General features: G+C 50.7%; 5 protein-coding genes, 1 long non-coding RNA gene and 1 pseudogene across 11 annotated transcripts; 4 read left to right on the plus strand and 3 right to left on the minus strand.

Annotated features, from left to right (window-relative positions):
- The first annotated feature begins 12,275 nt into the window (after window positions 1–12,275).
- On the plus strand, window positions 12,276–25,224 carry SELPLG (selectin P ligand). Its single transcript, XM_058691056.1, has 3 exons — window positions 12,276–12,291; window positions 12,655–12,800; window positions 22,498–25,224. The coding sequence occupies exon 3, from the start codon at window positions 22,503–22,505 to the stop codon at window positions 23,928–23,930; it is 1,428 nt and encodes a 475-aa protein (XP_058547039.1). The 5' UTR covers window positions 12,276–12,291; window positions 12,655–12,800; window positions 22,498–22,502; the 3' UTR covers window positions 23,931–25,224.
- A 16,587-nt stretch (window positions 25,225–41,811) lies between these two features.
- TMEM119 (transmembrane protein 119) lies at window positions 41,812–48,291 on the plus strand. 2 transcript variants are annotated; one of them, XM_058691059.1, is made up of 2 exons: window positions 41,812–41,928; window positions 46,133–48,291. In XM_058691059.1, exon 2 carries the CDS (start codon window positions 46,145–46,147, stop codon window positions 46,982–46,984), a length of 840 nt encoding a protein of 279 aa, XP_058547042.1. In that variant the 5' UTR covers window positions 41,812–41,928; window positions 46,133–46,144; the 3' UTR covers window positions 46,985–48,291. The 2 variants fall into 2 exon arrangements, with proteins under 2 accessions (XP_058547042.1, XP_058547043.1); XM_058691060.1 differs by lacking the exon at window positions 41,812–41,928 and adding an exon at window positions 43,784–43,806.
- An 18,260-nt stretch (window positions 48,292–66,551) lies between these two features.
- On the minus strand, window positions 66,552–73,283 carry ISCU (iron-sulfur cluster assembly enzyme). Its single transcript, XM_058691064.1, has 5 exons — window positions 73,127–73,283; window positions 71,436–71,549; window positions 70,483–70,593; window positions 68,625–68,703; window positions 66,552–67,084 (listed from the first exon to the last, which is right to left on the minus strand). Exons 1-5 carry the CDS (start codon window positions 73,238–73,240, stop codon window positions 66,999–67,001), a joined length of 504 nt encoding a protein of 167 aa, XP_058547047.1. The 5' UTR covers window positions 73,241–73,283; the 3' UTR covers window positions 66,552–66,998.
- A 7,215-nt stretch (window positions 73,284–80,498) lies between these two features.
- Window positions 80,499–116,476, plus strand: SART3 (spliceosome associated factor 3, U4/U6 recycling protein). Of its 2 annotated transcripts, none has more exons than XM_058691061.1 (19): window positions 80,499–80,852; window positions 89,286–89,412; window positions 90,733–90,837; window positions 94,256–94,440; window positions 95,609–95,714; window positions 96,974–97,098; window positions 100,804–100,959; window positions 101,665–101,803; window positions 102,289–102,396; window positions 103,069–103,146; window positions 103,271–103,329; window positions 104,518–104,627; window positions 108,172–108,284; window positions 109,227–109,303; window positions 109,897–110,065; window positions 112,301–112,755; window positions 113,510–113,662; window positions 114,570–114,760; window positions 115,509–116,476. In XM_058691061.1, exons 1-19 carry the CDS (start codon window positions 80,538–80,540, stop codon window positions 115,684–115,686), a joined length of 2,949 nt encoding a protein of 982 aa, XP_058547044.1. In that variant the 5' UTR covers window positions 80,499–80,537; the 3' UTR covers window positions 115,687–116,476. The 2 variants fall into 2 exon arrangements, with proteins under 2 accessions (XP_058547044.1, XP_058547045.1); XM_058691062.1 differs by having other exon boundaries at window positions 95,663–95,714.
- Window positions 115,266–115,399, minus strand: LOC131490689 (small nucleolar RNA U3; annotated as a pseudogene).
- Window positions 116,477–119,082: 2,606 nt separating the features above from the next.
- FICD (FIC domain protein adenylyltransferase) lies at window positions 119,083–122,796 on the minus strand. The gene is made up of 3 exons (XM_058691063.1): window positions 122,680–122,796; window positions 121,763–122,115; window positions 119,083–120,764 (listed from the first exon to the last, which is right to left on the minus strand). The coding sequence occupies exons 2-3, from the start codon at window positions 122,061–122,063 to the stop codon at window positions 119,689–119,691; spliced, it is 1,377 nt and encodes a 458-aa protein (XP_058547046.1). The 5' UTR covers window positions 122,064–122,115; window positions 122,680–122,796; the 3' UTR covers window positions 119,083–119,688.
- Window positions 122,797–122,964: 168 nt separating this feature from the next.
- On the plus strand, window positions 122,965–173,713 carry LOC131489194 (uncharacterized). Of its 4 annotated transcripts, none has more exons than XR_009250426.1 (4): window positions 122,965–123,214; window positions 124,693–124,783; window positions 168,336–168,447; window positions 173,412–173,713. It is a non-coding gene; the product is annotated as an uncharacterized LOC131489194 (long non-coding RNA). The 4 variants fall into 4 exon arrangements; XR_009250427.1 differs by lacking the exon at window positions 173,412–173,713 and adding an exon at window positions 169,101–169,187; XR_009250428.1 differs by lacking the exons at window positions 168,336–168,447; window positions 173,412–173,713 and adding exons at window positions 124,914–124,985; window positions 125,135–125,798 and having other exon boundaries at window positions 122,965–123,988.
- The last annotated feature ends 73,649 nt before the right edge of the window (window positions 173,714–247,362 follow it).

The raw sequence follows: 247,362 nt of genomic DNA on the forward strand, positions 1-247,362 counted from the left end.
GTCTTTGGGGCAGCGCACAGCTCCTCTGACTCCGTGGAACTGGCCGGGCGACCGTCTCCTCTCTGAGGGTGAGTACAGGGGAAGTGTGGGTGAGCCACTCAGCGCCGGCAAAGCGGGGACGTCGAGTGGGGTAGAGCGGAGAGCGTGCTGCCTGCCAGACCCCCACGGGCCTGCGTGTTTGAATCCTGCCTCCGGCCTTTACCGGAGGGGGGGATCTGGGGCAGATCTCCTAATCTCAAGGCATCCCTTTTCCTGCTCTGAAGGAGGGACGCAGGCTTCCGCGTGGTTTGGAAGGGAGCTACCTGGGCCCGGCCACACGGAGAGCCCTCGCCGAGTGGCTGCCGCTTTCGCCGTTTCCCTGGCGGCGCTTTTGGAAGCGTGCTCTTCGGTGGAGTACGGTCCTCTCGGCTTAGCTGTGACTTTTATTCCAGTGGGAGGTTTTCAGGGTCCTTTGAATCTCGTGGCCTTTGGCAGCTTCCCTTTTTACACCAGGATATCGTCTCAGGACATTTCAGTGATTTTAGCAGAGTTTCCCACCGTTTGGGTTTTCCAGAGGTTTGTAAACATGATGAATAATTGGCGTGAAGATGCCCCCCCGCCCCCAATACATTCTCCTAAAGTTGCTGCGGTCGGTGAGAACAGCAGCCAGGTTCGTGGTCAGCTCGTGTGGCTGCAGGAAGCAGCGACGACAGATGCTGTCTGTGCCCCTTGGTGCCCACGGTCAGGGGCCAGACGCGTGCTGGGAGGTGTTTACGACCGACGTTCTCTCGTTTTGGCTGCCTTGCCTCTTGGTCAGAGACCTAAAGGTTACCGTGTCCGCCCCAGACGTCCAGCCAGGCCCCATCAAGGGAGAACTTCCGTATTTTGAAAGGCTACTTCCCTTGCTGGTCTCGGCCTTGTGTGTCCAGAAAAGCTTTTTCTTGGCTGTCAAGAATCTGTTAACTCTAAGTGGCCCTTCTCTTCTGCTAGCACATTAGAACGTCCCGAAGCCGTCACTGGACTCGACCGTGAGTCGTGGCCACGGACACTCACATTTTCCTGCAAGACTGAAGGGGGCATTTGCACATTGGTGCAACCTTTCCGGAGGGCAGTGTGACAAGGTCCGTCTGGAGTCTTGAATGTCCTTACCTTTTGGCCCAGGGTCTTCACCTCTGGGAATTGTGCCCCAAGGAAACTGGTAGAAGAACTCTTCAGGAACGAGAAGAGGGAAGATTAGTCTAGCAGGGTTGGTTAACTTTAACCGCCCAGGACCGATTGCTCTCCACAAGCCCTCTTGAGGCCGTACGCATATACAGTGTGTATTTACATGTAGAATAAACCCAAGTTTTCTTGTTTCTATGTGGAGGTACCAGTGGTGGGTAGTTTTGACTTAGATTTTCCTGAATTTTCTATCTCACACAAATGTCTTTACTCCCAGACAAAAGTCATTAAAAGTAGGGGTGCCTGGGTGGCCAATTGATTAAGTGTCCGACTTCAGCTCAGGTCATGATCTTGCTGTTTGTGAGTTTGAGCCCCAAGTCGGGCTCTGTGCTGATGGGTCAGAGCCTGGAGCCTGTTCCGGATTCTGTGTCTCCCCCCCAACTCTCTGCCCCTCCCCAACTCATGCTCGGTCTCTCCCTCTCAAAAATAAACATTAAAAAAAACCAAAAAACATTTAAGGGGTGCCTGGCTGGCTCAGTCGGTAAAGCGTCCGGCTTTGGCTCAGGTCATGATCTCACGGTTCGTGGGTTCGAGCCCCACGTCGGGCTCTGCGCTGACAGCTCAGAGCCTGGAACCAGCTTTGGATTGTGTCTCCTCCTCTCTCTGCCCCTCCCCTGCTCGCACTCTGTCTCTTGTGTCAAAAATAAACATTAAGACATAAAAAACAAGTTATTAAAATTAATGTATGGGCTGCCGGGGTGGCTCAGTCAGTTAAGTGTCCGGCTCTTGACTTCGGCTCAGGTCATGATCTCATGATTTGTGAGATCGAGCCCCACCCCCACCCTGTCAGCTCTGTGCTGACCGCGCAGAGCCTTCTTGGGATTCTCTCTCTCCCTTGCTGTCTGCCCTTCCCCCACTTGCACGCACGCTCTCTCTCTCTCAAAATAAACTTAAAAAAAATTTTTTTTAATGTATGAGTGATGAATTTGTAATCTGTGGAAACAGGGATCCTAAACGTCCTAAATCAACAGGGGCAGGGGGTGGGGCAGGAAATGATGGCGTGCCATGACCAGTTCTGGAGGCAGGGACTCCTCAGAGCCACCCGACGATACCAGTGTATATTCCTGATAGAGTCAGTAGTTAAATGGAAGGAAACTTTATTTTCAAGTTCAGAAGAAAAAATAAGCCCTTTTCCACCCAGACTTCTGTCTGGGGGAAAATGTTTTAAATCACAAAGGAAAAGATAACGTTGGCTGTGTTAAAGTGAAATTACGTAAGACTTCAATATGTCAAAAAAAAAAAAAAAAATGAAGGTCATGGAACCTGGGAAATAGATTTTCAACCAGTAAGATATGAAGTATATTTCCATCTAATGCATCTAATATATTTCGTGTAATGTGCTTGATATCAGATCCAGCCGCTGTCTCTGTTTGCGAAGGGGGTGATCTGTGCTGATGCGCCCGTAGCATTCCCTCCTGGCCCCTGGGAATTGAGTCTGTCAGCAACAGGGGTGGAAGGACAGACAGTGCTAGGAGTCACTAGGCATAGTGAGCTTTGTTCCCCCAGTTGCAAGTTTCTGGAAAAGGTGGGACAGAGACGAAGGGACAGACTGCTCCAGATCCAGTGGTCCTCGAGGGTCAGGTGGCCGCTAAGTTGGTTAGGTCGGTGGAAATGTGGAGGAAGGTGAGTTTAGACAAGCTGCTGAAATCTTTGCAATTCAGTGTAGTTTTCCTTTATTGTGTGGAAACGCAGCCAGGTAAAACAACTGATTTTAAGAGCCAGGGCTAGTACACGGGGAGTGGGGGGTGGGGGCGTAGTGTTGGATGAGGAACACAGCTCCGGTGACTGGAAAGTTCGAATCCACTTGGGAAGGAAGATCTCTTCTGTTACCAAAACCACTGGGTGCCTCGTTTTTTGTTTTAAATGGAGAGGCTTCCTCACACGGGTCTCAGAGACTCAATATTTTCGGAAAGGATGACGGGGTCTGCAGCAGCGCTGGAGAGAAATGATTCAGACAGAAGCCCAGTGGGCGGCTGCCGGTTTTGGGAAGGCTCCGGGTTGAGGGTCCAGCAGTCATCAGTGTCGCAGAGGCTCACGTGGTGCTGTGCTGTGAGCTGCCGGCTGGTTCAGGTGATGCCGATAGATCACAGTGGCAAGGGGACCCCGCACAGGACGCCTGGGGGCCCTGAGGGGCTGCAGAAGCTGAGAGGGTGGGTTTCCAGACTTGCTGAGCCTCACTTCCCCTGGGGGCCCCTCTGGTCCCCGGCAGCAGGCCCCGCCTTCCTCACAGACCTGCTGTCTTCTCATTACTTCCAAACCACGCCCTCCCCTCCTCCGCCCCCGCCGCCAACTAGACGTGGTTCTGTTTGTCTTGACATTCACTGGGCGAATACTTACTTTTCCAGTGAGGGTGTAAAGGTCCAGAGGAAATTGTAGTTGAGCAAATGACCAAGTGGTCCAGCTGTTCGGTGTTCGGACCGCAGCTCGGTGCCCTGAGGGTCAAGACCTCAACCATCAGTATTTCAGCAACAAAATCCAAGCTTTTGGGCTATGCGGAGATAGGTCTGAGAACTGGGAAGTTGCCCCATAAATAACAGGAAGTTGTTGCAGGTTCATTTCCGCGCCTAGATGATACTTGGGTCACAGAAGATAGAAAAGGCACCTCACAGTTAAGAAACTGCTGGGCTGCTTCTGGCCACGCTCAACTACACGCGTACCCCAAGACAGTAAAGTGAGTTCTTGGCACCCTGGCCGCTTTTTACAAGGGGCACTGGATTAAAGTGCCATAGAAAATGGCAAGGTGGAGAATCCCATGTAGGCATCTGTGCACCTGCCAGAAACTTCCCGTTGTAGAGAGACCAGACCATTGTAGGAAGAGCCTCGTAACTGGTTCCTCTAACACCACCCACCTGTTCCCTTTTTTGTTTCCAGAGTGATGTTTTCTAAAACAGAATCTGTCGAGATCTCTGAGGGGGACACAAGTGGTTCCCCTTGTCTCTAGGACGAAGTCATGCTCTTCAGCCTCGTCTATGAGAGCTCCCTTGACTTGCCCCCTGCCTCCCACCCCACCTCATTCCTGTCTCCTCTCGTATCCCACACACGTTCCGCCAGCTACTCGTGTTGGCTGTAGCTTTAGAATACGACCATATTCCAGCTGCTTCTCACACTGCCACTGTTAACCCGCTAGTCCATGGCCCTGTCATCCCTAATGTGGACCGAGCTTCTGCGTTAGGGTTCTTGAGAGAGGACCAATAGGATGTGTACATATACAGAAAGAAAAAGGTTCATTTATAAGGAACTGGCTCACAGTTTTGAAGGCTGACGAGTCCCAAGGTCTCCTGTCAGCAAACTGGAGACCCAAGAGGCCTGATATTTCCATTTGAGTCCAAAGGCAACAAAAAATCATTGCTCAAGGGTAGTCGGGCAAGGGGATCTCCCTTACTCTCCTTGTCTGGTCTATCCAGGCCTTCACCTGATTGGGTGATGCCCACCCACACGGTGGAGGGCAGTCTCTGCTTTCCTCAATCTGGAGATTCACATGTTAATATCTGGAAACCCCTTACAGATACACCCAGAATATTTGACCAAATAATCTAGGTACCCCCATTGGCCCAGTAAAATGAACATAAACTGTCAGAGCTTCTAAACCAAGCTTCCCATTCCCTGCTTTAATAAGTCTGTCTGCCACACCGTGGTCAGAATAACCTTTTAAGGTATTAGGCAGATGAGGACAAAGTAAGGTCCACAGACCAAATCCAACCCTCTGAAAGTTTCTGTGATAGCCCACAAGGGAAAAATAGTCTTTACATTTTTAAATGATTGGGGGGGGAGGGGACTTTAAAAAAGAATAGTGACAAGTAAAAGGCATATGAAACTCAAGTTGTAATGTCCATAAAGTTCATGGGAACACAGCCGCGCCCATTTGTTTAAGCCACAGTTAACGGCTGCTTTTGCCTTACACCCTCGGAATTTAGTTGCAACCAGAGACTGGCTACAAACCCTAAAATGTTTACCATCCGCCCCACTAAGAGAAAGCTTGCTGATCCCTGTATTTATGGAGTCAAAACCCTCCATGGCGTCTCCTCTCGGAACAAAAGCTGAGATTCCCACATTTGGCTGGCCCCGTCGCCTCCCCGACCTCCTCTGATGATGTCCCCTGGTTTTCAGGAGACCCCCTGCCTTTGAGCTTCCCACATACTGCTCTCTCCAGACCACCCATCCTCCCCCCCACCCCAGTGTCTGCAAGGCTCACCACTGCTCTCCCTCCCCTGCCCCCCTCCCCATAACACCTTATTTCCACGAAGACCTAGCACCTTTGGTGGAGACTCGGATCGGATCGGATCAGATCAGATCGTCTCCCCTGAAGCGAATGTAAACTCCCCCAGGACAGGAACACCTTTCATTCACTGTTATCCCTGGAATCTGGCATATTGTATTAAGAAATATTTGCTCAATAAATGAACGAAACAGGGACACGATCTGGGGTGGGGGCATCTATTGGACTGTCCACATGGCAGTACTTTGCTTCCAGGATATGACCCTCCCCTGAGCACCGCTGACCCCTGGCTGGGCCAAAGCACCCCACCCCCACCCCACCCCGCCACCGCCGCCGCCTTTGGAGCCACCTCCAGCAGTGCCAAATCCACGTTTCCCTTCACAGAGGCCTGGGATTTGGGGATGTGAGGGAGCAAGCAGGCAGAGCAGGTGTGTGGTGATGGAGAAGGGGCTTCTGGGTCCCTTGAGTTCCCTAAATCCACGCATAAGATCCAGCTACGTTTCTAACCTTAAGTGCCACCAGCTATCCCAGGAATCCTATTGCAATTGAAGCCAGTTAGAGAGGAGTTTGCACCCAAGACTCCTTCCTCGTGGCGGTATTTCTCCATCATCAGAGCCCCGTGAGGTCTGAGTCCGGAGTTCTCCATCACTGTACCTCCCTGCCCCGTGCTTGGGGTGGGTGCTGGAGGCATTGATCCCTTCAGCGACTACTGTTGGAAAAAATCCCTGAGTTTGGAGCACATTTCTAGGCTTGATTACCCTCTGGCCTTCCGGGTCTGGGAACAGCCCCTGCGCTGACCACCCTCTGGCACCAAAGCTGACCCACTGAACCCTGGGGAACCCCTATTCTTCGTCTCTCTGGAGGAACAGCTTCACTCTGCAGGCTTTCATCCCGGAGCTGCCCAGAGTGACAGCCAGAATCCAGGGCTCCCCAAGGGTCTGCCGCCGTTTGAGAAGGGGAACTGCATCCCAGCTGCGGTGGGCCCCCAAGTGGCCATTTCCCTTTTAGATGATTCAAATCGGCAAATCACAGCTGTGAGCCCTCCCTTCAATCAAAGAGGATGTGTGTGTTGGGGAAGGGGGGGCGGCGGGCAGGTAGTTGAGGGTGGCCCCTCCCCCGCCCCCGCCCCCGCCTTTCCTTAGAGCAGCTCTGTGCTCTCTGAGATCTTTACTCTCATTTGAACAAAGGATCCCATGACGGGTAATTTCCCGGTGCTGCCCAGAGAGGTCAGGCCACACAGCCAGCTGGATGCTTCAGTAGGAAGTTGCAGGCTTTGTGGTCTGGTCTGGCCAACCTGGGCTCAAATCCGCCCGGGGCCCCTCCCTGAGCCTCAGCTTCCTAGGAGGCAGAATGGCCACTTTAGAAGGCAGGCACGATTCTAGGAGAGCTGCGGCCCCACCTTGCCCGCGGTTTTCCCCATTTTCAGGGAAATGGGCATCTTTGGGGGACGGAGGGTGCCCACGGTGAGTTCCCAGCAAATTCCAAATGGCTTTTCGGATCTCGGCTATACCTGTCAGGTACAGTCCGTGCCCATCCATGAAATTTCAGGATTCCACGAGTGTTTAATTTTTTTTTTTTCCCTCATTTTCCTCGCTAGCTGAGCGCATAGTTGACCAGCCTACACCTGGCAAATACCAGGTCGAAGCTAAGCGTTGCTGGCTTTGGTCACCTGCAGCTCCCTCTGTGTCTCTAGAACTTAACCGTCGTCGCCGTGAACTTGTCACTGGTGTGCGCAGTCCCCTCCCTGCTCCACTCCCAGCCCAGATAGAAGAGAGGAGCAAAGTGCAACCTGGATAGGCCACCGCGAAGCTGATGGGAAGCACCATCACGTGGCGGCTGCGAGCATTTTCACGCAGCGGCTAATGTAAGCAAAATTGCCCTTCGTGCACGGACAGCCGCTTAGGGGGCATCCAAGTAATAAGGAGGCTGTAGGCTGCTTGGATATGCAGTCTGTTGTTGTCCAAGTCGGGACCCAGTGAGCTTTAAGATGGGGTTGCTCCAGCGGGAACGGGTTAGTTAACCCCCTGCAGCACATTTCCACACACACACACACCCCCAAATGGCCCTTGGTCCCCAGGCTAGTCCCACCACGGGATCTGGGTCTGTATCGAGAGGAACCTCACACCTGCTGGCTTTGCTGACCTGCAGCTCCTTCACACCCCAGCAGATCACATGCTGTTGTAAAGTGGGGGGGGACCAATCACAACAGGCAGCGTCTGCCAGGAGGGGCTGTGATAATTTGTATATTTATTCTACTCTGATTGAACGCAGGCTCTCGTTTAAACCCTGGCTCTCCTGCTTCGCTTCCTAGCTGTTTGGCCTCAGGCAAGTTACTTAACCTCTCTGGGCTTTGGGTTTTTTTTTCCCCATCCAAACATGGGAATGCTAATACTACCTACCTCGTGAGGCAATTGGGACAAATTAAACTGTCAATTTGCATCATTGTGACAAATATGTCAAGCGCCTAGGACAGTGCCTGGCATGAAGAAGCACCTGTAAATGTGAGCCGTTGTTATGCTTATACGACAGGCACTGTGCTTGGCCCAGGAGGTGCAACAGTGGCCAAAAGAGGCCTGGGTTTCTTCTGGAGCTTTCCAGAGACAGAGAGATGTATCAAGTCACCACATGTGCGTTGGGGAGGGGCACAGTGTTGTGAGATCACAGAGCGGGGCCGGCGGTCAGGAAAGGCTTTTTCTGAGGAAATGGCACATGAACTGGGTCTGAATTGTGAGTAGGAGTTACTCAGGTGATGAGCAATAAGGAATGCTCCAGGCAGAAGGAACTGTACGTGCAAAGGTCCTGTGTCGGGAGGAAACATGAGAGGAACTAGAAGAAGGTGCTGGAACAAGGCGGCATGTGGATGAGATGAACTGGAGAGGAAGAGGGGGGGCAAGGCATTGGCTACCATGTCAGGGATTTGAGTCTTTATTCTAAAAGCAATGGGGAGCCATTGAATCCTGCACAGGCAGAGAGTTGTTCTTGAACTTGGAGCAAGGATTTTCCATTGAGGACTGGGGGCCGGAGACCTGTAGCCGCTCTGAAGTTTTAAGATGGAGAGACTCAGGGAGTCAGAGACGAGGCGACTGGGCCCTGCCTACATCGGCAGCCCAAAAAACATGCTTTTGGACTTTCACTGATTCCTTGCGTGGTTTTGCACTAAGCATTCACGCCTCCATTTTCCAGATGAGGCCGTTTTTCAGAGAGCTCAAGTGAATTGCCTAAAGCCACGCAGCAAGCTTAAAGGACCCAATTCTCATTCTCAGACCTGTGCTCTCCACCTGGCTATATTCAGTGACCCTGGATTGTGGCTTTTGGCCTGGCCACGAATCTGAAGGCCCCCAGAAGGCAAGGATAGCATCTGTCTTAGGTGCGGCTCATTCCAGTGCCTGGCACTTGTCAGGGCTCAATAAATGTGCCCTGCGCCGAGAAAGCCAGCAGCCTAGTCTTGAGGGGGACCCGTGTTTCATTCTGTCCATCCGTGGGGACCTGGTGGGTCCCTTCTTATTCCAGTTCGGTTCTCCCCATAGCCAGTGTCTCTTCATTTCTCTAGGTCAGGGATCAGCCGGTGGGACAAATCTGGCTCTCCACCTGATTTTGCAAAGAAAATTTTACTGGCTCACAGCCACGCCCATTCATTACATACGGACCAGCTCTTTCCATGTTTACCACCACGGAGTTGAATATTTTTTTTTTTATTTTTTTTTAACATTTATTTATTTTTGAGACAGAGAGAGACAGAGCATGAACAGGGGAGGGTCAGAGAGAGGGAGACACAGAATCTGAAACAGGCTCCAGGCTCTGAGCTGTCAGCCCAGAGCCCGACGCGGGGCTCGAACTCACGGACCGCGAGATCATGACCTAAGCCGAAGTCGGCCGCCCAACCGACTGAGCCACCCAGGCGCCCCCGGAGTTGAATATTTGAGACAGATCCACAAAGCTGAAAAGATTTAGCCTCTGGCCCTTTACAGAAAAAGCCCCTTGCTCCTGTTATAGGGAAAGGAGTTGCCCTCTGGGCGGGGGCGGTTAGTCTATGATGTCTGAGTGGGTTTCTAACCCCTTCTGGAGAATCCTTCAGAGTCAGGCTGAGGAGCTTAAGAGGAAGTGACTTGACTGGCCCATTGCTGCAGCCAAGGGGCCTTAGGAAACCACGGTTGGAAGCCTCGAGAAACACAGGGCTGGGGCGTGGGTAAGGCCGTCCCCAGAATACCCCAGAAGGGTGGAGACAGACCAAGGCAGCAAATGTCTAGTCATTCTGAAATCTAGGGTGTCTATAAAGTCCTGGCCTTGCTTAAAATCTCTGTTTCTTGATAACAAGGTCAACATGTAGATTGTTATGTCTATTTTTCTGTTTAAAAATATAGGGAAGGAAGGTTTACGGGCAAGAGGAGAGCCACCCATCGCTGGGCCAGTCAGAGATGAGCCCTGCATTTCTTTCAGTGCCTCCGCTGAGCACCCACCCTCTGCTGCGACTCTGCTCTTTATACACCTTCACCCCTGCTTTTCCACTAACGAGGCGTGAGCGCTTTGCACGGCGTGACTTTAACACCTGCCTCACGCTTCATCAGGGGGCAGGCTTCCGTGAGGGTGGGACCGGTCTGCTTTTTCCCACCGTTTCTCTCACCTTAAGTATAATTGCTCCCGTCTCGGAAGGCATTTTTGGGGAGTGTTTTTCGGGGCCCCACTTGCAGGAGTGGAAACCCGCTCACTGTGAATGCTTGGATCTCACAGGTGTTAGGTGCCATGAGATGTGGCTTTATGGGCTCCGCACAGACCGCGCGAGCCGGAGCGCTCTTAGCAATGTCTGTTCCTCTGCGAAGTCCGCTCAGCTGTGCGAGTCTTCCCTTGAAAGGGTTTGCCGGCCCCCGGTTATTCCCTTTTTACACAGAGCGCTTCAGCCAGCAAGATCACAGGCCAGGCGCCGAGACAGAGGGCTGGGCTTTCTTCCGGCTGCCCGGACCTGGGTCTGCCGCCGACGCACGCTGTGTGACCTGGAGCGAGGCACGGCCTCGCTTTGAGCCTCAGTTTCCCCACCTCCAAAGACGGCTCTGGGCAGTACGTGAGCCGATACGATGCGCAGCGTCTGGCCTGTGGCAGAGGCCAAGGACCATGGTAAGCGTTTGTACTGCTCGGCTTTGCAGGCGAGGCAGCCAGAGGCTCGAGAGAAGCGACTTGCCCAAGGTCACACAGGTCGTACGAGGCCAGTTATCCGCCCCGCTCCCCAGCCTTGCGAGTTGTCCCCTGTAGGGTACTGCTCCCAGATGGTTTGCAAAGCTCACAGATGGCATAAAGGACCAGGTACAGTTTCCTTTTCCCCAGGCTGTGCCCGACCCTCTAGAGAAGCAGCGTGTGGCTGCATCTGGGAGGGGGAGGAAGGGATACATCTGGGGAGTGTGGGGGTCTGCATCTGCCCCCCCTGGCTCTGCCCCCTCGGCCAGTCCTTCCACCCCAGCGCCGCGGGTGGGGGTAACAGCCTCTGATAGCCCATTCAGAGTTTAGCAAACGGCCGGCTCTCCTGGCCCCCTGGCCTGGAAGGGGCCAGGGACATACCCAGTTTTAAGCCTGAAAGTTCTGCATCCCCAGAACCCGGTCGGTCTCCGGCAGACCAGGAAGGAAGACCGCCCTCCCCTTGTCCTCTGCGTCTTCAGGACCTCACTGCTGGTGTCAGAACTGTGGATCTGGTAATGGATTCTGGTTCAGGATGAGCTGGTCTGAGGGGTGGGGACCCAAGGCTGTTCCCAGAGGAGGGGCTGTCCTGTCTCTGACATGCTTGTGAACGCGGGCTAAAACATTGATCTGGAACTCCTATAACCTGAGAGTGGCCTCCACGCCGATGTGGGTCTGTTTCGAGCTTCTCAGTCCCTGTTCCTGAGGGCTGGCTACTTCCAAACCTGCTGGGGAAGGGTGGGAAGTTCTAACATTCTTACCTCCCCTTTTGGGGCCTCAGTTTCCCTGTCTCTGCAGACCGGGAGAGTTTTTGGTCCCTTCCAGGATGGAGGCCCCAGTGGTGAACACCCACTGGGTTTCCAGTTCCCATTAAAAAATTTTTTTTAATGTTTATTTATTTTTGAGAGAGAGAGAGAGAGAGAGAGAGAGAGAGAGAGAGGCAGAGAGAGAGGGAGACACAGAATGCGAAGCAGGCTCTAGGCTCCGAGCTGTCAGCCCTGAGCCTGATGCAGGGCTCGAACCCACGAACCGTGAGATCATGACCTGAGCCGAAGTTGGCCGCCCAACTCGCTGAGCCCCCCAGGCGCCCCCGGTTTCCATTTTAAAACTGCCTGTGTGTGAGGTAGGGTAAGAAACCCTGTCCGCATATATCCTGCATCCCACCTATACAAAGCCACAGGCCAGACCCCGGGAGATGATGCTTTCCTTCACTCCCTTGAGAGTTCTGTGCTCTCTTAGGTCTCCTGGCCATTGGCCACGCTGTGCTCTCTGCCTGGAATGCCCACCCAGCCCACCCCTACTTCTCATCCCTGCATCACTTCTTGGAAGACTCTCCTGACAGCAGCCCCTCCCTTGGCCAAGGTGGTTTAGGGGCCCCTCCCTCGCTCACCGCAGGGTGACAATACTGAGTGTAATGATCTGTTTACTGGTTCACCTGCTGGCTTCCCCACCAGACGAAGAGCTTCTGGAGCCAGAGCCCAGAACTGCTTGCTTTTGGACCTCCGAGCACGCAGCCTTGGTGTGCCAGACGTGGCCAAATGAGCGAGTCCGGATGGAGAAATAAAATAAGCATGTCTTGCCCTGATGGACATCTTGCCATCTTGCCATCTAGCTCCTCAGAGAAGTTACGGATCGGAGCTGAAAGGACCACCTGTGCATCTAGAGATGACTCTGGAAGGAATGACTGCATCGTATTTGCAAACCTCAGGAAGGTGTGCGTTCTGTGGTTTCTCCCACCCCGGCTCCCTTCTTGGACAGGAGTCTAGAACCGTCCTCATTTGCATCTGGTCACTGCCTTCCCTCCAGGGCAGGGTCGCCCCACCCCTACTCTCCATCACCGTGGGGTCGCGCTGGGGCCTCCTTAACCAGCCCTCCCCAGAAATCTTCTAGATGCTTCTTGGCGTTTTCATACCTACCAGAACCCCAGAGTGCTCCCGGGCTCAGCAGGTCCCAGTCCGTCACCACCCACCCAGTCTCAATCAACATTGTCACCAAAACTGTCACAAACAAGGGGGTGTGGGCCGTCACGTGGCCCTGTCTGAGTAACCACATTCTCGCTTCCTTCTTTCACACAGGCCGTTGAAGGTTGGCAGGGTCTGGGACCACAGCCCCGGGTGCCACAGCAGTGCCCTGGCAGTGTGGGCTCGGTCCCTGTCACTGAGGCAGAGAAGCGGCTTCTTCCTGGCTCACGAGGCAGCTGTCCCATGCTCTGCTGAGCAGGGTAAGTGCCAGCTCACAAAACCATAGGGAGTGGCTGGGGGGAGCTGTGGGACCGGCAGGCCTGGCCTGCCTGACAGCCGAGGGCAGTCCCGGGGCAGGACCTGAGCTCCGAACCAGAGCTTGGGCTCGGGGTGAGGGGAGAGGGGCTCAGGATCGAGGTCGTGGCCTTATTCCACAGTCTCTTCCAGATCCTTAACTTCTATCCCAACCTTCCCATCGGGTGTGCCAGCAGCTGCTGGCTCGGAGAGGGTGAGGTTTCTTAATAGAAAAAGTCCGAAAAATCAGAGCATTTCTCTAAAAATCATGCTACCCCTCCTTTCATACAAGGCATGGGGAGGTGAAGGGATTTGCTCAGAGCAGAGCTGGGGTTAGGGCTGGGTGATTCCAGAAAGGGGGAGCAGGTGCAGGGTCTGTCTGGAAGCTTCTGAGGCTCTGGATCCATAAAAATATTGTCTCCAAAGCTGCATTCTTTTTTTGTTTTTCCCTCACTTTATTTATCTATCTATCTATCTATCTATCTATCTATTTATTTATTTATGTTTATTTATTTATTTGAGAGAGAGTGCAATCAGGGGAGGGGCAGAGATTGAGAATCCCAAGCAGGCTCCGCATTGTCAACACGGAGCCCCACGCAGGGTTCAGACTCACGAACCATGAGATCATGACCTGAGCCGAAATCAAGAGTCGGGGACTTAACCAACTGAGCCATCCAGGCGCCCCTCCAAAACTGCGTTCTTTGCACTTTCACCTGTTACGACGTTGAAAAAATTGTTGAAAAAATACGAAAAAAAAATACGAAAAAGTATGAAAATATTAGAATTAGGACACTAATATTGCTGGCAAAAGAGAAAATAATCATCAGAATTTGAATACTCTTAGGTATTTGTATTTGGGGTGCTTTAGGGGTGTAAAGGAGAGTGGTGGGGGGGTAGTACCTAAAGCTATGGCCCCCGACACACACACATACACACACATACACACACACACACACACACACACACACACCCCATAGACAATGATCTAGGGCTCCAGGCGCCGGGAGTTCTCTTCCTTCCCTCCTGGACCCTCTCGTTTTCCTCCTCTCCCATCTCTGACTTCGAGTCCCCCGAGAGCAGGCCTCTCACTGGGCAAGGGGCTCAGGAGGTGACCCCCCGCCCCCCCGCCTAGGCCCAGATGTGTTGGTGGCTTCCTTTGGGGCTTGCCTGGCCACACCCAAAATGGTCTATGCCTTCCTCACCAGGCTAGGCCAGCAGCCAAGGGAGATTGAAACCCGGATAGCGGAAGGGACCGGGCTGTTGGGCTGAGAGCCTCTGGGGAAGCTCGGCCAGGCTGGAGCAGGGGCTTCGGAGGGCCCGGGAATCGTCCAAGCATGCTGTGCCCCCTTTGTGCAGATGGGAAACCCTCAGAGGGGACAAGCGGCTGCCCACGGTGGCCTGGCTGGGAGGTGATGGGCTTGGACGTACCGCGGCCCCGTCTGGCTGCAGGACCCTGGCGGAGCCTCCGGCGACCCCGGCCCTGGCTTCTCAGTCTCCTTTGCTGACCTTGAGCAAGAAGATGGTGGGGGTGGGGCGGGGCACGAGACTCAGGCGAGAAGGAGACAGCACGGCTGGAGCGTGTCTGTGCGTCTGTGTGCTTGTCCACCTGGCTGTCGACACAGGTCTTCCGCCAGCCATGGGTTGTTAAACTAAAACCAGGGGTAGGTCTCTTTGAATTCACGTGTGCAAAACAGCTTACCTCCTCTGGACCAGGCTAGCCAATTCAGGGTCCAAAAGGGGAAAGTTAGGTTTTTTGGTAGGTGGGCAAAACCCCAAAATCTTCACCGTCACTGTGGCTCATGTTCCTGCAAAGGCTACGGAACAGTAAACAGGTGTATCTGTGGTATTAAAATGCATGGGGGGTGGGGCGCCCGGGGGGCCCAGTAGGTTGGGCATCTGACTCCTGATCTCAGCTCAGGTCTTGATCTCAGGGTCGCGAGTTCAGACGCACTTAAGGAAAAAAAAATTTAAGGGGAAGAAAGTCTGAAAGGGCTCCTTGGTGGGGGCGGGGGAGATGCTGAGAAAAGGTGGGGAAGTGCAGGCACCGTGCGGGAAGCCCGAGGGCACGTGTCCTGTGCACCTGCCTGCTGGTGGCCTCTGTCCCATTCACGCACCACCCCTGCAGCGGGCGTTTAATGACCCCCAGGAGGCCAGGCCTGTCGGTGCTGGGGACCCAGCGGAGACTGCCCTGCAAGAGCTTGTGATCTGGCGGAGGCAGTGGGGCAGCCACGGTGCCCGTGCCAATGGGCAGGTGTCACAGTGCCTGCTGAGCCCTGCGCATGTGGTGTGAACGGCGACATCTCTCCTGTCCCCTTGGAGTTTATGGGCCAGTGGAAATGGAGTTTTAGGCAGTAAACATTTTATTTATTTTTTACTGTTTTATTTTTAATTTTTCTTAATGTTTATTTATTTTTGAGAGAGAGAGAGAGCATGAGCAGGGGAGGAGCAGAGAGCTTGGGAGACACAGAATCCGAAGCAGGCTCCAGGCTCCGAGCTGCCAGCACAGAGCCCGACGCAGGGCTCGAACCCACAAACAGCGAGATCATGACCTGAGCCGAAGTCGGAGACTTAATTGACTGAGCCACACAGGTGCCCCTATTTATTTTTTAGAGAGAGAGAGAAAGAGAGAGAGAGCACGATGAGTAGGGGAGGGGCAGAGGGAGAGAGTGAAAGAATGTTAAACAGGCTCCAAGCCCAGTGTGGAGCCCGACGTGGGGCTCTTGATCTCGCGACCATGAGATCATGAGCTGAAATCAAGAGTCAGATGCTTAACCAACTGAGCCACCCAGGAGCCTCAAGTAAGCAAACATTTTAAATGGTTTGAACAATGGGAATGACTATGCCTGAGCAATCCAGGATGGCTTCTTGGAGAAGGTGCCATTTGCTCAACTCTGGAGAATAGATGGGATTATTAATCCCTCACATGGGATTAATAGAGGAGGTTGTAGGGCCTGAGTGAGCTAGTAACTCATGTATAGCTCTCAAACCAGTGCCTGGAACCTTGTCTACACTTGACACATGTGCCTTGCAAACCAGGCATGGGCCAGGGCTTGCGGTGGAGACAGTTTTCTAGGGCTCCCCGTCCCAGCCCCCTCCGCCAAGATCAGAGGTAGGTATGTCAAAGCTATGCCTTTGGGGATATTTCCGGGAGACGGCCCTAAATGCAGAATGACGAGGACAACAGCTGGCCATTGTTGAGCACTTAATGTGTGCTAAACCCTCAGCCTGAGCCAGCTCACTTCAACCCACAACCACCCCACTCCGTGCTGTCATTGTCTTCGTATTCCAGATGAGGAGCCTGTGGCTCAGAGAGGTGAGTTCGGTTGCCCAAGGTCACGTAAGTGCCAGAGCCGGGACTGGATCTGGTTTGACTGGATCAGATCGGGCCGGGGCCTATCCTGTCCGCCAGCCCTGAGAAATGCCCTGAGGTCTGAGGGGGAGGGCACCTGGGCCTCGGTTTGACCTACTTGTTGATCTGGAGCCTTCCCTTCTCTTGGTGGCTGTTTCACCCACACCCTGAGATGCTCAGTCTTTCACATCTTAAGGTTCCAAACTCTTGAGTGCTGGGATTCCCGGGATCCAAGATTCTGAATGCAAAGTCCCAAGCTTCTTACAGCGCCCTGGCATCTTCCCCACGCCTGGAGCAGGGTGTGGGCCCCCCGCCAGCAGCCTGCCCCTCCACAGCCTGGGTGGGGCACCCTGGTTTTAGGGTGAAAGACAGGAAACGGGCCGTATCTGACCTACTCTGTTAGGCAAGCAGGAAGAGTGTGACAAGGGTGTGACAACTCTGCCCCTCTCTCAGAGCCCCCCTCCTGTGGTGAGTGACCGTTTTCCTGCCTCTGGGGGAGAAAGGTGGAAGGTGGGGGCTTCACCGCTCTGAGGAACGGACTTCACTCTCCTGAGCCTTGCTGTCCTAATCTGTGTAATGGGATTCGCAAAGGCCAGTGCCAGGGTGGAGGTGAGTAGGGTGATGAAATGGTCCAGCCACAGTGGGGCCTTCTGGAATACCATCGTCCTTATATCACCATGCATTTAACTTGAAGTAAAGTTAGTATCCTCCCTGCCAGACACAGCGCTCCTCTCCTCGCTACCTGCACGGCCCCCTCGGAGTCACAGGACCCCCAGGAGCCGGGATTTTTTTTTCCTGTCGAATGCGCTGATGCCTGCCCAGCCACAGCCTGGCTCGTGGCTGTGATGTCCATGGTCCCTGTCCCTTGAGGTCTGTGGGATGGCAGGCAGCAGGCTGGGGTGACCGGCCACCCCAGCTTGCCTGGGACTGAGGCCACAGGATGAGGGATAAGGGGATGATTTTCAGCACTAACATCAGGAATCCTGGACGAGGGTGGTGGCCCTAATTAGACCTGGGCTGGGAGATGGGAGCTTTTCCGGTGTGCTCGGTCTCATCTCAACACACAGGGAGGCCTCTGCTCTCACGCTGGACCCGAGGCCTCCCTCACTGCCCATGGTGGAGGTGGGGAGGCCGCCGCGTCCGTACCTTCCCTGATTCTGAGATTTCTGTTTCCTCTGCCCCTCTGTGCACAGTCCCCAAGAGGCTCTCCCAGTAAAACACTCCCTGCTGGATGCCGGCTTCAGGGACCTTCCCTGCAGCATGCTATTAGATTCTCAGGACCATTCTTTGAAGCAAGGTCACCCATTTTACAGATTAGGACACTGAGGCTCAGAGAGGGTGGAACGAGGCTCAGGTGACACGGCTGCTGAGCGGTCTCTCCTCCACCCCAAGTTGCCTCTGCATGCAGGGGAGGTGGGGATGGGCGCAGGGAGAGGGCAGGGGAGGGCGAGAGCCTCCTCCACGCCCTCCTCCACCCTCCACGCAGGAACAGCGGGTGGGGCCTTTTTTTTTTTTTTTTTTTGTTCCTAGCCTCTCTGCTTCCAGGAAGTGGCTGAGAGCTCTGCCTTCCAGGAACCGAGAGCTGCCTGAGTGGGGGGTGAAGGGTACAAGTCTTCGTAATTTTGAAATACTATCCAAGCTGGTGGCTTCTTCCTAAAGTCCCCCTTCCCCCCCCCCCCCCCAGGAAAGCAGGGCCAAAATCAGGCCCTGTCCTCTACCCCCAAGCAGGAGCTCCACCCTTGTGCAAAGAAACTGCCTCCTGAAGAGGGAGACAAAGAGTGTGTGTGTGTATGTGTGTGTGTGTGTGTAGGGGGGGATACGTTTAGTAAGCACCTACTTGATGGGGTTTTGGAATGATGGGAGTTTGGAACTGACAGCCAAGAAAGGTTTCTTGAAGACATCTTTGGTGCAAAAAGGTGATTTTGTTAAGGCTCGGGGCTAGGACCCGGGGGCAGGAAGAGCTGCCCTGGGGCTGTAAGCTCTGGAGTTGGGGGAGGTGAAGACAAAAGGGAGGCCTCCAGAAGGACTTTGATGTGCTAAAGAGGGCTCCTAAGATACCTGAGGCCTTGCAGTTGTCAAGCTAAGGTGGTTTTCCCTCTAGTGAGGCATTAACATTAGGACGGCAGGGGGTTCCTGGAGAAACGTTCTGTTCTGTTTTGCCTCAAGTATTCGTCAATGGGCTGCAGGTTATAAATACACTTAATCTTGCCCGCCATTTCCTTCTTACCTTTGTTCCCCGCATCGCTGTGGAGGGGAGGGTGATGTTGGGGCTCCAGGAAACTGAGTCTAGGGGTTTCTGGAGATTAGGCTATTGATAGATTGCCTTTTTCTTGTAATTTACCAAGGCGTTTGTAAACGGAGAGAGAGAGACTCCGGTCCTGCAAGACTGTGATCTCTATCAGCTAACCATTTGTTATCTTTCCTTTCCTTTGTTCTTGGGCAGCCAAGGGTGCCTGAGGACTATCACACACATCCCGCCTGGTGGGGGGGGGGGTGTGCTAGCTTGTGCTTGGCCCTCAACTTGCCTTATGGCCCCTCATCCTAGTGGGAGCCTGGAACTTTTGAATCCATTCTCTTGTATTCCTTTAACAGCTGGATGAGATAGATGTGGTTTGTTATCCCCATTTTGCAGATGAGAAAACTGAGGCTCAGCAATTCAAGGTCCTACAGCTTCTATGGGACAGAACTGAGACCGGAACATCTTTTTCTCTCCCCCCATAGCCTGTTCTCTCAATGCTGTGCCCTGCATAGCCCTCGGGACATATGGGGCTGACCTTTCTGGGTGAGATGGCCTTCAAGGTCTCCTTATTCTCAGTCTGCCCTCCTTCCCTCAGCTGGGTCCCCAACCCCGGCCATAGATACAACAAGCTAAGGTCTCTTCCAAGCCTTTGGTCCTTCTGCCCCCTCAGCTAGGTCAGCTTTCTCCACAAAGCCTTCCCGAATCTTCACTGGGTTCCAGTCTGATCTCTGGCAGCTGTGTGCCTTTGGGCAAGTTGCTTTACCTCTCTGAGGTAGAGCTTCATCTCTCCAGGGTAAAATGAAGATAATTGTGAGTGATGAGGTTTTGGAGTGATGGTGGGGTTTGGAGCTGACGGCCAAGAAAGAATTCTTGAAGACGTCTTTGGTGCAAAAAAAAGTGATTTTCTTAAAGCACGGGGACAGGACCCGTGGGCAGGAAGAGCTGCACCGGGGTGGTGAAGGGTTACTGGTTTATGCTATGGAGTCGAGGGAGGTAAAGTCAAGATGAAGTTTCTCTCTTTTTAAAATTTATTTACTCTTCCTTTATTTTTGAGAGAGAGACAGAGTGTGAGCAGCGGAGGGGCAGAGAGAGAGGGAAGCACAGAATCAGAAGCAGGCTCCAGGCTTCGAGCTGTCAGCACAGAGCCCGATGCGGGGCTCGAACTCACAAGCTGTGAGATCGTGACCTGAGCTGAAGTTGGATGTTCAACCGACTGAGCCACCCAGGGGCCCCTAAGGTTACCTTTTTCTTGTAATTTACTCAGATATTTGTCAACTGACGGAGACTCATATCCTGCATGACTGTGACCTGTATCAGCTAGCCGTTTGTCTTCTGTCCTTTCCTTTGACCTTGGGCAGGAAGCAGTACCTGAGGAATATCACACATATCCCACCTGGGGCTGGGGTGTGTGTCTGTGTGTGTACAGGTGCACGCGTGCGTGTGTGGGTGCTTTTGCCCTCAGCTTGAGGACCTGATGTGTCTGGTGCAAATATCATGAAGTTTGGTTTGAGAAATTATTTTATTCTATTCTTGAACTTTTTTTAACGTTTAGTTTTGGGATAGAGCGAGAGCGGGGGATGGGCAGAGAGAGAGAGAAAGAGACAGAGGACCTAGAGTGGGCTCTATGCTGACAGCCCAGAGCCCCACATGGGGCTCGAACCCATGAACTGTGAGATCATGACCTGAGCTGAAGTCAGACGCTTAACCGACCGAGCCACCCAGGCGCCCTGGTTTAAGAAATTATTTTAAGACACGATTTTTTAAATTTATTTTTTTTAATGTCAGTACTTTTTTTTTTTTAATTTTTTTTAACGTTTATTTATTTTTGAGACAGAGAGAGACAGAACATGAACGGGGGAGGGGCAGAGAGAGAGGGAGACACAGAACCGGAAGCAGGCTCCAGGCTCTGAGCCATCAGCCCAGAGCCCGACGAGGGGCTCGAACCCACGGACCGCGAGATCGTGACCTGAGCTGAAGTCGGATGCTTAACCGACTGAGCCACCCAGGCGCCCCAGTACTTTTTCTTTTAATGTTTATTTACTTTGAGAGAGCCCATGTGCGCTCTGGGAAGGGGCAGAGAGAGAGAGAGAGAGAGAGAGAGAGAGAATCCTAAGCAGGCTCTCACAGAGCCCGATGTCAAGCTCCATCCCACAAACCATGAGATCGTGACCTGAGCCGAAGTCAGGAGTCAGACTTTTAATCAACTGAGCCACCCAGGCACCTGAAGGACTTTTTTTTTCTTTATTTATTTTGAGAGACAGAGAGAGAGCGTGAGTGGAAGAGAGGCAGAGAGGGAGAGAGAGACTCCCAAGCTCAATTGGCTTAACCGATTGAGCCGCCCAGGTGCCCCCAGGCTGCCATTTTGGAAACCAACATAATTCTAACTAACAAGTGGAGGAGGTCAAGTGGAGCCTGGGAGCTGAGGGGCCTAGGAGTACATTATAGTCACTCAAGGAATGATGAGCAACTGGTCTCTGCTCTAAATTATGTGAAGGACAAGGAAAAGTACTGGAACTGACCCAGGCTCTGCCCCAGACACAGTGCTTGGGATTGCACACTGCTGAAGGTATTGTATCCAAGGAAACCAGGAATACGTGAATCCTGGCCCAGGACACAGCCACAGGATTCTCAAGTGCATGACTCCGAATCCCATAAACAACAGCCCGTGCCAGGGGAAGCATAAGGGGAGAGAGAGCAATCAAGAAAGCAAGTTCAGGGGCGCCTGGGTGGCTCAGTTGGTTGAGCATCCGACTCTTGATTTCAGCTCAGGTCATGATCTCACGGTTCCTGAGATCGAGCCCTGGGTTAGACTCTGTGCTGACAGCATGGAACCTGCTTAGGATATTCTCTCTCTCTCTCTCTCTCTCTCTCTCTCTCTCTCTCTCTCTCAGAAATAAACAAGCTTAAACTTTATATATATGGGTGTTCACAATGCTGGGAAGAAATACCAATGAGATGGTCAAAAGCAGAGGCCCTGCCCTTTTTGGCTACTGGTCCGGGGGCTGAAGGGTCACAGCAGAATGGACCCCCAGGCAAGTGAAATGACTATCAGCTGCCTGAGGGCAGGACTGTTCCAAAAAGATGTGTTTTCTCCTGGCCCCAGATAGTACAGTTGATGGCTCTGGGCCCTTGAGGACTTACAGGATCGGCTTACTGATGGAGGCAAAGTAGCCGCCCTTTTCGGGAGCTTGTCATGGGAACCGAGTGCTAAGGGCTTTGTAGGGCCTGTTTCATTCTCACTATAAGCCACGAGGTAGGTACTGTCCTCCCAAAATGTGGAAGTGAGGACAGAAGGGAACCAGACCAAGCTGAGACACTGAGAAAGGAGGGGGAAAAAACTGAGAATCTGAAGAACAGGCCTGGGCTATGTAGGGTGGGAGCCAAGACAAAGGAGAATGGAACAGAGGGACACAGAGAGACGTATCAGGAACCGTCTCCTCAAAAAAAAAAAAGGCCTCAAGGGTCCAAACAAGCAGCTTTATCCTGCACACCTGTGGTCTCCAAACTCTTCTGCTCACGAACCCCATCAGTGGACAATACGGATGCGTTGATCTATGAATTATGCACAGAAATAGAAATTACGAAGTGGATGACATAATTATATAAGTGGACGCTGTAATATTTCCTTTCTATACCCCGGTGGGCAGTCTTGCCCGCAATTTTAAAGTTTTAATCAGAAAGGCAGGGAGTTAAGTCGGTTACGTGTTGGACTTTGCCTCAGGGCGTGATCTCATGGTTTGTGAGTTCGAGCCCCACGTCGGGCTCCGTGCTGACCGTGCGGAGGAGCCTGCCTGGGATTCTCGCTCCCTCCTCTCTCTCTGCCCCTCCCCCTCTCGCGCTTCCTCTCTCCCTCTCAAAATTAGTAAACCTACAAAAAGGAGTTAATGTTGGTAAATAACGATGGCCGCTATTTGCTGGGGGGCTACCGCGTACCAGGTAAATGCCGGGTTACGAGGACGCTAGGTGCCTGCCCCAGGTCAGACACCCTCCTAGCTGAGGCTGTTGCAGTAGAGGGTGCTCGGCAGGCCCAGGGGTGAGCCTGTCCTGATGTCCCTCTGTCTGTGTCTGCCTCCAGGTGCCATGCCTCTGCAAGTCCTCCTGCTTCTGATTTTGCTGGGCTCTGACAGCAGCCTGCAGCTGCGGGAGACATGGGAGAATGGAACCATTGAGGCCCCGGACCCCCTGCTTGTGCAGGGCCAGAAACAAGTGGAGGAGGACCCAGAACAAGACATGTATGACTATATTGGCACGGACCCTCCAGAAACGCTTTTTACAAATAGCCCTGGGCCTGTGCCCCTGACCTGGACATTTCTGGCTGAGATGGCAACATTGGGGCAGAAGGATTCCGGAACTCCTGAACAAGCCACTCTGGTGATAGCCAGAGGGGACTCCGTTGGCCTGTACCCAAGAGGGATGGCCATGGGGGATCTGAGCATGGAAGTGGCCACGCAGGGGGTTCCCGTCACACTGGGCCCTCTGAGCAAAGAACACGTCACCGCGTTACTTCCCATCACAGAGGCTTCATCCACAGAGGGGGCTCCATCCACAGAGCTGGCCACCATTGAGGCCCTGTCCACGGGGCCGGCAGACACAGAGGCACAGACCACACAACCTGCGGCCACAGAGGTCCCGTCCACGGGGCCGGCAGCCACAGAGGCACTGACCACACAACCTGCGGCCACAGAGGCCCCGTCCACGGGGCCGGCAGCCACAGAGGCACTGACCACACAACCTGCGGCCACAGAGGCCCCGTCCACGGGGCCGGCAGCCACAGAGGCACTGACCACACAACCTGCGGCCACAGAGGCCCCGTCCACGGGGCCGGCAGCCACAGAGGCACTGACCACACAACCTGCGGCCACAGAGGCCCCGTCCACGGGGCCGGCAGCCACAGAGGCACAGACCACACAACCTGTGGCCACAGAGGCCCCGTCCACGGGACCAGAAGCCACGGATGCCCTGTCCACATCCACGGAGCCCACTGCCACAGAGGCCCTGTCCACAGATCCTGCCACCACGAAGGTCCCATCCACAGGTCCTGCGACCACAAGGAGCCTAACCATGGCCCTGCTTGTGCCCTCTGATCCTTACAACAGCACCACCGTGGCAGTAGGCAATTCATCTGATGGCTTCATCAAACAATGGAAAAATAATCAGAATCTTGCCCCCCAGAGCTCCGTGGCCCCCAGCCCCACAGAGGCTCTGGACCGCATCCCTGTGAAGCAGTGCCTGCTGGCCATCCTCGTCCTGGCCCTGGTGGCCACAACCTTCCTCGTGTGCACAGTGGTGCTGGCTGTCCGCCTCTCTCGCAAGAATCACATGTACCCTGTGCGCAATTATTCCCCCACTGAGATGGTCTGCATCTCGTCCCTGCTGCCTGAGGGGGGCGAAGCGCCCTCAGCCACGGCCAACGGGGACCTGCCCAATGCCAAGAGCCAGGGCCTAAAGGCGGGGCCGAGGGAGGGCCGAGATGGGGATGACCTCACCTTGCAGAGTTTCCTCCCTTAACCCCCACCCCTCACCTGCTCATCCATCTGAACAGGACCCTCGCCTCCCTGCTCCCTCCAAGGCCCGCTGGGCCACCACTGAGCACCCCGGCTCTGTTCCACGGGTCCGGGCTTCCTTGGGGCCCCTAGGGATGGGGATCTCTAGGACAGAGCCCCCAGGTGCCCCACAGGAAGGAGAGCAGCTGAACTCTTGCAGCCAAAGCAGGACTGTGGGCAAGCCACTGCATCCTCCCTCCTGCCTCCGGGGGGGGGGGGGGGGCCCGGGGAGATCCCTCCACCTCCCTGTCTCCCACCTGTCTGGGCTCCCTCTGAGGCCTTCCACGGCTGGAGCCTCATCCCCAAGCACCCGGTAAAGCCCCTGCCCTCACGCCCATTTTCTTCTGGTTGCCATGGTCACCACCCAGGAAAGGGGGCATTTTGGGGGCAGGAGTGCTGGATTCTGAAGGCCATTCCCTGCCCCTCTCCGACTTGGGGCAGCTTGGGTTTTCTTGGGCATCTCCCCAGGGAGCCCAGGGTGAGATCCTGGCCCGGGAGGGCTGGGGCGGGCTTGGAGAGCCCAGGGCCATACCTTTCTTTGGGGCTGTGTGGGTCATCGTTCACTGAAATATCCCACTCCCCAGCCCGCGGCCCGGGACAGCGCAGGTGCTCAATAAATATTCGATGAACTAATGGTGGCTGTTTCAGGGCGTCAAGGTGTCTCCTGCTGGGGCTTTGGTCCCTTGCTGTTCACCCCGGCCCCGGCCCGCTCCAGAACCCCCCCAACCCCCCGGTCTGTGCCTTAAGTTTTCAGTATTGTCTCTTGGACACTGGGGGCATCTTGGTACATCCTTGGGCAGCCGGGAAGGTTTTAGGCCGTTGGGGGGGTGGGGAAACTGTTCCCCGAATCCACTTTATTCAACTCCCCCCCATGACCCAGTTCTGGCATACAGAATTTGGTTCCCGCCCCAACTCTCAGACAAACGCGTCCTCTCAAGGTCAGTGGCATCCTCCCCAGAAACTCACCCTGACCTCTCCTGGGGAGGAGGGGGAGGTGGCCTGGCTCCCATTTAACACCCACTCCTCACAGGGCTGAGCACAGCTGCGGCCTACAAGGTTTTCGTACAACATTTGGGGCCAGCAAACCTTTTTCTCAAATGGCCAGACCAAAAATATGTGACGTTTTGCAGACCGCGCGGTCCCCGTTGCAACTCGTCAATGCCATCCTTGGTCCTCGTAGATTGTGGGTGATCGTTGACGATGTGTCACAAATGAATAGGGTTGGCTGCGTTCTAATAAAACTTTTATTTACAAACAAAGCGGCAGGCTGGATTTGGCTCTGTGTTCGCTGACCCCTGATCTGAGCATCGGGTGAGCAGCTGGCCTGGTTTGCGTGGGACTTTGGTGAATGTAGCACCGGGAGCCCTCTGTTGGGGGAGACTGCTCAGCCCCAGCAAATCAAGAAGTTGGCTGCCCTATTTAAGCAACACTCACCGTGTGCGTGCGTTACCACATTCGGACCCACGCTGACCCCGAGGGTCGGATCAGAAAGCCAAGGCTTCCACAGTGGCTTCAACAGTAGCTGAGCCCGGGGGCGCCTGGGGGGGGCTCAGTCGGTTAAGCGTCGGACTTCGGCTCGGGTCGTGATCTCACAGTTCGTGAGTTCGAGCCCCGCGTCGGGCTCTGTGCTGACAGCTCGGAGCCCGGAGCCTGCTTCGGATTCTGTGTCTCACTCTCTCTCTGCCCCTCCTCTGCTTGTGCGCTCTCTCTCTCTCAAAAACAAAACAAAAACAAACAAAAAACCCCCCAAACCAGTGGCTGAGCCAGGGTTCAGACCTGGGTTCCTCTGTCTCTTGATGCTTTTTGATCAGAAGGGACTACTGCTTTGAGCCCCTGTTCTACCTTCTGGGGGAGGATTACAACTCGTTTTGGTGGACTTTTTCTCTTCTAGAAAAATACCTCCGGCGGCTTCTTTGGGAGTGCCGGACCCTTCAGGGTGAGAGAGAGTTCAAAGACAGGGTGGAGTCTGGGGGGTATTGGCTGAAGCTGGAAAGGGGGTGGGAGAGACCAGGGACAGACAGGAGGGAAGGTGGCGGGCCAGGGGCAGTGGGGGCAGAGTTAGTGAGAAGTGGAGGGCTGTCTGCCCCGCCCCCTGACGCTCTGGAACAAGTGTGACACCCAAGGTGTTCCGGGCACTTTGGTGGGGGAGGGGTGCCCACCCTGGGCCGGGGCAGCTCACCCTGGAAAAGGCAGAATTGTGCGTTAGGGGAAACGTGCGTTTACTTGCCCTTTGGGAGCGATGAGAAACATCGTGTGGGGGACTCGATGTCGTGGAGCTGGGGACACAGAGGCTGAAGGACTTGGGGGGCAAGCGTCCCTCTGGGGTCTTGTCACCCTGTCCTCCTGGGTAGGGAGCAGGTCTCCACGTCCCCCCACCCCCACTGGACGACACTGTGACCACAGAGGGCTCCCCTTGGCGGCTCTCTGGCTCTCTCCAAGGCGCGGAATTGAAGTCTGGGGATGACAGGTGCTTGAAGCAGCCACCAGGCGGCACCCGCCACCGGCTCTTGGAGCTCTTGAAAGCCGGGAGCTTCCCAGAGGACAAAGGAGCAGCAGAGATTGCTGGGCCAGGAGCGCTGCGAACCCGGGAGGGTGCTGGTGAGTGTTTAACCTCCAGCCCCTTGGGTGGATTTGTATCCCAGCCATGATTTGCGATGCTTGCCAATTTCCTTGGTGTAAATACCCCGTTGGCTGATTTGGAGCAACCAACTATGTATATGGTAAATGGTACAATAAATGCAAATAATCTCAAGAACATAGAAGAGTAGAATGTAGTAAAATAACTAGGAAGTGGTGAGGTTTGAGTACTGGAGGACCTTGGGTTTTTGTTGTGTTTTGTGTTTATTTATTTTTGAGTGAGAACGTGAAGGGGGAAGGGGCAGAGAGAGAGGGAGACGGAGAAGCCCAAGCAGGCTCGCGCCGTCAGCACAGAGCCCGATGCGGGGCTAGAACTCACACACTGTGAGACTGTGAGCAGAGCCAAAATCAAGAGTCGGACACTTAACCGACTGAGCCACCCAGGCGCCCCGGGCCTTGGTTTTTTATAATTTAACTTATTAAACAACTGGCTTACAAAATCCTGAAACTCTAACAGTTGGCCCTCGGAGACTGCTATAGGCTGGCTCCTATGTCCCACTGTGCCCTCCTCCTGCCCGGACCTCCCCTTGGCCTTGAACATCACCACCTGAATCACCCCAACCATCTATTCAGCAAATATATTCTGAGCACAGAACATCTGCAGTATCTCCATGAGTCCCCTCAAACAGCCTGGGAAGGAGGAACTCGTATTCTCATTTTACAGAAGAGGAAACTGAGGCTCAGACAGGCGAAGTCACCTGTCTCAGGTCACCCATAGGATCTGGGACCGGAACTCAAGCCTGAATCCGAAAGCCACGTTCCTACCACAGTGCTATGTTATTCTTGAGGTCGCGGTGGGGTTCTGGGGGAATGCCATGCCCCGAGCTCTCACCCCTGCTGACCTGTCCCGGTCTGGAAGTCCCCATCAGTCACCCTTGTGGCTCCTGGCTGCCGAGGGAAGGTGCTGGTACTTGGGAGGGTGACAAGCCCGAAGCCAGCTCTCTCCTTGCAGACAGCAGGACACAGCCATGCCGGGGTCTAAGACAAAGAGAGGTGGCTGGGGACATCGACTGCGGCAGTCAGTGCACGTGCAACCCCATGCAAACATGTCACCTGCATGACCTACCAGACCTCACAACCACCCCATGATGTGGGTACAGTTATTATCCCATTTTACTGCTGGGGAAACTAAGGCTCAGAAAGCTGGATCACTTGCTCTAGCAGGTTGCTCTGCTAAGAAAGCAGACTGTACTGACTTCAGCTCTGGCGGTGGGGAAGGAAGGAGGGTAGACAGGAAATCAGGAAGTGGGGGCGGGGGCTCAGCCTTGCGGTGGTTCTTCTGGAAGCTGATCTGGGCAGAGGCTCATCAAGCTTGCCCTCCATATCCCTCCCCATGTGCCGCTCCGCTGAGCCACATAACTCAAATGTCAGGGTATGTCCACTCTGGGCTATGTCCCCGGGGATGCCATGTGGTTAAGACATGGGATGCCCACTGGGGCTCATGGCCTGGAGGGAGTAAGAGATTTGTCAAATGGTCGCCCAGAAAATGATAAGATTATGGCTGGGCCCGGAGCCCAAAGGTGGGGGTGTGGGTGGGGGTGGGGTTGCTGGGCATGTGCGATGTAGCCAGACTTTGGGGGTGGGGTGGAAAGGAGTCAGGAAATGGTATGAGGCTGGAAAGGTGCAGAGTTGTGGAGGGGGGGTGCAGGGAGGAGAATGTTCCAGCCACTGAGGACAGCGTAGAGAACAGGGTGGAGACATTGGGAGAATGGACGAGGCCGGGGTGGTGGGAAGGAGCCAGAATGGCTTCAGGGAGGAGGGCGAGGCTGTGCGAGGATGGGGGAGGCCTGGGCCGGAGAAGGGGTGCGAGAAGGTGAGGAATCGAGGGATAACTGGGAAGGAGGAAGGGGAGGAGTCGGTGATGGATTGGCAGGATGAGGAGGAGAGGGAAGGAAGTGAAATCTCATTTGCTACTTGGGTATCATCCATGGAAGAAGCAGGTCGGGCGGTGGGTTGGGCTTCCGCCACGTCGCGTCTGCAGGGTCTGGTCAACCTCCAGGCGGAGGTGTCCAGAAGGCTCCTGGCAAACAGGCTCAACGTCACTGACCATCAGGGAAATGCAAATGAAAGCCGCCCGAGATGTCACCTTGTGCCACCGGAAGGACTAAAACTGAAGACCGACAATACCAAGTGCTGACGAGGACGCAGAGAAGCCAGAACGCTCCCGCGTCGCCCCCGCAAATGCACCAGGGCCCAGCCGCCTTGCACAGCAGTGTGGCGGTTTCTTACAACGTTGGACACATATTCGCCAGTTGGCATATTTGCACCAAGTGGCACATCCAGGCAACTTTGCAATCCCTTTCCTAGGTATTTCTGCAAGAGAATGAAGCCATGTGTGCCTACAAAGACCTGTAGATAACACTTTTGGCAGCTTTATTATTAATAACCCCAAGGCTGGAAACAATCCAAAGATCCACCATCTGGTGAATGGATACGTGGATGATAGGACACCACTCAGACTAAAAGGGCGCAGACGGTTGACCGATGCACAACGTGGATGAATCTCAAACACACGCGGGGCTAAAGGGGCCAGACACAAAGGGCTGTTTGTCTGTTTCGCGGCTTCAACAACAGGCAGGGCAAGAACAGGCCAAACTGAGCTATAGCGGCGGAAATCAGATCGGTGGTTACCCTTGCCGGGGAGGAGGAGGCTGGAAGGAGCTGGCAGGAGGGGCTGGAAGGAGCCTTCCGGGATCATGGGAACATGCCTGATCTTGGTCTGCGTGGTGGCCACACGAGATCGTCACTTCCCGAAGCCCCCCACCCAACTGTTCTCGCCTGACTGGTGCATTTCACAGTGTGGAAAGTGCGTCTCGAGTGCAAGCCAACGAACGAGCGGGCAGGTGCGTTCGTGAGTCCGGCTGGGCACGCCTGCGGGTCCGCTCGGGTGAAGGAGCGTGCGTGAGGGTCGAGGGCTTGGAAATCTGGCCTCGGGAGGCGGGAGGAGGCCACAGCTCCTGGGGCTGTCCCACCCACGCCCTGCGTAGATGCAACCCTTCTTTCCTTCAGTGGCTGCTCCTGTGCCCAGACACCATCCATGACTCCCTAGTACCCAAGTACAAAAAAACGTGTCCAGTCTTGTCACTTGCTGGGCATTGACCTAAATGCATCGTGGTCTGGACGGACTGGACTCCTCACTCCGCACACATGCTTCCTGCCTCTCATCCATCACCCCCTTCCACTACCTCTCTCTGAGGTCAGCTCCCCCGGGCCCCGAGCCCTTTCTGAGCTCCGAGCGGATCCAGCCATGCCTCTGGTCTCCCTGTTGGCTCGTTCCTCCTCCTTCTGGTTCTTTGCCCTGAGCCTGGCTGACCAACAGATAACTCCAGTGTGTTCTCCTCCACTCCGGGCCTCGATCTCGCCATCTGTAAAATGGGTGTCCGTGTGTCTGCTCATGCCACCGTCATGCCGTTCCACTGTTCACTCACCTGTTTCTTCCACTCGGGTGAGCCGCCCGAGGCAGGGTCTTGTGCATCTGTTAACCTTAACAATGGCACTAGAAGCTCACCCCTGTGTGCCAGTCAGGAGTTTACTCTGTGCTAAATTGGTCGCCTGTGTTTTCTCATTTCATCCTCGCCTTGTGAGACGGGTCCTCTTTGTAACTCCATTTTACAGATGAACACACTGAGGTTCAGAGAGGTTGAATGACTTGCCTGAGGCCACACAGATCTGGGACTTGCTGGGGGGCAGGGGGACACCAGCCACCAAAGGCTGGCTTCTTGAGGAAGGGCTGGATATTCCCCCAAGTCCCCAGGGCTCAAAGCCACACCCTCGGCCCGACTGTCCCTCCGCCACACAGAGCAGAGTCCTCCCGGAGGCTGTTCTGTGCCCACACCAGCCCACGGTGGAGGGCGGGAGGTGCTGGGAGGCGGCCGTTGGGCTCTGCCCATCCTTGGTGCCCACGTAGTGCCAGGGGTGATGCCAGAGAGTACTGTAGGGCAGAGGTATTCCCTAATTCAACCACCCCAGACTCAACTCTGTGAGACCTTGGGCCTGCCAGCACCCTCTCGGGTCCCAATTTTCCCTTCTGTAGAATGGGAGTATCTACACTAGCTCCTGCTGGAGGGACAACACCACCACGGGGCAGGCAGCAGAACTGGGAGGAGCCGACAGGGAGGATACGGTGGGCAGCCAGGGCACCCACCAGGCAGCGTGGGATGGCAGCTTGGGAGCCAGCGAAAGCCTGGAGGCAGGGCTGCGAGAAGGTCCTCCTGGAGGTGGGACCTGAAGCCATGGGGGGGGAATAAGAGAGTGTGGTCCTCGCCCAACAGGGCTCCTCTTAGTAACTGCCGGCCGGTCTTCTCAGTCCCCACAGAGGGGGCAAGTTTCCATCCCCTGGGGCAGAAAACGTCATGACAAACAGCCTGTGGCTCTCGCATTTCCCCATAGGTAGCCCCGCCCCCACAGGTAGCCCCGCCTCATAGATAGCCCCGCCCCATAGGTAGCCCCGCCCCCATATGTAGCCCTGCCCCCATAGGTAGCCCCGCCCCCATAGGTAGCCCCGCCCCATAGGTATCCCCGCCCTCATAGGTATCCCCGCCCCATAGGTAGCCCCGCCCTCATAGGAGACCCATCCCACAGGTAGCCCCGCCCCATAGGTAGCCCCGCCCCATAAGTGGCCCCGCCCCCATAAGTGGCCCCGCCCCCATAGGAGCCCCGCCTCCATAGGTAGCCCCACTGTGCCCAGAGACACTTCCCAAAAGTTGAAACCGCAGCCGCGTGCGAGGCGGTGTGTGGATTCAAGGTCCTAAGGTGGTTGGCCTCGAGGACAGGTGTGCTGCGTGCCTCTCTGGGTGGCCCTAACGGCGGGGCTTCAGCCTCAGTCTCTGCTCCTGTGCTCCCTGCACACGCGGTCCCGGGCCACGGGATGCCGCAGGCTTGCGGGGCAGGGACTGCGACTCTGCGTCTAGAACGGTCCCGGCACCAAGCAGGTGACTGGGCGGTGTCCGTGGAATATTCCAACAGCTGGGAGTAGGCATGAAAGCGTTTTGGAAGGACAACACGGAACAATGCCCGTCCTGGAATGTTACGTGGACTCTGAGCCTCAGTTTCCTCCCCTGTGAAATGGGATGATCACAGTGTCGCCCTGCGGGGGTGTTGGGGGAGGGGTGAAGGAGACGAGGCCGGAAGAGAGTAAGTGCGTGCCCGATAAATCACAGCTGCTGGGATCATTGGATGTGGGAAGGAGACCGGGAAGGCCGTACACCATGCTGTTGAGCGGTTCACTGCCCAGCGGGCGTTAAGTAAGTTTCATTTGCTTCTTTCCACCTCTGTCTTCCTCGTGTTTCTCAACAAACAGAATAAAACCATAAGTGCCAGGGGATCGGGGGTCCCCAACCTCCCTGTCTGGTGAGTAAACCGTCGTCCTAGACTTCCTGCTGTGCTCACGGGAAGGCTGTGAGCCCGTGGTCTTCACCTGGGGGTGACACTGCCCTCCAGGGGACATTGCCACGTCTGCGAATATTTTTGGTTGTACCCCTGGCATCCAGTAGGTGGTCGGGGTGGCTGCTAACCACCCTGCAGTGCACAGGGCAGCCTCCCCCTCCCCCCCCCCAATGGGGGGGAAGTGTCTGGTCCAAGAGGTCAAGGGTGCCGAGGTGAAGAAGCCCTGCTATCCTCACTCGGCAGTGAGAGACCCACAGAGCTCCCCTTCCCAGAGGTTCTCAGGGACCCAGATGGGCTTCTGCGTGCCGGGGGAGGCTGGTGGCCGGAAGGCTGTAGCCATAGCTGCCGGGGGGAGGCTGGAGAGCCGCATGCCCATGTCCGAGGTGGGCAAAATGAGAATGCCCTCTCTGGGCCTCATGACAGACCAGAGCGCCAAAGTGGCACTGACACAGTCCCCTTTCCGAGGCCCACGAACCCTGCCAGGGGAGTCATGGGCACAGGGAACCACACTCCCCTCCAGTCTCAGCGTTGGTTCCAAGCTGCTCCCCACTCCCTTGGGTTCATTCTTTCCAGAGACCCTGCTGTCCAGGCTCTGGGCCCCCAGGAGGGACAGGCTTCAAGCGATTTCCTACGGAGTTTCAGCGGTGCCTCAGCAAATCACCGGGTGCAAATGAACACGCAGGACAATATTCTCCCTCTTCCTGCCTTCTGGCCCCATGAGCCTTCTTGCTCTTTCTTCTTCACGTGCTCCTGCCTCAGGCCCTTGGCACTTGCTGTTTCCTGTATCTGATGTTGTCTTCCCAGATGTCTGCCCGGCTGGCCTTGTCTCACCCTTTTGGCCTCAGCTTGCTGTCCCCTCTTCTGAGAGGTCTTCTCTGCAGCCCAGACCTTGGGTCTCCTTTCCCACAACCCCCTTTTCCCGTCCAGCACTGATAACCATCTGGAGCGAGGTGGAGATAATGAATTTTGTTGTGCAAGGGCGGGGCCCCTGTTCCCCATGTTCCCTCTCCCCTCGTCACTGTGCCTGGCGCACAGTAGAGGTTCAGGGAGCATTTACTGAATGAACTAACGAGCAAGGGAGGCTGTGCACGGGCGTGGGAGGGAGGCAGAGCAGTGACGGAATTAACAAAAGCCGTCAGCACGGGGCGGGCGGAGACCAAGGGAACCTTAGGTGTAAGGCTTGGAGTCCGGCAGACCTGGTTCGAATCCCGGCTCCACTGCTTACCAGTTGCAGGATGGTGGACAACCCGCTAACCTCTGGGAGCCTCAGCTTCCACGCCTGCGAAATGGGGAGAGGAGTCCTTGCTGATCCTATGGCCACGGGAGAGGCCACGACCGTGCGCGTGGCTGGCACAGCGGAGGCGCCTGGTTACTGCCCATCTGGGGAGAGATGGTCCCTGGCTTCCGGGCAGACACGGACCACCTGAGCGGCACCGCGGGGGCCTCCGCGGCCCGAACCTCAAAGCTCCGCCCCTGCGGTTTGGGGCGCAAACCCCCGCCCTGCTGAGCTCTCTGTCTTTTGGCCTAAAATTAGCTCACAAATTCCTTGGCTGCCTGGCCGGTGCTTCCAACCGACAATTCAAACCAGATGTTTCCAGCTGTCGGGGCCCATCCCCCCCCCCCCCCCCCCCCCCGCCCCGGCCCGCGCCCGCGTGTGTCCCTGCTCGAGGAGGTCTGAATTAACCCCCGGGGAGAGCAGCCCGCTGGCCACACTCAGGAGCCCTGGCTGCGTGGCGGATGCAGGGGTGTGGAGGGGAGCCCCAGGCCCGCAGGCACACCCCCTTCAAGGATGGGGGCGCCCCCTGCCGACTGACCTGCTGGTGGGTGACGGCCACCGGGCCTAATTGCTCTGCCCCTTTCCATCCGGTAGCATTATGCAGTGCCTGCTGTATGCCAGGCTTCTGTGTTCGCTGCTGTCCACATGGTGAGACAAGCATTCTCAGTCCCAGGTATCGCTTGGTTGCTGATATTATTATTATTATTATTAGCATATTTATTTAATGCCAGGTGCCAAGGTTCATTGATTTCTCACGATAACCCAGGGGTGTGGGGTTATTATTACTCCCATTTTACAGATGAGGAAATCGAGGCCCAGGGCGGTGGAGTAACCTAGCCCAAGGGCCCCCAGCTCCAAAGGAACAGAACCCAGAGGTCCCCGAAGGGCAGGTAGTCTTGGCTCCTCCTGGGTGGGTTTGACTTCTCTGTTGTCACCCCCCATGTGGCCCTTTTCCATGTGGTGGGTGGGTCTGGATGTCATGGAAGGACCTCTCTGCGAGGATGTCCCTGGGCCCAGCAGGCAGCTGGAACCCCCCACAAGCCAAGTTTCTGTCCCAGCTGAGTCAGGAGCTGGTGGTCAGGGTGGAAGGAACCACGGGGAGGCTGGGAATCTGTGTGGCTTTTGTGAGGGCCTCATACAGAGCCCCTTCTCCCCAGAGATGGGACCCAGAGCCATCTCTTGGTCAGAGTCCTGGAGAGAAAGAGTGTGTGTGTGTGTGTGTGTGTGTGTGTGTGTGTGTCTGTTGGGGGTGGGAAAAGAGGAGAAAGCCTTGACACAAGGAGAGATGTGGTGGAGGGTTTGCCCACACAGGGACCCATGATTGGCCTTCTTCACCTACAGTAAAAGCCCAGATCCCTGCCAACGCCCACAGAGGCCCTGCACGGTCTGGCCCCGGTGCCCTCTAACCTCCACTGTCCCCTCACTCACTCTGTTCCAACCACGCCAGATACTTCTTTTCCTCTCCTTGAAAATGCCAGGCTCCCCCTACCGCAGGACCTTTGCACCTGCTCTTCTCGCTGCCTGGAATGCTCTTCCTCTGATCATCTCTCTCACTCACTCTCTCACAGCCTTCAGGGCTTCGCTGGAATGTCCCTTTTTCCCTGACCTTTTCCTGACTTATATATCACTAAGCTGTCACTTTAACCATCTTCCTTGTTCCACTAGAATATAAGCTCCGTCAGGACAGGGATTTTTACCTTTGTTGTTCTCTGCTGTAGCCCCAGAGCTTAGAAAGCACCTGGCATGTAGTATGTGCTCAGTAAGTACTGAGAGAGAGACAGAGAGAGAGAGAGAGAGAGAGGGAGAAAGGAAGAAAAGAGAAGAAGGAATTTAGGGAGGGAAGATGAGACAGAAGGTCTTGGTGTAAAGTGAGCGGGCAGAGAGAAAGCAGGAGAAATGTGGGGTGAGGGACTGGGTGTTTGGGTGACTTAGGGCCCCCCGAAGTTCAGCCCCAAGCCCTCCCCACTTCTCGCTCTCGGCCAGCAGCCCTCTGCTCAAAGTCAGGCACCCCACCCCCTTCCCAATAGGGCTGCAAAGGAATTCAGAAGCACCATCTGATTCGGTCCCACGATGGGGTAGCGGGTGGGGCGGGGGCAGTGGAGACCGCGGGGGGGTGGGGGGGGCACGACGTGCCGAGGGCACCCAGTGGGCAGGGCCAGATGGGGAGGGTGAGGCCAGGTCTGCGGTGTTTACATTCCTGCCCTCCCAGATGGCTTCCGTGCGGGGCTAGCGAGGCGCTCCTTGCACCGGCCGGGCCGCGGGGAATGTAAATGTTTACAAGGCAGCGCGCAGCTGGCCGGGCCACCAGAGCCACGGGAAGCCAGAGATCCTACCGGCTCCTGTGCCCCCCTCCAAAAAAAGAGGGCGATGCAGAGTTCCTTTTTTTTTTCCAGAAAACTTTTCATCGAGTCATAACCTACGTAAAACACACGAATCTCAAGGGTGCATGTTGATTCCTCCCTACGCACGCGCCCCTGTAACCGCCACCCAGGTCTAGATAGCATACGCTTCCAGCCCTAGAAGGTTCCTTTGTGCCCCTTTCCGGCCAACACCACCACCACCCCCCGCCAAGGTAACTGCTCCTCTGACTTCTGTTCCCGTAGCTTAGTTTTGCATTTGTTCTAGAACTTCGTGTAAATGGCATCACCCACTGTGTGTCCCCCGGGGCCCAGTTCTTTCGCTGGGCGTGTTGATGGGACTTATCCACGCCGTATGCCCCCGGCCTCTTCCTTTCGCTGCTGAGAAGCGCTCTCCTGCATCGAGGTACCAGTCTGTTCACCCGTTTTTCTGTTGGTGGACATTGGGGCAGCTTCCAGTGTTTTCTGTCCTGGTAGATTAACGCGGTCATGGATGTTTTTGTCTCTGTGTGGATGTGTGTTTTTATTTCTCTTGGGTAGATACCTACGAAGGAGGTTGCTGGACCATCTGGGAAGCGGACGGCTAACTTTGTGGGAGCTGCCAGACCGTTTTCCAAAGTGGCTGTGCTGTTTTGCTCTCCTGTCCATCGTGGGTGAGCGTCCAGGTGTTTGCTGGCGACGACAAGTGAATGGAAACGCGTGGAAAATTTACTTAGGATCACTGAGCGACAGAGCTTGGAGGAGCCTCCGCTGACCCCTCCTGATGCAGGAAGGGAAACCGAGGCTCGGGGCCACGCAGTGTGTGAGGAGCAGAGCCGGGAGCTAACGCAGGTTCCCTAGTGTCCAAGCTTTTAACTACCCCAGGGTCTTAGCGGATCAACGCGCTGTCTTGTTTTCCTGGAAGAGGCCTCATGCCGAGCCCTTTCCTACCTCAGGGCCTTTGCGCCTGCTGTTCCCTTGGTCCGGAAGCTCTTCCTCCTGCTCCTCGAGTGCCTAGTGTCTCTTATCCTGCAGGCCTCAGTTCAGAAACGTCTTCAGACAGGCTGTCCCTGACCACGGTTGCTAAAATAACTGCCCAGGCACCTGCCCCCCGCCCCCGCTCACTTCTAAGCTATCTTTTATCCTTTTTTATCTCCTTGACAGCATTTCGCAGTGTTGGATTATCTTCCCGATTTCCCACTTGACTTGTTTCTCATCCGTGTCCCCTACTAGGAGCTCCCTGAGGCCGGGCCCTGGTCTGCCTTGTTCCCGGACAGGAGCTGCTGCATAGCAAAATAACGTCATTGTACAGCCCCTCCCTGGGCCTCCGTTTCCACATCTGTGACATGCACAGATTGGGCTAAAGTCATTCAGCCGGTGGACGGCATTTATGGAGCCCCTGCCGTGTCCAGGCGCTGGTAGAGTGGGGATGCCTTAACAGAAAGGCTCTGATTCTGGACCCGAGAAGCTGACAGTCTAGAGTCATATGTCGAGAGACCACGAGAGCCCGGCGTGCTCAAGCCCTCTGAACGGGGAGCCCGCTGGGAGCACGGAGGAGGCTGCTGACATCCCTCTCCAGATGGGGTCGGGGAGGGCTTCCTGGAGGTGGCGATGACTGAGCGATGATGTGCAGGGGAGCAGGGACGGCGGCGCAAAGCTGGCCGTTTCTGGCTCATCGACAGCACAGATCCTGTTGACAGGTGCTCGGTGCACAGCTGGGGAGCAAGTGAAACTCTCGAGTTTATAGGTGGGGAAACTGAGGCCTGGGGGGGTTCACAGCACACCTAGAGCTCTGGCCTGCCCATTCTGCCTCCTTGGAGCACCCCCCCACCCTGGCCAGGAGGCCACTCCATGGGTGTCCCTCTGAAGGCCAGGACGACGCTGTGATGGGGCCACAGCCCAGGCCTCTCCAGCCACATAAAAGGCTTGGGATATTTTTGCCAGGAGGGCAGGTCCCAGTGGCCCAAGGGCCGTGTAATTAGAGGCGGCACCGAACCCACCAGAGGCCGGAGCTGGGGACTGCGGTGGGCCGGGCTGCCCCAGGCTCAACCGGGGAGGACCTTGGCCGAGCCGCCGCGGGGTGTGGGGGGGTCCCCTCCCCTTCTCCGCCTCCTCGGCCACGGCTGTTCAGCGGGGCGGGCGCACCGCTGGTAATTGTACGGGGGGCACCGGGCGGGGTCTCGGAATTGCTTCAAGGCCGGGATTATAGGTTGCAAGCGAGTGGCTTGGCCTGCTCCGTGCCCCAGGCCTGCCCGCTCACCTCGGAGCCATGGCGGTGCGGGCCCTGGGGGTCAGCTGGGCCGGGCCCCACAACAGGCCCTGGGGCTGGAGAGTGAAGAATGTGAGACCTTCCGGTAGATGAAGACTGGCTGGGGCAAAGTCTCGGAGCACGAGGTTGTCAAACCCTGGGAGTGCAGGAGTGGAGGTCAGAATGCTCATTCGCACAGCGACAAGCATTTATGGAGCGCCTACTGTGTGCCAGGCACTGTCCTAGATGCTGGCGTTATGGAAGTGCACAAAACGGACCTGGCTCATCTACTCTGTTTGGTTGAAGTTTAATTATTTATTTTGAAAGAGAGGGAGAGAGAGAGAGAGAGAGAGAAGGAACCAGTGGGGGAGGGCCAGAGAGAGAACGGACCGAGGATCTGAAGCGGGCTCCGTGCCGACAGCAGAGAGCCTGATGCAGGGCTTGAACTCACAAGCTGTGAGATCATGAGCTGAGCTAAAGTCAGACGCTTTATGGACTAAGCCACTCAGGCACCCCATGGCTCATCTATTCTTAAAGGATAATAACCTTCCGGAACCGCTCTGAAGGTGCTGGTTTCCAACTACCTCGGGGCCTTTGCACGTGCTGTTCTTGCTGCTGGGGATCCTCCTGCCTCCTTGCCTTCCTAAATACCTCCTCCTCATCTCCATGAGCAACTCTGCTATTAGCTCCTCATGGAGGGCCCCAGGAGCTCTGGGACCAGACTAGCCCCCTACAATGCCAGAACTGCCCCAGCCCAGCTCTTAGCCCGGTTTGCAGTTAGATACTCATTTGTTTGTGTACTTGTTTATTTCAGGTCTCCCTTCTACGCTGTGAGCTCTGTGCCCGTGTTTGCTCATCACTGTCTCCCAGAGCCTGACACCGGCTGGGTGTAAAGTAAACGTCAAGAGATATTTGTAGAACGAACGAAGGGCGGAGTGTGAGAGCGTCGGGACCTCAGCGTTGGCAGCCTCGTGGCAGAGATCTGGCCCAAGCCCATTTAGCTGCAGCCCAGAGAGGGGCAGCGATTTGCCCAGCCCCCCACAGTTGGTGAGACACAGGGGCTGGCGAAGAAACAAGGGCTCTGATCTCCACACGCTGTTGGAGCTAGGTCACGCTGCTGTGAACCTCAGTTTCCACATCTGTCAAATGGGATGTGCTTATCCATCCACCTCTCCCCCAGGCACTTACGGAGCCTGCTGGGCTTGAGGCACAGCGGTGGGCTCCATGGAGGGGAGGGAGGCCCGGTACTTTGGAGGGTGGCTGACTCAACTTTGCAGGAAGCAAGTAATAACATTCGCTCTCAGTGTGGGAGGCAGAATGAGGCCCCTCCCCCAGAGATGTCCACATCCTGAGCCCTGGAACCTACAGATGGGAATGTGTCACCCGGCATGGCAAAGGGCTTTGCGGATGGGATTAGGTTAAGGACAGGAGGTGGGGAGGTCATCCTGGGCTATCTGGGTGAGCCCAATGTCATCCCAAGGGTCCTTGAAATTGGGAGAGCGGTTTGGAAGAGAGCCAGGGGGATGTAGTGTGAGAACCTAGCCCATGGCAGCTGGCCGTGAAGACGGAGAAGGAGCCCATAAGCAGGGGAACTCAGGCGGCTTCTAGATCCCTCCCCCGAACCCTCTGGGATGAACGGAGCCCCGCCGACACCGTGCTTTTCACCCGGTGAGACCCATTTCTGGCTTCTGGCTGCCAGTACCGTGAACAACAGATGTGTGCTGTTTAAGCCTCTAAAGTTTGTGGTCATTTGCTATGGCGGCTGTAGGAAACTCACATGCTTGGCATCTAAGCAATGCTCGTTCCTGCCCTCCAGCTCCTCTGACTTTTCCCAGAAGCCTTGTGAGCAGCGGACATTCTCTGTCCTCAGTTTCCAGATGACGAAACAGAGGCGGAGGTAGAATTTGAACCCAGGTCCGTCTGCCCGTGGGTCCGGGCTCTGCCACTCTGGTACCAAAGCAGGAGCACAGAACAGGACCCTGACCTAGGCGGGGGCATCCGGGCCACCTGAACTGGAGTCAGGTCCTGTTTGGGCTGGTTGCACCCCTGCCTCTTGATGTCTCGGGGTCAGATTCCCTGCAGCCCTCAGGCTTTGCCAGCAGGGGCTCCTCCCCGGGGTAGCGGGCCCTGGGATGCCCCCTGGTCATCTTGAAGGTGGGTGCCCCTGCTGCATCACGTCTGTGGGCGGCCACTTGCGCCTGGGGGCATGTGCATCTATGAGCGTCCACTGGCGGGCAGTCATCCGTTTCCTTGGGACGCAAGGTTTGGGGGTGACCCCAAGAGATAATGGGATCTTCTCTGGGTTTTTTTCCAAACAAACAACTGCTCTCCCCCGTTTTTAGAGGTGAGTAGGGATTGCTTGGACCATCAGAAGAGGTGATAGTAATCTAGAGTCCTGGTCCCTAAAGGGTGGACAGGAATTGTTAACTCATGCACTCCTCCTGTCCCATACCTTCTGTGGCTCCCTACGGCCTCCTGGATGAGTGACACTTTAACCTGGCTCTTGCTGACTTCGACCCTCATTACCTGCACCTCCCTTTTCTCTGCCTCACGCTCCAGCCTGATCTAATTACGGTGCGGCTTTCCAGTCACTGTGCCTTTATCCATGCTGGTCCTCCTGCCAGGATGCCTCTCCAGGGTCTCTGGTTCAGACTGGCTGCTGTCCTCCTGGACGACTTCCCGCCTCTTTCTCTCAGGGCACCTCTCCCTGCCCTGGGGTTCCCCGAGCTCTTGGCCTGACCTCTCTCCTTCTACAGATCCCTTTTCCATTTTGTGTAAAAGTAATTCGCATATGCGTCCTTCTCCCTGGGCTTCTCCAGAGGGCTGGGTTGTGTGGGATTTCCCTCTGAGACCTGATGGGCAACGTGCCTGGCACATGTTCAGCAAGCACTTGTGAATGAATGAATGAATGAATGGGTACGTGAATGAATGGATGCAAGGGCCACTGACCCACCGGGGTCCTCAGGTCAGCCAGAGATCCCAGTTGCAGGGTCTGCTATTGACTTGCCTCAGTTTCCTGGTTGAGCCACTTGAATACACCCTGCCTCACTTTTCCCACCTGTGAAATGGGGTCCGGATTCCTACTCCAGCTAGTCCATTTGGGGTATTGTGTGTGTGTGTGTGTGTGTGTGTGTGTGATGTTTATTTTTGAGAGAAAGCGAGACAGAGCGTGAGGCGGGGAGGGGCAGAGAGAGAGGGAGACGCAGAATCTGAAGCAGGCTCCAGGCTCCGAGCTGTCAGCACAGAGCCCGACGCGGGGCTCGAACTCACGGACCGCGAGATCATGACCTGAGCTGAAGGCAGACGCTTAACCTACTGAGCCCAGGCGCCCCTCCATTTGGGGTACAGGAAGGCCACAGATCTTCGAAGTGGGAGCCAGAGGGAGCCCAGGAAGCTTCCCGCCCACCCTGGCAAATAAGGAAACTGAGGCCTGGAGAAGGGAAGAGCCCAACCAGGGCCAGCCAGTGGGTGCCAGAACTCGGCTCCCTGCTGCAGACCTGGACCCTCCATCAGGCCTCCTCTCAGGCTCTCCCTTAAACACACTCTGCTCCCACCCTGCACCCCGAGCCTCGGAAAACCTGAGTCACAGCTGGAATCGAGGACCAGGACGGGGAATTTTCCTCCTCGCTTCCAGGGGCCCCTGAACCTCCCTGACCTCGTCCCCTTTGGAAGGGAGGCAGGCCCCCAGCTCGCTGTTCTGGGGGAGCGCTGCAGGCCAGCCCTGTGTGTCCGTCTGTCCGCCCCCGGGGGGCCGGTCCTGGGGACCTACCCCCCCACCCCCCCCACCCCCGAGTCAAGGAGGAAATGCCCCATCTGGGGCTCCCCAGAGCTGGAGGGGGGCCTGGGGGAGTGCAAGCTGTGAGCGAGGGGGGACCGTGTGGGGCCAGCGCAGCCCCGCCCCTCCCCTGTCCCCACCCCAAAGCCGCCTAATGGAATCAAGCTGGCCCCGCGGCCGCGGGGCGGGAGGAAGGAGGCGGGGGCAGGGGGCGGGCGGCGCCGGGCCCGGAGCAGCGGCGGCAGCTGGCACTCCCCGACGCTCCACCTGGCGGGAGCACCCAGGCCTGCGTGCGCGGAGGGACGGGTGAGTCCCCGCGTCCCCTCGGTCCGGGAGCCTGGCGGTGGCCGGGGGTTCGGGGACGGGAGTGCCGGCGCGAGCACTTTGGGGCGCGTCTCTAAGTCCGCGTGCCTTCGGAGGGTGCGTTGGAGGCCGCGCGCCCGCGGGACCTGCGCGACGGGCCGGCGTGGCGGAACGCGGGTGCGCCGTCGCGGTGTCCCGCGGGCGCTGCCGGGCCGGCGGGGCTGCGTGTGTGCGGTTGTGGCCTCCCCGCGGGGGATGTGTTCTCCACCAGTGGGCGCGGGGGCGGGCGGCCCAGGGTCAGCGGCGGGCTCGTGCGGACCGGCCTGTCCCGTCTGTGGGGGAGCCAGCGCGTGCCCGGGGGCTGGGTATGCGCTCTCGGGGCCGGACGCGCGGCCCGGCGTGGGGCTGTCGTGCGCCCTGTGTGCATCCGCGCCGGGGGGGGGGGGGGGGGGGGGGAGGCGTGCAAACTTTCTGGGGTGTCTGGGCGTATGTGTGTCCCCGTTGCCGTGCGTGTGCGTTGTAGTGTGTGTGTGTCTGCGTTGTGCGTCCGTATCTTGTGTGTCCGCGCTGCTGCTGCTGCTCCGTGTGCCTGTGTCTTTTGAGCCTCAGGACTCCCCTTCCCTGTCCCGGCCTCCCTTCCAAGGGACCCAAGCCCCTGTCCTCGGCTGCCCCGGGGCCTGGGGCGGGGGCGCCTAGCGATTCAGCCAGACCCCTCCCCCAACAGCCACTAATTGAAGCCAGGTTTTTGTGGGCTGCCCCTCCCCCTCTGGCCACGAGTCTCTGGGTGGGGGTGGGGCAGTGACTCGCCTCCCAGCCTCAGGTACCCAGGCCCTGGGTGGGGGGGGGGGGGGGGGGGGGATTTGCAGCACCCGTGTATGCCCCAGGCACATTTAAGGCCGCGAGCCCCAGTGAGATTGGCGCTGGAGGAGGCCCTGCTCCAAGCTGGGGGTCCTGCTGGGGGTCCTGCACCACCATGCGGCCCCCACTAATTAATTGATAACCTACTCCTCCTCTGGCACTGCCGTGGACAATAGACCCGAGAGGTGGCCCTTAGCCCCATCATACAGATGGGGACACCGAGGCTCACAGAGGTGACATGCCCCACTCCGGGGGACACATAGCTGGGCAGTGAGCGGCCTCCTCTGGGGTGTTCGGACCCGCTTCCCTTCAGGGCTCTGCCTCAACTGGTTGTGTGATCCTGGGCAGGCCATTCCCAGCCTCGGGGGCGAATTTCCTCTTGGGTAAAATGACAGGGGTTGGCCTGACGCCAGCTCCCAATGGCCGGGAGCTGAGTTTCCGAGCCCTGGAAAAAAAATGAGGACTCAGGAAGCTAGGCTCACCTTCTCCCAGAAAGGAGGTGGGGACGGCCGGCAGAGTGATCACTTCAGAGCTGTCCAGGCCACGGTTCCCACTCTATAGAGGGGAAACTGAGGCCCAGAGAGGGCAGAGGCTCGTCGGATAGGGTCACACCTTGCCTTTGAGGCCCGACCGGCTTCCCACCCCGCCTGCACCTTTCCGGGGGAGCCAGGCTGTGGGGTGTGGGGGACCCGAGAGTCGGGGTCTCGGCCTTTAACGGCCAGTGATAGCCTGTGTGGCCTCTTTCCTTATCCTCTGTCCCTGACCCCAAGGTTCTGCGGGGGAGGGGAGCCCTTCCCTCTATCCAGCTGGGCGCTGTGTGTGTGTGTGTGTGTGTGTGTGTGTGTGTGTGTGTGCGCGCGCGCGCGTGCGTGCCTGCGCGCGCATGCGCCCTGGATTCCTGGGTGGCCAGAGCTGAGATTTCACTCAACAGGGTAAAAAAGTTGATCATTTCCTCGGCGGGAGAGGGCGGGGGGATGGGGGTGGGGGTGGGGGTGGGGGACAGTGAGCCAGTTTACACATCAGGTAAGGAAATCATTTTTAATCATTTGCCTGCTTGGAGGATGCCGCCGCTAGTCCTGGGCTCTGCTGGGGTCCAAACGTGGCTGCTCTGGAGCCCGCCCTTTCCCGGGTGCTCGGTGCCAGCTACCTTCTCCACGTTATCTCACCCGGTCCTTAGGGCCTGTGGTCACCTCCCCGCCGCCTGCCCACTGTACAGACGGGGAAAGTGAGGCCCGGAGGGATCGGACCACAGCGCTGGACCAGGTGGAGCCAGGGTTCCAGCCGCTTCGCTGCCGGCAGGCCCTCCCAGGACAGCCCCCTGGGCACCCCCCGGGGGGTAGTAGTTGTGGTGAGAAGCTTCGGCGGCCACCACGAAAGGTCTCTCTCAGGCAGGGAGGTGACTGGTGGACAGAGACCCCAGAGATCAAAGGTGTCCGTGGGGACCTTTGCTAACAAGTGCGCGGGGCGGGGGGGTGCTGGGTCCGCCCGTGTTGCAGCGGACAAGTAGTGTCTCCCAGGGTGCCGGCTCGTTTCTGGGCCGGCCCCGGGCACATACGAGTGTGTGGTGTGTGTGTGAGTGTGTGTGAGTGTGTGTAGTCTGAGTCACACAGAGGAAGGTTAACACCCCGGCTCTGACACTCCCCTCCGTGTGTCCCTGGGCAAGTCACTGTCGCCTGGGCCAGTCAGGCAGAGCCGGCAGGTGTTGGCCCCCAGGGCTGAACCAGAGAGTGGCTCTGGGGCGGGGCCCCCGGCAAAGGGGGCGGGGCTTCCCCCCACCGCCCCCCCAGTGGAAAGCCCAGGGTCATCAGCTCATTATTCAAAACGAACCCCTGAACAGATTTGCCTCTTTTTATGCCCCGGAATTATCTTTTTTGTTTTCTTTTGTTTTGTTTTTGGCCACCGCAGGCAGTTTGTCCAAATTTATGTCGGTACAATTAATTTCCACTAACAATGCTTAATGGGGAGGCTTCGGGTCGTTAGGAAGAAGCCGCTCAAAGGCCTCACTCCCCTCACCCCCGCACTTAACCCGGTACCCCTCAAACGATTTCCGGAGCAGGACTTGGGGACCGGGCACTCGAGGGGACACGCAGTCGAGGTGCTGGGAACCTGACCTCCTCCTCCAGGCCAGGACCTTGCTCCGTGACCAGGGGCCTGCCCCTCACTGTCTCTGGGCCCCTGTTCCCCATCTCAATCCCTTGAGACAGGGTGGCAGACAGGGCTTCCTAAGGCTTTTCTTCGAGCTTCTAGCCCCACCCAGTGCCAGGGGCCTGGGCCGTCTGTTGGGTCAGGAGGGGTTCTCGGGGCAGCCCATGAGGGGGCTGCAGAAAGGGGCTCCTGGGTTTGTCTGAGTGCCTAGCCCTCCCCGGGCTGGCCGGGAGAGTCCGTGTTTCAGGAGCTGGTCTTCTCTGTAAACCTAGGCCGTGCAGAATTTATTGGTCAGCCAGGCTGTCTGGGCCGGTTGGGGTCTGGGGGTTCATCTCGGGAGCAGTCTTGCCACAGGGGAGGAGGGAGGTGCGGGGTTCATCTGGTTCCCATTTACGGGTGGCCATAGGACTGGGGCTCCCGCAGTCTCCAGCTTTGTCTCTGGCACAAGGGGTCCCGCCGCCCCCTCCCGGGCCTCCACGCCCTGCTTTGTGCCTTGAGGTGAGGGCCAGCCGTGTTCTTGGCATCCAGACCCTCTGCTGAGCTCAGGGAGTCTGGAAGCTTCACGGGACCCCAGAGTCACTGGGGGCTGCTGGGGAGGGTTCCCCCAAAGAAGAAGGGCTCACTCCCTCAGGGACTCTGTTTCTTACTTACTCAGCCTTACCATCATTTCTCCCTCCCTGCCTGGATCCGAACCCCTGCCCTCTCCTGGCAATGACTTAACCCCTCTGAGCCTCAGTTTTTCACACCCGCAAAATGGGAGTAATAATAATAGTACTTCTCCCATCGGGTGGTTCTCAGGAGTCAATGAAGTTCTGTGTCAGAAACTTAAAATAGGACCTGGCACATGGCAGGCAGTGGAAGGGGAAGTTATTATTCATTCGGCCCGGTCGGTCAAGAGACACTTATGGAGCACTTACTGTATACCAGACATGGTGTGAAACCCTGAGGGTGCCCAGATAAGTAAGATTCGGTCCCCGCCCTCCAGGACCTCAGAGTGGAGTGGGGTGACTCACCAGGGGTCCCTCTGGGATCTCAGAGTGAAGGAGGGGGCGGGCATGTCCCCCACGTATGGGCGGACGGGGTCCATTGTGTGGCGGGCAGGGGAAGCGGCCTTCTGGAACACGTGCTGTTTCCTGCGCCTGGCCGTGGTCCCCGAGACCCCGGCGTTCCACCCTGACCTGTCTCCCGCCTCGCTTCCCCGCAGGTCCTGGACAGCATGGTTTCCGCCGTGGTCCCCAGGCTGCTCGTGTCTCTGCTGCTTCTCCTCAGGGCCCTGCCCGCGGTGGCCTACTCCGTGCCCCTGCAGGCCGCCTTCCTGGAGGACACAGGGGGCAGCGGGGAGGCCGAGGGCTCATCGGCCTCCTCCCCGAGCCTCCCGCCCCCCCGGACCCCGGCCCTCAGCCCCACGTCGCTGGGGCCCCGGCCCACGCCCCTGGCGGGCCCCAGGCCCCCCACCAACTTCCTGGACGGGATCGTGGACTTCTTCCGCCAGTACGTGATGCTCATCGCCGTGGTGGGCTCCCTGGTGTTCCTGCTGATGTTCATCGTCTGTGCCGCCCTCATCACCCGCCAGAAGCACAAGGCCTCGGCCTACTACCCGTCGTCTTTCCCCAAGAAGAAGTACGTGGACCAGAGTGACCGGGCCGGGGGCCCCCGCGCCTTCAGCGAGGTCCCCGACCGGGCTCCCGACGGCCGGTCCGAGGAAGCCCTGGATTCCTCCCAGCAGCTCCAGGCTGACATCCTTGCCGCCACCCAGAACCTCAAGTCCCCCGCCAGAGCTGCCCCGGGCGGTGGAGACGGAACCAGGATGGAGGGCAAGTCGGAGGAAGACGAGAGCGGCAGCCGGGAGGGGGGCCAGGAAGCCCAGGGACGTGGGGTCCCGGGGGAGAAAGCCGAGGTGCCAGATGAGCCATGCGCGGTGGGGGCGGAGGAGGCTCTGGAGGCCGGCCAAGGCCAAGGCGAGTCAGAAGCGGCTCCTTCATCAGCCCAGGAAGCCAGAGGACCCGCTGGTCCCCCCGAGGGCCCCTGTGCTTGCGGTATCGCCCCCAAGGTCTAACAGGCCTCTGGGGCTGCTGGCCTTGTGACTGTCGGACCCCTAGTGGTCACCTCCATGGATGTGGGAAGGCCCTTGACCCTTTCCGCTCCCTGACACCCTCTCCTCAGCGCCCCCCCCCCCCCGCCCCCGCCGCAAATCCCAGTGCGTCCCAACCCTGCAGTGGGCAGAGGTGCTGGTCTCCGGCCTACCCCGGGAAGCTCCCCCCCGTTCCAGGAACACTTGCCCCTGCAGCCCCAAAGGGCGGCACCCCAAACACAGCTCCTCCGGGGAGGCGGGGATGGGAAGGATCCCTGTTATATTCATGAAAACACGGCCGACGACATGGGCCACGTCCTTTGGGAAACGTAGATCATGGGTCCCCTGTGACGGTGCGGACCTCGCCGGGGGTAGGAAAGAAAAGTCAGAATACCTAGGAGTTTTGGACCAGGGTGAATGGGACAAGGCCCCTGGGGCGGGCGCAGTTAGAGCTACCGTAGACGTGGGCCTGATGAATCGGGAAGCTTCCGGGGGCCCGTGCGCACATCGCGACACGTCCCTAAATGAGCATTTCCAAAGCTGCGGTGCTCTGTGGAAAAAGGATTTTGGGGTCCGATGAGTTGAGGAAACACTGCCTCTCTGTTCCCTGCACCCCCCCCCCCTTAGGGCACCCCAGGGCTCTGCCAATACTCCAGTAAAGGCCCCGGTTGGAACCCGGTTGGTCTGTCTCAAACTGCTTTTGACCACAGGGTTTTTTTGACCACAGGGTTTTTTTATCGTCGTCGTTGTTATTTTACAGTTACAAAATAACATCTTGCAGAGCACACTCTGGAAATCAGTGCCCCAGATGTTCCTGAAGGTGTCCCCCAGTTTGTGGTTGGTCCAGGGTGAGGGGTGCGGGGCCTGGGGGTGCTCGGGTCCCCTCAATTCTGCCAAGCATCTCTGCCCGGGGACGAATTGCTCATCCTGTCACTGCCACCCGCATGGGATGAATGCATCAAAGCTTTCTTGTCAGGCCCCCGAAGCTGGGGGGCTGTGTGTGAGGGGGCCCCACTCTGGGGGAGACTGAGAAGGTGGGGGCGGTTTCCAACACCCAGCCTGGAGCGGGGGGGGGGGCCTTGGCCCCCCTCCACGTCGTTCACGTGCATTGTCTGGCAGCCTGTGCCCACAGCATTCTTTAGCTTTCGACAAGGGAGACTGAGCTCCGTCCTGATCTGGGGAGGCTCTGGGGGGTGCTCTTCCTCAGCCCTTCATCTGGGGCCCCCCCAACCTCTGCACAATTTTTTAGGTGCTGAGATATAGCAAACCAGCACAATAAACCTTTATTCTGGCCCGAGTGTCGCTGGTTTTCTGCAGGGCAGCTTGGGGGTGGGGGGTGGAGCCTTTCTTCTGGGCTGTTCCATGGGGTGAGGCAGCTTTCTGGGGGAGATACGGCGGGCAGGCTGAATGAGCAGATTCGGGAAGGGAGTGGAGAGCAGGATCCCCATGGGAAGGGGGTGGGAGTTCTTGCCCCCAAGACTGGCCACCAGCCTTGGACTCGCGGCCACGCAGACCCAGCCGGCTTCTGTGAGCAGGTCTGCTAGTTACTGTGGCTGTTGGAGAGCCACCCCCCTCCTTTCCCTGGAAATATGAGCAGTAGAGACACTACCAGCCGACGTTTCAGTCTCCCATCCTCTGGCAGAGTGGCCGAGGACTAGAGTCGGTCTCATGGCTAGCGCCATGGTCACCGCACCCTTGGCCTGGGGTGGGAGGCAGCCCTAGCCTTTGTCTCCTCACCACCAGGCTCTTCCTTGCCTTTGATGGCATGTTCCTGCTGCCACTGCGCCACCCCCGCCCCCTCCCTGGAGCAGCCAGCTGGAATCCAGATGTGGCTGGGCTGGGAGCACGTGCTGGATCCCCGGGGTGATGGGGGCAGGGAGGCCATCCCCACCCCCCACCAGCCCCTCTCCTCCGCTGACCCCACATCCCTTCAGAGGGGCGCCGGGTTTGGGTTTCATAACACACAATGGCCTCTGTCTCGCGCAGTGGGGAAGGACCCTCCCTCTCTCAGCCCAGACAGGCTCCCGCCCAAGAATGTAGGGAAAATCCAATATGGCTGTCTGCATGCTATGTGGCTCTGACCAAGTCACTCAACCTCTCTGTGTGTGACAGGCTCTCTCCTTGCTCCTGAGCTCCTGCGGGGTCCTAGGCGATTGGGTATGGCTGGGGTAGGTAAGACAGAAGTAGATGTTAGAGATCCCTGGGGAGCAGGCAGGGATGAGTTTTCCAACCAGCGGCTCCGTGGTCAACGGCTCCCCCATGAATCGTCAACTGGAGCTGCCACAGGACACGTAATGGGTGGCCTCAGTTATGGCCTGTGTCTCCCGGGAATGATGGGGGTAAGGATTAAGGAGGTAGTTTGAGTCCCAGTGCAGAAGTCAACCTCCCTCTTACCTCTGAGCTTTTACAGCTACTATTCCCTCTGCCTATGACACCCTTCCCCCCCCACTTGTCTTGCTAACCCCGCCTCCTTCTTTAGCTTCCAGCTTAGATGTCACCTGCCTTTCCTGACGGCACCCTCCCCCCCGCCCAGCCTTTCTTTCACAGTCCCCCGGGCTCAATGCTAATAATAATTGCTTATAGTTAATGAGCACCTGTACCTACCAGGCAGTGCTCTAAGCACTGAACATCATTTGCTTATTGGGACTCTCAAGCCTATGAGATAGACACTGCTGTTCTTCCCATTTCACAGATGAGGAAACTGAGGTCCACAGAGGTGATGTCAGGTGCCCGGGTCACACAGCCGGGATTCCAGCCTCGTAGTCTGATTCTAGAGTGAATCGCTAAATGGGCTCTACAGCTTTTTTGGTGAATGAATGAATGAATGAATGAGGCCCTGGGGGAGGAGAGAGCAAGGCCCCACTTCTGCTTAGAGCCCCTCCGGTGTGCTCCCACATCTCTGCTGGCGTTACCAGCAGGGCCTCTCTTGTGGGCACACATCTGGCCAGGCACCAGCAGAGGGCGGGCTGTGGAGCAGACAGGGGTTGGGGGCATGTGTGGGTTGGGTCCAGGAGAGGGGGAAAATGGGGCTTGAGGGTGGGGGTGGGCCGTTCCCCTGTTCCCAGGGATCCAGGAATCTGCCAGGGCCCGAACAGGCCCCCACTGTCCCGGGGCTTATAAAACCGCACAGCTGCCCCCAGGCTGGGAGTCTGTCTGGGGGCTGGGCTTGCTGCCGCTGCTGTATAGAGAGAGGGGGAGGGACAGCAAAACCACCCCAAGACACGGCCCCCAGCTCAGTGTGGGAATGGGGGCTGCTGGTGCAGTGTGGTGGGGGTGGGGGCGGGGCTGCTGGAGAGCCCTCGTCCCCAGGCCCTGCGTGTCTCCGACCAGCCCGAGGGTCTGGGTAACCCCTGGCTGGGGGTCATGTCAAGGCAAGAGCGGGAGGGGCAGAAGTCCCATCTTCCAGGGGCTCTGCCCTGGGTACATCACCTGTAATCTTCTTGGGGTGATTAAGGAGGTTTGGGCCCCTAGGATGACATCTGCCTGTGTCCGTGCCACCTCCGTCCTTTCTCGGCTGTGTGGCCTCGGCCATCTGGGCTTTCGTTTCCATGTGTATGAAGAGGAGATGATCCTGCCCTACCCGGCAGGGGTCTCAACCTGCACAGGGAGATTATCTGAGAGCCTTTTAAAATCATAGCCCCACTCAGGCCCACTCAGATTTTTTTAAGTTTTTTTTATATGTTGATTGATTTTTGAGAGAGAGAGAGAGAGAGAGAGAGCGAGCGCCTGAGCAGGGGAGAAGTAGAGGGGGGGTGGGGACAGATGATCCGAAGCAGGCTCCTCGCTGACAGCAGTGAGCCTGATGTGGGGCTCGAACTCACGAACAAGGAGATCATGACCTGAGCCGAAGTCAGATGCTCCACTGACCGAGCCAGCCAGGCGTCCCCCGACCCAGACCAATGAAATCAGAGTGTCTGAGGGTGTGGCTGGGCAACTGTCTCTGCCTGCGGGTCCGTCCCCAGTGTCTCCCCAGCACTCCAGGCACACAGTAGGTGCTCCGTGTGTGCACACAGGTGCACGCGTATAAGGCTGAAGGAAGGCACACGTGAGCATCCATCACACCATTTAACCCTCACCCACACTCCCCACAGAGAGACGAGCAACATCATCGCCTCCCTTTTACAGACGAGGAAGTGGAGGGTGAAGAGGCTTGTCCGGTGTCACGCGGACAGGCGTAGCTGGGATCTGAACCGTCCGTCTGACTCCTCAATCCAGGGTCCTCAGCCCCGAGCCTCCTACTTCATCTTGGAACTCGCTTGTGGGCCCAGAAGCTGAGCCCTTCTGATGCTGGGGTGGGGAATCCTGTTTTGTGTCCGTTGCATTTCATCGTGGGTCCCCAGTCCTTGTTTTAACGCCACCCTACCCCCGGGGTGTTGACGGTGACTGGCCAGTGCCGTGGGTCCTTCCTGTCTTGGTTCTCATTCCTAGAGGTTTAGAATCATTGAGTCTGCCCCCAAGGGGATCCATCAGCTTTCCGGGTTCCAAGGTGGCCAAGAAGCAACTGCCAGGGTCATCGGCTTTTCGTTTTCCAGCCGCAACTCTTTAAGGAGCACCTACTGTGTGCCAGATACCGAGGACACACCATTGGCACAACAGACCTGAGGCTATATTCTAGGGGAGGAGGTGAAAATGCTTAACCGACTGAGCCACCCGGGCACCCCGGGGAGGAGATGAAAATGACTCAAAGAATCCCCTAGATGCGACCACAGTGATTAATAACAGGAATGGCCGCCATTCACAAATGGACTGTTACACGCGTCTCTGGCGCTTTACTGATAACATATTCATTCTTGCCGGTTTGCAGAGGTATAGCTGACGCACGATAAAATGCACATTTTTAAAAACGTGCAATTTGATAATTTTGACATAGGTGTAGGTGTATCTCTTAAAGCCATCACCACAATCAGGGTAATGGACATATCCGTCACCTCTGAAAGTTTCTTCATACCCCTTTGTGGTCTCTGCTGACCGCTTCTCCCCACCTCAATCCCTAGACAACTATTGATCTGTTTATGTCACTATGATCCATTTTTGTTTTCTGGAATTTTCTATAAATGGAACCATATACTCTTCTTTATTTTTGATTTTATTATTTTTTGTTGAGAGAGAAATTGTGCACGATCTGGGGGGAGGGGCAGAGGGAGAGAGAGAGAACCCACCCTCAGCGTGGAGCCCAACTTGGGACTCGATCCCATGACCCTGGGATCGTGACCTGACCGAAATCGACAGTTGGATGCTCAACGGACAGAGCCACCCAGGTGCCCCGATACTTCCCTGCTTTTTATTGCTGAGTAGTATTCCCTTGTATGGATGTACTATAATTTGTTTATCCGTTCACCTGCTGATGGACGTTTGGGTGGTTTTCCAGCTTTTGGCTATTACAAATAAAGCTGCTGGGAACTCCTGGTGTATTCTATTCCTTCTTTACAGCCTTCTTAATGAGATGGTTGTTATTTCTCCCCATTTTACAGATGAAAACAACAGACTCGGAGAGGCCAAGTTACTTGTCCAAGGTCACACAGCCAGTAAGTAGTTGGAGCACAGAATCTTACAGTGGGACAGTTTGAACTAAGTTACTGTAGGGAACTTCTGAAGTCCAGACAGTCTCAGAAACCCTGAACCAGACCAGCACCCCCATGTCGTGCGTGGGCACCTGTGGACCAGACAGGGGCTGGGACCCATCCAAAGCCGACCGGGGACCCGGGGCTCTGTTGTGTCCGTCTCTGCCCTGCCTCGTCTCCGGCTCTTCAGCTGGTGTCGGGGAAGAAGCAGGCCTATGTGGAGCAAGACAGGGATTTGCCATGTTTTCAGGAGGTTTTAATTTCAGGATTCCTCTGGCTGCTCAGAAAAAGCCTGGAGGATCTGGCAGTGGCTCCAGGGCCCGGGGGGTTCCTCTGCAGCTGCTCCCCGCCCCCCCCCCCACCCCCCCGGCCAAATGGGTCCAGGGTTTATAGCGGCAGCTGCAAAGTATAAAATAGTCCTGCTCGTAAATCTGCTCTTGCCGGGGTCCCTGATGCCAGAGGCCTCTGCGGTGCCGGGCATGGGCATCCCACCACCCGCTGGGGCCCTGCAGGGGCCACCTAGGGGTGCCCTGGAAGGATGGAGGGTCCAGGTCTATGGGTGGCCACCTGGGACCTCTGCCTTAGGCTTTGGGGAGCCAGACTCAGCCAGGGGGCCTGGAGGGGGAAAAAGAGAGACTGGGATTGTACCCGGGTGGAGGACTGGGGACTGCAAGGGGAGGGGGACGTAGTGGGATGCGGAAATAAGGAACCTGGAGACCCAGTCACGCCCCTTCTACCGGCATGGCCTTGGGCAAGTCAGCTTACCTCTGAGCTTTGGGTTCTTCACTTGTAAAGCCCCTGGACCACAGCCTTTGCCCTGGCTCCCCCACCCGCCAGAATGCTGCAAGGTTAATAGACGTGAACGCACCTTACAGCGTGTGGGACAGTGGAGCCTGCTGGTTAGGGGTACAGGCTTCCCATGACCTGGGCTCCAATCTCAGCTCTGCCACCACCCGGCTGTGTGACCTCGGGCAAGTCACTAAACCTCTCTGAGCCTGAGTTTCCTCAGCTGTGAGATGGGAATAATGGTGGCCCTTGCCTCGGAGGGGCGGTGGGAGTTGGGGTCATTCACTTAAAATGCTTAGAGCAGGCCCCCCACGGGTGCTCAGTGAATGTGAGCTTCTGCTAGCTGTCAACTGTGAAGTGCTGTGCCCGGAGAAAAGGGCGGAAACTTCTGTCTCTAAGCGTCCAGCTGTTCTGAGAGTCACCTCTTCTTTCCAGATCTAGGTTTAGAAGCTCCAGAGTCACAAGATCAGCGATTCTCAGACGCTTGAAACTTTGGCGTTATAACGTCTTTTCTTGGGGTGGGGGCAGGGCAGAGGGGCCTGGAAGTGTCCGGTGAGAGCAGAGCAGAGCAGAGCCAGCCAGGGAAGTCCCGTGAACTCCAAGGAGGGGGTGAAGGATGTGGCCAGAGAGAAGAGACAGGCTCGTGCCGCCCTTTGGGGAAGGACCCCGCAACCCCGTGCGCCCCTCTGCAGGGGTCTGGCGCCTGGCGGGGGCCAGGGGTCATGTGACAGCTGTTCCCTGTCTCCCTCCGAGGTGCGGTGACCCCAGTTAGGGCTTAGATATTGTCTGGGCGAGTGCGGCTGGAGACGCGGCTGACAACAGGGGTAGGGGAGCCCAGGAACTTGGACCCATCTGGGGCAGGTGCCAAGGCCATCTCTGGGGGGTTGGAAAGGTTGGGGAGGGGTGGTATCCAGCTGGATTCGCTGCCGGGTGACCTGGAATATCACCCCTCCCCTCTCTGTTGTGTTCCCGTCTATAAAACAAGCCAAATACTTACCAGCACTGACTCTGGGCAGGACACTCCTTCAGGAGCAGTGGGGGAGGGACTTAAGGTGTCTGCATCCCACAAGACTTGGATCCAAACCCGAGTTCGAATTCCACTTCCGGGCTGTGTGACCTTAGGCAGTTTCCGCCCCCTTTTGGAGCCTCAGCGCCTCACCTGTGAAACCACAGATCCTGCCCTGTCGCGAGGCTCAGATGAGAAAATGCTCCTAGAGCTCATGGCCTGGGGCCCCCGTTTCTGATTATCTTTGTTGCTCCTGCTGCCAGGAAGCTCCAGAGAGGGAACGGCAGGCAGTTCTGATCTCTGAGATTCTGCGGCTTCCCTGCCCAGCTGCACTGCAGGTCAGAGCCCAGTACAGAGCTGGGTATCCAGTAGGTGCTCAATGCATGCTGAGCCCAATGAATCCCTTCAAGCTGCTCTCTGAAGGAGGAGCGGAGAGGAAGAGTGGCGTTGGGAGGTGGGACACCTCTCCTGCACCTGCCCTGGGGAAGGTTGTGGGACGAGGCTCTCCGAGAGACCCCTTTGGCCCCCAGATCTCCTACTTGTATCCTTTGTCAGTGTTGAAATCCCCCTGTTGGGTCCACTTTCCGTCACTGCTTGAGTACCCGGTGCGTAGCAGGCACAGCGCTAAGCGCTTTCTATGCATTGGGTCCTCACAAAGCTGAGGGAGGCACGGGTATTATCCACCGTTTCACAGAGGAAGGCACGGAAACTCAGAGAGGTGAAGTGACTTGCCCAAGGTCACACTTCTGCAATCCTGCTCCCGAATGAATGAATGCATGAGTGAGTGCGTGAATGCAGGGCAAGCAGGCTTGCAGGAGAGGCCCGCGTCCATTGTGCCCACACCCCTGCAGCTCAGCTGGGGCAGCAGGAGGTGCCGCGGCGCTCGGGTCTGCAGGCAGAAAGGCGGCAAAGAGGCCCCGCCGCGCGTCAGGCCCTTCCGCCTCACACACGGCGCATGCGCGCACCTGCAGGACGGGCGCTCTCGCTTGCTGGTGGAGCGGGTGCCCGAGCCTCCGGCAGCACGGCCCTGCGGACAGGGTGTCCCCACGTTCCCGAGTGCGCCGTCGGGGCTGGCCTGAGGTCACGTGGCGGGGGAAGGACCAGCTGGCCTTGGGACCCCAGCGCCTTGGATCTACCCAGGATGCTGCGCACGTGCGGGGACGCCAAGAGTCCACCGCGTCTGGAGGCCGAGCCCACGGCCCCCTTGGCTCTCCTGAGACGTGAACTTGCAGGCGGGGGGCCCTGGATGGGCACTGGTCCCCGGTCTGGTGCCCCGGGGTTATGAGGGGGGAGGGGTGCAACTCTACACCCTCCCTGGCTGTGCTGCCTGGAGCAAGTCGCTTGCCCTCTCTGGGCCTCGACCACGTCTCTGGCAAAGGGAAGAAGGCAGTGCTCTGAATTTCAGACGGCTGGTGGGCCCCCAAACCCTGCGCCCTTGTATGAGGCGTTATTGCCGGCCTCTGGGGGGAAGGGCGGCTGGATGCCATTTTCCCCTGAGTCGCTGGGTTCTTGGACAAGAAGGTCTTGGGAGAACCTGGCTTCTTCCCACCGGAGAGCTCAAACTACCTCTGGCCTCCCATCTTGAGAGACCCCTAGAGGAATCCTTCCAGCAACTTCTGTCGTCTCCAGCATCTGAAAACTCCTCGCTGTTAGGAAGTCCTTCCTTCCACCACACCTAAGTTGGACGGGCTGGGCCTGAGGGCCAGCTTTCCCCACGACGGCAGAGCTCTGGCTGGAAGGACGGGGCCAGCCATCGGGGAGCCAGTTAGAAACACTTTTGAATTTTTCCCGTGACCTCTCGTAAGATAAGAACAGCTTGTCTTTGTGCAGATGAGATCTTCGCACGGTGTGGTTTTGAGTGGACCGGAGTGCAGATATACGGCCCTCTCCCAGGGTCAGATAGCAGCATCATGTCCTTGCCTTTCGCCCCAGAAGTTCTTACCCGGAGCCGGCCTACAGAAGTGCCTGCGTGTGGGCCCTGAGATGGGCCTGCCAGGATGCCCGTGCCCGTGTGGTTCATAAGTGAGAAAAGGGAGGCCGTCCCTGTGCCCACTGGTGTGGCAGAGTTCCAGCCGGCGCTCCTGTCAAGTGAGAGGATGTTCAGAGAGCACTTGCTTTGCGAGGCAAGGGCCTGGAGCATTAATATCGTCAACGTTTCTCGATTTGCTTTCCACGTAAACGATCCCATTGGAAAAATCGCTACGGAGTCACTTTGCTCAGCTTCGTTTAGCCCATGAGGAAGCCATCCCTGCTCCGCGAACTGTTGACGGAGGTGAGCTGACCCCTCCGACGTCACACGGCCGGTGAGTGGGGGAGAGGGCTCAGATCCTAGGTCTGGCCTGGGAGCTCAACCTCCTTGTGGTTTACCGACTACCTTACACGAAGGGAAAGAACGATGAGCCCCAGGAAGTGGCCTTGACCTGATGGACTTGTACAGGCGGCTCCCCTTTTTGAGGTGTGAGCCCAGACTCCCGCTCGCCTGGGCTTCGGGTGGCCCCAGAACGGAGCCAGTTTCAGGGTCCCTCTGGGCAGGTGTGCGGGGGCCACAGCAGGTGCCAGGTGAGCTCATGAAGGGAGGTCACAGGTGGCAGAGCTGGGCGGCCCTGTGTCCTCACATATTTCTGAGGGTGCCCTGCACGTGCGTGTCTTTGCAGACGCACGCACGGGGCACTCCTGCCTGTAGGTCCTTCTGGTGGGATCACCAGGCGTAGCCTTTTCACAGGTGCTCCCAAACGACTTGTCCGAGGGGTGGCACCATTTCCACCCCCATCTTGGTCCGGGAGTGCCCCCCTTCCCCTCCGTCCTTGGCAACGCCGCCAAGGTTTTCCGTCTTTTTCCTAGGTGGGCTGTTGGATTATCGGTGAATCGCGGGCTTCGTACAGAGTCCTTCTCCCATGAGTCGCCTGCTTCGATCCTTAGTCTCTGCTTGTGTTGATTGCGTATCCGCTGATTTTCAACCCCGTTGAGCCACAGAATCCTTTGTTCTCATAAACTCTCACCAGGACTCCTACCCTAAGTTGGATGAGAGAAGAGCTGTATTTTGGAGGGGGAACGGGCTGCCCCCGGAGGGCACCTGTTCGCCTCCCTGTGCCCCTGCACGAGCCCCGAGTGCTCAGTGGAGCGTAGTTTGCAAACAGCTGGTACGGTCCTACCACTCAAGGTACAGACGGGCAAACTGAGAAGGGTAGTGGCCGAGGCGGGTCTCCAGCCCACGTCCCTGACTGTCGTCAGTGTTGACTGGTGGTGGGAGAGTGATAGTGAAGGGTGGGGGGGGGGGGGGGTCGTGATAGTAGAAGGGGAGGGGGAGGTGCTGGAGGAGGGTAGAGGCTGTGGAGGAGACGATGATGGGTGTTACTGTGGTGGTGGTGGTGGAGAAGGTGCCGGTTGAGGAGGTGGAGGGGCGCCTGGGTGGCTCAGTCGGTTAGGCCTCTGACTTCGGCTCAGGTCGTGATCTCACAGTTCGTGAGTTCGAGCCCCGCGTCGGCCTCTGTGCTGACAGCCTGGAGCCCGCTTCCAGTTCTGTGTCTCCCGTTCTGCCCCTCCCCCGCCCGCACTCCGTGTCTGTCTCTCTCTCAAAAATAAATACATATTGGGGTGCCTGGGTGGCGCAGTCGGTTAAGCGTCCGACTTCAGCCAGGTCACGATCTCGCGGTCCGTGAGTTCGAGCCCCGCGTCGGGCTCTGGGCCGATGGCTCGGAGCCTGGAGCCTGTTTCGGATTCTGTGTCTCCCTCTCTCTCTGCCCCTCCCCCGTTCATGCTCTGTCTCTCTCTGTCCCAAAAATAAATAAAAAACGTTGAAAAAAAATTAAAAAATAAATAAATACATATTAAAATAATTTTTTTTGAGGAGGTGGACATCCTTGCCTCGTGCCTGATCTTGATGGGGGGTGCTTATACAGTTTTCCACTGGGCATAATGTTTGCTGTAGTTTTCTGGTAAATATCCCTTTCCAAGTCAAGGACATTCCTTTCTATTCTTAGATCGCCAAGATTTTGTGTTGCGAACGGGTATTGAGGTTTATTAACTGCTTTCCAGTATCTCCAAGATGAGACAATTCCTTTCTCTCACCGGGGGGACTGTATGCAAACATCCCTGGGGCAATCTGAATGAGCCGGTTCGTTCTTGAGCATGGACTCTCCCGCTGCCCTGCTCCCTTTCCCGGTCTCCCCTCGCTTCCTCCCTAAAACGCAGACACTTTTCAAGGCCTCAGGAGCTGGATGTAAGAGGAGGGTGAGGCATAAGAATAGAAATGATCTCCCCGTGCTGGGTCAGCGCTTTCTGTCTGCCTGACTTCTGCTGCTGTTTCCTGTACTAATCCCGGGGGGGGAACAGCTCCCCCCAGCTTGTTCCAGACATAGCCCGAGACATTCTGAGGTTGTGTTAAAATGTTGGTGGCAGACAGACAGGGGGGGATCTTGAAGGCTTGCATTCCTCTCCGGGATGCCAGAAGTGGGGGGGGGGGGGGGCGGGGAGGTGGGGCGGGTGTGTGGCTGGGGAGGAATTTTTCTTGGGGGGAGGTTGATTTGGGGTGTGGGGAAAAGGGCTGGTTGCTAGGCAAAATCGGGGGAGATGAATCATGTTCTGGCATGAGTTGGTTATTGGCTAAAATGAGAAGTTGTCCAAGTTTGTGGAATCTTTTTGTTGGAGCTGGAAGGGACTATGGATTCATTGGGTCCGGTCCCCTCCTTGTGCAGAGAAACTGCGCGGACAGAGGAGAAAGCGTTGCCCAGGGAATGAGAACAGGTCTTCCTTTTGCCTACCCTTTTCTGGGACCTGTGACCAGAATGGGCCTTTGGGAGGGCCTCCTCTGTGGTACACAGTTCCTGTTCTAGGCATCAGAGATCCAATGGTGAATCCTCAGACGTGCCCTCCCCAAGCGAGGTAAATCCAGGGTGCTGTGTACTGTGGAGAAAATAAACAGTATGATGAGCTAGACAGCAGGCCTGGGTTTCTACCTGAGCAGGGGTGGATGGGGTGAGGTAGGACCCAAACGGAGGGGGCAGTCTTGGGAAGCTCTGGGGAAGAAGGCTCTGGGCAGAGGGGCCAGCAAGTGCAAAGGCCCTGAGGTGGGGGAATGAACTTGGGGAGTCTGAGGGAGAGGCCACTGGGGCTGGAATGGGTCGAGTGGGACAAAAGGTAGGCAGGTAGGGCCTCCGAGGCCAGAGAGAGAGGTTCGGTGGGAAGCCACTGCTTGGCATAAATCCTGACGTCTCCTTTCTGCCCTGTGGCGCCTGCTAAGGGCCTGTGTTGTGGGTGAAGGAGCATCTAGTAAGCACCTACTGGGTGCCTGGCTGTCCTGGCCACTTTGATCACGCGACCTCATTTTGCCCTGTGACAGCCCCTCGCGGGTTTTCTACATGAGAGAGGCCCACGCTTGCTCGTGGCCACGAAGGGCAGGTGGCCCTGACCCAGACTCTCTCCCTGAGGCCCTCAGCTCTGTCAGCTCAGCCGGAAAGGGACTCGCCTGCACGAGCAGACCATCCTTTGGTTCAGCTCCCTAGAAAAAAGAGTGGGAAAGGTCAAGAGGAGACAGATCCCGGCGGCCGCCCAAGAAGGCTTGCCAGGAAGCAGGGCCACGCTGTCCCAAGGCTTTGGGGTTAGAACGGATGAGCACCCGCTTGAAGGGAGATGGTCCCCAGGGGCCCTGCTGTTGTGGGAAAGTGAGCAAGACGCTGGGGCTGCGGGGCAAATGGGACAGTGTGAGAAGCTCCCACAAAGCTCCTTTGCCCCCAGACAGTAAACCCCACAGATGCCTGAATTCCTCATTGGGGGTAAGCCCTTGGCTCTTCTTCTTACAATATGCAGATCTCCTCTGAACCCCAGATTGTGATAAATTCTAGAGACTGTCAGTGCCAAGCGCCCAGATACCAGACATGTCTGAGGGGCTGTCAGCCTTAGAGCCCCTCGTGGGATCGACGGGCACTTTTGTCGGGGGCACATTGCTGCCCATGTCCTCCCTCTGCCCAATCCTGCTTTGTTACCCACCCTTCCCCAGGTGGTGACACCAGGGACACGCCCAGATAAATACCCCTCATGCTAACTTGCATATCAGAGTCGGCTTCTTGGGGGAACCTGACCTGTAACAGTGACGGTGCTATCGATGGGGACAGTGATGCTGATAACGATGGCGATGATGGGTATGACAATGATGGTGGCAGTGATAATGGGGATCCTGGTGATGATGACGATGGTGATAATGATGACGGGACGGTGGCGGTGACAATGACAGTGATGCTGGGGATGGTGGTGGTGGTGAAGGTGAAGGTGATGATGGTTAACATTTATTGAGCGCTAAGTGCATGCCTGGCTCTGTGTCTTTTTTGACTGGAGCTGGGATAATTCATTCAGTCCTTACAGCGATCCTGTGACTTAGGGGCTAGCTTTCTGCTGATTTTTCAGAAAGGGAGATCAAAGCTCAGCTTGGTGAAGTGCCTGCTTAAAGTCACATGCAGAGGTCACGGCAGAGCTGGGGCCGGAACCCAAGCCCCCAAGTCCTCATTCCGGGTTGCTCCCTAAGTGACTCAGGGGGCCAGTGACGCAGGGCTGCATGTGGTGGGGAGGTATTTGGGTAGAGGGGTGTCCAGCCCAGTTTCCACATTGGGGCTTCCTTTGACCCATTGGCTTGAGGTGCCAGGGGCAGGATGGGAGGCCCCTGGAACTTCTTGGGCACAAGCAGCTCTAAGGGCAATAATAGTTGTCCTCACCCGGGGGGCCTTCTGGAGTTATTCTGGGAGCTGGGCTTCTCTGAGGTGCCTAACATGACTTTTCCAAAGACAGCTGGGCGGGGAGGGCGGTGGTGGTATTTGAGGCTGGGCCTGGGGCATAGCCATACCCTGTGGTTGGCCAAGCACCGTGGAGGGAGCTTGCCCAACAAGCCATGTGTGACAGAAGTCACATCTGTGTGTTTCCTGCCCTGTGCAGCCAGACGAGAGCTCTGCGTGACTTTGAAGGACTTAGTGTGAGGGCTGGTCTCGTGGTGAACATACCATAGGTTGGAAGCCTTGAGGTTGTGGTATTTTAAAAAGAGTAACAGTAATAGTGGGAGTAGTAACAGTAGAAGTAACAACAGCTACTATTTGTAATGGTAGTAATGATACCCACGCTCATAGTAATAATGGCAGCAGAGAGCGTGAGTGGAGTCGTAGCAAGCAGAGGGCCTGCACTCCGGATCAGGCAGCCTGGGGCTAGAATCCCTCCTCTGTCACTTCCTGGCTGTGTGATCTTGGACATGCCCTTTAGCTGGTGGTTTCTTCATCTGCAGAATGGGATAATAGTAGCAGGTTAGGAGTCTCCTGGGAGGAGCCAACGAGCTGATCTATAGAAACACCCAGCAACTGCGCCTGGTCCGTAGTCACGGCTGAGCTGTTGTGCGTAATCATAACAGACACCATAACGATAATGAACTCTATGTATCATATGCTTTATTGCATTCTTTCATTCAGTTGTCAGGTCAGCCCGACCGGGTAGGTACTGTTATCGTTCCCATTCTGCAGATGAATAAACTGAGGCTTGGGGTGGTTGAGGTTTCCTGTTCGGGGTCCCACAGTGGCAGCCAGGGCTTGAACTCCCCCCCCCCCCCCCCCGGTCTGATTCCAGCACTCCAAGCTCACTCGGCTTTGTGCTGCTGCTGCCTCCCTGTGTGGACATGGCCTTCTCTGGGGAGGTGGTTTTTGGAGGGGTTGGCTGATGTCACCTTGGAGGGTGGAGAAAGCAAGTAGATGGGCCAGAAAGAGCCATTGATGAGGGGTGTGCTTCTCATCCATCTTCTGGTTGGGGCTGGAGGTCGTCTGCAGTGTCCCCTCACTCTACCGAGACTCAGTGGGACCTATAAGTGTCTTGTCGTGAGGGTGGACAGAGTCTGTATTCCTCCCTGAAGTTCAAGGGGCCTCAGTTATCAAGAGATGCCTCTCATTTGCTTGGCATTTCAATAAGACTCCAGGATAGAGACCGCTAGTTTTGACAGGACATGCTTAATGGGAGGTTCTAAAACCGTGCATTCTGATGTGGTCCCAAGTGGCCCAAATCCAGGAATAACATCTAGGGAAGGTTAAATTAGAGACATGGTCATAGTTGTGGTGTGGTGCTTTGGAAGGGGTGGGAGGTGGATAGAGGACCTCAGCAGAGTGCTGGCCTTCTGCTTCCTGGCTGTGTCATCGGGGGCAAGCCATTTCACCATTCTGAGCCTGGTTCTCTGTCTGTCCATCCGTCCATCCATTCACCACCCACCCACTATCCATCTATGTCTCCATTCACCCATTAACCCACCCATCCCCCCCATGTATTTATCCATCCATCCATCTACCCACCTACCCACCCACTCACATACCCTCCATCCATCCACCCTTCTGTTTACCCACCCATTCATTGACCCATCCATCCATCTATGTGGACACTTAACCCATGAACCCATCCATCCATCCCCCCCACCTACCAATCCATCCACTCACCCATCCACCCACCCACTTATCCATCCATCTATCCATCCATCCATCCATCCATCCATCCACCCACCCACCCACCAATCCAAACACCCATCCATTCATACACCGAATAAGCATTCAGGGAATCCCCTAGTAAGTTAAGAACTGTACTAGATGCTGGGTCCCATAATTAAGACATTGCCTTGAAAATAATCTATATAATCATCAACAGAAAACTAAATTATGGACCTTCATATATAGAATGCTGTGCAGCGGTGAAGAATGTAGCAGGTCTATAGGAACGGAGAGGGAATGGCCTTCAGAAATATGGTCAAGAGGAAAATAAGCATGGCAGAAGTGTGTATAGTATGCTACCACCTGTGTGAAAAAGAAACAAAAGGATGGTCTACTTAAACACATGAATACTTGGATATGCCTAGAGAATTTCTAGAAGGACACCTGCGAAACAAGTGTTAGAGATTGCCTTGGGGAAGGAGGCTGGGGAATTAAGGATGGCAAGGAAACATATAGGACTCTTCCATTTCAGGCTGTTTGAATTTTTTTCTTGTGGTATGTTACCTATTTAAAACTGAAAAAAAAAGAGACTTAATGTCTGTGCAATGATACGGAAAAACAAGAGAAAAGCAAATTGCAGTGCTGTCTATGACACATATGTGATTAAGAAGTATAGGGGACTGCGGGAGCAGAGAGGGGCACCTAGCTCAACCTGGGACAATCCGGGAAGGCTTCTCAGAGGAGGTGATGCCTGAGATGAGGCTCCTAGGCTGAGTGGGGGTTAAGGGAGAATGCCTGGTTGGGCATTCCTGCCAGAAGCAAGGGAAAAGCCTAACAGTAAGGTTCAGCATGGCTGGGGCAAATCCATCGATGTGGTAGGAAGTTTGGAATTTGTCTGAAGTGCAACAGGGAGCCACGGACAGGTTTTAAGAAAAGGAGCGACGGAGTCACTTTTGTTTAGGAAGACCCCTCCGGCAGCCACGTGTGAAACGGATCCCAACAGTGAGGCTGGAGGCAGGGAGACCACGGCGGGGGCCAGGAGAGAGATGACGATGGCCTAGACTAAGGCAGACGCTGGGGGCCAGCGAGGAAGGGACTCAGGAGCTCTTTTGGAGATGGGAGGTGACACCTCACAGGGCCGTGAGCCTCCTCTGAAATAATCTTAGCAGGCTGATTTGCAAAGGGCGCCGCGGTTCTCGCCCGTGGGTGCATACTGGAAACTCCTGGGGAGCTTTTTTTTTTTTTTAATTTTTTTTTTTCAACGTTTATTTATTTTTGGGACAGAGAGACAGAGCATGAACGGGGGAGGGACAGAGAGAGAGGGAGACACAGAATCGGAAACAGGCTCCAGGCTCTGAGCCATCAGCCCAGAGCCTGACGCGGGGCTCGAACTCACGGACCGTGAGATCGTGACCTGGCTGAAGTCGGACGCTTAACCGACTGCGCCACCCAGGCGCCCCCTGGGGAGCTTTTTTAAAGATACCAGAGCCCAGGCTCCACCCTCAGGACATCAGATTTAATCGGGCGTCGGGGTTAAAGCAGGCTCCCCGGACGGTCCTGAAGCACAGCCAGCCAAGGGCCGTGGTGCTTGGTGGCGAGTTGGCCAGATGAACGCACAGGGGGCTTATCCCGTGTTGGTTTCCCTTCATGTGAATTCTCAAGGCCCAGGTGAGCCTCTGGCCCGCGGGAGGAATCTTTGATGTGTCCTGCCAGCGGGAAACCAGGAAGAAGCCTGGGCCTTGTGGCTTGAGTCAGTTTAAATAACGGCCCCCTCAGAGGGCTGCCGTGCCAATCGACGGATGACAAACGTCAGGGCCTGGGTGCGTGATGGACTCTTCCGACTTGCACGTCAAGATCTCTCCGTGGAGGTTTTCCTTAGAGATGCAGAGACCTAGCCTTAAGCTCATGGAAGGGTACGCGATGCCCTCGTGTGGTTACCACTAGACTTGTCTGGGGAAAGGAGGGTCTTGAATGTAAGTTAAAAAAAAAAAAATCACTTCTTTTCGCTGCACAAACACCTACTTTGAGGTTTGGGCTGTTCTGGTAATCTTGCTGTGGCCGTCTGCGAGCAGCTCGTGGCGTGTAGAATTCTGGTTCGAGTCTCAGGGGATGTTAACCGGGACAGAAATGTCTCATTTTTTTAAATTACAGAGAAAAGCGGTGGGGAATTGCAGTGTGGCCACATATAATAAAGAAGGCAACAGGACCGGCTTAGCCTAGAGGGATGGTGAATTAAATAGTAGAGTGTGCCACACGGGACATTTTGACATGGCTCCACCCGGTGGCCCTAATTTGAGATTCTTATAAAGGCCCCAGTCTGTGGAGGGAATGGGCTTTGAAGTTCTGTGCCTTCCTCCAGGACTCAGAGGACTTTTCGTTTTCTTTCTTTCTTTTTTTTTTTTTAACTTTTGAAGAGTTGGAGATTTGAGACGGTTAGATGGTACTTTCTAAGATCACGTTTTTGCTAGAAAATTGGGCCTTTTTAAGTGGGATTTTGGCTGATGCAGGACTGTGGGGTACCTCAGAATGATACCCACAGCTCCAGGGGCAGATGAGGGTCAGGAGGGATGCTGGGTAGAATGTTATTCATGCCTGAGCCAGGGACGGATGCTTTAAAACCTCAGGTCACTGTACATGTGCAGACAGCTCCGAATGAGCTACTCAAATACCACCCCTGTGCAGGGCATGGCAGAGAATGGACAAAGGAAGTTCCCTCCCTGCGCCTGGGCTCCTCCACCACTATCCAGAACCACCCAGGCCATCAGAAGTCAGAGGCATTAGAATCACCTGCCGGGGGGCACCTGGGTGGCTCGGTCGGTTAAGTGTCTGACTTCAGCTCAGGTCAGGATCTCACGGTTCATGGGTTCAAGCCCCCATCGGGCTCTGTGCTGACAGCTCAGAGCCTGGAGCCTGCTTGGGATTCTGTTTCCCTCTCTCTCTGCCCTCCCCGACTTGCACTGTTTCTCTCTCTCTCTCTCAAAAATAAACACTGGGGAAAAAAAAAAGAATCTAAAGGGGACCTAAAGTGGAATGATGGGTCTAGAAATCTCCATTTTCAACTCATCCCCTGGGTGTTTTTTTGTTGTTGTTTACTTATTTTGAGAGAGAGCGAGTGGGGAGGGGCAATGAGAGAGGGAGAGAGAGAATCCCAAGCAGGCTCGCACTGTCAGCATGGAGCCTGATGGAAGCCTCGAACCCACAAACCATGAGATCACGACCCGGGCCAAAATCAAGAGTCAGATGCCCAACTGACTGAGCCACCCAGGCACCCCCCCCCCCCCTTTTTTTTTTAAAGTCGTACTGTCACAGTCTTTAGTATGAATCTGAATTCCGTCAGTGATCTATACATACCCAAATCAATTTCTTGGGTCAAAATTGTAGCCGAATTCATTTTTAAAGTCAAGGTTCCGAATAGCTGGGACAGTTCTCTGAAACGTTAACAGCCTTTCCTCCCACAGGGAGGAATCCCTACTATAAAGACCTGTGCTAATTTATTTATCACATCGTATTTTAATGTGATTTATTTCTCAATCTATTAGTTTGCAAAGAACCACGAACAGAGATGGCCCTCTCCTTTCACCTTCACCCCATTCCATAAAATGTGACACACATCTGGCCATCTCTGTCAGTGGTCTTTACTGACCAGTTTGCTGAGAAAGGTGCACACGCTGTCACGGTTCAGTACCTGGGAGCCCCAGGGGGCTCGGGGCGGCACCTGGGGGTGAGTGAGGGATCCAAGAGACAAGGCTTACCAGAGAAAAACATGGTCTTACATTCTTTTATTATATATATATATATATATATGCAAATCTGTTTTATGTACAATAATTGGCTCTCTCAAATAATCATACCAAGGCCTTCTACTGGTAATCTTCGTCAGACAGGGTCAGCTGAAACGAGGTATCGGTGCACTTCGTGGACCAGCACAGCAGACTTTGTTCCTGATTTCAGCTTTGAGGCCATGCACACAATTCAAAATATACACAAACTGGGTTAAGGCGATAAAAGGGGGCTGAAAGAAAGCACGGGGTCTGGAACGAGTAAACTGTGTATTTTGCTTGCATTGGAGCCACAACGTGACCAGCAAGTGCTGTGCGTGTCTCAGAGGGTCTCGTACTGTAGTGTGAGGGGCTTCTGAACATCTACGGTGATTGTGTGGCGGGTGGACAGACAGACAGCGTATATGACCTGCCGGTCGCTTCGCCGAGGGCTCATTTCTTCTCCGCCTCTCCTTTCTTGGGTTCTTGTTTCAGTTTGTAATCGGCCAGGGCAGCCTTGATCGCATCTTCAGCCAGCACTGGAAGTGGCACAAGGAAAGACAAGCTAAGTTTGGAGGCTCTACAGACAGAGTCTTAGGAATCGCATCTTTAAGAGCTGGAGGGCCGTGGTGCTGGGAAGGGCTTAACAGAGCCGACTAGCCAGGGTGCGGGGGGTGACGGGCAAGCCTGGAAAGCCAACCAGCCGTTTCCTGAGCCAGGCTGCTCCTGTCCAGTGGCTCTGGAGACACACTGGGGTTTAAATACCTGGGATTTGGGCCTGGTCCCTCAGCCTCCTGGAATGCCCTTTCTCTTCTATAAGACTGGGACACTGTTTTCTTGCTGGGATAGCGTGAGGACTTGCACCACGTGTCTGATGCATCGGAGGGACAGGAGAAATGGTCTCGTCTGCTCACGTGGAGGTCAGGAATAAAGGTGGTGGACGCTGGCTGAGCAAGCTGGCATGACTTACGTATTGCCAACAGGTGGCACCTGCCACGTTACTCTCCAGAGACCCCAAGCTTGAACACTTTTACTTTGGAGTCAATGTTACAAATGGCGCTATGGGGGAAAATAGAAATGAAGAGTGCTGGAATGACAGCAGCAAGCAAGCCAGCGGCAGAGAGCAGCAGCTGAAGGCTGCGGTACCCAAGGAGGCGGCCAAAAGAGGCGGCTGGGGGTTTTCTGAAGCCGTGTGAAAATGCTTGCGCTATGGCCTGTATTCCTGGGTACTTGAAAGTTCAGCTCAGGTGGAAAGAACTCCGGTCTCAGCAGACTTCCTGAAGGCTGTGTTCCACGTCCCTGCCCCAGCACTCTGTTTTTCTGGGGGTCTTACCCTGGGCAGGAGACCAGGCTCTCTGCTGATTTGTAACTAATGTGGTCAGTAAACCTCCATCAGTAAGTGAAGCTGCCATTTCTCTTCCCTCCTTCCCATAGAAGGTTGAGAGAGGATGGAAAAAGCTTTAGATTTAAGGCAGAGACTGAACTAGAAAGCCACGTAGAGGTGTTAAGGCATCTGGGCTTTCGCTTAGGACAGCGTAGAGGGGACTAGTGAACGAGCGGACCTGGTCATCCCGTACACAGATGCAGACCTCGACAGGAACAGCGCCTGGGAAAGGACGTGACAACACACATACAACAGATGGGATCGTGGCAAAAGCTTTTCACCTTTACTGGTCTGAACTGGACTCCGATGGGGTGGGAACAGCACAGATTCTGGCATCAGAGATTGGGGGCTAGGTGCTGGCTTTCCCACTTAGAAGCCATGGAACTGGGGCGCTTTAACCCGAGCCCCGCTTTCCTGGTCTGTAAGAGGGAGACGTAATGACACCTTCTGTGGACTAGCAGACGTTTCTGAGGCTGAGAAATGATGCCACGAAGTGCTCAGCATGATGCCCAGCACACATGACCTCCTGGAAGATCCTCCTGGAGACGACTGTGTCACCTGGAGTTTAACCCTCTCAAGGCTAGAGACAGACTCCGCGATGGAAATGGACTTGCCCGTACCCTGCACAAATGCCAGCTGATACATGACAAACTCCCAACTGCCCCAGCTTGTTGGATTCTGGAGCAGAGACTTACTGGAGCAGTGCAGTTTCACGGGGGGAAGGCAGAGCTCCTTGGCGATGTCTGTGTTCTTGATGGTCAGGGCTTCCTCTACCTGAGACACGTGAAAGACCAACAGTTTTAGCAGCGATGCTCTCGCTTAAAGAACAGGCAGTAAGAAAAGAGGAGGTCAGAGAGGCCCTCCAGACAGGGTGGTGGGGGAGGATTTCCCTTTAACAGCCCCAAAGGCCCCTTGCTTGTGCATCAAGGCTGCAGCTGGGACGCTCAGGGGTGGAGTTCGCACACCCCAGCACCTGGCCAGGGTCAGCAAGGCCGACAAAGATGGTCCCACAAGCCAGCCAGTGAGGAGTCCCTTAGGAGTCTGCTGGAGGCCAGCGACACGAGTCTTTTTTTTTTTTTTTTAAAGGCAGGGATTTCCTATTCTGGTTTTGTGAATATCAGCTTTACTGATGGTCTTATACCAAATGTTTAGAATAAATCCCTTCAACTAGAAGTGCTAAAGAGTGTCAGTGAGGTCAGAGAGATGGCAGATAGGCCAGTGGCACAGACAGGTCTTGGGGTGAGAGATCTCTTTAGGCTGCTCCTCTGCCTAAAAGAAGACCTGTCTCCTTGAAACACACTGAAAAGGATGCCTGGGTTTGGTTGAGTGCCCAAGGGCACGTGAGGCGGGCCTACATGGCATGGAGCCCCGCTGCTTAAGGAATGCCAGATTTCCCCATCTGCCCCCCAGTTTCCCAATTCTGCTGACTTCAATGATTATGCTTCACATTCTGTTCCTAGTAACTCAGATAGGAGGACCTCAAGGTCATAGAAAGGCCCTCTTTCCTCCACTTTCTGGTCACAACTCAAAGGCCAGATCCTGGGAGCACAGGTGCCTTGTCTCACTTCCCCCTTCCCTGAGGACAGTGCTTAACAAATGACTTCAGAGCCACCTCCTGCCAGAACAGGTTAGGTGTGTGCTTGCCAGAGGAGCTTGCCAGCCAGAAGGCCTTGAGCCCCGGGAGGCGGGTGGCACGTGGCCTGGCACTCCACATTGCTGTAGAGCTGCCCAGCTCCCCAAGCACACCCCTCCATGACTCAGCTCCCTGAACTTGATCCCTTGGGGCTGCAAAGATAAGCAGCCCTGCATTTTGGCTTTTCAGAGAGGTTTTAATGACTGGATTTTAGAAACTCCAGCTCTTCGCTGCATTTGGGACCTTCTACCTCTGCAGCTGCTGGGAAAGAGGCTTTGGCAGAGAAAAGGACGGAAAAGATGTTCCAGCCTGTCTCATTTCTACCCTCTGAGGACCTGCTGATCAGCCACCGGGATCACTGTTCTGATTTATTTGTTCACTTTGCCTCCATCTTTGCTGTTTTTGATTCTTTAATCCCTCTTTTAGCACAGGCTAGTTTGTTATTTCACGAATCCTTACAAACCACCTGCAGTCCTTCCTGAAATATGATGGAAGGAAATAAACAAGAACACAAACCACGATATAACCTCTCCCATCCTTAAACTCCTAGGAAATTATAACATTATCAGCAACCTGGGAGAAAGCCACAGATTTCTTTGTAGTTCTTTTTTGTTAGAGGGGGAGGTGAAGATCTTTTTTCTACATAATTAAAAACAAAAGTAAAACCATCAAAATCCCTGAACAAATAAAAATGATCAACCCCCCCCGCCCCCATTAAAATACACCTAACAAAATTATCCATAATTCTCAATGTAGAGAAGAATTTAATCAAAACCTGAGTAGGAGAAATTTAGAACATTATTAGAATATTTTGAAACAAAATCACAGTGACTCCCCGCCCCCAACAAGACCCTTCCCTGAATTGAGAGGTAGTTTGTTGGGAATGTGATTTAATTCTCGCAGTTTGTAGGCAACCTTACCGTCTTCCCTTTTACCCATTCGGTGGCTAATGAGCTGGAGGCAATTGCAGAACCACAGCCAAATGTTTTAAACCTGGCATCCACAATCTTCCCCTGTTCATCTACTTGAATCTGAAAAAGAGACAGGAGTTAAGCAGTGATTCCTGGTGCCGCCGTGTAGAACTTGGGTTCTCCCCAAGGGCTTTGGTCTTGATTTTCACACTTTTAAGTTCTGGCATTAATGACTACTAAATTTGCTTTGCTGCAAAGGGCTCAGTGGTGAAAAGTGTAGGAACAACTATCACAACTATACAGGCCTACCTGGTAAAGACAGGCTGAAGAATGTGCCCCCCTCCCTCCGTGTTTTGTTTTTGTTCTGCAATCCTAGCTTGCTTTTTGGCCATGAAGGTCTGCTGCTCATGGCTCTCAGTCAATCTGTATCTTTAAGCCCGGGGAGAGTCTGCAATAAAGGCCTCTGGTTAATGCTTTTTAGTTTGGCATGAAATGACATCTAGTGGTTCCCTCCTGCCTCCCGTTTCTGTTTTCCAAGACAGGCATGAAGACCTCTGGCAAGCTTCCTACTCACTCCCCAAGGTGAAGTAGATGTGGTCAAAGTTACAGTTTACCCAAAGTGCCAGTCCCTCCCTTTGTGTTGTCTCCCATTTGGGGGGAGGGTTGATATACTGCATTTCCTGTCTCACCGGGGATTGCTAACTGAACGGTTGTGGTTTTCCTTTGAAACTCTACCGAGCTGAGGTTGGAATTTAAGCTGAGACAGCAGAAAAGGGAGACTGGTTTACTCTGTCAGAAGGGGTCAGCATAGTGTGTTAAGAAGGAGAACTAACACTCAGCTCCCACTCTAATGACTGGTGACAGCAGCTCATCCCATCCTGTCCTAGGAATCCAGATGGAGACCAAATGAAATGCTGTACGTGCAAATGGTTTGTGAACTAAAAGATGAAAACCAGTGGCACCTGTAATTTCATCACATCACCACAAGCTGGCGCTCCCACCAATCCGGTTCCAACGTTTTTTGATGTCTTGTCAAGGGATCCTACATTCCTAGGATTTTCATAATGATCAACAACCTGAAATGAGAAGGTTAAGAGAAGACATGATCACTCTTTCTTGTTACCGCCCCCCCCCGCCCCCACTTGATGCTAAGCTCCTTGCAGCCAGCAAGCAGAACCTGACAATCCCTGAACACCAAACTTCACCCCAGCAGAAGGGCTTACACTTTATGTCCATGAGACTTTATAACCCCATCTTTTTGTAGCTCTTCTCCAACTACCTTCAGACATTTGAGATGCTGGAGAAAAATCAGCAAAATCATGTCTTAATTCCACAGGGTTTTTAATCACAAGTCATTGGGATCAAATAGCATTTTTTTTTTTTCCAAATAAAATCCATCTTCAAAGGGTAATGATTACTATTAACAATTCTAAAATGAATTATGGTCCAGCAATTGAAGGACTGCCCAGAAGCCTCAAGGAGAATGTTCCAGGAGGAACAATGCTATGGAATGCATTTGTGTGTGATAAAATAACCGTCCTCTGACTGTTTTTCAAGGCCCTGAAATCGCTCTGGTGGAGCAGCGCACCCTGGTGGTTGAAAGGCTGCTAGCCCACGTTCGCGGAGCGTGTATTGTCAACAAAACACACCCCTGGGTGGGGGAGGAGCGAAGTCCCTGCAACCGTGCAGAAGCCAGAACGGAATGATAATCTGGCATACAAAAGGCTTTAATGTAACCTCGAGGCTTGTCTACCAGTTAGTCGTAAGTCTCCCTACCTTCCAGTTTGCTTTCCCCACTTATCCGACCACGGATTTTGACTCCAAGCCCAAGGACGTACAAAAATAGTAAGCTAAATCTGGACTTTTTGCCCCATGTTGATTTACCGCGTCCTTCAGGTAGTCCTTTTCCGAGTGGGAGAGTTTCGTGTCTAGGGGACTCCACGCCCTCGGAAGGCAAGGGCTGCAAACTACGCACCTATCCCTACACCCCCGGCTCCTTTCCTTTCCGTCCGCCAAAAAAGACAAAAATTAAAATATTATGACTGTTGGTTACGAGTCTGACTCCACTCGGAGCCTAAGGGCTCCGACAGCAAGAACCGCACCACAGATGATCTCCGTGTGTTGGGCACCAGGCCGAGGACTCCACAAGCACTACCTAGCTCGTGTAGATGAATGCCAAGACCTCATTTTACAAGTGGGGAAAACACGTTCAGCGCAGAGCAGTGACTTCCCCAAGGTCACCTGGCCAGGGCAATAGCCTGGCTGAAGCCGGAGCCCGCGCCGGTGTGTGCGTTCATCCCTGAAGTCAGGCTGCCAGATTACAACAGAGGCCTCCTTCCCGGGCTGTTGCGTTTTAAGGCTGGGATGCCCGAAATCGCAGCCAGCGGCGGGGCCCACGGGCAGCGGTTAGTTTTATTTCAGGGGCAGGTAGTCACTGCGCAGCAAACGAAAGCTAGTCCAGGCAGAGGCGCGCGAGGGGACGGCCCCCTCCCTGGCTGCACTGGGGGCTCCCGAGGCCGCGCACAGCCCCGCAACCGCTCCTCTCCAGGCCGGGCCTCCGCCGGGCGCTGACATACCTGAGTCCCTTAGGTGGTCCTCGTCCTCCCGCCCCCTTGCCGGTGCGGGCCCCGCGCAGCCCCTCATCAGCCCCTACCTTCTTGTGATACAGCCGGGCCGGAGCCGACAGCTCCCGGGCGGGCACGCGCGGGCTTCGGAGCAGCAGGGCGGACGCCGCCCGCCTCAGACGGCCCGCTCCAGCCGCAGCCATCTTGCGGCCTTGCGCCTGCGCAGGCCGAGCGCGAGACCGAGGGGAGGGGTGCGCCCGCGAGTCGGCTCTCCGCTTAGAGCGCGCGCCCTTTTACGTCACCGCGACTTCGCGCCTGCGTCCTTCCCCTCTGTGCACGGGTCCCCGCTTGGCCCCGCCTTGACCACGCCCCTCCGGGGGTGGGCGGGACACGGAGCTAAAGGATGGAAGGCGGAGGGCTAGTTCTTCCTGTAGGGTTGTGGATCTGAGGGGGTGCTGAAGCTGCAATGGGGAGCCAGATTTGCGTTCACAAAGCCTACCGCCGGAGTGGGCGCAGTGGATCAACCAGTCCACTTCTCTTACCCCCACTTTTCAGCTTCAGGAGTTGAGGGTCAGAGAGATTTAGTAACTTGTCCAAGGTTGCCCAGGCAGACTCATTTGGGAAGCTCTGACAACCCTGGTTCCCGTGTGACCCTATGCGAATGACATCACCTCTTTAAGCCTTGATCCTGACTTGTGGACGAATTCAAGGACAACTCATTCACTGAGCAAATAAACGTTGAGTACCTACCATGTGGCAAGGCGCTGTACTAGTCTTTGGGGATCCAAGGGAAAGAAAAAACACATTCATTGCTTACATAATTAACCTTGCTAATGAGGGAGAGAGGCAACAAATACACATCAGTATTTTCCTACTAAAAAATGAGCTTGAGGACGCGAACACACCATGCCCTGATTTTTAAAGAAGTGCAGATACGAATTTATGTCTGCATCTATTTCTCTTTTCATAAAGAGATAATTTATATGACAATGCTTGGAAATGAAGAGTTTCTAAGTAAGTGTAGTAATGTGATTTATTAATCGAGGCTTGCAGAATATGATCTTAAAAAACCAGAAAACTCACACATATATTTAATGCCCAGTAGGCACCAGGTATTACATAAAGGGGAGGAATCTCTTTGGGAAATGGGTTTTTCTTGTGAATGGTGCAATTGATCCTTCCCCTGAAAACTTGTTTTCTCTGCGTTTGAGGCTCGGTTACTGCGGAGACTGAAACAAACACCAGGTCGGGCTAGGTGGGAAGGCAGGCATTTATGCCTAGATTCCTTTTGACCTTCTCAAGATGGCGCCAAACCCTTCCCTTCAATCATCACTTCATGACTTCCTCTATGGCCTGCACTTCGGTACAAAGACTCCTGTCTAAAGTTGCGATGGAACATGCGCTGTGTTAGGGAGTTTTTCCTCTATGAGTACTTTTACACGTATGTAAATGTGTAACCGCTTTTTAAAACCCACGATCGTGTTCTGATGTAGCCAAAGAATGGAACTGACCGAAAAGGTTAAGAGCAGCACAAGCACCAAGTTTATTAGGACGAGAGTGAAACAAAGAGACCCCTGTGACCTGGAAGGGGCTCCTTAAAGAGGAGGCTCCTTAAGTCGTTGGAGAGGGAGGGCTTGTATGGGCCCCACAGTGGTGGGACCTTTTGAGGTGTAACTGTGCAGCTAATGAACACGGATATGGTCCCTGGCAGATTGTTCCAGGAAGTGGGTGTCTCAGACAGTCCTGTACTTTCTGCTCTGCTATTAACAAGGGGCCACTTATCCCTATCTGCCCAAGGTCAGTCTGTCTCCTGTCACAGTCCCCCCTTAGAGGAGGTGACCCCAACTGCCCTTGGGGTATGTGGGTGGTGACCTCTCTGACTTCTTCATGCTGGGATGGGGCATGGAGATGAGTGGCAGCTAGAGTCCCTCCCTGTGGGGTCTGTCTCGTGGCCCCCAGTAAAGGTCTAGTGGCACTTCCATTGCTGGGTACACTGATAGGACCATTTGGAGGTGTAAAGGACTCTAGGCGAGAAGCAACAAACCAGGTGAGTGCATTGAGAATATAAAGTCCTAAGAGGAGCATTAAGGAAGGGGTTAATAAGGGAGCTGTTAGTGGCCAAAGCCAGCGCCAACAGTTGGGCCCTTAGGGAGCCCCACCAATTGGAAAGAGCCTCTATGGAGATGACCAGACTGTTGGAGGAATCGAGACGTGTGGCCATCTGTCCTGTTATTGATGTAGAAACGTTCTTCCTTAAGGAAGGCACAGGATCACCCCCGCACTTGAGGTTAGCAAGTCTCAGGCCTGTCGGTTTTTTATTTTTAAAAATGTTTTTATTTTTTTTAACGTTTATTCATTTTTAAGAGAGAGAGAGAGCATGAGCGAGGGACAGGGAGAGAGAGAGAGAGACAGAGAATGTGAAGCAGGCTCCAGCCTCTGAGCTGTCGGCACAGAGCATGATGTGGGGCTCAAACCCATGAACCGTGAGATCATGACCGGAGCCGAAGTCAGATGCTTAACGGACCGAGCCACCCAGGGGCCCCATAGGCCTGTCGGTTTTGAAGTGTGACTCCTGCCAAGGAGTTCACCTGCTCTGCAGGTGTTTGTATCCCCTTGATGGTCTCCCTCAATGTCTTGGCCAGTTGTGCTGAGAGGTCTACGGAGGTGCCTCCTGGGGCTGTTCCAGACGCTCCCAACAATCCAGTGAACAAAGAGACCAGAAGGGGAGCAATAGCCACCCTTTGGACCCTGGTCAAGGATCATTTAGAACCTGCAGCATGCTGCTGGAACCAGGTGCATCATCAGCTGGGGGAGCTATGAAAGCGAGGAAGCACTGCCCTCTCCATAAGGGCGGCAGCGTGATGTACTCCCTGGTTCCACAGAACAAACCCTCTTCCACCCAGAGGTTTACGTGGAAGTCGTAAGTAAAGAGGGCTTGGGGTCTACTTGTTGCAGGGGGGCCCCCTGACCATCTGCTCCAAATTAGGGAGGCGTCTGAGTCTTTCCCGTATGGTGGATGCAAGGGAGCTGGAGGGATATGTTTTGAGGAAGAATTCTTGGGACGAGAGGAGTGGTGTGGACGCCAGACTTAAATATGCTGAATTATAAGAGACAGTAGACCTTCTGGCTACACGGACATTGCCTGCGGTGCAGGAGGTTGTGCGCTTTGGGGGATACTGGGCTCGGAGGAAACGTCGAGGAAAAGGTGATATTTATCAGTGTTCTTACACGCACTGAGAGAACTACAGCGGGAAGAGTTCCAGGCCTCCTTCCGCAGAGGCTCTAGTGACTTGGGATGTGAGATTACATTGAGATGTGGGGAGATTACCTGTGAAGAGACCCGTGTGTGGGATGGATGTTGAATTTTCAAAGCAGATTGGGAAGACTGCACTGGCGTTGAGGTGGAGTCGGTCCAACCGGGTGAGGGTGAGGGTACCACTGGACCAAGGGGTGTTGTTCCTTTTAGTTTCCGTATCCTCCTTCCAGGCTTTGAAGAACAGCCATTCAATGTGAGCGCCGGGGAAAGGACTGGTAGAGGAGATGAAGGGGGTGACAGTGTCATTGGCTCATAGCCACACAGACGTGGGGGCTGGGACGACTGTGCCTAAAGAATCCTTCCCACAGATCCAGCAGTCAGTTAAGATAAAGGCAGCGGCAATTAATGGAACCCACTCGAGGATTCCCTGTGGCGGCCGGCACCATAAGAGTGTGAGATATAGAAATATTAAAGCCCTGGGGCGCCTGGGTGGCGCAGTCGGTTAAGCGTCCGACTTCAGCCAGGTCACGATCTCGCGGTCCGTGAGTTCGAGCCCCGCGTCAGGCTCTGGGCTGATGGCTCAGAGCCTGGAGCCTGTTTCCGATTCTGTGTCTCCCTCTCTCTCTGCCCCTCCCCCGTTCATGCTCTGTCTCTCTCTGTCCCAAAAATAAATAAAAAAAAAATAAAATAAAATAAAAAAAAAAGAAATATTAAAGCCCTAGGGGGTCATGGTGTTGTTATGAGACGTTTAAGGGGTGGAGCACTTCTCTGAACTTCTTGAAGAGGAATTGTAGGTCTTCAATAGGCTCACAAATGTACTTGTCTCCTTCCTTCTGAGGATCGTCTGGAGCCCCCAGGGCTTTAGACGAGTGTGGTGAATCCAAGCATCTCCTCCTGAAATCTTACCAGCAGAAGGGGTGGAGACGATCACTGGGCAGGGGTCCTCTCAGGAAGGCCGAAGAGAGGGGGAAGGAGGAGGAAGAGATTGAACTAGAACTGGATGCCCGGGCTCAAATAGAAGTCCTCCTTGTATGTGCTGTGTGGTATTTTCTTTTTCTTGTAGTGCCCTCTGGAATTTGGAAGGAGAAATGACATGTTTGACCTGTTACTTGTCAAATAATATGTCGTTGGTTAGAAAGGGTCTCCATAAAGCGTCTCGGAGGGGCTAAAGCCAGACCAGCCCTGAGGAGTATTCCTCATTCACAGCAAGGCAACAGGCAAAACCCGTATCCAGGGGAGGCTCATCTCTTGAGCAAGCTTTTTTTTTTTTTTTTTTTTTTTTTTCAACATTTTTTATTTATTTTTGGGACAGAGAGAGACAGAGCATGAACGGGGGAGGGGCAGAGAGAGAGGGAGACACAGAATCGGAAACAGGCTCCAGGCTCCGAGCCATCAGCCCAGAGCCTGACGCGGGGCTCGAACTCACGGACCGCGAGATCGTGACCTGGCTGAAGTCGGACGCTTAACCTACTGCGCCACCCAGGCGCCCCTTGAGCAAGCTTTTTTTAGGTGCCTCTTTAGAACCCCGTTTGCCCTCTCAACCTTTCCTGAGGACTGGGGTCTCCAGGCACAATGTAGGTGGTACCGAATACCTAGGGCAGCAGAGATGCCCTGTGTGATGGACCATTATCACTCTGAATGCTTTCAAGCAACCCAAATCGGGGAATATTTTTTTTTTTAAATTTTTTAAAATGTTTCTTTATTTTTGAGAGAGAGACAGAGCACGAGTGGGGGAGGGGCCGAGAGAGAAAGGGAGACACGGAGTCTGAAGCAGGTTCCAGTCTCTGAGAGGTCAGCACAGAGCCTGATGCGGGGTTTGAACCCACCAACTGAGAGATCATGACCTGAGCCGAAGTCGGACGCTTAACAGGCGCCCCAGATCGGGGAATAATTTCATGTTCAATTGTCTTAATTACTTCCAGGGCCTTTTCCATCCTACTGGGGAAGACCTCAATCCAACTGGTGAAGGTGCCCACCCACACCAGTAGGTACTGTATTCCTGGAGTTTTTGGCAAATACTGGCCAATCCTCCCCCAGGAAAGACCCTGTTTGTTGGACTCCTGGAGGAGCCACCTGATGGTGCTTGGGGTTATTTATTTATTTATTTATTGATATATTTCTCAGGATCCTACCACCTGCTCAACAGTCTAAATTTTTTTTTTATGTTTTTATTTATTTTTGAGACAGAGAGAGACAGAGCATGAGCAGGGGAGGGGCAGAGAGAGAGGGAGACACAGAATCGGAAGCAGGCTCCAGCTCTGAGCTGTCAGCACAGAGCCCAACGCGGGGCTCGAACTCACGGACCGTGAGATCATGACCTGAGATGAAGTCGGACGCTCAACCGACTGAGCCACCCAGGTGCCCCTAGTCTAATTTTATTTCCTGTGAAGAACTTACATGTCCACTGAAGTGTCCCGTCTCTTTCCAGGGTTTTAAGCAGTTTCCATCTGGTAGCGGTGGGCAACAAGATCTTCCCCTGTTCATCCTGTAGCCATCCCGAGGGCAAGAGGGTAAATCGCCAGGACAGGGCTCTCATGGTTTCTTTGTCGCTGTATTGGGGTTTCATGGGTTGTAAGGGGGGTTCCCAAAAGAGAGGAGCTATTTTGTTTTTAGGGGAAACACTATTAGCTGCCTGTTTGGCTGTGGCATCAGTCCTTTTATTTCCCTTTGCAACCTCATCTGGTCCTTTTTGGTGGCCTTTACAGTGTGTTGGGGGAAGAGACTGAGGTCAGGGGCACCTGGGTGGCTCTGTCCCTTAGCGTTCAACTTCAGCTCAAGTCATGATCTCATGGTTGTGAGTTCAAGCCCCATATTGGGCTCTGTGCTGCCAGCGCAGAGCCTGCTTGGGATCCTCTGTCCCCCTCTCTCTGCCCCTCCCCCGCTTGCACTCTCTCAACAATAAACAAACATTGAAACACACACACACACACACACACACACACACACACCCCGAGATCAGTAAATGACCTATCTCCTGATGGAACTCTATAGGAGTCCCAGTGGCTGTTAGAAAGTTTCTTTCTCTCCAGATGACAGCATGGCCATGAAGGACCAAGTAGGCATACTTAAAGTCTGTACAGATGTTGAACTTTTTACCTTCACTAAAGCTCCAGGGCCCGGGTGAGGGCTATAAGCTCCACAAGAGGAGTTTGAAGATGAAAGGTAGAAAATGCGGACCGGGGAGATGAGCCACGCCGGAGTGTCAGAATCGGAAGCAAGTAGCCACCTTCCACTGTAGTTTGGGAAACCTGTGAGTAGGACTCCTTGGAAGTCTCCCGATCACTCCTGGGAAGATTTCCGGGGGATCAGTCCTGGGCTTCTCCACTCATTTCCCGAAGGGAGAGGCTGGTCGAGACAAAGAGGAAAATTGAGCGGGATACCCAAACGGGCGGTCAGGGGTCAGGTTCCGCCAGCGCCTTCAGGCGTCCACCAAAGAGTAGACTCATCAGTTGTTGTTTGCCCTCCCCTAAGTCCCATGCATCGGGAAACTGGGTCTCCAACACATCCACGTTCCCAACTCCGTTTGGGGCGCAGCTGGGAGGAGACCCAGGGAACCTGTCACCCGAGGCTTTGAGAATGGCAACGCCCCATTCGCTCTTAACTGGCTAACAGGTGCCCATAGTTTGAGAGTTCGTGTGAGATAGGAAAAGAGGGTGCCGACTGCTCCTTACTTACGGTTAGAAGACGTGGAGATCTCCAAGGAGCCTTCACAGCTGTAACCGTTTTTTAAAGCCGGGATTGTGTTCTCAAGAATGGAACCGACCAGCAAGGTTAAGAGCAGCACAGGCACCAGGTTTATGAGGGCGAGGACGAAACAAAGAGACTCTCACCACTCCGGAGGGGCTCCTTAAGGAGAAAGCCACTAGGGCATCCGAGGGGAGGGCTTCTGTGGGTTACAGTGGCGGGACCTTTTGAGGGGGAGTAACCGTGCAGCTGCTGAACCTGGATAGGGTCCCCGGCGGATTGTCCCAGGAAGTGGGTGTCTCAGACGGTCCTGTCCTTTCTGCGCTCTTGTTGTTATCAAGGAGCCACTTATTCCTAACTGCCCAAGGTCAGGCTGTCTCCTGTCTCAAAAGCAATACAAAATTTCGTGTATTCCCAGATTTTCCCGTCACCCGAGGCTCACAGTTTCCCATTCGGTGGCCCGAGAGCGGGGTTTTGAGCAGGCGAACGCCGCGGGCAGCTTCTACTTTCGCGGGTCCTCGGCCGCCGAGAGAAGACCCGAGAGTCACTGGAAGCGCAAGATGGCGACGGCGGCCGCAGCATCGGCTTCGGAAGCGGAGGCCGAGCCTAAGGCCGGGCCCACCGCGGAGGGCGAGGAAGATGAGGTTAAGGCGGCTAGGACGAGGAGGAAGGTGTTGTCGCGGGCCGTGGCCGCTGCGACGTACAAGGCCATGGGGCCGGGGTGGGACCAGCAGGAGGAAGGCGTGAGTGAGAGCGATGGGGACGAGGAGTACGCCATGGCTTCCTCCGCGGAGAGCTCCCCCGGGGAGTACGAGTGGGAGTACGACGAAGAGGAGGAGAAGAACCAGCTGGAGATCGAGCGGCTGGAGGAGCAGGTGTGTCCGTGGCTGGGGCGGCGGGCTCCTTCCCTGTGGTTCCCAGGCGCCGGCCCTTCTCCCCGGTGCCCGGCCCCCGGCGGTAATTAAAGCTCCCAAGGCCGCAAAACCGCTGTTAATCACCGCAGCTCCCATCGTTTGGGCGCTTCCTGCTTGCCGGGTGCTTTGCGAGTGTCGTCCCCTTGAACTTTCGCAGCGACCTAGTGAAGGAAGTAGTGTTATTCCCCGTTTTCCCGGAGGAGATTGAGGCTCCTCGTGGAGGGAATTATCTTGCTGCAGATTACACTTCTGCAAGTGGCGGCCAGGCCTTGAACTTTGAAACGACTCCAGAGCTCCCACTCTGAACCACCCGTTAAAGTATGGTCTGCAGTAGCAATAAAATGTTATTCATAAGAGAGTGGCTTTTTCTTTCTTTCTTTTTTTTCTTTTTTTCCCGGTAGGAATGACCATAATGATGAACTGCAGTACGATAGACAAAGTAACCAGCGGGACGGCGATAATAGAAACGGGAAGGTAGAGGTTTCAGCGGCTGGAGGCTGAGGTCCCAGTTATAGCCCTTCCATGCTTACGGGTGCCTAGGCAGATTTCTTAACTTGTCTGAGCCTGTGCTTTCTCACCTGCAAATTGGGAGGAACAACTCCTGCATCATGTAGTTGTCATAACCGTAATTAAAGGCCCAGTGCCTGGCACCTAATGGTAACGTGATCCCTAATTTGTAATTTCTGTGTGATCCAGGGTCCCAGCAGGAAATAGGTGGCACACTCGAATTAGGATAATTTGAGAAAAGGACAATAAAGGGGCCAATGTGTTTATAAAAGCGTGAGCTGAGAAACCAATACCCTGACCTCTCTTCCTCTCTCCAAACATCTGCTGGTGCCTTTGGCTGGCGAACCCTGCTGGAAGCAAGAGAGCCAGAGACCCCATGGATATGGTACACACGGGAGGGCACAGGACAGGGAGGAGAAGGTGGAGTAGAATTGGAAGGGCAAACAGAAATCAAGCACATTCTCATTTTGGTGATGAAGAAACAGGCTCAGTGAAGAGTGAAATGATTTGCTCAGTCACTCACAAGGGGATTTGAATTTAACCGGGTTGTCTGCGGCCCTGATGCCACATCTGTATGAAATCAGTGATGGGAAGTTATTAACCTAGGTTACTCAACCTTGTTGGGTGTGAGATTCCTTAGGATGGCCTCTCCGGCAGTGATACTTTTGTTGTGAAATAGTAATGATGTCCGTTGGTATCGCTCGTTCCATTCATCATCACATCTGAACGCCAAAGGAACCAGTGGGTGTAGGAAAGCGGTTCCCTGTTCCCTTTTTATAAATAAGCATGCTGGTGCTCGTCAGTCTCTCGTTTGTTGAGAAAATGCCAGGCTGTGTCCCTGTCCCGATGGAAGTCTGTCCTTCTGATTTCTAGCCTTCAGCTTTTCTGCGAGCCATTAGCTCACTCAGATCTTACTCTTCTGTGAGGCAGGGGAAATAGGATTATTGGTTTTAGCAGAAGGACAGGCTTGGAAGCAGAAAGATTAAATCCTTGACGAGGAGAAGCATCTAGCTAGAGAGGAGGATGGGTCAGAGCAAAGGTGTCCTGGCTACTGGTGTGCCCTCGATGCCTGCCCCACCTCAGGCCACAGAGGGCGGGATGGAGTTCGGAAGGGGACCACACAGGATGGGATCTGGCAAGTGATGTGAATTGAAGAGCCTCTTAGCTTTATCAGACTCTTTGTCATGGGGTCGAGGGATTGATTTTTCCCATTTTTCCAAACCTTTCTGCCACCTCCTCCTAATCCCATAGCCTCTAGTTCCTGCTGCCACGGAATAACTTCTAGACAGGCCTGTGAAAAACTCAACCTGGTCATATTTGCGAAGTCCAGTGCTCATCCCTGAGTGTAGTTTACGAAAGCTTCAAGTTGCGGTATCTGTGTAACAAAAGCAAGGGTTTCCCGTTATCTGTGTTTGTGCCCCGAGACTAAATGTGGTGCCCTATCGGTTACTCCAACTCGCTGGTCCCTCGGTGGCCCAGGTGGTTTAAGCAAGGGGCCAACCTCACGGGGCTGTCGTGGAGCTTAAGTGACCCGCTGCTTCGAAAGTTCGTGGCACATTTGACGCATAGTAGGTGCTGTGCCGAGGCCTGCTCTGTTCTTTCCTTGCCCTCCCCCTGATTGCAGTGGTTGTGTCTCTTGGACCAGGCCTGTTGTTACTTCTCCACCCCTATTCCAGGTTGTGCCTCTAGGGAGTCAGGAAATCAACACATCATTTTCTGCGTTGGCTGAGCCGCCTCTTTCTTTAAAGCATCCTTTGTCGTTAATGAGGCTCTGAGACCAGAATAGACCTGTGTATGTGCTCATTCGTCAGTGCCAAGTGAACTCTGTGGAAATGTCTCTTAAATGCATCCTCAGCATGCATTTCAAACACGTACTTCTGGAACGCCTCTTCATGTATAGTATCTTCGTTGTTTGGGCCTAAAAATCAGAAATTTGGACCAAAGACCACCTTAGAGGCCGTTTCTCTACTTCATTGACTTATTCTTTCTGACCTCCATGTGATATGCAGTTAAGGGACGCTTGTATAGACAGACATTACTCACGATGACTGACAAGGACTGTCCCACTCCTCTTCGTGCTCCAAAACCACTCTCAGACCCAGGTGAGTTGAGAGCGGTGGGTGACAGGGAGAGCTTTTGCCCCTTCTTTAACAAGGAAAGTACATTTTGCGCAGACTTCTTTAGTTAGTGTCACTTGAGTGCACACTTGACAGTCCATTTTGAAACATCAGCGTGTCATGACAGCCTGCGTGGCAAGCAGAGGTTCACTCCAGCGCCTTCCTGGTACAAAGGAGGAGAGCCAGGAGAGATCAGAACGCTTGGGTCCTGACCTAGTCCAGTCCTTTTTCAGCCCTTCATGTTGGATCTTGGGATGGGCTCCGCTTGTTAAATTTTATATATCACGAGCAGGAGAACATTGCTAAAAGTCTTAGGATTTAAAAAAAAAAAAGTATAGGTCATAGTCTTCCCTGTTATTGAGCCTTTATTGTCCTTTTGCATGTAATTTGATACATGCAGAGCAGTTCACATCTGTAAGTTACAAAGGGTGGTAAGTGACTACTGCTTACCCAGCACGTGGTCGAAGAGTTAGAACTTCAACAGTATTGTTGCAGGTACCGAGGGGTCTTTCCCCTATTCCATTGCCCTGCTTCTCCTCCCAAAACCCGGGTAACTACTTTCTTGAATCTGCCGTGCTCCCTTTTCCCTTAAAACGTGTAATTTTATTTCCCACGTATGCATGCCTAAGTCATCTGTTGTCCACTTTTGTTCATCGATGAGCTTTTAAAAAATATACCATGGGGCGCCTGGGTGGCGCAGTCGGTTAAGCGTCCGACTTCAGCCAGGTCACGATCTCGCGGTCCGTGAGTTCGAGCCCCGCGTCAGGCTCTGGGCTGACGGCTCGGAGCCTGGAGCCTGTTTCCGATTCTGTGTCTCCCTCTCTCTCTGCCCCTCCCCCGTTCATGCTGTGTCTCTCTCTGTCCAAAAATAAAAAACGTTGAAAAAAAAAAAATTAAAAAAAAAAAATAAAAAATAAAAAAATAAAAAATATACCATGCTGTATGTAATCTTTTGGGACTGCTTTCCACTCAGCATCGTGTTTCTAACATTCATCTGTGTTGCTTGTAGCTGCACTTAATTCATTTTGACTACTGTATATTTAGCATAACATTGGGTGAATATCCCACAATTTATCAGTTCTTCTGGCATTTGGATTGCTTACAGTTTTTTTTCTTTTGTCCTATTACCAACCAGCCACAAGGTACATTGTTACTGTTGAAACATGCTGTTTATCCACCATGTTTAAGAATTTCTACGGGGCACCTGGGTGGCTCCGTCGGTTAAGTGTCCGACTTTGGCTCAGGTCGTGATCTCATTGTTCGGGAGTTCGAGCCCCATGTCGGGGTCCGTGCTGACACCTCAGAGCCTGGAGCCTGCTTCGGATTCTGTGTTTCCCTCTCTCTCTCTGCTTTCCCAGCTCATACTGTCTCTCTCTGCCTCTCAAAAAATGAATAAATGCTAAAAAAAAAAAAAAAGAAAAAAAAGAATTTCTCTGAGTCAGTGTTTTTCAAACCGGGGCCATGGTTATGGGTCATGAATTCATTTTAATGGATGCAGTGAGTGCCACTTTGTCATAGGTTTTCTGTCTGTGTGGGTCTGGTGCTGGGTGTTCTCTTTTGTTCTGTTGGTCAGTTTGTCAATCCCGTGTCAATTCCACGGTCTGACTCTGCTGAGACTTGCAGCCTGGTGAGACGAGTCCTTCCATGCGTATTTTAACGTATCAGCTAGTATCTAGATTATTGAGTATACACCTTCAGAGTGTTAGTTGAATGAAGGAGAGGGAAATACTTATTGCCGAAACGCTGTGGCAGGTGTTGGAAAAGTAGACACTAGTGTTTTTGTATGGAGACCTACGGTAACTCCATACCCCAACCTCCTATGAAAGCTTTTTTAGAAAGTTAAATTTTCATTTTGAGCTAGTCGTAGACTTCCCTGCAGTTGTAAGAAATAATACAGAGCTCCTGTGTACCCTTTACCAGTTTCTCCCAGTGGTAATCTTCTTAAAACTGCATATGATGTCACTACCCACATGTTGACGTTGACACAGTTGACACAGATCAGTTCTGTCACAACAGGGGTCCTTCTGGTTTTTTTATAGCTATAGTTCCTGACCTCTGGCCATCACTGTCTGTTCTCTGTTTCTATACTTTTGTCATTTCAGGGATGTTATGTAAATGGAATCACATAGTATGTAATCTTTTTGGATTAGCTTTTCTTATTCAGCATAATTCCCTTAAAATTCATCTGAGTGGGGTGTATATTCACTTCCTTTTTCTGGCTGAAAAGTATTCCACAGTGTGGGTGCACCATGGTGACTTTAGCCATTCACCATTGAAGGACATCTGGGTTGTTTCCAGTTTGGGCTAATAGGAATAAAGCTGTTAGAAACAGGTTTTGTGTGACCATGGGTTTTGTTTCTCTGGAAAAATACCCACGGTGCACTTGCTGGATGATAAAGTAATTGTGTGTTGAATTTTATGAGGAACAGCCCAGCTGTTTTCCAAAGCTGCTGTATACATGTTACCTTCCCAGCAGCAATGTGTGAGTGACCCATTTGGTTTTTTGTTTGTTTTTGTTTTTGCATCTTCTCCAGCGTTTGGTGTTGTCGCTGTTTTTTATTTTAGTCACTCTGTTAGGTGTGTAATGTTTCATTGTGGTTTTACCTTACATTTCCCCGATAGTTAATGATCTTGACTGTTCATGTGGACTTACTTGCCATCTGAGTGTCCTCTTTGGATATACGTGTTGGTTTATGTCTTTTACCCATTTTTTAATTGGATTGTTTGTTTTTTACTGTTGAATTTACTTTAAGTTTATTTACATGAGAGAGGGAGAGCACACATGTGAGTGGGGAGGGGCAGAGACAGAAGGAGAGAGAGAGAATCCTTAGCAGGCTCTGCCCTATCAGTACAGAGCCCAACACAGGGCTTGAACTCACCAACTATGAGATTGTGAACTGAGCCCAAATCAAGAGTCAGATGCTCAACTGACTGAGCCACCCAAGCGCCCCTTTATTGTCGAGTTTTTTTTTTTTTTTAAGTTTATTTACTTATTTTGAGAGAAAGAATGGGGCAGAGAGAGGAGAGAGAATTCCCAAACAGGCTCTGCACTGTCAGCACTGAGCCTGATGCGGGGCTTGAACTCATGAACTATGAGATCGTGACCTGAGCTGAAGTCACGAGTCAGATGCTTAACCAACTGAGCCACCCAGGCATCCCTAGAGTTCTAGCTTTTAGATACTAGTCCTTTATTACATATGTGGTTTGTACATTTTTTTTTTTTTTTTTTGAAGTCTATAGCTTGTCTTTGCATCCTCTTGATGGAGTCTTTTATAGAGCAAAAAGTTTAAATTTTAATGCGGGCCAACTTGCTGAGAGTTTTTATTGTAAATGGTTGTTGGATTTTGTCAATTACATTTTCTGTGTCAGTGGATATCATGATTTTTGTTTAGCCTGTTGATTTAGTGGATTACGGTGATTGATTTTCAAAGATTGAACTAGCCTTGCATTCCTGGAACAAATTGTTTAGTCATGGCATATAATTCTTTTTATACATTGAGTTTAGTTGGGTTAAGTGTTCCTCTCCACACTGCGTTGGCTGTATCCTTAATTTATTGTATTTTCATTTTCATTCAGTAGTGTGTGTTTTTGTTTTCCTCGATACTTCCTCTCTGATCCATGGGTTATTTAGAAGTATATCACTTTGTTTCCAAATGTTTAAAGATTTCCCCATTTTTACTGATTTTTGATTTAATTCTATAGTCATCGGAAAACATACTGTATATGATTTCAGTTTTTTGAAAATTTGTTGAGGCTTGTCTTATGGCCTGTGATTTAGTCTCAGTGAATGTTCCATGGGCCCTTGAGGGAAAAAAAGGTGTATTCTGTTGCTCTTGGATGGAGTGTTCTGTATATGTTGATTAGATCATGTTGGTTGATGGTACTGAGTTCTGTGTCCTTGCTGATTATCTGTCCAGTACTACTTTCAGTTGCTGAAGTGGAGAATGTTGAAGTCCCCATTATAACCGTGGTCGTGTCTCTTAGCTCAGTCTTGCTTAATCTGTTTTGAAGGATCTGTTGTTTGTGATCTTCCTGGTGGGTTGATCCTTTTATCATTATGTAATCCCCCCCCCCTCCCACCTTTTTGTTTTAAATTTGAGAGAGAGAAAGCATGTGTGAGCTGGTGAGAGGGGCAGAGGTGGGGGGGGAGGGGAGGGGAGATCTTAAACAGGCTCTGTGCCAAGCTAATGCGCTAACCCACAACCCTGGGATCATGACCTGAGCCCAGATCAAGAGTCATGCACTCCACTGACTGAGCCAGCCAGGTGCCCCTGCAGTGTCCATTTTTATCCTTGGTAATTTTCTCTAAAGTCCGCTTTATGTGATATTAACATAGCCACTTCTGCTGTTTTTGGACTAATGTTTACATGGTATATCTTTTTCCATCCTTTTCCTTTCAGCCTGCCTATGTCCTTGAATTTGAAGTGAGTTTCTTACAAGGGTTGTGTTTTTATCTGCTCTGCATTCTTTGCCTTATTAATTAGTATATTGAGACCATAAACATTAAGATAGGTGTTGATATGTTAGGTCTAATGATATGTTAGGTCAGATGGCCTGGCATTTTATTATTTTGTTTGTTTCCTCTGTTTTTTTTTTTTTTTTTTTTTGTATCTTTATTCTTGCCTTCCTGTGAGTTACTTGAACATCTTTTAATATTCCATCTTGATTTATTTGCAATGATTTTTAGTATATTGCTTTGTATAGTTTCTTGGTGGTTGCCTTGGGTATTACAGTTTAACTTACATGGTATTTGTTCTACCAATGAGTGGAAATCTTTCCCTTTAAGTCCCTTTACCATCCCTACTTTTAAATATCATTGTTTTGGGTATCAGATGTCCTTGAAAGTTTTGTTTCAGTTATCACATACAATTTAGAAAACTCATTGCTCGTATTTCTATACTTTTGTTCCCTCTCCCTTCCTGGTGCTCCAAGATTTATCATTTCCTTTTGTTATCCTTAAGAGTCAGTCTGCTGGCGGCAAATTCTTTTAGTTTGCTGTGGTCTCAGATGTCTGATAGCTATTTAAGCGATTTTGATTTGTTTTAACTTTGAGTTTGAAAAGTTTCAAGTATAAAAACAAGTCTCTATGTACCTGTCACTCAGCTTCAACAGGTGTTGCCATTCTTGTTCCTCGCAGTAGGGATTTTCATTTCATTTTCATTTCGCAGTAGGTGTTTTTGTTTGTTTAGTAAAAGAGCTCTTAACCTACATACCTGGCATGTGCTAAACCATGTTATGAAGCACCTTTTAAAATCCTTGCAAGAGGGGCACCTGGCTGGCTCAGTTGACTCTTAATCTCGGGGTTGTGAGTTTGAGCCCCATGTTGGGTATAGAGATTACTTAAAAAAAAAATTAAAATAAAGACAGTAAAATCCTTGCAAGAACTTTATGGAGTAGACCTTAGTGGTGTCTCTGTTTTACAGGTGAAACACTGGAGGCTTAGAAGAATTAATAAGTTGCCTGAGGTCACACTTGGTATTTATTTTTTCCTTTCATCAGAACGTTCTTGTGTTTCAGAGAGAACCCAGCTGCTTTCTGATAGGGACTGGAACAGATTGGGAGAGCTTTGTGTTGATTAGAGAAAGCCTCATTCATTGATTTTTCTTCCTCTTCCTGGGGGTAAATGTTACATTGTTGTTTCCTTGGCTCTCCCAGATGGCCCATGTATTTGGTCTGTAAGCAGACATGTGCCTCCTAACCGGTGGTGAAGAATGCTGAGTTATTTTGATGATGGCATACTAAATTTCACCTTGTGGTGTTCTCCTTTTAGCTCTCTATCAACGTCTATGACTACAACTGCCACGTGGACCTGATCCGGCTGCTCCGGCTGGAAGGCGAGCTCACCAAAGTGAGGATGGCTCGCCAGAAGATGAGTGAGATCTTTCCTTTGACTGAAGGTAATGCTTCAGCGGTCAGGCTGCTTTGATAAAAACGGGAGTGCAGGATACACATTCGTGTTTCAATGGGAGGTGTGCCTTACAGAACATTTGGAACATAGAAATAAAGTGGGAAGAAGAAAGCCCATCAGCCAGTGTCAGGGATTTCTAGTTTCTCGTCTTGTGGTTTTTTTCGAAACATAGTCGTGATCATGCAATACTGACCCACGTTTCGGATCCTGAGTTGTTGTTTTTTTTTAATCCTATACCACGATGAAAACTTTTTATGCAATTAAACTTTTCCCGCATCTTTGTGTTTCCCATTCCAGTATTTGTGTATTTAATCCATTCTCTCAGAACTAGATAATTGTAAATGTATCACAATTAAACTTTTATAAACAGTTTTTAAGATTTTATTTATTTATTTTGAGATAGCGTGAGCAGGGGAGGGGCAGAGAGAGAGGGGAGGGAAATCCCGAGCTGACAGCACAGAGCCCGATGTGGGGCTTGAACTCACGAACCAAACCGTGAGATTATGATCTCAGCTGAAATCAAGAGTCTGATGTGTAACCGACTGAGTCACCCAGCCACCCATTATAAACAGTTTTTAGTGTAAATGTTTTATACCTTGTTTGTTACAGGATCGTTGGGCATTTAGGTTATTTATACTTACTTGCTTATTTGAAACATAATTAAACCGTGCATCTTTGTGGTTCAGTCTTCACGAATGTTCGTAATGGATATTTTAGGGAGGAGTTGGAAAACTCTGGTCCCAGATCCAGCTCTCCCTGCCCCGAAAGCATAACTGCCGAGTACGGAAACTGAAATCAGATCGCTGAGGTTCATTCCTGGCTGTACGTCTTACTGCTGGGTGACCTTAAGTGAATTAAGTAAATGTTTTAAGACTCAGTTTTCCCAGCAGTAAAATGGGGCTGATAATAGTTTCTGCCTTATAGTACGTGGGTTGGAAGAGGTGTTCTGTGCACAACACTTCACAGATACCTTAGTGTGTTGTCAATGCTTAGATGCCATTTTTATTAATTATTATTACTGTCACCTACAGAATTTTGACAAAGATTAAACGGGAAATATATGTAAGTACTTTGCAGAGTATAAAATGCCCAATAGGTGTAGGATATTATGTTTCTAATTATTTGATTTGGAAGCATAAACCTTCTATGTGCTTGGTACAGGCTTTAAGAATGGAATTTCTGCGAACTGTACCAGGCTGTATAAGATGGGTGAGATGTTTGTGTGCCCGTGACTGGCAGTAAAGTCCCTGCTTTCGTCCTGCCCTTTGGTGAAGGAGATGGTGACGCAGGAGGTGCTGTTGTCTTGCAGAGCTCTGGCTGGAGTGGCTGCATGACGAGATCAGCATGGCTCTGGACGGCCTGGACAGAGAGCACGTGTACGACCTCTTTGAGAAAGCTGTGAAGGATTACATTTGTAAGTTCCCCGTGCGCTTCTTCGAGGCGTCTGCAGCGTCACCCAGCGGCGGCCTCTCCTGCCCTGGACCGTACTGTGAGGTGTCACTGCTCAGGAAGGAGAGCGTTAGTCTAGCAGTTAGAAGGATTGGAGTTTGCTCATCGTTCTCATCGTCTGTGGTTGTCATTTGAGGATATTTGGTTTTCAAACGCAAGTGGAAGAAATATTTCTAGCAAGATAATGAATATAGTTACACCTGGCACTTTTCTGGCGGGGAGAACTTACGTGGTATTTCCAGATGACTTTTACACATTGAATGGGTTGTTTGGATTGTTTTGGACAGAATGTTTTATTTATTTACTTATTGTTTATTTATTAAAATCGTTTTTTAAGGTTTATTTACTTTTGAGAGAGAGAGAGAGGGTGCGCACTTGCGCACGAGTCGGGAAGGGGTAGAGAGAGAGAGAGGGAGACACAGAAACCAAAGCAGGCTCCAGGCTCTGAGCTGTCGGCACAGAGCCCGACGTGGGGCTCGAACTCAGGAACGGCAAGATCATGACCTAGGCTGAAGTCAAATGCTTAACCGACTAAGCCACCCAGGTGCCCCCATTTTTTTTATTTTTTACGTTTTTATTTATTTTGAGAGAGAGAGAGTGCGTGTGCATGAGAGAACCCCAGTGGGAGCAGAGGCAGGATCCCAAGTTGGCTCCATGCTGACAGCGCAGAGCCCGATGCGGGGCTTGAACTCATGAACTGCGAGACCGTGACCCGAGCCAAAATCAGGTCACCCAATTGGCCGAGCCACCCAGGCGCCCCCACCTTTCCCTCTTTTAAATTAAACATCTTTCTTCCATGTGTGATTTTCCCCACTTCCCGCCGTGGGCATCTCCCCTTGTGAGAAGCGTGGGTGTGTGGACTGTAGGCTGCCCTGAGGGAGAGGACCTTTCACGTACCTTTTTACCAGCCAAAAAGAATTGATCAATTTTCAGTTTTTATAATCTGGATACTGAAAATTACAGGTGTTTGGGGAATATGAAATTATACCACATGCACTTCTAGAAGCTATACTTGTGTCTCTGTTCTGATGCTGCCCCTGTGGCTTCTTAGAATCTCTTGACAGCTCTTAAGGCATGATGGTCCCATGTTTTCTGATGATCCTGTTACCCCTTTGTTAAGGTCTCAGAGTCGTCCTTAACAGCACCGGCTCTTTTTCTCCAGGGATCTTTTGTCTCTGCCCAGACTGTGATGTTTTTAGGTCCTTTATGGTTTGTAGTCATTCCGGCTGTCCGGCCTCCATTGCCACTTAGTGCTGAAGTCAGCGCGCCTTCCTTTTCCCCAACTGCTTCAGGGCTGCTGGGGGTCAGGAAGCTGGATAACTGTGCTTCTTAGATTATGTCTGTCTCTCTGTCTCTCTCTCTCTTTTTTTAATGTTTTATTTATTTTTGAGAGAGAGCAAGGGGGTGAGAGGCCGAGAGGGGAGAACAGAGGATCTGAAGGGGGCTCGGTGCTAACAGCAGCGAGCCGGATGTGGGGCTCGAACTCACGAACTGTGAGATCATTACCTGAGCCGAAGTGGGACCCCCCACCGACTGAGCCACCCAGGTGCCCCAGATTATGTGTCTCAAAGTAGTTTTGAATGGGGACCCACAGGGCTTTTTTGTTGTTTTCAGGAGCTTTAGAACGTGGAAGTTGTGTCACATGTTTTGTGAATGTTCAGAAACCACTGTGAAGCCACTTTGGTCTGCTTCCTAGTTTTTAATTGTGTTTTGCACATTTGAAGATGCACGTACTCCGATTTCAGACCATCTGGGAGGCGTTCAGTGCGCCAGTAACAGAGTATGCCTGTGGCCCTTTGGCTCTTTGATGATTTTGAAAATCGGGTTCCTTGGTCTTTGGAGAAGGCCTCGTGCAGGGGCTTCATGCCCTGCTTTGGAACCTGGAGTCCAGTGACTCATTATTTGCTTCTCGTAATTATTGTGGACCCTGTACCCTTGGGTTTTCTGAGTTTAAAATACTACTTATAATTTTTACACCTTTTTAGATTGCTTAAATATTGGGAGGAGTTGTGAGGTAATCTATTGAAAATTCCCTTCCCTTCTCTTCAGAGGATGAGCTGTTTCATAGACCATCTGTAGACATGACTCAACCATCACCAAGGGCTTCTGCTCCAAGAGCTGCTCTTTTCCTTTTTTTTTTTTTTTTTTTTTTAAAGATTTTATTATTTATTTACATATTTTTAACGTTTATTAATTTTTGAGACAGAGAGAGACAGAGCATGAACGGGGGAGGGTCAGAGAGAGAGGGAGACACAGAATCTGAAACAGGCTCCAGGCTCTGAGCCGTCAGCACAGAGCCTGACGCGGGGCTGGAACTCACGGACCGTGAGATCGTGACCTGAGCCGAAGTCGGACGCTCAACCGACTGAGCCCCCCAGGCGCCCCAAGATTTTATTTTTTAAAGTGATCTCTACACCCCACGTGGGGCTCAAACTCATAACCCCAGGATCAAGAGTCACATGCTCTTCTGATGGAGTCAGCTGGGCGCCCCTCTTTTCCTTTTTTCTTTTGCAGCCTGTATAGAAGCTCGGTACTGGTGAACTAAAACAGAGTAGCTGACGAACTTTGGCTGAGGTCTTTGAAATAAACCCGTTTCAGCGAAAAAGCAAGCCTTGGGAAAACGTACAGTAATTCTCACATAGGCTTCTTTATTTTTTAAGTGTTTTTATTTTACAAGGTTCGTTAGCACAGGCCCGGGAAATTATTTTCAGGTCTTTGAAAAGTGACTTAGTGGGCAAAATGTGTGCCATAAGAATCACTGCCTTTCTGAAGAGTTTAGTTCATCAGTCTGCTCTTAAAAGCAGCACGGGTGAGTATATGAAAAGTGTAAAGAGAAAGTGGGAAAAAAACCCAGGGCCACCAGGTCTTTTCTGTTGTTGCTGTGTAAACATCATTACACCTGGAGACTTAAAATACAGACTTCTGGTGACAGGATTGGTGCTTTTAATTTGTTCTTTCACTTCAAAGAGTAGGTTTAAAAAGGAATCGGTGTTCAAAAGTTAAAAAATTCTGGGCTTTGCGATCTTTCTGAAAGTTGACTCAGATTCGTAACTATTTTCGTTAAACTCTGTTAGTGGATTCCTTCAGTTTTAATAAATAAGCTTTATAATCACAGTCGTATTACATATTACCTCCTGGCATATTCTGTTTTTGAAGTAAAACTCGATAATCGAAACCTAGTAGGAACATGGTTTAAGATACACTTCTTTTTGAGCTGCAGTATTAGCATCATATGTAAGTTGGGATGCTCGTTGATGTTCCGTTAACATTTTATATGAATTTGTACTGTTTTGGTGGGCATGTTTATTTTGCGATGCATCAGAACAAAAGTTTTGATATTTGGGTATTTCATATCCTGAACTGATTAGAACACTTCTTCTTAGGTCCTAACATCTGGCTCGAGTACGGCCAGTACTCAGTCGGTGGGATTGGGCAGAAAGGTGGCCTTGAGAAAGTCCGCTCTGTGTTTGAAAGGGCACTCTCGTCGGTTGGCTTACATATGACCAAAGGACTCGCCATCTGGGAGGCTTACCGGGAGTTTGAAAGTGCGATTGTGGAAGCTGCCCGGGTGAGTGCCCCCGTCTCTGGGCCCAGTGCTTGCCTTTGAACAGTAGGGGCTCTTTGTAAGTGGTCTTGGAGGAACACCGCTAACAAAATGGTCTTTGCCAGTCCCCTAGTGGGTGAGCATTAGAGTAAATCGGTAGTCTTTGTGGAATAGCAAGAATGATTTGTTGGACTGAAAAGCAAATGACCCTATGATTTTTTCCTGATGTTTAAAAATATTACTATTTCAGTTACTGGTTCCAGGTGAATACACAAGAATAACCACGTCACTCTAAAACACACACACACACACACACATACATACATATACACACACATACACACACACACACACATATACACACACGTATATATGTGCACATATACACATACATATATATATGTATGTGTGTATGTGTCGTGTCCAATAGTAACTGCAAGAGATTTGACCCCATCATAATTAGATTTTTTAAACTCTCATTTACAGGATTTTACAGCCCCTCCCAGTGTCCCCTCTCCCCTGTGTGTGTGTATGCACAGAGTTAGTGTTGGTAGTTAGCGGAGCCCGCCGGCAGTTAGGTCATTACTAAAGTGGCGCTCTCCCTTCTTGGTGACATCCCTATTGAAGAGCCTGCAGCGGTGCCTCTAGCTCACCCCGACTGAGGCATCAGGGCCAACGCCTTTGGCTGACCCGGCCCTGCGTGGGCCCTGCTCCCGCAGTCCCCCCTCGACACTCGGGCTTGCCGTCCCCTGTTTCCACGCCGTTCCTTCTCTCTTGCTACGTCCGGAGAGCCTGCAGATGCACCCCAGGTGCCAGCTCCCTCGGGAGTCCTTCCCGATCTCCTCCCTTCATAACGAACCGCAGCCTCCAAAACCAGCTTAAATAAAGCCAGCCACGGGACTTCGATACCAGTGATACTTCTGTGATGTCTCCATTCGGCCCCGTGGTAGTCATTTGTATAGAATATAGTCCGTGTACGCGTTTCTTATATTCCTTTTTGCTTTTCACTCCATCTTAAACACTTAGTAGCAGAGACCAGTTTATTTTTGAATCCCTTGCAACGTTTGTCACAATACCTCATGCATAAGAGGTCAGAAACAGTTTTTTACTTTCAACTAAAAACTTGTTGAAATATTTTTTGAAGTAGGAAGAACCAAAAAGTTTGTAATTTACTACACATTTGCTTCTTTAGCCCATAGCTGGCTTCCTTTCCCCTTTTGACCGGGAACAAACCTTTGATTCACAGCTGGAGAAAGTCCACAGTCTCTTCCGGCGACAGTTGGCGATTCCACTCTTTGGTAAGAGAAACCGACATGTCAGTAGCCGGCGCGGCGCTTCCTCCGTGGTTTTTAAAATGCCTGGGGGTCTGTCCTGTAATTAGTCCTTTCCTAGCATCCTGTGAGGCAAATGTCGCTGGTGTTCTTGCTCTCACTGGACAGTGCCACTGTGTTTTGGTAAAAATATACCTTGAATTGTTAATGTTCAAGAGGATTCTGAGGGTCAGCGGCAGACTTCCCGACTCAGTTTCCTATGTTAAGACGTTGTTGGTGGAGAGGTGGGGTCACTATAATGGGTAGGGAAGCTGACCCCCTATATTTTCTGGGGAAGCTTTGTTGAGTAATGGTTCCATTGTGAACATTTTCTCTTTAGGAGTAATCTCTTCGGTATCAGAATGGGGATTTTCCACAGGCTTCTATCATTCTTCCGGGGGGGGGGGGAGGGGTGTGATTTGGTTCAGGAGCACTGTTGACTGGAAGTGTTCCCATCTGAATTTCTTGGGGGTTTGGTAAGGATTTTCCTTTTTGGGTAAATATATTTTGGTAAGCCAAGCCCTTGAAGCTCTGGTATTGAGTGTGAGCGGCACCTGGAGGATTTTTCTGGGCATGGGAAGAGTTTGGTGCTTCCATCTTATCTGTTCCCTAGGCCTGGTTACGCGTTGCCAACCCCTGGCACTTCTGGATAACTGCTTGAGCGCAGGCATGATTTCTCTTTTCACGTCACGGTTTATTTGGATTTGATTTGACAGATTTATAAAATGGCTGGCTTTCCAGTTGAATCCTTGGGCGATACGCAGAAAAGCCTAGAACTCAGTGGCTTGTAGGTGTCCCCTCATGTACCACTGTGACATGGCGCAGCCCAGTGAGTAGAACATGACCTTGAGCCTTACTGCCTGGCTCAAGGCCTTGCTCTACCATTTGATGTAACTCTCTGCTTGCGTTTCCTCATCTGCAAAATGGGGATCACGATAGAACCTATTCCATAGAGTTGTGAGGATCAAATGAGTTAGTGGATGGAGAGTATTAGAACATAGGAATCAGTGGGTGAGTGTTGCTGTTATTGACTTAACTGCTTAGTTAGTTGGTAGGGCTGCTTGGGGAATTGCCTTGAGACAGAATCTTAAGGTCAAGTCCGGGCCCAGTAGAGGATCCGATCCTAAGAGCTGTTGTGGCCGCTGATGTGGGAGGGGCTAGCAACATCCGAGTCTCGTGGTTTCATCTCTGGTTGGGTTGATAAAACCCATGGCAAGACCTACGGGGCTGAATCCATCTTTCAATAGATATGGAGGCAACATTTGCAGAGTATGAAGAATGGTCAGAAGACCCAATACCGGAGTCGGTAATTCAGAACTATAACAAAGCACTGCAGCAGCTGGAGAAATACAAACCCTATGAAGAAGCGCTGGTAAGTGTTGGCCTCTTTTACGGTAAACGCGTCCCTACAAACTTTACCCTGATCGATAGTTGCAAATAAAGCAGTATCTTTAAAATCTGTTTTGTTGTGAAATATGTAGAGTGTATAAATGTGCACGTGCAGTTTACATCCTAATAATAAAGTGAACGTCCATGTACCCACCACCCAGGTTAAGAAATAGAACATTGCCAGTACCTTAGAAGTCTCCTATGTGCCCCTCTCCGATTGCTTCCTCTTCCCTCTCCCGAGAGGTAATCACTTTCCTGACTTTTGTGATAATCATTCCCTCGCTTTTCTTTATAGTTTTACAATCTACGAACATACCTTTGATTAACGTATTGTTTAATTTTGCTTGTTTTTTGAGCTTTTCTATAATGGAATCGTGCTGTGTATTTTCTTTCATCGACCATGTTTTTGGGTTGTACCCGTGTTGATAAGTATAGTCCGTTTGTTTCCACGGCTATTGAGTTGTGTATGTGTGTGCCTCGATTTGTTGACTCGTGTTCCTAGGTAGTTGGGTCGCTTTCCCGCGTTTTGCTAGGAGGAGCAGCATGTTTCCGACCGTTCTTGGATGTATCTCTTGGTACACGTGTGAGGAGAGTTCCTCCAGAGCGTGCACCTAGGAATGGAATTGCTGGATCGTCCCGTCCTGCGGGACTGTTTTCCGCGTCATCGGCTGACGCTCCTAGCGGGGGTTCTCAGCGAACTCGGGGTTCTCGTCGCCCTCACCAGCCTTGGATATCGACATACTCAAATTTTACCCGTTCTGATGGATCTGAGTTGTAGCTTTAATTCGCATTTCCCTGGTTACTACTAAAGTTGAGCATTTTTTCACATCTGTTGGTATTCAGGTTTCCTTTTTTGTGAGGTACCTGTTGAAGTCTGTGACTCATTTCCCTTTCATTTGTGTTTTTTTTAATTAATTCGGAGGAACCTCAGATCTTAATCCTTACTTTTGGTTGTATGTATCGCAGAAACTTCCCCCAAGTTTGTGATTTGTCTTTTCAAGGTGTTTAATGGCATCTTTTGATGACTGGTTCTTAATTTTACTCTAATTGGATTTATCATTCTTTATCTTACAGTTTGCGCTTTTGTTACGCTTAAGAAATCTCTCCATGTTCCAAGCTCATGGCTGTTCTTAGCTCTGTTTTCTTCTGAAAGTTTATAGTTGTGTGTTTCACGTTTAGATCTTCGTATGGAATTGATTTTTGCATATAGCATGAGACGGGGTCCAGTTTCATTTTTCCATATGAGAACCAGTTTTCCAGCACCAATTTTGATCATTCCATCTTTCCCTCGTTGATGTGCCGGCCCACATCTGTCATAGATTAGCTCTCCATTTGTGTATCTGTTTCTGGGCTTTCTATTCTGCCCCACTGGTTTATATTATACTATCATAATACTGATAGTTTTATAAATTTTGCTCGTAGGTGACATGAATCCCACCCATGTTGTTCCTCTTCAAGAGTGTTTTGTCTTTCTTTAGTCCCTTTTTTTTTTAAATAAATGTTATTTATTTATTAAGTTTATTTGTTTATTTTGAGATAGAGACAGAGCGTGCGAGCAGGGGAGGGGCAAAGAGAGAGGGAGAGAGAGAATCCCAAGCAGGCTCCACACTGCCAGCACAAAACCTGATGCAGGGCTCAAACCCACAAACTGTGAGATCATGACCTGAGCCAAAATCAAGTGTTGGACGCTTAACTGATAGAGCCACCCAGGCACCCCTGTTTTAGTTCTTACTGCTTCTGTTGAATAGAATCAGCTTTTCAAATTTTATTTAAAAAGCTGTTGAATTTTTTTTGTTGTTGCAATTACATTTTCTCTGTAGATCAATGTGGGGAAGAATATACATCTTTAAAATTCTGAGTCTTCCAATCTATGAACGTGGTTTATAGGTCTTTGCTATTTAGGCTGTGTCTTTCTGTAAAATTGTATAAATTTATTTTTGTTTTCTATATTAATTTTTGTCTGTTTTCTTTATAAATTCTTATCAATGATTTATTGATTCTTTTGGATTTTCTGTGTTGACCATAGTATTTGGCTTTTGTTTTCTTGACCATAAGATTGTCTGTAAGTGGTGTTTTTCAGCCTTTCTTGGCCTTAGGATACTTTCAGCTTCATTTACCATGTCTCAGACTTACGCTCTTGTGTTCTTGTATTTCTTGTCTTTTTGTTTGACCTGAGAGGCATCCTTGTTAATCTTGCATTATACAGCCCCACCCTGTCTGCATTCACTTATGTGCATTTCCCGTTTTTCTTTGCTCTTTTTCCCGTCTTGCATCCTAGAGCTTTCATCTGGGATCTTTTTTTTTTTTTGCTTCAGATATACCCTTTGAGAGTCTCCTGCACTGGATATTTGCTGGTGACAGATGGTCTCAGTTTTAATTTGACAAGGTCTTTCACTTTGGTCTCCTTGAAAGTTCATTTCTCAGGATGTAGAATTCTCGACTGACAGTTACGTCTCCTGTCTTGCTTCTGTCATTGGCTGTTAAGAAGTCAGCTTCTTGGATGCCAATCCTTGTTTTTTCTCTGGCCCATTTTAAGATCTCTTTGGTTTTGTTTGATGTCCTGTAATTTCATTACAGTAGGTTCAGGGGTGGATATCTTTGTATTTATCCTTTTGGGGGTTAGTTGGGCTTCTTGGCTCTGTTTTTGGTATCTTGTGGCATAGTAAGGACAGAGACTTTGAGAGCCAGGCTACCTCGAGTTTGAATGTTAGCCAGTTACTAGCTCTCAGACTTCGTTCTTAGCCGCCTTGTGTATCGGTCGCCTTGAATGTAAGGGGGTAATAATGACACCTCATTGTGAAGATCACATCCTTAATAGATCTTACACCAGCAAAGGCTTAACCTTCACTTAGATTCTGTTCTTAGTATTTCTTGTTTCTTTGCCGGTTTGCTGATGTTTTTCAAGACGTTTTTCATATTGAATCCAGCAATTTTAAGTTGTTTTCAGTGGCAGTCTGCCTGCGTAACTAGTTTGTCATTACAACTAGAAACCGAGGCTCTCTGCAACACCCTCTTTCTATGTTCAGAGCGTGCGTGCTCTCCTGCTGGCCCGCGTGTGCTCTGTCTCCCTTTTTCACATGTAAATGATTGGAGGTGGTTGTGTTTCTCAAAGCGTCATTGGTGAAATCCTCATCCAGTTTGATGTTAGGATCTTCAGCAGAGGGTGGCTGAAAAGCGAAGTTGAATAAGGTTTTTGTCTGAAAAGAATTCGGACTGTTGGTCTTTGGAGCAGTCAGCATTCGGCCTCGTGTCTTCCCTTTTCTGCCTGTGCCTGCGTCCCGGCGGGAGCTGGTATGTGGGATGAGAAACCTGAAGTGCCTCACGGCACCGAAGTGCCCCACTCGCTCAGTAGGCCAAGGAAGGGACTTCTTTGGAGCGATGGCTAGCCGTGGTCATGGGCAAAGGTGTTTCTCCTTCATTTGGTTTCTGGTGGATGCTCTCATCAGAAATCCTGTGGCCTAGGGATGGGTCCGGGAAAGGGTTGATGGAGTCTTTGTAACCGTTGCCGTGGAGAGGCACCCCGGACCCTCACTCTGCCGGTCAGGTTGCGGAGGTACCCGGGGTGGGGATTGGTGATTCCGATTGACGTAGCCAGTCTTGCCAGGATTGAATATGAAGATGTGTTGTGCTTCCTCCCGGTGTCGAGTAGCGCATCTCGACCTCGTTGTGCTTCCCCCGCCTTCCCTAGTTGCAAGCAGAGGCACCCAGACTGGCCGAATATCAGGCGTACATCGATTTTGAGATGAAAATCGGCGACCCTGCTCGCGTCCAGTTGATCTTCGAGCGCGCCCTGGTCGAGAACTGCCTCGTCCCAGATTTGTGGATCCGCTACAGTCAGTACCTAGTAAGACGACCTGACTTGTTCTAACTTCGTTTCCTTTTTACCGATTGAGAATCTACGCAAAGGAACTCAGCCAGGGCGCCGGGAGTCAGCCGTGTGCTGCTCCTCTCTGCGCTCTCCCCTTTCCCTCATCTTCCTTTCGCCCTGTTGGCCAACCCGTGAGGTTCTGCTGTTTCAAGTCCCATCAGACTGATCACGCTAACTGTGGGAAAAAATGGGCACGGTTTTCCTGTCGAGGGCTTCGCGACACCAATGTTTTTCTTTTCACTTTGTGTTCTGGAGAAAATGTACACCTGGCACATAGACGAGGAAGGGCGGAACCTGGCGTGCCGTCACCCAGCTTCAACAGTTAACTCACGGCACTAGTCTAGTTCCATCTGTGTGCTTACCTTCTTCCCCCTTCCATGTGAAGCAGATCCAGAAGTCACATCTCACTGGCGAGTACGTCGGTATGTGCGTATGAAAGATTTGAGTCAGGGTGCAAACTGGGTCCATCCACGCGCATAGGCCGATATCCCCTAAAGCTGTTTTCATGTCTGGTCTCCCCTCTCCTCAATTCCCCTTTGCGATTTTTTTGTCGAAGAGACCAGTCACGAGAATTTCTAAGGAAATTTCTTTTGTCAGCTGGTCGTGCTGGAAAGGTCTCGTGGATGGTGAAGCCTGTAACAGTAGCATTTTATCTCCTCACTGTGAACTTCTTTATCATAGGATCGGCAGCTGAAAGTAAAGGATTTGGTTTTATCTGTACATAATCGTGCCGTGAGAAACTGCCCCTGGACAGTTGCCCTGTGGAGCCGTTACCTCTTGGCCATGGAAAGACACGGAGTTGACCATCAAGTGATTTCCGGTGCGAATGTTTTTGTGGGAAGACTCTTAAACTTTCTGTTCCAAGCCAGAAAGATAGCTGTCACAGAGTCATTAGGTCAGCCTTTCCCTGGGTGTTGAGTTTGGGATATTGGGTATTAGTGACAAAAAAGGCCCTAAGTGGGAGATAACTTGGTTGTGTTTTTGTCTTCTCAGAGCCAAAGAATGCTGACATTCTTTGTGATTTTCCAAGAATTTGGGTCTTCTCTCCAATCTGACTTGGCCTGGAATTCTCTTAGTGTAGGACATCGTGTGGAATTTACCCCTTTTAGAACACGGTCCAAATCCTGTAGTAGCTTTTCTTTTGAACATGTCTCTCTAGCTCACTTCACTTTGTTGTATCCTGTCATTATTGTTTTAAGTCATACAGTATCTGATAGTCAGTAGAGGTTTTTGTAACAGTCTCGAGAACTTATATCAGCTTCTTTTTGAATTGGTAACAAATCCTGGCTTTTTCTTCAATTCCAGCGACCTTCGAGAAAGCTTTGAGTGCCGGCTTCATTCAGGCCACCGATTATGTGGAAATTTGGCAGGCGTACCTTGATTACCTGAGGAGAAGGGTTGATTTCAAACAAGGTATTTCAATTCGTGTGTCAGATGCGGTTCTGACTTTTTTCTCAACATACGTTTTGCTGAGATGTCCCAGGTTGCCCAGATACATCATGATTAGGCAAATGATGTAGACCAGCCACTGGTAACTGTTTGCCCCCAGAAATGTTGGCTATTGAAGTCTTCTAACAAGTCCTGCTGTGAGTTGTAAAGGAAGAGAGTTAAGGTCCTTCTCTTTTATTCTGGCTCCTGCCAGCCTCTTTAGTCTCATTTCTCTCCTCTCTCCCTTCTGTAGATCCTAAATAGTTCTTTAGATAGGACTCCTGTATGTCTTTGAAATCTTTGAATCTCTGTGGGATCCCCTGCCTTCTTCCCTTTTCTCCTCAAAAAAAAAAAAAAAAAAAAAAAAAAAGCATCAGAAACCCCTGACTTGCACTCATGCAGGTGGCCTTCAGCCCTTCTCCCAGCTGGGCGAGACCCCCTCTGCTGGGGTCCCACACGCGGCACCCTGTGCTCACCTTTGTTGTGCTGTCCGTGATGTGTGCTGTTGTAGCCTTTCTCCCCAGCTATGTGATGAGGGCAGGAGCTGATGCCAGATGCACAGCAGGCTCCCAGGAGCTTCACTGTGGGATTTAAAAGATAAAAAAAGACACGGTATGTGGTTTCACGAAGCCAAGCCTCTTTTGCAATTTCTGACAGACTCCAGTAAAGAGCTGGAAGAGCTGAGGTCTGCGTTCACTCGCGCCTTGGAGTATCTGAAGCAGGAGGTGGAGGAGCGTAAGTGTGGCTTCGACCTGTTCCCTTTTCCGCTCGTCTCCTGTTCGTGGTGGATGTGCCTTCTCAGTCAGAGGCTCCGGGCCTCTAAACTGATTTCTGATTTTGACTAAGTCTGTTCTTACAGGTTTCAATGAGAGCGGAGATCCAAGCTGCATGATCATGCAGAACTGGGCTAGGATTGAGGTAAACGTCTCCGACACGCCTGTCGGTTCCAGCCCGCTTTGAGGGACGTGTGTGTCGTTAATGTGGCTAAAGTTGAGTCCGAGTCTTAGGTGATGGTCCAGGGTCTGTAAGGATCTCTGTTACATATCTAGCTCGGTGCGCATTCACTTACACCTTAGAGAAAACACTGGCACGCAGTTAAGAAGCTATGCGGCGGACATTGGAACGCCCATCACTCTGCACCTCTTGCCTCCGTCCCTCAGTGCCTTGTTCGTCAGGCTGTACCGGTGTGGACTGTTCGCCAGGTGTTTCACTGTGTGCTGGGGAGGTAGACCTGCCTCGTGCTCCTAAGGCTCTCATCTCGTGTAGGAGACAGGAGTTTGACGGACAATTAGGGGACACAGTGAATTGAGTGTTCCTGTTGGACCAAGGACCCCGAATCAAGAAGATACGGAACCCGCCCTTGATCGGCTCACAGAACTGTGAAATTCTTTTTTTTTTTTTTTTTTAACATATATTTATTATGTTTATTTTTGAGAGAGAGAGAGAGAGAGAGAGAAAGAGAGGGAGAGAGCGGGGGAGGGGCAGAGAGAGAGAGGGAGACACAGAGTCTGAAGCGGGCTCCAGGCTCCGAGCTGTCAGCACAGAGCCCGATGCAGGGCTCGAACCCACGAACCGCGAGATCATCACCTGAGCCGCAGTCGGACGCTTAACCGACTGAGCCCCCCAGGCACTTCCAGAATTGTGAAGTTCGAAGCACATTTTAGTTTCTGAGAGGGGTCAGGTCAAAGAAACGGATGTCCGTCGGGTTCACACAGAGGTTCATTTGCCCAAGTGGCACAGCAGGGGGCCTCCTCCTAGAGCAGTCTTTCTTTCTCCGCATTACCTCAGATTAAACACTCGTAGTTCAGCTTGATAAAAATAAAACACAGTTGTCTAGCTAGTTCTGTCGTAAGTACCTGTGGGCTCCTGCTCTTTGCTCTCAAATAGGTTAGGCAGGCAGCTAGAGGCTTGTCCCCTTGGAGAGGCTGGAGTGGTTGAGCCGAGCCCGTCGCCGTGGAAGGTGGCTGGGAATGTCCAGGGAGTTACGTCACATGCACAGTTAGTGGGGGGTTTTTAAAGCCTGTCTGTTTGAGGTGTGTTTTGCTATGGGTGCCAACGTCGGTAAGGTTTGACTCTTTCCTAACGGAGCCCATTAATGCGTTTCAGGCTCGACTGTGCAATAACATGCAGAAAGCTCGGGAACTCTGGGACAGCATCATGACCAAAGGGAACGCCAAGTATGCCAACATGTGGCTTGAATATTACAACCTGGAAAGGTAACTGATCTGGGGGTGCTTTTGGTGGTGCTTGTCAGGGGTAACCCGTCTTCCCTCCCGGCTGACCCCTGCCAGCTTGGGCCTGCTCCTTACCGCAGGCCCGATTAGCCTCTCTTTTGTTGGTGGCTGTGTGTATAATGGGCGAGGCTAGGGAACCGAACCTCCTGTTTTATGCTTGGGCTTGTCTTACAGCCGTGCGTTTCTTTCTGTTTGTTATTTTGGTTTGTTTTGATTTTTGGAGATGAATGTTTTATGTGACTTTTGGGGGGAACTATTTTTTATATTTGCTTTGGATGTAACAGTAGAAAATACTAAAAAACGAAGAGAAAAAAAACCCCCAAATTTTCTGTAGCAAACAGACCCAGAGGGCATAACCCCTGTTAGCTAATAGTTTGGGTATGTTCCTTGAGATTTTTTTAGATTGAAATTTTTTAAAAATTATTTTTATTTTAGGGGCACCTGGGTGGCTCAGTCGGTTAAGCGCCGGACTTTGGCTTAGGTCATGATCTCACGGTTTGTGGGTTTGAGCTCCGCGTGCTGACGGCTCAGAGCCTGGCGCCTGCTTCGGATTCTGTGTCTCCCTCTCTCTTGGCCCCTCCCCTGCTCACAGTCTGTCTCTTTCTCTCTCTTTCTCAAAAATAAATAACATTAAAAAAAAATTATTTTTATTTTATTCTTTTGAGGAAGCGCATGCACGAGTTAGGGAGGGGCACAGGGAGAGGGAGAATCTTAAGCAGGTTCCACGCCCAGTGCAGAGCCCCATGTGGGGCTCGATCCCATGACTGTGAGATCATGGCCTGAGCCTAAATCAAGAGTTGAATGCTTAAGTGACTGAGCCACCCAGGTGCTCTGTAATTTTTTTGTTGTTGTTTTAAAGAAAATGGAATGATAGCATACATTATAAATCTCTGAAGCTATTTTAAATAAATAAGATGTGACCAATGATATTTATCACGGGGGGAAGATGTAAAAAAATATGACCAGCTTTTCTATTTCATTGTGTCTTGAACGTTGTGTGTCAATAAATATATTTGTCTATATATTCTTTTTGAGTATTTTGGATTTTACCCCAATTTAAAAAACAACATGTACTCAAAATAGACAGTTACAAAACTGTGTGGTAGAAAGTGAAAGTTTCTTCCCATCTCATCCCCAGAGATATGACTACTATTAAAGCTTATGAGCAGTTTAAGAACCCGGAACAGCTTTTGTTTATGTGAGTTCCGTGTATTTAATGGACCACATTAGAAACATTGATACATCTTCCTAAGTATCAATATCACTGTATTAGAAAGTGAAAGATTGAAACATAATTTTATTGTCACGATAATAAATTCATTATGTTTAACATAAAGAATATATTATTTATGAAAAATGATTATTTTCCAAACCCCAAAATAACTTAGAAAAGTGGCATGGTTTTGTATTTTTGCGAGTATCATTAGTTTGGGTTAGAAGATTGCTGGATTTTGGGGCGCCTGGGTGGCGCAGTCGGTTAAGCGTCCGACTTCAGCCAGGTCACGATCTCGCGGTCCGTGAGTTCGAGCCCCGCGTCAGGCTCTGGGCTGATGGCTCGGAGCCTGGAGCCTGCTTCCGATTCTGTGTCTCCCTCTCTCTCTGCCCCTCCCCCGTTCATGCTCTGTCTCTCTCTGTCCCAGAAATAAATAAAAAACGTTGAAAAAAAATTTTTTAAAAAAAAAAGAAGATTGCTGGATTTTGCATTTGCTGTATTGTGAATTTGCATTGAAGAATATGAAGAAAATTTGGCTTCACGCAGATAGGAGGCTAGAAGAGAGAAGGGGTATTTTAATAAGCTTTTCAGATAAGTATGGATATTCTTTCATACTAGAGCAAGATTCGGCAAGTAGTAGTTTCTTTAAAAAGTTTATTTAGATGTTTTTACTTATTTTTGAGACAGAGAAAAAGCACGAGCTGGGGAAGGGGCAGAGAGAGAGGGAGACAGGAACTGAAGCGGGCTCCACACGAACAGCAGAGAGCCTGATGCGGGGCTCAGACTCATGAGTTTTGAGATCATGACCTGAGCCGAAGTGAGACGCTTAGCCGACCGGGCCACCCAGGCGCCCCAGCAAGCAGTTTCTTAATAGTTGCGATGTGGCACCTGAAACCGTATCATTGGATTTCTGAGACTCTTACGCTAATATCCATTGGTCTGTTTTGTACTTTGAATGGACCTTTTACCAAATATGCATGGTTCTGTGACCTGCATTGTTCAAGTGGAAAATACTCAATCACTGAGTCATGCAGCTCTACACAGTATCAGCACATTTCATAATACGGTATTTTAAAAGGTATCGTTTTGTTCACGTCCGCGGTGATCTTAGAAAAGTCTGTTGAGGTGGAACGTGTCAGCCTCAAAGTGGCAGATACGGATTTTCCTAAATCGGGATTTTCACTCGAAAGTTGCGCTGTGAACACGGCAACAGATACAGTTCGTGGTTTTCCTTGAAGTGACGAACCCACTTCATTAATTTTCAGAAATGTCTGCCGGATTCTCAGGTCTCCATAACCATAGGTTTTGTCGCTCAGCTCTTTTCTCAAGTCAAAATGTTGTTTCATGAGAAAACAAACTAGTTCAGCTTGCCCCCTAAACAAAAGGATCTCTTCTTTGGGACAACCGTCGTACTCGGGTGTGCAGAAAAAGCACCTTATGTGTGCACATCTCCTTTTGTCCCGCAGGATGGGAAAACTGTGCTGCCTTGATTTGTGCTAAGGGCCACCGTAGCTTTTGCACCGTCAGTGCAAATGTCAGCACAGTGAAAAAGTCAGTTCGTGTTCAGTAACAACGAAAGTAGTTTTGACTTTGCAGATCCCCTCCCTGAAAGGGTCTCGGAGACCCTCTGGGGTGACGTGGATCGTACTCGGAGAACCGCCGCTCTAATTTTTTATTTTTTAGCGTCCTAATACGTATTTATAATATTTACATATGTTTGTAAGTTTTTAAAAAATAGAAATGGGAACGTAGTGTTTCATAGCTGCTGTTACTAAGAGAATCTTGTTTATTGGGATGAGCAATCTTTCCACTGCTAATCACAATAAACAGTATTCTCTTAGTAACAGCAGTTACCAAAAGATGGGACTCTGGGCATGAAATCTGGCAGTCTGCTGGATCAGTGATTCTTCCCTTGGGTAGGACAGCATTCTAGAGTTTCTCTAAGGACTTGATCAAGTGATATGGCATTCTTAGATCTCCCACCTGTGTTGCATATGCCAGTGCTGTAAAGGCGGGTCACCTGGTCGCAGACTACTGCCCCAGGTGCGTTTTCCAGCAGCAGCTGGTTGCTAAAGGCAAGAGTGGCTTAGAAGAAAGCCTTAGCTTTTGACTGGAGGAGAAAGGAGAAAGTATTAGAAGTAGAGTGGTGCAAAGAGCTGTGGACAGTTCTGGAAGCTAGAGCCTCCTCAGAAGCTAGAGTTGTCGCAGAGCAGCTTCTGATCTTGTGTCGCTGCCTGTGAGAACACGGCCTCTCCTTCTCTGTGCCTGCTGCTTTGTGTCCTGGTGGCAGCCACGGTTTGTTTTCTGTCCTAGGGCACACGGTGACACCCAGCACTGTAGGAAGGCTCTGCACCGGGCCGTCCAGTGCACCAGTGACTACCCCGAGCACGTCTGTGAAGTGTTGCTTACCATGGAGAGGACAGAAGGTGGGGCCCCTCCGCTCTCGGCTTCTGGCTTGGAGTCTGTCCCATTTGCCGGTTGGTCTCAAGACTATAGTCTGAGGACAGACTGTGTACGGGTACAGCCGCTCACATGGCACTCAGTGATTAGAGCGTTGATGGCACTCGCCAGTGAGTCCACATCCTCTCGCCCCTCTTCTGAGAGTCTCTGGGTACAAGGAGGGCTCTCTGTGATGCGCCCTGGCACAAGGTTCTCTTCATTCTTTGCGGTGGGCAAAGCAGCCCTGTCTGCTCACTAGGTACCGGCAGCACTCCTCCGTCACCCCCGGTCACGACAGAGACATCTCCAGACTTGTTCCCTGGGGAGCCAGCTCGCAGTTCAGAGTCCCTGCTCTAGCACAATGTCACGCACACGAAAGGCCTGTTGAGGGGCAAAGGGCTGAACATGGCCCTCGGTGGGGTGTGCGTCCCTTGTCCTAGCTGAGAGCCTCGGTGTTAAGTTCTCAGTAGGAAATTGCATTTATCTATGGGTGTTGATGTAGATTTGGGGTACGAACCCCTCGGAACTGGAAACAAAACACGGAAGCAACAAAAGCAAATAAAAAACACCCTAACATTCATCATTTGAGCAGCTCTTAAAATCCTTCATCTTCGTGTAAATGCCTTGTACCCGTTACATTGGAATGTCTTCTTAATCTTTGCCGTGGAGAGCCCATAATAGATCGTATTCTGGTTTTCAAGTCTCTTCTAAAAGAAAAGGGATGTTTTAGACATATCTGGGAGGACTATTCACATTCTGAAAGGCTCAAGCCTGCCATAAGGAAGTCCTAAAATGGGGAGCCGACTCTCCGGTTTTTATTGTCTGATGGGAGAGATCTCTGGTAGAGGTGCGGGGAAATTAAGAAAATTTTATACTGTTGCATCCTTGCAAATGCAAAAAAGTTAAAGTTTGCTTCTCTTTCTGTCAAGGTACTCTAGAAGATTGGGATATAGCTGTTCAGAAAACCGAAACTCGATTAGCTCGTGTTAATGAGCAGAGAATTAAGGTGATGATGCTTATTTAAAGTCCTAGAACCTCTGCTAGCTGTTTCGACTGTGTTTCGTATGGATATTTCTTGTCAAAACCTTTGAGGTCTTAAGGATCGTTTGCTCAGCGAATATTAATTAGTGAAACACTTGAATCCGCGTTGAAGCCTATCTTGTATCATTTTCTTGGATTGGCTCAAAATTTGAGCCCCAGCAATAAATATGTAGTGGGGGGGATTTGGGACCTAAAAGTTATTGGGCTATAGTTGAAAGAGATAGAATGGAGCCCCACGTAGCCCGGTGATTGGAACTTGAACCCGTCCCAGTTAATGAGAGCCCCGGTTTTACGATGTGTTTCTTCCTTTTGGTGAGTAATTCCTGGGGACACTGCAGAGCATCCTGTAGACTTGAGACACAGAACCCTAAGAATCTTGGATAAGCCCTGGCCGGGAAAGTTGTGAGGACACCCTCCTCCTCCTCCTGGCGACCTCTCCTCTCCCTGGGGTAGTGAATTTCCACTCCCAAGTCCCCTTTCCTCGCCACGCCCCACGGGTCCGTAGGGTTCCCGCAGTCGCTGCATTTCAGTGATGCGTCCGTGCTCCCAACTTCCTAGGTTGCGGAGAAGGAAGCGGCGCTCGCCCAGCAAGAAGAAGAAAAGGCAGAACAGCGGAAGAGGGCCCGGGCTGAGAAGAAAGCGTTAAAAAAGAAGAAAAAGACCAGAGGCGCAGACAAGCGCAAAGCAGAAGAGGATGATGAGAAAGAGTGGGGCGATGACGAAGAAGGTAAAGCTTTCTGGAAATGCTACTTGGGAGCATCTCCAAGTTCCAGTGAAGTTATGAAAAACATCCAGAGAACTTTTGTCTTAAGCCATGTGAGAATAAGTTGCCCGCAGGGTGCCCCATCACCCTTCCTGTCCCTCTCCACCGTCCACGTGCGTGACTTCCCCCTGCTCGGGCTCCACGCCGTGTGCCGTTCCCTGCCCTGCAGCCACCTCGGCCTGTCTTCCCAGCCTCCACTCCCTCCACTGTACCATCGTCCCCCCTCCGCCTGCCTGCTGTGCGGAACCCCCCTCACCCACTCGGGCTCCCACACCCCAGCTGCCCCTGCCCCTCATCCTCTCAGGCTCCAGCATCCCGCACCGCAGCCCCAGCCTGTGCGGGCACCTGCCTTGTTCGGCCTGCCAAATGGTTCTGACTTGGTAGAGTCTTCAGCCAGTGTTTCTCTTGCCCCTGCCATTCCAGGGCTGGGCAGGTGTGGGTCAGGTTTATTTCGGCAGCGTCAGTCAAGGTAAAAGCATTGTCTCTAGACATTAAGGGACGCCATACGTTTTCCTAGTACAGTGGTGTCAACCAGAGGGAAATATTTCAGTAACGGAGCCATCATCCAATTGAACGACCTTTTGCTTATGCACCTCTTTGGGGCCTTCAGAATGACCATGTATGGGTAGCTCACAGTCCTAGGGCTCCAGGTTTAGCAGGAAAGGCAGATGTGACGTGACTGCAGTGGTGGGTAGTCAGGATCGTGGGAGAGCACGGTGTGGATTCATGGCGGAGGCCAAAGGGCCACTGGCGGGTCAGCTGTCTGCAGGAAAGACTTCACGCATCTCGGCATCTGGAGGCGGGAGGGGTCGCTGTCAAGTGCAAAGGAAGGGAAAGGTAAACCAAACAGTGCCACTGACAGCGAGGCACGAGGCACAGACGAGCCTGGCATTTTCTCTGAGTGGCAGGTAGCTGGGTTTGAGCCCCGATGCGTGCTGGGGGCGGTGTGCTGGCATAGGGGAGGCTGGGGGAGGCGAGGCCGGAGGAGCTGGCCGGCCTGCCCGCTCAGGGCCGCTCTTGAATGCAGCGTGCAATGGTTAGACTTCGTTAGGAAGGCAGTGGGGAGTTGATGGCAAGGTCTGGAAGTGGGGCCAGTGCCGATTGGCTTCCAGGACCGTTCCTCTGGAGGCAGTGGGGCAGATGGGTTGGAGTGGAATGTTGTTAAACTCTGCTGAAGGACACGAGACAGCAGTGAACAGTTTAGGGACTGCAGTGCTGTGTAGATGTGGAGCCCGTACTGCAGAGTCACCCAAGGGGCTTGTTTAAATTCAAGTCTCCCGGCCCCATCCCTCCGTTGCTGCCCCAGCAAAAGGGGTACGAGGGCATTTGCCACCTGAAGTTGGAGATCCCCTGCCCTTTGATGCAGGTGACTCTTGAACCTTGAGGGTTAGGGGTGCCGACCTCCCGCACAGTCAGAAATCCGCGTGTAACTTTTGATTCCCCCCAAACTTAACTACTGCTAGCCTACCGTTGACTGGGAGCCTTCCCGGGATGATGTCAGCAGTTGACTAACACATATTTTGTGCGTCACGTATGTTCTATACTGTATGCTTATAATGAGGCTAGAGAAAAAACCTAATTGCAAAAACCAGAAGAGAAAGTACATTGCCATGCTGGATGGTATTTATCAGAGAAGTCCACGTGCAAGTGCACCTGCGCAGTTCAAAACCGTGTTGTTCAAGGACCAACTGTATAATTAAGAGTGGACGATGGGGGACGCCTGGGTGGCTCAGTCAGTTAAGCATCGCCTTCAGCTCAGGTCATGATCTCGTGGTGTGTGAGTTCGAGCCCCGCGTCGGGCTCTGTGCCGATAGCTCAGAGCCTGGAGCCTGCTTCGGATTCTGTCTCCCTCTCTCTCTCTCTCTGCCCCTCCCCTGCTGATACACACACTCTCTCAAAAATAAAAAAAATTAGGAAGAAAAAAGAGTGGGTGATGGGGACTTAAGTGATCACCTGATTTAGTCCACTTACCTGAATGTAACTGAGGCCCAGAAAGTGGGGGGACAAGTTGAATGGGTCAAGCAAGACTTGACAGAGGGTGTGGTATGGCCCAGGTCCAGAGAGTGTGTCCTGGGCAGCTGCCACAGACCAGCCGTTTGTGGTGGGAGGAGAACTTTCCCCGCAAGAGCACTTAGGGGGAACAGCTCGCTGAAGAGAAGAAACCTTAATCGTTGCTACTTTGCTTCCTTCAACCTATAGAGCAGCCTTCCAAACGCAGAAAGGTTGAGGACAGCACTCCCTCAGCTGGAGAAGCACAGGACCGAGAGCCGGAAGCGGGACTCTTGGGGAAAAGTGTGCCCGTGGACGTGGACCCCCCCTCAAAGCAGAAGGAGAGGGCGGCTGCCCTGAAGAGGGACGTGCCCAAGGTGCCCCACGACAGCAGCAAGGACAGCATCACCGTCTTCGTCAGCAACCTGCCCTACAGCATGAGTGAGCCGGACGTGCAGCTCCGGCCGCTCTTTGAGGCCTGTGGGGAGGTGGCGGAGATCCGGCCCATCTTCAGCAACCGGGGCGATTTCCGAGGCTATTGCTACGTGGAGTTTAAAGAGGAGAAGTCCGCCCTGCAGGCGCTGGAGTTAGACCGGAAGAACGTAGAAGGGAGGCCGATGTTTGTTTCCCCCTGTGTGGATAAGAGCAAAAATCCCGATTTCAAGGTGGGTCTGTGCAGCACGATGCCTTTCGTGTTGGGTTGCTGCGGACAGAGTGAACGCTTTTCTCCTGGAGCCGCTAACATTTAGCGTCCACGTGCGGTATCTGTAGTCTAGAAACTGCCGCGTTAACCGGGGTCTGTTCTGAGCTGGGTAGCTGAGGCCTGACTCCTCAGCTCGGTTTCTTTGAGCCCGCGCTGGTTGACACGTGATGGGAACATTAGGAACCGTAATAATGGCTGCTTGCCGCTGAATTTAGCAGTGGAGAGGGGGCGAGGGGGCCGTGTGAGGTATTTAACATACTGCCTTGTCGGCTCCTTGCCCACACTAGGAGATCAGCGGCTTCCATTCTTGCCATGTTCTGGAGGAGGAAGTTAAAGTGACTTGCTTGGAGTGGTGCCATTAACAATTCACAGCACCCGGGGGCGCCTGAGGGGCTCAGTGGGTTAAGCGTCAGACTTTGTCTCGGGTCACAATGCGGCGGTTCATGGGTTCGAGCCCCACATCAGTTTCTGTGCTGACAGCTCGGAGCCTGGAGCCTGCCTCAGATTCTGTGTCTCCCTCGCTCTCTGCCCCTCCTCTGCTCATGCTCTCTCACTCAAAAATAACAAACATTAAAACAAACAAACAAACAAAAAAACCAATCTGTAGCGCCCAGGGTTGGCTCCCGTCTCTGGGCTGAGTCTGGTATGCACTAGGGTGTGGTGTGCTGGATGGGGCTGTGGGTGCTTGACTTCGTTTCCCTCCCTTCTTTCTGTAGGTGTTCAGGTACAGCACTGCCCTGGAGAAACACAAGCTGTTTGTCTCGGGCCTGCCTTTTTCCTGCACTAAAGAGGAACTGGAAGAGATCTGTAAGGCCCATGGCACCGTGAAGGACATCAGGCTGGTTACCAACCGGGCGGGCAAACCGAAGGTCAGTGTCTGTGCGCGATGCGTTAGCCTCCCAAGGCTCGGGCCAGCCTCGTTCTCCATCTGTTCAGGCTATTAGGTTCTGAGTGGGTTTCTCTGCTGAGAAACGACAGGTTGACAGAATGATAGGACACTTGGTTCTACTTGCATTTGGACTCGGATTGGCTCGTTTCCAGCTAATTATGCTAAAAAGAATAGGGCATCGGCCGTGGCGGGGAACCTGCCCTGAATTAGCAGGGGCCTCAGCGCAGACCCCTGGCTGTGAGGTGTGGGCGAGGTGCCCTTTTCCGGAGCGAGCGCCCTCTTGCCCAGGCTGGCCCCTTCACTAGGCCTCTAGCCACCACTTCCCGTCCCTCCCCGAGACCCCATCACGTCCTCCCCTTAGCCCCCCTGGGCGCCTTGCGAGATCCTTTTTGTGCGACATTCTGAGTAGTTGTTCAGGCACGTGTTTGGATGACCTCTCGTTCCCCCGGCCGTCCAGGGTGATGGAGAGTTGAAGACTATGAAGCAAGGAGGGGCCGAGGTGCAGACATGAGGGCTCATCCCGTGTCCAGCCGCCTCATCCATTCGTTTTTGCTGGATTTATACTGGTCTGTCTGTCCGTTTCTTTCTTTCCTTCGTTATTCTTATCTTTTTTTTCTTTCCCTTTTTTTTTTTTTCTTTTTTTTTTTTTTGCTGGAGCAAGCATGAGGTGTACCAACCTCACAAAGATGATCTGAAGTTACAGCCGGTGGCAGAAACAGAGGAAGAGTAGGGCCAGCGAATAAATCTGTAGACAAAGGACGGTGGCGGTGGGGGGAGGGAACCCGATGACGGGGTGCCTGCCCGGTACCGGCTTCCAGAACTGAGGGAGGAAGTCGTGTCTGGCTGCGCAGCACCTGACCTGACGGCTCTGGCTCCGCCTCTTTCAGGGCCTGGCTTATGTGGAGTATGAAAGTGAATCTCAGGCGTCACAGGCCGTACTGAAGATGGATGGCATGACTGTCAAAGAGAATGTCATCAAAGTGGCCATCAGCAATCCCCCTCAGAGGAAGGTTCCAGAGAAGCCAGAAGCAAGGAGAGCGCCAGGTGGTGCCTTGGTGCCGCGGCAGATTTACGGAGCGTAAGTGCTTGCGTGCCACCCGGCGCAGACTCCGTCCTGGCCAGCACCGCTAGCTGGTTTCCTGCTAGTCACGCGGGCTTGGGCAGAGAGCCAGGGCCTGCCGTGCTGGGGACGCTCACCGTGGCTCAGCAGAGCAGGGTGCCCGGAGCAGGTCCGCACGGCGCGTGAGCCGGGGAGCGGAGCCCTTCCTGGTGTTCACAGTTTATACAGGTGATTTATTTGAGGGCAGTCGGTTTCTAGGCGGTGGTTATTTTAAAGCCTCCTTTGGCAGTAGGGTCCATACGTATGGATTCAGAAGCTTGCCGGGGTGACCTGTAGCCCCAGCTGTAATCCTCTAAGAGCGAGGTTTTCAGCCGGTAGGAATGAGACGGCAAAATTGTGACGTTAGTTGGTGAGGTCCGAAGGATGACAGCCTTTGATCCGCCCTGCTTGTGACTGTATTGCACAGGGTTGGTCTTTGCCAAAATTGTGGAAGGGGCAGATTGTTAAACCGGTTTTCGCCAGTTCAGAGTCAGGGAGAACGGGGATCATCCCTACCTTTCTGGTTTTTACTCTTCACCTCTTAACTTTGTGCTCTGTGCATTGAGAGAAATTTGTCTCGTAACAGACTACAGAAATGACCCTTGAAAGTACAGTCTTCACCGTTTAGCTTTGGGTGATTTAAGACCATCCTGGCTTCTTTTCCCAAATCAAGGAGGGGCCGTGAATTGTTGCTTGGAAAGGATACATTCGGTGTTTGCTCTTCCAGGCGGGGGAAGGGAAGAACCCAGCTCTCCCTGCTGCCTCGTGCCCTGCAGCGCCCGGGCGCCCCGGCCGCTCAGGCTGAGAACGGCCCCGCCCCGCGGCCAGCGGTCACCACCTCAGCGGCCACCGAGGCACCCAAGATGTCCAATGCCGATTTTGCCAAGTTGCTTCTGAGAAAGTGAATGGGACTGTGGAGAAGGGAAATGCCTTACTTCATGCTGGCCAGGAAGACCACCCGGCACCCAGCGGTACTCTGGGTATGGAGCGGCCCGGGGCAGCACCCCTCTTGCACATTTTCCTCTGGGTTAGACAGAAAGGGATGAGGGTGTCCAAGGAAAGAGGCTTGAAGCGCTCCCTCATATTGAGGGCAATAGGAGGAAAATGATCACTCCGTGGTTGGGCCCAGGGTGTCGTTTCCTAAAATATTTTTGTGTCTTATGGAGTGAGAAACAGAAGTGAAACTCAAACACTGTTTTGAGACCCACCTGTCCAAATGTTTTCGGCCAGCTCTGGCCCCCTTTTATAAGACACTTCTCTTACACCTTGCACAGCACACGTGCCCGTCACTCTTTTAATTTTAAAAGACAAAATGGCAGATGCTAGTAATTCACCAGAATGGCCTATTTTAGTAAAGGGGTGGTGGGGGGGATAGGGGAAGTCACCTAAAAAAAAATTGATGGATTTTTGTTCAAGGGGGCTGTGCGCGTTTTTATATTATGTATTTGTAAATGACACATCCACCCATTGTTTTATGTTTCCTAAAAGCCGAGTCTTTGTGACATTTGTTTTGTCTGGGAGTTCTGTGCGCCACCTGCCGTGGACCATTTTCTTTGCCTAGTGTTGAGTGAACTGTGTTCTTTGTCTAAACATTGCGTTTCAGCCCTTTGGTTTTGTTTAAATGCCATGTCAAGTGCAAACTTAAATTCTTCCCACTTAGCTTTGTTTATTAAACTGAAGTTCTCTTAAAAACTTCTTGCTGAATGGTAGTCAGATGTTCATTCAAACCCGGACGTGTTTTGAGATGGGTGCGCTTGGTGTTACCTAACACACGTGTGAGTAAGAACTTTTGTAAGTCCAATCCTGTTGTCCCTTTGATTTAAATCCTTTCCGTTGTGATGGGTCTTCAGTTTTAAACTTTACTTTGCAGCATGTTGGCACTGCAGCTTTTAAGCTTTTTTTTTTTTTTTTTTTTTTTTTTTTTACCTCTCCGCTTCTGTCAAATATTTATCGCTTTAAAAGCAGCATTGCCAGTCCAATAGGGAAACAGACTTTGTAAAGACACACTGGGGGAAGAAATCAGGAAATGCTTTCATGTGTGATGGAAATGAACCCACTTCTCTAGTTTTTTAAGTCTCTGTGCATCAGGCTTTACTACGTCTTTCACGGAAAACTGTAAGCATTATACAAAAGCACAGACAGAAGAGCAAAAGGAAGTCCTTACGTGCCTGTCACTGAGCCTCAGCATTTCCCATCTAGCGCATCGGCCTTCATTTCTGCCCCCACCCCCTCCTCCCTGTTACGGACATCACAGAACTCCCCCAGTAACGGCGTAGCACCTGCCTCAAAGAGATAAACACCTAAAGGTCACAGTATTGTCATCATCCCTAGAAACATGAGCAGTCATGCCTTCGTGTCCTCAGCTAACCATATTGCCAGTTTCCTGTTGTTCTGTACATGTATCTCCCCGCCCCCCACCCCGGTAAGTTAGGATAGGTTGATAAACCTCCCAAGGCTTTTAATCTGAAGGTTCCCCTCTACCTTGTCTTTCTCTTTGGCACAAAACATTTTTTGTCAGGTGTTACTTCTGAATTAAATTCAAGTAGTGGCTGCTGGAAGCAGCCAGAAGAACGTGTGCTGTGACCCTGGTTCCTCCTGTGCTCTTTGGAATATGGCCACTCACCCTCCTGCAGAAGCTTGCTCGCTGGGTGAGGGGACTGGGGATGCTCAGGGACGGCTGCTGAGGAGCCACGAATATTCCCTTCCTGATCCAGGTTAATGTGGCTTTACTCTCGCGGCTTCCCGTCTTACTGTTCTGTTTTCTTGATGGGGGCAGCCTTCTGCCCTCACTTTGTGCTCTCGCCTGTCAACACAGGCCCATCACAGAGTCGAACCTCTTCAGGCTGGAGCTCAGGGTGTTGACGGCTCTAGAAATGGACTGTCGGGAACATGTGAGTGGGTCTACGTGTTTTCCCCAGGAAACGAAGAACTGTTGGCAAACAGGAGCACAAAATGGCACGCAGTTGGGAGTGTCAGTGACAGGTCGGTGACTTCTCCCTGCCGGCACAGGTAGGTGGCTAACCCAAAGGGTTCTGTCCCATTTTCCCGTTGAAATTACCGTCTGGGATCTATTTTCTGCCACGATCATCTAAATAGGACTTCACGTTCTGCAAGAATTCCTCCTTCATCCTCGTAACAAACGGGAACAGCTCTTGGATAAGACAGCCGAGTCTCGGGCCTTTCTGTCGTAAAATACTTTACTAGAGTCAGTCATCTGTTAAAATAACATCCTTCGCAACAGAACTAAAGCGCACGCTTCTCTATAGTACAGAGCGCTGCCGTCAGGCTTCCTTGGTGTGCCTGTAACATCAAGAAGAGTTAGGCTGAAGAGCTACCTTACGGCAACGTGCAAATACGAAAAGATTTCTTATAGAGGTTTGAATATCACTCGGGGCCACTTGAGACATTATTCTTAATCCTTCAGAAAGCTACTCTGTGCTAATTACACAGTTAAAGAGGTATATAGACACCTGCTACTTCAGAATAGTGACCTCCTTACCGTCAGAGTGTGACTTCTCAAGCCAGAGACCACACTTTGTATGTATCCACCATCATTTGGACCCTGACAGAGTGCACTACGGTGTGAGATGTCCCGTGCTCCGTCACTGGGAGGGGGACCCGTGGCCCTTTTGACTCTGAGAAGCACAGCAGCGGTCACATTGTCGCCTCTGCCATTTATTATCGATAGAGAACCTTCTTCCGTAGAATGACGACGCGGAAACTTGGCCGTGTGGTACATTTATCATTTTACAAGTTCCTAGAAAAATAAGGCCACTGGAAGGCAGTCTCTTTTGCTTCCCCGAGGGAATGCTGGACACCTTGCTGTACCCTGGCTGCGGGAGGTGGGGGTCAGGTGAGTACGTGGATCAAACTGCACAAGAGAGACACATCGGACTATGGCTAAGGGTTTTCCCTTGGTTCGGGAGACACTCCAGTTCGTTACCAAAAATGCACATTTGGTGTTCATACGTGGCATCTGTTTTCTCAGATGTATTCTTGAATGTCTGCCTACACAAGATGTTACACTCAGAGTCAGACTTGGCCACGTGCACAATACCTGACTTGCGGTATGACCCAGTCGAGTGACGAACTCAGAACTTTGAGACTAAAACATCTGGTCTGAGTTGCTGCAAATGAAGTGTGAGAAACATTCAGACACAGAGAAAACCAAGCTGGCCGCTCGGCTATTCTTAATTAGAAAAAGAGTCTTGACAGGGAAAAAAAACCAGCCTCTGCGACTCGCGTTCGCAAGCCACCTAGGACTCAAAGACTTCCTTGAAATAAGCAAGGTATCTCACAGAGACGTTGTCAACATTTTTTATTTTGTATCTCAAAAGTCTGCCCTACTAGTGAGAATTAGTCACAACGCTCATCTCTTTGTAGGGGAGCAAAACTCTCTCAGAAAGAAAGCTTTCCATTATTTCTCAGAACCGGGACCGGGTTCGCACCAAGAGTGCTGACCTCCCAGGTGAAGTCCCAGCACCTCTCAGCCAGTTTCACAGAAACACTTGGAGGAGTTACTCCTGGGGCCCTAGACCTCGTTCCACACTCCCAGCCTCTCCCGACCCGAGTGCAAATTCTGCTCCAGAACCCGTGTTCTGGTCACACAAAGCGCACCGGTGCACCCCCAGCGCCTACTGGGGCCACCACCATGGACAGCGGACGCCACACAACATGTACTAGCTCAAAAGAAGAAAATAAATAACTTGGGCTGAGTTATAAGTTACCTTAAAGACAGGGCTTAATAATTTAGTTTTGTCGCTTTTTCAACGAAAACATTTGGAGGTAAAGAACGCTTAAGTTCCTAATCGGTCTCCTTTTGCTTTGGGAGACGGCTAGGTTTCTAGAAACGCTAAGTGTTGCTTCCCACTGGGTCATCCCTTGGCACCAAGGGAGGCTCTCCGGGGTTAGGGCCTCACGGGCAGAGTCTCCTTAAACCCGGAATGGTTGGGCGTGGCCTCTGGCAGGGCCACTGGGTACTCGGTTGTGGCAAAGAGCAGGGTGTCCAGGGTGGTCTCCGTACACTTGGCGATGAAGCGGATGAACGGCCTCACGTCGCCTTCGTTGGCGACTTCCAGTACGTGGTAGTACTCGGACCTCTGCTCCTTGCGGATGGTGATGGGGGGGTAGCCCGCCTGCATCAGGATGAGGTTCATGAGCAGGCGCGAGGTCCTTCCGTTGCCGTCGATGAAAGGGTGGATGTAAACCAGTTTATAATGGGCCAGGGCCGCAAACTCCACCGGGTGCAGGTTCGTGGCGTCCTCGGAGTTGAGCCACTGGATGAACTCCTCCATCTGCTTTTCCACGTCTTGAGGATGGGGGGGGATGTGATGTCCCACCAGGACCTGTGTCGTCCGAAACCTGCCAGCTTCCACTGGATCCACATAACCCAGCACCCGCCTATGGATCTCCAGCACGTCGCCGATGGCCACAGAGCCGATGCGGGAAACCAGCGTTGTGTTGATGTACGTCATTGCTGCGTGCATGCCGATGACCTCGTTCTGCTCCTCCAGGCTTTTCCCTGGCACGGCATAGCGGGTCTCGAGGATGTGCCTGATTTCCGAGAGGGTGAGGGTGTTGCCCTCGATCGCGACCGTGTGGTAGATGTGATGGTAGTAGGTTTCCTCCATGACCCTGCGCAGCGCGGAGTTGCCCTTGGGGATGGACATGACCTTCTTCACTTTGCTGTCGATGATGCTGAAATACCTCTGGTCGATCTCCTCCACCAGCGGCAGTGTCCGGTCCCGGTTGACCAGTGCTTTCTCGTGGTAGGGCGAGATGGTCAACGCTCTGGCGTACAAGTAATCGGCCTGGACGATGTCCTTGTCCTCTTCGGAAAAGATGCCGAACTCATTGAGCGCATCTGCGAAGTCTGGGTCCATCTGGAGGGCGTGCAAGAAGAGCTTGTGGGCTTTCTCTCGCTTGCCTTGGCGTTTCATTTCCAGGGCTTGGTTCAGAGCTGCTTTGGCTTCCAACTTCCCAGCTAGAAGAGAGCCAAAGAAGCATGGGTAGGAAGGGCATGGGATGTTCATGGGCGCTGTCCCCTGTACCGGTGCTTCAGGGGGCTCGTCCCAGCACTCTCTGTGTGTGTGGATGCGTTTGTGCCCCACACCTGGTGTGTGTGTGTCCCCAGAGCCACAGCCTCCACCCTGGGAGGTATCACCCGGACTTCCCAGCCCCAGCTTTCTGAGGGCCGAAGTGAGTGGCTGTGGCCACAACTCCTGTCAGGTGGCCCTCCTGTATGATCTTCTCAGCTCCCTGCTGTCCTGGATCAGTCCTGATGATGCTGATCCCTGCTCCTGTCCCTTCAGGCCTAGGCTGTGAACAGCATTCCCCCCCCCTCCCCGCCCCGGTTCCAGGCCCTGGGGGCTTCCCCACCCCTGATCTGTTCTTTACATCTTTTAACCCAGTGATTCTCAAGCAGGGGTGATTTTGTCCTTTAGAGGACATCCAGCAGCGTCTGAGACACGGTGGGGTGTCACAGTTAAGGGCGTGAGGGTGCTACTGGCATCCAGCGGGTAGAGACCAGGGATGCTCAGCCTCCTAACTGCACCACAGAGAACAGCGCGGGGGTAGAAACTTCTCTAGCTCTAGCCCTCCCTCACCAGCCCTCCACCCACTGCTGAGGGTCATTAACACATACTTGGCTTCTTTTCCTTGGATGCCCAAGCCCTCTCACCCTCCGGGTCTCTGCCTGGTGCACTTTCCCCTCATGCCTTTTCCTTTCGGTCATTTTCCTATTTACACTGGAGTCTCAGCTCAGGCATCCCCTCCAGGGAGCCTTCCTGGTGTGCTCCCCTCCTTCCCCATCACCAGGCTGGTGATGCCGTGCGGCAGTCATTTGTCAGCTTGTCTGAGCCGGGAGCTCAGGGTAGACTTGTTCCCCATAGTGGCTCTGTGTCCTGCACACACGACCCAGTATGCACTGTAAATATCTATGAAATTAACAAGTGTTGAGGAGAGCTGGCCAGTCTGTCTTACCTGGAGAGGCCTTGGTCCTGACCGCCAGCAGTGCTGCATCGCTGGAGGTGACACTGAGCTCCGTAGACGGGCTGGTACACTTGGTGACGGCATGCTGCACCCTGCCCAGCTTGCTCCTGAGCAGGTAGAAGCCTTTGAGCACGGTCAGACACTGCTCTTCGATGGGCCCCAGGGGCAGCAGCAGCGCCAGCAGGGACCCCAACACCATGCTCAGCAGCATCACCCACAGGAAGCGGCCCCAGACGGAGACCCACTTCGGTTCGGTCACTGCCATCACTGAAGCCATCGGCATGAGTGTCATCTGGACGGAGGGGCAGGCCCCCTGGACATACTCCGTTGCCTCAGAGCAGGATCTGCAGGCGACCAAGAGTTGTAGGAGATGAAGTGGGGGAAGGGGACACACGCAAGAGATGTTGCTGACTTCAGCTGGGGCTTGGAGGCTCCCACACCTCTTATTTCACTATGACCAGGGGGATTGAGGCAAGGCAGGAAGTGCTTATAAACGGGGAGGGGCCAGCCCGAAAGACTGGTGCCACTTCCAGGCCGTTGGGACTCTGAGCAGTAATGCTACCGCACTCAACATTTATTGAGCGCTTACTGTGTGCCAGGCCCCATGCTAAGTACCAAGGACCTCATGCATACTCTCTCTACCAGTCTCCAACAGGAGCAGATGCTATCTATCGTCCTCCCACTTCTCCAGATGAGGAAACAGGCTCAGAGATGAAGCCCCTTGCCCCAAGTCACCCAGTGAGTAAGTGACAGCCTTGGGACTTGAATTCAGGAACTCTCCCCCAACCGCCCTTGACCACAAATCTCTGTGGCCACGCATCAAGATTGGCCAAGGCAGTTCTGGGGCCTAGTGTCTGATCCACACAACTATTTTTGTGGCCTGATTTACTGCCTCTTCATGCCCTCACCCTGGTATTAGCCACAGTGCTGCTCTCCCCTCTCTGGCCTTCCTTTCCTGGCCTGCCCAGCAACGATCTCACCTAGAGCTTGGGCAGTCCAAGCATCTCAAAACCTCCAGCCGTGGGCCAGAGTGGGTGACCCACTCCTCACCCTCCATCGGGACAGTGGGCATGTGCTTGGGGCTGGCAGTGGAGGTGGAGGGGTCAGGTATGCAAGCACCATTATGCTGACAATAAGCATTTATTGGGCAACTATGGTGTACTGAGCACTGGGCTGCGGGGTAGCCGTGCATTATCTCACTTACTCCTTAACACCTTATGAAGGAAAGCTACCCTTAGCTCCATTTTACAAAGGAAACTAAATCAGCAAGTCAGTTTCTAGAAGGCCATGGGAGTAAACAGAAGCATGAAGAATGAATCCTCAGTGCATCTAGGAAGAGTGCCCAGGTCTTAACCTCTACCTTATTCTCAACCAGGGCCCGTGTACCCCTATTCCGGCCTGCTTCTGGTGCTGGGCCTCCAAGACCCAGAAATGACTGATGAGGTTTGTGATCGCTCAGGGCTTAGAGTCTAATGGGGAAGCTGGCTCGTTGATAACATCTGAAATGGCTTGGTCTGCGCCCTAACGGGGGTACGCTTGGCGTGCTGTAGGGGTTTAGAGGAGGGTGTGAGTCACTGCTTCATCCAGGTGCTTTGTGCGGCTCCCGGAGGGACGGGATACACGGCAGGGCTGGAGTTCGCCAGGGACGCGGGTCTGCGCAGGGGAGGCAGGAGATGCGAATCTCACCCCTCACTACCCTAGGAAGGGGGAAACTGACGCCCAGAGGGGCTGGGCTACAGTCCCTCTGAACCCCGCCCAGGACTCACTCCCCCGCCGCCCCCTGCCCAGCTGGCTCTTTCCGAGCCCCTTGGGTTCTCCCCCTCCTACCGCGCGCGGCTTCCGACCCTGCAGCCGACTTCAGACGCTCGGAGGCCCCGCAGCCGCCGGCTCCCAGGCCCTGCTCCGCCGCCGGCCTCCTGGCCCCGCCCCCGGCGCCTCGCCTCGCCATTGGGTGGTTCGCCATCCTCGTCGTGGCGGATTGGCTTCCCCAACCTGTCCGCCCCTCGTACTTCCGGGTTTTCGCGTCAGCTCCTGCTTCCCCGGGAAAGATGCGCCGTGGGCCACTCCCATTGGCCGGCTCCAGTGTTGGTCTCGTGCCCGCAGCGGCCAATAAGCAACAGGCGGGGCGGTGCCCGGGCGAGAGGCGGGAGTAGCGCGCGGAAAACCCGCGCGGGCGCGGAGATCTGCGGGTATGATAGATGCCGCGGTCGGAAACTGGTAATTCCGCCAGCCCCGGAGTGCTGTGCTTCCCTCTCCACGTCCTGGGGCCCTTCTCCTGGGCCTCCTTTTCCTTAGGTGTGAAATGAGGGTGCTCCCCACCCTGTTAGTCTGCCGTCACAGCCCCTTGTTCTTAGCCACGACGCTGTACCAGGGTTGCCGTCGTTTCTGACCTCTTTTCCTTTTCCTCCCTGAGTTTTTGGCATCCGCTCGAGAAGGAGCTGGCTGGTTTATTTAGCTTCCAGGGAGATAGAGATTTTTCCTTGAAGCAGAGAGCTGAAACTTCCGTCTTAGTTCACAAATATTGAAATTAAACACCCAGGATGTGCCCAGAAATGCTAAGCATTAAGATGTTAGCCTATAGACTGGAGCCAGAGGGACCCCGGCTGAAGTTCAGACTTTGTCACCTCCGCTCTGTGAGACCTTCGGCAAGTTATTCCGAGCTTCAGTTTTTCCATTTGTAAAATGGAGACAAACTGCCTCGCCTTTGGCCCCAAGTTCAGGATTTGCAGGCCAGACTCTTCAAGATCTGACCTTTTCCATGACACACATTCCCCTTGGGAGCCACTATCAGGCAGTGGTTGTGGGCGTTTCCACTGGAAGCCACACAGCCCGGGGTTCCAATCCCAGCTCTGCCCCCTTGCAAACTGAGTTACATTCAGCAAGTGACTTGGTCTATCTCACCGGTTCCGTTTGCTTTTCAGTAAAATGGGGACAGTGTGATGACAGTACTTCATAGAGTTTTATGTGAGGGCGAAGTGAGATCCTACATGTCTGGCACAAAGCTGACGTTTGGTGAGTATCCGCTGTTGCAGTTATTCCTAGACAAGACACAAGTCCTTGCTGTTTTTGTTATTCACAGAAGAAACTGTCAGAGCTGTAGGCTGCTCCAACCACGGGGGAGTGACTCCATGTCCTTTCTTAGGTCTCAGCCTGATCCAGTTGAGGGAAGCCACTGACCTACAGCACAAAGGAAGTGTCCCAACCCAGGCCAGAGGTGTGCTGTCATGAAAGATACCATGGGGGCGTGGGGTTGGGGGTTGTGGGGGGGGGTGCGGGGCATTGCAAGGTGAGGGACCAAACAGCTTTGGCCCTCGCTGGCTGCACTTCCGCTTATATCTGGTAACTCTTCCCCTATTCCCCCAGCTCCCGGCCCTTGGCATGGAGAACGGCACATAGCAAATGCTCAGGAGATTTTGTTGACTCAAATAAGAGATATCTAAAACAGGACAAACCATGGTGTTTTTAAGGAACGAAAAAAATCAAGACGATGGTTATTTCTGGGGCTTCTTGTTTCTATCTTTTTTTTTTTTTTTCTTTTTAAAATGTATTTATTTTGAGAGAATGTGAGCAGGGGAGGGGCATAGAGAGGGAGACAAGAATCCCAAGCAGGCTCCACACTCAGTGCGGAGCCTGACACGGGGCTCGATCCCACGATGGTGAGATCATGACCTGAGCTGAGATCAAGAGTCAGTTGCTCAACCGACCGAGCCACCCAGGGGCCCCGTATTGTTTCTGTCTTTTGAACGAAGGTCTTGAACACGGTTCCCTTGAAGTGCCCTGAATTTTCACTTCTGATGGCCTGCATAGTAATGTTGTAAAAACTTTTCCCAGAGGAGGGCCAGGCTGCCCTGCTACCACTGAATTATGGAGGATGGTCAGTGGAGGGGAAAGCAGTGAGGCTCGGGGGCCAGACAGATAATGTGTTCAAATGCAAGGCCTACCTGGACTAGGTCACTCACCACACTGAAATGGATATCATGGGGCTTGTGGACTTCTGTCCCCTCCCAGGCATAAGATGACATCATCATCTGCTTTTTTCAACGTTTTTTATTTTATTTTTGGGACAGAGAGAGACAGAGCATGAACGGGGGAGGGGCAGAGAGAGAGGGAGACACAGAATCGGAAACAGGCTCCAGGCTCTGAGCCATCAGCCCAGAGCCTGACGCGGGGCTCGAACTCACGGACCGCGAGATCGTGACCTGGCTGAAGTCGGACGCTTAACCGACTGCGCCACCCAGGCGCCCCATCATCATCATCTGCTTTTAAAGGCACTGTCCGCTTTCCATCTCTTCAGGCCCCAGTTCTTTAATGAGCTTAGACCTAATGAGCTAAGCTTTAATGAGCTTAGACCTGGGGAGCAAATCCAGAAGCTGCATAAGAACCATCAAGGAGTGAAACTGCCTGGGCCTGAGACAGTAGAGGGAGGTGGGGAGTGTGGAGAAGGTGAGCGTACCTGCCTTATCCAAGGTGGGTAACAGCTAATCTGCTCTAGCCTACCTTTACTGTGTGAAAAATGTACTGTGTCCAAGAGTTGACACATTTTCTGATTTTTCACAAGAAATGTCAGGCCTAGATATCGAAGCAAACTCTCCAGATTTTTTAACAGTTGGCATCTCTGCCCACTGGCCATGCAGGGCTGCCAGACTGTAATCCCTGTTTTAGGCTTTTAAAATGGGCGGGAGACGGTGGCTGGGAACACAGGAAGTAACATCACAAATGCCCGCTCAGCAAATGACTGCGCCACTGTCGGTGACCACCAGGGGGCAGTAGTTCACCAAACATCACGTCCCCCGTTCAATCTTTGTCAGGAGATCACACTCAATTTTCTTGACTTTGTCTGCATTCAGCTGTGTTGAATGCACAAAATATGGTCCCTGAAGCAAGATTGAAAAGTCAGCTTTCTCCACCTTAAGCATTCTATATTGGGTGGAAATGGCTTCCTCGTGGCCCACGCAGGAGTTTTCTAAGAGCTTACCTTGACACTTGACAAAGAACCTGGAAAGTGGCTACTTGGAAATGTGTCCATTATGCAAAACAAAACAAAACAAAACAAACCCTTATGCATCTTTAAGAAACAGCAGTCAAGCGCTTCTTGCTGGCTGAATCGGATTCTATTGCTTAGGAAACACAAAACTCCCCAACTCGAGGCTATATATTGCATTGATGGCTCCAGAATGACTCAACTTCATTTAAAAGAAAATACACCAGACTGGTTCTCTCTCTCCCAACTCCCAGGTTCTTCTCATTTCCCAGCCTGTTTGGATTTTTTTTTTCTCTCTCCTTCTAACTTAGAGCTGCTGCAGAAGAGGCCCCCAGCAACCCTTTTCCCTGACTACTGATGTCCTCAGTTTGCATACCCAGTGGGGTCCAGGGGGCGTCCACAGGAGACAGGGTTTGGGATAGGTGTCCTTGGGCTGATGGCTCATGCTTGGGATTCAGGATGATCTCAGACATGCAAAGAAGTATTGTTTTCAGAGCAAATCACTTGGGGAAGTGATGTTTCTTACTTTCAAAAAATTAAACCATAACTGTTTCCTTTTCTCATTAAATAACCCAAATAACCGACTACCTACTTAATTTTTTTTTTAATTGAAGTGTGGCTGGCATACAATATTATGTTCGTTTGGGTGTACAACACAGTGACTTGACAATTCTGTACATCACGCAGTGCTCACCATGAAGAGTGTAGTTACTGTCTGACACTTTACAGTGTTATCACAACTACTTTATTTCCTAAAAGCATGATGGGATCACAGATATAATAGAAGGCACAAATAATAAGACAAAAAAAATCCTGTGCACAATTGTACTAGATATTTTTTATGCACATCTATTTTTAAATCATGAAATATTTCAGACATCTAGAAGGCATAGGTAGTAAAATGGGTCCCTGGGTGCCTCCCCGCACCCCCCCACCACCAGTTTAAGAAATATCATATTATATTACCAACGTACTGAAGCCCCGGGGCACTCTCTCCCATATCACCTTCCCTTCCTTCACTCCGAGAGATAATCACCGTCTTGAATTTGTTACTTATTACATCCATATATGGCCTCTTGTTTTTACCCACCAGTCCTTTTCTATTACAAGCAACATGTCAGTGAAGTTCTTATATGAGCTTTTGGTGTGTGTCTGGAAGTTTCTCTAGGGCAGAGCTTCTCAACGAATCACCTGGGGAGCTTTTAAAAAAACACCCTATACCTGGGCCTGCTCTAGACCGATGAAGTCCTCCAACCTTTCTGATCCTTCTGTATCTTGGCTATACGTGGAAATAATTGTACTGGTCACACTATCTCATTACTGGTAGTGGTAACCACCATTTATTAAGCATTTGCTGTGTACGAAGTAGTTTATGTGTATTGTTTTATTGGACTTTTGGAACAATGCTGTGAGGTAGAGATTATTAAGCCCACTTTACAGAAGGTAAGACTGAGGCTCATAGAAGTAATTAGTCTGGGTCACACAGCAAGCAAGTGGCAGAGCCAGGGTTCACAACCAGCCTTCCTGACTCAGAACTTGTGGTTTTAACCACTCGGAGACTTTATGATTTCAGAGCTATTTCAGGTTATGCTCAGGCTCTTCAATTCTACAGGTGGAGAAACTGAGGCGGACAGAGTGCAAGGGCAAAGCCAGGACACAAATCCAAGTCCGTAGACTCTCTCTTTATTCATCAACACATCACTTTCTTATGTAAAAGTACTTTGAAGAAGGGAATGAGAAGCAAGGAGGGAGAAATCTTAATAAAGCCATCTTTTCTTCTCAAGACAGTTTCTGGCTCTCCTAGGGTCAGCTGGATCTGCTCTGTATCAGTTATCCACTGCTGTGTAACAAATAATGCCCAAATTTAGCAGCTTAACACAACAATAAACATTTATTATTTTACATAGTTCATATGTGTCAAGAATCCAGGAGTGGCTTAACTGGGTGAGTTTTTAAAAAATTTTTAATGTTTATTTATTATTGAGAGACAGGGAGAGACAGAGCATGAGCATGGGAGGGGCAGAGAGAGGGGGAGACACAGAATCCGAAGGAGGCTCTAGGCTCTGAGCTGTCAGCACAGAGCCGGACATGGGGCTCGAACTCATAAACTGCGAGATGGTGACCTGAGCCGAAGTTGGACGGTTAACCAGCTGAGCCACCCAGGTGTCCCTCATTTTTTTTTTAATGTTTATTTATTTATTTTTTAGAAAGAGAGCAGAAACTGGGGAGGGGCAGAGAGAGAGAGAGGGAGACAGAATCCAAAGCAGGCTCCAGGTTCCAAGCTGTCGGTGCAGAGCCCAAACACAGGGCTCAAACTCACGAACCGTGGGATCGTGACCTGAGCCGAAGTCGGACGTTTAACCTACTGAGCCTCCCAGGTGTCCCTAGTTGGGTAGTTGTGGCTCAGGATCTCTCTTGAGATTGCAGTTGTGATGTTGGCTGGGGTTACAGTCACCCGAAGCCTTGACTCGGCTAAAGAGCCATTCCGAAGGTGGCTGAAAAGTTGGTGCTGGCTGGTGGCCAGGGGCTTCGTTTCTCTCCATGTGGGTCACTTCGTAGGGCTGTTTGAGTGTCCCCACAACATGGCAGCTTCCCCCCAGTCTGAGTGATCCAAGCGCGTGGTGTCTTTTATGACATAGCTTTTGAAGTCACGCATTGTCACCTCTGCTGGACTGTATGGGCCGCAACACAGGGCAGCCTCGGTACCATGTGGAAGGGGACTGCCTAGCGTTCAGCAGGAGGTGAATGGGGGCCGTCTCGGAGGCTGCCTGTCCAGCACCCACCGTGCCTGCCCCTCCTCAATCCCAGTGGTTCTTGCCGACAGCCCAGCAGCATGGACTTCAGGCCCCTGTGGCCGAGTCTTTGGGGGCCTCAGGACAGGAAACTTCTGCAGGCATGAGACTCACCTGTCACAACAGTGGGTTCCGAGTTGCCAAAGTGCCTTTCCCCCAGATGTTTCATGAGAGCTTTCCAGCCCTGCTACTCTCATTGGCCTGAGAAGCTGCCTACTCCTGCCTAAAAACACAGTCATGCGGACGTGGAGACTGGCTCACGTGCTCAGGACGCCGTTGTAGATCGTTGCCTCTAGAAGATGTGACTGACACCTTCTCCTCCTCCTGCGTGGTGATGGTGACTTAGGGTGGCCACTAGGCCAGCCCAAGTGCCGATCTGGAGGCCCCACGGTCTGCCTCCTCCCCCTTCTCAGATCTCCCTGCTTCACCCCATCCGAGGCTGCCCCTTCCAGCAATACCCGTCAGTGGGACAGCCAAGCGCTTGGCAGCCGCGGGGCAGGGGGGCCGCAACCACCCTGGGTCCAGATTGCAGTCCCTTTGGACACGCCCCAGAAGCACTCAGTGGAAGCTTTCGGTTGCCATAGTAACACGGAGACAAGGAAATTAGCAAGGGTGCCTGGCTAGGCTAGAAAGCTGTGCTTTTATTCTGCGTTTCCCACTTCTAACTAGACAAGGCTAGGGACGGACATCAAAGGATCTTTTCCTGGAAATGCTCTTTAATAAATTGTGAAATGAGGGGCACCTGGGTGGCTGTCGGTTAAGCGTCCGACTTCGGCTCAGGTCACGATCTCGCGGTTTGTGAGTTTGAGCCCCGCGTCGGGCTCTGGGCTGACAGCTCGGAGCCTGGAGCCTGCTTCCGATTCTGTGTCTCCCTCTCTCTCTGCCCCTCCCCCACTTGCTCTCTGTCTCTCAAAAATGAATAAATGTTAAAAAAACTTTTTTTTTAGATAAATAAATAAATTGTGAAATGAGCACAACCCCCATAGGGTGATGGTGGTGATTCTGGCATTCTCAGAGGAACCCAAGGAGCAAGTTTACAGCCAAGGCAGCTTCTTGTTGACGTTGATACTGTTATTTTAAGAAGACTTTCAGATTTGTGCGTGTGTGTGTGTGTGTGTGTGTGTGTGTGTGTTAGGATTCTCTACACCCAGCGTGGGGCTTGAACTCACAACCCCGAGATCAAGAGTTGCATGCTCCACCAACTGAGCCAAGCAGGCGCCCCTGTTGTTGTTAATATCAACTTTACTGATGTGTGATTCTCGTAGCATACAATCCACTCAGGATCATGGTCAAGGTTAGAACTTTTCATCCCCCCGAAAAGAAACCTCCCACCCTTTAGATTTCTCTGCCACCAGCCGCCCTCAGCCCCGGCAACCTACTTTCTATCCCTATAGATTCTTCTTCCTATAAATGGAATCATAGAATACGTAGTCTTTTGTGACTGGCTTCTTTCAGCATTTTTATTCTTTGCCTCCTTAAGGTTCTTCATAGTCTCCCTGACAAAGGTGTCTCTGTTCTCTTTGAGAACAATTCATGGGCCAGGGGTGCAGCTGCCAAATTAGCCCCCGCCCGGGCTCCAGATGGACGGAGGGGAACAGATTCCTCCGAGGCCACCAATGTTCACCCTTCCCCGCTGCTTTGAGGCTGTAGTGGGACAAGTGGCCCGTTGGGAGCACGACTGGCCACGTGTCATGCCTGCACGGGTGGACATGCCTCCCCACCGCGCTCCTTCTTTTGGAGGCCGGGGTGGACAGTTCTAATCACAGCCAGCAAGCGCTCACTAGGTGCCAGGCACCGTCCTAAGAGTGGCATGCGTGTTAGGACTAGTTCATTGTTACAGACTTTTTCTCCCCCCCGCCCCCGCCACCTCCCTTTTTTAAACCTTTCTTCTTCTTCTTTAATGCTTATTTATTTATTGAGAGAGAGAGAGAGAGAGAGAGGAAAAAAAAAGCATGAGTGGGGGAGGGGCAGAGAGCGAGAGAGAGGGAGAGAGAGAATCCCAAGCAGACTCCGCACTGTCAGTGCAGAGCCTGACGTGGGGCTCGATCCCACAAACCATGAGATCGTGACCCGAGCCGAAATCAAGAGTTGGGCGCTGAACCTGCTGAGCCACCCAAGCGCTCCCCCCACCTTTTCTTTTTGTGGGATCCACTTAAAAGGTGCCTCTTTTAGTTCATGCCCATGTTTTGCTGAAGCTATAATCTGTCTCTTTTCTTTCAGCCATAAACCGTGTGTATCAAAAAAAAAAAAAATCTCACTGTTCACCTTGCACTAGTCTGGATACTTGACTATGATGAGTATTATTATTATATTAAAATGCACATAACATGAAATTTACCACCTTAACTATTTTGAAATAGTGGCATTAAACACATTCACACTTTTGTACAAACACCACTACCGTCCGTCTCCAGACCCCTTTTCATCTGCCGACACTGAGACCGTAGCTCCCCAGTCCGCCTCCCCCCAGCCTGTGAGACCCCCTTCTACTTCCTGTCTGTATGATTCTGACCAGTCTAGGTGGAACCTGACCATATTTGTCTCTTTGTGACGGCTTAGCCTCACATACCTCCGAGGTCCACCCTGTGGTTAGCATGTTTCAGAATCTCCTTCCTTTTTTTTTTTTTAATTAAAAAATTTTAAAGTTTATTTACTGATTTTTGAGAGGGGGGTGGGGAAAGGACAGAGAGAGAGAGAGAGAGAGAGAGGGAGAGAGAGAATCCCAAGCAGGCTCTGTACTGTCAGCACAGAACCCGATGCCGGGCTTGAACTCACCATATGGTGAGATGATGGCCTGAGCCAGAATCAAGAGTCAGACGCTTAACCGACTGAGCCACCCCAAGCTCCCCACAATCTCCTTCCTTTTTAAGGCCAGATAACATTCCTAGTGTTGACTTTTAACATGTCCTCATGGACAGCTGAGATGCTAGTCTGATATCGTTTCTTTTTTAATTTTAAAGATTTTCAGAAACTTTTGAGAGCAGCTTTAAGTTCACAGGAAAATTGAGAGGAAGGTACAGAGATTCCCCACATACACCCTACTCACCCCCCATTCACAGCCCCGACCCCCTTTACCAACATCTCTGACCAGGGCGGAATGTTTGTTGTAATTGATGAAGCGACGTGGACACGTCATTATCACCAAGGTCAAGGTCCATAGTTTACATCCAGGCTCATTCTCAGTGTTGTACCACCATATCATGCAGAGTATTTTCACTGTCCTAAATGTCCTCTGTGCTCTGCCTTTTCATCCCTCTCATCCGTCCCAACCCAGGGCAACGTGATATTTTTACTGTCTCCATGGTTTTGTCTTTTTCAGAATGTTGTCTGTTGGGGGGCGCCCGGGTGGCTCAGTTGGTTGAAGGGTCCGCTTTCGGCTCAGGTCGTGATCTCACGGTTCGTGAGTTGGGGCCCCACGTCGGTCTCTGTGCTGACAGCTCGGAGCCTGGAGCCCGCTTCAGATCCTCTGTCTCCCTCTCTGTCTGCCCCTCCCCAACTTACATGCTCTCTCCCCCAAATAAATAAACATTAAAAAAAATTTTTTGTTAACACCTTTTGTTGGAATCCTTCAGTACGTAGCCTTTTCCGATTGGCTTCTTTCACTTAGTAATATGCATTTAAGTTTCCTCCATGTCTGTTCATGGCTTGATAGGTCATTTCCTTTTAGCGCTGAATACTTCATGGTCCATCCACTCACCTCCTGAAGGGCATCTTGGCTGCTTTCGGGTTCGGGCAATTATGAGTAAAGCTGCTGTAAATATCTGTGTGCAGGTTTTTGTGTGGACCTGTGTTCAACTCCTTTGGGGAAATACCAAGGAGCACGGTTGCGGGCTTGTGTGGGAAGAGTAGGTTTGGTTTTGGAGGCAACTGCCAACCTGTTTCCCAAAGTCCTTTTTTGACCTCCCAGCAGCCGTGAGTGAGAGCACCTGTCGCTTCACACCCTCGTCAGCATTTGGTGTTGACCGTGTTCCAGATTTGGGCCATTCTCACAGGTGTGTGGTGGCATCCTGTTGTATTTTTATAATTTTCTTTTTGACATTTATTCATTTGTGAGAGAGAGAGGGAGGCACAGAATCCGAAGCGGGCTCCAGGCTCCGAGCTGTCAGCACAGAGCCCGACGTGGGGCTCGATCCCGCGAGACCACGAGATCACGACCCGAGCCGAAGTCGGACCCTCCAACGACTGAGCCACGCAGGCACCCCTAACGGTATCCTGTTGTTGTAATTTGCATTTCTCTGATGACATGTGATATGGAGCGTGATATTATTTTCCCATTGGCTAGTATCTGGCGAGATTAATTGAAAACGTTGGTTAAAGCAGAAAACCAGAAAATTTTATATCCTAGAGTATTTTATCTTTTATTTTCACTTACCCACACAAGTGTCCTGTATGCTAATTTATATTCTGTACATTAATTTCCCAATATTAATATGGGGTTAGTTAATATTAGGTCAATTCAGTAACCTAGGTAATTAGTTAATATGGGGTTAATTAATCGATGATAGGTTGAGTGATTAAAGCCTCCTGTTGTCTTTCCTTTACACGTCAGATGATTGTCTCTTTTGGCTTACTTGAATGTAATAAGAATTTATTATTATTTTATTTTAATTTCTTTATTTTTAATTTTTTAAAAAATGTTTATTTTTGAGAGAGAGAAAGAGACATAGTGTGAATGGGGAGGTACAGAGAGAGAGGGAGGCACAGAATCCAAAGCAGCTCCAGGCTCCGAGCTGTCAGCACAGAGCCCGGTGTGGGGTTTGAACCCATGAACCTGGAGATCATGACCTGAGCCAAAGTCGGATGCTTAACCGAATGAGCCACCCAGACACCCCTGTTTTATTTTATTTTATTTTTAAAGTTTATTTATTTATTTTGAGAGAGAGAGAGAGAGAGCAGGGGAGAGGCAGAGAGGGAAGGAGAGAGAATCCCAAGTAGGCTCTGAGCTGTCAGAGCAGTGCCCGATGTGGGGCTCCAAACCATGAACCATGAGATCATGACCTGAGCTGAAACCAAGAGCTGAACACTTAGTCGACTGAGCCACCCAGGCGCTCCAAATGTAATGAGACTTTAGAGCCACTTGCAGAGCAGAATACAGACCCTTCCAGATTTTAATAGTAGCCCCTCCCACCCCCCACCCCCAGCCGCCGCGATCTTTTACAGTCACCTACCTCTCTAGCTAATTAGCAGTTTCTATTTAGGAAGTTGATTTTCTCAGGGCTTTCTAAAAACGCTTAACTTTTCATGGACACAACTTCCTTTTCCCCTCGTGTTTTATCCTACCACGTGCTGTTTACCTAAAATACAATGGCAGGTCAGCAGGCTTACTTGTGGTAAGCATGCAGCTCACCTGGGGGCCGCTGGTCTGCAGGGGCGGGTGTGCAGGGGACAGCCTAATCGGACAGGCGACCTGGACAGATCCACACTGAACGAAATTCTACAAACTGCCGTGCCGGAACCTGTCAAAAGTGTCCCGATCATAAGAGCCAAAGAAAGACCGAGGAGGAACTGTTACAGACTGGAAGACACAGAGGAAAATGTGACACCTCGAGGTGTTCTGATGGTGAATCGTGTCCTTTTATTATAAAGGGCTTTATTGGGATAACTGGTAACACCTACATGAGGTCTGAGGATTAAGTGACGAGGAGGATGCTCGTGTTCGTTTCCTGATTTCCGGGGCCGTCGTATGATTCTGTAGGAGAACTCCGTGCCGCACACCCCTCCTCCCTGTCAGAGTCTCTCCCTGAATAGCCAATCGGGGAGGAGCAGAAAGATCCTTCAGGAAAGGTCTTTTGTGCAGGATGATGTCGAGTAGCAGCAACATCCATGAGAGGGTTCAGGGACTTCACGCACACCAAGGGCCATTCGGCCAGAGGGCTGCTACACAGTCTTTGCACCTGGAATGTTCTTTCCCACGTCCCTGCTTCCCAGAGCAAAGTCCTGCTCCCCTCAGAGCATTTCAGCTCCTTTCTTGGGGAGCTTGCTCAAACCCTAGTCCCTTGTGTGGTCAGGGCTCCCTACCCTCTCCCTAGGTGTCAGTCCCTCTTGTATCAAATTATTTGTTCACTGTCTCCCTGGCAGCTTGTGGACTCACAGGGCAGCCCTTGCCCGCAGCCCCCCGGTGCAACACGAACCCCCAAATCGTTCCAGCATGAATGGAACATTCTAGTAAGTACGAAGAGCTCACCTTGTTTCAGGGCTGATTAGATTTTACTGAACCTTACTGCTTCCATTTATAAAGGTCTTCCCTGTGGCTCGCCCCCCTTCCACAGTGCTAAGTGTCTTTCTTGGGGTGTTGACCTCTCCTCACCCCATCCCGGACCTCTTCCAATGGAACACTGGGCAGCAACAGAGAACAAATGAGTGGCTTCAGGGTTCCAGGAGAGAACAAAAGAGTGGTTTATGGACAGGGTCGCTCACACTGTTGCCACATCACCTCAGGGAGCCGCAGAGAAGTTAATTGTCCAACATTTCACTTTGTATGGCTGGATCTAATTACTTGGGGAATGGGGTGTTAAATCTCACATGTTGGCCCTTACGGCTGTCACCCGGGAGGGAGTTAAGAGACTCCATCACAATAGGGACGGAGGGCAAATGAGCTTCCAGTGTGACAGGAAGGCGCAGAGGTGCCCTCAGAAGTGGCACTGCCCGAGACCAACTTCTTGTTTCTATGTTTTCTCTGTGACACAAATCCCCAGTGGGTGGCTCAGGGTGTGTGCTTTGGAAATGATAAAAGGCAGTGCTGTGCAGTGATTTAAAGTAGGGGTTGGTGGGGCGCCTGGGTGGCTCAGTCGGTTGAGCGTTTGACTCTTGATTTCGGCTCAGGTCATGATCTCACGGTTCGTGAGTTTGAGCCCTGCATCGGGCTCTGTGCTGACAGTGCAGAGCCTGCTTGGGATTCTCTCTCTCTCTCTCTCTCTCTCTCTGTCTCTGTGCCCTTACCCTGCTTGCACGCAAAATAAATAAACTTAAAACAATAAATAAATAAAGTAGAGGTTGGCAAATTATGGCTTGGGGGCCCAGTTTGGCCCCCTGCCTGTTTTTGTAAATAAAGTTTTATTGGAACATGGCCATGTTCACTGGTTTATGTATGGTCTATGGCTGAGGAGAGTGGTCGCAGCAGAGACTGTAAGGCCCACAAAGTCTAAAATATTTACTACTGGGCCCTTCCTAGAACAAGTTTTCTGACCCCTGGTTTAGAGCTCAGGGTCTGGAGCCAGATTGTCTGGGGTTGAAAACCCAGCCCTGCCACTGTGTGACCTTGGGCTTCCTGGCTTTGTCGTCTCATCTGTGAAATGGGAATGATCACAGTGGTTGTCACGCAGGTTGTTAGAGGAGTGAGTGAGCTCTTGGCATGCGGTACACGGGAGATGTTATTGATTGTCTGGAAATGAAGGTGTTCCGAGTTGCTTTCCTGGCCGGAGCGCTGGCAGGTTTCACAGACACGTGGGACCAGCCCTGTCGGGGCTGCGGAAGTAGCTGTGGGTTCTCGGGGGGAGGGGGGGTTCCCCGTAGTGGGTTGTTTCCACAGTCCCCCGAGTTAGGCTGTGTGCGAATGGGAGGCGGTCCTGGCTCCCAAATGAAGGAAGGTTATGAAATAGGCTGCCCCAAATCCTCCTTGACCTGAAACGTAAGCAAGGGGAAATTGCACAACCTCTTGGTGGGATTTTTGTAGAGGGGATATAAGCCATGTGCAAAGTGATTTTGGTAGCTGGTGGCAGGGAGCCAAGTGTCAGAACGAAATGGGCCACCTGATATATCTCTTTGGCTCAGGGTAGTGGTTAAAACACTGACTCTGAAGATGGACCTGGGTTCAAATCTGGACTCCGTCACTTCCCATGTGACCTCAGGCAAATGACTCCACCTCTCTGAGCCTCAGTTTCCCTAGCTGTCAAACGGGACTGACAATACCAATGACACCCATATAAGCGTTGTGCACGAGAAGCCCCTTCGTGCCTTTAGCCCACCTCTGAATCACCTGTTTTATTATTTACTTAATGCTTGTCTTTAAATCACCTTTGGAACCTAGACCATCATCCTAAGGCAATAATGTTGGTGACGTCGTAGGGCGCAAAATGTCTTTTTCCTAACACACGTCCCAGCTGTATCTTAAAAATGTGTCCCACCAGAAAGTAGACTTCACAAACCCAGGGATTTTTCTGTATTTTGTTTGCTAATCCATTTCCAGCCCAGCGCCTGACACATAATAGGTGCTCACTACCTGGTTGTTGAATGAATGAATGAATGAATGATCTTAAATCATCATGATTGTTCGTTCAGGCAGTCAGAGTAACGCGGGGCCCTCAGGTTGGAAGACCGCCCCTCCTCCCCCGTGACAGCAGCCGTCTTCCCACTTCTTTGGTTCCAAGTCAGGGGACCCAGACCGAACGAGCCCGCGATGTCTTTTGGCTACTTCTGAGCTCAGTACAGATGGCAGCCAGGCCGAACTGAGCCCTGACAATTGCAGAGAAGCCGTGGGGTCTGGAGAGAGACGTTCACGGTACACGGGGGCTCAGGGCGTGCAACGGCCAGCTCAGTCCTTAACCATTATTTATTATCGCTGCCAGCATTGTTGTTAAGGAGATGGCAGGCGTTTGGGCACATAGCTGCTTCCAGATGTCCGCCATAAATGCTCTGCACTTGCTGAGTTCCCAGAAACATAAAACCCGCTGTCAATGGACTTGCCCAGAGCCTGTATTTGCTGCGTTTTTGTTCTTGTTTAGTTATTACATTAAGTCTCCTGTGATTACAGAGCTGACAGCTGGTAAGGATTTGCATATGGCATGAAATTAAGTTAGTTCATTTTAATGTCTAAACCGAGCAGGGCACGAATTTGTCTGGTGAAAACCCTGCCTTCCTTGTCTTTGTTTGCACATCTGCTTTTGGCACTAGCCTCTACGGTCTTGAAGTTTGATTTCTCCCCACTCCACCCAGAGACGACAGGGGATGGGCTCCCCCTTCTAGAACTCCAAGAGGGATTTTTGCGCTTGGGGCCTAGAATGTTCTCTTTCAGGTTTGGGGAGGAATTAAGATTCAAGGGCAGCTGAGCAGAGACCAGCATTCTAGCCCCCAGCTGTGTGGTCTTTTTGCTGTGTCGCCTTGGGCAAGTCACTTTCCCTCTCTCGGCCTCAATTTCCTCATCTGTCAGATGACGGACTAGACGTAGATAAGCGTTCATCTCTAGGGGTGAAAATTGGACATTGGGGGCGGGGCGAGTTTTCATTATGTGGGACGGAGCCAGACAGGGTACATTATTTGGTATTCCTGGTCCTTTGGTATCAGATGCCAACATCCTGCTCCTGGCAATCGCTGCCAACCGATCAGGACCTCTGCGTACTTCCACGTTCTGTAGCAAACGCGATCAGTGCCCTGCTCGCATGCGTGGACCTCTTTCCTGTTTTCATGGGCACTGTCTCCCCCACAGTTAGCACCTGCACCTCTGTTGCTGGCGCTTTGCCCTCAGCCCGCCAGGATCCATCTTGCTGGGAATTCAAGCTCCCTACCCCTCCGGGCAGCTCTTCACCGAAGACCGAGAGGTAAGAAGGGGTTGGAGTACACGCTTTCAATTCCCTTATCGAAGCTGTGAGTGAGGAGCGAGGTCCACAGCCTGGCAGTCTGGCTCCCTTTCTACACAGTACTTTTTCTAAATATGGAGTGGCCCTATTTTTGTTTAAACGCATGCACAGTCTGGCTGGAGCTACCCCAATATGTTGACTGCTTATTTTATCTTTGGGTGATCTTTAAAAAAAAATGTGCGTTGAAAAAAATTTTTTTGGTCTTCTGCCTGTGTAGAGAAATTGTGTAACAAGAAAACAGGACAGGTCAAAGAAAGCCAGAGGGCCTCATTCTCTTCCCCTCTCTCCTGCTGTCACGGAGTGCCCATTCCAAGCCCCGCTGACAGCTGTCTCCAGAGCTGCCCATCTGCTTCCTTCAGGGTGTCCCTGGAGGTGCGATTCTCCATCAGGCCCTGGGCTCTGCCTGGTTCCCACTGTATCAAGAGCCAGGGCAGAAAACCAGCCTAGCTGCTGTAGGGCATACATCTTTAAGGGGACCCGGGCTTGGGTTGGGTTTCCCAGGAGAAGACCTGCTTAGGTCTTCTTAGGTCACATAAGAAAGACTTATGTGTCCCAGGGGAGATGAGTAAGGGGGTCAGGGAGGCAGGGCAGGGAAAGGGAAGAAGCCAAACAAGGTATGATTTCGGGGCAAAGTCCTATGGAGGGTATCCTCAGCCCGGATCCTCAGGGGTGCCCTGGAGAGGGAGTCCCTGAGCTGAGTTAGCCTGGGGAGGGAGCGGGGCTTTCACACGCAGGCACCCGATGGTCATCAGCTAAGGCCTGCCCCGGAAGAAAGCTCAGGCGTTCCTGGCCCCCCTGCAAGTGCCAGCAGAGGCCTTCAGCAGCCCAGGAGCTCCACGAAGGGTCACAGGACTGGCTGGTGGAGGTGAATGCATGCAGAGGCTGGGGTAGATGCTGGGACGCACAGAAAAGGAATGTAGAGATCTGAGTGGGTTTGGGCTGAGCACCAATATTGTCCAGGCCAGACCAGATGCCGGGATGTATGGGAAAGAGCGACTGACTTGGTGTTCTCACTGTGTGACCTTGGGCAAGTGCCTCAGCCTCTCTGAGCCCCAGTCTTCTCACCTGAAAAATGAAGGCAATCATTTGTCCCCCCCCACCCTCGCCCCACCTCCCCACCCCACCCCAGGGCCTCGTAAATAAAATACTACTCAAAGGTCAGGTGTTTACCTTTCTCTTGGGTGGGGATTTATGTCATGTTTTTTTACTATAATTTAAATGGAATGAGGCTGTGCATTGTATTAGTCAGCTGGGCGGCCATGAGAAAATACCAGAGACTGAGCGGCTTAAACCACAGAAATGGATCTCTCACAGTTCTGGAGTCTAGAAGTCCAAGGCGTCAACAGGGTTGGTTTCTGGTGAGGCCTCTCTCCTTGGTTTGCCCATGGCATCTTCTCGCTCTTTCCTCTGCATTTGTGTGGGAGGGAGTGGGGGGGGGGAGAGAGAGATGGAGAGAGAGAGGGGAGAGAGAGGGAGAAGGAGAGAGGGGGGGAAGGGGGGTAGAGAGGGAGAGGGAGGGAGGGAGAGAAGGAAGGAGAGAGGGAGAGAGGGGAGGGGGAAGAAAGAAAGAAAAAAGAGAAGGGAGAGAGGGAGAGGGAGAGAGGGGAGGGGAGGAGAAGAAAGAGAAAGAAAGAGGAAGAGAGAGGGAGGGAGAGAGAAGGCATTATCTCGGGTGGTTCTTCCTCCTGTATAAGGACACCAGCCCTATTGGATTAAGGCCTCACCCTATGACCTCATTTAACCTTAATTACTTCCTTAAAGGCCCCATTTCCAAACACAGTCACTTTGGGGTTAAGGCTTCAAGATGTGAATTTGGGGGTGGGGGGGACATCATTCTGTCCACAACATGCATGTAGAATGCTTGCGTGATGCGTGGCAGACGTTCTAGAAATGTTCCTTTCTGTCCCCTCCCTTCCTGCCTTCTCCTCATCCTTCCTTCTAACCAGTATCGCGTTCCAGGGACCTTTCTGGGCTGGGGCACTGAGTGGTCAGCAAGGCAGACCCAGTTCCTGCCTCCATTTCCTCCGAAAATGTCTGACTCTCACCCATTGTGAGGCAAAATCAATAAGCTTGGGGCCCACGATCCCTACATCGCAGTGTTTGGAGGCAGAACCCGCACCCCCAGGCCTGACCGTCGGGGGTGCCTCATGGCTGTTGGGGGGGGGGGGCGGCGCCGGGGGAGGGTGCCCACCATGTGTCTGCAATCAAACAGAAAAATAGTGGCTAACTTGGAAATGTGATTTCGCTTACAAATGCCTATTTCCAGCTTCTCTTGAAATAATTAGGTGAGGGGCGCCTGGGTGGCTTGGTCGGTTAATCGTCCGACTTCGGCTCAGGTCATGATCTCACGGTCCGTGAATTCGAGCCCCGTGTCGGGCTCTGTGCTGACAGCTCGGAGCCTGGAGCCTGTTTCGGATTCTGTGTCTCCCTCTCTCTCTGCTCCTCCCCTGTTCATGCTCTGTCTCTCTCTGTCTCAAAAATAAATAAATGTTTTTAAAAAAATTAAAAAAAAAAAAAAAGAAATAATTAGGTGAGCTGGCGGCCCTGGGCCCCCATTCTTGTGAGGCCTTGGCTGCATACCTGCCGGCCTTGAGGACGCAGGGAGAGTGGTCCCAGTTCACTCCGCTCCCTGCTGGGTCTGGCTCAGTAATTATCCTGCCTGTCCCTGTAGGTATTAAGATTTGCAACAGCTATTTTAAATAAATACGACCGATTGGAGGGCCTGACTTTGGAGCCTTACTTTTGCCATATGGAGAGTGGGGTCAGTAGAATCTTGTTTTCTGTTCTTTTTTTTGTTGTTGTTCCCAGGGGTGTAAGATCCCAGACCGCGGGGTGCGGTTTGAGGGTGAGGGCTTTTGGGAATCAGGAATCACTATGGTGATAATGGGTACGGCTCGGATTGTCCCCTTAACGTCCTCCCCGTATCCATGCTGGTTCTAGAGCTCCTCATCTCCTCCTGTTCTGGCTCTGGGCTTGACCATGTGACCTTCTCTGACCCGTGGGATACTAGCAAACGTAAGGCAGGCAGAGGCTGAAAAAAGTGCTTGCATATTTCCACTTGTTCTCTTGGACTCCTGCAGGCGCCTAGAGAATGTGCCTGAGCTGGCCGGAAAACGCGTCCACACTAGAACATGCGAGATGCATGCATGTGACAGACGCATGGGAGAGAGCCCAGTTGTCCCAACGGAGGCCATCAGCCAACACGTGCTGACTGCCAGACAAGTGTGTGAGCTTGGCTGAGGCTTGAAGAACGGCCAGCCAACCGCAGACTTGTTCAGGGTCGCGGAAGCAGTGGTTTGAAGTGCTTGAGGTTTAAGATAGCTGGTTACATGGCATTGTTGTAGGGGGAGAGAACTGATACATTTGTAGGCTCTGCAGGCTCCTTCTTCCTCCCCTCCTAATCTCCCCACCCCGCCTTCAACTTGAATTTACTGAGCACCCGCTATGTGCTAGGGTACATTGGCGACCAAAATTAGATACGGTCCTCGCCCTTAGGATGCTTGTAATCTCGCTTCTATTTCTATCACCCGCCTTGCCAAGACTGGACTTCAGCACGGAGGTGACTTATTTCGCTGCTCTAGGCTGAGCTGGGATGGGTTTCTTCCCCACAGAATGCTTTGTTACAACTTCTATCCTTCTCATTTTCATTGTTCCCTCGGCCACTGCAGAGATTGCCACTGGTGGAGTTGGCTCTTGCCGGTAAGGGAAATCCTTTCGAGATGATGTGTGCAGCTGGGATGTTCTTAAGGAATTTATATGAAGAGGGAGCAAATCCTTGTATGTTTTTATAAGGTAGGGAGAGTTTTATGTTCTGTGAAGTTCGGTGTATTGTGATGAATTATGCTTCGGTCTGAAGTCTATGCAGAAAAGCACAGCAGTTCTCGGAGTTCTGGGAAATAATACTGTAAATACAGTGACGGTTTATTTCTTGGCCGGGCATTTTCTCTAATAATGTAAAGAGATGTCAACACCCATTTCTTAAGGGCCAAATATGAGGTTCTCTCTTCTCACTCCAGGGAAAGAGTGACTAGAGTTTGCTGTGTTCTTTAGATTCTTAAAGGCAGGGGGGCTTGGTCTAGGGCCCGTGTCCTGCTCAGCTGGCCGTCCTCGTGCTTCCAGCTGGCCCACATCAGTTCAGGCGAATTAGGGGAGGCAGCACCATTTGACCCCGGGCTCTTACTGGAGTGTGGTTCCCAAAGATGTGTCTGCCTTGCCCGTGGCCTGCTGTGGGCAGATCTTTCTGTGAAAGTGGAAAGGCCAGTCACGGTCCTGTTCCTAGCCTCAGTTTCCCCACCTGTAGTGACCCGGTGATAATCCACCGTTTCTCTAGCTGTATCCCTCCACCAATCGGCATCGCTGGAACTCCTTCCCTGGGTTTATGCATCTTGGAGACAGAAAGACGATGGGGGCTGGGTCCCCCTGACGGTGGCAGTGTGACAGGGAGTGGGAGGTCTTTTCTGATCTGGTGATTTGATTGATTTGGTCATTTGTGTTTGGGAGATGCTGTTTTATGCTCCTCGGGTGATCTTACATGGCTGGATGCCTTCACTGCCTTCGATGCCTGCGTGCAAAGAAGGAATGCGGAACTGGATATGAGTCCTGCTTTGGTTCCTGTATGGCATGGCTTTAAGAAAGTCAAGTCCACTCTCTTGGCCTCTGTTTCTTCCTCTGGGTAGTGAGGTGACCCTTCCGGCTCTGACATTCTAGAATTTATTGATGCCAATAACACCCTTGCCAACGTGTCTTAAATGCGACAGGGAGTTTTCCTCCTGATTCCCTGGCTTCATCTTGGGGATAGAATCGAGAGTGTGTGAATCAGGATTCCTTTGATTGGAAGCCTTAGAAACTCAGTTCATATTGGCTGAAGCAAGGTAATATGCCGGCTCAATGGGTTGAAAAATCTAGGGCTCTGGCTTCAGGCTTGGCTGGATCCAGATGTCCTTCAGAAGGCCATTGCTATGGTTACATGCCGTAGAATGCTCTTGGTCACGAAGGTCCTCCTCAAACCTGACTCGCCTCCTTCCTGCTGCTGTGTAGATGCATCCTGTCCTTCCCACCATCACCGCTGACGGTGTGTGAGGGGGTCAGGGGTCCTGACCCCCAGGTTCAGGTCCTGGGGCTTTTGTGAGCTGTGGGACTTGGCAAGTTTCCTTTCCGGGCCTCAGCTTTCTCTTCCGTTAAACAGAGCGAGCAGTTCTCGCTTTGCGCTTCTCACGGACCCAATGCAAGGATCAAGTGAGACCAAGGACATGGCTGTGTGTTGAAAAGCCCAAAGCACCGTACACATCCACGGCCCCGTTCCCTTATCCTGTAACATGTCTGAAGTTGCTTCTGAGATTCTCCGTTTTCTTTTCCTCTCTGGACTAGACACATCAGCAGACTGGCTGGGTGAGTGTCGTTGTTATTTTTACGGCTACAGAGAGCCCAGGCCATTAAGAAGGGCTCCACCAAACATTAATTACAATGCCCACATCACATCTAGTACAGGCTGGATGTCGTGTCTTCCCTGGGTCCACGGACCGTTTCTGGGAAACAGAAGCTGCGTGGTGTTTTATCAAACATTTATGGCTATTGGCTCGGGGGTGGGGGGGGGTGAGTTTACAAGGCTGAGCCCTGGGAAATTAAATTTCTTGCATTTTGACTCAGTCCTAATCATGCTGCAAGACATGGGATTTATGAGGCTGTAAAGGCTTGAGCACATTGCAGGCTGGACGCCTTGCTTCTGGCTTCTGGCCTGTGTCCTTGATGAGAGGCATCCTCTAGGAGCTTGGGGCTCAGCGGCCTGTTGGTTCGACAAACACACACTGGGTGCCCGTGGCCACCAGTGGTGAGCAGCACAGACGTGGGGTCTGCCTTCTTGTTGCGTGCAGCTTCCTAAGAAGACTGGCATTGCCGAATGATTTTGCAAATAATTCCAGAATTTCCAACTATGGTTAAGGGACTGAGGGTTAAGGGAGTGAGGAAAGGTTCCGAGATGACGTGAAAAGGTTGAGTGGGGTGAATGGCGGTCTCCAAACAGATCTGTCCATGTCCTAACTTCTGGAACCCGTGGACATGACCTTATTTGGAAAAAAAGGGTCTTTGCAGACGTAATTAAATAAAGGCTCTCAGGGAGCCTGAGTGGCTCAGTCAGTTAAGTGTCCAACTCTTAACGTTGGCTCAGGTCACGTTCTTGCAGTTCGTGGGATTGAGCCCCGTGTCGGGCTCTGTGTTGAGAGGGTGGAGCCTGCTTGGGATTCTCTCTCTCCCTCTCTCTCTGCCCCTCGCCTGCTTGCCACTCACTCTCGCTTTCTCAAAATAAATAAATAAACATTTGGGGCCACCAAGGTGGCTCAGTCAGTTGAGCGTCCGACTTCGGCTTAGGTCATGATCTCGCGGTTCCTAAGTTTGAACCCCGTGTCGGGCTCTGTACTGACAGCTCAGAGCCTGGAGCCTGCTTTGGATTTTGTGTTTCCCTCTCTCTCTGCCCCTCCCCCACTTGCGTTCTGTCTCTGTCTCTCTGTCTCTGTCTCTCTCAAAAATAAACAAACATTAGAAAAGCATTTAAAGATTAAAAAACAAAACAAAACGAAACAAAGGAAGGATCTCGAGATGACATTATCTTGGATTATCCAGTCGGGCCCTAAGTCCAATGACAAGTGGCCCCATAAGAGAGAAGGAGGAGAGAGCCATGTGAGGGTGTTGTGATACAGCCATAAGACAAAGGGCACTTGGAGCCACCAGAAGCTGGGAGACGCAAGGAAGGATTCTTTCCTAGCGCATCCAAAGGGATCAGGGGCCTACTGACACCTTGACTTTGGAACTTCTGGCCTCTAGAACTGTGAGGAAGTGAATTTCTGTTGTTTTAAGCCACCATATTGGTGGAAATTTGACACAGCAGTCTCAGGAAATGAATCCAGGTGGAATAACCAATTTTGACCTCATCTGGGAAATCCAGGAAGGCTCTGGGAGGAAGTGGCTTTTGAGCTGGCAAATGTGGGATAAGTAGCAATTAAGCTGGCAAAAGGGGCTGCGCTGCAGGGGAGGGGAGGGACGGGGAGGGGGAGAAGTGTTCCATGAAGACGTTGCATGTGCAAAGGCCCTGAGGTGGAAGGAGCTGGACTTGCTGCATCCACAGCCCCTTTCGGTTTTGCGGGAGCATCGAGCTCTGTCCTGCCTCAGGATCTTTGCACTTGTTCCCTCAGTCCGGGATGCCCTTTCCTCCACCTCTTCCGCATGTCTGGCTCCTTATCCTTCCAAGCCTCAGCTGAAATGAGATGTCGGGCACAGCGTTTTATGACCATCCTCACTAAGTATATCCCCTCTCTTACTCTTTCCCCCTCCACCCATTGGTTCCCTTCATAACACTGAAAATAATAGTAACGACAGTAGCCAAGACTGAGCCCTCAGTACGACCTAGGCATTGTGCGGACTGCTCTACGAGTACCCGTCTGATTTAATCTTCATAACAATCCCGTGGGACAAATGCCGTTTTCTTGTTGTCGCGAGATCCCCATTTCACAGATGGGAGCACTGAGGCACAGAGAGCTCAGGTTACATGGTAGGAAGGGAAGGAGCTGGGATTTAAACCCAAGCAGTTTGGCACACGTTCAGCAGATACTTGGTGGCCGCCTCTTGCCTTCTGGACTTTGACAGAGGTTTGAGCCTTCCTGAGAGCAGTGTCCCCAAGATGGCCCACAGCGGAGCCCACAGGTCCTGGGCCCCTGTGCGGGAATCATCGGTCCTCCATCCCAGTTCTTGCCCGACCCAGAGTCCTCAAGAGAAGAGGACCTGACAGCCCCTCTCGGCCTCCGTCCACTCCTCTCCTGCAGGTGGAGGGGAGGAGACCCCAGTGCAACGTCGCCAAGGTGCACAGGGGGTCACCGCTGCCCGAGAAACTTCCTCCCACCACACTGGTGGGCCCAGGGTATTAGGGGCTGGCAGGACTGGAGTTCAGGGACAAGTCCCAGCGCTTCGTCTCCTGGGAGCCGAGGCCCCTGTCTTCCGGGAGGCCAGGATGTGCGGCCACGTGTGTCCAGAAGCACTAGTCAGCTCCGTGGGCAGCCACGCCGAGGTACCGTGGCTTAGCCCCGGCACGTCCGTCCCCCTCACGCGGCCCATCTGCGGTTCAGGAGGAGCTGGGCTCAGCTGGGCCGGGCTTCCAGGCTGCAGAGTAGGCTCAGGCTTCCACACCTTCGCCTTTGGCCTCCTGGCACCAGCAGGCTGCCCAGGGCATTCTCTTCCCATGCCAGTGCCCACGGCCAAGGCACGAGACACCAGCCAAGTGCAAAAGTGTATTTAGGACTTTGCACAGGCTGCGTCCGCGAGCACACCGTTGGCGCAAATCCAACTCCCATCCAAGCTTAACCTCAGCGGACCAGACACCGTGCCTCTAGGGGCGGGAAGGCGGCAGAGGGCCTGGACGAGGGAGGAGGTGAAGGTTGGGGCCGGTCTGCAATCTTCTTCTTGTGCTGCCTGTCTACACTTGGGGGCTCCCGGGCCTGGTTTCCTCAGCCAGTCCTGCTTTCGATTGGGGGCTCGGAGCCGGCCGGGAGAGTATCTGGGGAAAGGTGCCAGAGTTTCCTTCCGTCCCTTGCTTGTAGCCGTGTGGCTGTGATTGGCTGCCCCGAGGGTGGTAACATCCGGGGTTCAAACTAAGGATGCTGTGGTTCACCCAGGGGGTGAGACCATTGACCGTATGGAGCTGATGGGGAAGCAGGAAGAGGAGATCACCTTAACCACTCTGGTCCTTTCCTTTTTTTTTTTTTTTTTTTTTTAAATTTAAAGGACCACACTTCAGGTTTATTTATGAAAAAAAAAATACTGCGGTATTATTGCAGAGGAAGAAACATGTTCATCAAAGCATATGGATCTCGACATACTAACCATCATCAACTGTAATCAAGTAGCTGGTATAACTTAAAAAATATCTATCTATCTATCATCATCTTTTTTTATTGAGCTATAATCCACATGTCATAAAATTTGCCCTTTTTAAGGTATAAAATTCAGTGGTTTTAGTATACTCCCTAGGTTGTACAACCATCACCGCTATTTAATCCCAGAACACGTTAACCTGCCCCAGAAGAAGCCTACTTGCCATTAGTAACAACCCCCCCACCGCCTTTCCCCCACTAATCTATTTTCTGTCTTACACATTTGCCTCTTCGTGGCAGTTCATATGTATGAAATTGTACACTATGTGGCCTTTCAGGTCTGGCTTCTTTCGCTTAGCAGAGTGTTTCTGACGTCCACCTGGCTTGTAGCATGGGTCAGTGCCTGATCGTTTTCTCCATCACCTCCGCTCCTGGGGTGAATGTGCGTGAGGGGCTTTCTGTGTCTGCCAGCCTCTTCCTGCCTCTCCTCTTCCTGCCAGCCAAGCAGAGAGCTTCGTTTGTAATTCCTGTTCCCTAGATAGAACAGAGGGACTCATTCACTTGCTTGTGATTGGGTGCCGCGGCCCCCAGGGCATGGCAAGTACCGGGGCAGGCCAGGTCCCTGTCCTCAAGGAGGTTGGGACCGAGAGGAGGAGAATGAGAGGAGTTGGACAGGGCAGCAGTAGACCGAGTGACGGAGAGGAGGGTGGGTGTTTTGAAAGCAGAGCAGCTTGTGGGATGGAGTCTGGAAAATGCACAAGGGCAGAGAGCTCAGCCCGGCTGGAGGCATGGGTGAGAGGGTGGGGAGGGCAGGAGTAGGGTGGCGAGGTGGGGGGGGGGGTGCGTGGCCATAAGTGCTCCTGACTTATCTGTCACGTAACCTGGGCCACAGCAGGGCCTTATTTGCCCTTGAAACCTCCCTGAAAGGGTGGTCTGAAGACTGGTCAAGGGAGAAGGGAACACAGAGAATGGTGTTGAGCTGTGCATCCAACCCCTGCTGGATTCAGCAACAGACACGAAGAAATCAGAGCTCCGTTTCTAGCTTAGGTCTAGCTGGGGAGACGAGAATTATCCAGAATTCATAGTCGAGGCCTGAAGAGCATGCAGATTCGGAGGTGACCAAGATCTTCACTGGCCGAGGAAATCCAATCAAGGAGGGCTTCCCAGCAGAGGTGGCCCTGAAGGAAGGGCAGTGGCCGGCTCGTAGAGACGTGGGGAAGACACATCAGGAGCCAGAGCAACCCCAAAATGTAAAAGCACTTCAAAATATAGAATGCTTACAATATATAAGGCACTTTGTTTTCACTCTACCATTTAATCCTCAAACAAACTTATTTGCATCCCCATTTTACAGATAGGGAGACTGAGGCTAAATCACACACAGATACTAATTGGCAGAACTGGGAGTCACCTGGTCCCCGGCTTCCCCCCTCTCCCCTCACCAGAGAGGAACTCAGGAACCCCAGGCCCCAGCTTCTGCTCAGGCTGCTTAAAAAAAGAAAAAGAAAAAAAAAAAACCCACCTTAATTTTTTTTTTAAAATTATTTGAGAGAGAGAACGAGTGCAGGAGGGACAGAGAGAGAGGGGGACAGAGGATCCGAAGCGGGCTCTGTGCTCATAGCAGGCAGCCGGATGTGGGGCTCAAACTCACAAACCGCAAGATCATGACCTGAGCTGAATTCAGACGCCTAACCGACTGAGCCTTCCAGGCGTCCCAAGAGCCACCTTTTTAATGTCTTTCTTCCTGGCCAGGAAAATTGTCCACAAGGGTGTGAAATAGGCACTGGCCAGGCCAGGAAACGATTCCTCCTCCCTGTTCATCGGATGATTCTGCTACTGGTGTGAAATCTTCATTTTAATCATAAAAAAAAAAAAAAAGTAGGGTGGCCTGTCTACAAATACTTTTTTTTCTTTTTTAACAAACTCTTTTCATAATCCTAACAACTATAAAGTAAAACCTCAATCAGCACTTGGGACTCACTGCTTTGTGGATCTCGGCGTAGGTGCCCAAGGGATGAGGGAATAGACCCTGCGCTAAATCGGGGAGGGAGTGTCCCCGTGTGCGTTTGTTTTCTTCCTGACATAAACTGTCGCAGTGCAATTGACAGGAAGGGTGATTTGTCCCCTCGGAGATTCTGCAGCCTCCTGGCCCTTGTCACAGCCTGGCCTAGGAGGAGACGAGGCCAGGGTGGAGGGCACGAGAGCCTGCCGCGTGCAGGGAGCCTGGGGAGTGAGGGGTGGCTGTCCGTTTTCCATCTGGAGCGGCCCTCAGCGTTTGTCCTGGCATCCTGCAGGTGGGGCCATGGAGCCGACGTCCTAGCTGAACGGAACCTGAGCTAGACCTGAACCCTGATTGTCATGATGGTTAGGAGTAACTAGCTTTTGAGGACTGCTTGTTACAGCCCCATAGCATGGCCTGTCCTGCCCGCCAGTAATTACTCTGGCTGTGGTGTGAGAGGAGCAGAATGCAAGCCAGGAAGCCTGTTGTTGTTGTTTTTTAAGAGAGAGAGAGAGGGAGGGGAGGTGCAGAGAGAGTGGGAGAGAGAGAATCCCAAGCAGTCTCTGAGCTGTCAGCACAGAGCGCGACACGGTTGAACCCATGAACTGTGAGCCCTAATCGAGTCGGAGGCTTAACCGACTGAGTCAGTCACCCAGGCGCCCCGCAGGGAGGTCTTTGAGAAGGTGATTTTGTTCCTGCAGGTGAGAGATGACGGGAGGTGGGGAGAAAGGGCTGGGGTCAGTGACGGGTGGGGGCTAAATAGACCAGGGCTCCAGAATGGCTATTAAGGGACAAGGGAAAGCGTCACTTCTGCTCGGCTTGCCCGAAGAGCTCTCAGACCACCAAAGTTCCTCTCACCATCTCCTATTAGAGAATAAATTCCGCTCATCTTCTCGCAAGAAATGGGTCTCTGTTTTCACCCTTCGTAAAGGGCAACAGAAAGTTCACTCCAGAGATGCGAGGCCCCCGGGCCGGGCTGTCCCACGGCCGAGGCTCTGTCTGTTGGCAACGTCGTCAATTACAAGCGGCCGAGGCAGGTGCCGGTCAGCTGGCCTCGCAGCGGGCGTTAGGGAAATCGTCTTTGGCTTGATTATATTAGCTGGCTGTCCCCAAAGAGGTGAGAAAATAGACCTAAATCCCTCTGGCCTTGTGCCTCATGCCCCGCCCATCCCTTGCGTTCAGGCGTCACGGCTCAATCAGAAGATGGCCTTTCAGCACAGCTGCTGTGGAAAATGGGGAAAATCTCGTTAGAGAGAGAATTGTGTCAGGAGAGAGCGATGTATGTTCTTATGAAAACGCATCTCTGAAAAGGAACAGCACTGTTCAGGCAGGACAAAGGAGAGAGAAGCCCAGTGGCTGATCCTGGCGACCAGAGGACAGGGGTCACGTGGCTTTGGACGTGTGGTTTGCTGCTCCCACCGGCTGCCTTTCTCCGGAGAGCTCGGAAGCCGGGTGCGGGTGCCCATTCCAGCGGGATGGGCCCTAGCGTCTGTCCCAAGGGGGTAGACCCGCGCCCTCCAACGTGGAAGCCAGTAGCCGTGTGTCGCTATTTACATTCAAATTCATGAAAATGGTGTCGGATGAAAACTTCAGTCCCTCAGCTGCATTAATCAGATTTTAAGTACTCCATAGCCACATGTGACTAGTGGCTACCAGACTGGACAGTGCAGGTAAAGAACATTCCCCGGATCGCAGAAAGTTCTGTTGGCCATTGCTGGTGCCCCCCGGTCCGGAAGACCCAAAATGGAAGATACTCAAACAACAAAAAGGAGGGAGGTCTTCGCTGGCCCCAGCCTAAGGAGCCTGTGCGCCTCTCACTTCCCTCTCCCACTAAGTGGCAGAACTGGGGTTAGAACCCAGATCTCATTTAATTCCAGAGCTCCCCCCGCCTCCCCCCACCATCTTTAGACTCTATGTAACACGGACTGGCCCCAGATTGTTATGAAGTGGCTCATTTCGCTCAATACTTCCTGCTCTAGGGAGCTATGGTATTTATCCACTAGGCCTGACAGATCACTGGTCAAGGGATGCTCTCCCAGTGTCACCAGTCGAGGGATGCTCTCCCGGTGACAGAGCCAGCATTGATTCCGGGCACTGTCGACCTGCTCTGGACGGCCAAAGAAAGCCCAAGGCAGGGAGCTGACAGATGGAATTTGGGCTGGATGCCCAGACCTGGTAAGTGCAGGAGAACATGGGAAGGCACCCAGAGTGCATGCCCTCAGTGTCAAGAGAGTGAGGTCACACAGATCTGGGTGGGGGGTGGGGGACACATTGGCTCTGCCATTTACTAGCTCTCTGGCCCCTACATTTTCTCTTCTTTTTTTTTTTTTCAACATTTTTTTTTAATTTATTTTTGGGACAGAGAGAGACAGAGCATGAACGGGGGAGGGGCAGAGAGAGAGGGAGACACAGAATCAGAAACAGGCTCCAGGCTCCGAGCCATCAGCCCAGAGCCTGACGCGGGGCTCGAACTCACGGACCGCGAGATCGTGACCTGGCTGAAGTCGGACGCCTAACCGACTGCGCCACCCAGGCGCCCCTACATTTTCTCTTCTTGTCCCATCTTATCTCTCTCCACAATGAGGGAATTCCTTTAAAATATGAATCAGATCCTGCCACTCCCCTGCATTAATCATGTTCGTGATTTCCCACTGATTTAGAATGCAATCCAAATTTTATAAAGGTCCACACGACCTGGCTCATCCTTTACCCTCCAACGTTATCTTTCCTGACACCTCTTGTTGGTACCTTCATGGCCCTCGTCACGCCCTGGAACTATTTCCTTGTTTGCTTTCTTGGTTATTGCCTATATTCCTCCTGGGCTGGGGACTTCATGAAGGTCGGGCATGCTTATTTTATTCCTTACTCTATGTACCGGTGCCTCACACAGCCCCCAGAGATGCAATGAATACTTGTCTAATGAAAGAAGTCTTATGCACGATGCTTAACCTCTGTGAACTTCTGTTTCCTCACCTGTAAAATGAACTAGAAATATTTTGTAAGGTTATTTGTAAGATAGAAGCAGTGATGGAGTGCACGGCACACAGTAGGCACTCAAGTTGGCAATTATTAGTAGTATAAAAAGTTGTAAGTTCAATACAAGTACCTTTTTTCCCCCAGAGCCATTTGAAAGAAAGCTGCCAACCTGATGATCCATGACCGCTGAATATAGTAGAATTTATTTCCCTAAAACAGGAAGGCTCTGAGATAGTCACAATAAAACTGTTAGGATCAGGACATTAACCCTGACACATTACTAACCTCTAATCCTCAGACCCCATTCAGCGTTTGCTGTTTGTCCCAATAATGTCCTTTGTAACAGAAGGGTCCAGTTCAGGATTGCCCATTGCCTGTAGGTGTCCTGTCTCTTGAGTCTCCTTTAGTCTGGAGCATTCTTCAACCTTTTGAAGGGGACAGGCCCATCATTTTGCAGAATGTCCCTCCGTTTGGGTTTGTCTGATGTTCCCTTGAGTTTAGCTTTGGATCGTGCATCTTTGGCAGGAATGGCACAGGAGCAATTCTGTGTCCTTATTGAATCCTGCCAGGTGGCATGCGATTTCCATGTGTCCCATTATTGGTCTGTTCTCTTTGGTCATGTGACTAAGGTGGTTTCTGCCAAGCTTCTTTTTGCTGTGAAGTTACTCTTTTCCTCTGTCTTAATATTTTTGTGGAAAGGTTCTTTTTTTTGTTGTTTACTGTTTATTTATTTATTTTGAGAGACAGCGAAAAAGAGTGAGCATGAGTGGGGGAGGGGTAGAGAGAGAGGGAGAAAGAGAATCCCAAGCAAGATCTGCATTGTCAGTGCAGAGCCTGATGCAGGGATTGATATCATGACCACGAGATCATGACCTGAGCCGAAATCAAGAATCGGATACTTAACCAACTGAGCCGCCCAGGAGCCCCAGCTCTTTGAAACTATGTAAATGTCGTCACCAAATCATTCATTCATTCATTCATTCATAACATTAAGAACTAATTCTTTGCTATTTTACTTAGAGGATTTAATCCATTACTATTATCATTTATTTTAGTGGTCAGATTGCCTCATTTTGGGCCAGTGAGAGTCCCTTCAAGCTGTCTTCTGCGTCCCTTGATACAACCTCCGTTTTACTCTGAGCACTGCTTTGCTTTTTGGCCCAGCAAGATGTTCTAGGCTCATCCTGTACTCTCCCTGAGCCAGCAGCCCTGGAATCAACCATTTCTCAAGGGAGCCCTGGTTCAGTTCAGTGGGGGTTATCTAGAAGTAAAGTTCGTCCTGGTGTGTGTATTGCTGTTGGGGCATCACAGTTCTGAGAGCCCCTCCGTGGACAAAGCTCAGGGATGTGTGTGTGTGTGTGTGTGTGTGTGCGCGCGTGTGCACGCATGTGTGCACACATGTGTACACACACACACAGACATGCTCACGTCTGTATTTATTTCTAGACCTTTTCTATATACTGAAAACCATAAAGTCACATTGGTACCTCTGATTCAAATCTAACACCATCGAGTTTATTCTGATTCTTTCCACTTCCATATTTGTAACTCCCTTCTGATGATGAGAAAGCTGGCTGCCATTTTCCTCAGTATATTTAACTGTCTGACCAATGAAACAATCATCCTGTTACACCTGCCACTGCTACCTTGCATGGGCCCCCTTGTCACCCTGCCTGTTCTCTCTTAGCCCATGTTAGCTGTACCCTCAGGCAGATATCCTCCTCATCCCGCTTGGGCTCTGATGGCAATCCAATCATTGTGGTTGTTGCTGTTACTATTATCCTTGGCAGGCTAGTGGGGCTGAGGAATGGATCAGATTCTCATTTAGATAATCTGCTTTCATCCAACCGGAGGAGCCATTTCTGGAGGCTCGTGTATGTGTGTGTTTTTTATATTCCTAAGATGCTTCTCCCCAGCCCCGTCTAAGAGGTCAAAGCAACTAAAAATCCTTAATAATTACTCAACATTCAGGAATTGATGGCTGATTTCAAGTGCCATGTCTTTTATTCTTTCACCTCCCCCGCAGAAATCTAAGGGAGGAAAAGTAAGTAGCAGCTGAAACGATCCCCCACTCACTTTCTATAAAGAGGAAAATTAGCTGCTCTAATAATCATGAATATTAATGTATAGCCAATTGCACTCAATTAAAATGATGATCTATAATTTTGCCTCGGAGCTTTATGGAGGCCATTTCAATGACTACCGAGTGGAGTTGGGTGCTTTTCAGAGTTCATGGGTTCGGCTTAACTCTCTCATCCCCATCACTGGCTTGCATGTAGTATGGACCCCAAGTTCTTCCCCGGTCAAATTGCTCAACCCTTGGAGTGTGCATTTTCTCTGTTTTTAGGGTCTGGGATATATCATAGTCATGGCAAGTTTATGAGATCCTGTGTAGGTCACTCTGATTCCATTAGTCCTGAAAACAATTCCTCCATTACTCAGAATTCTGACACACAGGTTCGCCATGATTGTTCGATGAAGTTCTCTTCTCCCTGGAGAGCCGACTGACTGTAGGTGGGAGTCCCTAGCCCCAAATGTGCCAAGTAGAACCTCTTCCCTGGGAATCTGAGATCGGGACTAAGAAGGTTTAGTGTCAGAGGGATGCTTTTGAGCAGCACTATAAAACTCAGGAGCGGTGGGCAGCTAGCTTCTGGCTCGTCACATAAACTGGACAGCCCACACGCAGAGAGAGAAGCAGGCTGAGTGGCAGACGTAGAGAGGAAGCAGGCATCCTGAGAGCCTTCTGCTGCTCATTCAGGTCCCTCCTGAGTCCTGGAATGTCCCTAGCCTGGTTTTTTTTGAAACACTCTGTACCCTTACATGTCCCCTTTTATTCCTAATGTTAGATTTAGAAAACTACCGTGACCTGTATCCAGAGAGTCCCAACTGACACGATTGTCAATGGACAGGCCTCTGTTCTTATTTCTGAGCCCGGAGCAGGCACTCCTGCCAGTCCTTACTGTTCACAGCAGGGCTATCTCAACCAGAAAAAAGGGCCGGGCCGGGCCAGAGAATGGAACATCGGTCATAGCCTCCGGCTCTCGGGTTCTGTTTCTATCTATTCATCAATGATTCTGTTGAAAGAGAAAAAATAAGACAACATAAGATGAGTTCAGTGGAGAAAACGCACTGAGATGGTTTGGTCGTTCTGATGCCAACCAGTGGGTTGCCTGACATGTTATTTTTCAGCTAGTTGTTTGGGGTTCTTGCAGACACAGCTGCTGCGTGTCAGTAGCTCTCCTGGCTGTTTCCCTCCATGCCCTGTCACTCTCTATCCCCTTTGCCCTGCTGTATTCTTCTTAGCTCTCATCACTGCCTGATATCGCAGTACCTATTTGTTAGTTCTTTGTGTGCTGATTGTCTCCCTCAACTAGAACAGAAACCTTGTCTATCTTGTTCACTACTGTTCCCTCGTATCTAGAACAGGGCCTGGCACACACTAGGTGGCTAACAAATATTTTCAGAATGAAGGAATGGATGGATGGATGGATGGATGGATGGATGGATGGGTGGGTGGGTTTAACCTCTCTTTGGTAAGCTCAAAGCAGAGGCTCTGGCTAGTGACCAAACACATCGCAGGGGCTTGAATATCCTTTTGTTTAACCTTCTTCCCACTGCACAGAGGCCATTCATTAGGGCAAGTGCCTTTTCCTGGTGTGTCCAAAAAATGTGGCTTGGAGCTCAGCCTTTGGATTTAGCACACCTGGGTGTGAATCCCAGCTCTGCCACAGCTGTGTGCACCCTGGGTAAATTACTACACTTCTCCACGCTGTATTTCTTCATCTTTGAATTAAGGACAATAATAGTTCCTATCTCATTGGGTTGTTGTGCAAACCCAATGGGCTCTGAGTGTTGATTTCTTAGCCCTGAAACTGGCATGTAAGCTTGCTCAATAAATGTGAATTTTTATTATAGCTCCATTAAAGAGACATCACACCCCATTGTTGAGTAGTTCATTCACCAGGGCCATCAGCATAGGTACTCAGGGTAGGGTTTTGAAATGGGACTTCAGAGCAGTGCTGGATGGTTCAGAGAAATCTTGGTAATTGGGACACATGGATTCTGGTTGCAACTTGCTGTTTGAACTGAGAAAATGCACGTCACTTCGACTAGCACATTTCCCCACCTGAAAAATACGAGTGTGGCACTAGATCAGTTGGCCTCAAGCTTTGATGTGCATCAGAATTTTTTGAGGCAGTGTGTTAAAATGCACAATGCAGGACTCCGCCCCACAGAGAAGGATTCAGATGTTGGAAGGAATGGCGTTTTAGATGATTCTGATGCAGGTCCTCAGAACACACTTTGAGGGATTGTGAACTAAATGATATTTCACATTTCCTCTTTGTGGTTCTGACACTCTTAAACACAGCACAGTCCCCATCTTTAATACTCTGCTTTTCTAGAAGTCAGGATATGGTGTAGCCTCCTCTCTCAACCTTTAAGTCCTAGGGAGCTTTCCATGGTTCTGAAGTCAGTTCCAGGGCTCTGTGGCTGAACAGCTCCGGGTGGCACCTTCTGTTGGCATCTTCTGGGTAGCTGTTCCTTCACAAAAGGAGATCAAATCAACTGTAAGGCCTCCTCCCCCTGCCCAGAAGTTGTCTTAGCCTCTCCTCTGCTTGGTGAAAGAAAAAAAAAATCATCTTCTCGTTTCCATGCCAGGTTGCTAGTGCCCTGGTTTCCATGACAGCAGAGAGGGAATGGAAGCCAGGCTCTCACCTACAAAGGAATTAAACTCCACCCTCTTGGAGAACAAACAATGATTCCAGGAGAGTCCTGGAATTGGAGAGTGTTGGTTTTGACTCATCCAACCACACAGGAAGGAGAAGGTGTAAGGAGCACTGAGGGAGGGGTGGTTTTGTAAGGGCTTTTGTGAGTAGGGCAGATTATAATGGTTATGGCAATAGCAATGATAACAGGTCAGTCCACTACACTTTAAAATTTGTGGCATCCACTTTAGACTCTCAGTGCATCCTATGGCTTTTATGCAGGAAGAAACAGTGACCTCAAGTGAAGTGATTCATATACTACTTTCATGCTGTCTCTTTAGTGCCTGGGGCTTCTTATCATTTGACCTGTATTTCTCCAGAAATGCCCAAGCATGGACTCTCCTTCTCATCACGAAAATCCACTGGTCCCCTGTCTCATTGTCTCCCATTCCTGATAGCAATGACACATTCGAGAAGTCAGTCTTAGCTAGAGAGCAATAGTGAGTCAAAGGGCTGGTCTGTCAGATCGAGTTTATTTCTAGTGGCAATATCCTAATGCAAACTGGTGACTCTATTGGCAAAAGTACTGACACTTTGCCAGATCAGGGAGGAAAAGAATTTTTGAACACAGTGTATTTCCCTATTCTGCTTACATGAAGGGCTACTCTGATTCACTTCAGCTTGGAGAACCAGTTTCATGTTCTATATTTCCTCAGGACAACCCCATGGTAGCTACTGTTATTGTCCACATTTTACAGATGAGGAACATGAGGCCCAGAGAGGCTAAGAAACTTGCCAAGAGATCACACAGCTAGGACATGCCAGAGTGGGGATTTGAACCTAAGTCACTGGCACTGTTGTTAGACATGAGTGACCAATTCACCTGGACAAGAGCCGGGATAAGCCCCTCAAGGCACCGGGCTTGCTTGAAGCCAAAAGGTACTTCTGGGGAGTCTTCTGTGGATAATTTCAAAGTGGTGTCCTTAATCAGAAGGGTCTTGATCATAGAAAGGCACCTGGAGAGAAGGGATTTGGATTGGGTTGGGAACAGTTGCCCAGCACAGGGTGACATACAGTTGGCCGAGTCCTGAGGTGAGTAGTAAACATAGAAGCCTCATGGTCACAAAACATGAAGCCTCATGGTCACAAAACATGAAGCCTCAGTTTCATGTTTTGCCATAATGGGAGAACCCAGCAGCATCTTTAGACTTATCTCCTAACACTCCAGAGGGCTGGGTGGCAATGTCGGGATAAGATTTCATCTGTGTAGAGATTCTAGTCATATGATTGGGGAAAGAATGAAGGCCATTCCATCATAAGAGGTTAGGATCATCTTCATGTTGGACATGAATAGGACCTTAGAAATAGTCAGATTCAGCACATCCCAAAGTGTTTTGGTGTATCTCACCAAGGAGATATATATATATTTTAGGTGTTATATTAGTCAGGATAAGCCCACTAATGCTGCAGTAACAAGCACGCCCAGAAATCTCCATGGCTTCATACCACAAAGCTGTATTTCTCCTCTATGAATTCTGGTGAGGGTCAGTCAACCCTCTAGGTGGTGGTCCTTCATGCAATGACTTAAGGACTCAGCCTGCTTTGATTTTTCTGATGCTGCCACCTCATTTGGTAACATTCCGGTCATGAAGGCAGAGGTAGGGAGAATTGAAGGGCTGCTCATGTTGAAATAAAAAAGACTACAGACACAGGATTTTATTTTATTAAAATTTTTTTTAAATCCTTATTTGTTTTTGAGAGAGAGAGATAGCATGTGAGCAGGGAGGAGCAGAGAGAAAGGGAGACACAGAATCCGAAGCAGGCTCCAGGCTCTGAGCTGTCAGCACAGAGCCAGAGCCTGACGTGGGGCTCGAACTCACGAACTGTTAGATTACGACCTGAGCTGAAGTCAGACGCTTAACTGACTGAGCCACCCAGGCGCCCCCAGACATAGGATTTTAAAATCGTTGCTCTAAACCAGAAGTGGTTTGCAAGAAGGAAAGAGGAGGGTATTCATCAGCTAGGGGCTTAGGGCTACCCATCTCATTTTCTTAGCATACTGCAATCACAGATGTTCATTTATCCCTGGATATAACCCAAGACCACCTCCAAGGTTTGCTCTGTGGTCAGCATGGGAAAAGGTGCCTTGACATTCAAGAAGGGAAGATGAGGCTTCATGACGTTGGTAGAGGAGGCTCAACTCCCCAAAGGCTGTTTCAGAGAGATACTGATAGCATATATTTGAAAGGAGTAGCCAAAGAGAAACACAAACGCATACATACACAAAATGCACAAATGCACTGAAGCCAACACACAAAGACACACAGTTCACACACATATCCAAGCACACACAGGCACACCCACACCCACACCCACAGCGATATACCGACACTCGCCTCCTCTCTGTGTGATTAATCTCCCCAAGGCTAGGAGGAGAGACCAGAAGGTCCCTGAGGTCCCGTGGGGACAGTGAACTAGGCCTGGAGTGTATAAATCTGGGGTTGGCAGAAGAATGGGCTCAACCACCCCCATTTCTCTCCTGCTGGTGCCCCGTAAATCTCTCCTGGCCCCTACCTCCCCTCCCTGCAGCAATCCTGGCTGCCACCTCTCCTCGGTTTACTAGATTTAGGTGCTGGAGTGGTTTGTTTTCTCCCCAGCTTGGTAGAGCCTGCCTGACAGGGGCAAATTTACCATCCCCAGAGCCTGCAGAATCAATATCACTTTCTTCTTGCCGGAGGGAGAGAGTGGGATTTGAGGGGGATCATCCATGGTTGGTTTGGCCTGGGCCCCTGCTCCTTGTAGAGCAGGGGGAAGGGATTTTCAGCACCAGGCAGGTCGGATCCTCTCCCCAGCTCAGTGTAGACTGCCAAGCCTGTGATATGGGCACCCGTGTACCTCAGGACCCAAGGCCAAGGCCGGACCCTGGGAGGCAGAATTCCACAGGTGTTGGCTATTTTTCTCAGACCTATTATAACACCCTATAATGAGTGTCAGGTAAGAGCCATAAACCTGACCTGGAGAGAAGCATTCTCAGTGATGTTACAAGCTTTGGAGAAAATGGCTGCTCACCTCATTAGCAGAGGCCCTGGCTGTTCTGAATAGCCATGACCGGTCACATGGGGGCTCATGCCAAGCGACACACAATACCCGCTGTCACGGTGTTGATGGAGGGTGGGGCCGGCTCCGGGCTTGCTGCCCTGGTCAGCTGTTACTTGAGTATTTGGAGTTGTGGTATGGACGTGGGTGTGAGGAGCTCAACAGGTCTCCCGTTCTCTCTCTTCCTCCCTCCCACTCTCCCCCATCCTCCCTCCCTTTCTTCTCAGGTATTTATTGAGCACCTACTGTGTACTGGGTGCTTGAACAAAGCAGGCCTGGGCCCTGCCCCGGTAGTGTCTATGTGGTGGTCTGGGAGGACAATTAACAAACAGATGGGTGAACAAAGTAATTTCAGAGGGTGAGAAATTCTTTTGAAAGAGTGAACCCAACTGATGAGAAGGGAGTAAATGGGGGAGAGGGTTTTATATGGACTCACGGAGGGCCTCTTGGAGGAGGTGACATCTGAGTTGAGACCTGAAGGGAGAGAAAGAGCCAGCTGTGCAGACACTGGGGGCTGAGAACTCCAGGGCTAGGGACCAGCATGTGCAAAGGGCAGAGGGTGGGGTCGGGGGAGAGCTGGGGGCTTTCCAGGAATAGAAAGGACAGGGTTCGTGAGGGCAATGCTGTAGGAGAGGAGGTCGGACACGCAGACAGATCATGTCCTGCCTCATAGACCAGGGTGAGAAGTGAAAGTTTTAAGTGTCGCCAGAAGTCATTCGCTGGAGGCTCCAAGCTGGAAGGAGACACATGATCCAATCTATATCTTAAAGAAAGGACTCTGGCTGCTGTGTGTGTGAACGGCCTGTCGTGGAGCAAGGGTGGAAGCTGGGAGAGAGGGAGGTGGCAGCAGCAGAAATCCTGGTGCCTTGGCCCCAGGTGGCCTCAGTAAGAAGGAGGAGCTGGATCCCCAATAGATTTTGAAGGGAGAGCCAACAAGACTTGCGGACCGGTTGATAGGACTGGGGTAAGGTTGATATTTTTGGACTCGTCTGTCTTAATTTAGGTACATTCTCTTTTCATATTAACCTTCCCTTGATGATCAATATTGTCGCACCTCAGATTCCCGGGAGGGCAGGAGAAACGGGCTGTAATGGAGGCTGAGTGACGTGATGTCAGAGATCTGGCTCGTGGTCCTCTGTGCTCCTGACTTGTTAAGTGACGTTGGCTAAATCGCACCCCCGCTTCCCCCTTCCCGCCCCACCCCCCGCCCCTCGATGTGCGTGGTCACCGTGTGGAGCAGAGGGAGGCTTTGAGGGTATCTTGGGTTCGGGCACCAGGAACGGAGCGCAGGAGGTCGTGGAGCAGAGGCGTGCATGGTAGGATCACATTGGGAAGGGTTCATCTCTTGGCCGACTGCCCCCCCCCCCCCACTCTCCCGCTGTGGTTCTGAGGACCGCCTTCCCCTCTGTCAGTTGTTACCATACAGGACTCTGGATGAAAACCTACAGAGAGAGGGAGACAGGGAGAGAGAGATGGGTGAGTGAGCCCTTTGGGTGCTGCTGTGGCATTCAGCTCTGGCCCCTGTGACAGGGGGCAGTGACATCACCCTAGATGGAGCTTCTGAAACTTGGGCCACACCGTTCACCACCGAGGAAACCGTGCACAAATAGGTTTCCTTTTCCTCGCAGCAAACAGGTTGTTCATTAGTGTGCTAATTAGCGCTGACCTTGCTTCCAGAATAACTCTTGGGGGTCGGCGTGGTGGGAGTAGGTGGAGGGGTGTGGATGGGAGTCCTCCCGCCTCCCGCCTCCCACCTCCCGGCTGGGCTAGATGCCTCCTCCCCTCCTCCCCACTGTGCCCCGCTGGTCTCCGCTTCTCCATTGCTTCTTCTTCTCTTCTTCGTGCTCCCTCTCTGCCTGCGTCTCACTGAGCCGGGGGCTGGGGCCGGGGGGGGGGGGCCCGCTCTCCAAAGCAACAGTTCATTTTTAGATTCCCTTGTTCACATTTCTGCTTCACAGTGTGAGATCTCACAGAGACCAGCGTGCGGTTCCTCTTCCGTATTTTAGCAGGCGCCTCCGCGAAAACAGGGTTTAATCAAACGAGTGACTCTAATGGGGAACATTCAGGTATTCCGACAGACCGATGGATAGAATACCTTGAGGCAAGGAAGCAGTTCCAGTTGTTAAATAACATTTCCCCCCTATTTATAAAAACTGTGTGCGCTCGATGCGTAACACTTGGAAAACACAGAAGGGCACAAAGAAAATGAAGCAACACATTCCTCTCTGATTCCTCCAGTCAAAAACCACACACACACACACACACACACACACACACACACTGCTAGCACTTTGAATATTCTTCTGTACTCAGTGATTTTCATGCAGCACTATATTGTGAACACGCATCGCATCAATATTCTTCTAAACTATGATTTTCTTTTCCAAATGGAAAAGTTTCGAACAACACAAAACATTAAAAAAAAAAAAAAAAGGTCTGCTCTTCTCACAATCCTCAGGATAACCCTTATCACTTAAAAATATTGGTCAGCTTGGGGCGCCTGGGTGGCTCAGTCGGTTAGGCCTCCGACTCTTGACGTCGGCTCAGATCATGATCTCACGGTTCGTGGGATCGAGCCCTGCATTGGAATTCTCTCTCCCCCTGTCTCTCTGCCGCTTCCCTGCTCTCTCTCTGTCTCAAAATAAACATTAAAAAATATTTGTTGGCTTTTCCCCCATGTATCTGTGTGCTAAAATGTAACCCCTGTAGAATCTTGGCTTGTTTTTTCCACCTCTGTGTCCTCAGCACCTACACTATGTCCTATGTGTAGTAGTGCTCAGTAAATATTGTTGAAGCAATGAAAAATATAAATACATATTTAATAGAGTTCCTGGGGTAGAGTCAACTTGCACATTTTCGGGGAACACGTGGAAAACCCTGATTTAATACATTACGTGCATTTCCTGCTTTCTGGGAAGAAGACTGGAGTTTACCTTTGAGAAGGAACATCCCTTGATTCTCGGTGAGCAGAAAATAAGAAAAATGATCTATTTACAGTTCTTGGGGAGACGCTGAAAGCCCAAGTGCTGAAGCACAGATGAAGCTGTTAGGTATTCTAAGGAGAACCTAATGCAAACTGTGTGTGTGTGTGTGTGTGTGTGTGTGTGTGTGTGTTAGCAGAACGTGCCCCTGCAGGGCTGGAGAAGAATCTGCCTCCGCACTTGGAGGTGGGCTGCTGCAGGCCTGCATGTGCTTGTTTGCTCTTGGGAGATGGGGTGTGTGTTCTCATCTGAGCCCTTGCTCACTGGGGTTGGGGATTGAGGGCCAGATGGTGGCAGGAGGGACGTGCAGGTTTGATCTTCCCGTCACCTGAGGCTGGAGGCGAAAGGGAGGGTTTGGCGAGGAGGACCCAGGTCTTCAGGGTTGGTCTCCCTCCCATTGGTGATGTATAAGACCTAGCAGACAGAGCTGTAAATGTCCTGCCAGCCAATGCAGTCGTCTCATTTGGGCCAGGAGGCTCACTGCAGGCGGTGACAGGACTTCTCGTTGGAGGAGACGCTCCCTGCTTCATGAGGAGGTGTTGTTGGTCTTCTTCCTTATCTTTCTTCATCCAGAAGGAGCTGGGTGGGAACTTGGAGGGGTGGAGACCCCTGCCCCCACCTCCCTCGTTCTCCAGAATGTCTTTAGTGCTCGGCGAGCAGCTCCTTGTCATGGAGCTTGAATGTGGTGTCTGCTCTTCAGGATGGAGAGAGAGGAGACTTTCTTAACAGTGGTTCTAAATTGGTGACTCAGTTGGCTGAGCGTGTGGCTTGGGCTCAGGTCACGATCTCGCTGTTGGTGAGTTCGAGCCCCGCGTCGGGCTCTGTGCTGACAGCTCGGAGCCTGGAGCCTGCTTCGGATTCTGTGTCTCCCTCTCTCCGCCCCTCCCTCACTGGCACTCTGTCTCTCTCTCTCAAAAATAAATCAACATAAAAAATAAAAAATAAAAAACCCCAATGGGTCTAAATTAATCTCCATGTGACAAAGGCTCTCCTCTTATCTTGCTGTCTGTAGTGTCGCACAGCCTGAGGATCTGTCAGCATTTGAAGTGCAAATACCCTATGGCCCACAAACGCCACCTCTAGGAATCTCGTCTCAGCACTAGTGTGATGGACAAAGAGGCATGTATTGACTGACGTTTTCCGCAGCATCAAACAAAAGGGGTTGTTTGTGATAGCATAAAACTGGGAATAAGCTAAGTGTCCATCTGGTGGGGACTCTTAGACAAACCATGGTATATCTGCACTAGAGTGAGCCAGATCCGTACCTGTGTGTGGGTGTTTCTCTGACACATGCCGCCGGGGAACAATACACAGAGAATGGTCCCATTCATTCGAGAAACAAAACCAATGCAAAAATGTGTTTCTATGTGTACGTAAATGCAAAGAAAATCCCGCAAGTGTGCCTGCTTGAACAATAACTGGGGTGACTTCTAAGGAGGGCAGCGGGATTATGTGTGTGGAGTCTATGTGGATAATAACGATGGCAGTTAAAGTAACAGGTGATGTTTGTTGAATGCTTGCTCTGGGCCAAGCACTGTTGAAGGGCTTTATTTGAAGGAGTTAACCTACCCAATCCTAATAATGACCTTATGAATTATGATTAGATTCCTTATTTTACACGAGGAAACGAAGGCACAACTCCAGGGGGTGCTATATGCATAGAAAACAATACGAACTGTGGCCCTGGAATCGTGCGGGCAGCGGGACAGCAGAGAAATGAGGCAAAGGGGCCGATTTAAGAGGCGGAGACGGGATTTGAACCACTATGCTTTACTGCCTCCACTGCCTATCCCATCCCCCTTAAAACTAATTTTTACAGTGGGATTTTCAGGTACTTCACACGTGTTAAAAAAAACACAAACCCTACAGCCTGGTTTCACTTGGATATTTTCGAGGGCTGTGTGGTGAAGTTCCTCGGGGGAACAGCATCTTGCCTCTGGGGTTAGGGGTGGGAGTCATCCCAGCAGAATACAGAGGTAGGACAGCAGGATGCCAAGGTCAAAAGGACGTGTGGGCTCATTCCTGAACCCGGGGTGAATGGATTCTTGGGGAACCTTTAGAAACAGCTGGGACTAATTCTAAGCGATCAGGCTGCTGTGGGCTTGTTAGCTGAAAATTTTGGAGTGAAGTAAACTCTTTTTAGGGAATAAAAGCCTTTATTGTATATTTACAGGAGGGTGACTCCTGGGGCACGAGGGACTACATAATAATACTCCTTATGGAACAAAAGTAGGATGGCTTAGTATATGCTGACTGGTGTTTCATTCAAGGTGTCATGAAATAACACTAGGCCTCCTTTGAAAAAAGGTATGGCTGTGTACCTGCATCACTGTCTATAATTTGGGGGTGGACTATAATTTGCTTCCTAATTCCCTGGAGAGAGCACCACTGTCCCCTCCATACAATGCTGCAGGAACATCCTGGGGCTGCATTGGCTGGGATCAGAACGCACCTCTGACTTATCCAGGAAGCTTATAAAACATGCAGATTTCTGGGCTCACTCTGTGCAGTAACTATCTACTCCTACGTAACGAATCACCCTGAAACCTAACGGCTTAAAACAACAGTGAATTTTTGCTTCACATAGTTCTTGAGGGTCAGGAATTAGGTAGCATCTTGCCCGGTTGGTTTTGGCATGTGGTCTCTTATGAGGCTGCGGTCAGGGTGTGGGCCAGGGCCTGGCTGGAGCTGGGGGACTGATTTCACAGGTCACGGAACTCGGGTCCTCGGCATCCGGAAACCTGCGTCATGCTGGCTGCGCATCCTCGTGACATGGTGTCTGACTTGCCCCAGAGCAACTGACTCAAGAGAGAGCAAGGCAGATGTGATGTTGTTTATGACCTAGCCACAGAAGTCAGCTTCCACAATAGCCTACTGGTTACACGGGTGTTATGGACTGAGCACTTGTTCATACGTTGAAACCCTAATCCCCAATGGGACAGGTTAGGAAGAGGGGCCGTTCTGATGTGATTAGGTCACGAAGGCCTCCATGAATGGGACGAGTGACCTCTTTATAAAAGGGACTGAGAGAGCTCCCTCGCCCTTCTGCCACGTAGGACACAGCAAAAAGATGGTGATCTGGGAATGAGGAAGTGAACCCTGGCACCTTGATCTTGGACTTCCAAGCTTCTAGAACTTGTGAAATAGTTTATTGTTTACATCAACCCCATATACGGTATTTTTTGGGTATAGCAGCCTGAGCTAACTAAGACAACAGGTCAGGCCTATTCAGGGATGAGGGGACTCAATAAAAGGTTGCAAATACCAGGGATTCACTGGGAGGCAGGAATCACAGGGGACCATCTTGGAGGCTGGATGCCACAGCCTGAGAGATTCTGATTTCCCAGGCGTGTGGGGTGGAGCTTAGGGATCTACCATTTTAACAAGTGCTCAGGTGACTGCTGTATTAACCCAGCCCAAGCTTACTGGCTCGGTGATCAGTCCCCATGCCAGGTGGCTACAGACGGGCTCCTGAAGTTTGCTCTTCCTGGGTCGTGGGAGTGAGGGGTGAGGAACGCTGTTTGGTTCCTTTGGTTTATGTATATAGTAGAAGAGTTTGGACAGTCCTGAAAATGACCCCTGGGCCTGTAAATGGACCTTAGAAGAAAAGACAGTGGACAGATCTGCTTGGTGGTTTAAGGACCATTCCCCGCCCCTGCCCCCCGCCCTTTGGAGGCAGACTGAGAATTTGGGTGTCCCTTGTTCCTTCTGAACCTTAGGTTCAACATCTGTAAAATAAAAGTAATCATTACAGTGAGTGTGTACGACTTTGAGATTAAAAAGGAACAAAAGCCCTAAATGATCATTTTGGGGATCATAGAGCCCCTTGAAAACTACATGATAGCTGTGGATCCTGCAGGGGTATCAGTTATGCATGCGTGCCTGGCACACTTTTCCCCTCTTCTGGTAACATCACTCTGATTTACAGTGAGAAGCCATCTTTCCTCTAGGCGGTGGGGGTTTGGATTAGTCAGTCTTACTCCGGTCTCCCTTGAGAGGCAACATGAGGCCTGGCCAATCAGAACATGTGCTGCATCCTCCAGCACAATGATTGGTTCAGGTAATGCACATGACTGCAGAGCTGTCCAATCAGAATGCATTCCAGGACTGGGGCACCTGGGTGGCTCAGGTCATGATCTCAAGGTTCATGAGTTCTAGCCCCACACCTGGCTCTGTGCTAACAGTGTGGAGCCTGCTTGGGATTCTCTCTCTCTCTCTCTCTCTCTCTCTCTCTCTCTCTGTCTCTTTCTGCCTCTCCTGCACTTGCACTGTCTCTCAAAATAAATAAATAAGCTTAAAAAAAAAAAGAATGTTGGGACACCTGGGTAGCTCAGTTGGTTAAGCATCTGACTTCAGTTCAGGTGATGATCTCACAGTTTGTGGGTTCGAGCCCCACATCAGGCTCCGTGCTGACAGCTCAGAGCCTGCAGGCTGCTTCAGATTCTGTGTCTCCTTCTCTCTCTGCTTCTCCCCTGCTCATGCTCTGTCTCTCAAAAATAAGTAAATGTTTAAAAAATTAAAAAAAAAAAAAGAATGCATTCCAGGACTAAGGAGAGAGATACTGCTACAGAGATATTCTTTTTTTTTTTTTTGCTGAGATCTCTAGCTGGTGGGATGTGAGCAAGGAGCTGCTGTCAGTCATGCTGGGGAAACACCAACCTGAGAGTGAAGCCAACAGAGATGAAAAATAGAAAAGAACCCAGTATTGATGCTCTCTTGTGAGTACCTGGATCAAACCACACTTGAACTTCCAGGTTATACCGGTCAGCAAATTCCCCTTTAGGCTTCATTACTTTGAGCTGGGTTTCTGACACTTGCAAAGCCTTGAGGTGAGACCATTTTGAAATGCTAAAAGCCCCAAATAGATGCAAACGATCTGTATTAAATTTTCATGCATTTGGTACCTTTGATGGTGAGGAGGCAAGGTGATATTTTCCTGGATCACTCTCCCATTCCCTCGGGGAAAGAAATTATTTTGTTTGTTTTGAGAAGCAGACATTTGGCCACTCCCAGAGAAATAACCCAGTTCTGTTTCTTACAGTGTGAACACGTCTTCAGAATGGCATATCTGCTGTGCTGGACCACACAGCACAGTTAGTATGTGCTTACTGTATACCAGGCACTCTCCTCTACAGAAATTAACTTGTTAATTCTCCCCGGAAAAAGCAAAGCAAAGCAAAGCAAAACCAAACAACCAAACCCCCAAACAAATAGAATTTCTAGTTTTGGCTTTTTCTTTTCCCACGAGACCAATGGCTCTTGCTCCTGGCTTGTATTAGAATTTGGTATGAGATGATAGTTGATGTTGCACAAAGTCTTATAAGGCGGGATAATTCATTGAGATATTAATTTGTGGTTTTTTTGCTACAAGAGATGAATCAGAATGTGAGGCGTTATCTGCAAATTCTCCTCTCTGCTGGATACTGCTAAGAAAGGAGAAAAGAGGATGGACATGAGGTAGGCAGACGTCCAATGTCTGCTTCTATTGGTACTCGATAAATGTTTGTTTCCTTCCCTCTTTCCTCTTCTGTCTTGTTACGCATCATGACAAAGTGGACAAGTGTCGTCTGCAGGCAGAACTGTCCCAGGGAGACTCGAAACCTACTCCGTAGCCAATGACCTACCTATAAAGCCTGTGAATTCACATCAGGCAGAGGACTGGGTTACTGAGAGCTTTCAGGGATGCTGTAGGAGAGTGAAGGGCTGAGTCCATTGCCTGTCACAGAACGTCTCCACTCATAGCTTGACAGTGATGTGCAGCCTAGATGATGCTGTTGTCTCAAAGGGAAGGACAGGGAGACGAGTGCCCTTGAGGAGCAGGGAAATGGCAGAAGCAGTGGGAGTGGAGGGAGACTCCTCAACACCGGAAGGGGGTTGGCTGGAGTTCTGCAGGTGCCGTGATTCTCCACAGGATCCTGAGGGGGATGGCTGGAACGCCCCTGGTGGTTGGGATGTGGTGGTGCGGAATGACTGGGGTACACTTAAGGAAGACGGAGGCTGGCTATTGGGGCTCTCAGTCTGCACAAGATTTCTGTGGCCAAGCTTAAGCAATTCTGTAGAGAGCTGGATGATAGCCCATTAGCAACACATAGGGAACTGAGGACCAGAGGCCTATCTTTTGTTTCCTGAGCTCCACATTAAGCCCCCCAGATTCCGTGCCACCTTGGAAATGTGGAAGGACTGGGGTCACTGGGTGGCTCAGTCAGTTAAGCATCCTATTCTCGATCTCTGCTCAGGTCATGATCTCACGGTTCCTGAGATCGATCCTGCTTCAGGCTCTGCACTGACGGTATGGAGCCTGCTTGGGCACTTCTCTCTCCCTGTCTCTCTGCCCTTCCTCTCCTCTCTCTCATGCTTGGTCTCTCTCTGTCTTAAGTAAATTAAAAAAAAAAAAACTTAAAAAAGAAATGTGGATGGACCACCCCAAAATATGGAGATTGAATTTCTCACCAACCCTATAAGATGGGGGGGTGGGGTGGGAGGAGGTTCAGAGCTGATCGTAAAAATGAGCCGTGGATTCATTGCATATTTGAGTTTGTAGCCGAGTCTTTTATTTTATTATTAGTTTTTAATGTTTATTTATTTTGGAGAGAGAGAGAGAGACAGAACATGACCAGGGGAGGGGCAGAGAGAGAGGGAGACACAGAATCCGAAGCAGGCTCCAGGCTCTTAGCTGTCAGTACAGCTCGAACCCATGGACCACGAGATCATGACCTGAACCGAAGTCAGACGCTTAACCAACTGAGCCACCCAGGTGCCCCATGCAGCCTGAGTCTTTTAAACAGAGCTGTCCGTATTGAATGTTTACTTGCACCAGGCACTGTGTTGAATTTTGTAACTTATGGTATTGCCTTTACCCCTCAAAGCAATCCCATGATATTAGGTATTATTACATTTTATAGGTAAGGAAACTGACTCCCAGAGGATTTAGAGTGCTTGTCGTAATGTATGTTAATGGTGCCCCTCCACACTTACTCCCTTGGGTCTTACCATTTCAGAGTTCATGGGCTAGACTTCCAACCCCCAGTATCTGCAGCTCTTTGACGGAGGGATCCCACTGACCACCAGAGTCCCCATGCATAGCAGGCCAGAAGTGGCAGGGAGTTAATGCCTCCTGGGACAGCCCTCGAATAATGATTTATAGGAGAAGTTGGTGTATAAATACCCCAGCTCCCTTGCTCCTTGGATGAGGTAGCTCCTTGGATGGGGAACGTCACTGGTTCCCAGGAGTCCCCAACAGAATTCAATCCCGGTTGACCTCCTTGGTAGCTTCCTTAATACATACCCTGCATAGTTCCATCTCTTCTCCAGTCCCCTGCTGGTGCTTCATGAGGTCACTGCCTAAATCACCTGCTTGCACTCGGACCCTTGTCCCAGAGGAGGTTTCTGAGTGATCCCAAACTGAGATACTTGACCATGATAAATAGTGAATTGAGGAGCTGGGATTTGAAACCCATTCTGAATCTCTCCATTGCCCGTGCACCTAGCTGCTGCTCTGGAGCTTTCTTTTAAGCTTGATAGACCAGCATTTCAAGTGTCTGCAGGGACACCATGATGTGCATGTTCTCTGCCACTCCGCAAACATGCAAGCAGTGATCTCGCTGGACGTGTGCACGGAGGGTGGGCATATCCTTCGCAGATGCCCAGTCTCTCTTCACAAGGGAGTGGCAGGGAGAGTGGCCACTTGCAGGGTGGAGTTCTGTGCTTTGATGGGAAGGAGGAGGGAGGAGTCTGTTGCTCCAAGAAAGGGCCTGTGTGCCGATGCTGACTCTAGTTAATATGCCGCCCGAGTACCTCTTCTCCAAGCTGGCCATCTCTCAGCTGGGCGATAAAGTAATTTAACTAGGGCTGTCTCTCAGGCTAGAGCTCCTGGAGATTGCTCCTCATTTATCACAGAGGGAAAATTGGGATCTGCAGCCCATGGGCTGCCAGCATCATCTAGGCTGCGTCGTTGATCTTTGAGTGGTGAAGTTCTGCAGTGGGTAATGGGGTCAGAGCCTATACGCTCCAGCAGCCATGAAAGCTCTTCTCAACCCAGGCCTCTGCCTGATGTGAATTCTGTGGCTTTGTGTTTAGTCATTGCCAACGGGGTGGGAGTTGATGGACCCTAGGAAGATCCTTCTGCCTACACGTGCCTGCTCTGCTGGTTTGTCATGATGTCTCTCAAAAGAGAAGGGAGAGGAGAGTGAAAGGAGTAGATACTTTTAGCACTCTTGCAATGGAAATCGTATGCTTGCCTGCATGGAGGGGTCTGCAAACTTCTTCTGTAGAGGACCCAAGAGTAACTATTTTAGGCTTTGTGGGCCACATGGTCCGTGTGGCAACTGCTCAACCCTGCTGCTGTAACACAAAAGGGTTGAGGTGGCCAGCCAGCCGACCCTCTTTTCTAATAGTACCTGGTTTTTATTCCACTTCTTCCCACCTGCCCCTTGTGCTCCTGGAAGACCAACTCTACCCCCACCATCAGGGTGGGTTTTGATTGGTCTCAGCTAATCAGCACAGTCCATTTCCCTGGACACTGATTGGTTCAGAGGTGGGAATGTGATCTAAGTCAGTCCAATCAGAGTGAATGTCAGGACTCTTGCTTGTGATGTTGGAAGGAAGACATTCTGTGTGTGTGTGTGTGTGTGTGTGTGTGTGTGTGTGTGTGTGTTGTGTGTATGTGGATTGTGTGGGTTTCAGACATGAGGCCTGGAACTGCTGCAGCTCTTTTGCTTTCATGAGGAAAGCCTGCTCGTAGAGGAAGTCAATCACAGTGAGGAAGTAAGAACCAAGAGAATGAGAAGAGTGGGTCCTGAGACTTTCAAATTATATATTACTTTTTTAAAAAATGCCAGTGTAAGTTTTAGGTACTTGTAGCAGCAAGGATCATCTGACTACACTTTCATGTGGCTACACATTGTGCTTTATAGATATCACCTAATTTAATAGTTGTAGCAACTATGGGGTGCCTGGCTGGCTCAGTCGGTAGAGCATGCGACTCTTGATCTCAGGGTCGGGAGTTCAAGCCCCACATTGGGCATGGAGCCTACTTAAAGTTAAAAAAAAAAATAGTCAACTCTATATGGAAGGCCTTATCATCACTATTTAGGAGATGTTGAAACTAAGACCTAACAAAGATTAAGTGGCCCACCTAAAGCCACGCAGTGTAGACACTATTGTCCATGACCATTTTGGATTCCTCTTCCATTCCCTTATTCTGGCACCAGACCCTGCACCCTGACCCCTGTGACTGATGGCTCTTGAGAGGGGCATATGCCTCAAGCTGAGCCAATTGAAACGCTTCTCTGGGATTTTTCTCTCTGGAGCTGGAGGTAAAGGTAAAGAGCTCTCTCTGGTTGTATAGCTCCTCTTTCTAGAAACTTCTTTTCCATTCATATCCACATGAGTAGAGAGAACAGCCATGTTAGCACTTGACCCTGCCTCTGGATACAGTTGATTGGTTCAAGGGTGAAAACTTGACCCAAGAAAGACTAACCAGTTCTGTAGTGGTGTTGATATATATCCACAAGTTCTTTGATACTCTTCCTTCCAAACAGTTAAGCCTAATTTCCCTCCCCTTGAATATGGGCTGGACTTAGTGCCTTGCTTTTAATGAATAGAATGATGGCATTTGACTTCTGAGGCAGGTCATAAAAAGGATAGTTTCTGGCTGATGTGCTCTGTCTTTCACTCACCTCAGGGGAAGCCAACTGCTATGCTTGATGGAGGACACTCAAGCAGCCTATAGACAGGCCCATGTGGTGAAGAACTATAACAACCAGAACTAACTTCCCAGCCATGTGCATGAACTATTTTGGAAATGGATTCTGCAGCCCCTGTCTGGCCTTCAGATGATTTCTGGAATATGAGAGACCCTGAGCCATGACTACTCAGCTAAGCTACCCCTGGATTCCTGACCCACAGAAACTATGTGAGATTATAAATGTGGTTGTTGTTTTAAGCCACTCAGTTTTGGGATCATTTGTTATGCAGCAGCAGATAACTGATACAAAACCTTCACTGAGATTGTTGGGCTTGGGATTGAGATAGTGTGGCCAAGTGGATTTAAGATCCGTTGGCAGCCACATGTCCTATCATAAAGGTCAGAGTGTCTGAAGAAGCCAGTTGCGTGCATGTGTGTGTGTGTGTGTGTGTGTGTGTGTGAGAGAGAGAGAGAGAGAGAGAGAGAGAGAGAGAGAGAGAGAGGAGAATGAGGAAAAAGATGAATTGTGGATGCATGTTGTTTCTGCCTACCTAGCATCTGTCTACCTTTGTTAGTGACAATACCCTGATTTGCCATGGCACAAACCACCATTTTCTCACTGAGAGTTCACGTGGGTAGAGTAGGACTGATTTCAGAACTCTCTTCCAGGATACGCGTGTGGTTCGTGTAGTTCTAGCACGTATGTGAAGCAGTTTCTGAAGCCACGGTTCCATGAGCCAATAATCACCCCCTGTCCCTGCCCTTTTTTTTTTTTTTTTTTTTTTTTTTTTTTGCTAAAGCTGATTTGACTTGGATTTCACTTAGCAGTGAAAAAGACCAGTCTGAAATGGACCAGAGATGAGCAATGGAGGGAGACGAAATTTCTGATGGCGTACCAGTTCCTGCATCCAGCTGTTCCTGAAACCCAGCCAGGTCCCGCCTTTAATAATAGCAGGGGCAGCAGCAACAACAAACATTTACTGAATGCCTATAATAAATCCCACCTTTTGCTAATTTAGCTCCTCTTACTCGCAACCGAGAAAGTCTTAAAGAGCCCAATATCCATTGCAACAATATCTGGAAGGGGAGAGAATGTGCTAAGGGAATGTGCTAAGGGAACGAAATTTAAATCAAGGTTTACAAAAAGACACAAGTGGGAAATCATGCAAGACTGTAACTGAGTCATGCATAAATTTTGCCTAGACCTTCTCTGTGCTTAGGGCCCCTTGTGCGGGGAGCACAGCCCCACAGGGAGGCGTTCATGGATCGGATGCCAAACAGATTCAGGCGGGGGGAACGGGCGAAGAAGACAAAGCAAGGCACATTTCTGAAAGCCTTCTGAATCTTTAAAATTAGGACCTAAATCTATCTTCTTATCAAGAATGGCAGGGGTGGGAGATGGCGTTGGAAGGCGGAGGTTTTTCAACCAATAAAACGCCGCCTCCCTTCTATATTCTTTTTTCTTTGATCTTTTTTTTCTTTTTTGTCCACGACGGAAAGCACGAGTGCTCTCTCCCCTCTCTCCAGAGGTATGCCCTTTTGAAAAATGTTTTCATGTTTATTTTATAAGTAAACTTTAGCGTTTAGAGCCGTTTTAGATTCATGGGAAAATGAAACTAAATGAGGGGAAGGTACAGAGATCTCCCACGTATGCCGTGCGCCCCCACAAATGCACAGGCTCCCCCAGTACCAACATCCCACACCAGAGCCGGACGCCCGTTACGCTTGACGAACCTCCATCCACGCACCATGATCACCCAGAGTCTATAGTTTGTATTTGGGTTTGCTCTAGGCGGTGTGCCTTCTGTGGGTTTGGACAAATTTACGATGACGTGTATCCACCGTTCTAGAATCATATAGAATGGCTCCCTAGCCCCCAAATCCTCTGTGTTCCACCCACTCACCGTCAGCATCCGCTTTTTAACAGCGTGGAGGGCACCCTTGCGGGGCTTTTCCTATGCATTTGCACACCTTGTTACCCGAAACTGGGTGCACCTTTCGGCCAGCGTCAGGCCAAAAGACACAACCTAGCCAAAGGCTAGGAAGAGGAGGGGTTTTACTTGCCACATGTAAAGGAGAGCACCAGGGATGTTTCCCAGAGCCGCATCTCCTTGAACAGCAAAACTGGGCAAGTTTTGAGGTAGGAGGGCATGCATATTCATGAAGGGGCTTCAGCATGGAATTAGGGCAAAAGTCATCTTAAGGTGACGGAGTCCAGGTAGAAGTCAGCATCACCAGTTCTCTGGCTTTGGTCGGTCTGGCATCTGAGTGCTCAGAGGGGTTTAGATCCTGCGAAGATAACTCAAGAATGTGCCTCAGATTAATCTTTACATTTGAACCAGCACTGGTGGTTTGACCCCTGATTTATTGTCTTGACATGATTAGCCTGGCTCCTGGCCTGATAGTGGCTGTTTGTTCTTACAGTCTTACCAGACCTCCCCGACCCCCCCCCCCTTAAAATCATTATCTGCTGGGGTCTGTTCTTCTGCAATTTCAAGATACCCCAAGAAAATTCTGCAAGAAATGCTTTTGCAGATCTCAAGATGTTGGGGGCCTAAAATGACTTTTCTTTCTTTCTTTCTTTCTTCTTTTTTTAAAATTTGTTAATTTTTTAAAAATGTTTATTTTTGGGAGAGAGGAGCGACAGAGCGTGAGCTGGGGAGGGGCAGAGAGAGAGGGAGACACAGAATCCGAAGCGGGCTCCGGGCTCCGAGCCGACAGCACAGAGCCCATGGCGGGGCTCGAACCCAGGAACCGCGAGATCATGACCTGAGCCGAAGTTGGACGCTTAACGGACTGAGCCAGCCAGGCGCCCCCTAACTTCCAGCCTGAGTATGCGCATGGGCCTAAATGTGGGTTTGTGTTTCCTTTCTTTCTAATAATACTTACCCTGTAGTACTTAGAGACCTGTGACCTGCTTTGTGTCACTTGCACGTAGGTCTTGTGAGCACAGGCGCTACTGCATTCTTTAAAGAGATACTTAACACCCCAATGGAATATCCCAGTGGAATATGATCCGTGTCCCTGTTGATGGGCATTTAATTATTTCCCGCTTTCTCTGTGTGTGTGTTTCATGCACCCTCTTGTCCACACATATTTGTGCATGTGTGTTTTTGTAGAAAACATGCGTCTGAGAGCTGGGAGGGTAAAGGTTATGCAGGTTTGGGCTTTTCGATGGGAGCGGGCAGCCGCCCTGGGAAAGCTTGTGCTAGCTTGAACTGTCATCACTGGTGACTTCCAGCTCCACCCCACCGATGGAGGGCAACTTCTATCACATTGTTTTTGCTGATCTGGTTAGCAAAAAGGATATCCTTTTTTGCTGTCTTAACTTGAATTTCCTTTATTGTTTCAAGTCCCAAACAACTTCCTTTTTCTGGACTCCACCCACCATCCCACTCCCTCCCACTCTCCCACCCCCAGCTCCAGGGGCCTCAGGCCTGAGTTCCCTAAGGAGCTGGGTTGCTTTCAGAGCTGTATTTAAGGCAATGAGGAAGATGGCTTTGCTGGCTTCCAGGAGGGTGGGTGTTCTCTCCGGCCGGCCTTTCATCTTCAAGATTTCTGCCCGTGGGTTTGGCAGAGAGAATGGGGAAGAGCTTTGAGAGCCCAGGGTCATCCTGGGTTGACGGTGGTTTTGCAATCAGAAGCTGGAAGAAAGATGTGTGAATCAAGAGGGTGGGTGTGGGTGCCTCTGCCTCGGAATGGGTGGGAGTGAAATACCACTGGTGGAATAAATAAAAGCCAATGATTATAGTACAAAATGCACATGTGTCAGGCACAACACTGAGGACCTGAAATGTGTGACCTCACTTAATCCCCAGCATAACCCTATGAAGTTGGTACGAGTGTTATCCGTTTATAAATGTGCAAACCAAGGCGTGAGGAAAGAGCTGCTTTGATGAAGAACTCACAGCCGGCAGGTGGTTAGGCTAGGACTCCACCTGCTTGCTCTTGTAATTTAACCATTACAAACGCTGCCTTCCCCTCAAGGTTAACACTTGACCAGCCCGATGTCGCCTAACGACGACGCACTGGGACCTGTGTATTCCTTCACACATGCCGTCTGGGAGGGAAGTTCACTGTCCTCACCTTATGCCAGAGGAAACTGAGGCTTGGGAAAAGTAAGTGGAGACATTGGGGTTTGAATCCAGGCTCTTCATTCCCAGCTCAGTGATTTTGACCCCCTCACATCTGAATAAACCAAAGCTCCTAAAGTTGACTATTTTTCTTGTTGAACGTTTGGCCTTGTGGATAAGCAGCGACCGCTTACCAGCCAGTGCGGTCACACACTGGTAGATAAATCTTGGCTGTGGATTGGATGTAGAGGGGGGCAGGGGAACTCTTCAACTCCATGGATGATTGGAGGCTCCATTTTCTGAGTGAAGTGTAGGGGGAGGTTCAGAGTGGGGGTGCAGATGGCCGGTTCAGGTTTGTGCAGGTTGTGTTCTAGGCATGTCTGAAACATCCAGACATCTAGATGCTGCCCTCCACTGACAGATGATTCCTCTCCCTGCACGGTGCGTAATTTACACTGACTAAGGTTGATTTTCTTAGCACGGTCAGGAAGCAAATGGTGGGGGTGGGGAGAAGATCGCCCTGAATGCATTGTGAACGCTCAACATAACTTCTGTTCAACTCTTGTAGCCATGGTAGAGAATTATCAGGCTAAGGGGAATGTGCAGGGGAACAGAGAGAACGGGGTTCTGTGTTAGTCCCGTTTCTGGAAGACTGGTGGGATGGCGGTCCCTGGGTTCAATGCAATTCAGCTGAAATCCACAGCCCTTACTGAGTCTATGTTCTATGGCAGGCTTAGCAGTGAACATTGGAATTCTGTCTTTTCTCTCAATGCCTCTATGGAGAAGACTCTGAAACCACCTCTATGTGGTCTGGAGTGCAGAGACCTTATGTTTGAGTAGAGGCAAAGACACACACACACACACACACCCCAATCAGGACAAGTAATCAAAACTAAATTAAATAAACATGCTAAGGAGGAGACCCACCCTCTCTGCCCGGTGATTAGGATTGAATAGAAATATCTTTTTTCCTTTGCCCCCTCTTCAACCTTTCCCCAGTGTTGGTTTTTTTCCCCTCTGAAAGGAAAGAGAAGTCTTAACAAGCACCTCAGTGAATGATGTGGAGTTCTCTTGGAGTTTTCAATTTGGCTGTATTGATTTATAAGGTCTTTTCAATTACTGAATTCTTCTTGGTGGCAGTGCATAGGGCCCGAGTACGTGAGAATCATGCTCTATTGATTCCAGGTACTTAGAAAGAGGGCATTTATGTGTCCGCTTTAGATTGATGAGGTTGCAAATAATGAAGCTTCCCACACAACATTTATTAAATGAAAATCTAGAATTCATTAACACAAGAACTTGTCTTGTATTAGAAAAGAAGTGGTGGGGGGTGTTGGAGAAAAAAATAGGGACTACAGTAGTTATCATGAACATAATATATGAAGCAATTTGAATTCAAGGGAAGGCAATTTGGAATCTTATTAAATTTTCTTCCCTCCTTTTATTGTGTGAGCACGGTTGGGTGCCTTCTGGGGAGTCATCGATCAAAACACAGGTACATGGGGAGGTGGGGACTGGAAAAAGAGACCAGTTACCAAATCCTTGCTCTAGTTAAAATGGGGTCGCTCTTGAGTGGTTAGTGTCTACTCCAAATCAGGAACTCAATAGATATAAGTGGTAAATGATGAATGAATGAATGAATGAATGAACGAATGAATGAATGAATCAGTATCGGGAGAGACTGTTGAACGTTAACTGTGGTTGCCGAAGAGGTTGGCACAGGTATTTAGCGAAGCTCTCTCAGACTCTGTTTCCGATTCATTTCACTCACTCGTTTACATACTCACTCGACACACAGTTATCAAGAATTGACCATGTGCAAGGGACTATGTCAAGCACTCTATTCATTTCTGAGGGCTGTCCTAACAAATGACTCCAAACTAGGTGATGTAAAACAACGGAAATTTATTTTCTTTCGGTTATGGAGGCTAGAAGTCTAAAATTGAGGTGTTGAGGGGTGCCTGGGTGGCACAGTCTCTTGGGTGTCCAACTTCAGCTCAGGTCATGATCTCGCAACTCGTGAGTTCGAGCCCTGCATCGGGCTCTGTGCTGACAGCTCGGAGCCTGGAGCTGCTTCAGATTCTGTGTCTCCCTCTGTCTCTGCCCCTCCCTTGCTCACACTCTGTGTCTGTCTCTTGCTCTCTCAAAAATAAATAAACCTTAAAAACATTTTTTTCAAGTTGAGGTGTTGGAGGGTCACGTCCCCTCTGAAGGCTCTAGGGGAGGGTCCTTCTTCACCTCTTCCAGCTTCTGATTCCTTGCTTTGTGACCCCATCCCTCCAGTCTCAGCCTCTGTCTTCCCATGGCCATCTTTCCTGTGTCCCTAGGTCTCCCTTTCCTTATAAAGACATCAGTTGTTGGGTTTGGGACCCAACGTAACCTAGCATGACCTCTTCTTAACCCGGCAGCATCTGCAGAGACCCCAAGTCCGCATAAGGTCACATTCACAGGTGCTGGGTGGACATGAACTTTGGGGACACACTATCCAACCCAATGACAGGCACTGTGAGGAGAACACTGGAGATAAGGGCCTGCTCCTCAGGGGCTAACAGCAAGTAGGGGAGAGAAGAGAAACAAATATGTTTGACACGTAAACACAAATACGTAGGCTCCTCCCTCCGTACAGCGTGTCAGGCTGGTGACCCGATGTTCCCCCTTGAATCCTCCCCGCAGCTCGCTGAAATAGGCGGGATGGTGCTCGTTGTCAGAGTCGAGGAAGCGGAGGTTCAGAAAGGCGCAGTTGCACGGTGGGTAGACTGCACAGCGGGGTCCAGCTGGTTCCTTCTACATGCTTCCTGTGGGGACACAAGAAACTGCAGCATGAAGAAGAAAAAGGTATAATGCAACCACACATAGGTAAACACTGGTAAATTTTGGTGCGTAGGACTTCTGGAATTTTTAGGGGGCTTTTTTTTTTTTTTTTTTTTGTCTGCTGAGCGAGCCTGTTCCCATCTTTGTACCTGGCCATCTTCCCATCCATGTTGCTCTATGGCAGGATCCTGGAAGCTCTGCCTGGGCAACATGACCCCAGTCCCAGCTCTAGCTGATTCAGTTAGGTTGTGAGCACCTGACCCACATCACGTCAGCCAGTGCCTTGATGGGGAACTTGGAGTGGAGGCCAAGTGGCTCCAGCCTCGAACTTGCTGATCCCCGAGGTGGAGCAGGTGAGTGTCTGGAATGGGCAAGACAGCATTGTGATGTAGGCTTGGAGGAGAGAGGTCTGCAGTGGGGGTGCAGAGGAGATGACACCCGTAATCCAGCCATCTCGTGCTCTTGAGTTCTCTGACTATCCTCATGACAAACCTCCCTTTTTCAGAGATTTGAAAGGGTTTCTGTTACTCGCAGGCAAGAATCCGTAGCAGGTGGCAGGAAAAAAAAACAACAACGACACCAAACATCTAACAGCCACTTAACACGTAAGGACACTTATTTATTTACCAAGGTGGCTGGGGGAGAGTAATTCTGGGATGGTTCAGTGTCATTAAAGGCATAGGTATTTACATAGTTTTGTCCTGCCTTCCCTGGGGTATAGGCAGTAACTCCCCTCATGGTCACAAGATGGCTGCTGCAGCTCCAAGAATCACATCTTCAGAGGATAGTGTCCCAAACCAGGATGAGAAGATAACTAGAGCAGGAAAGGAGTATTTTTTTCTGCACGCACCTTTCTTTTATTGGGAGACAGAGGGAGGATTACTTCCTGGAAGCCTCTCAGCAGATTTCCCTTTTGTCTAATTGGTCAGATCTGGGCTACCTGCCCACTTCCAGACCAATCCCTGGAAGGGAGGGGAAGGGGCCTGCTGTGATTGATTTAGACAAATCTTATTTCATCCTCCGGGGCCAGACAAATTTGTTCAATAGTGCAAAATCCGAGGCCTAGGAGTAAGGAAGAAGGGGAGGGATGGAATGGTGCTGGGAAGATCACCAGTAAACTACTCGATGAGTCCTAACAAACTGTCCGTAACGTTTTTTCAACCTATGATATTTGCTTCAAATATTGTGACCATCTTTCTATTTGGATAAGTATACAAAGTGCATGATTTTCCCCATTACGCTACAGAACAGTGGTTCTCAACAGAGGTGGGACAGCCGGTGATTTCTGCTATCTGATACCCTCCTTCTCTGCTGTTGCCCTGGCAACAGCCCATCTTCCAACCCAGTGTCAAGGACCATTGCGTCTCTGTCTTTCTCTTTTTCCACTTCTTTGTTTGGGGCTATTTTTCTCAGTCCGATAAGACTCAAGTTTCCAGAGAGAGAGTCGTCTGCTTGTTCCCTCCTCACGACTCCCCTCCTACTCATTTCTGAGGCCCCCGAGGAGGGACGGTTGACATCGAAGTCTTGGCCAGGGGAGTCTGGGGCGATGGAGGAGGAGGGTGTACAGGGCTTTAGGGTGGAAGCCAGACTCGCTCTCTGGTGGTGCTGGATACCGATCAGGGAATCCTTGGCCATAAAGCAACCTAAGTAAGTGCCAGGCACAAGCTGACCATGGCATTCCTCCTTTGAACTTCGTATCCCTGCTGGCCTTGGGAAGGGAGAGCGGAGGCAAGTGTGATGTCATGATGGAGCACAGACTTTGGACTTGGACTGACCTAGGTTTGAATCCTGCTCTGCCATATAAAAGCAAGTTGCCTAACCTCCAAGGCTCTCAGGTTCCTCATATGTAAAATGGGTATGATACGGTCTATTCCGCAGGTTACAGTGTAGATTGGAGATGATGTGTGTAAAGCAATTAGGAGAGATTCCCAAGAAATGCCGCTGGTATTGTAGGAGGATTTTTCCAGTGGCTGATGCCTCTCCTTGCCCCCGATTCCCTGTGTGTGGGGAAGGATGATAGACAACCATACCCCTCAGTTGCCTTGTCTGTAAAGAGGAAAAACAAGTAAACGGGACAGTGTATGTAAAACATCAGCACATTGTAAGTACTTGGTAAACGTGAACACCCATAATTGATATTACCACGACCTGCATTAGTCTGATGTTTCTTTTGCGGGTTATGTGTTTAGTGCCTCCTAGGGGCCTCACCCTGTGCTTAGTTCTGGGGGTTTAGCAGTGACCCTGAACCCTGGGGGTTTAGCAGGCCACAGGGATTTGCCATCCCACCCAGGGGCTGACACATTCACCTTTGACTAGGGTGTAGACATCTGTGTGCCAGGCCCTCTAAACAGAGCTCTCACTTCAGTACCCCCTGGAAGGGAGCAAGGGTTGAGATGGGTGAATGAGTAGGAATGATGATTCTGTCAGGAAGAAGTGAGAGCCGCCAAATGTAAAGGGATGTTGGGGTGTTGAGGACCCGCTGTCGAGGCGGTAAGGGTCAGAAGCTCTTTCGGGCAAGTTTTCTGCAGCCCCAAGAGATGTTTAAATGCATCCAATTCAGTGGGCAAAGTAAGCCAAGGCCTGTGCTTCTGACAGTGCAGCTCTTTGGGCCAGGACACGTGAGCGGTACTCAGCGAGCTCTGGGAGCAAGGACCCAATGGAGTCTCCTTGGCTGCTGTGCTTGACTGAAGTAGCCAAGCCAGGCTGGGAGGATGCTGGGCAAATTCAGGAAAAGAGCGCACTGGCCTCTGGTTATGTTTGATTCTAGCTTAGAGTAGCCACAGCTTGGGCTCTGGAGCCAGAATGCCTGAGTTTGACTCCCTGCTTCTCCTCTACCCAGCACTGCAACCTCAGGAAAACCGCTCGACCTCTCTGAGTCTCAGTTTCTTTGCCTGCAAAATGGGGATGGAATTGTACCTACCTCAGTGGGTTGCCACAAGGATGAAATGAAACAATGCCTGTGTAACACTGGTTATCTCTTAGATCCACACAACGAGTCTAGAGGGCAAGGCAGGATCTCTGTGCCCATTTCACAGATAGGAAAACTGAGCCTCAGCGAACTCCTTAAGGGCAGATGCTGGGTGATAGCTGTTTTTCTCTGCCTAGTACCTATTAAATCTTCAGTAAGTAGTGATGTTACATATTCTAGGTATGTGACCACTGATTGCCTTCATCCAATAGGCACTGAGAGATCTGATTGTAAACCTCATGCTCCATGTGAGTGACTCAGTGGAGATGCGGAATGCCAGGTGGATTAGAAATATGCTTGTCCATCAAGTGGTGAAGAATCATCGAATCATTGCCATTGACTGAGCCCTGCTTACGTGTTAGACACCTTGCCAAATGTTACATGCATTTTCATGGGATGCCCAAAGTCGCCCTGTGAATAAGTGTGATTATTTGCTACCATTTCATAGATGAATAAACTGAGCCTTGTAAAGGTGAAAGAACTTGCCCAAGATCATCTATCCGGTGGTGTCAGAGCTGGGATTCCCACTGGTCTTGTTTGACACCAAAGTCTGAACGTCTGGCTGCACCACCATTACCCAGAGAAGGTGAATGCCCCACCCAAGGTCACACAGCAAGCAGGGGTGCACTAAGACAGGACTAGGACTAGGACTAGGACTCAGGCTGCCTTCCCTCAGTTCTGCCTTCTCCGCCACTCAGCCCTCCCTTGTGCAGACTGAAGCCCGTCTCACTGTGCCTGGAATCCCTTCAAAGCCCCCAGGGAAGGACAGAAGGAGGAGTCGGGGTGGGGGTTTCAGCTGTTCCCGTCAGACCCCTGCTGTGGTCGAGTAATTTTCCAGATTGGATCCGATTTCCAGCCAGAGCTGAAATGTGTCAGGCATTCGGCAGCAACGAGCCAAGCCTGACTGCGTGCGGTGGGAACGGAGGGGGCTAATGATTTGCCGATGGCGTCCGATTACCAGCAAGTTGTCAGAACATGCCAGCTTGGGAGGATGCTGTCAACGATGGCTCCATGTCCAGGCCAGATAGCTGAGTACAGTTGGGGTGGGGGGCATTCCCCAGGAGCCCCTTCGGTTGCCCCAAGTGGGGACTGGCATGCCTTTTCATCTCAGACACAGAAGGCAGCAAAAGAAATGGGGAAAAGGTGCATTTGGTGTCTCTGTGGGCTTGTAGCCCGTGGGATCCTGGAACAGAATCATCATATATGCACAGGAGGCAGGACAAGGTTGTGGTTAGGAGCAGGGCTTTGGAGGCAGAGCTGGGTTGATGTAGCTGGGTGACTTGAGATTATTTATTTATAAAATAAGAATGTCTTTATAGAGCAACAGTAATGCTCACCTTTCTTGTAGGCGTGTCAGGTGATCTAAATGAGTGAGTGCTGATAACAGCCTTGGAAAGGTGCCCAGCTCTTAGTAAATCCTCAATACATAGTAGCCCTGGTGGCCTGGGGCCACTTCTGCCCTTTACCTGACTCCCCTCTTGCTCCTCTCTGACCCCCCATTCCTGGCCGCTCGACGATAGGACAATTTCAACAAGATGGCCGTTTAGTTCCGTCTCCCAAAATGAAGCTCTTTGAATTGCTGAATTGTAACAGGGCTTCGTTGCTTGACTAATTGTCGGGGCCCTTATGTTCTTCCCATCACATTTGCAAGAGCAGTGAAGGGTGGTGATTTGAATTCCTGCTCTACCTCTTGTAGGCTGTATGTGACCTTGGGCAAATGGCTGTACTGTACTTGCCTCAGTTTCCTCAAAGGTGACTAGTAATTCCTCTCTCCAAGGACTTCCATGAGGTTTAAATTAAGTTTAAGCTGATTTAACTGTGTGTACACATAGATGTGTACATACATTCACCTTCACGGGTACATACATGTGTCTGTGTTTATGCGCGTGGCGTATAAGTACGTGCAAAAACAGCACGTGGCAAATAGTTCCTACCTAGTGTGGGCTGTTATTATTACACCAGGCCAAAATCTGCTTCCCTGTTTTCCTCATCCGCTGGTCTGCCCTGTACAGAATGAACATATACTCCTTCTACAGTCAACATCCGACAATAGCCACTGAGTACCGATTGTGTGCTAGACATTGTGCGGGCTTTCCATGGTGGCTGTAGTGACTTACCGCTCCGACCTCCCTCTCAGGGAGCTTCGTTGACCAACAGCCTTCCATTGCTGTATCTCTGGGTCCTCCAAGATGTGCAGGCCAGGCTGTGCTTCTCCCAAATGGTCCCAAAGACTGAGCACATGGAGTGATAGGGCCCGGCTAGTCCTGCTCAACCCGAGGCCTGTCTGCATTCATTTCCTGAGGCTGCTGTAACAAATTGCCACAAACTCAGGGCTTAAAACGACTGAAATGTATTCTGGAGGCCAGAAATCCAAAGTCGAGGTGTTGGCTGTACTCCCTAAGGAAACTCTAGGGGAGAAAAAAGCTTTCTTGCCTCTCTGGCTTCCAATGGCTGTCAGCATCCCTAGAGCCCATGTAACTCCACCCTCTGCCTGTATCTTCACATCACCGTCTCTTTTTCCTTCTGTGTTTACTCCTTTCCTGTCTGTCTCAAGCCTCCTCCTATCTTCCCCTTATAAGGCCACTTATCATTGGATTTAGGGCCCACCTGGGCAATCCAGGATAAGCCCCTTCATCTCAAGATCCTTCATCACATTGCCAGGGATTATTGTGGACATTTGGTGGGGGGTGGTTAAGTCTCCCACACCCTGTAGCAGGCAGATTTTGCCCTAGGACTCCCCATTTTTTTCTAGATGAGACTCTTAGTCCAAGGCTCTACTGATCCAGTCCTTACTGTCCTGCCTCTTCTCACAGGCATCAGATCCGGAGTTTGGTCTGCAGTCTCCCCCGTCTGCCTTGCTCTCTCTTCCTCAGGCTTGATAGGCATTTCCTTCATAATTGCACATTGAATCCTTTCTTGGCATCTGTTTCTTGCAGGACCCAAAGCTGAGTGCTTTCTCTTCTACTTTTCATGGGGTCCTGGGATTCCCTTCCCAGAGAGAGAGAGAGAGAGAGAGAGAGAGAGAGAGAGAGAGAGAGATATCATTAGAATAGCAGTCTAGCTTGTTGGCTCATTGATTTGGTGGCCAGATAGGATAACAGTCAAGATCACGGGTTTGAGCCTCAACTGGGTACATTAACTTTGTTGGGTTCTTTGGTCAATCATGTCTGCACCTCTTGTGGTGGACATTTATTCTTTTGTCCAACTATCTTCTTTTTATCCAGACAGGGCTTTCTGGGCATTTCTGATCTTCCTCTTCCTCCCTCACTCCACCCACTGATAAGGAGTTGACAAGGGGGAGGTCATATTCTTTCCATCCTCAGCCAGTGATTGGTCTGGGAGTGGGCACATGACCCAAGCCAGGGAATCAGAGCTCTTCCCTTGGAACAGGTGTGGGGGCAGGAAAGGATGAGAAGAACCTAGCCCTCTGTGATCTGCAATGACAGGGGCTGTGCCCCAGAGCTGCTGGTGGCCTGCGGTGAACCTTATGGAGACAGCCAGCCTGAGAGAAGTCAGCTGTCAGTGCAGAGGCAATCGGAGATGAAAGGTGGTGAGAGAGAGGAATAGAGACTGGAGCTTAGCCCCTCCTGTTGCTTTCATTCAGCATCAAGAAGGCAGCCCCATCCCTGCCCTTCCCACGATAGGGATATATGGGCCAGTTAATTCCCTTTTAGCCTACACTGGTTGTACTTGCAACAGAGGCCCATACTAGCATAATCTCCTTAGGAATTCCTGTTTTTAACCCCCCAAAGGAGGGGGTGAGAGTGTGTATATCTCAGGAACAGTTTTATTGAGGTACAACTGATATACAATTAATTGCTCATATTTAAGGTGTACAATTTCATTAATTTTGACACATTGATGCCCATGAATCCATCACTACAACCAAGATAGCCTATCCACCGGCCCCAAAAGTGTCTCTGTGCCCCTTTGTCCTCTCTCTTTGCCCTCCCCAAGGAGGCCCCCCCCCGCTTCCTCCCAAGGAACCACTGGTTTGCTCTTTGCCACTATATTTTCTAGAATGCTATCTAAATGGGATGATAAGGTATGTGCTTCTTTGTTTGCCTTCTTTCACCCCACATAATTATTTGAGATTTCTCCATGCTGATGTGTGCTTTAATGCCAACACTCTTGCACAGGGGTTATTTTTGTGAGGCTCAAATGAAGTAATAGGTATGAGAAATATTTTTTAAATAATAAAGGCACATAGTTGCTATACAGGATAATTCTTAAACTACCTTCTGCCTAAAATATCTATCCCCCTTCCCACTTCTTTCCCTGGTGAATCCCTTTTCATCACCTCCTTGGGTATACTCATCCCCAACTGCTGTGAGCTGTTAGCGGCTGATGGCTCACAGCCACCCCATGCTCCACTGAATTGCCTTTGTTGGATGATAGCTGCCTCCCCCTGGGAGGTTACCCTCTCCCACTGAGGCAGCAGGCAGCCAATGAGTAATTGATCAAGGTGGGAAAAAAAGCTGTGGTTCAACTCGTGCTCTCAGGCTCCCCATGGGGATTAGGCTGAAGCTCAGCTCCCCCGCATCCTGCCCTATCCTGCCTCCCTCCCTCTCTTTTTCCTTAACAAATCCCTTGCACAAATGCCTGGCTCAGGCTCTGCTTCTAAAGAATCCACCCTAGGACAGTTGGGACTAGAAATGGCCCTAGGAAGCCAATTCTAAGGATGGGATTCTGGAGTCGGAGCACTTGCTGCCTTAAGGGAAATGAGGAACCCATCACTGGGGGTAGGTGGGGTGTTGATGGATTTTTGGCTTGGGGTAGCAGGACAACGGCTAAGATGCACCCAGGGTGATCTGCAGGGTTATGGCAGGAAGAGCTGCAATAACTTGTAAAGTGTCTCTAGCATTTGAAAGATGCTGAGGAGGGGCGCCTGGCTGGCTCAGTCAGTGGTGGGGCATGTGACTCTTGATCTCGGGGTTATAAGTTCGAGCCCCATGTTGGGTATAGGGATTGCTTAAAAATAAAATCTTTTTAAAAAAAGACATGGGGAAATAATAACTATAAGAATTATAGAGGTGAGTGGCTGTTGTAAGTTCCCTTGAATCCCTGGATTCATTGAACAGAGAAAACATCAGGCTCTGATCTATTTATTATAACTTAAAACCAAGTATGAGAGTCAGAGAAGCTCCTTGGGAACATTTAAAGGGACCGAGCTGAAGACGGGGCAAAAGACTTACCTGTGAAAGTTATTGAATCTCAGAGAAAGATGAACTCTCAGGCCTGGCAGGTCTGCTATGTCAAAGTCAGTGCCCTGATAGGGAGGGAGGGAGGACCCGAGACCTGGGGTGAGGATATCTGGGAAGATGCCCTGGAGAACCTCAAGTTTCCGGATTTTCCTGAGCCCTCTGAACCTGCAGAAGCAGCTGCCTCCCTTTGTTAGAAGGCTTCAACCTCCCTTTTCTTGAAAATTATGTAGAAACCCCAAGCGAGACAGCTACTACAAGATAATGTTTTCCCTTCCCAGCATGGGCCTCTCCTCCCCATTTGGACATCAGACCTCTAAGAAGGGTTAAGTACCAGCATGGCTTCACCACAGAAGTGCTGGATCTGCTAAGGGAGGAGAGATAATAAACTTCAAAGGAATTGCAGAATGAGGAATTGAGAGGTATGGCTCCTGAGGGTGCTGGATCAAGGGGGAAAGATAGAAAGAGGGTTTGTTAATATAGGGTATTCTTCTTATCTTGCTAAATAGAATCTAACTTCCTGTTAGGTACCCCAGGCATCAGTCTTGATTGGCTGCTGGAAGGCTTAGAAAACTGGCTCACCTTGAATGCAGTAGAGATAGCAGACTAGAGGAAGGGATCAAGAGGCTCAGAGAAGTGGAAATGCTAGAGGGGATCTATTGCTTAAGATCAGAAAATCACCAGCTGACTAGATTCCTTGGAAAAGTCTGGTGGACCCTTCTTTTATCAAGGCCACAACGAATATGCTGGTGAGGGAGCACCAGCATCATTAAGAAGCTCTGTGGTGGTGGTGTCCTCTAAGGATGGGGCTGGCTGGTAGAGCTGCCATGACAGAACTGGTATCCTGGTTTCAATGGGAATGGTGGGGTTTAGGTGTTGCCAAAGCCACCTGGCAGCTCTTAACCATCAGAAGCAAAAAGGACACAATGACTGTCATGGGCAGCAAGTCAGAATGGCAGCCAGAGGGACTTGATCCATTGGGATCCATGCAGACGGCTAACAGAGCATGGTGTGCCTGGGTAGGACGGATAGGCAGCTAACAAATGTGTTGCTAAATATGTATAATCAAAGAAGATCACCAATGGATGAGCAGAAGACTAAAGTCAGTTTCCCCAAGGAAAACCATGATCCTAATTTCCATGCTTGGAACTGGTTCCCAAACCAGTTCCCATAGGCTGAGAGAGAGGACAGAGTCTCTATGAGAAAGGACATGGCAACATCATGGCAGTGTATACGGTAGTGATTTAGCTCGTTCTTCCCCAGAAGAACTATCTCTGGCCATTTACTCAGCTATGTATACTGGGATACAAAATAACGGCCTCTTCCAAGCCCTGCAAAGATGTCCATGCCATAATCTCTGGATCCTAGGAATCTGTTCCATTACATTTTATTTATTTTGGGGGGGGTTATTTTTTTTACTTTCTAAAAGTTTGTTTGTTTGTTTATTTATTTATTTACTTATTTTTTCAATATATGAAGTTTATTGTCAAATTGGTTTCCATACAACACCCAGTGCTCATCCCAAAAGGTGCCCTCCTCAATACCCATCACCCACCCTCCCCTCCCTCCCACCCCCCCATCAACCCTCAGTTTGTTCTCAGTTTTTAAGAGTCTCTTATGCTTTGGTTCTCTTCCACTCTAACCTCTTTTTCCATTACATTTTTAAAAAGGGACTTTGAAGATGTAATTAAGATTCCAGATTTTAAGATAGGGAGATTATCCTGGATTCTCCAAGTGGGTCCAAACTAATCATATGAGCCATTAAAATCAGAGAACCTTCTCTAGCTGGAGGCAGGAGAGAAGGCAGAAGGAAATGTCAGAGAGATTCAAAGCATGTGGCCCCTTCCGCCATTGCTGGCAAGAGGCCACAGGACAGCAGGAGAAAAAATGCAGGTGGACTCCAATGCAGGTGAAGACTGACATGTAGCAAGTGGAGAGGACCTCAGTTCTACATCCACAAGGGACTGAGCCGAAAACCTGGATTAACTTGGAAGCAGATTCGTTCCCAGAGCTTCCAGAAAGAAATCCAGCTCAGCCAACACCTTGATTTCACCCTTATGAGACTAAGCAGAGGACTTGATAATCATCCTATACCCAGACTTCTGGCCTATGGAACCATGAGAAATAAGTGGAGGTCATTCCAAGCCATCGAGTTGTGGTGATTTGTTGTGACAGTGATTAATACAGAAATTAATACGGGGCCATTGAGGGTTATTGGATATAGGATATGAGTTGACGCTGACATGCAAAGACCCGAAGCACCGGTGTGGCTCCCATGTTAGAGTGGTGGCATAGGAAGTCCAGGTAATCCATGGAGTTCTCTACTAACCTCCTCTCCTAGAGCTTACGTGGGAGATAGACCAATGTGATGTCTTACAGACCATCTGTTGGTCATTCCTATTTCCAAAAGTACAATTGGAATGAATGTTCTTAATTGTTGGCATGACTCTCACATTCATGTGGGGTTTTTGACCAGTGAAATAAGAGCTCTTTCACCATTCCAAAGGACAGGTGGAAGGCCCTGACACTTCTCTCTCCCAGTCAAGAGAGTAAATAAAAAATATTCCATTCTAGGGATAAGATGGAGATAAATGCCACCCCCATGGATTTATAGAAAGCACAAGTGTTGGTCTCATCAATTCTTTTCTAATTAATTAGTCCGGCCCCTGCAAAGACCAAGCAGTCATGGCAGATGACAGTGGATAATCTCAAATGCAATCAAGTAATAGCCCCGATTGTACTGCTGTGCTAGTTACAGGATCTTTACTGGAGGGGAGTATCACAGCCTGTGCTGTGAAGACGTGCAGCTATTGATCTGGCGAATGTGTTCTTTTCAATACCTGTCAGGAATGAGGATTAGAAGCGGTCTCCACTTATGTGGGACAGACAGCAGATAGATTCCTTTTCCCAGGGCTACATTAAGTTTCTACTTCTCTGCCTCCATATAGTCCAAAGGGGCTTGGAACTCTTAGAAATTCTGCAGAACTTCCCATTGGTCTACTACGTTGATGCCTTTGTTTTAATCTGATCTGATGAACAAAAGGGGTAAGTACCCTGGATGCCTTGCTAAGACAAATTTGTTCCAGAAGGTGGGAGACAAAGCCTATTAAAATTCAGGAGCTTGCCATATCAGTGAAGCTTTCAGGGATCCAATGATCCAAGACAGGCCAGTACATTCTCTCCTTAAGCTGAGGACACGTTACTGCATTTTGCAACTTCTACCCCTAAAAAAGAAGCACAATGCTTGGTGGGCTTCTTTGGGTATTTGAAGACAGGATATTGTGCACTTGAAAATAATTCTACAGCACATTTATTGCATGACATAAGAGGCTGCTAGTGTTTTTAGGGGAGCCCAGGGCAAGAAAGGACTCTGGAGTGGGTCCAGGCTGCTGAATGAACCATATGATCTGGCAGAGATCATTGAACTAGAGGCATCTTTGGTAGACGTGGATTCTGGAGCTTGGAGTAAAGCCTTGCTATCTGTGGTAGGTTGAATTTTGTCCCTCAAAAAGATGTACTGAAGTCCTAACCCCTGGTACCTATGATTGTGACCTTGTTTGGAAAAATGGACTTTGCACACATAACCAAGTTAAAATGAGGTCATACTGGACGAGGGTGCACATTAAATCCAATGACTTGTGTCCTTACAAGGAGAGGCATATTTGGAGGCACACTTACACATTCACAGGAAGAGAATACCTTGTGAAGACAGAAGCGGAGATTGGAGGGATGCATTTATAAGCCCGGGAACACCAAGGACTGCTAGCAACCATCAGAAACTAGGAGACATGCAAGGAATGGCTTCTCCCTCAAAGCCTCCAGAAGGAATCAACCCTACTGACACCTTGACTTTGGATTCCTAGCTTCCAGAACAGTGAGAGAATAAATTTCTGGTGTGTTAAGTACCCAGTTTGCGATACTTTGTTACGGCAGCCCTTGGAAACAAATACAGCCTCTAAAACCTAGAACCGTACCCCATCTAAAATATGTCAATGCACACCATTTCCAAAGAAGTGCCTAGCTTGCTCCTGGGTTCTAGTGGCAACTGAGTGTGTAGCCATGTGACATCAAATGACCATGCAGTCAGGAGCTGCTAGTCTCATCATGAACGGGGTCCTGTCAGACACACAAGGGCCTAAGCAAGGTGGATCCAGTCGCAGTTCATTGTAAAGTGGAGGTCGTACATACTGGATTGGGCTCACACAGGTTCAGGGAACACAAACAAGCTGCATGGGCATGCAGCCAGGACTCCCATTTATCCACTACCGTTGTCCCAGCAGCTGTCCCTCAGCTCTCTTCTGTGACCACATGGAGAGCTTCCAACTGATGGAAGAGGAATAAGCTTAGGTCACAAATGGGTGCACCTAGTCAGTGTGTGCAAGCCAAAAATGGAAAGTTGGCAGCACGACAGCCATTTTTAGGGTTGGTTCCTAAAGGCTGAATCTTCAGGCACGCACCGTGCCATTCACTCTGTATGGAGACAGAAATGGCCCAAGTGGAGAATATACATGGAATCATAGGAAAGGATGAATAGTTTGGTTGATTGGTCAAGGGCCTGGAAGGAGAAATTTTGGAAAATGGGATAAAGAGTTTTATGATGGAGGCATGTAGATAGAGTTATGAAAGCAGGCGCAAAGTGTGAAGTTCTTCTGTTGTATGTTAATGTTAATCATTGCAAAAAAGACACTAAAAAAATCATATGGGCAGAGTAACTCAGTCAGTAGATGTCAGCCTGCCTCAATCCCTGGCCAACCTGATGCTTGCACAGTGGAGTAGTCATGGTGGAAGAGTTGGAGATTGTCCACGGAACCAAACAGCATGGATTCCTCTTACCAAGGCTGATCTAGTTACTGCCACTGCTGGGTATCTGACCTACCCACAACAGAGAATGATTCTATGTCCCCAGTGTGGTATCATTCCTTCAGGACATAAACCACATCACTTTGTGACAAAGTGATTCTATCAGACCCTTACATCATGGAAGCCATGGTTGGAATTGACATATATTCTAGGTATGTGTTTGCCTTTCTGGCTCTTAGGACCTCAGCTAGCAGCACTATTTAAGGATTCATATATATGTACCACCATGTGATACTGAAAAATACAACTTGGGCAAAATGATGCAACGGGCACAAGATCCTCTGGTCTTACCGTATCCTGCACAATCCAGCAGTGGTTGTATCTGTTAGAGGAGTATAACGGCCTCTGGGAGGCATAGCTGATAGGTTAGCATGGAGATGACACCCTGAAAGGTTGTCACACTATCCTTAAGGATGCAGAATATTCCCTAAATCCGTGGCCATTATGTATTGCTATGTCAGTAAGAGGTAGAGTATATGGGTCTAGAACTAAGAGATAAAAGTAGGAATTGCCCTATCCTTTATAACTCCCAGTGAACTACTTGGAGGCTTTGTGCATTGTTCCTAGATGCTGTGAATTTAGGGGTCCTAGTTTCCAGAGGGGGTCCACTTCCATCAGGGTACACAATAAGAGTCTCAGTTAACCTAAAACTATGCCTGCCACCTGGTTATTTTAGGTATACCAGAAGGCAAAATCACCATCCCGGCCGAAGTAATTGGCCCTGATCACCATGGGGAGTCAGGGCTGCAGCTACACAGTGAGGTATATTCCTCTTCTTCTTTTTTAATGTTTATTTATATTTTTTGAGAGAGAGTGTGTGTGTGTACGCATGAGCAGGGGAGGGGAAGAGAGAGAGGGAGAGATAGAATCCCAAGCAGGCTCTGCGCTGTCAGCACAGAGCCCGAGGTGGGGCTTGAACTCACAAACTGTGAGATCATGGCCTGAGCCGAGATCAAGAGTCAGATGCTTAACAGACTGAGCCACCCAGGCATCCCAATAAAGCATATTCTTGTTGCTCAGATGGATTATCTGGGTTATCTCTTGAGGTCCCCATGCCTAACTATAATTGAAAATGGGCAGTAAACAACTGCTGCCTGCTAAGGGCATGGTAACCAGGGGTTCAGACTCTTCAGGAAAAGGGTCTGTATCACCCCATTAGATTGGCCACTTAGGCCAGCAGAAGTGCTAACAGGGGAGGGCAATCTAGAATGAGTGGTGGAAGAGAGAGATGATGAGTATTAGCTTGGCCTTGAGACTAACTACTGTAGTGGGGGCTCTAGTTCATCCCACTAATCTTCTTGTTAAAATTTCCCCCCCAAATTGTGACCAACCAGAGTTCTATAGAGGCTGTGCCTACGTGGAGTGAACTTAATGCGAAAGGCAATGAATCAGAGCAGTTCAGAGGGGTGGACTGTAATAGAGGATGTCCATCTCAGATCCTCCTAATGGGCTGATGGACCCATTGTCAGGTGCAGTGAAATGCTGGCTGCATGGCTCATAGTTGCCTCATTCTCTGGTGAATTGACTTCAGCCAATGGGAACCCCTTTGCCACCTGGGAACAGCTGGTAGCTAATGATAGACTGACACAGGGGAATAAAATCCAGGCTCCAGGACAATTTCCATGATGTAATCCATGCTCTGGAGCACTCTGTGGGATCCAACTGAGGGTAGCCTGTGGCTGAGATCATGTTCTTGCTTAGTTTTTATCCCTGCCCTGCCTCCCTCACCCCCTTCCTCCTGAGAGTATCACTTAAAAAGTCACTCACATAAGAATAGCACCAAAAAGCAAACGAAATCTAGGAATTAATCTAACCAAAGTCCTGATCACATCAGGTAGTTTTTTCAGTATTATCAAAGAATTCCTTAATCTCATATAACTTCTTATATATATAACTTCAAATAACCAGTGTTAACGTTTTCCCAATGATTATAATTTTTAAAATATAGCTTACTTGTTTGGATCTGTGTTAGTTGTTTTTTTTTTTTTTTATTGCTGCTGTAACAAATCATCATAAAGTTGGTGGTTTAGCAATATAAATTCATTATCTCATAGTTCCAGAGGTCAGAGGTTGGACATGGATCTCACGGGGCTAAAAGCAAGGCCTTGGCAGAGCTGTGCTCCTTTCCAGGGGCTTTAGGGGGGAATATGTTTCCTCACCTTTTTCTATGACCTTTCTTCTGTTGTCACATCTCATTCTGACTCCAGACAGGAGACTCCACTTTCAAAGACTCGTGATTAGGTTGGACCCACCTGTCTAATCCAGAATAATCTCTCCACCTCAAAGGCCTTAGCCCTAATCACATCTGCAAAGTCTATTTTGTCATATAAGGTAACATATTCACAGGTCACAGGGATCAGGAAATGGACATCTTTGGAGACTATAATTTTGCCACTGAAGGACCCAAATAAAGTCCACATATTGTGTTTGGTTGATAGATCCCTTAAGTCATTTTAAAGCCATAGGTCCCTCTGCTATAACTTTTTTTTTGTTCTTGCAGTTTATCAAAGAAACTGAGTTCTTTTTCCTATGGGGTTCCCCGAGTCTTGATTTTGCTGTATCCTCATGGTTCCCTTAAAGTATTCTTCTGTTCTCTGTACATTGGTGGTTGGATCTAGGGCTTTATCAGATTTACGTTCATTTCTTTTTGTAAGACTACTTCATGGCAGGTGTGTGTGTGTGTGTGTGTGTGTGTGTGTGCGCATGCATGTATGAGAGAGAGATAGCAGTAGCTATCGGTGCTCAATACTTAAATCTGTTAATTCTGTAGGGGTTGCAAAAGGGTGATATTCTAATTCTGTAATTCTGTGTTCACCTATTATCTGAAATATATCTCTAGAGTATCATCTGCTATTTGGCTAGTCTTTGGTGCAGTTCCGGATAGATGCTTACCTCTTTTTCTTTTTCTTTTTTTTTCTGTTTTCACAATGGATAGTTTACGCATCAGCATTTTCCACCCCTGACCAGTGAGTTCCCTTTTGTCTATCATTATGAAGTCAAGGAATTGAGCATATCTGATGTCCAATCTAGATCCATATTTTGGTTTTAGGACAATGGCACCCATTGTTCTAAGTTTCCTCTAAGAATTCTGCTACTTCACCCCCAAATATTCTGCTCCCTCACTCCACTGCATACAATAAGAATTAGTTAGTTGCCCAAATTTTAATAAATAAGCAAGAGTTGAATAAGGTTATGATCAGACAGCGAGCCCCAATATGAATATATAGGGTTGCCAGCATTCCAGCCAAAGTGAAAGATCCATTAGTCAACCTGGTCTTATCCCATGCCATTAGCCTGTCTGTATTGAGAATAGCTTGGATACTCTTGTTCCCACTATTCGCCCCAAGAATCCCTTGTTCAAAACCATCAACTTAGTAACGGCAGGCAACATTATTGAGTTCTTACTATAGGGTAGGTTGTGTGCTAAGTCCTTCGATGTAGTGACTCTTAATTTTCACAGTTGCCCTAAGAGGAAGGCATTCTTATCATCATCTCCATTCTGTGGATGAGAAAATCGAGCCCCAGACAGGTTAAGTCACTAGACCAAGGTCACACAGCTGTTAAGGTGTGGACCTGAGACTGACAGCCCTGGGCCCAGGCTCCCGGTGGCAGTTACGGGCTAATTAGTAGCTGCCTCCTTTAGACAGGGTATGGGTCCAGTTGATCACGGGACCCACCTGGCACTCTTCATTCAATCATGTTACTTGCCTGGCCTCTGCTGGCATTTGAGTTTGAGATCTCTGACGTGCCGCATCACCCTTTCACAAGTCTTGCGATGGCAGGGAGCTTTAATTGGGTTGCTAATCAGAATGGATGCCTCATCTGAACCTGTCCAGGGAATAGAGTTTTATTTGTCCTGGATCCCACGCTGGGCTGGATTTATAAACGCAGAATCCCGATGCCAAATTTAGCAAAGTGAATTATTTTGTTTCCCAAATGTAGGCCACAGCATCTAATTTGAGCTGTAACTTAGTAACTGTGTGTGCAATTACCCAGCGAGGTGATGGGTGATGGACACGTTCAGGATGGGATCTGGAGCCACTGAACCAAATGAGTTCCTTGTTCCTTTCTCCCGCCGCAAGAAACAGTTTTCTGTTCTGTTGACTGTCTTGGTGGTTTCTGCGCTTCCTTTGGTCCCTGGAGACAACATGGGAGGTGTGGCTTAAAGATCAGCCAGCTGGCAAGAGTCTATGAAATGCAGGCCCTGCACCACAGCTGTTTTCTGTGTCATTTGGGGTTATTTCCCAGGACTCTCTGGGCCTGTTTTCTTAGTAACATAAGAGGCCACAAGTGCTCCCCTTGTCAAAGACCTTTGGTTCTATGGGATAAGCGGGGGCTCTGGGACTGGGGAGTTTCCATTTCCATACAAGTTATAACTGCCTTTAATTGGGCACTTACTACACGCAAAGTGTGGTATACACATTATCTCATTTAGAACGCGCCACAGTGTGACACACACAAACTGAGCCTCAGAGGAGTTAAGTTGTTTGTCCAAAATCACACAGCTGGTAAGCGGCAGAGCTGGTCAAAACCCATTAGAACAGATTCATCGGGAGACACAGGACTTCCCATAGAAGGCTGGACGTTGACTGGCCGGGCCTACAGGATTTATCTAGCAGGGAGGGAGCTGGTCAGTAAAATCCGCTCTCCTTGTACTCTGTGAATTCAAAGTCCCGTGGCAATGGAAGGAAAGCGTTTGGGCCACTTTCATACTGCCCATGAAACAGCAGACGCCATATCCTCAAGCTCCTGGCTAGCTTGGGCAAACACGAACAGGTAGGAAGAACTCCTAGAACAAAGCAGTAGGTGAGCAGCAGGAATGAAAGGAGCTTTGGCTCCTTTGGGGATGCAGTAGAAGCGGATGGCCTCAGGGCGTCAGCTCCTCCTTCTTCCTCCTTCCTTCCTGCCTCCTTCCTGCCTTCGCTCTGCTTCCGATTCAGATCCCTAGGAAAGAGCTGACTGGTCCAGACTGAGGCATGTGCCTGCCCCCTCAGCCAAGAGAAGGGGGGGCACTTTGACAGCTCCCAGAGAACTGCCTTCAACGAGAATGGTGGGGGGTCGGTGGCAACAGATCCCTGTATAGAAAAGAAGGTGCTGGTAGCGGCTGAAGAGGAAGGGCACCCGCGAGACCCACCCTGGAGGCCTTCCCCGGGATGGCCGGGATGCCTGGGGGGTCTAGGGCAGCTATTTTGGGAGCTGGGGGAGCGATGGCTGGCTCTCCCCATCTGTAGAGTGACCACGTTAGAGTACAGAGACCCCAAGGGTCTCTGTCCCTTTCCCCTCTCTTGCCACCGAGGTCCTCTGGCTCCTTCACTGAAGGAGTGCTCGTTTCCCAGAGTTCTGCCCAGGTGCGGTCCCGGGAAACACGGCTGCAGCTGTCATACCTGGCACTCCCGCTCGCCCTTTGTTCCCTAGCCGTCTTGATGAGATGCGGGACGAGGATCTGTGACATCGGACATTTAGTGGCTGTAACTATCCGCCCATAGAAATCCCCTTCCTTCTTTCCCTCCACGGTCGCACACCCATCTTAATCCTCGTCAGGCTTCATTATGCACAGATAATAAAGAGACGTGGGGAGTATACAATGATGATGTTGATGAGCCAGGGAGAGTGGCTTCTGGAATGTGTCTGGACTGGGGACAGCCTGCTTGGCCACATCGCACCTCTCTCATGTTGGCCGCCTCTCTGCTGAGTCCTTTGGCCCCTTCGGAGTCCTTAGCAGTCAGAGCTCAGGCTCTAAGACAAAGATTTTCTTCCTCGGCTGCAGATCGAAATGCTTTAGGGAGCCTAAAATTTTGAGATCTGGGGTCCCCCCCCCAAAGATTCCAGTGTACTTGGTATGTGGTGGGATTGGGGCACTGGTATGTTTAAAAGTCCCTCGAGGGCACCTGGGTGGCTCCGTCAGTTGAGCGTCCAACTCTTGATTTTGGCTCAGGTCATGATTCCAGGGTTGTGGGATCGAGCCCCGCGTCAGGCTCCACATTGAGAGGGGAGCCTGCTTGAGATTCATATTCTCTCTCTCTCTCTCTCTCTCTCTCTTTCTCTCCCTCTGCCCCTTTCCCTGGCTCACATGCTCTCTCTTTCTCTCTCTGTCAAATTTAAAAAAAATAATAAATAAAAGGGGTTCCTGGGTGGCTCAGTCGGTTAAGTATCCGACTTTGGCTCAGGTCATGATTCCAGGGTTGTGGGATCGAGCCCCGCGTCAGATTCATTGAGATGGATTCTCATCTTGAGATTCATTCTCTCTTTCTCTCTCTCTTTCTCTCCCTCTGCCCCTTTCCCTGGCTCTCATGCTCTCTCTTTCTCTCTGTCTCTCTCAAATAAAAATAATAATAAATAAAATAAATAAATAAAAGAGGCTCAGTAAGTTAAGTGTCTGACTTTGGCTCAGGTCATGATCTCGCAGTCTGTGAGTTCGAGCCCCACGTCAGGATCTGTGGTGACAACTCGGAGCCTGGAGCCTGCTTCAGATTCTGTGTTTCCCTCTCTCTCTGCCCCTAGCTTGCTCTCTCTCTCTCTCTCTCAAAAATAAATAAACATTAAAAAAAAAAAAGCGCCCCCTCAAGTAATTCTGTGCAGCCAGGAATGAGAACCACTGATGGGTTATGGGTAGCACTTTAGGCTATGAGGTTCCACTCCACCATGCCCACCACCCCCATAGTAAAATGAAGATTCTGGGATAGAAGCCTTGTCATGGGCTTTTAGAACTCCTTCATAGTGGCATATGCCTATAGAGCTCTGAGATAGCCCAGGGTTCAAATCCCGGATCTTTCTCTCACTAGCTGTGTGCCTTTCAGCAAATGTCTTAACCTCCTTGAGATGTAGCTTCTTCGTCTATAAAGTCAGGTTAATAACAGAACCTTCCTTAGAAGGGTGCCATTGGGATTAAATGAACTAGAGGATACGAAGCACTTGGCATGATGCCTGGTACAGAATAAGCCCTCAATAAATGTAAGCTGTGGTTGATATTATCATTAGTATTATCCAGCATTTCCAATTTCTTATCTGAATATTTAGATACGTGGTTTATCACTATGAACAAGATAACCTTATGAGGGAAAGTGGATTTTATGATATGCAGCAAAATCCCGAGGGCCCTCGCTACCTGAAGTGTGGTCTGCAGAAGAGCAGCATCTGTATCACCGCAAAATTGTCAGAAATTCAGAATCCCAGACCCCCACCCCGGGCCTGTAAACCCAGATCTGCATTTTTTTTTTAATTTTTTTTTCAACGTTTTTAATTTATTTTTGGGACAGAGAGAGACAGAGCATGAACGGGGGAGGGGCAGAGAGAGAGGGAGACACAGAATCGGAAACAGGCTCCAGGCTCCGAGCCATCAGCCCAGAGCCTGACGCGGGGCTCGAACTCACGGACCGCGAGATCGTGACCTGGCTGAAGTCGGACGCTTAACCGACTGTGCCACCCAGGCGCCCCCCAGATCTGCATTTTAACACGGTCCCCAGGTGACCTGCGTCCTCTGTAAAATTTGAGAAGCCTTGAACTAGGATAGTCTGAGCCTAGGGCCCCACGCGAGGTTAGCAATTGTCCTCTGTAGCCTTAAACCAGGGTATTGGGTGGTAAAATTTTAGGCACTGAGATAAGGAGATATTTCTGATCAAAGGAGTTTTAAAAATCATTCTGTAGGATGGCTGGAGTGCTCATGTTGACTTCTCTGAGACTACCCCCAGTGCCACACTGAAAGCCTCAAAACACCTCTATGTGATAAGTATTATCGTTACCTTCACTGACCACACAAAGAAATTGAGACTCAGAGAGGTGAAGGAACTTGCCTACGGTTACGCAGCTTGGACAGGACAGTCTTTTGAGGCCTGCTCTAGGGCTCTGGCATATCCTCCTCTGGTTTTCGCTTACTTGGAACCAGGAGGTAGCCTCCAGACCCTTCCCTATTCCCACTCTAGGGGAAGGGGAATGTGGCTAGTCTATATTCCCTGTTTCCCGTCCGCACTTTTTCCAGCTGGAGTGGGAACACGCCAATTAGAGGCACTGCCAGCAGTCGTTGCCCCAGTGTCGTACAGAAACAGCTTGATTATGGTGATATTCCCTCCTCCCCGTAAAGCTAATAGACATTCGCATGCAGGCTTGGTCCTCGTGAGCGTGCGGGGTGCGTGGGTGTGAGACCTGACAAGAGCACGGCAGAGATGGAGAAGTGCTCGCCAAAGCCCGAGTGCTATCGTGTCTCCACAAATCTTTCTTTAAGCAAAGAATAAAAACCTCCGGCCATTTCAGCATACGGGCTAAAGAGGCCTTTAAAGTACAAAGAGTATATATTGTGAGTGGTCCCAGCTTCTTCAAAGGGGCTAACATGATAAGCAGAGCCCATACCAGATGAAAATGGTGGAAAAGACTGAAAAAAAAAAAAAAACTACGTCAGGTGATAAAAGGAGTTGGGGGGCCATGGGGAGCAGGGAACAAGGCACTTTTTTTCCTATTAGGAGAAAAGTAGGCATGATCCTGAACAAGGCAGTGAAGTCATCTTGACGATGAGGTTGATGATGATGGTTAGTTCGTAGTGAGGGCTGTTCCGTGCCGGGCATCATGTGAGTTCTTTATGAGTACCAACCATCCCATTGAATTCCCTGGACTTGTACCCTTCAATATGGCAGCCATTAGCCACATGTGGCTTTTTAAAATTTAGGATTATATGAACTAAAATGAAAATTAAGCTCTGTAGGGGCGCCTGGGTGGCTCAGTCTGTTAAGCCTCCAACTTCAGCTCAGGTCATGATCTCACGGTTCGTGGGTTCGAGCCCCGCATCGGGCTCTGTGCTGACAGCTCAGAGCCTGGAGCCTGCTTCGGATTCTGTGTCTCCTTCTCTCTCTGCCCCTCCCCCACTCGCATTCTGTCTCTCTCTATCTCTTGAAAATAAATAAATGTTAAAAAATGTTTAAAAAGTCGAGCTCTGTTAATTACACTAGCCACATTTCAAGTTTTTAATAGCCACATGTGGCTAGTGGCTACCATATTGGAGAGTGATGAAATAGAATATTCTCACCATTGTAGAATGTTCTATTGGACAGTACAGGTTTAGACCTTGTCAGAGTGTGCACCAACAATATCAGCTAGGAGATATTTTCTGTTAGAATATAGAATCTTTCTATAGCTCTACTGAATCACCCATTTGGGAAGTTTTGGGATGTTATTTTGTTATATATATATTTTCTGCCTTAATCTCTCTTTCTTTTCCTTCTGGGATTCCAATTACTCTTATGTTAGATCTTTTCATATTATTCCATAGGTCCCTGACACTCTGTTAATTTTATATCTTTTCTCCCCCTTCTCAAGAATGGATAATTTCTGTTGATCTATCTTCAAGTTCACTGAATGTTTTTTGTGTATTCCAGTTTTATTTTTTTAAATTTTTTAAAATGCTTATTTTTTGAGAGAAAGAGAGAGAGAGAGAGAGAGAGAGAGAGAGAGAGCGAGCGCACAAATGGAGGAGGGGCAGAGTGAAAGGGAGACACAGAATATGAAGCAGGTTCCAGGCTCTGAGATGTCAGCACAGAGCCCAACATGGGGTTCAAACCCACAAACCATGAGATCATGACCTGAGCCAAAGTTGGACGTTTAACCTACTGAGCTACCCAGGCACCCCTTTGTATATTCCAGTTTTAGAATTTCCTTTTGGTTCCTTCTCACATTTTCTACTTCTCCACTGAGATTCCCCATATTTTCATTATTTCATATTTTTCTTTACATGAGAGTACATAGTTATAGTAATTGCTTTAAATCCTTATGGGTCATCTCAGGGCTGGTTTTTATTAATTATCTTTTCCTAAAAAATAGGTCACATCTGCCTGGTTCTCTGCATGTTGAATCATTTTGGATTTTATCCTGCATGTTGTGAATACTTTGTTGTAGAGATTATGGATTCTGTTATATTGCTGCAAAGAGTGTTGATGATTTTGTTTTAGCAGGCAATTAATAGACTGAAGATTGCCTCACCTGTGTGGGAAGCAGTTAAAATCCTGGATGAGGTCTTTAATCTTTAGCTATAAGCTGCTTTAAGTCTCTTATGCATGCATGGTCTAGGGGTCAGCTAGAGATTTGGACTGAGCCTCTACTCAGAATTTGGGATCCCCTTTCTCTGCTTTCTCCTTTCTAGGATTGTCCCTCATTATGACTATGGTTGCTTTGGGCTGCTTCCTCTGGCTTGTCAGGCCAGAAAGCTGGCAAGATGTCTATGAGAGTTGTAACTGTCCTACACTGAACTACAGCTGTGGCCTGCCCTCAGACAAGAGTAGCAAAAATGAGAAGGTCATCCAATGCTAGTCCCTTTTTTTCCCCAAGATTTGACTTTCCTCTGAAATCTACCTGTTCCCTCCCTGCCCCCAACCGCCGACTCTCCAGAGACCTAGAATAATTGATTTTTGTATTTTGCTCAGAGTTTATAATTGTTATATGTGGTATTGTTAGTCTGTTAGGACCTAGCTCTGCCATACCAGAAACAGAGCCCTGGGCTTATTGAATTACGATCTTCATTTAACAAGATCCCCAAATAATTCAGATGCTGTTGAGAAACACTGCTCTACACCCCCCAAGGAGGAAGATACTTCTCTATCTTATTCTCATTTTATAGATGAGGAAACTGAAGCATAAGAAAGTTAGTTAAGGGGAGCCTGGGTAGTTCAATCAGTTAAGAAACTGCCTCTTGATTACAGCTCAGGTCATGATCTCATGGTTTGTGAGTTTGAGCCCTGCATCAATCCTGCTTGGGATTCTGTCTCTCTCTCTCTCTCTCTCTCCCTCTCTCTCTCTCTGCCCCTCCTGTGTTCTCTCTCTCTCAAAATAAATAACTTAAAAAAATTAAAAAAAGAGAAAGCTGCTAAAAATGGCTAAGGTCACAGAGTGAATGAGGAGGGATGGGACTCAAACCCATCAGGAGTCTGACTCCAGAGCTTACCCACAATGTTGTAAACCTGCTGGGCTTCATACTACTTTGAAGTGTGGTGGGAGTTGAGAGATCAAAGAGGCAATGAGGAGACTGTAAGTTACTGTCCCTGGTTGTGCACTGGGAGACAGATGACCCATCACACAGTTGGGATTAGACTTATCTCATTCACTCATCAATCTTCGCATGGTCCTGGATGATTGGGATTTGCTATTTTGAAGTCCCAAAATCTAGTGTAAGGTGACATCAATCCTGGGATCCCTGCATCTTGAAAACCTTGAGTTGGAGATCTACTTCACTTATTAGTTGATGCAAGTGACTTGCTCACAAAATAGAACATTAAGCTTTAATTGAAGTAAATTAAGCTGTGTTCTCATAATTTCAAGGAACTCTAACATGACTCCTCCCTTCCAAGGTAAGAGGACTTTTGTATTCTAGATGATTCCTCTCTTCTTTTGCATTCCACATCCCACCTGTCAGTCATAAAGAGGACTTATTGTTTGCGGTTTCCTACATAGTGGGCCAATCCATCAGCCAAAGAAATGTTTAGAGGGCATGAAATATATGTCAACAGCCATGTTATCTCTTTTCTCCAGCCCTACTCTAAGTTTCTGTCCTCAATAGAAGGACAATATTTACAAGCCATCTGCATTGGTATTTAAGTAACATCTAGAATCTGTGGGGAAAGATGAGTTGTGGAACTGCCCTGGCAATGACTTTACAAAATATTTACTCCAGTCCCATCTCATTTTATAGATGAGGGATGGAGGTCAAGAGACGTTAAATGTCTTTGTTCAGATCACACAGCTATTAAAGGGTAGAGCCAGATGTTCAATCCCAGTCCTGGTCCAACCGACATAAATTGGATGAACTAGGGTGTCGAAGAAGATATGGTTCTTTGGGGTGGGGTCAGAACTGATTCTTGATGTTAGCAGGAAAACTCCATTGCTAGGGGTTTTAGAGCAAATGACATAGCAGAGGGTAGGAAATGGGTTATCTGGGTATTGCAGCCATTGAGGAAAAAGTCAGGAGCATCTGGAGAAGCCTGGAAATGATCCTCCCCCAGAGGGCTCCAGGATATACAGACCGGGAAGCATGGATAGTGGTAGGGATCGTTGGGAGCACAAAGAGCAGGTGGACATTTGGCCTGAAGGCTGCTATGAAGACACACCAAGACCCTAATGTCAGTGGCCCCTCGTTTTCATGTTTGTGGCAAATGCTCTATCCTCTGGCTGGAGCTTTCCTTGGGGGACTCAAATACCCCATGAACTCAAGGCCCTCAGTTCTTCTTAGTCTCCTTTTTGAGGGTGGTGGTCTATAATCTGGGGCTTCCTCCTCACTTGCGTTTCCCTTGGTGTCTTGCAAAGCGCTAAACTGTGTGGAAATTTCGCAATCTCTTCTGGAATTGTGCGTTTCAGGTTTTCTCAAACATATGCTCTCATGCACTTACTTCTCATTATTTGTGGTAGTTATGTTCTGTAAGTCAGTACCAACACTCAATTAGGGAACACTGAACCATTGCTCCTGGGAGAAATACAGGATTAGGTTCCTGCAAGCCTCTGGTCACATTTTCATCAATCAGTTGATGGATAACCTTCTTTTATGTGTGTTTCTGTTTAAAGACGCCATATTTAATATATGTTGTTGATTCATTAACATTGAACTCATGGCCAACAACACTGTAACTCACGCCTGAGTGAAGCTTGTCTAACACATGCATTTTCTTCCTGAGGCACACGCAGCCTTCTTACACTTAGGCACCCTGCACAGTACTTCAACACTACCCTTGAGGGCCATTTGAAACAGGAAAATCACCAGCAAAAGGCACAAAATGCAAAAACATTGCAGTAAACATACTGCGAAAAGGATACGTGTTTACAAAGAGAGCTGAAACAAGAAGGCAGAATGTCATCTTGTTCAAGTCAGTGGGGAACCACGTTGGGTGACTCAAATTTCTTGCTACTCTGTGCATGCTGGCAGAAGCACTACAAATATTGGTTTTGGGGTTACAAATACATTTAAGCAAGTAGGCAAATTTTCAAATACGGAATCTATGAATAACGGGGGCCAACCATGATAGGGCTTGGCATCATTCAGTACTCAGTACTAAGTTTTCTTATCATTACTAACAGCTGGAAAGTAGGTGGTTCGTGGGGCTCACGGGTGAGTGTATCTGTAGGAAAAGAAATGGCAAAATGAAGAAAATCTCACCCCAGATTTCCCAACACCCTGAGGGAGGTGTTCCTCCATGGCTTTTAGTGGAGTCAGCCCTGTTTATTTAACCTCCAGGAATTCAACTCTTTGAAGGGATAAGCTAGGCATCTTGATTGTGAGAGACAGAAGTTGACTTTTGTTACCTTAAACAGAAAATAAACTTATTGGAAGAGCTTTGGGTGGCTTGCTAAATTGGTGGGAAGTTTGCAAGTCCAGACAAGAAGACAGTCAAGCACACCCAAAGATCAGTCGCCGAGATGACGTGTTTGGGGGGCCACACATGGCACAAATACCATAGATACATGATGCCAACCAATAGGCCCTTGACCCAACTGCCTCTTCGGACAGCTATGCCTCTCTCACAAGTTTCAGAGCCGAGGAAAGGCCAAGTGATCAGTCCAGTTATGTCCCTTGGCCATGCTCTTGGTGTGTGCTGGTGGGAGGGGAACTGTCCTCCACCTTTAAGTTTTTGTAGTGGGAGGTGTGGCTCAGCCACCATGTCTGGTGGTTCCTCAACCAGGAATAGTGCCTAGATACTGGGATGGAAAGTGTTCCCTAGGTGTGCATTGGGGTGAGGAAGGAGAAAGAAAGGAAGGGAGGGAAGGGGACAGAGAGACAAAGAAAGACAGAAAAAGACTGAAACCCACTCACAGAGCAAATGCCCCATGGCGAGGCAGGGATGGAGACAGGGCATGGCTGTTCCTTAAGGCTCTGTGATAACTCTCAGAGTAACATCTCACCTTGTGGAGAGTCTCATGTGTTTATCCTGGATGGGAGCTGAATGCAAGTCAACCACATCTGCTGTTCCTCAAGATAAATATCAGTCTTTTTTTTTTTTTTTTTTTTTTTTTTAATGTTTTTAATTTATTTTTGGGACAGAGAGAGACAGAGCATGAACGGGGGAGGGGCAGAGAGAGAGGGAGACACAGAATCGGAAACAGGCTCCAGGCTCCGAGCCATCAGCCCAGAGCCTGACGCGGGGCTCGAACTCACGGACCGCGAGATCGTGACCTGGCTGAAGTCGGACGCTTAACCGACTGCGCCACCCAGGCGCCCCTAAATATCAGTCTTTTAACATTAGAGGAAAACTGTGTGGTTTGGGGGAGGGGGTATACACCTTCCTTAGGTATTTCCAACAGTAAATTTTAAACTATGTGTGTGTGTATATATATATAATTTTTATTTTATTATTTTATTTATTTTATATTTTATTTAAAATTTTTAATGTTTATTTATTTTTGAGAGAGAGAGAAAGAGAGAGAGAGAGAGAGAGAGAGAGAGAGAGAGAGAACGAGAAGGGGAGGGGAAAAGAGAGAGAGACACAGAATCCAAAGCAGGCTCCAGGCTCCGAGCTGTCAGCACAGAGCCCGACGTGGGGCTCGAACTCACAAGCTGTGAGATCATGACCTGAGCCAAAGTCAGACTCTCAACTGACTAAGCCACCCAGACACCCCTGTTTTATTTTAGCCTAGGTGCTGGCATAAGGGATGATTCCTCTTTGGACTTATGTGCAGGTACTTTCTCATCTACATTCAATCCTATCCTGTTAGGTAGGTGTTATGTCTCCATTTTACAGATGAGGCTCAGAGAGGACATAACTATAATATGGTTTTTGTGTGTTTGTTTCATGCTATCCTTATCAGTTTTGAGGCCCTGGTTAGAGGCTGGCCAGTTCTCCTTCTTGAGCAGATAATTAGGTTCACACTCCAACCAGTCCCTTGTCAGGCTTCACAGCCTGTGGTCACCATGCACCTCCTAATCGTGCCAGAGTTGGGTACCAGACAACTAGGGGCAGCCTCAATGCCCCAGAGTCCACAAAACTGTTCAAACTAGACAACCCATAGGGAGCCTGGAAACTAGCTACCTTCAACCCTCCTTACTACACATAAGCTCCTATAGCTCCAGCTTACTGTTACCTGCCTCTGGGTGCAACTCCCCACGTAGCCCTGTGTGATGGCTTCTCCTCATTTGGAGATGTAATAACGAAGACTTTGGTTTTTCATCTATCTGACTGTTCGTGTGTTGTGTGCCCCCTCCCCCCCATCAAAAGGATCTTTAAATCTTAGAAAACATGGGGCGCCTGGGTGGCTTGGTCGGTTAAGCGTCCGACTTCAGCTCAGGTCATGATCTCACCGTCAGTGAGTTTGAGCCCCGCGTCGGGCTCTGTGCTGACAGCTCAGAGCCTGGAGCCTGCTTCCGATTCTGTGTCTCCCTCTCTCTCTGACCCTCCCCCATTCACGCTCTGTCTCTCTCTGTCTCAAAAATAAATAAACGTTAAAAAAAAAAAATTTAAATCTTAGAAAACAGTGATATACTCCGCCCTCCTAACATGTTGGTTACTGTGACCACAGTCGAAATGGAGTGATAGGCTATCAATTGAAGAATGTCCCCTTTTGCCCAAGGGGTGCACACACAGTGACAGTGTCTATTCTCGTTACTGTTGTTCACCCAGTGTCCAGGACAGCACCTGCTAGGTAAATACCAGTTTAGCTGAACTGACTTCAGTGAGTATTTATTGCCTACTTGGGCTGTGTTAGATGCATAGATGCTGGCTGAGCTGACAATACCATGAGACAGTAGCCCATGTGTAAGAACCGTAGAGGTGGCTCCATTGGTTAAGCATAAGACTCTTGATTTTAGCTCAGGTCGTGATCCCAGAGTCGTGGGATCAAGCCCCGCATTGGGCTCCATGCTGAACATGCAGCCTGCTTGGGATTCTCTCCTCTCCTCTCCTCTCCTCTCCTCTCCTCTCCTCTCCTCTCCTCTCCTCTCCTCTCCTCTCCTCTCCTCTCCTCTTCTCTCTCTCTCTCTCTCTCTCTCTCTCTCTCTCTGTCCCTCCCTCTGCCTCTCTCTCTCTCTCTTAAAAAAAAAGGCCCATAGAGACATGAGAATAGCACCATGCATTCCCATGGGCTCCCATTCTTCTGGGTTTACTTAACCTCAGGATTCAGTCTATAGTAACTTCAGGTCCATGGCAACTTGTCATCACTATGCTTTGTGACAAATTCCACATGCTCTTCTACCCAAATTCCCCAAATATTAATATTTCCCCATATTAGCTTTATCACTCTCTCTCTCTAAAGGTATACATGTATATGTAAATACACATATAAGTATAGTATTACTTTCCTGATGCTCCTTTGGTCTCCTTCAGTCTGGAACAGTTTCTCAGTCTTTTATCGTCTTTCATGACCTTGACATTTTGGAAGATTTCAGTCCAGTTCCTTTGCAAAAGGTACCCTCTGTGTGGATTTGTCTGTTATTTCCTTGGGATGAGATTCAAGTTGTTGTACATTTTGGGGGAAAATGTCGCAGAATGACACTGTGTCCTTCTCAGTGCGTCATATCAGGAGGTACATGATGTTGCTTTGTCCCCACATTAATTTTGAGCACTTGGTGTTTGCCAACTATATGAGAGTTCCAGGAGCTTTATTTTTATTTTTTGCAATTGTCCTGTATGTCTGGATTTTTTTTTTTTTTTAACTGAAAGCAGTAATATGATAGTCAAAAAGGACTTAGACTGTGAGTCATGGCTGGACATTTCCTTTGTAAAAGCTGTCATTTTTAAAACATTTTTTTTTAAATTATATTGCTGGCCCTGGGCCAGCACTTTCTGTGCCTCTTCTCCTTCAGTCCTCCCAGAAGCCCCTTGAGGTGGGTACTGTTGTCCCATTTTACAGACACAGAGACCAAGGACCAAAGACTTAAGGAACTTGCCTGGAATCACTAAGCTCGTGGGTAGCAGATCTAGGATTCCACCTGGCATCCCACGGGGTGGGGAGGTCAGTTCCTTCCCGATGGGGAGCAAAGGTGAGTGAGATCAGCAGCAGTGAGTTAGAATAGTGGTTCCCAAATTGCGGTTCCTGGACCATCAGCCACATTAGCACCACCTGGGAAGTGATTAGAAATGCGACTTTTTGAGTGTCACTCCAGACTGTCTGAATGGACACCCTGAAGGCATCATTGTAGCAAGCCCCACAGGCGATTCCCACACTCAAGTTTGAGACCCCCTGCTCAAAGGGTCAGGATTTGATGTCTGGTGGCAAGCATCAATCCTGCTTGTCATTTCTGCATTATTTATGAGGCTTCATGAATATGCAAATTTCTGCCAGTTGATTGGCTTGCCTGGTGTGGGTCCATGCATCTCATAAATCAGAGGCTGCTGTGCTTTCTTGTTTAGTAATTCCCCAACTGTGGGCCATTCTGTAGCTGCAGTGAGATCAATAAACCCTCCGCTCAGTGGGAAATGAGCCAAGCTGGCTCCCATATGCCAGAATTCCCGCTGCCTTGAAGGTCCTCTGGGGCCCATGGAATTGCAAAGGGGCCCTGTAACCTTGGGCTCTGGAGTCAGTGGGTTGAGGTTTGCATTTCAGCCTTGCCAATTACTGGCCATGTGAGGAGAACAAGCCATGTGACCTCCCAGCCCAGTTCCTCATTTGTGAGATGGAGGTAATAGTCTTGGGACTTGTTAGTATAAAAGTGCTTGGTTCTTGCTTTCTCCCAGTCTTGGCCTCTGAGGGGCTCGGTGCCGTGACCAAGGCCACACAACTCTTTTGTGGTGGAATCAGGCTAGAAGCCAGGTGTCCTGGGCCCTTGTCCAGCTTTCTTTCTCCCATACGAGGACTCCTGGCCCTTCGTTAATCGTCAGAGGCTGGTGCTGAATGGAGCATTGTCAGTACGGTTGTTTTGCCATTGCTGCTGACTGGGGAGAGAGGTCAGTTTCAGGAGAATGGACACATGGCCACTAGCTTGACCCTTTTTGGAGACTAAAGGACAGGGTAGGCAGGAGACAGAGCTGGTTGGTGACGGTAACTACTGCCCCCACCTTGAGATACAAGCCCTGGTCATCTGCCTTGGTTCTCAGCTTATCTGCAAATCACATGGTTGGAGGGGACAGTCAAAAGTCCTCCTTTGTCTTCCCTGTTTTGTCTAGGGAGATATTTCTGAGCTGGCGAATTGGTAGTTAAGAGCACACGTGTTGAGGTCAGGCAGAATAGAGTCATAGGTGTCTGTGCGTGCTTGGGGAAGTGACTTAACCTCTCTGAGACTCAGCTTCCTCATCTGTAAAGTGGGACTAATCACAGTACCCACCTCACAGGGTGGTAGTCGGAATGGATCGGGACAATCCTTGGTACAGGGTCCTGCACAGAGTGCCCACTCCAAGGTAGTCCCGTGCTCCATTCAGATGGGGCCCCACCCTCCCAGTATCTCCCAAAGGGCAGGAGGCACCCCATGGGTGGGAGGAGTTGAGACAGAAGAAAACGTTCAGTTACACAGAGTATCTGTCAGGATTCAACCAGAGAAACAGACCCGGTGGGAGATCTACAGGGAGAGCTTGATTGCAAGGAATTGGTCATGTGATTGTGGGGACTGGCTGGGCAAGTCTGAACTCCATGGAGCGGGCTATCGGGAAGAGGAGGCTGGAACTCTCTGGAAGGGGCTGAAGCTGCCGTCCATGAGTAGCATTTCTTCTTGGAAACCTCGGTTTTCCTCTGAAAGCCTTTCAGTTGATTGAATCAGGTCCACCCAGACCACGGAGGATAATCCCCTGTACTTAAAATCAGCTGATCATGGGGCACCTGGGTGGGTCAGTCAGTTAAGCGTCCGGCTCTTGATTTTGGCTCAGGTCGTGATCTCATGGTGTGTGGGCTCGAGCCCCACATCGGACTCTGTGCTAAGTGTGCATCCTGCTTGTGATTCTCCACCCCCATTTCTCTCAAAATGAAAAAAACCAACTGATTATAAACATCGGTGACATCTACAAAATACCTTCATGGCGACAGACTGAGCTTGAAACACCTGCCACCCTGGAACCAAGGGAAGGCGGGGGGTCCTCTTGATTGACAGGTTCGCCGCAGGACCGAACACAGGGTGGGGGTTGGGAGGGAGAGTCCTTTTGAAAAACAAAGGCCGACACAGGTTGCCACGTAAGATTCAGTTTGGAGCAAGACACAAGCAAAAAAAAGAGTTTACTGCTAAAAGAGAAAGGAAATTATTCCCAGAGCCCTTATTTTACTAGGTATAAATAGAGAAAGGAGAAAAATAAAACAAACAAGCAAATGCCTTCACAGCAGCACCGAAAATGGTGCTGCCAGGTTTGAATTTGAATGATGAGGTATCGTAGCCCAGCCAAACTGATACAGAAAACCGCTACTGTGTATCATATATCGTGTATGCATAGATTACATGCACACACATGTGTAACAGGTTCGCACTCCATTCTCAGACAGTTTGCCTTATAAAAAAAAAAAAAATCAACAATGCACGGGGCGCCTGGTTGGCCCAGTAGGCTGAGTGTCCGACTTCCGCTCAGGCGATGATCTCACAGTTTGTGAGTTCGAGCCCCACATCGGGCTTGCTGCTATCAGCACGGAGCCCAACTTTGGATCCTCTGTCCCCCTCTCTCTTTGTCTCTCCCCGGCTCACGGGCACATTCTCTCTTTCTCAAAGGTAAACAAACATGAAGAAAAAAAATCAACTGTGCAGCTTGGCGGTTTCTCATTTCTTTTCGCGTCAGTGCTACCTTATGCTTTCTCCGTCAGGGTCATTGTCCTAGGCAAAGCGACGCATCCTCACAGAACCTCGATGTTCGGATCTGCAAAACCGGGATAATGAGAGGTCCTGTCTGGAAGGTTGGCTCTGATCTTGCTACTGTTACTGCTGTACCAACATGTTCCTTAGTCCCCCGTGGGTGGGTTTCTGGGTTGTCTTCGCTTTTTGCCAGTTCAGGTCCACAATCCCGTATCCAACCCCCCTGGGGCTACCCACGTTTTGGGACTCAGTGGTTTCAGACAGCTTATAGGGTATGCACAGCATATTCTATGTGATACCACTAGGGGGGCTCAGGGCAGCACCATATAATCAAACATACTAATACATTCTTAGGGAAACTCATAAATATTCCCACTGAGTGGGATAAAGTGAGCTCCGTGAATAGCCTCGCATTAGTTCAGGGTCGGTTTTGCGGTCAAAAGAGGGTTGGCTCCAAACTTATGGAAACACGTTCAAAGTCTCTTGGATTTTTGAATTACAGAGAAATACAAGACTTTACGAGGGCAACTCTTTCTCTAAGATACATTTCTAGAAAAGATGTTGCTGGGATGAGGGGCTTGTACATTTCCAAGCTTTTTAATAATTGTTTATAAATTCCTGTCCCAAACTGTCCTCTAAGCAGCGTTAGTTCTGAGCCAGGTCTCCAGGGGAAGTGGAAGCCATGGCTCCTGGATCCCGGGATGGATGGAGGTCTGTGGGGGGGGGGGGGGGCAGCGGGGGCTTCATCTGCCTCCTGAAGTCCTTGGAGAAAGAGCTGAGGGGAGGCCTCTCCAGTGCACCTGCCAGGGGGACGGTGCTGTGGCAACGGAAGGAGGAGCTGGGCTTGGAACGGCCAGAGCTCAAGGAAATGAAATCTGAGCTCCCCATGGCCTGCGGAGAGGCAGGAAAAGTCTCCAGGGAGCTGGCCTTGGAACCTGGAGCCCAAGTGAGGCAGCTGGTGTCGGAATTAGCTCTGGCTGTCTTCCCGTCCCAGAACTCTGAGCTCCGGGCTAGGGGCTGGGCTGTGTTTCCTTCCAAGTCTCTCCATCTGTTTTCATCGGAGGGAAAAATGATCCCGAGTGGAGACGGAAGGCCTGCTGTGGCCACAGCTGTTGGAGCGTGTGGCTCGGGGCTGGCGTTAGGTGGGAGCCCTGGGTGAGCTTGGCAGGCGTAGGTTACCCCCTCGGTTTGGGACACAGTGCAGGGACAAGAAAGAAGCAGGCAGTGGTCTGCGATCTTCCTCCCGTGGTGGGGCTGGAAGCAGCATGGTGCCTAGCACTTAGTGGGGATTTTATATGCCATTCGATGGAAGGAAGCACACAAAGAAGAAGCCCAGTGATGTTAGCAGGTGCCTAGCACTTAGTGGGGATTATGCCGTTCGATGGAAGGAAGCACACAAAGAAGAAGAAAGAAGCCCCATGATGTTAGCAGGTCAGAGCTAAAATGGTCTTTGGGGATCACCCTAGCTTTCCGTTTTACAGATAGGCAAGTGGAGGCCCAGAGGGATCAAGGGGCTTGCCCAAGGTCCCCCAGCCCGTGTGCCCCTGCAAACCCTCCCAGCCTCTTCTGTTGAGTCAGCCCATCTCTTTTGGCCTCGGGTTCCTCATTGGTCAAATGTCCGTCCTGGTACTGACTTGCTATTTCTGCTAGGCGGAGTTAGAATCAAAGTTGATTACATCCCTCTCCTGCCTAAAACCCTTCTGTGGCTCCCTGTTGCCCTCAAAATAAAGACATATGTCCCTGACACGTCTGACACGTTCTGTGTAGTCTGGCTCCAACTCCCACCCGCTGTTCTCCTAGCATCAGCCCGGACCCCCCATCTCTGCCCTCCGGCCCCCCTGCCTCCTAGTAGTACCTCCCGCACTCAGCCTCTTTCCCGCCACAGGACACTTGTGCAACCCTCTGCCTGGTGAGCCCGAGCATCTCTGCTTCACATCCCAGTTCTGCCACTTCCCTGCTGGGTGACCTTGAAAAAGTCACTCCACCTCTCTGGGCCTCAATGTCCTCATCTGCAAAATGGAACTGACAATAATAAACCCTCCTACACAGGGTTGTCGTAATGATTAAGTGAGTTAAAATGTGTGCATCATAAGCACTCCGTAGGCATCTTTTCTTAACGACTCCTTCTCGTGGCCCCGGGGCAATCTCCCTCGCTGCTTGGCCATGATTATCTCATTTCATGTGTGATCATTTGGCTATAACATCTGTCGCTCTGCTAGAATGTAATCTCCAGGAGGGCAGGGACAGGTCTGTCTCATTCACAGCTGTGTCCCCAGCTCCCGGAACAGTACCCGGCTCCCTTGTGGGAGCTCTAGAAAGACTCAGTAGATCTTGAGGAACTGTGGCATGACTTCACGATTGCGTCCGTGGAAATCTGATTTCTTCTAGTCGCCTGTGTCCCACAAGCCCTGGCCACACTGCCTCCCACCCCAGTCTCTTTCAAGAAAGACAATGGTCTCAGCAGAGACTGCTGTGCCTCGTGCCTAGGTCCCCAGGCATCCAGCCGTGGCCTTGGTCCGCTGGGCCAGTCCGTGTAGCACGATTGCTGCTTGTCTAATTAGATCCATCGAGATGAAAACAGGGCAGCGGCTCATCCCGTGTGCTCTCAATTAACTCAGGAGCACCCCCAGCCGCTGTGGCTGCCCCGCCTCCAGGTCTTCCTCATCTGGGTCGGGGCTGCCTCGGGGAGCAGGCAAATGCAGTTATTTCCAGGCCAGGTGGCTGGAGGGAGCTGGGTGACCCAGGCCAGCCTGTCCCCTTGTCCACTCCAGGCAGAGCCCTGGGAGGAGGGGGAACACATGAAAATGGACATAAGACCAAAGTCCCTGATTCCAACCTCCCCCTTGCTTATGTGTTCATTTATAAAAATAATTACAGCCAGGAATTTAATTGACTCTCCCTGTACTGGCTGTTGAAGGCGGGATCCTCTGTCTACCTTGCCATACCCTTCAAGCCAGTCACCATTCCAGGCTGACTACCTTTCCCTGCTCATGCTGTCTGTGCTGTTGCCCCCTCCCACCATGCTCCCCACTGCGGCCAGGGTGATCTTCCTAAGACGCGCCTCTATCCCTCCCCTGTTTATTCTCTTCTATGGCTCCCTATTGCCCTGGATAAAGCCCAGACTTCTGCTAAAGATCTACGAGGCCCTCCAGGCCCTGGCCTCTCCTCTCTCCACCTCTGCTCTAGCCCCTTAGGCTCTTTGATTCAGGCCAACAGTGTCTTCACTTTCTTGACTAATCTTTGCCCACTGTCACCTGAAGGTTTTTGCACATGCTGTTCCCTCTGCCAGGAACATTGTGAATGATTTCATGAGAGTGTGCATGCATGGATAAATGATAAATCAGAGGGAAGGGGTGATTGCTATGTGGTAGCAGAGAGTCAAGTAACACGTTCCCCTGGGGTAACACAGAAATTGGATAATGTGTGTAGTCTATTGGGTAATCTAGATAAGGAGATCCCCAGGCAGAATGTTGTAAATGACACCTGTTTCTTCTTGATGCTTAAAGTAATATGCAAGAGGAGGGTGCTAAGTCTTGAATTGTTCAAGGGCAAAACTCATCTCTATTAATAATGACATCAGGCATGTATTTTATTATGCCTCAGTTTGTTCCAAGAAATGGATTGCATGCTTTGGAAATTTTGTATTAGTTCTCTGTTGCCACTCAAGAAATTATCCCCAAACTTCGCCTTAAAATAGCAGTAAACATGTATTATCTCACAGGTGCTGTGGGTTATTAACTTAGGAGCGGCTTAGCTGGGTGGTTCTGGATCAGGGTCTCTCATGAGGTTGCAGTCATGATGGCATCTGGGGCTGGTGGTCATCTGAAGGCTTGACCGTAGGGGGAGGATTTACTTCCAAAATGCTCACTCACACCGCTGGCAAGTTGGTCCTGGCTTTTGGCGGAAGACCTCAGCTCCTTGCCACATACTGCTCCGCAGGATCGCTTCAGGACCCTCACCGCAGAGTAGCTTCCTTCTCCCAAGAGTGACCCACGAGAGAGCCAGATGGGAGCTGCAGGTTTTAAAACAACCTGACCTTAGAACCCACCCATTGTCATTTCTGTCATATCCTAGTGGTTACGCAGGTCAGCCCTGTGCGGCGTAGGAGAGGACTACGCGAGAGCCATCTTGGAGAGTGGCTCACACAGTGGGCCCTCCCGTCCCCGGTGACTCACGTCCCTCCTACATGCAAAATACACTCCTTCCCCCCGCCTCCCCACCAACAGCTCCTAAAACTTGCATCCCGTTACAGCAGCAGCTCAAAATCAGAATCCCATCGTCTAAATCAAGTGTAGGTCTGGATGAAGACTCCCAGATGTGGTTTCCTTGGTACAGCTCCTTAAGTATTGCTTCCCTGTCTCTGAGACCTGTGAACTGACTTCTATACATGACATGTAGTAGAGGAAGGCAGGGGATAAAATGTATGGACAACTCCTATTCCAAAGGTGGGGGGTGATGAAAGAAACACCCAGGGATTACTGGTCCATTGCAATTCTTAAATATAGTCCAAGGCACAGTTTTTAAAATTGGGACCCAAATTGGGACCCCCCCCCCAAAATTGACAGTTTTTAAAATTGGGACCCAAGGTCTGGGGACAGATCTCTACAGCTCCTGGTTTCACTCTCTGGTTCATCCTTCCTTCCCCGTGAAACACAGGAAGCGCATGTTTGCAGACGAACTGGTTTCTCGTCCTGCTTTCTTTCTGTAGAAGTGTGGGAGTCCAAAGGCCTCCTTTTAATCTGTGTAATTCTCGTCTCTTTCAATCCAAGCTGCCTGTGTTGTTGCCAATACATTTCTCTTAAAAATTTTGTGAATCTTATGACAGGTCCATTCCGTTAAAAACAAAACAAAACCCAAAACCAAAAACAAGCCGCCACACCCGTGAATCTCATTGAGACAAACTCTGGTCTACCTTGAGCATCTGCTGACAAATCCCAAGGTAGCTGAGGCACAGTACCCTTAAGGTTATGAAATCCGTGTGGTTCAACTGATGAGTTATTTGCAGTATTATCTTAGGTCTTCTGGGGCATCGGTAAGGGGTTTTACAGTCACACCCCAACCTCATTTTTATACCCTATTTCCTGGATTTGATCTCTGTCTGGAAACATGTAATTTTAGCATCCTTTGCCATCTGGAGATACAGGCAGCTTCCAGAACTATCAAGCCCTGGTTCCCTTTCGGTTTAATGGCCATTCCTTTAACTTGCCCCTCTCCTCTTGCATGTTACTATAAGCATCGAGAAGAAACAGGTGTGATCTGTGACTACACACGTTATCCAGTTTTCCTGTTACCCCAGGGGAAAGTGTTACTAACCTTTCTGCTGCTGTGGAACAAGCATCCCCTTTCCTCTGGTTTATCAATTATTGCCCCAGACACTCACTCATCAAATCATTAACGTAGCCAATAGGTATGTGTGCAAGATACGTGGTTACAATAATGACATAATTTCAGGACCTGTTCTTATGATGCTTACATTGTATCTGAATCTTATTTTGTTCCCGTCCCTTCTGGAACCCTATGAAATAGATGTGACTATTATTTCCATTTTGCGTATAAGGGAACTCAAGCTAATAAGGTAAAATCAACCGCCTAGGATCTCATAGCTAACAAGTGGGAGAGGTGGGGTTTGAACCCAGTTCTGTTTGACTACAGAGCTCCAGTGCATAGGTGTTACCATTGTAATTCTCTTCCCTGGAATTTAGTGTTCATTGCCTTTGCCAAGGTCTGAAGTCATGTCCATTTCTTCCTTGAGATTCCCTGGGAATCAAGCCATTGGCTTGATATATTTTTTCAGGCAGGGATGAATAAAGATGTGCCTTTAGGAAAGGGAAGACGGCTAGGTTTCTAGGATTGCTTTTTCATACAGCGGCTTTGGGAACTCCTCACAAGACCTCACCATCCCCCGGTGCTACACTCACCAAGCAGGAAAGCTGGAGATGTCCCGAGTGTCCCCTTCGGAGGGTAGGACCATGAGCGGTTCTTCTTAAAGTGCTGGAATCCCTGACTTTTGAAGGACGCTTGGGGGAAGAGACAATGATCCAAGCAGGAGAACTAAATTACATGGTCATAAATCCACAGCACGTTGTTATTTTCTCTCTCCTCTCCCCGCACTCCACCATCTTACTAAGTCACAAGGTGCTCTCAAAAGCTTAATGACACCTTAGGATCTAGGGCAAGAAATATGCTTAAGGGAGGGCAGACCTCGTTCCCTGGATGCTGTAAAATGTGTGGCGTCTCCTTGATCTTCTCTTTGGGCTAGAAATATGGGGACCTTTCATGAGCTGTAGAAACACTGTTAGTTTTTGGAAAAAAGGAGGGGGGATGGAGATACACACACACACACACACACACACACACACACACACACGCACACACATATACGTACCACATCTTCTTTATCCACTCATCAGTTGAGGGATATTTGGGCTCCCCATACTTTGGCTATTGTTGATAGTGCTGCTATAAACATTGGGGTGCATGTATGCCTTCGAATCTGTATTTTTTGTATCCTTTGGGTAAGTACCTAATGGTACAATTGCTGGATTGTGGTTTTTTTAGTTTTTAGTTCTATTTTTAGTTTTTTGAGGAACCTCCATACTGCCCTCCAAAGTGATGATTTTAAAGATCTATTCTCTTAGCCACTTTCAAACATGCAATACAGTATTCTTAACTATCCTCACTATGCTCTACATTACATCCCCATTTACTTCATTTTATAACTGGGAGTTTGTACATTTTGTCCCCCGGAATTCACCCGTTTTTCCTATCCCCACATCCCATTTCTGGCAACCACCGATCTATTCTCTGTATCAATGAGCTCGTTTCTTGTTTTGTTTTTAGATTCCATATATAAGTGAGATTGCACAGTGTTTGCTTTTTCTGTTTGCCTTATTTCACTTAGCATTATACCCTCAAGGTCCATCATACTGTCACAAATGATAAGCTTTCATTCTTTTTAATAGCTGAATAATAATCCATTATGTATATTATTACATAATATCATTATATTAATTATACATATAATTAATATAATGATATTGTGTTGATGGTGATTATAATGATGATGTAATTATAATATAATATATTAATATGTAATTATATACATTAATATAATGATTATATATATGTATATATTTAGCACATTTTCTTATCCATTCATCCATTGATGGACACTTAGGTTGTTTCCATGTCTTGGCTCATGTAAGTAATGCTGCAATGAACATAGGGGTGTGTGTATCTTTTCAAGTTAGTGATTTCACTTTCTTCGGGTATATACCCACAAGCAGGATTGCTGGATCATAGGGTAGTTCTATTTTTAATTTCTTGGGCCACCTCCATACTGTTTTCCCTGGTGGCTGCACCAGCTTGCATTCCCACCGACAGGGCACGAGGGTTCCCTTGTCCAGTGCACATGTTCTCCCATTATTTTTTGATCACATCCCCGTTTTGTTATTTTTTTTTTCATGGCACTTATTGCAGTCTTTATTTTATTCACTTATTTTACTTGTTTACATGTTTCTTAACCTGTTTATGACTTCCTACCAGAAGAGAAAAGAATAGAGGTGCCTGGACACTCTAAGTCCGGAAAGGCAGTTTTAGGATTAGGGCTATATGGATGGGTGGTCTCACGTGCGTACTGTAAAACTCCAGGGAATACTGTTCACTTAGATCAGTGATGAGTTTGTCCTCACCCCTTGGGGACATTGGGCAATGGCTGAAGAAATTTTTTACGGTCATAACTTGGGGGTGGAGTGGGTAGAGTCCAGGAATGCTTCTAAACACAATTCACAGGACAGCCCTCCACAACTACCTGGCCCCAAATGTCAATAGTACCAAGGTTGAGAAACCCTGAGTCAGACTACAGGGTGAATGTTATTACTGTATGGACGTTGGCCTTCACACAGAGTCAAGCAATTTCCCCCAGAGAAGCCCAGCTGCTTGGCGCTGTCTGTGGTGCTGACGTGGACCTGCCCTCCTAGCTCAGTCCCTACAGCTTGTCCAAATTCCAGCCTTTCTGGATCCCATTCTGATCCCTGTTCCTGATTTCCCCTCAGAATATCGTACTAAGCATTATACGACATCGGAGCAGTAAGGTCAAACTGAGGCCCAGAGCTCAGATTTGGCATTGCAATAAAAGATGACATTGCAACGGAACATCATTTACCTGCAGCTTATGAAATGCAGCTATCATTTGTCCTCCCTGCCCAGGACAACATGGCCAAGGATGTTTTGCCATCTGAAGATCATTAATGGAGTTGCCCCCTGATTGAGAAGCCCAGTGATGCATCTTGTTCTTAATCATGAGGGCACTAGAAAGAAAAGGACTTAGAAGATTTGCTCCCGTGGTGCTCAGGGCAGCTGGGGTGGGCAGGCCCTTGCTGGGTGCCCTGGGGTTAGACGGCCTGTCTTCCAGGGAGTTAATTGATTCTTTAGGTTAACACTGTTCTGTGTGCATAGACAAATCTGGGCATCCCTTCTGCTTAATGTGATGCTGAGCGTTTCCTGTGAATTCTTCAGTCCCTGGCTCTCGCTTCTGACTTCATGGAACTCTGCTCTGTGAAACCACTCATTTCTCTGTGAAGCCATTGGTTCAGAAAAATGAATTCCAGGAGGTTGTTTTGTTGGTGGTGGTCTTCCCTGAAAGCATTATTTTTCATCGATCTTGGAACTGTCACCTGGGGTGTCCTTCTATTGAGGGCCTACTAAGTATCAATGTTTATTGTCTCTGATCTTAAGTCTGTCAGGTAGACATTACTTACCCAATTTTATTCATTTTTTAAAAGTTTATTCATTTGGAGAGAGAAAGAGAGAGGAGGATCGGGGGGTGGGGTGGGGCGGGGGTAGATTCCCAAGTAGGCTCTGCACTGTCAGTGCAGAGCATGATGTGGGGCTCAATCCCACGAACAGTGAGATCATGACCTGAACCGAAATCAAGAGCTGGATGCTTAACTGACTGAGCTACCCAGGCACCCTTACCCCATTTTCAAATGAAGAAACTGGGTCTCAGAGAGGCCAAGTAGATTGTGCAAGGTCACACTGCCAGGAAATGGCAGGGCTATAGTTTAACCTCATTTTCTCGTCTTTCATCTGGTTTGTTGCTCTCCAAGGTGGGGTTGCCAGATCAGCAGCATCAGCGTCACTAGGAACTCGTCGGAAAGGCAAGTTTTCAGGCACCTCCCTGCACTTAGTGAACCAGAAACTCTGCGGTGGACCTGGCAATCTTTGCTTTACAAAACTCTGCAAGAGGTTCTGACGTATATTCAAGTTTGAGAACCACCGATCTAGAGCGTCCTTCCTTTTACGCCTCATCAGAACTTTCTGCTGGAGAGATGAGTAGCCAGTAATGAGGAGTTATCTGGTATTTCCTGAGGTGGGAGGGTTTGATCATTCTGGACCCCTTCTTCCTAGGAGATCATTGGGAGTCTTCGCTTTCTCCACCTTGTCCTGAGAGGGAAGAAGACTTAGAGCCACTGATCTGCCTCAGTTTCCCCAAAGCGATAGCTCCTGAAAAGAAAGAAGCCCATGCCTGAGTGCCCTAGTGGCTGGGAACTTCCTTGTCTGACTTGCCCAGTTCTGGCTCACCTTCAATGTTCAATAAGTAACTAATGGATGCAAGTGGAATAGACCAGCCGGGGGCTCAGGGGGCTGCAGCCACAAGGATATTTGTCCCCTATCAGAATGGCTTCTGACTCAGAAATCCTGGAAGTGCCACCCAGTACCTCATTCACTCCAAGTGACTCACCGCCAGGACTGTGGGAGCATCCCTTGTAATGTTACATAAAGCAAGAAGTCTCCCACTGCTTTCATCTCCAAAGAGCCCAGAGTGTTTGTGGTGGCACCCCTTCCTGGAGGTCACAAATCTTTCCTAGGTTGGGGGGGTGGCCGGGTAGACCTTTCTGTCTCTCGGGCCACCTCTACATCTCCCAAGATCCTTTGCAAAAATGATGGTGGCAGATAGGAATGTCTAGGACTGATGTTAATGGCACCTTTTGTTCAGGTGCCTGGCCCTGGGCTAAGGGGCTTTCCCTACATTACCTCATGGAATCCTAAGCACCGCCCTATAAGGTTGGGATTATGAGTCCCCATTTTACAGATGGGAAAACTGAGGCTGAGAGAAGTCAGCATGTCCAAGGTTCTGCAGCTGGTGAGTGGCAGCCTGGTAACAAAACCCAGGTCACTCTGTCACCCAAGTTTGCTTTTTTTTTTTTTTTTTAATTTTGAGAGAGAGGGAGCAGGGGAGAGGGGCAGAGGGAGAGAAAGAGAGATAATGTTAAGCAGGCTCCATGCTCAGTGCAGAGCCCGATGTGAGGCTTGATCCCACAACCCTGGGATCACGACCTGAGCCGAAATCAAGAGTCAGATGCTCAACCAACCGAACGAGCCAGGCGTCCCCCAGGTTTGCTCTGAACCCCCACGTAATTGATCATTTCATCCTATTTCACAGACAAGGAAGCTGAAGTGAGGGATCCTATTCTAACCACACAACTGGGGAGCGGCAGATGTGGGATTTGAATCCAGGTCTTTCTTTTGAAAGGAAAGTCTGTGTTTAGGGGTCTGTTTGGCCTACAGAACATGGAACTCAGTCTCAACAGCTCCATAAAGGGAGCTGGTGTGGATCTGAGGACAGAGCAGTATCATTAGGGTGAATGTATATGGCCTCGGGTAAGCCATTTTACGTCTCTCTCTGCCTCAGTTTCCTCATCTACAATTACACAGTGCCACCAACCTCATGTATTTGTTGTTATACCCAAGCAACATAATGACCCTGAGAGATTTTAATAACAATAGCAATGGCTACGTTTTACGAACACCCACCGCATGATGTCGGGGGATCTGTAAGATCTATATCTCCTTTAATCCTCATCCTATGAGATCGGTGCTTTGATTCCTTAGGATGAGCTCTGGGCTTCAGTTCCTTCCTCTGCATGCTGGGGGTGATGTCGTTAAGTACTGCACAGGGACGCTTGAGTATTACATGAGTTAAAATATGTAAACTATCAGGACAGGTGTTGGCACAAAGGAAGCGCTATGTAAGTGTCCTATCACCGTGGACGTCTTGTAACCGGGGAAACTGAGGCTTCCCTCAGTTCCTTTCCAGAAGTGACTGGCTTGCTCAAGACCACACAGCTGAGAAGTGGCTCATCCAGGTCCTAAACCTTGAGACTCCAGTGCCTGCTCCTTCTCCCCCCTGTTCAAAGGCCCCACTTGGCAATGCCCCTGCTTTGTCCACAGTCCCTTGTGAGTCCCTTGTCTCGCCCCAGACGTCAGCGTGGGATACCCCCGCTCTGGGGCTGTGGCCCATCCTCTCTTGATCCATGGGAGCCCCATGCCCATTCTCTGAGCCTCCCGGGGCATGAAAACAAACTGCAGAGCCTGAGAAATAAATAAAAAATTAGCTTCATGCTCCCAGTGTCCAGAGGCTGTGGCGGGCGTTGAATTATTCAGGCTGTTTGGGTGTGAGCTGTTAGTTTTCTCTGGCTCTTGCCTTGACGCCCGCCCTGACAGATTGATGGATGAGCCAGTAAAACACTCAGAGGCCAGGAGGAAAATTCTTAATCATAAGTCATTGACGGGAGCGAGTGTTTTTTTCTGCGATGGCAGCTCCAGAAGTTCAGCCTGGCCCGGGCCCTCCCTCACCTTCCCCTAATGAGGCTGGAGACCCCAACTACAGAGTCATCCTTAGCGGCCGGCTAGGGACTTGAAGCCAGACTTTTAAGAATGGAACTTCTCCTTCATTTTATTTTACATTTTTATTTTTAAAAACAAAGGCGTGTGATTTCTATAAGAGGCACAGAATCCTAAGTGTACCACACGATGTATTTTTACCTTTGTGATCATGGTGTGACCCATCACTCAGCTCAAGATATGAAACATTCCACCTCTAGACGTTTCCCTCATTTCCCTTTCCAGCCAGTTAACATCTCCGCTCCCAGACAGGGCGTATCCTGACCTCCAGCATCGTAGATTAGTCGCGTCTTCTCTAGAGTTTCACATAAAATGGAATCATCGGGTTGGTGATTGGCTTCTTTCACTAACATTTTTAATTTTTTGAGATTCATCCCTTCTGTTGCATGTATCAGTAATTTGTTCATTTTTATTGTTGAGCGGCGTTTCACTGAATATGAATAGACCACCATTTCTTCATCCATTCCACCGCTGATGGACATCTGGGATGTCTCCAGTCTTGGTCTATTATAAACGGAGCTGCTACAAACATTTGCATAGCAGACTTTTTGTGGATGTGTGATTTTAGATTTTCTGAGTCTGTACCTAGGACAGCGGTGGCTGCACCTTAGAGGAAGTGCTTGATAAGAAACAGACAGGGGCGCCTGGATGGCTCAGTCGGTTAAGCATCCAACTCAGGTCATGAGATCTCACGGTTTGTGGGATCGAGCCCTGCCTCAGGCTCTGTACTGACAGCACGGAGCCTGCTTAGGATTTCCTCTCTCCTTTCTCTCTCTGCCCCTCCCCAGCTTGCTCTTTCTCTCTCTCTCAAAGTAAATAAATACATTTTAAAAAAAAAAAGAAAGAAACAGACAGATACTTTCCCAAAGTGGTCGGACCATTTTTACAATTCCCACCAGGAGTGTGTGAGAGTTGCCATCATCCCACATCCTCGCCAACACTCGGTATTGTCAGCCTTTTCAACTTTCGCCCTCCTGATGGGTAGGTGGTGTTATCACGCTGGGGTTTTATTTTTGTGTGGCTGATGCTGTAGAACATCTTTTCGTGTGCTCGTTGGTTGTGTGCGCGTCCTTTTGTGCGGTATCTTTTCCATTCCATGCCGAGCCCACGCGACTCTGCTTCTCTGTGTGAGGTCTTCCTCCCAGACTTGGAAGCCTGCAAGTGTAGCCCAGAGGGGCAAGCCTCAAACGATGGAGATAGGATCGAGTAGATAAATGGCACACCTTCTCATTCCCCCAGTGGGGTGACTCTGAAGCGTATTTCCCAAGGATTCTCCTAAGGGCCCCAGTGGGCAGCCCACCCAGCAGCCTATCAAGGTCAAGGCTCATTAACACATCCTTTCTGAGCTTGTATCCCTTCCCCATCTCACTTCCCCACTCCCTCCCTCCCTTGTTTTCTGGGACCACCTCCCAAAGGGACTGCATACACCCCAGTCTTTGTTTCAGGATTTGCTTTGAGGGTAACACAAACTAAGGAGACACCCCAGGGACTGGTGAGAGCAGGAAGCTGCCGCCTCCCCCGGGGCTGGAGAAACACAGGGAGGGTGTGGTGTGACCGGCACCCAAGGGCTGGGGGCCCCTGGCAGAACTTGGAATGGCAGTGGGTTTGTCCAGGGGAAACTGATGCCACCAAGGAGCCGAACAGTGTCAGATTCACACCCAAATCAGAGAAGGATAGGGGAGAAACGCCCTGGCTCCTCCCTTTCCCCCATCCTCGAATCTCCTGCCCAAGCTTCTCACTGGTGGAATCCAGACAGAATCCAGCTGACCCAGGAGCTGGAAAACACAGCCCCCGAGATACAGAGCTGAGCCAGGGACGGAAGGGGCACTGTTATGAGGGCAGACAGGCTCGGGGGAAGCAAGACAGCAGAAGGTCCTTTCTGGATGCACAGAGATGACCCACCCTCCTTCTCCAGTGGGCAAATAGACCAGATCCAGGAACTGCCCTCTCTGCTGCTGCTTCCCCCCTGCCCCCCCAGAGGCCCTGTGCAGGAGGCACTTAGATCCTGAGCATGACAGCTGCTCCTTTGTGCCCAGGCACAGGGCACTGCCCAGAGCTCCTTCTTCCTGGGCCACTTTGAGCTCTTGCTTTCCCCAGGGTGGTGAGATGCTTAGGTATCTGTCATCTGCAAGATTAAAACCCACCCAGGTGGAAAATGGCAGGTGGCATGCCAAGCAAAAGGATTCCTCTCCACCACAGAAGGAAGGCAGCCCTTTGAGCCGGTGCCACGGACACCCGATGCCTCTTGCTGGCAAGCCCCCTCCTGGCAGATGGAATTTACAGACCTCTGTGCCCTGCATGGGAACAATTAGACACAGGGTAAAGGGATCCAGACTGGGGCCTGTGTGCTCATTCCAGCCCGCCCACGAACAGGTCAGGTGACCTTGAGCAAATCGTCTCCACTTCCCCAGCCTCTGTTTGGCCATCTGTAAAATGGGATCGCGATACTGTTTTTACTTTTTTTTTTTTTAATGGGGTGTTGAGTGGATTCATGCACAAAGTACCTGTTAACAGGATGAAGGCAAAGGACCCAAGGTTGCCCCTCTTCCTCAGAAAAGGCGACACTGAGGAGCTACACCAGGAAGCCCAGTCTGTCTTTAGCACAGTCTCACGGGGGCTGCCAGGTGGCCCCCCCAATGATTACTGATCAGTTAAGTAGGTGCTTCATAGATGTTTGCTAAATGCATGACTACATCAACACCGGCCCCTTACCATGTGTTAAATCAGATCTAAAGTAATATTTGGCACTCTGAAATCGATGTCCTGTCCCAGCCCTGCTTACCTAACCTCCAGCTCACACACCTACTCGGTGTCCTGCTGGGAGGTGGCTTGGCCAGCACCCTCTGATCTGCAGTCCTCTCTGAGCTCTGTCACCAGTCCCCCCACGCCCTCCCCCACCTCTTCAGGTCTTGCCCAGGCCAACTCACACCTCTGATCCGCTTTATCCCATCCTTGGTGCCTGATTGCTGGGCAGGATTTGGCTGAGTGGAAGGATAGAGGGGAGCATGCTGGAGAGGGGGCCAAGCATGAGCGAGGGCCCAGGGGTGGGGGTAAGTGGGCCTAAACAGACAGCAGGGAGGAGAGGAACCTGATTAGGGTAGGTCAGGGTAGGTTCCCAGGACCTGTTCCATGCCGGACAACATGCTAAGCTCAGAGTACACATTCTCGCCTAAGCTGTTCCTATGATTATGGTGACGCCCGCATCACAGTAGCTAAGATCCCGGGCTCTGGGGTCAGACAGCCTGGGCTCAGATTGTAGCTCCTCCAAGTCCTGGGAGAGTGACCTCTCAAGAACGTAATCTCGTTGTGCCTCAGTTTCTCCAGAGAGAAGAAAGGTGCTATCGTACCTACTCATGGGGTTCTCGTGCAGACTAGGGGTTAACAATTCATGGGACGTGCTTAGGGTACGACCTTGCACACAGTCATTCCTCCATGGATGTTAGAGGTCAGGGTCTCTAGACTTGTGCTGTCCAAGAAGGCAGCCACTAGCCACGTGCAGCAACTTAAATTTAAATGAAGGAAAAGCCAGAACTTGGTTTCTCATCCCATGAGCCGCATTTCAAGGGCTCAGTAGCCAGGAGTTTGGAGAGGGCAGGCGTGGAACAGCTCCGTCGTGGGGAAGTTTGGTGCGGGCTGCTGGAGAGGGATGAGTAAGAAGCTGGTAATGGTGGCTCCCTATGGGGACGAGAACTTGGAAGATGGTGGGGACAGGGGGTCTGAGAAAGACTTTCCTCTTGTGTATGTTCAGAACTTTTGTTGTTGTCGTTGTTTTAAATTGTGAGCACCTACTACTTGGCAAAACACAAAAAACAAACACGCCTTACTTGGCACTCTTATAGAGGAGAAACTGAGGCTCCGAGAAGGTTCAAGGCCACCGTGCTGGAAAGTGGGAGGCCCGAGGCTGGACGCTCCTGCGTGATGTGGAGCTCGGGCTCTCGACCACCGGGCAGCTGAGCTGAAGACTTGAAGGGAAATGGGGAGCCCCAGAGGCTGGTGATGTTTCAAAGGGTTCAGGCCCTGGAGACTCCCAAGACCCACTTCCCTCCTTTAGTCCTGACCGGGGATCACCTCGTAAGTCCCCTAGGGAAGGGTCAGTCAGGTTCGTGGAGCAGATATCACATGGGCTGTGGCGAAGCATGGCGCTGATTCAAGTCTGCTCTCCTGCACTAAGTTGCCATGAGATCTTGTGCCTCAGTTCTACCGTCTGCAAAGTGGGGATAATAACTGTTCCAGGCTCACAGGGCTGATGCCAAGATGAAGTAAGATGACGTGAAGTGCTTGGCTCATAGGGAGCCCCCCATCTGGGCAAGTTAATGTACTATTATTATTATTTTATTAAATCTTAAAGCTGGTCTCTGAAGAAACTGACCTGGGGCCCCCCTGAAGCATCTTCTTTTCCCAAGTCCCTGGGAAGGGCAAAGGGAGAGGAGAGGAGGGAAGAGGCCTGAAATTCCTCTCAGCTATACAATCGGGCCCATCCCTCGGCACGTCCCCCTCGGCCTTGCAAAGTGCGGCCAGAAAAACACTGCATTCTGCTAACAAAACGTGTGGCAAAAGGCGGGAGTGAGCTTGAGGAATATTTAGAGGGCTGTCACCCGCTTGTCTCCAGATTCCCCTGAATGCCCCATGGTGAAGAAGCAATTCTGTATTTGCCATTAATCTTGCAAATCAATGCATGAAGTGGCCATAGCTGAGGGTTTTCCTATTAATTGATTATGGCCTCAGAACGGAGTTCAGAGCTCATTAGGCAGAGTCGGGAGTGCCTGGCCTGTCGGTGGGGGATGCTCTGGGCTCCCCACTGGCACCTGGATTGACAACCAGAAGCCCCAGGGGAGGGAGAGGAGGCTGCGGAGGACCCAGTACGGTTTCGACACCTGAGTGATCTCAAGGCTGTGAAAGAGTGTGGTGTTTGTACCTGAGGGACAGGGTTCAAGTCTGGGGCCCCCACTCTCCGCCTGTTGGAACTTGGGTCACTGCCTCTCTCTGAGTCTCGGGTTCTTCATCTTTGGAGATTATACGAATGCTTAGTACAGAAGTTTACTGGGAGGGTCACATGAACTCTACCATTACGTTTCCATCAGAGTGAGTGCTGCTCATGGGAGGTGACTACCGGGTCCTAGAAGAATCTTTCCTTCCAACCCCAGTCCTGTGGGCTGTAAGATGGCTGAAAGACTCCCATGAATGCTCCTTCACTCAAAATTTACTTATTCAGACACATTGCGCTGTTATCTGTCACCGATACCCCAGGGTAGGTAAAGGATTGGAGAGCAGGGTTGCTTGGGGGAAGGGGTGGAGGAAACCAGGGGGCACTGGGAGCCCCAAGACAGTGGGAGAGGACCACTGACCCGTGTACGAGGCTTTACAGTTTATATAGGACCCTCAGATTCATTGGTGTAGCCACTCATCTCCCAGGTCAAGAAGGGTTCAAACCAGCACGGGCAACAGCAGCACGGGCATCGACAGCAGGTGAATGCACCTCCCTCTTCCTTCCATGTCCCAGGCCATCTGCTCGGTGCCTCTAACATCAGACACGACCCTGTCTCGGAGCCTTCTCCAAAGCACTGGAATACGCAATCACTAAGGCATCCACTCACTCCTTTGTTCAACCAGCCATTAAGAAACAACTAACCATGTCATCAACTAGCTAGCTGACCATCCAACTAGCCGACTAACCACTCAATCATCCAGTGAGCAACTAACCAATCACCCAACCAAAACGCAGACCAACTAACCAATCAAATAACCACTAATTAGCAAGTCAACCAAAATATACCGGTTTGGGGGCAAGTCCATACAAAGAGACTCTGACTTGGCCCAGGGAGAGGGCTGTCTGCCTCTTGTTTGGGCTTTCAGCCCTCCTGGAAGGGGACTCACCCTTGCACTATGTCCCTGTCTAACCCCGGCCAGGCATTTTCCCTTCTGGGCCCGTTTCCCCATCTGCCAAGGCAGTGGTTTGCAAACTGGCTTCCTTCGGGCCTAGGGTTCTATGGAAGGGCCCTGAGGCTGCCTTGGGAGGCAGGAGGCAGACAGGAGGGTGGGGACTGGGATCGTCATCAACTGTGTGTTCTCCTTTTATCTGTTCTGCATAACTGGGATTTTGAGTAAGATTTTGTTTGAAGAAAGGCTTAGATGTCTTCAAAACTATTTTTAGGGGCCCCTGGGTGGCTCAGTCACTTAAGCGTCCGACTTTGGCTCAGGTCATGATCTCAAGGTTGATGAGTTCGAGCCCTGCATTGCGCTCTGTGCTGACAGCTCAGAGCCTGGAGCCTGCTTCGCATTCTGTGTCTCCCTCTCTGTCTGCCCCTCCTCTGCTCATGCGTGTGTGCTCTCTCTCTCAGGAAAAAATATTAAAAAAATTATTTTAAAAACCACCATTTTAAAATATTTAAAACCCATCGCAATGGGTCACCTTTTCAGCTCTAGGGACCAATTATTGTGCCCTTACGGGTGTGAGGAGGTGTGAAGGAGACCCTGGGCTCTGGGCAGAGTGTTGTGAAAGCACAGAAGTGGCCGTCTGTGTCCCCTAGGGTTTGGGACCCCTGAGTTCTGAGGCACAGCAGTTGGGAGCCTAATATACTTAGAAGCTCTCCTAGACCCCGTGTCACTGAGAGGCTCAGTACAAGTAGCCCCTAACTGCATTTACAAGCAGAGCCCGCTTCCCATGATCCAGGGTCTGGTAGAATTTCCAAACAGCTCCTGGCAGGGCGTGGGATGTCCTTGGATACGGTACCCACCAGGAAATGACTCCAAAGGATCTTCAGCCGTACCCAGGGCTGCCCATCTGCTTGTTTCTCGGAGTCGCCAGAGGGGATGGAATGCAGGACGGGGGCGTGTGTAGGAAGACTGTGGGCATCAGAGCCACCCACTGCCGCTGGCCCTCAGGGACACCTGGGTGCGCTGTGCAGCTGGGATTTCCATGTGGGTTTCAGCTGTCCAAAGTGGAAAAGCAGCCAGATAGGGCCCAGGGTTCCCACTGCAGGAGAGAAGGCACAGTGTTGCGGGGTGAGGCCTTGGATCGAACCCCTATTCTCTGTGAGACCTCGGGCAAGTCACTTCACCGTTCCAAGCCCATTTCCTTCTCTGTGAAAACTGGGGGCCAGTAGGTGATTACCATCGAAAGGTGCAAGGTCAAGATAGGACATGTCTCCATTTACTGGGATCCCCACTTTATAGATGGGAAAACTGGCCAAGCAGGGGATTTAAAAAAAAAAGGCAGGGATTCTAATTGAGGTTTCGGAGTTGACATCCTTTCTTTAACCCTGGGATGTTTTTTCCTGTCTCTGTGGGACGTTTTCCTTTCAGACAAGATTGAGCCAGTCCTGACTGGGAAAGCTAAGGTCTGGTTCTGCACAAACACCCAGGGATGACTCCAGGGGCGTCTTGATCTCACCACACCCCCTGTTCCTTTGCAATGTCCCCCCACCCCAATAGGGGGCAGGTTGAAATCTCTCCCAAGGCACCTTAAACACCCCCCGCCCGCTGCCCACTGATCTGAGGGACTATCATTTATTCAGAAGCATCACTGAGAGCTTCTGATTTATTGGTGATGGGTCAGCTATGTTCTTAAGGCAGCTTATGGCTGTGCCGTTAAATTTGCAGAGATTAAAAGCATGATGGGGAAGATAAATGGAGTGATTCTGGGGAGCCTGGAAGGGAAGCTTCTAGGAGGGCTCCCCAGACCCCTCCGTGCTCATCTGACAAGAAGCGAGCTCCTCTCTGCTGCTTTGCACGATGGAAAGCATCCCATAAGGAGGAGATTTGCGTGCAGAACAGGAGGATGTCCATTCCTGGGGTCACGGGCTATTCTCATGCTGGAATCATAGACTCTGTGAGTCAGAGAGTCACAGACAGACGAGTTCTAGAAATTATGCACTGCAGCCCTGTCAATATACCAACAAAGAAATTAGACCCAGAGAAATGACCTCATCAGGGCCACTCAGCCAGCAGGCTGCATCCTGACTCTCTCTCCAGTGCTCTTTTTGTGGCACCAGGATGCCTTTCTGCCAGAGGTGGGGATTAGGACTTTTGAGGGGACCTTGCATCTTCCTAAGGACCCCCACTTTACAGAAAAAGAAGCCGAGGTTCAGAGAGGACACCTGCCCTCCTGATGGTCTCGCAGGGATTTCACAGGGACCCCTCAGCTTTGCACTGTTTCCCTAGCACCCATGTCAGTGTTGAGAACGTAACAGGTGCAATAAATATTTGTTGAATGAATGAATGAACAAATGAATGGTTATCAGACGATCTGAAACTAGAACCGTGTGATTTAAAGCCTGCATTTGGGGAGGCTGGGTGGCTCAGTTAGTTAGGCTTCTGACTCTTGGTTTCAGCTCAGGTCATGATCTCGGGGTTCAAGAGATCGAGCCCCACATCGGGGTCTGTGCCGACAGTGTGGAGCCAGCTTGGGGTTCTCTCTCTGCCTCTCTTTCTGCCCTTCCTCCACTCGCGTGCGTGCACACGTGAGCTCTGTCTCTCTCTCAAAAATAAATAAACATTAAAAAAAGAGAAGAGAAGAGAAAGAAGGGAAGAAAAGCCTGCCTTTGGCTCGGTGGCCAGCTTCGGTACGGGCAGCCTCAAGGCCGTGTGCCCGTCCTACTTGGTGTATGTCCTGCGTGGTAATGAGAAGCCGGTGGGGAACCGGAATTCTCACGGGTGAAAGCCCCACCTCCCAGACTTCGGAAACCTTCTTCTGAGGGTTTTACAAGTCTTAGGGCAGGGAAGGGTTAAATAGTGCCCCACGGCGCCTAGCTTGGGGGAGACAGCCCCCCTGCTCCCCTTTCAGGTGAACTGCGCTGCGTGAGAAGGGCAAACACTAAGACAGGCTTCTGGGGGAGACGTTTGAACTAGGTCCCAGGAGGGAGGCATGAGTCCGAGAGCTGGACGCGGACGGAAGGCGACCAGACAGACGCTGCAGAGTCAGGGGGAGCAGGGGAGCAGGGGCTGGGGGTGCCTCCTCTTTGTGCATGGCGCCTGGGTGATGTCGCACTCAACGTAATGATGAGGACGTCATCAGGGTGAGGACCCAGCCCCCGCAGAAACCATGAGCCCGTTCTTGAAACAGAACACAGAATCTATCCAAAGAGGGGCATCTGGGTGGCTCAGTCGGTTAAGTGTCCGACTCTTGGTTTCAGCTCAGGTCATGATCTCACAGCTTTGTGAGTTCGAGCCCCACCCCGGGCTCTGCACGCTGACAGCGTGGAGCCTGCTTGGGGTGCTCTCTGTCCCTCCCCTGCTCGCGCTCTTTTTCTCTCAAACTAAATAAAGAAGCTTAAAAAAAAAAAATCTGTCAAAAGGATAGCATTGAATTCTAGTGGATCCAATTCGCAGAGACCTTGTTTCAAGGTAGTTGACCTCTCCTGAGCACCTACTGTGTGCAGAGCTCTGTGAAGGGCATTGTGGGAGTTAAGGGAGAAAGGGCTGCATGCAATTAAGAGAATGCTTTCTTGCTTCCTTTCTTTTATGTTAATTTCCGGGAGAGAGGGAGACAGAGTGTGAGTGGGGGAGGGGCAGAGAGAGAGGGAGACACAGAATCCAAAGCAGGTTCCAAGTTCTGAGCTGTCAGCACAGAGTCCGACGCGGGACTCGAACTCCCGAACTGCGAGATCAGGACCTGAGCCAAAGTCAGACGCTTAACAAAATGAGCCACCCAGGCGCCCCAAGAGAATGCTTTCTGGAGCCAGACTGCCTGGGTCTGACTCCCACATCTTCTAGCAAATCTTCCAGAAATGCAGAAACGGGACGGCATTTCTGCTTGGCAGTGACAGACTGCCAAGAGTCGGGGGACTGCGACTGAGGGGTCGCCAGCCTACCGGGTCAGGGACCACAGTCCCCGCTTGGCACCAGTCCCCAGGGCTTCCTCTTCTAACCCCCATTCATTCATTCCGCGGTTTCTGGGACCAGTCTGGCCTCTGTAAGCATTTGTGCCCCCTGATCGGTCCCTTCCTGGCCCTGCTGAGTGGGTCAGGGTTGACCTTAGTGTCCCCTCCCCAAGAATACACTGCCCTGAGCGTCAGCTCCAGAGAACTTCTTGCTTCCGACCTCCACCCCGTCCCTTGTCCTTGGAGCATAGATTTTAAAACAGACACAATTGATTTGCCAAGGACGAGTGATTAATTAGAAGCGAGGACTCGCTGTAGGAGAGCCTCGGAGGCCGTTTTGATCTCCGATGCCTCTAGAATGTTGCTGCCTTTGTTCTGGCCCCAGACGGGGGACTCCTTAGGCAGCGGGGGCGTGCAGATGGTGTGCTATTTATGACAACCACCTACCCAGCACCCCGTCTCCCATCCCAGCCCCTTCTCTTTCTTCCTGAGATCTGTTCCACGCTCTGCGGGTGCGTGTAGGGGGGGAACGGGGCGCTGCCCTGGGGCTTTGGAGCCCGGAGGAAGCACAGGTGCACACCCGGGGCCGGCTGCCAGGGTGCGTTTTGTTCTTTCCTTCCACTTTGTTATCACCCCCCGGCGAGGCTCAGGACTGTCAGAGGGGTGGAGAAATGGTGGGAAGCAGCAGCCCGGGTCGGAGAGCTTCCCCGCAGAACCTTGCCCGTCATATGCAGCTCTTCTTGGCCCCGCACGGACCCTGGGAGCTCGATAGAAATGCAGACTCTGGGGCACCAACCCAGAGCTGCTGAGATCTCCCAGCCAATTCATCACACTTTTCATATTCACCCTGCCTCCAGCGCGATCCTTGAGAGTGGGTGCAGCCTTCCACAGTGATTCTTACGCTCCCCGCCCCCGCCCCCAGCCCGCTGTCTGGCGCAGAGTAGGTAGGGGCTCAGTAAGTTTTTGCAGATGTGATTCCTCCACCGCCGTTAGGTTCCCGATGTCGTTCTCGGCCCCAGCCACACACTGGACTCCTCTGAGGAGCTTTAGACGTGATTAGTCACCGGCGCCACCTCCAGAGAGCCTAACTTAATAGCCGGTTGTGGTCTTGGAGGGGCCTGGGCGTGCAGGCTCGGAAGTTCCCCAGAGTCCTAAGTGCGGCCCCGGCTGAGGACCTCTACAGTTGGTGCCTGTGAGAAGAGTTCATGGTCAAAATCAGTCAAGTCCCAGAGGGAGGCTGATGTCAGAGACCCACTCACCCTCTCTGTTTTCCCATCGTGTTGGGATCGGATAGCCATTTACCCCCTGAAGAAACGGATCCCTGTGCTGGCTTGCATTTAGGGATCAATGACATACACATTTTTGAATGCAAAGGTCACGCTAGGGTGATGTCACCAGGGTGAGACGCTCACTTATGAGAGGTGCACAGGACGTGAGAGCCCATCCACTTAGGTGGATGCACCTGCCTTTTTACCTCCCTCTCCTCTCCCACCTCCTCTGGTTAATTCCCATTCCTTCTTTAGCCCTCAACCTGATGGTCACCTCCTCCAGGAAGCCTTCTCTGACCACCCCCAGGGTAGGCAGCTTCCTTTGTTACATGGTTTCAAAGAGTGGTGCTCTTTTCAGAGCCCAGTTGGTGGGCACCCTGGCGCGTGATGTTGAGCATGATGTCTGGCACCCCCTTCTGGAGGGGAGGCTCACCGGGGTCCTTTGTCCTAGTGCATCGGACCGTGCTCAGTAAACATTTCGAGGAGTGGTTGGACGAGTGAACGGATGAATGCATGCAATTCTGCATCCACACGTAGTTAAGGGTGCCACAGTTGGGGCAAGGTTCTTCCTTTCCACACATCTCCTGGAGACGTGGTTTATCCAATTACCATCAGGTATTCTGTCAACCCTGTCATGTGCAGTGAGGCATAGCTGTGTTTCTTAGGTCTATAATTTTCCAATAATTAGACCTTCAGGCGCATATGTCTGGTGGTTCGAATATGATTCAGTTATATCTCTGTTGCTAAAGTAACTGCATACGTAAACCCTCAGAAATGTGCTTCAATAGTGATGGGCTACTATGAATGTGTGCTATTTAGGTAACTTGCAATATACTTTCAGGACAATATAATTACATGGCTGGGTTATTTTTAATTTCATCGGGCAGCATGTCTCAAGCCTCAGTCGTTTCAGTGCCACTTTTTAAAAAAAAATTTTTGCCCGGCCTGTATACCACTTTGATGGTGTCATGAATTTAATATATATTTTTAAATCTACTCGTTAAAAATGTCAGTAAATGTGCTCCTTAAATATCGGTAAATGTAGCTCCAAAGGAAGATTTACATGGCGACAGTAAATAGAAGATCAGTTTTCACTTTCCTCAAATGTGATATACCCAGCAACCATCACCCCGATGAACAATGAAAATAAAACAGTGTTTTTAAACGTTAGCGAGATATCGTTTAGCTAGACACAAGGCTCTGAGCCTGATGCTTGCTGGCTCTTTCTTTGTTACAAAGGGAGATCTGCAAGTGTTGGAGAAGGTGTTAAAGACCTGTGAGCACCAAATCAAGACCTTTTCCTGGGTGTAATTATCAGAATTGGAGGGAAAAATTGAAAAACCAATATTTTCCTCATGTTGTGACTCATTACAGATTTGATGTCTTGTTCGTATTATAGGATATGAATTCATCTGTATGAGCTCCCAGTTGGCTCCTACAAAGTCAACGTCAAGTTTGATGTCCCGAAATCAAGTTTGGAGACTGGGTGGCTCTTGAGGTCTTTTGTTCTGCCTAAACTGTAGAGTTAAGAACCACTGCCAGGGGCACCTGGGTGGCTTGGTCGGTTAAGCGTCAGACTTCGGCTCAGGTCATGATCTCACAGTCCGTGAGTTCGAGCCCCGCGTCGGGCTCTGTGCTGGCAGCTCAGAGCCCGGAGCCTGTTTCGGATTCTGTGTTTCCCTCTCTCTCTGCCCCTCCCCTGTTCGTGCTCTGTCTCTGTCTCAAAGATAAATAAACGTTAAAAAAAAAAATTAAAAAAAAAAAAAAAGAACCACTGCCAAATCACAGGTGACTTGGAGGGGTCACCCACCGAGGCTGGAATCCTGACTTTACCACTTGTTTGCTCTGTGACCTCGGGCACTTTTCACTTCTCTTGGTCTCCATTTTCTCAGCTGTAAAACGCAACTATAGCTTCAGCCTCAAAGGACTGGTGTGCAGCTTATAAAAAAGTAGCGTGTGTGAATCCCCCTGTCAAGGGACAGGTGGTCTGTTAACTGGTGGTGGTTGTGCATCCCGTAAGCTCCCAGAAAGCAGAGCAGTGTCTTATTTGTGCCACAACAGCAGTGGCTGTTACCTGCTCGGTGCTCAGCAGATATGCTCACTCTTGACCAGGTTCAGGTGTGCAGAGGGTGGGGGATGCTGTTTGCTCACGCGGCCTTGGGCGGAAAGTCTTCTCTGATGAGGTGGCTTGAAACACGTGCTGTGTCAATTTAGAGATTGCCTTTGGGGGCAGAATGGCCCTTGGGGTTCTGGGGACAGGCGCTGTGCGGGGCGGTCCGTGAAGAACTGCCAGCTGTTTTGGGGACGGTGGAAACAGAGGCAGCCTATGTGACATTGCAGAGTCATAAGCCACCAGAAACGGAAGGACCGAGTGCCCTCGTTTTAGAGGGGGGTCTAAGGCCTGAGAAAGGAGGTGACCTGACTAAGGTCACCCTGCTGGGCTGGAAGCTTGAACCCGTGCTTCCTGATACCCACCCCAGTCCAGAGCCTCATCCACATCATATCCAGTCCTTACTCACTGTTGTCAGAGACTTGATCTGCTTGTCATCCTTCCCAGAACTTTGCAAAGCCTCTGGCCTCATCTCCCCTCTGGGAATAAATCTACCCTCTCCGCCAGCACCCGCAGAAAGCAGGGGACGCTGGGAGCCTCCGTGGGCACACACGTCATTCCACGTAGGGCCCAGCTGTGATCCCAGGGGCACGAGCGTACTCACACCCCTGGGAGGGCCGTGCTAAGTCGGCTCCAGAAAAACACTGCCTGATGTCTTCCCTCCCGGGTCTCCTCTGTTGGGCTAAAAAATGTTTATTCTCTAATATGATGCAAGCTTCATTAAAAATATGGAAAAGGAAAAAAAAGTATCGCGACGTGAAAAAAAATCACAATCCCACAACCTAAAGAAAACCACTGATAATATCTTGGCATATTTCCTTTAGTCTTTTTATTCTGCATCTATGTGTATTTTCCCCCACCCCCTGTTGGACTCACATCCTACAAACAGAGCCTCGTATCGGCTCACCATTATGTTATGTCCACTTACTATTATGGCCATTTCCCAAGTTAGTAAATTTTTTTTTCTTTTATCCTAGAGCATCAATTTAATTCATGGATTTGGAGAAAATAAATTTTTATGTTGAAATCAACACCAGACCAGGGTGCCTGGGTGCCTCAGGTGGTTAAGCACCTGGCTCTTGATGTCGGCTTAGGTCATGATCTCGTGGTTCATGGGATTGAGCCCCACGTTGGACTCCGTGCGGACAGGATGGAGCCTGCTTGGGATTCTCTCCCTCTCTCTCTGCCTCTCTCTCTCTCTCAAAATGAATTTAAAAATTGAGAAAAATAGTTAAAAAATAAAAAAATAGAAATGAAGTAAAAAGAAATAAAGCATACGTTCCCGTGGCTCTTAGTATGCTCACAAAAGCACGCAGCCATCACCACGCTCAATTTTAGAACATTTTTGTTGCCTCAGAAACAAATCCCGTGGGGCGCCTGGGTGGCTCAGTCGGTTAAGCATCCGACTTCGGCTCAGGTCATGATCCCACAGTTCGTGGGTTCGAGCCCCGCGTCAGGCTCTGTGCTGACTGCTCGGAGCCTGGAGCCTGCTTCGGATTCTGTGTGTGTCTCTCTCTGCTCCTCTCCCACGCATGCTCTGTCTCTCAAAAACAAATAAAGTTTAAAAAAATCTTTTTAAATAAATCCCGCACGCATGAGCAGTCATTCTTCACTTCCCCCCAGCCCCTGACAACCGCTAATCTACTTTCTGTCTCTGTAGTTTTGCCGCGGCTTGGTATTTCATAGAAACGGAATCACACAATATGTGGTCTTCTGCGCCTGGCTTCTGTCCCTCAGCATTGTGTTTTCAAGGTGCATCCGTGTTTGTCGCGTGTCATCAGTACCTCGTTGCTTTTTTATGGCCGGAGAATCTGTTCTATGACTCTCCCAAATTTTTCCACTTTTCTTTTTTTTTTTTTACTTTTTTTTTTTTCAACTTTTTTTTTTTTTTTTTTTTTGGGACAGAGAGAGACAGAGCATGAACGGGGAGGGGCAGAGAGAGAGGGAGACACAGAATCGGAAACAGGCTCCAGGCTCCGAGCCATCAGCCCAGAGCCTGATGCGGGGCTCGAACTCACAGACCGCGAGATCGTGACCTGGCTGAAGTCGGACGCTTAACCGACTGCGCCACCCAGGCGCCCAAAATTTTTCCGCTTTTCGACGATTACGAGTAACGCTGCCATGCACGTTTGCGTATACGTTTTTGCGCGGACGTATGTTTTCATTTCTCTTGGGCGTGTACCCCTGGTGGAATGCTGGGTCGTAGGGTAACTCTGTTTTCTTCTTTTGAGGCACCGCCAGACTGTCTTTCCAGAGTGGCTGTGTCATCGTACATCCCTACCAGCAACGTGCGAGAGTTCCCGTTTCCCCACATCCTCACCAGGACTTGTTACTACAGCCATCCTCGTGGGTGGGAAGTGGTATTTCACTGTGGTTTTGATTTGCATTTTCCCTAATGACTAATGATGTTGGGCCTCTTGTCCTGTGCGTATTGGCCATTTCTCTTTGGAGAAATGTCTGTTCCGATCATTTGCCCGCTTTTAGGTGGATTATTGAATTGTCTTTTTATATTGAGTTACCCAAGTTCTCTGAATAGATACAAGCCCCGTATCAGATAGGTGATTTGCAAATCTTTTCTCCCGTTCTCTGGGCTGTCTTTTCCTTTTCTTGAGGAGATCCTTTGAAGCGCAGAAGTTTTTAAATGTTTATGAAGTTTCAAGATTTAATATTGCACATGGGCGTGCGTGATTTTCCTACCTAACGCCTACTGTCGAACACCCGAACTGTTTCCAGCTTCTTTGCTATATCGTTCATCATGTTAAGCTCTATACCTGTATGAATAAATCTTTGTGCACAATTCTCATGGTCTCCTTAGGACAGAAGTCTAGCAGTGTAACTACTCTAGCCGAGGGTGTGAATGCTTTTACGACTCTTGGCCAATTGCTTACCAAAAAGCTCATGTCCCCGTGTGCCCTTTTCTGCCCACCACCCACCCCTACGGTGCATTCGAGTGCCATTCACTGTATCCTCTGGTGCTATTATTTATGAAAGAAGGACTCCTTTACCGAATTCCCTGAATTTCCCCGAATTGTAAGATGTATGTGTTTTCTAGCTGGTCTGGGCTCAGCTGTGCTGGTCTGGGGAAAGAATTTTAAGGTGCATGAGAAGTCAGTCCGGCTAGAAGGGATTACTAATTTCGATCCCAGAATATCTTTCGGGAGAAGAAGTTTCAGTACTTTTGCGTACAGACAACCACTGTCCGGGACCCTTTACACAGTTCCTTGGGGAGGCCGCTTCAACGCACACAGCAGAAGCAGCTCGTGAGAACACTGCTGGCCAGCGGTGGATGCCCTTTGGCGGCCGTGGCCACGCATCCTTGTCTACATCGTTCATTTACCTCCTCCTTCCCGATGATTAAAAAAAAAAAAAAAAAAAAAAGAAAAGAATCCATTCAAGTTATCACCAGATTCCAGATTAGTGGGGTTTGGCCCTCCAGGAAATCTGATCATTGGGCAGTGTGGTGCTTTGTGGTTTCAAACCGCCATTTAACCCAGCAAACCTTTCTCGAGAACCTGTCAGGCACCAGCCATTGTACGAGGGCATGAGGGATGCAAATATGTACGAGGGCATTAGGGACGCAAATTTGTAGTCTCCCGTTTATACCCATTTGAGGTCCTGGAGGTCGTTTGAAAATCTGATGAAAATGTTGGACTCCCTTCCCAGAAAACCTTGTGCACTCACGCATGTGGTTTTATTTGTGTATAGTGTCTTTACAGACCATCCACGGATTTCCTAGGAGGTGCCCAGAATCACTGTTTTATTCTCTTTTTTTTAATTTTTTTTAACGTTTATTTATTTTTGAGACAGAGAGAGACAGAGCATGAATGGGGGAGGGGCAGAGAGAGAGGGAGACACAGAATCGGAAACAGGCTCCAGGCTCCGAGCCATCAGCCCAGAGCCCGACGCGGGGCTCGAACTCACGGACCGCGAGATCGTGACCTGGCTGAAGTCGGACGCTTAACCGACTGCGCCACCCAGGCGCCCCACTGTTTATTTATTTTTGAGATAGGGAGAGACAGAGCATGAATGGGGGAGGGGCAGAGAGAGAGGGAGACACAGAATCGGAAACAGGCTCCAGGCTCCGAGCAGTCAGCACAGAGCCCGACGCGGGGCTTGAACTCACATACCGCGAGATGGTGACCCGAGCCGAAGTCGGACGCTTAACCGACTGAGCCACCCAGGTGCCCCTATTCTTTTTTTTTTTTTAAGTTTACTTATTTTGAGAGAGAAAGAGAGAGAGAGAGAGACAGTGTGAGTGGAGGAGGGGCAGAAAGAGAGAGAGAGAGAGAGAGAGAGAGAATCCCTGATGCATGGCTCAAACTCACCAAACCTTGAGATCATGACCTGAGCTGAAACCAAGAGTCAGACGCTTCACTGATTGAGCCACCCAGGTGCCCCATATTCTAATAACCAGGGGGAAAAAAAGGTGCCGTTCTCACGTCTGTATCATTATAATTATGTAACACCTTAAAAGCTTGACTCCTAAAAGGATGTCCTTTCCCCCACTACAGGATTTGTAGACTCTGACATTTGAACGTGTCCCTGAAGGATTACAGCCTCAGCGGAAAAGTCGGACAGGGCTGGTCCCAGCCCTCACGGAGCCTGCAGTCCAGGGAGGAATGCCTATCCTCTCCTGACCTGACCTATCCTGGGAACACTTGCCGAATCTCCGCAGGGCAGTTGTCCCCTGGCCCTCGCCTACAGCAAAGGAACAAGAATGAATGAAATAAGAGTGAATGAGCTGAAGAGACAGAGGGCGGTGGCATGAGGGGGCCTGGATTTCACCAGTCTTGGTGGCCCCCAGTCAGGACAGGGACTGTGTCCTGTCCCTGTGGCTGAGTCCAGCCTGGTCTTTTAGGTGACGTCAAGGGCCAATTAGGGTTTTGAGAACCAACACTCCTGGAACAGTGGAAACCAAGGCAGGCAGCTGCGGGCATGGGACGAAGCCAAGAAGCGTGGCCACCGAGATCCTCAGGATCTGGGAGGCCCGCAAATTACTTTTTGCTCTGTTCTCTGTACCACACGACAAAGACCCCATCAGGCCGACCAGGAAGGGCAGACTGTCGCGCCTGCCTCCCGAAGGAAGGAATGGACCAGACAGGAAGCCATCTTTCTGGGCTGAATAATTCACAGGTTTCCTTTGCTGAATTCCGGATCAGCTCTTGCCGCGCCCCCCCCCACCCCCCACCGTGTCCTTTCTCTCGCCCCAACATCACACAAAAGGAATGTGAAGCGTACTGAACCAGGAGGCAGCCAGCTGCTTTCCAGTGGACGTTAAAGCAGCACAAAGAGAAAGCTCACCAACGAACCCTCAATATCGTGGTGGGTGCCCTGGAGTGGGACTGTCCCAGAGTGGGCAAGCCCGGGAAACGGAGTACGGTGTAGATTTGGACACAGGCCAGCTCCTCCGCTGTTTACATTCCTGTGCTTATGGGCTTCTCATGGGTCGTGGGCACCTCTAGGAAGCCAAAGAAAGCTACAGACCCCTCTTCTGCACGCTACTTTTGCAAATCGTTTGAGGAAGGTTTTGGACCATTGGGGCTCAACTGTGGGTTGCTAGAGGTTCCTGGAAAGCAAATGTTAACTTGTGTGGTCTACTGTGGGAGCTGAAATGTCTATGTGCTGCGATTATTGCCATTAAAGGTCATCATGATAAAAATCAGGCAAACTTTTTCTTAAAAGACCAGATAGTGGATGTTTTAGGCTTTGTGAGCCATACAGTGACTCGTCAAAACGACTCAGCCCTGGGGCTCCTGGGTGGCTCAGTCGGTTAAGCGTCCGACTTCGGCTCAGGTCATGATCTCGCGGTCCGTGAGTTCGACCCCCACGTCGGGCTCTGTGCTGACAGCTCGGAGCCTGGAGCCTGTTTCCGATTCTGTGTCTCCCTCTCTCTGACCCTCCCCCGTTCATGTTCTGTCTCTCTCTGTCTCAAAAATAAATAAAAATAAACGTTAAAAAAAACAAAACGACTCAGCCCTGCCGTTGTAGCAAGAAAGCTACATAGGTATGGCCATGTTCCAATAAAACTTTATTTACAAAAACAGACAGCGGGCCAAATTTGGCTCGTGGGCTCTAGCTTTCCGACCCCTGATGATAATAGCAGCCAGTGTTTAGGAACACTTACCGTGAGCCAGGAGGCGAGCTATGTGTTTATAGTTTTATCCCCGTCTTACAGATGAGAAATCGGCATTAGGGACATTTTGCTACTGGCCCAGGGTCACTCAGCTGGTAATTGCTGAAGCTTGGATTCTGATTTCGTTGCTTTGATTGTACAGGATGGTCACGAAAAGTGTTACAAAGGAGAGGGGATAGGAGATGATGATAAAGATTTATTGAGGTTCTGCTCTGTGCCAGGTGCTATGCTAAGTGAATGATATGGGTTAACACACGTCATCTCTGCCACAGCGCACTGGTACTGATATTACCTATGAGACAGAACTGAGATACAGAGAGGTTAAGGCACTTGCCTTAGGTAACACAGCTGGTGAGTGGTGGGGATGTGGTTTGAAGTGTTGGGGTTCAGAGCCAATGGCCAAGAAAGAATTCTTGAGACGTTTTTTGGTGCAAGAGGGTATTTTTATTATAGCACAGGGACAGGACCCATGGGCAGAAAGAGCTGCACTGGGGTTGTGAGGAGTGGCTAGATTACAGAAGATTTTCTATCCTATAGAGGGGAGGGTGATGTTAGGGCTGCGGGAAGTTGAGTTTATAGGTTTCCGGAGATTGCTTTATTTTCTTGTACATCATTAAGACAGTTGCAAACTGATGGAGACGAATGTCCTGCAGGACTGTGATCTCTATCAGTTCACCATTGGTGTTTCCCTTTCCTTTGTTCTTGGGCAGCCAGGAGTGCCTGAGGATTGTCACACATGACCCACGGAGGGGGGGGCGCACTGGGGGTGGAGGGAGGTGGTGGGAAGTGGGGGGGGGGTGTTAACCTTGGGCTTTGCCCTCAGCTTGCCTTTTGCTCCCTGATCGGTGGGGCAGGATTCAAACCCGCACTGTGCTCTCAAAACCACCGCCACCGCAGCCACCTCCGGTCGCTCTCTTGAAGCCCTCAGGCCGCGGCAGTGTCCCCCTTATCATCTGATGGGACAGCCCCAGCTAGAGAGCGGTCCTGAGTCAGACTCCTGAGCGCCCTACTTGTCAGTTGGTACCCCTGTAGCCCCTGGGTCATGGCGTGGTCCTAGCAGAGAGTCTTGTTTGGCTAGGGTTTACCAGCTGGCCGGATATTTACAGAGCTGGAGCCCTACACACGGGGCTGTTCTAAAGGGCCACGTTAGGGAGAAGTACGCGGATGAGTGTGGAGTGATGCTCCCGCGTGGTGACCAGAAATGCCAGGGCACCGGGCTGCCTCGAGGACATGTCAGTTGAGGGGAACCTGAGGCCTGGGACCCTCGGGCGTCCCCCACCCGCGCCCGGGTCCACGACACCCCCGCGCCTCCTGTCTCTCCTCGGAGGCGGCTGAGTTCTGGGCTTGCGTCTGAGTCAGAGGCCCCAGCAGGAAAATAAACTTTCTGTACTAAGGGGAGGAGGGAGAAGCTCACTTTTCAAAAATAGGAGAGGCAGGCCTGTTGCTATGACGAATTCCTTGTGTTGCTTCATGTTTTTGAGATTTTTACATTTTTTTTTTTTTGTGACCCACATAAAAAGGTACATACAGCCTCCTTGTAAAAATACACGGAAAAATCTCCATCCTGTGCCCCGATCTGAGTGCAATTCAAGGAGCTTTGGGGCTGGGAGAGCTTGTTGTAAAGGCTTTGAAGGCTCCAAGATCTCTGACATTTGGGGGACCCCACCCCACGTCATGGCAAACCTCAAAATGTCCCTACAGATCCCATTACACATCTGCATTTCTTATAAAAATATCTGAAAAGGTTTGAAAAGAAGCCATACAGTAAGGGCTTTTTTGAAGCCTGAATTATTCAGCGTGTTCTTGTGACTTGGGCTTTTCTATTTCTAAAGACAGGAGCCCTGAGAAATGGCAGTTGACTCGCGAACGTACCGTAGACATTTCATTAGACATTCATTAATTTTGAGTTTTCAGTTGCCCTTCGGTGTTCTGGGGTCGGTTGGCTTGTGAGTTCAGGTTCCGAATATCTCTGGAGGCCCTCGACGAGCCTGTGGGCTTGGGGGTTCAGGGCCTCAGTGTTCCCATATGCAACATGGGAGCGGTTTAGGAAGAGAGAGAAGAAGAGAAGGGGGAGGGAGGGGACAGAGCACATGGGACCTAAGAGCAATCATCAGTGACTTTGGGAGAAGGTAGAAAGGAGTTCCTGGTAGGACCATTGGTGCCTTTCTGTGAGTTTAAAACGATATTGTGAAAAAGTCCCCCCACCTAAGGTGGTGGTGGTGAGAGGGGTCAGTGGATTAATGGGAACCTGGCGGGGGGGTGGGGGGAGACGGGGGCAGCAAGGGCTCGAAGGGTGTGGCTCCACGTTCCCAGTCTCCTCTAGCCGAACAGGTGCTTTTCCATATGCCCTCATATGTTGGGGGATCCCTACAGATCCTTCTGGAAGAAAGGGGTCTTCTCAAAAGGAAGCTAAAGACTTGTGTCCCTGCAAGTGCTTGAGGGCAAAGGCAGGTCGAAGGAAGGAGCTCATTCCATTGATCCCGGAGGCCTTGGGTTTTTCTAACCGCGAAGGTAAAAGAGGCCAAGTCCTCGCTTGTAGATTGGTGTGGGGGGCAGGGGCCAGAGGTGGGTGGTGGGAGGGAAACAGGGCGGAGGAAGAAGCGGCCCAGACGGTGAATTCGAGTCTCATTACTACTGCCTTGCTGGCTTGCCAGCTGCCGCTCTGGTAGCTTCACGAGTGCCAACTCTTAATTCTACGATGCCCCGCCCGGCACGTACTATTACTATCCGCATGTTCCAGAGGAGGAAACCGAGACTCAGAGAGGGGGAGTCACTTTGTCAAGGTCACACAGCCTCACACAAGTGGCAGAGCTGGGATGCAAATCTGGGCACCCAGATAGCGTGGCTTGGCTTCCTCCGTGTGTTAAGAACGAACACAGCTTAGGGGCCTCCCGGGTGGTTCAGTCAATTAAGCGACCTACTCTTGATTTCGGCTCAGGTCGTGATCTCACGGTTCCCGGGTTCAAGTCCCGCGTCTGGCCCGGCACTGACAGCCCGGAGCCTGCTTGGGATTCTGTCTCTCTCTCTCTCTCTCTCTTCCCCTCCCCTACTCGCTTTCTATCTCTCTCTCAAGATAAGTAAATAAACATTCAAAGAAATATATAAAAAAAGAACACAGCTTAGAACAGGGACTTTGGTAAATGGTGCCAGGGCAGAGCCAGGAGGGAGGGTGGCGGGGGAGACAGGCTTTCAGAAATGACCCACGGAGTTCCGCCAGCCCCTTTTATGAAGCGCTTACTGTCAGCCTTCTGTCACATCCACTACGTGCCTCATCGCAGAGAATCCTCCAGAGTAGCTCTGCGGGGCAGAAATTACCATCGCCATTTGATAGAAAGGGTAACGGAAGCCCAGAGAGGGCAAGTACCTG

The sequence above is a fragment of the Neofelis nebulosa genome, chromosome 11, assembly GCF_028018385.1.
Source record: "Neofelis nebulosa isolate mNeoNeb1 chromosome 11, mNeoNeb1.pri, whole genome shotgun sequence".
In the NCBI taxonomy this organism is placed as follows: Eukaryota; Metazoa; Chordata; class Mammalia; order Carnivora; family Felidae; genus Neofelis; species Neofelis nebulosa.

What these genes read in the sequence shown, in the direction of transcription:
- SELPLG (XM_058691056.1), top strand. Translation starts at nt 22,503, where the DNA reads ATGCCTCTGCAAGTCCTCCTGCTTCTGATTTTGCTGGGCTCTGACAGC.
- FICD (XM_058691063.1), bottom strand. Translation starts at nt 122,063, where the DNA reads ATGACACTCATGCCGATGGCTTCAGTGATGGCAGTGACCGAACCGAAG. An exon ending in CAGGACCAAGGCCTCTCCAG is followed by an intron (nt 120,765 to 121,762) that starts GTAAGACAGACT and finishes GCTCTCTTCTAG; the next exon opens with CTGGGAAGTTGGAAGCCAAA.
- SART3 (XM_058691061.1), top strand. Translation starts at nt 80,538, where the DNA reads ATGGCGACGGCGGCCGCAGCATCGGCTTCGGAAGCGGAGGCCGAGCCT. An exon ending in AAGGGTTGATTTCAAACAAG is followed by an intron (nt 102,397 to 103,068) that starts GTATTTCAATTC and finishes AATTTCTGACAG; the next exon opens with ACTCCAGTAAAGAGCTGGAA. An exon ending in AGAACTGGGCTAGGATTGAG is followed by an intron (nt 103,330 to 104,517) that starts GTAAACGTCTCC and finishes AATGCGTTTCAG; the next exon opens with GCTCGACTGTGCAATAACAT.
- TMEM119 (XM_058691059.1), top strand. Translation starts at nt 46,145, where the DNA reads ATGGTTTCCGCCGTGGTCCCCAGGCTGCTCGTGTCTCTGCTGCTTCTC.
- ISCU (XM_058691064.1), bottom strand. Translation starts at nt 73,240, where the DNA reads ATGGCTGCGGCTGGAGCGGGCCGTCTGAGGCGGGCGGCGTCCGCCCTG. An exon ending in CCCGGCTGTATCACAAGAAG is followed by an intron (nt 71,550 to 73,126) that starts GTAGGGGCTGAT and finishes TTCTCATTTCAG; the next exon opens with GTTGTTGATCATTATGAAAA. An exon ending in GTGATGTGATGAAATTACAG is followed by an intron (nt 70,594 to 71,435) that starts GTGCCACTGGTT and finishes TCTCTTTTTCAG; the next exon opens with ATTCAAGTAGATGAACAGGG.